The sequence below is a fragment of the Syzygium oleosum genome, unplaced genomic scaffold (assembly GCF_021117445.2).
Source record: "Syzygium oleosum isolate NSW1041296 unplaced genomic scaffold, Sole_v2.1 Sole_v2.13, whole genome shotgun sequence".
NCBI lineage: Eukaryota > Viridiplantae > Streptophyta > Magnoliopsida > Myrtales > Myrtaceae > Syzygium > Syzygium oleosum.
Window position 1 is genome coordinate 1341758 of NW_026607497.1, and position 279808 is coordinate 1621565.

The 279808-nt window shown below is 40.3% G+C and overlaps 21 protein-coding genes, 1 long non-coding RNA gene, 3 other non-coding genes and 2 pseudogenes across 36 annotated transcripts in view; 13 read left to right on the top strand and 14 right to left on the bottom strand.

The window, feature by feature from the left end:
* LOC115666371 (probable LRR receptor-like serine/threonine-protein kinase At1g53440) overlaps window positions 1-508 on the top strand; it is a 9647-nt gene extending 9139 nt beyond the window's left edge. The window contains exon 24 of the mRNA XM_056317143.1: window positions 1-508. This exon is cut by the window's left edge and continues 76 nt beyond it. Coding sequence (XP_056173118.1) covers window positions 1-338 — 338 coding nt within the window. The 3' untranslated portion in view covers window positions 339-508.
* Window positions 509-37763: 37255 nt separating this feature from the next.
* Window positions 37764-46250, top strand: LOC115681223 (probable LRR receptor-like serine/threonine-protein kinase At1g53440). Its single transcript, XM_030605094.2, has 24 exons — window positions 37764-37923; window positions 39772-39943; window positions 40036-40107; window positions 40459-40527; window positions 40627-40695; window positions 40775-40846; window positions 41109-41180; window positions 41261-41332; window positions 41433-41504; window positions 41627-41695; window positions 41783-41854; window positions 42079-42144; window positions 42293-42358; window positions 42553-42612; window positions 42713-42751; window positions 42842-42888; window positions 42988-43358; window positions 43542-43740; window positions 43838-43975; window positions 44286-44404; window positions 44583-44793; window positions 44876-45113; window positions 45258-45408; window positions 45646-46250. Exons 1-24 carry the CDS (start codon window positions 37815-37817, stop codon window positions 46057-46059), a joined length of 3039 nt encoding a protein of 1012 aa, XP_030460954.1. The 5' UTR covers window positions 37764-37814; the 3' UTR covers window positions 46060-46250.
* Window positions 46251-68670: 22420 nt separating this feature from the next.
* On the bottom strand, window positions 68671-74041 carry LOC115681269 (uncharacterized). The gene is made up of 7 exons (XM_030605155.2): window positions 72978-74041; window positions 71616-71855; window positions 70816-70905; window positions 70246-70395; window positions 69979-70103; window positions 69237-69366; window positions 68671-68915 (listed from the first exon to the last, which is right to left on the bottom strand). Exons 1-7 carry the CDS (start codon window positions 73554-73556, stop codon window positions 68790-68792), a joined length of 1440 nt encoding a protein of 479 aa, XP_030461015.1. The 5' UTR covers window positions 73557-74041; the 3' UTR covers window positions 68671-68789.
* An 11697-nt stretch (window positions 74042-85738) lies between these two features.
* Window positions 85739-91206, top strand: LOC115666504 (gamma-glutamyl hydrolase 2-like). Of its 2 annotated transcripts, XM_056317527.1 has the most exons (10): window positions 85902-86607; window positions 87188-87274; window positions 87574-87663; window positions 88139-88233; window positions 88619-88679; window positions 89254-89343; window positions 89469-89531; window positions 90434-90522; window positions 90707-90799; window positions 90897-91206. In XM_056317527.1, exons 1-10 carry the CDS (start codon window positions 86125-86127, stop codon window positions 90934-90936), a joined length of 1191 nt encoding a protein of 396 aa, XP_056173502.1. In that variant the 5' UTR covers window positions 85902-86124; the 3' UTR covers window positions 90937-91206. The 2 variants fall into 2 exon arrangements, with proteins under 2 accessions (XP_056173503.1, XP_056173502.1); XM_056317528.1 differs by lacking the exon at window positions 87574-87663 and having other exon boundaries at window positions 85739-86607.
* Window positions 91207-91456: 250 nt separating this feature from the next.
* On the bottom strand, window positions 91457-99769 carry LOC115666273 (disease resistance protein RUN1-like). Its single transcript, XM_056317201.1, has 8 exons — window positions 99700-99769; window positions 98273-98816; window positions 97162-98088; window positions 97052-97056; window positions 96714-97000; window positions 95964-96617; window positions 95119-95388; window positions 91457-91753 (listed from the first exon to the last, which is right to left on the bottom strand). Exons 1-8 carry the CDS (start codon window positions 99767-99769, stop codon window positions 91457-91459), a joined length of 3054 nt encoding a protein of 1017 aa, XP_056173176.1.
* A 3787-nt stretch (window positions 99770-103556) lies between these two features.
* LOC130139676 (disease resistance protein RUN1-like) lies at window positions 103557-109751 on the bottom strand. The gene is made up of 6 exons (XM_056317202.1): window positions 109577-109751; window positions 108488-109323; window positions 107208-108303; window positions 106836-107111; window positions 105187-106740; window positions 103557-103847 (listed from the first exon to the last, which is right to left on the bottom strand). The coding sequence occupies exons 2-6, from the start codon at window positions 108979-108981 to the stop codon at window positions 103557-103559; spliced, it is 3711 nt and encodes a 1236-aa protein (XP_056173177.1). The 5' UTR covers window positions 108982-109323; window positions 109577-109751.
* A 4284-nt stretch (window positions 109752-114035) lies between these two features.
* Window positions 114036-118352, bottom strand: LOC130139677 (disease resistance protein RPV1-like; annotated as a pseudogene).
* Window positions 118353-136489: 18137 nt separating this feature from the next.
* Window positions 136490-138173, bottom strand: LOC115666874 (disease resistance protein Roq1-like). Its single transcript, XM_030588524.1, has 2 exons — window positions 137455-138173; window positions 136490-137270 (listed from the first exon to the last, which is right to left on the bottom strand). Exons 1-2 carry the CDS (start codon window positions 138171-138173, stop codon window positions 136490-136492), a joined length of 1500 nt encoding a protein of 499 aa, XP_030444384.1.
* A 16978-nt stretch (window positions 138174-155151) lies between these two features.
* LOC115681277 (uncharacterized) lies at window positions 155152-160111 on the top strand. 2 transcript variants are annotated; one of them, XM_056317427.1, is made up of 8 exons: window positions 155152-155382; window positions 156009-156064; window positions 156143-156267; window positions 157041-157197; window positions 157306-157730; window positions 157848-158330; window positions 158995-159094; window positions 159830-160111. In XM_056317427.1, the coding sequence occupies exons 1-8, from the start codon at window positions 155314-155316 to the stop codon at window positions 159966-159968; spliced, it is 1554 nt and encodes a 517-aa protein (XP_056173402.1). In that variant the 5' UTR covers window positions 155152-155313; the 3' UTR covers window positions 159969-160111. The 2 variants fall into 2 exon arrangements, with proteins under 2 accessions (XP_056173402.1, XP_030461036.1); XM_030605176.2 differs by having other exon boundaries at window positions 155153-155382; window positions 157038-157197.
* Window positions 160112-160988: 877 nt separating this feature from the next.
* On the top strand, window positions 160989-164999 carry LOC115681237 (uncharacterized). The gene is made up of 7 exons (XM_030605106.2): window positions 160989-161129; window positions 161940-162314; window positions 162803-163030; window positions 163222-163576; window positions 163658-163785; window positions 163879-164014; window positions 164419-164999. The coding sequence occupies exons 2-7, from the start codon at window positions 161971-161973 to the stop codon at window positions 164656-164658; spliced, it is 1431 nt and encodes a 476-aa protein (XP_030460966.1). The 5' UTR covers window positions 160989-161129; window positions 161940-161970; the 3' UTR covers window positions 164659-164999.
* A 1314-nt stretch (window positions 165000-166313) lies between these two features.
* Window positions 166314-169444, top strand: LOC115681297 (protein GRAVITROPIC IN THE LIGHT 1-like). Its single transcript, XM_030605205.2, has 2 exons — window positions 166314-166773; window positions 167666-169444. The coding sequence occupies exon 2, from the start codon at window positions 167666-167668 to the stop codon at window positions 169049-169051; it is 1386 nt and encodes a 461-aa protein (XP_030461065.1). The 5' UTR covers window positions 166314-166773; the 3' UTR covers window positions 169052-169444.
* A 4349-nt stretch (window positions 169445-173793) lies between these two features.
* On the bottom strand, window positions 173794-173866 carry TRNAE-CUC (transfer RNA glutamic acid (anticodon CUC)). The gene has a single exon. It is a non-coding gene; the product is annotated as a tRNA-Glu (tRNA).
* Window positions 173867-182686: 8820 nt separating this feature from the next.
* Window positions 182687-182759, bottom strand: TRNAE-CUC (transfer RNA glutamic acid (anticodon CUC)). The gene has a single exon. It is a non-coding gene; the product is annotated as a tRNA-Glu (tRNA).
* A 2747-nt stretch (window positions 182760-185506) lies between these two features.
* On the bottom strand, window positions 185507-185579 carry TRNAE-CUC (transfer RNA glutamic acid (anticodon CUC)). Its single transcript has one exon. It is a non-coding gene; the product is annotated as a tRNA-Glu (tRNA).
* A 93-nt stretch (window positions 185580-185672) lies between these two features.
* On the top strand, window positions 185673-207884 carry LOC115681252 (anaphase-promoting complex subunit 6). Of its 3 annotated transcripts, none has more exons than XM_056317397.1 (16): window positions 185673-186006; window positions 186148-186282; window positions 186756-186829; window positions 187099-187138; window positions 187373-187418; window positions 187691-187778; window positions 187885-188079; window positions 188156-188281; window positions 188721-188795; window positions 189921-190046; window positions 190632-190701; window positions 191529-191611; window positions 191976-192089; window positions 192722-192821; window positions 194120-194155; window positions 194463-194802. In XM_056317397.1, exons 1-16 carry the CDS (start codon window positions 185761-185763, stop codon window positions 194565-194567), a joined length of 1659 nt encoding a protein of 552 aa, XP_056173372.1. In that variant the 5' UTR covers window positions 185673-185760; the 3' UTR covers window positions 194568-194802. The 3 variants fall into 3 exon arrangements, with proteins under 3 accessions (XP_056173372.1, XP_056173373.1, XP_030460989.1); XM_030605129.2 differs by having other exon boundaries at window positions 185674-186006; window positions 187691-187770; window positions 187898-188079; XM_056317398.1 differs by lacking the exons at window positions 190632-190701; window positions 191529-191611; window positions 191976-192089; ... (1 more) ...; window positions 194120-194155; window positions 194463-194802 and adding an exon at window positions 207598-207884.
* LOC115681254 (pathogen-related protein) lies at window positions 195110-196586 on the bottom strand. The gene is made up of 4 exons (XM_030605133.2): window positions 196430-196586; window positions 196175-196307; window positions 195700-195998; window positions 195110-195299 (listed from the first exon to the last, which is right to left on the bottom strand). The coding sequence occupies exons 1-4, from the start codon at window positions 196574-196576 to the stop codon at window positions 195144-195146; spliced, it is 735 nt and encodes a 244-aa protein (XP_030460993.1). The 5' UTR covers window positions 196577-196586; the 3' UTR covers window positions 195110-195143.
* Window positions 207885-211553: 3669 nt separating the features above from the next.
* On the top strand, window positions 211554-212909 carry LOC130139743 (uncharacterized). Its single transcript, XR_008817842.1, has 2 exons — window positions 211554-212433; window positions 212742-212909. It is a non-coding gene; the product is annotated as an uncharacterized LOC130139743 (long non-coding RNA).
* Window positions 212910-213262: 353 nt separating this feature from the next.
* Window positions 213263-214952, bottom strand: LOC115681255 (pathogen-related protein-like). The gene is made up of 4 exons (XM_030605134.2): window positions 214717-214952; window positions 214461-214593; window positions 213987-214285; window positions 213263-213580 (listed from the first exon to the last, which is right to left on the bottom strand). The coding sequence occupies exons 1-4, from the start codon at window positions 214861-214863 to the stop codon at window positions 213425-213427; spliced, it is 735 nt and encodes a 244-aa protein (XP_030460994.1). The 5' UTR covers window positions 214864-214952; the 3' UTR covers window positions 213263-213424.
* A 3037-nt stretch (window positions 214953-217989) lies between these two features.
* LOC115681256 (uncharacterized) lies at window positions 217990-220728 on the bottom strand. Of its 3 annotated transcripts, none has more exons than XM_056317273.1 (2): window positions 220317-220728; window positions 217990-220108 (listed from the first exon to the last, which is right to left on the bottom strand). In XM_056317273.1, exon 2 carries the CDS (start codon window positions 220060-220062, stop codon window positions 218368-218370), a length of 1695 nt encoding a protein of 564 aa, XP_056173248.1. In that variant the 5' UTR covers window positions 220063-220108; window positions 220317-220728; the 3' UTR covers window positions 217990-218367. The 3 variants fall into 3 exon arrangements, with proteins under 3 accessions (XP_056173248.1, XP_056173247.1, XP_056173249.1); XM_056317272.1 differs by having other exon boundaries at window positions 217990-220104; window positions 220313-220728; XM_056317274.1 differs by having other exon boundaries at window positions 220313-220728.
* Window positions 220729-222130: 1402 nt separating this feature from the next.
* LOC115681281 (uncharacterized) lies at window positions 222131-227193 on the bottom strand. The gene is made up of 9 exons (XM_056317081.1): window positions 227037-227193; window positions 226329-226546; window positions 225167-225283; window positions 224626-224819; window positions 224442-224547; window positions 224153-224300; window positions 223926-224062; window positions 222667-222833; window positions 222131-222573 (listed from the first exon to the last, which is right to left on the bottom strand). Exons 2-9 carry the CDS (start codon window positions 226363-226365, stop codon window positions 222280-222282), a joined length of 1200 nt encoding a protein of 399 aa, XP_056173056.1. The 5' UTR covers window positions 226366-226546; window positions 227037-227193; the 3' UTR covers window positions 222131-222279.
* Window positions 227194-230328: 3135 nt separating this feature from the next.
* On the top strand, window positions 230329-234596 carry LOC115681187 (tubby-like F-box protein 7). 2 transcript variants are annotated; one of them, XM_030605035.2, is made up of 4 exons: window positions 230329-230822; window positions 231853-231940; window positions 233257-233386; window positions 233847-234596. In XM_030605035.2, the coding sequence occupies exons 1-4, from the start codon at window positions 230475-230477 to the stop codon at window positions 234439-234441; spliced, it is 1161 nt and encodes a 386-aa protein (XP_030460895.1). In that variant the 5' UTR covers window positions 230329-230474; the 3' UTR covers window positions 234442-234596. The 2 variants fall into 2 exon arrangements, with proteins under 2 accessions (XP_030460895.1, XP_030460896.1); XM_030605036.2 differs by having other exon boundaries at window positions 230341-230822; window positions 233865-234596.
* Window positions 234597-235520: 924 nt separating this feature from the next.
* LOC115681188 (multiprotein-bridging factor 1b) lies at window positions 235521-238939 on the bottom strand. The gene is made up of 4 exons (XM_030605037.2): window positions 238721-238939; window positions 236372-236455; window positions 235983-236065; window positions 235521-235816 (listed from the first exon to the last, which is right to left on the bottom strand). Exons 1-4 carry the CDS (start codon window positions 238860-238862, stop codon window positions 235697-235699), a joined length of 429 nt encoding a protein of 142 aa, XP_030460897.1. The 5' UTR covers window positions 238863-238939; the 3' UTR covers window positions 235521-235696.
* A 484-nt stretch (window positions 238940-239423) lies between these two features.
* LOC115681247 (polynucleotide 3'-phosphatase ZDP) lies at window positions 239424-244880 on the top strand. 5 transcript variants are annotated; one of them, XM_056317077.1, is made up of 14 exons: window positions 239429-239568; window positions 240303-240460; window positions 240586-241018; window positions 241355-241414; window positions 241507-241569; window positions 241695-241757; window positions 241977-242048; window positions 242203-242259; window positions 242677-242753; window positions 242990-243071; window positions 243238-243354; window positions 243990-244117; window positions 244291-244360; window positions 244584-244880. In XM_056317077.1, exons 3-14 carry the CDS (start codon window positions 240629-240631, stop codon window positions 244629-244631), a joined length of 1227 nt encoding a protein of 408 aa, XP_056173052.1. In that variant the 5' UTR covers window positions 239429-239568; window positions 240303-240460; window positions 240586-240628; the 3' UTR covers window positions 244632-244880. The 5 variants fall into 5 exon arrangements, with proteins under 5 accessions (XP_030460978.1, XP_056173052.1, XP_056173053.1 ...); XM_056317078.1 differs by having other exon boundaries at window positions 239436-239568; window positions 240411-240460; XM_056317079.1 differs by lacking the exon at window positions 239429-239568 and adding an exon at window positions 239648-239713 and having other exon boundaries at window positions 240411-240460.
* A 2104-nt stretch (window positions 244881-246984) lies between these two features.
* Window positions 246985-250547, top strand: LOC115681245 (uroporphyrinogen decarboxylase 1, chloroplastic). Its single transcript, XM_030605116.2, has 6 exons — window positions 246985-247140; window positions 247238-247389; window positions 248244-248626; window positions 248748-249032; window positions 249447-249682; window positions 250137-250547. The coding sequence occupies exons 1-6, from the start codon at window positions 247118-247120 to the stop codon at window positions 250303-250305; spliced, it is 1248 nt and encodes a 415-aa protein (XP_030460976.1). The 5' UTR covers window positions 246985-247117; the 3' UTR covers window positions 250306-250547.
* A 6320-nt stretch (window positions 250548-256867) lies between these two features.
* Window positions 256868-259196, bottom strand: LOC115681287 (protein LIGHT-DEPENDENT SHORT HYPOCOTYLS 10-like). Its single transcript, XM_030605188.2, has 2 exons — window positions 258453-259196; window positions 256868-257188 (listed from the first exon to the last, which is right to left on the bottom strand). Exon 1 carries the CDS (start codon window positions 259021-259023, stop codon window positions 258475-258477), a length of 549 nt encoding a protein of 182 aa, XP_030461048.1. The 5' UTR covers window positions 259024-259196; the 3' UTR covers window positions 256868-257188; window positions 258453-258474.
* An 8681-nt stretch (window positions 259197-267877) lies between these two features.
* Window positions 267878-269419, top strand: LOC115681150 (epidermis-specific secreted glycoprotein EP1-like). Its single transcript, XM_030604996.2, has one exon. The coding sequence runs from the start codon at window positions 267886-267888 to the stop codon at window positions 269254-269256; it is 1371 nt and encodes a 456-aa protein (XP_030460856.2). The 5' UTR covers window positions 267878-267885; the 3' UTR covers window positions 269257-269419.
* A 3488-nt stretch (window positions 269420-272907) lies between these two features.
* Window positions 272908-274559, top strand: LOC115681162 (epidermis-specific secreted glycoprotein EP1-like; annotated as a pseudogene).
* The last annotated feature ends 5249 nt before the right edge of the window (window positions 274560-279808 follow it).

A 279808-nucleotide genomic window follows, 5' to 3' on the forward strand; every position in this document is an offset into this window, starting at 1 on the left:
AGGCAATCAGAATGCTAAACCTGGCACTACTATGCACCAATCCTTCACCAACCCTCAGGCCGCCAATGTCATCTGTGGTGAGCATGCTTGAAGGAAAAAGCGCGATTCAAGTACCGATAATCAAGCGCACCGCAACAAGTCCAGATCCTAGGATCAGAGCCTTAGAGAGGCTAGCTAATGATAGCCAAACAAATGTCTCAACATTCTCTCAGGACACTCACCAGGTGCCGGGAAGCATGTCCATACAAGGTCCATGGATTGATTCTTCGGCTTATTTCACTAGCAAGGATGAGACCCTCAGCCATTCTTCAGACAGCAAGCTTCTCGCAGATTTTTAGGACTCGGATTCGTTCAGTAATTATTCTGTTCATCATTTTTTCTATCCAGAAGTGTAAGGGAATTAGATGGTGTAAATATAGGGAATAAGAACATCGCTGAAGGATGCTACCTAACCACGTTATTGTCCGTCCAAGTCCTCGCATGAGAATAGAGCACGTGCTGGCCTTTAGGCACAAGGTCTGGCTTCATCTCGGTGACTCTCAATTGTATGAGTTTTTTGTATTTTGAACTTTTCGGTATAGCATGCACATCATAAATTCACCCATTTATGTCCTTGAAAAATTCAAGATGCTCATGAGAACGCTTTGTTTCCTTTATCATGTTAACTCGATTTGACATGACAAAAGCACCTAAGATCTCAAACTAAGTTTCGGGAATGTCTAGTTGCTAAGCTCACAGTTCGGAAATTGTAGATGTATCGATTTCAGGCATTGTCTATGGTGTGCCCCCAACAAAAGTACACTAATAGAAGTTTACCTCTTAAAAAACACTCATGAGCATGACTTCATGTCATTTTCAACTCATCTTTATCATTGACTTATTGAAGACTCGAAATTCCTCAATTTTCACATTTTTAATGAAGCTCAGGAAATGAACAAAACACCAATGAGGCCATTTTCTACTCATTATTATGATTCCACGAGGTTGCAGTACGGTTTAGGATGAAAAAGTTCATAAATGTATATAGGTGAAGCCCATCAAGGTCACAGAAAAGTAGAAAAAATAGTATAGTAAAAAGTCCTGGGAACGTGTGCCTAGTATAAATCAGGCAGCTATTGTTCACCAAATTCACATGATTTTTGGTTGGATAGTGAGACCGAAAAGCAGAATCAAAATTGTAAAGCAACAGCTTATCCTGAACCTTTCTGGGTGAAAAGATAACACCAAGTTCATGATCTTGGCAAATTCTTATGGAACCGATCTTACTAGTTCATAGACCAAGATGACATAAACAATCTGATCTTTTTGCTTTCCAAAACAATTGATAGTTGTCTAATGTTCATCTTTTGTTTTTCCATATAACAGAATTTCTCCAACTGCCACTTCCTAGTGATCACCCTCAACACTTCCAATCATTGAAGAGTGATGAATACTTCTGCAATGAATGAATCAGAAGCTTCCCATAATGGTTGTTTTGCTGTACATCTGAGAGAGGTCTGAGAGAGAACACCCTCACTGTAGATCTGAGAGAGGTCTGCCCCCGCCAAGATCTATGGTGAGGGCCACGACCCTCGCCACCGAAGTGGTTCCTGTGAGAGGCGAAATCACAGACCTCGCCGGCAAGTGTCGATGCCAGCGAGGGCCGCGCCCTTGCATAGCTATTTTCAGTAGCGGAGGTAGCCATGGTGTCAGGGTCGGCTTCGCCTGATGCCCTTTGCCGATGCGTGGGCGGTGGCGGCACCGCAGCTCCCTCTGCTGCTAGTTCCCTCTACTCGATGCTGCAGCTACCGATTTTTTTTTTTTTTAATTTCTTGTTTGATTTTTCCCTTTTTTGGCAGATTCTTTTTTCCAAAATTTTTTCTCTCAAACCTTCAACCGCTTTTCCTTTTTTTAATTTATTTCTTTTCATTTTTCCTTTTAATTTCTCTTAATTTTTTTTTAAAATGGTTGACATGGCAACCATCTCAGGGCTCAGAACCCCACTACTCAAAAATACTAAAAAAAATCCTCATCAATTTTTTCCGTTCAATAAGAACTTGACTGCATTTTTTCAAAATTTTAAAACTTGATAATACTTTAGCAACAAGTTTTAAAATTCTAATGCACTTATTCCTTTATTTAGGGGTAAATCATTGTCGAATTGAAAGTTTGACAAGAAATTGATCATACAACTTCAACGTGATGGAAATTACCAGTGATAACATCTCTCTACTCTTTTTCTACCCATTTCTTTTTTAAGTTTTTGCATGCGAAACGAAAATGCCATATGCAAGTGCGGCTAATTTTTATGGGTGGATTTCAATCATGATTCTTGAATTTCAATAAATTTTGCAATCGAATAGCGGAACTTTACTTTCAATTCCCTGATCCAATGGATTTTCATTTTGACCCAAAAAATCCCAGTCCGATTTCCCTAATGTCTCTCCTATTTCTCTCAAAGCATCCACTGCGAGAGAAAAGAGCCGACAAGTCAAAGGAACAGCAATACATCATGCAAAACAAAGCACAAACGATGTTAGATTCGCGTGTATTTGAGGTTGAATACACATGTACAACAACTTTCTTTACCTGGGAAAGAAAGGACAAATAAATTACAACTCGGTGCACGTGCGAGCCAAAAACAGGAGGAGGAAAAGGAACAGCACGGTGAAAGCAATACGAGATTGTTGGGTTTCTTCTTCTTTTGTTCACCTTCTTCTTCGGGCAGAAGAGCGGCGGCAGCAGCTAAGTTAGTAGCGTAGAGAAGGACGAGCACAGGGAAGAGAGATCAATGACGGAGTCCGAATTCCACGATCGCACAGAAACTTCCTCGAATTGATATTCCATCTAGAATTAAGTAAAGGCTTCCTTTTCCCCTCTTTTCATTTTGTTCTTCCGATGACAACAGTCTTTTCAAGATCACGTCTCAGATTTTGGTTATTATACTGTCTATCGATGAAGGAGTCCGAATTCCATGATCGTACAGAAACTTCATTAGCTGATTAAGTTGTCCAGAAAATATTCAGATTCGATTTTTTGGACAAATCTTTTTTTTTCCTCTTTCTATTTACTTAAATCGTAACTAATTGTTATTTTTTTTTAATAATTCAGGCGCATACACTCAGACACTCGGTTATTTGGAGGCTAATGAAATACCCCACAAGCCCTATAAACCGGTTAGTTCAATTTTTTAGCTCCCGACCCTGAATAGTTTACATGCAATTGATGATATCGTAGTGAATATAAACAATGAAAATTTTTTCTTAGTTAAAGTGATTACACGAAAAATATCATATACGTTGAATTTGGAATCCACTTTCGGTGGACGGCATAATTATGCCTTAGGACTTTTCCGGACAATAATTGAATTGTATGTTAGTCTCCATCAGTGTTGACAAGTGTTTCACCCATTCAAAAATGGAAATAGATTACTCTAAGTCAAACTATGCAACGCACTTATCTGGCAAATGAAAGTTTCAAGTGCTTATAAATTTAAAAAATTTCAAATCGTGTGCGTGGCTAGAGATTTGAAAATGGTCGAACTGTTTACACAGTCAGCATTGAAAAAGGTTGAAATTTTCCAATCGCACTACGAGTCATGGAGTCGTCAATGAAGCATGTTCTAGATTCATCGAATCTGGAACAGGAGCGAGGGAGATTTTGTACTTTGACCACAGAATCAAACTCTTTGCTCTGGCCTAACATGGTCTCTTTTATCTCCCTGCCATGTTAGAAGTCGTTTCACTGAAAATGCAGATGAAATATCCTTGAAGAATACGAATAGATCGATAAGCCAATCAATAAAGGTTGCGAATGGTTCTTTGTTGATTTTGGATAAGAAAGTAAATGATAAGAAATTAAAAGTGTAAAAACCGGAGGCAATCATAGCCAGCCATTTAAATTGTAAAGATAAAGATAATTTGTAAAGAATGTTGAGTTCTGTGATTAATTGTGGTGCTTTACGAAGAATTCGATGTGACTATTTATAATCCACAATCGATGATTACAAACACTTATTGAATTTAAAAATATAAATTCCTAATCATATCTTTACAGCAAATAAATTTCTAATAAGAAATTACATTATTCACCATTTTCTATTATCTAGTAACACTTATAAAAAAAGAGAAGTTACATATCCGAAAATATCGCTAGTCAGCAATTATATGTCGATGTCGATGACTTCATCCCAATAAGGTTCTCATTAATAACTTATGTTTGTTATCGATAACTTCATTGGCGAGTTGTCGATGCTTTTCAAGTTGTCAGCTATTTTGCTCACCAAACTCTGTTATTATTGACTAATTTTGTCACTTGTCTATTATAATCAAAAGTTGGTCATTTTTTGTTGTCAACATATGCCCCTTTTAAAAGAATTAAATGATTTATCGATCATTCGATTCTTTAAAATTAAATAATCAAGGGTCATCATATACCCCCTTGTCATCGGCAAATTTGATTTTTTTCCTACCAAATTGCCTCTTGAATTGTTTTCTTGGAAACATCACAATTTGGCTACACGAGTGTTACCACTTGCAATATTTTTTGTTTAATAAATCTTCTTTACTCAAGATAATTTGGCCTTCCATTAATAACTCATAGAGGTCATGGTCAGATTCTATTTATCAATTCAATAAGAAAGTTAAAAAATAACTCATAGATGTCACACCCCGAATCCTAATAGGCTTGCGATACTCCTTCGACGGTCGCATCGAACGCGACATCCCAGGACGCGTCGCCGACCCGAACGAAACACTCGAAGAAAAACGCAAGCAGAAGTAGAGATCAAACAACCCAGACAATAAACAATGACGAAATGGTAGTACTTGCACAAATCAATAAACCCATAACATTGCATGGCATAACTTGTAGCATTCATAATTACACAATATCAACCCAGGCCACTCACTTCAAACCACATTCATCAAAAGGGAGCGGTGGTTGGTGAGCTTAACTCCTCTACAAAAGGGGTGCTCAAAAGACGGGGTGACTTGACCAATTCTCGATCTTCGAGGTACACTGGCGGCGTCTCCAAATCAATCACGGTTGCGGATCTGAAATTGTTTGCACTACAGCAATGAGAATAAATCTCAATAAACAGACAACCTATACCCTACCTAGGCCAATGCGTACCAAGACGAGTCTAACATGTGATCAAACAGCCAACACAATCGAATCCACACAAACATACTTACCTCGGCATAAACCAATTGCCAACTCTGCATATTAGTCGATTCGCATTAATGCAATAACATCTCATGTACATATCACAATCATTCGAGCACCATACACACGTACATTCACCCAATTCCATCAAGTACAATACACATGCGCGTCCATCCAACTTTCTCACGACCCGGGTCAACACCCCACAAGTCATTTCTTACTTTCTCACGACCCGCGTAAACATACCTCAAGTCAGCCCTCCGATCAATCCGGGCTTTGTCCCGCATCAACACGCCTCAGAACCTTTCTCACGACCCAGATCAACACCCCACAAGTCCTTTCTCACAACCCGGGTCAACACCCTATAGGTTGACAGCCCTCCGATCGATCCGGGCTTATTCAAGCAAACACACGCGCCACATAATTCAACCAATTTCCACGTCTTTCACATAATCAAATATCACACAACCATTTCCAAATGATCGCAACACAATTCTCCATTCTAGCACGTCATAATTCTCAAACTCAATCATACTCCCCGCATCAGCCCACCGACCTGACATTCAAGTCGGCACATTCAAATATCCCACTTTCGCCCGCAATCACCACAACAAACCACCCATTGAACCCACCAAATTCAGCCACTAATTAAGTTACACAATCACCACAATTTAATCCACAACCTACCACAATCTAATCACAATTTCATTCCTAACTTAACCATTGAACCGATACTAATCACACCCTAAACAAGTCTAAAAATACCAATTACACTAAGTAGGGTTTAGGAAGTCACTTACCTAATTTTGGCCCGGGAAAAATCGGCACGGGCCCAAAATGGCCCGGGTGAACAGTAACGGCTTGGCGCGGGCGAGGGCGCGACGGGCATAGTGGTCGGCAAGGCGCTTGGCCACGGCCGGGGCACTCGGCACATCGCTCGGCCACGGGTGAGGCAACGACCTGGGCTGCTCGACCACGGGCAAGGGCAGCGGCCTGGCGCTCGGCCACGGCTGGGCAAGTGGCCGACAATGGCCAGGCGAGCGGCGACGACGCGACGGCGAGCCGGGCGAGTGGCTCGGCTCTCGGCACGGGCAAGCGAGCAGGCGCGCGGCCGGCCGGCTGGTGAGTGAGCTAGCCGGCGTGCTGGGCGAACGGTGATGGCGGCGAGCTCGGCTAGGCAAGCGGCGACGGCGACGGGCGAGCTGGCGATGACGGCGACTACGTTAGGCGAGTGAGCGGGTGAGTAGCGAGCTGCTAGGTGAGACCTGTGGTAGCGAGCTGCTACTAGGCGGCGAGCTGCGGGGCGGCGTTGGCGACGGGCAGCCGGGGCGACGATGAGCTCGGCCAGGCGAGCTGGGCGAGCTGAGCGGCGACGGGACGAGCGTGCTGATCGCGCGGAGGGGAGGGGGAGGACGGTTGGACGGATGGCGCGACGGCTGGCGGCGCGGCGGCGCCAGGCGGATGGCCAGCGACGGTTGGGCGTGGCAAGCGGCTGGGCTGGGGATTGGTCGAGCAAAAGCAGCAGCGGGGGAGGGGAAAGGAAGAAGATGAAGAGAAGAAGAAAAGGAAAGAAAGAAGAAAGAAGAAGAAAAGAAAAGGAGGAGAGAGAAGAGTGGACGTGCATGGGGAAGAGGGGGAAGGGATGCGCGTGTAGGGGAGGGGCGCGGCAGAGAGGAGAGAGAGATAAAGTCAAATTGTATTCAAGTGCGGTCCGACGGTCCTCGTTCAAATCTGAAATCAATCAACGGCCTACGAAAATCCTAATTAATAAATTAGGAAAAAGGCCAAAAGATATTAAATAAAACATACTACGAGGGAGGTATACTAGTCCAAATCAGCACCCGGCCAAAATTCCATTTTTCACCAATCCCGGGCAATATCGACGCTGGCCACAATAATATAAACACCGTTCAATTAAATTCGTCACGAAACTCCAAGAAATCCGACACCAAAGTTTGGGCTCTAAATAACGGTCAAATTCGATCGAATGCGATTTTAATGAAATTTCAAATTTAAAATAACCCTAGAGTGATCAGTTCTGGGCGAGATTTAACTATAAATGCAATGACCAAATACACGTTTTATAAATCTTAAAAATAGATTGAAATTCGGAATGTCACGATAGAGGTCATGGTCCTCAGATACAAGCGTTTGTTGGATTCTGCTTTATGTAGCTTCTTTTTTGGTTAGTTACTTGAACGCAGGATTTGGCTTCCATTATCGGTAGAGGGCGAGGCTAGGAATTCGGATTTTTAGGAAGTTGCAGCAGATTTGCTTTCTGCTTTGCTGAGTTGTAGCTGTAGGAGGGAAAATGATAAGCTGACGGCACCGTCACTCTTTCAAGAGTGACGGTGCAATCTGCGCCACATATTTTGCTAAGGAGACCGGATAACTCCTTTGGAAAATTAAGAAGGATCCCCCCTCGGTGAAAAGATATTGGGAGCCCCACGTGTGACGCTCTGCTCTGCTCTATTCCCGCTACTCTATGTCTCTTCTCTCTATGGAAATTAAAGAAATAAATGAATGAAAAACACAAAACAGAGATCTCGAGTCAGTCACAACCAATGAAACTATTTTTAGGTTGCGCATGATAACGATTCTATGCCCGAAAACAGATTCTGCTTATAAATAATTCTTTTTTATTTCGTACCCGGAAACAATTTCTAAACATTTGAAGGCGTTTGGTAACTGTCCAAAATTTCTATTCTTAGAATATAAAAACAACATAAATGGTTTGGTAACTACACAAAATTCCTTTTTATTAATAATATTTTAAATTTTTTAATATTTCTTTCTTTTTTTTTCCTTTCCTTCCTTGGCCATGGCCGATCGCTGGCGTCGACGACCAGCCAGAGGCCAAGGCCGGCGAGGGCGTCGCGGCCATCGCCGCCTCCCTCGCCGGTTCACTACAAAAAAACATGATTTTTGCGACGAATTTTGGGACGAAAAATTTGGAAAAATCCGTCGCAAATCGAATTTGCGATGAATTTAGCGACGGAATTTTCCGTCGCTAATAGGTCGTCGCAAATTTCGTCGCAAAATTCGTCGCGAATTAGCCACGAACACTATCCATCGCAAAATTCATGGCAAATATTTCGTCGCAAAATTCGTCGCAAATTAGCCACGAACACTATCCATCGCAAAATTCGTCGCAAATAATTCGTTGCAAATTAGCCACGAACTTTATTCGTCGCAAATTAGCCGCGAACTTTATTCGTCGCAAATTTCGTCGCAAATTAGCCACAAACTTTATTCATCGTAAAATTCGTTGCAAAATTCGTCGCAAAATTCGTCGTAAAATCCGTCGCAAAATTAGCCACGAACTTTATTCGTCGCAAAATTTATCACAAAATTCGTCACAAAATGTATTCGTCGCAAATTAGGCACGAACTTAATTCGTCGCTACTTATTCGTCGCAAATTAGCCACGACATGTAATGGTCGCAAAATTCGTCTCTAAATATTCGTCGCAAATTTTACACCATTTCGGCCATCAAAACTTGTCCATATCAATAGCTACGTATTAATGAACATCATGTAATACATTCAAAACAATCAAAGGACACGAGAAAACCATAGATTCCGCTTCAGAAACAGAAAACGAACAAACCAGACACAATGCCATATAATTGAAAAATGTAACTGAAGGAAAGATGCTAGTCCGCAAAAAAATAATGATATATGCAAAGTTGCAAAGTCTGACATGATTCAAAACATTCATAGGAGGCGGGACAACCATATATTCTACTTAAAAAATGAAAAATCGACAAACCAGACACAAGATTGGGCAGCTGTGGTACTCGGCAGGATACCAAAATCAGTCACTTTTGTCGACACCTGATGAAATGTGGATATATAAATAAAGATATTCAATCAGTCCAGAATATAAAAGAAGTGTTTATGCATGAATGTGGAACTAGGTATAAAAAAACAAGTAAGAGGGTTAATAAAAAAATGTTTTAGGACGAACATCAACGTTTTTACATACGAATATGAGTCAACTTTGACATCCACTGTACTTTTTTCACCCTTGTAAACCATATTCCTGTCACCTAGGAAAAATTAGATCCTTGTCAAAACAGCATTGCAACAGTTTAATGACTTAGAGAAGTGAATTACCAACACCAATTCACTGGAAGAGAGGACTCAAAGTCAATTAAGGCATGTATTTCTACAATGTTCAAATATCATGATTTTTTTTAACAAGCATGTGATCCTGGGATTTCTAAATTTTCAGTTTTTCGCAAGCAAAGAACCTTGTTGTAAGAAAGTTGTGCACAAAAAGTAATTGTAGGGCAGGAACATATTGGGTGAAACTACACTTATGTCATAAAAGATTGTGAAGCAAGCTTACCCCCGATTTTGGCAATTTTAACTAGAAAGGACCGAGAAAATCATCATCATCATCAATCTCAGCATTATTGTGTTGCTCATCATTGTGCCCATCACCTATTGGATTGGCGGGAGGTACAGGAGGAACCTCACCGCGATTGATGTTGAGGTGTCGCATAACGATTTGCATTTGTTGTTTCAAGTCATTTATTTCTTCATCCCTCTCTACAATTATATTTTTCAGTTGATTCACTTCTTGGGTCAATTGCTCGTCATGTCGTGTCCTCCTTTGACCAGTCGCATTGGATGATGAAGTTCCAGCATGATTCGGCATGTACATCCTTGACAAGGATCCCATCCCAAATATTTTTCCTTTTTTCATCCCACCCGTTGCCTCCACCCATAATGCCATACTGTCAACTGATGGCTCAGACGCAGCACAACCATCACTACCACTAGCATTGCCCATTAAAAGTTCATAATATTTTTCCTACATTAACAATATAGATGAAAATAAAATAACTTCAAATATATATCTACCATAAATATTAAAAGCATTCACGGTTTTCATTCTGGTTTCCATAAATCCCAAAGTATAACCTTACATACCTTAACAGATTTTGCTCGATCGCCAATCCATGTCTTATCTTTCTTTTGAAATGTACGTTCAAATGTAGCTGCAAATGTCGGTTCCGTCCCCAATTCTTGTGCCTACAAAATGTAAACATGAGTAATTGAATTAAATTAACTTATAACTTATTTAACAGACTTACCAGTCGTTTGCGATGCTCCCTAATATTGATACAGCCCCCAGCATATGTGGCAGACCCTTCACTAGAACTAGAAGAGCGATTCTTTTTATTCAGCTCACTGATTTGTTGACTCCTTTCAGTTTTCCAAATTCTGTTAATTTTCGTCCAATTGTCAGCTGTAATGAAAGCCGGCTTCACTTTCTTGATCTTCGTTCTACTCATCACATTTCGTATAAAATCACTGACTTTCTTCTGAAAAATTCTTCTCACTTCATTCTCTTCCTCTTGAGCCCACCTGAACTTCCGCTGCAATCAATACAAGAAAAACTGAAAGTTATTATGATGGTCACATATCCATTACCATGCACCAGACAATTCGGCGATACACTTTGTTAAGTTCATTCCACCACAAATCTTTCACTTCTTGTGGAACACTTCTGTAATTAATATACTGCCCCATCCAATAGTTTTTGACTATTTTATTCAGTTCCCTCACAACAAACGGAGCATCCGTGAATCTGCAAACATACGGATATTGTGCAATATCGACAATTCAGTTGACATCCATATCTAAAGCCATAAATATTACATATACTAAAAAAAAATGAAGTACTTACGAATCTCCAAATGGGCATATCATGAATCGTTGATCTTCTTCACCTGTGTTTCCGTCATTATGCGAATGTTGTGCTAAATAATAAGGAGGAACGAAAGGAGAGAGAGCCAAAGGAGATGGAACTGGAGCAGATTCAATTGGCATGTGGCCAAGTCCCATAACATGTTCTTGAGCGTTGGAGGAAGGACCAACGTGTCCATATTGTCCATCAGCATATTGTGGTTGAGGGTTAGATGAAAGGACAGGAGACGAGGAAAGGGACGGGGACGAGGACGTTGAAGAGGCTGGTCTTCTATGCATGTGACCTCCACGTTTACACTGACAAGTAGGAAGGTTAGATAAATATGTAAAAAAATATGAACACGTATTACGGACACATAATGACGTACATGACGAAGCTTACCATTTTGGTTCAGAAGCAGAAAATGTTCCCTTTTAATTAGCCAATGCAGAGTGTTTATGACGGGCAATTTCCTACGAACAAATATACTATGAATCACACTCATTTTGATATCAAACATCAATATATGAGCACAATATGCCATGCTAAGCCGACATTAGCCATAATTAACAACACGATCCACTTTCAAACCACACGATAATTCATCAAGTACAAGAATAACCATGAAACGAAATTTCGTCCTAAAATCACACTCATAATTTGCGACGAAAGTTACGACGGAAAATAATTTCGTCGCAAATTAGCAACGAAATTTGCGACGGATTTAGTCCGTCGCAAAGTTTGTCACAAATTAGCGACGAAAAATTCCCCGTCGCAAATTTCCGTCTCAAAAATCATGTTTTTTTGTAGTGGTTGCAACGGTGAGGTCAGCCTCGCCTTGGCTAGGTGAGGTCGGCCTCGCCTTGGCTAGGCGAGGCTCGACCTTGCTCAAATTTGGCTAGACCGACCTTGCCGTTGCCACCCAGGTCCGTCGCCTGGGTGGCGATGGCGAGGTTGGCCTCACCATGGTTGGGCGAGGCCTCGCCGTCGCCGCCGGTGGTGGCGGTAGGCCGGTGGCGGCAGTAGGCCAGGAAGAAGAATAATAATAAACCAAGAAAAAAGAAGAAAATCAAGAAGAATCAGAAATGGAAAAATTGTTTCAGAATTAATAAGCTACTTTTTTTTGCTTCTTGATTCTGTTCCAAAACTGATTCTGGGAACAATTTTTTGCAACCTAGGTACAAAAATTTTAATAAATGGATTTCTGTTCCCAAACTGATTCTGGAAACAAAAGAATAGAGGCAAGTTGCCAAACGGCCCTTACTAACCAAGAAGAAGAAGAACAAACACACTCCCCTCGCCTTATTTTATTTCAATCATACCAACGAACTCAGAAAGGAAAAACGCAGCTTCTTTCCTTCTTGATCTCCCAACTCAAAAAATTGTATTCTAGTAGACTTGTATGATCTCAGAATCTACAAAAAGAAAGAAAACTCATATGTATTTCCCCCCGGCCTGAATAGCTCGACAAGAACTCAGAAAAAGAACAGCAAAAATTAATGGAGAAAAATAGCGCTGGCCAATAATTTCCTCAAGCCGAGACTGAGTAATGGAGTATCCGGGCGATGCTGTGCACGGCGAGGGTGTCGGAAGGAGAAGAGGTCGGGGCTCGAGGATGGGGAGCATTCGAGGGGTGGAGTTGTGGGCAGGAGGGTGGTGATGGCGGGGACGAAGATGATGGCGCAGACGGGGGGAGCACTCGAGGGGTCGTTGGCTGAGAGGACAGAGGCCCAGTTTTGCCAAAGTCGCTGGAGGAATTGAGGATGTTGCTGCCTTGCTGGAGAGTGGAGATAGATCACGGAGAGGAGGAGGAAGAAATTAAAGTGAGAGAAGAGAGAGTAGCAGGAACGGAGCGGAGTAGTGCAGAGTGAAAGATGGAATCAGACGTGGGGCCAGTCATGTTCACGTCGTAACTGATAAGTGGGTTCAAGTAAATTCCACACGTACCTAATATTTTCTCTCCACTCGGTTGCCCATCCGGTTGTCCATTCTTTGCATAATAGGAAAATACCGCAAAAAACTCCAAACTTTATTCATTGTGACACATTTATTCTAAATTTTTTTTGTGACATCAAAAATTTCAAACTATGTCTGCTGTGATAAATTTACCCTAAACTTTTTTTGTGACACCAAAAACCTCAAACTATGCTCACTGTGACACATTTACCCTTAGTTAGGGTTTGGTTAAAAATCAACGTTAAAATCTGATGTGTCTCCAATGTGGCGTCTGATGTGGCGCCACGTGAGCGCCCAGTCAGAAAAAAAATTAAACCTAAAAAAGAAAAAAATCGGAGTTCTGTAATCGCTATTACTGTTCATAGTCTTCGATGCACTGTTCATCGTCTTCGAGCGCTCGTCCATCACTGCCCTCTGGCGCTTGTCCATCACTGCCCAGAGCCCCTGCACATTCGGCTATGTATAATTCATCTTTTGTTTTTTCTTTCCTTTTTTTCTTTTGTTGTAATCTTCTTCCTTGTTCCTTTAGGGTTCATCGTTCTGGGTAAATACCTCCATTGTTCCTCTACTTTCATTTGTCAAATACTGGCAAAATCAATCCATAGACTTCGCCGCTTTAATCACCGCTTCTCCAAACCTTGGAAATCTATCCATTGGAAGATTGGCAAATAATAGCCGATTGCACTGTCGTGACTCCAAGGCACGTTCCATGATACGGCGAAATTCCGCGACTTCGAGAAAAAGAGGGAAAAGGTTCAAGAGCTCCTGATGTTTACTGGAAATGGGTTAAAGACATGGAGAGTAGCCCTAGTAGTGCAGAAACTCATGAGAAAGAGGAGGAATAGAGTGTCATGGACAACTCGGCTACTCCAGATCTCGGCGAGCTCGGCCCCAAATAAAACACAAAATTGGGTTTAAGAGCGAGATCTTGTTCTTGAACATCGAGTAAGGCTCACAGTCACCGGACTGCTGCGACGACCTTAGAATCGAGGTGGCCGAGCAAGCCCCCACGTCCTCGATCCCAGGTCAGGAAGCATGGACAACCTCGATTGAGGTCGACGTCCACGGATGAGCGCTCGAAGACGATGAACAGTAACAGCGATTACAGTACTCCGATTTTTTTTTTCTTTTTTAGGTTTAATTTTTATTTTTTTATTTTTTATTTTTATTTTTTCTGATTGGGCATTCACGTGGCGCCACATCAGACGCCACGTCGGAGACACGCAAGATTTTAACATTGATTTTTAACCGAACCCTAACTGAGGGTAAATGTATCATAATGAGCATAGTTTGTGATTTTTGGTGTCGTAAAAAAAAGTTTAGGGTAAATGTGTCACAGCGAACATAGTTTGGGATTTTTAGTGTCACAAAAAAAAGTTTAGGGTAAATGTGTCACAATGGATAAAATTGGGGATTTTTTGTGGTATTTTCCCTGCAAAATAAATCATGCGGTCTAGCTTGCACTGTTACAATTTCCCATGACGGTGCCGTTATGCTAGCCAGGTCCAAGGAATAGCTTCGAAATCACCGCCTCTTATGTGGACCCTTCAATTGGTGGAATGACTAGTTAGTGGTCTCAGATCTCAAGGGGAGCAAATGAGCCCGTTAAGGTTTCAATTTGTTTAATTCTTCTGATATTAACCTAAGATCGTTTTGGGCATTGACTCATGATACAGAACCATTGATGGAATGGAGTACTATGCCGATGAGGTAGTAATCCATATGAAAGATTTTAAATAAAAGTTAGTAAACTCGAACATCACTTACCAATGGTTAACCGGTTGCCAAAAATTTACCAACACTGCTTAAAAATCACCAGCTCTTATTGAGTTTTACCAGAACAAATTATTTGCTAATGCCATTACATCAAAAAGTAGACTCGTCCTTCGATGGTTTACACCACCCATTGCCTTTTACTCTCAATCCAGTTTAACAAAAAATTCATGCTTATGCAACTCAGGTGACAATCAGATATAGCGGGAACTAATAATGATTATTTTTGCTAACGATTGGCTTACTCAAAGCAATCAAAAGTACTCAATGATATGAATGTGAAAAAAGTAAAACCTCAACGAAAGTATATGAATATTTGGGTCTAGACATGGTCTTGAAAACTTTTTGATCCAACAGTAATTGCCAAAATTCAAAGATACTCAAAGGACTGGTTTGGCGCTAATGAAACTACAAGGAGTATGAATGACAAGCATAAAATCACAAAGACTAAAACTGAACTACCCCAAATTTCAAGTAATAGAACCGTCTTCAAATTCAAGAAAAGAATCTACACTATTCCTCCATTTCAGCTGGTAGCCCGTTGTTTCGAGCTTCAATGTGTCACTAGGTAGGTTCCAGTTTCAATTTCTTAGAACTAGACTAATCCGTGACCGCCCCCACCCCAAGTCATACATCTTGAGCAACACCATAGACTGGCTATTGCAAGGATTACTTTATCCTTTCAAATTCAGTATAGACCAACATAAATAAGAAAATTGGGATTAATTTGAAGTGACGAACTGCACTTAACGGCATGACAATTCGTTAAACGGGTTTCAATAGCTAATAATTGTAATGCTCCTTCACAACCATTAAAAGTGCTTATGAGGAGTTATACACTATGCTCACACTTCCTTAATCCATCTTTCCACTGGCACAAGCAGAGATTTAAATATGGTAAAATCATAATTGAAAACTTTTGAATGCTAGAGTTAATTACCCAATCGAGTAGATGAAAGCATTCCTTCCTTTTTTTAGTAACTAGTGTTGCTCTGGCCACTGACAACTTCTAAGGCAACGATGCCAAAACTATAGATGCCGGCTTTGTCGGTAAGGTAACCATGCATTGCGTACTCCGGTACCATATATCCACTACACATCAACAAAAAAGCTTGTGTTTGCAACGAGGTAACTTACTCAAATAGCACATGTACAATATTTCTGAAATTCGAAATAAAGAGATATCCCTAAATGTGACACTATGGCCCCAAGAGTAGAGGGAAAAACAACTGCATCCTAAAACTTTTACTCTCATAAATTTTTATTTCAAAAAAAAAAAGAAGAAAACGACAATTGTTGTTATCGTTGTTGCCGTAGGAATAGGAAAACAGCCTTGCGATACACGTGCTTGCATTGTACATATTGCGTTTTTTTTTTTGTAATTCACTTGAAAGTGCATCATCTATGTTAATGTCGTGTGACATATATTTCCGACAAAATTGTGCTTTCCATGCAAAGGAGTATATATATATTGAAAATTTTTAACATACAGTAGCTGTTCTTGTTCATAAAATTCCTTTGCATTAAGTTGATTGTCATTGGGAAAACATAATAAAAACAATTAAATAACGTGTTAATATACATTATTAAAATGTAGTGCATCATAATTGTATAATAATTTCACAAGCTTTTTGTCTGAGGGAACACATTAGGTAGGGCATACTGAATTGCCTTCCAAAATGTTTATCTTGAATTGTTCTTAATGCAGTAAATGGAGCATGTAGGATTTATCAATCTTTTGAGTACAATCTCGGGTAGGAGAATGTAAATTTTACAGAAATTGTAGTAGATGATCCAAGTTTGTTGAGATAAGGGAACTTAGTTGATGTTATAGTTCTTTTTGTTGAATTAATGTTAGAGTTAGTAGAATGAACTTACAGTTCTATCTTTTCCGTAATTAATCACGTTCTTTTTATAAACAGGTTGACTTTTTACACATGTCAACTCAAACGTCCGAAACATTTTAACATGCTTTTTTATGTTTTTCCGTGTGTATACGACTTCTCCGTGCATAAGATAATTTCCTTGTTAATAATCAACAGAAACACTAGCAAATTAGCTCTATTGCCTATAATACTAAGTTATGTCCAAATTCACAATTACATTAGTGAATATCAGAGTCTCATCACTTAATGGTAGAGTATGTGACACAATTAACATTTTTTTTCATAATTAACGTCAAGAGTGGCGGGAGAGGCGTGGAGCTTTGTAGTTAAGCCACATTTGTCGAGCACCATGCTTTGGGATGATGTGAGTCAACCGCGAAGCTCTATTCAACTCACTTTTCTTAAACGAGACTAAAATTTTCTATTCTATCCTTTTATGTTGTCACTGGCTCCTAATTAGGTTAACATGAACATAAAGCAAGAAATTTACTAAGTTCCAGCGATCTTGGTGCTGATATGTGTGTTGTCCTCTTCATCAAGCTTTGATAAACCAAAATCTGATATTTTAGAGTTGAGATCCTTATCCAGTAAAACATTAGTAGCTTTGATGTCTCTATGCACAATCTTCAGCCATGAGTCTTCATGAAGATATGCCAACCCCCTGGCAATGCCCACACATATCTTGTGTCTTGTGCACCAATCCAACCTTAACTGAAATTCTTCAAAACCTTCAATTGTATCAGAAGACATCAAAACTGCTTTACTGCCATGTCATTAACTGAAGTCAGTGAAACACAATTTGATCTATATTTACCAAATAAAACGTGAGCAAGACTGTTATTTTCCATGTACTCATAAACCATCAAAAGTTGATTTCCTTCAATGCAGCATCCGTAGAGTTTCACAAGATGCGGATGTTGAAGAGCAGATATCATTCCAATCTCAGTCACAAACTCACAATTTCCTTGCTTGGATTTGGATGAAAGCTGCTTCACTGCTATAGTGGTGCCATCTGACAGAAGACCCTGCAATTGAACCTTGGCATCAGATCTATGCTGTGCAGATTAGTTACATTGAATGCTGCTTTCTACATATCTTTTCTGTTAGGATTTAGAGGAATTTGGTTCACCGATTTTCCAGCATAACTTGTATACAGAACCAAAGCCACCTTCTCCAATCTTATTGGTAGCATCAAAATTGTTTGTGGCAGCTTTAATCTGTCGCAAGGTAAATGAACCAATTTGCAACGCTGGACCCTTCAAGTCTGCACCATGTTTTGGAACTTCTAAGAATTTGGAGGAGTCAATAGCTAAAGTATGTAATCCACTATCTAACAATGACGTAGCAATACCTTCTCGATGTATCAGAAAACCATGTTTTGACGTTTTTGTCTGAGCAAGTTGAGTACTGAATATCTTAGCATCTTGAAATTTATTTTCTAGGAAAGTCTGGCAACAATTGGCTGTATGTATTCAAAAAGTAAAATGAGAATATCTCCAAGGTATTTAGTAGTGGAGGAAATAAGAAAGATCATAGAAAAAAAACCCACTCTGGAAACATAAGGCATGGTTCCTATGTTTCAATTTCTCGTGCATGTGAAATTCCGACAGTTATTTTAGGTGTCTTGAAACATAGACTTATATATATGTAGTCAATTGTGGTCCCAAGGAGACCCAATACACACACCCACTCACACACAGACTTATCTGTGAAACAATCTACCATATTCTCCCTATAGCTATCCCTCCCTTCGTTGGGTGAACCAAATGGATGTAAGATAGTTGAGCTCTGTTATGGCTTAATTAATAATTTTTTTTCTTTTTGTGTCAGATCGAAGACCCAGTGGAATGCACAAATGTCATGCATCAATTGTTTTACAGGGGAACTGGGTAATCTAGTCGCAGTATTAATGATGCATTGTGATTACCCCTTCCCCCACCAGAAAAGGTAAGACGAAGAAGAAGAATTATGCACCAACAGCTGACAAGACAAGTGTGTGACCTAGCTGAAATTTAAATGATGAAATGTGATTACCCCTCTCCCCCAACAGAACACAGAAGGGGGAATGTATTCAGAGTGCATAACATTCTCGTACTTCTTGATAGAAATATGTGAATAAAATAACAGACTCCAGGTAAGCAACAATCTTGTGTCATTTCATCTTTACGTCCAAGACATCCTCTCCACCAAAGGTCAACCAGAATAAGGAAAAGTACAAAAACTATAGCGGCCACAATCCCGACCACTGTGCCTGCAGATATGCTGGCTAACTCTCGTGGGCTGGGGCTGGCTGACTCTTGTGGGGTTTCAAAGCCTGCAGTGAAGAATGAACACATAGATATTTACCTAAAACTGTTTAGTTGGGTAGACATAAATGCAGAAAAATATATGTAGCTTCTTGGTGAACACATAAAGCATTAGATGGGACGGCACACTATTGGAGAATCAAGAGGACATGAAAACAGCTCAGAAGTACACTACAGAAACTATCAGATAAATGAGCACAGGAAGATATCATCTTTGGAACATGTAATACTAAATACAAAGGGAAAAGGAAAAAGAAACAAAATATGCTCTTCATTCTTAAGGCTGTACTGTATAAGATATTCTCAGATAGAAAGAAAAAAAAAAGCAAAACTATGGAAATTGATCCAATCAGCTACTATGGAAATTGGTCCAATCAATTGTAACATACGCCATTGGCCTGAATCCAACAGTGGACATTTGCAACCAAACCAAGTAACTGAATAGCCTATTGATGATTTCTGGTGCAAGACAAGACATGGGTATTTTTTTCAAGATGAATGTGAGTGACTTTCTCAACAGAGACGCACCAAGTGAAACGTGGAAGCATCTGTCTGCATACCATCGATTGGACAGACAATAGGAGAAAGACGGTTATCTGACTTACAGTATAAATACCATCCCATAGCCAGAAAGAACCCCTGAACACACAATCAAAATATTATCTTTCACTTATTTTTACTTTATAGCACTGCACTTTCAATTTCCTTAATCGTAGTCATTTATGTTCCAAGCACAGTAGTTTTGTAATATGGTATCGATGGAATTTGGATACTGTTAGTCAGTAGTTAGACGGATTTATCCGAATTGTTTATAAAATTTGAAGTTCTTGTTGATCAAATCCTATTGCGGTTGGAATCTTTGCTACTGATCGGAACGAGCAAGCTCTTTGTTCACGCCTGGATATCTCCTGTCCAGAGTCGCCACAAAACCCGATCTCCTCTCATTAAAAATCGAAAAATGATTTTCGGTGAATTATATTTCATCGTAGGAACAATTACGGCGAAACAAATATAAAGATTATTAAGTAGTCTAATATTGGACTGGCTAGTATGAGTCGAGTAAGGCCCGGCCCGTGATGGGAGGGCCTAGTTTAAAACTCTATAAATAGTGCTTAAATCCCTCCTCTAACCCTAACACATTATCTCACATAAAGAGTAAACACTATATGTGAGAGACAGTTTCATTGAGCCAGTGATACTGAAGGTAATAGAGGAGAAGACTTGCGCTGAGGATCGTCGCTATTCCACATCAAGAATGATGGATTTCAAATTAGGTGCGCAAATCTCTTTTGCTCGATTAATGTGTTCTAGATTCTAGCTGTAGAGATCTTGTGTGTCGTTTTTATCACGAACAACATGTGGTATCAGAGTAGCAATAGTTTAGAATTCGAACATACCGATTTTGCTCGTTTTTGTATTTTTTATTCATCAAAAATTATTTTTGATCATATAAACGGAAGAGCTCGTCGAGACGAGCATTTTGAGTGGCGGCGCACCACGAGGGGATGTCGCAACCGTTCCCACGCACGACACACGTGTTCCACTTGCGTCGCGGGTCAACCAGGATGATCGGGGACCGACCCGACCCGTTGTGTCACGCCCCGAACCCCATCGAGAGCACGACACCCTTTGGTTGATTCAATGCGACATCCCAGGGTTATCGCCGACCTCAAATATCATTAGAGATTTAAATCCACAGCGGATGCCACAATTAACCCGGACAATATAAACTGGGGAAGTCAAGGAGAATGCACATAATCACTTCCATTAACAAACTTATAAAATATTTACAGTTTACAACCACCACTTACTCTTGCACACCGCATTTAAAACCACCGATATACAAAAAGACCGATGACCTAGTATTCTAACCTCAAAAATGGTACTCTGCAAAAACCTATTCTGAACCCCTAACGCTAGCCCCTACGCCCCTTACTAGGCGTCCATTCTGAATCCAACTCCTCGTCTTCTGAATCTGAACTTCCCTGATCGGCTTGTTCCTCCAAAGACTCCGGCTCCGCCTCAATTTCAATCGGATGATTGATGTCACCCGACTCCGATGGAACTTCATTCTGATTCTCCTCAGCTAGAAAATCAAAGACATTGTGCTCAGGCACAAAATTGGGATCCATATATTGTTCATATGGGAGTATATACTCCGGATCCTCCTCAGGCTCTTCCGACTCGTCAGGCTCGCCCTCGGGTTCCACCTCGGGAATTGGTTCTAAGTCTATGTCCATCGGGTCATCTTCAGCTTGCGATTCTTCGGGCTCGGGTTCATGCTTAGCCCCTGAAGATCCCTGTGCAGCGGGCGCTGGATGCATCCCCGACTGCGCTAAGCTAACCTCGGTACTGGTCAATTCTCCGTCTATCGGGGGTATGGCAGCCGGATCCCAATCCCCAACTAGATCAAACGGAACATCAAAACCTCTAACGGGCCCGAACTCATCCCCCTCTACATCCCTAAAGAACCAAGCCGTATAAACATGGGATTCCCGTAACGGTAGTCCTACCTCTATAAAAACGGTCGTGGTATGCTTAATCCAGGTCATGCCATCACCCATAGGAAATTCTGTAACCTTATACTCGATGTGCACTGAGACTCCAAAACGTTCTGGTGGCGGTGGGTTCATTGCTCCTGCCGGGGTTCTGAAATGTTTTGGTTGAAACAACCGTGAGACTACATCTCAGTAAGTTCACCCCTAAACCCCACCTAGGCTATCACGTACCTCCAGACAACTACACAAACACAAATCACACACAAACGCCAAATCGTCACATAGCAGGCACATTCACTAGTTTACCTGGGCTCATCCTGCTTGCACCCTACACATTAGTCGCAATCACATTATAAGCAATCACATGCATAATTAATTCTCATTCTCGCGCATTTCTGTTTACCTCGTCACATTCCTTTCCATGCCACTCGCCAGTGACCCGCGTTACAGTACACGCCTCAGGTCCACTATGATTATCTCATCACAACACTTCAGGCCCGCATTACAGTACACGCCTTAGGCCATGTTTCTTGCCCGCGTAAACGTACACGCCTCAGGCTCAACATCTACCACCTACTGCGCAACCCGCGTTGAAGTACATGCCTCAGGCTGACAGTCTTCCGGTAATACCGGGCATCGTCTCGCGTAAATGTACACGCCTCAGGACGGCACAATTCCCACGATCTCACATACCGTACCACGCATTATTTCTCGTTCTTTCAGACGTGCAACAATCACTTGCCACTTAACTGGTCAATCACACGTGACCTATGCACACAACAATTATACATAAACCATACTCACTCAGCAGTCGACATGGCCAATTTTAATAATTAGAACGATTTGGCCCAAGCGTGCACCCAACAGACATAATTAAATCAACCAATTGCACAATCACACATTTAATTTCACCACCACAACCTAATTATAATTCAAACGCACGTAAAACACAGAAATCATTATTTTTCTCTGACCAAATGGCCTCAAATCGATTCAGGTCCTTCATGAGACTTTCTTGCCATAAATTCTTGGTTCTAAAAATCCAACTTGCAACCCAATCGGCCCATCACAGCCCCATGAACAGTAGTCCACAGCCCACTATTATCCTGAATTTTCCAATAAAAATTTTCCGAGTTCAATCCTAAGGCCCGCCACATAATTCCACCCCTAAATCATGCAATTCCGCACGTACCCTATACCCGGTTTTACCCAAAATCGCCCGTCGATACCCGAAGTCCTAAGTTGGATTTAGAGCGCGACTTACCCGTGTTCTAGACTATCGCGGCTAGAACGGAAAGCGGCGACGCTCAATCGGGAATGGCGGCGAGCGGCGGCGACGGCGTACGGGCGGCGGTGATGGCGGCAACGGCTTGGGCGGCGATCGGCAAGGAGAGAGAGAGAGAGAGAGAGAGAGAGAGAGAGAGAGAGAGAGAGAGAGAGAGAGAGAGAGAGTGTGTGTGTGTGTGTGTGTGTGTGTGCGCGCACGGTGGGGGGGTTTCACGGCAAGGGGGGAGAGAAATAAGAGAGAGAAATGGGTCTTCTTGACCTAAATAGTGTTCTTGACCCATTTTTGCAAAATGACTAAAATACCCCTCTCTCACAATTTTGATCCGACGGTCCAGATTCGATCTAATCTTGAAATCAACGGCCCAGATCGACTCTTACAAAAAATATCCAAGGGTAATCTTGTAATTTTTCAAAAAGTCCAAGGGCAAAATTGTCTTTTCCGAAATTTGAGGGTAAAATGACCAAAATGCCCTTCGCCCACATAACTAACCCTTTATTAATTCCCAAGGGTAAAATGGTCACTTCCTCCATTTCTCGCCGAAAATCGAATTTTTCTGAAGGAATCGGAACCGTCTAAAATTGTACGTTCCATCCGCAACGTCGTCCTAACGTCTTGTTGTGACTTCCAAATTTTTCCGATGTCCAGTTTGGGTTAAATTAAATAATCAAATTTTATTAAACGCAACTCGAGTGTTTCTCAAACTAACGGGCGGCTTGTTGGGGAAATTCGCATATCCGACCCGTGACTGATACTAAATGGAGTCACGTGCAATTTATTCAGACCGTAACGACTTCGGTTGTCAATAAAATCGCGAGGATCAATTACTAGATCCGAGGGGCACGATCATTTGGTATAAGTTCAGGATCATTCGTCAAATCATTTCGCGGTCCAGCGGAATCACCCGCAATCCACTATTATGACAGTGGCGAACTGACCTCTAAATATCCTTGGATCGGCCAACAGTGGCTCAAAATATCACCTCGACGATTTCATGGTCGAAAGTCCATTCACGATTGAATTTCTTTAGTCGTACGAATTTTAAATCCCTAATTAGCCTTTCCCTACTGGTTAGCATCCCAGGAATGATCAGTTCCGGGTGAGAACTAACTACGAGTACATTCATAAAACTCAGTATTTTATAATTCCTAAATGGACTGATTTTTAGGATGTCACACGTTGACTTACCATTGACAGGGTGACCTGACTCGGGATTCGACCCGTTTTCTGACCCAACCCAGTTTGACCACTGATTGGACCAGTCCGTTGACCGGTCCCATCAGCCAACGGTCAGATCGGCAGTTCAGACCGGCTTAACCGATTGAATGCACCCGCACACGCCGCGCACTACGCCGGCACGTGAGAGCACGTCCAACATTCATTTGGGACGTTCTTGGTACCGACTTGCTCGTATCGAGATGCTCTATACTATGATGAATTTATTTTACAAGTTTGAGGCTTTTAAGAGTGTAAAAATATGTATAAAACCCTGTATACCTGTACTTTTAGGGTATTTTGTTCTATGTTTTCGGAAATACATATACAAGCCCACATGTATATCACTACATAAAGAATGTGTAGAGTGTGATTCATTGTCTATCAATGAATTGAGCAATATAATTGGCATGACATGTGATTTTAGCAACAAATTGCCCCTGTCTTCAAGTCTTAATCACATGTATATGGTGAATGTGAGACATAAATTTTATATCCTAGTATGAGAGAGTTTCAAGGATTCAATTGGGTTGTGACAGCCAAAGTGGCACACTTGATTAGATTTGAGAAATATCAGTCTCATCTTATGACAGGATGTCTCTTATTCTAATGCGTGGTCATACTCCCAAAGGAGGTGATTATGTATTAGTTTATGGAGGAATACATGTACATATGCTTAAGGAGTGATTGATTATGGTGGTTCATACAACCAAAGGTGGTGAATTCACGAATGTTGGAATATATTCTTATGGCCGCTGTCATGTGGAGAGTATTCAACTGCATGTCATATATTCTGATGATGTAACTCTCAAGATGTGTACTTATGTGGTTTTTAGTTGCACGGTACTCACATATAATACTAATTGTATACATTGCTTACAAATTGGTCACCTTATCTGAAAACGGGAACTCTATTAGAATTGAGATTCTTACTGATTTAGACTTTAAGAAATGGAAGATGATTTTCTGTTTGGGATGGAGTTGGCTGATGTTTATATTGCTCTTACTAAAGAAAACTCGGCAGATCTCACTGCCATTAGAACGGATCCCGAGAAAGCACAATTTGCTGGTTGGGAAAAGAGTAATTGGATTTACTTGTTATTAATGAAGCAATCCATTCAGGAACACTTAAAGAGTAGTTAGCTAGCTGATTGCACTACTAAACAATTTATGGAAGTCTTGGTGGCTAGGAACCGTGTCTCGTCTAATGCTGAGATTATGATATATTTGCAAGGACTATTCAACATGAAATATGATGGTTCTGTTGGGGTTAGGGACAAGAAGAGTAAGAGTTCCAAAAATCGTACTCATAAAGGAACTCATTATTTCACCAGTCATTGTGACTGTTTGGGTCCTAAAAAAGACATATCCTTTAAGAAGGATGATGGCTGCCGCTTCTTTTGTAAAAAGAAAGGTTACATAAAAAAAGATTGCAACAACTATAAAACTTGATTGTCCAAGCGTGAGCATGCAGGTAATGATTCTTCGGCATTTGTTTGTGAATCCAACCTATCTAAAGCCCTACCCAATTCATGGTGGCTAGATAGCGGTACAATAAATTATGTTGCGTTTACCATACAGGGATTCATAAATTGAAGAAAGCCAAATCAGGATGAATCAAAGCTCATTGTGGGAAATAACAATAAAGTCGACGTTGAGTTCGTGGGAGATGCCATTTTAATTTTAGATTATGGTTTTAATATGATATTAAGAAACACATTTTATGTAATTTTCTTTAGACGGAACTTAGTTTCCGTATCATATTTGGACATGTGTGGCTATTCTTTTGAAATAAAGAACAATATTATTTCTATGTTCTTTAATTCAAATAAGGTTGAGTGATGCAATATGTCTAATGCATTGTACAAATTGTGTTTAACTCCCGATAATATATACGTCGTTTATATAGCTAAAAAAGTTGTTTCCCAAATACCTCTATCTTTGGAACAGTTTTATGCGTTGTGGTATAAACAACTTGGTCACATCTCTAGGAAAAGAGTGGAAAGGTTGATAAAGTCCTACATTCTGCCTGTTCTTAAAAGTGACCTAGAGTGATGTACCTAGGGGGACCGGTGGACCCGCTATGCGATTAGACGAACCGACGGGCTCGAAGTCAACGATCTTGGATTGAGCTCAAATTTGGTCGACTGAAGCGAAACGGCGTGCTGATCAATACTCACGCCGTTGGCTGTGACTAACGATAGATTTTCGCAATTCTGGGTTGTTTAGATGGGTTTTTCTATTATTTTAGTATTTTTTATGGGTTAATTTAGTAAAGGACAGTTTCGTAATTTTATGTTTTGATGTTTACTAATCCTAGTAGGATTAGGTTTGGGGCTATATAAGCTTATTTTAGGATTTCGTTTGAGAAAAACTTTGGATATTTTGATTGTTAATCGATTGAGAGAACAGTTTGTTCCTCGTTATCTTTCGATTCTTCTGTTTAGCCTAATTTCTTTCGCGCTTCGGCATCAATTGGTATCAGAGCACAGGTTGCTTGAATCAATGGTTGAACAGAATCGCGGTCGTGGACGGCGGGCTCGTGGTGGCCGGGGGCGTGGAGGCGTTCCTGAACCAGACGACCAACCGCGTCTAAGAGATCTACGAGACGTAGAAATTGAAGAACAGAGAAGACGAATCCAGGATTTGGAGCAACAACTTGCGGAGGCAAGGTTGGGCATTCAATCCGAAGAAGAAGCAGAATCTAAGGATCCATCCGATGATGAAGAGGAGGACGTAAACCCTTTCGGGGTTCTGAACCAGGGGCCGAATCAAGGAGTACGACCTGGAAATCAACGCTCTTCTCAAAATTTCGGGATGAAGATCGAGATTCCCGAATTTAATGATAAGGCTTATCCTGATGAGTTTATTGATTAGTTACATACGGTAGAACGGATTTTTGATCTTAAAGACCTAACTGAGGGGCAAAAAGTGAAGTTAGTGGCTATTAGGCTACGAAAACATGCTTCGATTTGGTGGGAACATGTGAAAAAGCAACGCGTTAGAGAGGGAAAGCCGAAGGTGGATCGTTGGGAGAAGATGAAAAAATTGTTGCAAAAAAAATTTTGCCTACCCATTATAGGCAAGAGGCGTTTATCAAGTATCATAACGTCAAGCAAGGTGATAAAACAGTTGAGGAATTTACAGAGGAATTTGATCTCTTGCGGATGCGTTGTGATGTGGCGGAGGAAGACGAGTAGATGATTGCTCGATATCTGACAGGACTGCGATATGAGATATCTGATGTTGTTCAATTACAGCAGTATTGAACATATGAGGATGTATGCAGATTAGCCCTAAAGGTGGAGGGGCAATTTAAAAGAAAGAGTAGTAAGTCCAAGTGGTCTAGCGGCGGTTCTAAGTGGTCAAGCAGCAGTTCCAAGTAGTCAGATAAAGAGTCCCGAGGGAAAGCAGGGAGTTCTTCAGCCTCGGCAGCAGTTAAGGGCGTTAGTTCAAAATCTGCAACAAAAGGAGAGCAGGGTAGTGCTGGATCTAGCAGGGAAGGAGCTACAGGCAAGCGATGTTTCAAGTGTCAAGGACTCGGGCATTTTGCTGCTGATTGTCCGAACCGACAGTTTATGACACTTGTAGATAATCTAACTTTTGATGAAGACCCAATTTATGATGAATTTGATGGAGAGCAAGAAGATGCGGATCCAGATCTGGAGAACATTGTCTATGCCGATTCTGGTGAGTCTTTAGTTGTGCGTCGGGTTTTAAATATTGCTGAGGTAGATGATGAATCGTGACTTAGGCATAATATCTTTCATACTAAGTGTACTAGTGGGGGAAAGGTGTGTAGTATGATAATTGACAGGGAAAGTTGCGAGAATGTAATATCTACCACTATGGTAGAAAAGTTGGGGTTGAAAACTGTCGAACATCCTCAACCATCTAAGCTGTCATGGCTTAGGAAAGGGAATGAGGTAAAAGTGAGCAAGATGTGTTTAGTGCAGTTCTCGATTGGGAAGAAATATACTGATGAAGTGTGGGGTGACGTAGTTCCAATGGATGCTTGTCATATTCTGTTAGGAAGACCTTGGCAGTTTGACAGGAAAACACAGCATGACGGATTCAAAAATACATACACCTTCAAGAAGGATGGCCGGACCATTACTCTGGGTCCTTCAGATTTGAGAAAAGAATGGAAAAGTAATCTGCTTTCCAAATTAGAGTTGCAGGAGGAGGCGGTGAATGCCCGAGAGCTTTTTGCTGTTATAGTCATGGAGCATAATCTTAATAGTCCAGAAATTTCAACTCAAGTTCTGCCTATACTTGAGGAGTTTGCTGATGTCGTACTAGAGGAATTGCCACCTAGATTGCCACCCATGAGGGACATTCAGTATTGTATAGATCTCGTTCCAGGAGCTGCTATTCCTAATAAGGCAGCTTATAGAATGAATCCTAAGGAGCATGAGGAGATGCAGAGGCAAGTGCAAGAACTATTAGAAAAGCGTGCAATTTGAGAAAGCATGAGCCCTTGTGCAGTGCCAGCTTTGTTGGTTCCTAAGAAAGACGAGTCGTGGAGAATGTGCGTGGATAGCAGAGCTGTTAACAAGATCACGATCAGGTATCGCTTTCCTATCCCGAGATTTGATGATTTAATTGATCAACTGTATAGAGCGACTATCTTTTCGAAGATAGACTTGAGGAGTGGATATCATCATATTAGGGTGCGTCCTGGATATCATCAACTGTATGGTCTGTATGAGTGGATGGTGATGCCTTTCGGGTTATCTAACGCGCCGAGCACCTTTATGAGACTGATGAATTAGGTGTTTCGTCCTTTTATTGGCCAGTTTGTCGTCGTATATTTCGATGATATTTTGATTTATAGTGCATCGACTGATCAACACTTGCAGCATTTGAGAAGGGTGTTCGAGACATTGAGGGAGCAGAAATTATATGCTAATACCAAGAAGTGTCACTTCTTAACTGATCGTGTGACCTTTTTGGAATATATAGTAACTAAGGAGGGCATTCATATGGACCCAGCTAAGGTTGAGGCTATTACAAATTAGGAGATTCCGAAAAATATTCATGAGGTACATAGCTTTCATGGGCTTGCGTCTTTTTATCGGAGATTTGTTCGGGATTTCAGTACTATTATTGCACCTCTGACGGATTGTCTGAAAGGAAGTAAATTTGTGTGGACTAAGGAGGCAGAAGCCGCCTTTCAATTATTAAAGAAAAAGGTGACTGAAGCACCTGTTCTCGTGCTTCCTGACTTTAATGAGATTTTTGAGGTGCATTGTGATGCTTCAGGTATTGGTATTGGGGGTGTCCTAAGTCAAAAATGTAACCTGTAGCATTCTTTAGTGAGAATTTGAATGAGGCGAAAAGGAAATATTCAACTTATGATAAAGAATTTTATGCTATTGTGAGGAGTTTGGAGCATTGGAGGCACTATCTTATTTCGAAAGAGTTTATCTTATTTTTTGATCATGAAGCCTTGAAATACATCAATGGGCAGCACAAATTGAACACAAGGCATGCAAAGTGGGTGGAGTTCCTTCAAGTTTTCAGTTTTTCCATCAAGCATAAAGCAGGAGTGCTAAATAGTGTGGCAGATGCATTGAGCAGAAAACACTCTTTGCTGTTTACGATGCAGGTAAAAGTTCTAGGCTTTGATACTTTTAAAGATTTATATGTTGATGATCCTCATTTTGGGGATATCTGGAGGAAGAGCAAAACGGAGCCTTTTCAGCAATTTCAGATCTTGAAGGGTTACCTATTTAAAGGTAACAGATTATGCATTCCTCAATGTTCTTTGAGGGAATCAATTATTACTGAGAGTCATGCAGGGGGTCTAGCTGGGCACTTTGGAGTGGATAAGACGATGGCCTTACTGTGTGAGCACTTTTATTGGCCCCAAATGGAGCATGACGTGACTCGATTTGTAGAGAGGTGTAGAGTATGTCATGTGACAAAAACCAAAGGTACCAATGCTGGTTTATATATACCTCTACCTGTTCCCGATGCTCCCTGGGAGGATGTCAGCCTTGATTTCGTCTTGGGATTGCCAAGAACACAGTGGAATAAGGATTCCATAATGGTGGTTGTCGACAGATTTTCGAAGATGGCTCACTTTATTCCCTGAAACAAGACCTTTGATGCTTCACAGGTTGCCCGATTATTTTTGCAGGAGATTGTTAAGTTACATGGAGTTCCCAAGTCCATAACTTCAGATCGTGATGTGAAGTTTGTGAGTCACTTTTGGCGCACTCTTTGGAGGCACATGGGAACCAGATTGCAGTTTAGTTCCTCTCATCATCCTCAGACTGATGGTCAGATAGAAGTTGTCAATCGAAGCTTAGGGAATTTGCTGCGGAGTTTGATTGGAGATAATCCGCGACAGTGAGACTTGGCATTGCCTCAAGCAGAATTTGCATATAACAGATCTGAGAATTGAACTACAGGCAAGACTCCTTTTGAGGTGGTTTATGGGCGTAATCCAATTACTCCATTAGATCTCACACCGATACCAGTTCTCAAGCAATTTAGTTCGGAAGCTGAAGAACATGCAAAGCATATCAAAGAGCTGCATTCCCAGGTCCATAATCAGATCAACAGGCAGAACATGAAGTATAAGCAGCGCGTGGATATACGCAGGAAAAGAGTCGTCTTCAAGGAAGATGATCTAGTTTGGATTCACCTTAGGAAAGAACGATTTCTAGCAGGTAGGTTTGACAAGCTTCAACCTAGAACTGATGGACCCTTCAGAGTTTTGGAGTGAATTAGTGATAATGCTTACAAGATCGATTTGCCAGGTAAGTATAATGTATCCGGAACTTTTAATGTAGCAGATTTGTCACCTTACTACGCTGAAGAGGAAGAAGATCCCAAAGAGATTGATGACAATGAAGGCGAAGCAGATTCGAGCACGAATCTTTCTCTAGCAGAGGAGGATGATGCACCTAAGGGGATCGGTGGACCCGTTATGCGATTAGACGAACAGACGGGCTCGAAGTCAACGATCTTGGATTGAGCTCAAATTTGGTCGGCTGAAGCAAAATGGCGTGCTGATTAATACTCACTCTGTTGGCCGTGACTAACGATGGATTTTCGCGATTCGGGGTCGCTTAGATGGGTTTTTTTATTATTTTAGTATTTTTTATGGGTTAATTTAGTAAAGGGCAGTTTCGTAATTTTACGTTTTGATGTTTACTAATCCTAGTAGGGTTAGGTTTGGGGCTATATAAGCTTATTTTAGGGTTTCATTTGAGAAAAACTTTGGATATTTTGATTGTTAATCGATTGAGAAAACAGTTTGTTCCTCGTTATCTTTCGATTTTTCTGTTTAGCCTAATTTCTTTCGCGCTTCGGCATCATAGAGACTTACGTAGACTATTGTAGGGGTAAGATGACTAAGATAAAGAAAAAAACTACAGTCTATAGTTTTGACTTGTTGGAGGTCATCCACGCTGATATTAATGGACCCTATACGACAACCATATGTAGAAATTTTTATTTCATCACGTTTATTGACGACTATTCCCAATATGGTTATCAGTACTTGATTAAAGAAAAGTCTGAGTCTCTTGACAAGTTTAAGATTTTTTTCGGACCGAAGTTAAGAAACAGCTGGAAAAAGTCATAAAGGTTATCAGATTTGACCGTAGTGATGAGTATTATGGCAAGCATGATGATGCCGGACAGCTTAAAGGGCCTTTTGCCAAATACTTGGAGGATTCTGGGATAGTAACTCAATTTGCTTCGTATCTTACCCAGATCATTCGGTTTTATAATCCCAATGGAGGCACGAGAATTATGGAATTACATACAGCAAAGTTTCTGGAATTTGACATGGTCGAAGAGTGTAGCTGCTCATAAACTATTAAGGATAATAGTATGGTGGGACTTGATGTGTCTATTTCTCTACCTATACAGACAATTGTGGAGCCTCCTACACCACAGACTAAGCCTATTGAGGTCTTGGATCATATTATTAAGATAGTTCCTAATGAAGTTCTTTAAACCGCTCAGGTGCAACATGAGGTTGTAATAACTCCACTCATAAGATCAATCGGGCAAAGACGATCAGCTATACCATCATAATATATAGTCTATAGGGGAGAGCATGACTACAATATCGACTGTCTAATTGATCCAATTACTTATACATATGTTGTTTCTTATCCTCAAACAGGCATGTGGTTGGATGCGATGAAAGACGAGATATAGTCTATGAAATATAATGGTATTTGTGAGCTTGTTGAATTGCCTAAAGGTCACAAGCCCATCGACTGCAAATGGGTGTACAAGACTAAAAGGGACTCAAAAGGAAAGATTGAGAAGTTTAAAGCCAGATTGGTAGCCAAGAGTTTCACTTAAAAAGAAAAGGAGTAGACTATGAAACAATTTTTTCTCCAATCTCTTCTAAAGATTCTTTCAGAGTGAACATGGCATTAGTAGCTCATTTTAATATGGAGTTATACCAAATAAACATTAAAACTGCATTTTTGAATGGAGACCTTGTTGAGGATGTCTTTATGATAAGCAGATGATTCAGGTAAGCTTGTGTATAGATTGAATGGCCTCAATCAAGCTTCTAGACAATGGTACTTAAAGTTTCATAGTGTTGTCACTTCATTCAATTTGGTTGAGAACAAAGTGGATCAGTGTATATACTGCAAGGTCGGTGGGAGGAAATTTATTCTTCTTATATGAAGAACCTTGGTGAGTCGTCTATTGTCCTTGGCATTAAGATCCATAGGGATCGTTCTTGCCATATATTGGGTTTGTCTCAAAGGACATATGTTGATCTTGTTTAGAAAGATTCAGTATGCAGCATTGCGAGCCAGTAATTAATCCTATCATTAAGAGTGATGAACTAAATTTGTCACATTGTCCTCATTCAAACATTGAGAAAGCCCAAATAAAGGATGTACTTTATGCTAGTGCACTTGAAAGTATCATCTATGCTCAAGTTTGCACTCAGACATTGCTTTTGCAACAGGACTTCTAGGCAGATATTAGTCATATCTAGGACACGATCATTCGGTTGTTACCGAGAAGGTTTTGAGGTACTTAAAGGGAACAAGAGACTTTATGCTGATTTTACATACATGTTCAAGACCTGCAGGTAGTAGGGTATTCAGATGTTGACTTAGCTAGCTGTCAGGATGACATGGGGTCAATAACAAGTTACATCTTTAAGTTAATAGGAAGTTCGGTATCATGGAATAGCGAAAAACATAAATCTATGTCATCCTTTACCATATAAGTGGAGTTATAGCGTGCTTTTCAGCAGCTACTCAAGCAATTTGGCTTCAGAATCTCATTAGGGAGTTGACCGTATTTGATTTTGTGGATAGCCCCATACAGTTGTATAGTAATAATAACTCTGCGGTGTTGTTTATCAACAACAATAGATGTCTCAAGGGGTCTAAGCAAATGGCAATCAAGTTTTTTTTTTATCATAAACGAAACAATTCAGAATGGTGACATTACAGTATAGCATATTTTCACAAAAGATATGGTTACAGATCCACTAACTAAAGGCCTTTGCCCTTGTGTATTTGAACAATGTGTGATTAACATGGGCTTAAGAGCATTATGGGATGCTGTTGTTTAGTGGAAGCTGCTTTTGTCTTTACTCTAATAAAGTTTACATCTGTGTATAACGTTTTTTTTTTGGACGTGTATCAACTCCTTTGCATTCAATAAGTTGTTTGTGAATGCATTGTTATCATATTGAATACATATATCTAGAGAAAATCTTAGGGTATTGTGTAAACCTTGAGTGAAGGTTCCAGTTATTAACCTTAAAGATATGTCTTGTTACACATAAAGTAAGTTAATTATAAAAATAAAACATATGTAAGTTCATCGAAACCATAAAGATATTCTCTAGTGACACATTCGGTTTTGTGACACTCAAGGAAAGAGAATATGGACTGACAAAGGGAATGACACATAAGGTATTGTTCTTTTTGAGATGTTATTCAATTGTCACACTACCATATTGAATCCATATCAGTAAAGTTAAAAGCATTTGTGACCATGGAAGGCTCTGTGTGTATACATACGATTACCGTCATGATTCAGTATTTGAGACTTTAAGAGATCGGATTAACTATTAAGAATTATCTCTAGACCAACATAAAGGTGCGTACATACACTACAATTTCAATTAATATAGCCCAAGTGAGGGAATGTAACAGTTTTTCGATGTGGGCTACATTAATTGAGATTGTAATTACCGTTTTACGGGATTGGTCTAATAAGGTAAGATATAAAGATTCTTAAATAGTCTAATATGAGACTAGCTAGTGTGGGCCGAGTAAGGTTCGGCCTGTGACGAGAGGGTCTAGCTTAAAAATTTATAAATGGTGATCAAGTCTCTCGTCTAACCCTAATACACAAATTATCTTACATAAGCAGCAAACACTATCTATTTCTCATTAAGCCAGTAATACAGAGGGTAACAGAAGAGAAAATTTGTGCTAAAGATCGTCGTTATTCCGCATCAAGAACAATAGACTCCAAATCAGGTGCGCAAATCTTTTTTACTCCATTAATGTATTGTAGATTCTATCTATGGAGATCTTAAGTATCGTTTTATCGCGAATAACAGAAATTCGTCATCATCTCAGTCTCAAGTTCAGCTCAGAGAGAGAGAGAGAGAGACATGATTGTTAAGAATGCGTGATTTAACTTCATGGCATACATATATAAAAAGAGGGAGAGTGGACAAAGACTTTCGCCTTTGTCCGTCTGTATGTGAGAGCGAGAGAGATGCTGACAGGGAGAGACTACCCCCAAGTCTTCCTGGTCTTCCCGAGATTGACATTTATCATGGACGGAGTGACCCCACGAGCACCGTTAGCCTAACAGTACTCTTGAGTAAAGAACGGTGCAATTCAGATCACATGTTGAGACAGCATTCTCATGTCAGAAAAAACCAAACCTACTCATATCATTGAAGGTGGAGAAGCGACCGTTCCATGTGGAAGACTTCTGGCACTGTCGGCTCTCCATTTACCTAGCCCCTTTGTGGACCCGTCGTGCGTGATAATTCTCTTGCACCGTCATGTACCTAATAAAAGTCTTTTTATTCTTATCATTTTTTCCCTCTTTCATTTTGTTCTTCCAATGACAACAGTCCTCTCAATTGCTCTGATTTTGCTAGGACCGCGTCTCATTATTAGCTTATTATTAAACAGTCTATAGATGGTGGAGTACGGGAGTCCAAGTTCCATGACTCTTGGAAAATAATTAGATTCACTTTCTTGGAAAGATTTTTTTTTTTTTATCCTTTCTCTTTACTTCGGTTGTAACCAATTACTACTTTTAATAGTTCAGAGATATGGACGTAGAAATATGGTTATGTGGAGGCCAATGAAATGCCCTATAAACTCTATAAATTGGATAAGTTCAATCATTTAGCTTGTGCAGGTAGTCCTGGATCGTAGTTTGTGCGCAGTTAATGGTACCATATATGTTGAATATAAACGATGAAAAAATTGTCTTGTCAAAATGGATACAAAAAAGAAAGTATATGTTGAATTTGGAATTCACAGTCAATGAACGGCATAATAATCCTCTGGGCTTACTTGAAAAATAATTGAGTTGTACGATCGGGGAATCCAAAACATTTTGCACCTTAGTCTATCCTAGATATTAGCATATCAAAGTCTCCATTGATGTTAACATGTGTTTCCCCCAATGAATTCGAAATATATTAATCCAAGGCAACAATACAAGTCTCTTACTTTAGCTGCTCATAAAAGCTCTTTAAATTGCCCAGAAAGTACGGGAAAATTGTTGAAAAATTTTTAAACCCATTGCACTTTTGCCAATTTAGTCTTAAACCTTTTAATTTTTCTAATTGAGTTCTAAACATTTTCACGTTTTGTCAATTAAGTCCACTCGGCCAATTTTGACCAAAAATCGCTGACGTGGACGCCGGCCATCTTACGTTATACGGCTAACACTGACGTGAACAATTATTAATAATATTTTAATATTTTTTTCGAATTTTTTTTATTAATTTTTATTTTTTTCCTTTTCTCTTCTTTTCTTTTTTCTTTTTCTCTTTTTCCCTCTGCCAGTCATCGTCGAGCCTCGTCGATGGCTGGCAACCTTCGCCAGCCTCAGGCGAGGGATGCTAGGACCTAGGCCGACGAGAGTAGCCCTCACCGGATTGGACGATAAACTAATAAAGTGAATTTTTTTAAAAATTTAAAAAAAAAAACTTAAAAAGTGATGGACAAAGAACTTGACCACGCATCCCGATATTTTACCTAGGGACATATGGAAAACGTCCTAGACTTTTATTGAGAGGAATACGATTCTCACGTGACAAACACATAAAACTTTGTGCCAATGTTAACACCGTGCAAATGCTCGGGAGTGAACATAAATCACAGGGAAAATTCCAAGGGTATGAAGTGCTGAGGGCCTGAAGTAGACTTTGTGTCAAATAAGGGCCTGAAGAGGCATGTCAATCTCAAATAAGGGCATGAAGTGACCGTGACAGTTTCAAATAAAGGCCTGACCTCGCCAGTCACCGGCCAGCAAGATATTCCGGACATTTGTAGTACAACACACAATGTAAGTTGCGCCATGTTTTATGGGACGACTAAGTAAAGTGTCTTCACTTCTCAAATAATAGGGATGTCATCGTGATCATGGATATATATGGTATTTATTCTCAATGTTAACTTTCATTTGCTTCTTTTCAAAAGCTAAAGTATTTAATATTAGGGTTAAAACCACGGAAAATCCCAAACTGGTACACATGTAATTTACCCAAAATTAATTTTTTGACAAAAAAAATCATAAACTGGTACACTTGTGGCAAATTTACCCTTCGTTAGTCTCCATTAAATTTTATTGTCAAATTGCTGAGCTGGATGACACGTGGCAGTTGATGAGTGTTCCAGTTTGGGGTTTTACCCCTCCATTTGTCACATATTTACCAATTTGTATTCTTTTGAACATCCTGCCCCTTTATGAGCCATGGTGAAAGTATCTCACTTATCAATTATATGTCACGCCACCGTTTTATCTTAAACCAAAAAATTTAAGTTCAATTCCTTCGTAACAACGCACAATCATTGAAACCGATGGTAGCTATTGAATTGCACAAAAAAAAAATTAGGCCTACCCGGATAACGCTATTTGAATAATATTTTATAGAAGATCGCATTTATCGTATTAAATTATCTAACTTCAAATTAAACCTAAACCTACGTGATTTTTTCTATAAAATTGTCGAATATTATTTAATTCGATATTAAAGTAGAATAACTCAAACCACATTTATATAGAGTTGATTTTTTTTCTTTTTTCTATTTGTTGATTTTAAAGCAGATGCTGGCGAGAAGAACGTTGAGTCGAGATAGTAATGCTAAATTGGGTCTTGTCAAGGAATATCTCAAATACTCTCTTGTATATTTTAATGAAAAACATTTCAAGGTCAATTATGCATAATTCGAAAAAAGGATTATATTTTGAGAATTATTAGTTTTCTTTACCTAGTTATTCAATAAATGTCTCGAGCACGTTCAATGAGATAATCCCACTAAATTATCGTTGATTTACAGTAAAGTGTCGAGAACGGCTGGTAGCAATTCAAAGCTTAAATAATGCAAGAGCCCTTCTTTTTTACTTTTCCAATAGACATGAGGATTTTGAGCACTTGGAAAGAGGGAAAGATATTTATGGAATATTATATTCCTGATTTTCATTGGTGATATAAAGTAAAATAGTGCAGATGTCATGTATAAGACAAACTTGTCACTGAAAATGACAACGAGGAAACCATTAACTCCTTTTTGTCGATAAATCCGTCTTTCCCTCCAACGGCAGCCCTGTCGCTTTCTCTCTCCGACAAACACAGAGCGCTCGAGAAACCTCATCTCACCTCACGTCCTCTTCCAAAACTCACTCCTTTCCGGTGTCTCTTTGCCCTGTTTTGGCCGTGGTCAAGGCAGCATTTCCGCGTCGGTTTGCACTCGCAAACGGTTTTTCTTCGAGGGGATCGAGGTCGGAGTTTGGGTCGGTGTCGCGCGCGCGCGGGGAGAAGGAGCGGAAGTTAAAGATGGTGGTGCCTCTGGGTTCAGTTTCCAGAGCGGTTGTCTGCGTCGTTCTTGTCGCGATCGGCTCTGCTGTCTTCCGGTGTGATGCTCAACTCTTGCCACAGGATGAAGGTACGCGAGAATGAGAACAACCTTTTGCTTTAATGGCAGTTAAGTAGTTCTTCTTTTTGGCCCTCTGTTTTTTTGGGGATAATTGCTCTGCGAACTCTGGTCCTGAATCTCCCTCTCTCTCTGGCTCTTCTCTGTTGAGGTCTGCAAATTGAACTATAAAGTTTGGAGCTTCTATCGCATTTCTCAGCCCTTTATTCTTTGCAATCTTGTTTCTTGTCCAAGAATTTGTTTTAGAAATTTCTGGGGGTTGCGGGAGATACTGCTTCTGCACTTTCATTTCCTTTTCAGACAACTCTCCCTAGCAGACAGGGCAGGGACCGAGGCGGCCGACGGCGCTCGCCGCCCCGGCCGCTCTAAAAAGTATACTTTTATGAGAAAATTTAAGCATAGTTTTCATCTCCCATCTCTTAACCTAAAAATCCTACCTCCATAATCAGATTATCGAATCCTTCCAAGTACTCTCTCTTTGCTCAATTATTACACAGATAATCTTACTCTAAACGGCCGAACCGGCGTATTTTACCAAAGAGGCCCTTGTCAATCCTAATCTTGTTCGGAAAAGAAATATAGTTCTCAAGAAAAATTAGCGGAAAGGAAGTTCTGGGTTTTCGATTCAGTCAAACCTCGTCTGTCTGGGTCCACACAGGCCCATCTCTCTCGGACAGATTTTGAATCCGTGCATGCATGGTGGGTGCGTCCAACCAGAATGTTAAAGAGTGAAGAATAAACGTCAAGCAGTACTTTCAGTGCAGCAGTTTGAGTTGATATCTTCTTTTGAAACGAAAATGAGATATGAGGTGGGTTTGGATTTGAGAGAATACGTGACTCCATATGATCTTATCACTTGTCCAATTAAAATTCTGTGATGTTGATAGTACACAGTATTTTAGATATCTTTCTATATTGAATTCATGCTGTCAGATCAGTGGTCTTGCGTCGGGTAGCAATAATTGTGATTAATGGGCCTTCCTGGATATTGCCACCAATTCACATGAAGACCACTTGCAATTTGGTTGCACTGATCTTGATATGTATAGAAAAATTCCTGCTCTTTTTCAAAAGGGTCTGAAAAGGTACCATCACATAATTATGTGAGAAGCAATATGACCATCGCAAAATAAAGATTCTCTCTGTTATCAGCCAGCTAATACCCACTAGCGATGAGATGCTCGAGAAAATGGCATTCATTTCTTGGATTGCAATGTGAAAAGACCAATTGGTTTTTTGATCCCTTGATTTGGTCAAACATGAGAAGATAGGATACTAGTCCTCTCTCACCTAATAAATGTACATTGTTTACTTTTCCCGAAGAAAGTGTAGATTAAATGTCCTGCTGGTCAAACCTCTATTTGTGACTTTCTTCTGCTATTCTAATGTGGAAGGTGGCATTGGCATATAATATGCATGACAATGGAATGAATCTACCATGATCGTTTGTAACTATATCTAATCTTGCAAGCTCATCTTCCCATATAGGCAGCTTGTACAAGCACCTAGTTTTAATTGAATCAAGAAAATAGGATGCATTGTATGAACTTTACTCGTTGCTCTACAGTCCCGAGATTGAATAAACCTTTCTTACTTGTGGTCGAGCCAATTATAATCATTTTAACCGAGGGGTGTTACCTTCGCTGGCTCCAAATTGTTCTGTGCTAATGCACTAAACGTGTCACATAAAATAAGTACTTGTATTCTGACCAAAAAAAAAAAGTACTTGTACGGCTGGAGCCTTATTACCACAAACAAACTCACAAGCACCTGCTGGTGTACTCGTTCGTTTGGTCCTTCTAAATCTCTTTCATATTTCCAGCAATGGATACTGATTCAACTTCTGGTTTGTGCTTGCAGTTGATACACTGAAAACAATCGCCACGAAATTGCAAAACGAATACTGGAATGTAAGCGAAACGTCATGCAGTGGGGGTATTGGTCTAAACGTGACCTTGGCTTCGGGAATGATAAGCAACGTGACTTGCAACTGTTCCTTCAATGACAGCACAGTTTGCCATGTCACAAACATGTATGGAAGACCTGACAGTTATTTTCGTTTCTTTCCGTATCCTTCTTTCACGTACATCAAATGCAATTTACCTATTCTTCTTCGTTTCGCAGCCAGCTGAAGGGACTTAATTTGACAGGGACTTTTCCTGATGAATTTGGCAACCTCACTTACTTAACAGAAATGTAAGTTAGACTTGACCGCATGATATCTTCCCATCTGGAAGGTAATTAGGCCAAAGAACTTGTATGTGTCTGATGGGCCATGGTTCTTAATTTTCGTGAGGAAATCACAGAAAAGCATGCTACGGGTTGGGTGAGGACTATTCTGGTTCCACCTTATCTTATTATGGACAGTGTTTTGCGCAATTCTGGATTGATCGTTTTTAAGCACTTGGTTATCAATTTTCTCAAAGCATGTATCTGTTTGAGAAATGTAGCAACCGTGGAAATCTAAATGGACCAATTTTTTGGAAGTTTGGCAAACTATTGCTTGATAATTGTAAAACTTCTAAAGCGAGTGTTCTTTGCAAGCAGAGACATCACTCGTAACTACATTAGTGGATCGCTCCCCACAACTCTTACTCAGATACCACTTACCGTTCTGTAAGTTAATCTTATCATACATTAGGAATCATCATCACAATTTAATTAGGAGTTCTTAAAAAAAGAAGCATCCTTTTTGTTTTCACTTTGGTGCTTCAGGTCAGCACTTGGAAATCGCATAAGTGGTATTCCCAAGGAAATTGGCAAAATCAGCACGCTGGAGGAGCTGTAAGACTTGCTATAAATCGTATGCCTTTGCATTGAGAATGGGTTATACCTGATGGTGATACATTTATGTCTATGCTAGCGTATTAGAGGACAATCTGCTTGAAGGCGCTCTTGAGCCGAACATTGGAAACTTGAGCCGCTTAAGGAGACTGTAAGTAAATTGGAGTACATTAATTGGCACACTTTTGCCTGGATAACACATTTGAGAAGTCCTTTCTTAATGTTCGTGAGCTCTCTTGACTGCAAGATTATGAAATAAAAGATCTGAGTTTAATCCTCCTGCTTAAATTGGAACAAAGTTTCTCTTCTTTTGGGGAGATGAAAATACACTTTGTTCTATGTTATGTACACTTATACATTGAGACATGATCCTTCAGTATTCCTAATTCCTAGATCGTTTTTTTTTTTTGCAGTCTTCTATCTGCTAATAATTTCACGGGAACAATACCTGAATTATTTGGCAATCTAAAGAACTTACAAGATTTGTAAGCAGCATCATAATTCTTTTTATTTCTTAACATGCTGAATTTCCTTTGAGGGATTTTTACCTATTGACCACTTGCAGTCGCATAGATGGAAGCACATTATCAGGAAAGGTACCTAATTTTATTGGGAATTGGACCAAAATTACAAGATTGTATGTATCCCAATACTTCTCAATTAGAGCCAAAAAATTTATTTATATGATTAATGAGATACTCGAAAGTTGTTCTTATATTGCGGCAATAAATTTTTAGGGACATGCAAGGCACATCTATGGAGGGACCTATTCCTTCAAGCATATCTTTGTTGACAAACTTGAAGGAGTTGTGAGCATTCAATGCTGTGCAATTGTTCTTTGTCTCTTATAATCTTGTAAGATTTTGTTATGTCTCAAAAAGGTAGGATGGACGTTAATGTTGTGTGATGGAGTGGTTTTATATGCGTCCAGGAGAATATCTGATTTGAAAGGTCCAAGCTCCAATTTTCCTGATTTGCAACGCATGAACATGAAGTATTTGTGAGTTCAATATCATGACTATTTGATTTGCTTCTTTTGTCTCTTTTTATAACTGATTACCACTAACTATTGTTTTTCACGTCTCAGGATTCTGAGAAATTGCTTGCTTACTGGCTCAATTCCAGGTTACATTGGGGAAATGACAGGTTTGAAGATATTGTAAGTTGTTGAAATAATGTGGATATTTCATTTGATTGTAAGATATATCTTCTGTTCTTTGTGAAGTCCAGTGGACCGGTTATTAAGCACCGACAGTTTATTGCATATTTTGAGAAGAGACTTGTTTCCTGGATGAGAAAGGCCTCAATCTGAATTACATGAACTTCTGCAAGTTTTCTTGAGAAAACTATCTGATTTGTCTCCTTTTCTTCTTCTTTGGATAGAGACCTGAGCGACAACAGATTGGCCGGTCAAGTTCCTGACACGATGGGAGAGGGTCTGAATTACATGTAATTACAAATTTTCTTGACTACTCCTAATGTCTCAGCAAATATGTAGTTGACTTTCCTTCCTCATTAGTATTATATACACCACATATAGTTGGGTTCCGAACAATTCTTTGGACAAGTGTTACATGACTTTTATTTGTGAATGTAGGTTTCTGACAAACAACTCCCTTACTGGAGCAGTACCCACTTGGGTAACAAGCAGCAAGGAATTTCTGTTAGTGTCCTATGAAAATATCCAGTTTTTCGTTGTTGGTTTTCCATACAATTTTCATAGATTGCAGGATTTGACTCATAATTGTTAGTATGAGACTTATGGGTTCACATCTGATATGTAACTCTTCAATGTTACACTATTATTATTTACGGAGGTGAATATGGGCACTAACTAGGTCAAGGTATGAACTGCAGCGACTTATCTTATAACAATTTCACCGGTTCTCCTCCAATTAGTTGTCAGCAATCAAAAGTGTGAGTCAATGCACATTCTCTCTGAAGGCAGAAATTTTATAGTTTTGTCTCGTCCCCACATTTCTAGAGTTATTATTTAACCCATTGTGTCGCTTTTCAGTAATTTGGTTTCTAGCTATTCATCCAACGGAAACAACTTGTAAGTCTCTTTGACTAAGAACTATACTAATTGTTGATAATTGCGTGTGAACATTATATTGCTGACAATCTGTCTGGTCTATCCCATTAGGCTCTGGTGCTTGGAGAAGGATCTACCCTGTAGCGGGAAAGCACAATGTGGGCTTTACTATGTTTGAATTGTTGTTGAGCATAAATTGTCGAGCCACTTTTGTCCCCTATCGTGTCTTATGCAATTTCATCCAACGACGCATGCAGACCATTCCTTGTTTATCAATTGTGGAGGAAGCAAAATGACTTTTGAGGGGGATCAATATGAAGAGGACACCAGTCCAAATGGGCCATCAGTTTTCTCTTCTTCTTCTTCAGAAAAGTGGGCTTACAGCAGCACCGGGTTTTATACGGGAAATGATAAAGCTGGTTACACAGCTAATAACCCATTTTCTACGAATGTGATCGGCTCAGAATTTTACCAAACGGCTCGTCTTTCCCCTTGGTCAATCAGATACTATGGCCTTTGCATGATGAAAGGAAGTTACAAAGTGCGGCTCCATTTTGCCGAAATTCAATATTCCAACGACGAAACATTTAGCAGCCTTGGGAGACGTATATTCGATGTATCGATACAAGTAAGTGAAGTGAAAATTGGCACCCGATTATTATTTTAATTTCATCTATTCTGCTGAGTTATCGTCTTTTGTTGAGGAATTTGACTTGGGAAATTGTTGTTATGACTTGGTGCGTGATAGGGCTGCACACAACAATCTGACGAGCACTATCTTTTCTTATCGAAATTCGTGTTAATTCTGCAGGGCAATCAAGTGTTGAAGGATTTTAATATTGCAGAGGAAGCGGGAGGTGTCGGGAAGGGCATATACAAGGACTTCGATAATGTCACTGTGAATGGCAGTACTTTGGAGATTCATTTATATTGGTCAGGGAAGGGAACAACAGCCATTCCCGATAGAGGTGTCTACGGACCACTCATTTCCGCTATTGCAGTGACACCGAGTAAGTCAACGCTGACGCACATTTCTCTATTATCCTTTCCTCATGTGGTCATTGAAGCATTCACGTATAAATCTATCATGTTTTTTCCTGCTCGTAGACTTTCACGTTGGAAGCAATGGACTATCAGCTGGAGCAATCACTGGAATCGCGGTAGCTTCAGTACTTCTCCTTGTATTGATATTACTAGTCCTTTGGCTGTCAGGATTCTTAGGCGGCAGAGAAGTTAAAGATCCAGGTGAGATTATCATACTGACATGTCTGCTCATGCAGGACTATGTCACTCTTTGATTCATTGCACAAGTATGATGCTTAATTCAAAATCGTATTTATCTGCTTTCTTTGTACTTTTTGTGGAATTCTTATGAGTAAACTATGACACCAAAAGTTGGCCTTTTTTTCTTTTAACTAAGATTGCATGTCTTTGAGGCATGACCATATAGGTGAATCGCTCCTCGGATTGAGAGTTTGTTGAAGAACTGCGCTTTTCCTTCAATTATTATTATCGCATTCCTGAGATACACCTTGTCTGTTTTTTTTTTTTTCAGCATTACGTGGGCTAGATCTTCAAACTGGCCATTTCACTTTAAGGCAAATCAAAGCTGCTACGGGCAACTTCGACTCTGTGAATAAGATAGGGGAAGGAGGATTTGGGCCAGTTTATAAGGTAATTCACAATATATTCATAACTTCATTCTCCATTCAATGTGAAGGAATTGTCTGATAAATTCAGTATGTGTCTTTGTTTTAGACTTACCAACCTGGATCTGGTCACGCCTACCATTTTTTTTAATGAAATAACATCTGATTAGTTATGAGTCTTAAATTCATATGATTAATCTCAGGGAATATTGTCGGATGGAACTATAATTGCTGTGAAGCAGCTTTCTTCAAAATCAAAGCAAGGCCATCGTGAATTTCTCAACGAGATAGGCATGATATCTGCTCTCCAGCACCCAAATCTTGTAAAGCTTTACGGCTGCTGCATTGAAGGAAATCAGTTGTTGCTAGTTTACGAGTATCTGGAGAACAATAGTCTTGCTCGTGCACTTTTTGGTAAAAGATGCTTTTCCTAAGCGGACTAATATGCTATAAATGATCATTCAACTGAACTCTCTGTCTCTCTCTCTCTTCCCAGGACGAGAAGAGCAGCTGATTGAGTTGGACTGGGCCACGAGAAAGAAAATATGTTTGGGAATAGCAAGGGGATTGGCTTACCTTCACGAGGAATCTAGGTTGAAAATTGTTCATAGGGACATAAAAGCGACAAATGTGCTGCTTGATAAGGAACTAAATGCCAAGATCTCAGATTTTGGTTTGGCCAAACTCGATGAAGAAGAGAATACACATATCAGCACAAGGATAGCTGGAACAATGTAAGACTTCTGTTATTCTGGTTGATTCTCTTCTTTTAATTAGCTTTATCTAATGAGCTTTTGATTGCTACAAATCTGTAATGTTTTCCCTGAATGTCCTCCGTCTATGGCCATATTCACCATTACTACTTTGCCTTGTTTCAGAGGTTATATGGCTCCTGAATATGCAATGAGGGGCTACTTGACAGACAAAGCTGATGTCTACAGCTTTGGAGTCGTCGCTTTGGAAATTGTCACCGGAAAGACCAACACAAATTACAGGCCAAAGGAAGAATTTGTTTGTCTCCTTGACTGGGTAATGTATAGCGACTCTAAGTTTTATAGAAAAAGAAAAGATGGTTAGAAGCTTAGAGTATTGTCATGTTGATATGTATGCATGAGCATGCTCAGCGGTGGAGAACATGAAAGCATGAACATGATGAGATTTCATCTATCAGTAACCTATTCCCCTCAATTGTTCCTAAAACTGTTTTCTGTTTTTAAAAGCAAGATAACCGACTAATCTTCTATTTCTATTTGTACATGATGAAAGGCCTATGTGTTGCAAGAGCAAGGGATCGTTCTTGAACTCGTGGATCCATGTCTCGGCTCAAATTACTCTGAGGAAGAGGCAATGAGAATGCTAAACCTAGCACTACTATGCACCAATCCTTCACCAACTCTCAGGCCGCCAATGTCATCTGTGGTGAGCATGCTTGAAGGAAAAAGTGCGATTCAAGCACCGATAATCAAGAGCATGGCAACAAATCCAGATCCTAGGTTCAAAGCCTTCGAGAGGATAGCTAATGATAGCCAAACAGATGTCTCGACATTCTCTCAGGACACTCGCCAGCTGCCTGGAAGCATGTCCATAGAAGGTCCATGGATTGATTCCTCAGCTTTTTTCACGAGTAATGATGAGACCCACGGCCATTCTTCAGAGAGCAAGCTTCTCCCAGATTTTTAGGACTCGGATTCGTTCAGTAATTATTATGTGTTCATCGTTTGTTCTATCCAATAGTGTAAAGGAATTAGATGGTGGAAATATAGGGAATAAGAATGTCCCTGAAAAATGTTTTGTAACCACATTATTGTCCATCCAAGTCCTTGCATGAGAATTGAGCTTGCGCTGGCCTTTAGGCACATGGTCTGGCTTCATCTGGGTGACTTTTAATTGTATGAATTTTCGTACTTTGAATTTTTTGGGTACAGCACGTGCATCATAAATTCACCCATTTTCGTTCATGGATTTCCTTTATCGTTTTAACTCGATTTGATATGACATAAGCACATAAGATCTCGAAGTAAGTTTCAGGAATGTCTAGTTGCTAAGCTCACGGTACACTTACACTAAAAGAGGTTGACCTCTTAAAAACACTCACCAGCATTGACTCGTTGAAGACTCGAAATTCCTCAATTTTCACATTTTTTATGAAGCTCAGGAAATGAAACTTATGAGGCCATTTTCTTCTCATTAATATGATTCCATGGGGTTGGTGCAGTACGGATAATTTCATATAGGACGAAAAAATTCATAAATGTATGTAGGTGGGGCCTATCAAGTTCACATAAAAGTAAAAATAATAAATAAATAAAGTAAAAAGCACGGAACCTGTGCCTAGTATAAAACAAACTACGGTTCACAAATCCACATGCTTTCGGGTTGGATAATGAGACAGAAAAGCAGAATCACAATTAAAATGTGTGATTTTTAAACTCGACAGGTACTGCCCAATCAACCGTGCGATGAGTGGATGGTATTTGACTGATAATGATTTTCCACGACGAGAAAACATGCATGTGTCACGGCCCGAAGAATTGGATCGTTCCTGAGGTTTTCTGGATGATGGACCGTGACCGACCCCTGGACGAGAAGGCGGGCCCCGAGTGTTCTAGTACTAGGGTTTTATTGATGTCTTCTAAAATACTCCTGGGGGCGGGCGATACGGTAATTGTACCCTTCCGTAATAAATGCGGTAGGTGGGGTAGTTGGAGGAGTACGATCTCGACCGTTGAGATCGGGGTGAGATATACGGATACGGTCAGCCCGATACTTGTATATAATGGGGTCTCCTCCCCCTCATTTTATCATCTCTCATTTTCAAGAAGCAATACAAAGTTGAGAGCTTCTCTCTCTAGAGTTTCTCTCTCTAAAGTTCTTGTGAGTGTGAGTGTGGGAAGGCTTACTTGGGGAGAAATTCCTAAGGCCGCACGGGTGTGGGAACGCTATATCAATCGGCCCGTGACAGATGCATGTGTCATGGCCTTGAACCATTCACGAGGGTTATGAACGAAGGATCGTGACTAATCCATGAACGAGTGGGCACACCTTGAGGATACTAAGTCTTATGATTTTTTTGATGTCTTCTAAAATACTCCTGGAGGCGAGCATTATTGTAATCGTACCTCATTCTTGTAACTCTATTGGCCGATAGAGAGGTGGCCTTTGATAGGGAGGTGTGATCTCCACCGTTAGATTGAGGAGAGATCTACGGATATGGTCAGTCCTGTACTTGTATATAAATGGGTCTCCTCCTCCTCATTTGTACATCTCAATCTCAAGAAAAATACAATCCAGAGCTTCTCTCAGAAGTTTCTCTCTCTAAGATTCTTATGAGTGAGTATGGGAAGACTGACTTGGGAAGAAATTTCTAAAGCAACATGGGTAAGGGAACATTAGATCGATCAACCCATAACAAGTGGTATCGGAGCCAGAATGGCCAAGGGCACGATGGAGCATCATTCCGATGTATCGTCCGACGTGACCAACAAGGGTGCTGGTGATCATTGTGGAAGGGCTCTCACGAGGCTAGCTACCAAGGCAAGGAAGGACTGTGATAGCTTGAGTTCAAGGGACGTGATGGAGGACTTAGAGACCTGCATTAGGGGTGTGCACAGGAATCGGAAATCGCCCGAATTGCCCGGAACTGGACCCGACTGGCCAAGAACCGACGGTTCTTATGGGGACCGGTCCGATTCCCAGTTCCAACTTACTGGAACCAATGAGTATTGGTCTGGTTCCCAGTTTTAAGTGTGGAATCTCCCACCCGGACTTGACCGATATATATATATATATATATGAAAAAATACAGCTCGCCCGCCTTTTTCTTAGAGAAACTATCATTTGGAAAATCATATTAAGAGACATGCTTCTCAGACACGTTGAAAGGTAAATGTAATGACAAACTCCCCGCCTTTTTCTTAGAGAAACTATCATTTGGAAAATCACATTAAGAGACATGCTCCGCAGACACGTTGAAAGGTAAATGTAATGACAAACTCCCAATTCAATGTTTGAATTGAAGAGGTATAAGTACCTACTAGTATAGCATTAACACTCCCATCCAGTCAGTGATGAACGAGACACTCTGTTTTAGATACCATCTCAATAGCAAAAGCAAATGTAGGGGCCGTTTCCTCTCATGAATATCTTCTGCAATTTCCTTTTCCTTGCTTCCTCGTCACCTAAAGGTAAATTTTCAAAATTAATTGATGAGTACAATTTTATAAGGATTGAGGACCGGTTCCAAGGATCCATCCGAGAACCGTACCGGACTAGTGGTCCAATTCCCATTTTTAATTTTTCAAAACCGGTCCTTAGTGAGTGGTTCCTGATTCCAGGGTGGGAATTGCCCACCCGGAATCGGGAACTGCCTACCCAGACCATGCTCACTCCTAACCCGCGTGGCAAGGATGGAGCTTGCCCTAGGGGACGTCCAACGAACAGTCAAGGACATTGCCGTACGCATCGAAGGAAGAGAGACCGAAACAGGGGAGCTCGAGGCCGAGGTGCAAGAGCTCAAGTCCAGCTTGGGAGAACTCCGAGGGGAGATGCTAGGTGGCCTAACCGACACGTCCAAGGAACTTCTGCAATGGGGTGATGCCTTGGAGGCCTTGGTGGAGGCCATGCATTATGAGATGACCGAACTTAAGGTGAAAATCGCCAAGATGGAAGGAGCACGCGTGAACGGGGTGGTCACCATGCAAGCTAGTCCACGAGTGGACGCTCCAAATTCTAAGGAGTTCAAAGGCTCGTGGGTGGCCAAGGATGTGAACAACTTCCTATTGTACATGTAGCAGTATATCCAAGCGATAGAAATCACCAATGGTGCTCTTCAAGTAAGTACTACTGCCATGTATTTGACTGATAACGCCTTGCTGTGGTGGCATCGTAGGTCAGATGATAGGAGTGGTGAACCTATCACTATACCCAAGTGGAAACAAACAACCAATGGCCCCTCCAAAGGTGAAGGCGGAGGTGAATACATGAAGGGACGTACCTTCAAGTGTTTCTTATGCAACAGTGCGCACATGGCTCGTGATTGCCTGATGCAAGGAAAGCTTACAGCCCTTGTTAAGGCACATAAGGAGGAGCAAGAGGAGAAGCGACTCAGTTCGTTGCGAATCCTATGCTCAATCAAGTCCAAGAAGGCAAACAAATCCAAGGGAATTATGTTCGCAGATGTGACGATCAGAGGACCACGATGAGTGCTTTCGTGGACACTGGGGCATCCGATCTATTCATCGCAAAGGAGGTCGTGAATAAACTCAATCTTCGGGTTGAGAAGGGAGCCAGTTGGCTCAAGACGGTGAACTCCAAGGAGGTCCCAACAAGCGGGTTGGCTAAGGACGTGGAGTTTCAACTCGGACAATGGAAAAGTAAAGAAACTATCGAGGTAATCCCACTCAACGACAATGACTTTGTTATTGGATTGGGATTCTTATATACGATAGGTGCTCTTGTTGGCCCTTTTGCCGATTGCCTATGCATCTTGGATGTACGTTGTCAATGCGTGGTCCTAGTCAAGGATTATTCAGGACGTGACCGAAAGATGCTCTCGACTATATAAGTCTCTAAGGAAGCAAAGAAAAGTGAGGCTACTTTCTCAGCGACCTTGAAGGTCAAGGACTCTAAGGGTGAAGGGAGTGATGTCCCAACAGAGGTAACCCGAGTCTTGACTCTTTCAAGGATGTAATGCCTCCTGAACTCTAAAGAAGCTTCCGCCTCGAAGGGAGGTGGATCATAGGATCAAGCTTGTGCCTGACGCTCGACCACCCGCCATGGCACCCTACCACATGGCACCTCCCGAGTTTGAGGAATTGGGAAGATAGCTCAAGGATTTACTCGATGTTGGCTATATGCAACCATCAAAAGCTTTGTTTGGCACTCGGTCTTGTTCCAAAAGAAGCATAACGGTTTACTCCGAATGTGTATCGACTGCTGGGCGTTAAACAAGCTGACGATCAAGAACAAGTACACAATCTCTCTCTCATTGACGACTTTTTTGATCAACTTGGAGGAGCGCATCGGTTCACCAAGCTTGATCTCCGATCGGGATACTATCAAGTTCGGATTGCCGAAGATAATGAACCCAAGACCGCTTGTGTGACACGATATGGATCGTATGAGTTCCTTGTCATGCCATTCGACCTGACAAATGCCTTGGCTACTTTCTGTACGCTAATGAACAAGGTACTTCACCTTTTCCTTGATCGATTCATAGTGGTTTACCTTGATGATATAGTAGTTTATAGCCGGACGTTCAAGGAACACATCGAGCATCTCAAGCAAGTCTTCCAAGTTCTACGGGAGAATGACTTATATGTCAAGAGGGAAAAGTGTGCCTTCGCACAACGGGAAGTGCCATTCTTGGGACACGTCGTCGGGGGCGAACGTGTGCGGATTGACTCGGCCAGGATCAAGGCCATTGTGGATTGGGAGCTGCCGACCAAGGTGATGGAGCTGAGATCATTCTTTAGCCTCACCAACTATTATCAATGATTTGTCTGGAGATATTTGAGCATCACTGTGCCACTCACAAACATATTGAAGAAGGAGGAATCGTGAGAGTGGACGGCATGATGCCAAAAGGCGTTTGATCGGTTGAAGCAAGCTATGACCAAGGAGCCGGTGCTCGTGCTGCCCGATCACACCAAACGTTATGAGATAGAGACCGATGCCTTTGATTATGCTATTGGCGGTGTGCTTATTCAGGATGGACACCTGGTGGCGTTCGAGTCAAGAAAGTTGAACGATACCAAATGACAATATATGGTCCAAGAGAAGGAGATGATCGCGATGGTGCATTGCCTTCGTACGTAGAGGCATTATCTCTTGGGATCCCGGTTCGTCGTGAGGACGAACAACATGGCCACAAGCTATTTCCAAACCCAAAAGAAGTTGAGTCTGAAGCAAGCTCAATGGCAAGATTTCCTGGCGGAATTCGATTATGTACTCGAGTACAAGCCTAGGAAGGCAAACTCCGTGGCCGATGCACTTAGTCGGAAGATGGAGCTGGCGTCCATCAGTCGTCCCAAGAATCCATGGACCGAGCAAATCAAGGAGGGGCTGAAACATGATCCAACTGCCAAGGCGCTCCTTGAGCATGCCTGGGAAGGTAAGACTCGGCAATTTTGTTGTTAAGACGACTTGCTTTACACCAAGGGATAGCGACTGTACATGCCACTCCGTGGGAAGTTGAGGAGGGAAGTTGAGGAAGAAAGTTCTACGCAAGTGCCACGATTCTAAGTGGGTAGGTCATCCGGGGATCCACTGCACCATGGTGCTTGTGAAGGATCGGCATTATTGGCCACACTTACGCGATGACGTTGAAGCCCACGTGAAGACATGTCTTGTATGCCAACAAGACAAGTTAAAGCAACGGTTTTCGGTGGGACTTTTGGAGCCACTTCCAATCCCGGAGCATCAATGGGAAGTGTCTCCATGGATTTCATCGTGAATTTACCTAAGTCCGAAGGGTGTTGGATTCTCATGGTCGTGGTGCATCAGTTTTCCAAGTACGCAATGTTCGTGCCCGCATCAAAAGATTATCCAGCCAAGGAAGTGGCCAAGCTATTCTTGAAGCACGTCGTCAAATATTGGGGAGTGCCGCAAACGATCATGAGTGATCGCGATCCTCAATTCATTGGTAAGTTCTTGACAGAGCTCTTTAAATTGCCGGCATCGGATCTTAACTTCTCCACGAGTTTGCATCCCCAAACCGACGACCAGACGAAGTGGGTTAATACACTCTTGGAGTTGTACCTTCGGCACTACGTAAGTACAACGCAGGTGAATTGGGTGAAGTTGATCGATGTAGCCTAGTTTTCTAACAATCTTCAATAGAGCGAGTCCACAAACCAAAGTCTATTCGAGATCATGGCGGGGCAGCAACCACTCACTCCAAGTAAGGTTGCAACGAGCTATAAAGGGAGTAGCCCATCCGCTTTCAAGTGGTATGAGCAGGCAGACTTGGCACAGACTTGTCTACACAAAGCCTTGAAGCGCATGAAGAAGTGGGCCGTTAAGAAGCAACGGTACGTGGAGTTCCAAGCTGGGGACTTAGTGTTAGCCAAGCTACACCTAGTCCTTTAATACAAAGAAGTGCATAAAGGGCTAATCCGATACCATGAGAGGTCATTCTGAGTGCTGCAACAAGTCGGGTAGGTCGCATACAAGTTAGAACTTCCACTGAAACTCAAGGCACATCTAGTATTCCATGTGAGTATGCTTAAACATTTCCATGTAAATGAAGAAAATCCGGATTGAGGGGAGTCGCAACGGGTGCCGCTTGGGGCAAAAACCTCCTATGATCGAGATGTCAACTTCATTACGGCGGATCGTGTCATACGGAAGCGATACCGTGCGCCAAAGCGAGAATATTTGATCCGATGGAAGGGTCTTCCGGAGAGTGAAGCTAGTTGGGAGCCCGAGGAAGGCCTTTGGCAGTTCAAGAAACATATCGATGCTTTCCATGCCGAAGACGCGACGAAGGCGTCACCCAAATAGGTGAAGGTGAATGTCACAGCCCTAAGAATTGAATCATTCACGACGGTTCTGAACGAAGGACCGTGACTAATCCATGAACGAGCGGATGGACCTTGAGGATACTAAGTCCTAGGATTTTCTTGATGTGTTCTAGAATAATCTTGGGGGTGGGCATTATTGTAAGTGTACCCCATTCTTGTAACTCTATTGGCCAATAGAGAGGTAGCCTTTGATTGGGGGATAGGTGCAAACTCTACCGTTAGATCGAGGAGAGATCTACGGATACAGTCAGTCATGTACTTGTATACAAAGGGGTCTCATCCCCCGCATTTGTACATCTCATTTTCAAGAGAAATACAATTCAGAGCTTCTCTCTCTAGAGTTTATCACTTTAAGATTCTTGTGAGTGAGCGTGGGAAAGCTAACTTGGGAAGAAATTCCTAAGGCTGCACGGGTAAGGAAATGTTAGATCAATCGACCCGTGACACATGCATCGACAACAGCTCATGAAAGTTGGTGGGAGTTTTCCAGGGACAATTTTTTGATTGTTTTTTATGAAAAAGGAACCCTAGCACCAATTTGCCTTTGCTTTCACACTTTAGGAGGAGAAATTTATGCTGATTAACTTTTTTTGTTAACTTTCCATGTCCCTTTTTCCTTCTTATGATCGGAAACTTCTACATGGATGGAATGTTTGGTCGTATTCCAAAAAGATGTTGGTCCTTCATGCCTGCATAATGTAACGTTTTCTTAATGTGGGTTACATTAATTGAGATTATTATTACCCGCTTACGGATTTGGTCTAATAAGTTTGGATATAAGATTTCTTAATTAGTCGGATATGGACCCGGCTTGTGTGGACTGAGTTCGGCCCGGCCCGTTATGAGAGGACCTGGCTGGAAACTCTATAAATAGAGCTGCAGGTCCCTCCTCTGCGCCGAACTCTCTCAAATCTCTCTCAAACGCTCTCAAACTCACCTAAGGCTTCCGTGAGTTGGCTGAGGCGGTCTCATAGCGCCGGGACTTCGGGGGCGACAGGGGAGAAGACCTACGGCACCGGATCGTCATTATTTCCGCATCCAGAGACGATGGAATCCAAATCAGGTGCACAAATTCTATCCATTCTTTTACCGTACCATTAATATCTCGCTATGGTGATCCTAGGGCGCTCGGCCGAGCCATACGGGCCGGCCAACATGTGGTATTAGAGCCGCCATAGGCGAGAAACGGGCCGGTACTGTTCGTGTGTGATTTCATTTTTTTCATCCGTTGAAAGTTAAAATAAATTACATAGATGGATAGATCGTCGCGAGACGAGAAAAATGAGCGATCGCCGGCCACCGGGGGACGCCGTAAACGGCCCCACGCGCCGCCACGCGCCGGGGCGTCGGAGAGCCCCGGCGGCACACACGCGGCCACGCGCGGGTGTTCCCAGGCGCGTACAACGCACACGCTAGGGTTTTCGCGAGCCGGGTTGATCCGGCTGACCCGACCCGACTCCGGATCCGACCCGTGGACCCGACCCAGGGTCTGACTCGACTCCGGACCTGACCCGTTGACCCGACCCGGGGATTGACCCGACCTGTTGACCGAACCGATCAACTGGTCGGACCGGTAAGCGGTCAGACCGATCGGCGGTCAGACCGGTCGGACCGATCGGCGGTCAGACCGGTCGAACCAGCCTTTTTGGCCGGATTAGGCGCCAGCGCATGAAGCCCACGCACCTCACCTTCAGGAAGCGCGTGGGGGCGCGTCCGGCCTCCGATTGGAGCGTGCAAGGTATCGGCGTGCTCATATGAAGATTCTCTACACTGTGGTATATTTATTTTACATGTTTGATACTATTAAGGATGTGAGAATACATATGGAACCCTATATATGTGTATTTTTAGGGTATATTTTCGTATTTTCCTGTATTTCTCTATGGTTTAAGAGATACAGATTAAATCTTACATGTATATGATACCATAAGGACGTGTAGATCATATTTCATTGATAGTATGTATAAGGTTCGACATATATCAATGTGTAGAGTAATGTAATTAGCATGGTATGTAATTTTAGAGACATTGTCCATGTCTTCCAGTCTAGAATTACATCTATATAGTATATGTGAGACATAAAGTTTATATCCTTAGTATGAGAGAGTTTCAATGATTCAATTTGGTAGTGACCGCCAAAGTGGCACACTTGATTGAGTTTGAGAAATATCAGTCTCATATTGTTAGGATGTCTCCTGTTCTAATGTGTTATTATACTCCCAAAGGAGGTGATTATGTATTGGTTCATGGAGGGATGCATATACAGCATGCGTGAGGAATGACTGATCCTAGTGGTTCATACACCCAAAGGTGGTGAATTCATAAAAGATTAGAATATATTCTCATGGCCGTTGTAATGTAGAGGGTATACAATTGCATATCATGTATTCTGCCCAAAGATGATTATATGATGATGTGTGTAACTCTTAGGAAAGTACTCACATGATGCTGATTGTAGATATTGCTTGTTTTTATCAGTCACCTTCTCCCTGAACGGCAACTCCATAAGTATTGAGGTTCTTACTAGTTCAAATTTTAAGAAATGGAAAGAGGATTTTCTGTTTGGTATGGAGTTGGCAGATGTTCATATTGCTCTTACTGAGGATAAGCTAGCAGATCTCACTGCTGAAAGTACGGACATGGAAAAGACACTGAGTGCCGCCTGGGCAAAGAGCAATAGGATTTGCTTGTTACTGATGAAGCGATCCATTAAGGACCATTTGAAGAGTAGTTTGCCAGCTGACTGCACTGCTAAAGAAATGATGAAAATCTTGCAAGCAAGGAACCGTGACTCGTCTAATGCTGAGGCTGGGACATACATGCAGTTACTCAATAATATGAGGTATGATGGTTCAAGTGGGGTTAGGGATTACGTCCTTAGGATGGTAGACCTCCAGACAAAACTAAAAGTTCATGAGATTATCCTCTCTGATGCTTACATTGTGCATCAAGCCCTGAACACCCTTCCTACTGAGTTTGGAATTATAAAGACCAACTATAATTCCCAAGATGAAAAGCGGTCGGTCAATGACCTGATAGTTAGGGTTGTGGTAGAGGAAGAGAAATTGAAGAAAGATAAATGGAATCTTGCTTTCTATGCCTCTAGTTCCAGTAGTAGGAAAAGTGATAAGTTCAAGAATCGTACTCAGAAAGGATCTCCTGAAATCATCGGTCATTTGAACCATCTGGGTCCTGAGAAAACACCCTTGAAGAAGAATGGTGTTCACTGCTACTTTGTAGGAGGAAGGGTCACATGAAGAAAGACTGCAATAGATATAAAACTTGGTTGTCCAAGCGTCAGCAGTCAGGTAATGATTCTTTGGCACTTGTTTGTGAATCCAACCTATCAGAAGCTCCATCCAATTCTTGGTGGCTAGATAGCGGTGCAACTAATCATGTTGCTTATACCATATAGGGATTCACAAACAGAAGGAAGCCAAATCAGGATGAATCAAAGCTTACTGTAGGAGACAACAAGAGAGTCGACGTCGAGTTCGTGGGAGATGTCATATTAATTTTAGATTCTGGTTTTAATATGATGTTAAGAAACACCTTTTATGTGCCTTCCTTCAGACGGAACTTAGTTTCCGTATCAAGTTTGGATGTCTGTGGCTACTCTTTTGAAATAAAGAACAGTATGGTTTCTATGTTCTTTGATTCAAATAAGGTTAGGTGCTGCAACATATCGAATGGATTGTACAGATTGTGTTTATCTCCCAATGATATATACGTCGCTTATATAGCTGAAAGGGTTGTTTCCAAAAGACCTCTACCTAAGGAACAGTCTTATGCATTGTGGCATAAACGACTTGGTCACATTTCTAAGGAAAGAGTGGAAAGGTTGATAAAGACAAACATCCTGCCTACTCTTGAAAGTGACCTAGATACTTGCGTAGACTGTTGTAGGAGTAAGATGACCAAGATAAAGAAGAAAATCGCAGCCCGTAGTTCTGACCTGTTGGAAGTCATTCACACTGACATCAGTGGACCCTATACGGCATCGTTGTGTAGAAATTTCTATTTCATCACATTTACAGACGACTATTCCCGATATGGTTATCTGTTCTTGATTAAGGAGAAGTCTGAGTCTCTTGACAAGTTCAAGATTTTTCGGACTGAAGTCGAGAAACAGCTGGGAAAAGTCATAAAGGTTGTCAGGTCTGACCGAGGTGGTGAGTATTATGGCAGGCATGGCGATGCTGGACAGCTGAAAGGGCCATTTGCCAAATACTTGGAAAATTCTGGAATAGTGGCTCAATTTACCATGCCAGGGAGTCCTGAACAAAACGGTGTGGCCGAAAGACGGAATCGCACCCTTATGGACATGATGAGGAGTATGATTAGCAGGACGAACTTACCTGATTTTCTGTGGGGTGAAGCTTTGAGGACAGCTCTCTGCATTCTAAATCGTGTTCCTACCAAGGCTGTTCCAAAGACTCCTTTTGAATTATGGACTGGACGTAAACCTAGCCTAAATCATCTTAAATTTTGGGGGTGTCCTGTAGAAGTAAGGTTATACAATCCAACATTGAGCAAGTTGGAATCCAGAACCACTCGATGTTATTTCGTATCTTACCCAGATCATTCGAAGGGTTATCGATTTTATAGTTCCCACGGAGGCACAAGAATTGTCGAATCACAGACAGCGAAGTTTCTGGAATTTGATGTGGCCGAAGGAGGTAGTTGCTCTCAGACTATTGAGGATAATAATATGGTAGGTACTACAGTGTCGATTTCTCTACCTGTACAGACGATAATGGAGACCCCTACACCACATACTGAGCCTGTTGTGGTCCAGGATCCTGTTATTGAAACAGCTCCTGATGAAGTACTTCAAATTCCTCAGGTGCAGGATGAGGAAGTAGTAGCTCTACTCAGGAAATCTATCAGGCAGAGACGATCGGCTATACCACCCGATTATATGGTCTATCTGGGAGAGCATGACTACGATATAGGCTGCGTGGTTGATCCAGTAACTTATTCAGATGTAATTTCTTGTCCTCAATCAGATATGTGGGTGGATGCAATGAAAGACGAGATTCAGTCTATGAAATATAATGGTGTTTGGGAGCTTGTTGAATTGCCTAAAGGTTACAAGCCCATTGGTTGCAAATGGGTATACAAGACTAAAAGGGACTCCAAAGGAAAGATTGAGAAATTCAAAGCCAGACTGGTAGCCAAGGGTTTCACTCAAAGAGAAGGAGTAGATTACGAGGTAACTTTTTCACCAGTATCTTCTAAGGATTTTTTTAGAGTGATGATGGCATTGGTAGCTCATTTTGATATGGAATTACACCAGATGGATGTTAAGACTGCCTTTCTAAATGGAGACCTTGATGAGGAAGTCTATATAGTGCAACCCGAAGGTTTTGCAGCTGATGATTCAGGTGAGCTTGTATGTAGATTGAAGAAATCTATTTATAGCCTCAAGCAAGCTTCTAGACAATGGTATTTGAAGTTTCATAGTGTTGTCACTTCATTCGGTTTTGTTGAGAACAAGTTGGATCAGTGTATATACAGCAAGGTCAGTGGGAGGAAATTTATTTTTCTCATACTCTATGTAGATAACATCTTACTTGCAAGTAGTGATATTGGATTACTACATGAGACAAAGCGAATGTTGTCAAAGGATTTTGACATGAAGGACCTTGATAAGGCGTCTTTTGTCCTAGGCATTGAGATCCATAGGGATCGTTCTCGTCGAGTATTGGGTTTGTCTCCGAGAACATATGTTAATCGTATTCTGAAAAGATTCGGTATGCAGGACTGCAAGCCAGGAATTGCTCCTATCATTAAGGGTGATAAACTGAGTCTGTCACAGTGTTCTCATACGGATGTTGAGAAAACCCAAATGAAGGATGTACCTTATGCTAGTGCACTTGGAAGTATCATGTATGCTCAAGTTTGCACTAGGCTAGACATTGCTTTTACAACAGGACTTCTAGGCAGATATCAGTCAAATCCAGGACACGATCACTGGGTTGCTGCCAAGAAGGTGATGAGGTACCTGAAGAGGACAAAAGACTATATGCTGATCTACAGATATGTTCAGAACCTACAGCTGGTAGGGTATTCAGATTCAGACTTTGCTGGCTGTCAGGATGAAAGGAAGTCGACAACGGGTTACATCTTTAAGTTAGCAGGAGGTGCAGTATCATGGAAAAGTGAAATAGAAATCAATGACATCCTCTACCATGCAAGCGGAGTTTGTAGCATGCTTTTCGGCCGCTACTCGGGCAATTTGGCTCCGGAACCTCATTAGGGAGTTGACCGTATTTGATTTTGTGGATCGGCCCATACAGTTGTATTGTGACAATAACTCTGCAGTGTTGTTTGTTAACAACAACAGAGGTCTCAAGGGGTCTAAGCATATGGAGGTCAAGTACTTGACCATAAGGAAAAAGTCAGGGATGGTGACATTACAGTAGAGCACATTTCTACAGATGATATGGTAGCAGATCCACTAACTAAAGGCCTTCGCCCTTGTATTTTTGAACGACATGTCGTTAGCATGGGCTTAGGAGTATCATGGGATACTGTTGTTTAGTAGGAGCTACTTTTATTTATGCTCTAATAAAGTTTACATATGTGTTCTGTTACTCTTTGTAACATTTTGGATATGTATCAACTCATTTGCATTCAATAAGGTGTTTCTGAATGCATTGTTGTTGTGTTAAATACACATATAAGGTGAAAATCTTAAGGTACTATGTAAATCTTGAGTAAATGCTATGGGCATTCAGTTATTGACCTTAAGGATATGTCTTATTACACATAAAGTAATGTTAACAATAAGGATAAGACATATGTAGGTTCATTGGAACCATAAAGATATTCTCTAGTGACACATCAGGTTTTTGTGACACTTAGGGAAAGAGAATGAGAATTGACAAAGGGGTTGACACATGAGGTATCACTCTTTATGAGGTGTCATCCGTTTGCCACACAACCATATCGAATCCATATCAATAAAGTCTAAGACACTTGTGACCATGGAAGGCTCTGCATGATTACATGCAGTTACCGCCATGATTCAGTGTTTGAAACTTTATGGAATCGGATTGACTATTAAGAATTATTCATTGATCAAATAAAGGTGCACATAAGGTACGATTTCAATTAATATAGCCCAAGTGGGAGAATGTAACGTTTTCCTAATGTGGGTTACATTAATTGAGATTGTTATTACCCGCTTACGGTTTTAGTCTAATAAGTTTGGATATAAGATTTCTTAATTAGTCGGATATGGACCCGGTTTGTGTGGGCTGAGTTCGGCTCGGCCCGTTATGAGAGGGCCTGGCTGAAAACTCTATAAATAGAGCTGCAGGTCCCTCCTCTGCGCCGAACTCTCTCAAATCTCTCTCAAACGCTCTCAAACTCACCTAAGACTTCCGTGAGTTGGCTGAGGCGTTTTGAGGCGGTCTCATAGCGCCGGGACTTCGGGGGCGACATGGGAGAAGACCTACGGCGCCGGATCGTCGTTATTTCCGCATCCAGAGACGATGGAATCCAAATCAGGTGCACAAATTCTATCCATTCTTTTACCGTACCGTTAATATCTCGCTATGGTGATCCTAGGGCGCTCGGCCGAGCCATACGGGCCGGCCAACACATAATACTTCCACGAATATACTTTCACATTCCAACCGCGAATATATTATTATGTGCATTAACCCGGTTGAGAGTTGATTCAAACACCAATGATGATACGTGCGGACCGAGTAAAGGATGTTCATCCAATTGCCGAATGTTTTAGATGAGGGAAAATTTTTATATTAGATAGGTAAAGTATAAGTTTCGTCATATAAATACGAAACAAAAAGTCTAATGACCCATCTTAAATTTTGAAGCCCGCATTTTTTCTTCGACCTAGCCATGAGAACCCCATGACCCATATGTATACAAGTTCTCTATTCCTTCATCATTTCAATTCGATTTATATATGAATATATCTTATCTCCATATGTCCTAGTATTTTATCATTCAATGAGAGGACCATGGATTAAGAGACGACATGAAAAGATAATCTCCTATCCACTTACATCAAGTTTAAACCTTCCTACGTCTCAAAAAAAAGTTTTTTTGCACCAAAAAATGTCCAATTGTTTGTTATTATCTACATTTGATAACTTGAAGAATCGACAACTTGAAGGAATCGATAAAAAGTGAAGTCGACAATCTTGAATGCAACCGTCAAAGAAGTAACCGTCAAGATAATATAGTCGAAAAAACTATCAATATGATGGAGTCAATGTAACCATTTGGTAACTATTTGTAACCTCTATTTACAATCACTCTTTGTAACTTTTCTTTGTAACCTCCAACACGAAGACTTTACACAAAATGTGTCTTTCATGGAAAGATACGAAAGCCACAATGAATCTAACCAAGTATAATTCGGCAAGAAAAAATCAAATTTGCTGATGACAAGTGGCACATGATGACATTACCGAATTTAAAAGAATCAAACGATTGATGAATCATTCAATTCTTTTAAAAGGGGGCATTTGTTTGCACCAAAAAATGTCTAATTTTTTGTTATTATCGACATGTGATAACTTGAAAATTTGACAACTTGAAGAATCGAAAACTTGAAAGAATCGATAAAAAGAGGAGTCGACAATCTCGGATGCAACCGTCAATGTAATGGAATAAAGCAACCATCAAAATAGTAGAGTCAAATAAACCATCAAGATAGTGGAGTTGAAGAAACCGTTAACATAGTGGAATAAAGTAACCGTCAATATAGTGGAGTCAAAGAAACCATTAAGATAGTGGAGTCGAATAAACCGTCAACATAGTGTAGCCAATGTAACTGTTGATGACCATTTGTAACCTTTTTTTGTAACCACCATTTGTAATTTCTCTTTGTAACCTCCCTTTGTAACCTCCGTTGACAATCATCAATTGTAGGCTTTAACTAGCCACATCGTACTCTTTGGACCCCCCCACCTGACACAAATCAAACAAAATGAAATTTTCGATTATCTTTACTTTCCTACAATGTTTTTTTAATTTCTAGATTCAACAGTCGTCAATTAAATTCTGATGCGTTTCTTAGTTGTAGTTTTCATATCCGCGTTGTCGATTAAATTCCGGTGTGCATATCTCTTTCCTTAGTGTTATGTCATCGATTAAATTCTAGCATATTATCCTTGCGCTATCAAGCTGCCATCCACTAAATTTTGGCATAGTTTACGTACGTGTGTTGCTATGGAAGTGGTTGTGTTTTCAAATTTTGTCATTAATTAAATTCTAGCATGGTTTATACGTACAATTTTGTTCGAAGTAAAGTCTACATTATTTCTTATCTACCTATGATAGTTTCTGTCTAGAGTCACCACAAAACCTGTCTCCTTCAATTAAAGCCGAAAATGACTTTTGGTGAAAGATATTTCGTCGTGGGAGAAATTCGGACAATACAAATCTAAACCTTTCAATGCTTTTCCACTGCCAAATTGGTCATTGGTATTCATGAGAAAGTATCTCACTTTTTAATTAGGATTGCGCAAGGAGAACTACACCGTTACATCCTACAAGTAACTGTGCAATTTGATCCAGTCATTTTGTTTTGAGTATAATGGGCAACCAGACCACACATTTGCTTTAGAAGATAATCTGTTATGCAAATGTGTAGAGTTTAAAGAAACAAATTTAATGATATTTCATGAGGTTATTGACGCCAAGTATGTTGCCGGACATGTGATTTCCAGCGAGAATGAGAATCTTGAGGCGGTGGCAGCCAGTGAGGAAAGTGGGTAAGCTGCCAGAGTAGGCATTGCCGTTTAGGTAGAGGGGCTTGAGGTTGACGAGGCGGGAGAGGTCAGGGACATTGTTGGATATGGAGCTGTCCTTCAGGTTGAGGACGCGAAGCTGGTCGAGCCGGTCAAGTTCAAGGACTCAAGAATGAGCTTGGGGGCTGGCCGTTCATGAAGATGGGGCCGATGGGCCATCATTTTGATGTGGAGAGAGAAGACCCATCAATTTGGGTCATTTTTAGAGAAGCCAAGTTTGTGCTTTCTTCTTCTCTCTTTGGACTGGACTACTAAACGACAAGGCATGAAAAGCGAAGGAGTTGATGGGAGGAGGGGCAATTAAGAAAGTGCATCTACTCACGCTATAGCAGCGCCTGCTCGGCTTCCGCTGCTCTTTGCCAACCACTCACTCACAATCGTAGATGAGAAAGTGGAAAAAATTATAAACCCTAGAAGTTGCAGTTTTCAGATTCGGCATTTAAGGGGTGAGAGAGAGCTCCAATGGAAAACCCAAAAAGAGGAACTTGCTCTTAACCTGCTAAAAATGTGCAATTTCCGAAGAAAATTGAGTGAGACTCTGATTTCCCAAGGGAAACCGAACAAGCAAGTTGTCCTGATTCCTTGGGGAAATGTGAGGTGCAGACCGCACCGTCACCCTTCAAGCTTCTAATTTTCCTTTCAACTATATAGCATGCCACCATTTTATCTTAAACTAAAAAATTCGTGTTAATTTTCTTTGTAATGACACGGAATCATTAAACCGAGGATAGTTATTGAATTGCATTAAACCTAAACCATCGCATTGGGTGAACGGTATCACCTTACGTATAAAACTCAACTCGATTGCTCGCTCATTGAAGGCAGTTCAACTTGCATACCTAATTGCAAAGTAAAAACCAAATTGAAATCTAATGCTTGGTATTGCATAGAAATGAAGCAATTTTAGTATATTTTTAATACATAGTTTTTTTTTTTTGGTAAAGGTAAGGATATGTATTACTTTTCAAACCACCATATACAATATAGAGCCAACACCAGACTCCAACCCGATTAGGACATGAAGATGTCCGAATAGGGTCAAAGAAGGCTCAGCCAAAACTATACAACAAGTGACAAAGAAGTCAACCAAAACAACAGGGACTAATACACCGAGGTAAGAGGTCCTCCGGTTCACTCGAAGATTGAAGGTGGAAGACCTCACTTTCTTTGTAATATTCGGTTCCTATGTGTATCCTCCGCTCCCCCAATGGATATGGCTTTATCCTTCACAACTTTGATAAGATGTTTGCGCATACCTGGGATATAGATGCTCTTGCCTCTGAAGATGGCGTTGTTCCTTTCATTCCAAATGATATTTTTAATACATAGTTGATAAATAAATAAGTAAAGAATTGTTTGATTCAATCAATAACCCAAGATTTCCTTTTAAATTGTCGTATTCCATTTATTAATTTGGCATTAAAGTAAAATAACTCAAATCACACTTAGGCTCCGTTTATTTCACGAAAAATTTAAAAAAAAAAGACCACTTATATCGCTTAAAAAATGAATGAAAGAAAAGTATTTCCACTGTTAAAGAAAATGTTTAGAAATAAATTATTGTCAATAATTATAATATTTTTCATTGACTAATTTCAAGCGATACAAGTGATCGTTTTTAGAAAAATATTTTCTAAATTATTCATTTTTTGCGAAACAAACCGACCCTTATAGGGAATTGATTTTCTTATTAATAAAGTAGATGCTTGTGAGAAAAACATGGAGCGGAGATAAAAATGTTAAATTTAAATCTTTTTTAGGGGTATCTTAAGTACTCTTTGTATTTTTAAGGGAAAACATTTGGAACTCGATTGTACATAATGTAGAAAAGAATTATACTTTGAGAATTACGAGTTTTCTATATTTAGTCATTTGATAAAGGGAAAATTTCATTTTGGTACCCAAAGTGGGGCCTTTTTCTCAATTTGGTACCCAAAGTGGACATAGTCCCAAATTGGTACCCAAAGTGCCCATTCAGTCTCAATTTGATACCTGAGTTCACCGGCCGGTCAAATGCTGACCGGCCGGCAAGAATTTACTATTCCGGCTACCGGAACAGTATTTTTTTTACTTTTTTATTTTTTTTTCTTTTTCTGTTTTTTTTCTTTTCCTTTTCCTTTTCCTTTTCTTTTTTTTTTCCTTGTTCCCTCCACCGGCCACAGCCATGGCCGGCGGAGGTCGCCGGCGTCGGGCGAGGGTGACCATCGCCAGATCCGGCGAGGGCGAGGGTCACCCGACGCCGGCGACCTCCGCCGGCCATGGCTGTGGCCGGCGGAGGGAAGAAGGAAAAAAAAAAGAAAAGGAAAAGGAAAAGAAAACAAACAGAAAAAGGAAAAAAAATATAAAAAAAGTAAAAAAAATACTATTCCGGTAGCCGGAAAAGTAAATTCTTGCCGGCTGGTTAGCATTTGACCGGCCGGCGAACTCAGGTACCAAATTGAGACTGAATGGGCACTTTGGGTACCAATTTGGAACTATGTCCACTTTGGGTATTAATTTGGGACTATGTCCACTTTGGGTACCAAATTGAGAAAAAGGCCCAACTTTGGGTACCAAAATGAAATTTTCCCTTTGATAAATTATCATCGATTCACAATAAAATATCGAAAACAGCCTGTCACACAGTTTAAAACTTAACTAATGCAGAAGAATTATGAACTTTCCAAAAAACGTGAGCATTTTTACGAAGACAAGATATCCACGGAATATGATATTATCACTGATTTTCATCAATTCACGTTATATCCTTTTTGTCGATAATCTTTCGTTCAGTCTTTCCCTCCAACGGCAACCCCGTCGCTCTCTCTCTACAAAGCGCTCCAACAGTCGCTCCTTTCCCGCGTCTCTTTGCGCTGCTTTGGTCGTGGTCGAGGGAGCATTTCCGCGTCGTTTTGCGCTGCGAGTCGGAGTGTGGCGCGCGCGGGGGAAGCAACGGAAGTTAACGATGGTGTTGCCTCTGGGTTCCGTTTCCAGAGTGGTTGTCTGCGTTGTTCTTGTCGTGATTGGCTCTGCGGTCTTCAAGCGTGATGCTCGACTCTTGCCACAAGATGAAGGTACGCGAGAATGACTAAAACCTTTCCTTTAATGGCAGTTAAGTAGTTCTTCCTTTTGGCCCTCTGTTTTTGGGATAATTGCTCTGTGAACTCTGGTCCTGAATCTCCCTCTGGCTCTCCTCGGTTGAGGTCTGCAAATTGAGCTATAAGGTTTGGAGCTTCTATCACATTTCTCCTCCCCTTTTTTCTTCGCGATTTTGTTTCTGGTCCAAGTGCGGGAGATATTTCTTCTGCACTCTCGTTTCCCTTTTCTGAAAACTCTCGCTAGCAGACAGAGCAGGGACCGCGGCGGCCGACGGTAGCTGCGGCCGCTCTAAAGTTTTACTTTTATGAGAAAATTTAAGCATAATTTTCATCTCCCGTCTCTCTATCTACAAAACCTACTTCGATAATTAGATTATCGAATCCTTTCCAAGTACTCTATCTTTGATCATCGATAACTATATCTTATCTTGCACTGTCCGGACTTTATTATACTAATATGGATGGTGGTATTGACATTTTATATTGAAATGGCTCTATCTTGATCACTGTTAACTTTATCTTGCAAGCTCATCTTCCCATACATGTAGCTTGTATAAGCACTTAGTTTTGATTGAATCAAGTAAATATGATGCAATGTCTGGACCCACTCGTTGCTCTACAGTCCTGAGATTGAATACGCCTTTCTTACTTGAGGTCGAGCCAATTTTAATCATATTAACCGAGGGGCTACCTTCCCTGGCTCCAAATCATTCTGTGCTTATGCACAAAACATGTCACGTAAAATAAGTAATTACAAGAACTTGTATGCCTAGGGGCTAGGATTACCAGAGTTAACAAATAATAATGCGGAAGTGAGAAATTGAGGAATTTTCTATAGAGTTCGTTGTTTATATTAATGAGTAACACGTCAAATCAAAGATATGCACAATCAAAAAGAGATATACGTACAATCTTGAAAGATGCTAATAATTAACATAATTATTAAAATATCTATTAACATAGAAAACTATCCTAGAGTAGCTCTAATTATCTCTGGCTTGAATTTAAGATCAAGTCAAATAGCATCCAGCAGCTGAGACGTGGCAGATGAGGCAGCTTTCGGCTGCTGTTTATGGCGAAACTTCCAAATCTAGTTGGTCTAAGGACAGTGAGTCTAGTGGAGTGAGTCTAGTGGTGTTGTTGGCTTCTCGAAACGACACATGAAAGGTCGAGATTCGGAGGAGAAACAATAAGCGGCCTATGTGGCTGGCTTGCAAAATAGTAACCAAGTAACACGGCCTATACGATTGGCAATGTAGCATCAAGCGGCCTAGCTTGGGAAAATGGTTACTAAGCGATGCGGCCTAAGAAAGCCACCTCAGTGAAAATGGTATAGTTAGACAATGTTGATGTCTAATGTTTATCTCATGTTTTTCCGCATAACATAATTTTTCCAACTGCCACTTCCTATTGAACACCCTTGACTCTTCCAAATCATTAAAGAGTGAAATACTTCTGCAGTGGATGAATCAGAAGCTTCCCAGAATGTTGTTTTGATGCTCCTTGCAGAAATGAGCCAAAGATTCAAACTTCTTTTCACTTGCTTAAGTACTCCCTACCCAAATTTGCAATGGATGGGGCTGACGAGATTTTGAAGGATTGTAAATATCAGAGATTCAGCTCGTCTGACGAGGTCCACCGAGATCTTTACGGGGAAAATGGTATAGTTAGACACTTTGATTTTGGCGTGAATTGTGGCGAGGAAACAAAGGAAAATGCAGCTTCTAGTGCAAAAGATGAAGCAGGCTTCACTATGAATGCAAATGCGGAGGCACAAGTTAAACCAAATCGAAGGAAAGATCAAAATCAAAAAAATGGAAGAACGATCAAATATAAGTGGCGCAATCAAGTGTCAGATACAGAGTATGCTCGATCAGTAGGTAATGCTGAATTGCCCTTGAGCACGATAATTTTCTTGGCTTCTGATCATTTAGTTTGCCGCTTAACAAGTGAGATTCATGACTAGATCCTTGGCGTTTCCAATATGGTTTTCATACTACTCTTTCATGTTTTTGATGTTTTCCCTCCAGACGCTGGATCACATCAAGGCATCTCTTAGGAAAAAAGTACTGAAGATATGTGAAGCAACAATAGCAGGAGTCACATTTATGATATCAAAGTGGCCGAGTGACGGTAAAGAAACCTGCATTTGGCATTGAGGTTTTGTTGGGCCCTATGCTGCTCCATCTACGTCTTCCTCATGCTTCTCGAATTAATCTCAGGATTTGTAATGGGTGGTTTTGCAATGAAACAATTGGTGACCAAACCGATTCAAACGACAGAGACCCTAAATTTTGATTACACTAAACCTAACCCAGTAGCCTCTGTGCTGTTTACGCCGTCTTTCTGAATCGATAGCTATTCAGGTTAACGAGCTGTTCATCATGCGGAAGCAAGTAAGGCAAAGTGCAATAACGGCATTCCTCATAACCAAGAACAGTATTAGTGTTGAATAAATCGAACAAACGGCACTTTTCATGGATTAGGCCTCAAAAGTTCGTTACACTTCAGTATTTCCGAGTGTCATTCCAAGAATTTATTTAGGCTCAGCTCCTACTCTTAAACAAACATGATTCCTCTGCAAATAAGATTGGTGAAGAGACAGGCCCTACATGCGCAAATTCTTGGCACGCCATTAACTACAACAATAAGTAGCGTATGTTCTTAGCGTTAGCAAAATGATAATCTACGACTCCTAGATGATAAAGAAGGAGGTGTTACGTTGTCATGGCTTGAAATATAGATCCCACCATGTCAAACTTTGCGCCAAAGAAACGGAGTGACGCATGGAGCTAAAAGGGCTATCTCTAAAATTTAGGAAGAGAATTGGGATCAATTTGGTCATCTCCTTCCAAAATAATCAAATCAGATTCTCCCAAAAGTGCAAGAGATGTAAAATGCGGACAAATAAAAACTCATCCATTGCCTCAAAAGTGGGGAAATATTCACATGGTATCCTGTGCTAACATGCGTAACACTATATACACTTCCAACTGCAAATTAAGGTTGTGATGCAGTCAAAACTCAACACCACTGTTTATCTGAACGGAGAAAGAAGGTCTACCGACAGTGGAGAGCGGCGCCTCCACTCTGACAACTACTCCTGAGCTTCCAACGTTCCCATTCCACTTAGATCTCCCAATCTGCATAGAACCCAGGGAGAGATTAACACGAAAGGACTTAAAGAGGCTACATTTGAGGTTCCATTTTTGAAGCAATATAAATCCGTTTTAGTGCATTTATCTTCTTCCTTACAGCATGCATTATCACATATAGCTAAGGCACAAAGTAAACAGGAGTATATGTGCAGGTCTGGTGTGTTCATCTTTCAATATTAATTGCTAACTCCAATTTGCACTTCCACAAATGATCATAATACCGAAAGGCACAAAATAGATTTCATGAGATCCCCTCAAAACGTCTGGTAAAAAAAAAATTCAGGTCTACAAGAGGGAAAAACTCACAGATACGGATGCAAATGCCGAAGGATGTGTTGTACATGCACAACCACATATCAAACTTAGCTGCTCCTTCACCGAATGACTGACTTCTGCGTGCAAACCTGGGGTGCTTCCACCAAAAGTAGGGCACACACTGGCCATGGCAAGATACAAGAGTGTAAGCGCCTAGTCATGAATAGATCGAAGAGGATTCTTGTCCAGTGATACTCAAGAAGAGAAAAAGCTAGTGATGAACAGATGCTTCCTAAGTAAAAGGTGGCAGAATTGGTGAGTTGTTCTCCACAGGATTTTTCAGAGTCGTCCAATCAACAGACAACTAATTTCTACACATTATGCATTAACAGCTCGCTTATGGGTAGCATCAGGTTTGTATCAATAATGAGAAGAAAAAGAAAATGGGAAGATGGGATCATCACTCGTCAGTTTTTGTATAGAGATGAAGCAGCAGAAAACATTACCTGAATTTCAAATCACAGTAAATAACTAATCAAATTAAGTGTGCTTTTCTAGAGCGCTGTCTTCACTCCATACGTCATCATGAATCTGGGGTTGAGAAGACTCTACTAATATGTTTTGTGCAAAGAAACGGAAAGAATCGAAATGGAAAAAGTGAAGGAAGAATATGCACGGAGCAACAAAGAAACATAAAAGACTCCTTGGGATTTTAAAGCCAAAATCGATAATAATTGAAGAATGTAAGACTCAAACAAGAAATGCTCCCCCGGTACAAAAGTGGTAATCTCACCTGAGCTGAATGGTTGGCCTGTACATGATTCCAGATCTTTGCCAAGCCAAGGATTGTGCAAGACCCAAACTAAAGGATTTATCAGGCCATTGAACCATTGGTGTGACACGTGTACCCCATTTGTTCTGTCATTCCAAGAAATGTATCATGAACAACAATATACAAGCAACTCCACAGTGAAGGTAGTTCAAGCCCAAAGATGGGAAACAACTGCAACCACCATAAACAGCTCTAAATATTCTTCTTTACTTTTTTACCAATGCGCACCTTACAAGAGAAGCTGAATCTCATCTCTCCTGGGTATTGACCCTCAGCCTGAAGAAGTCCGCCACAAACAGGTACAAAAGCACTTGTTGTGAGCCCCTCACCAGATACATAGGTGAGCTGGCCATTTGGAAATTGCAAATCCATGAATGACTGCACCAGGAGATGGCAGTGAGAGACTAGAACTAGCCACACTAAAATGCATACATGTATATATGTAAATATATAGGTTAAAGAGTAATGACATTTAATATGTGCACATCTGGGAAAGAGAGTAGGAGGGGGAGGGAGAGTTCTTGTAGTCAAATAGAGAGGTTCTTGGCGTCGTGATCCTGTATGATTACCCAATGTATTGGGCATACTCCATTTAAGCCTTAAAACAGGAACACTCCAGAGAATTAACATGTACACCCAACTTTCGAAAACCAAAAAGATCAACGCCAACCTAATTGACCTTTAATCACCAACCAAAAAGGTCCTCAAACACATTGAAGGATGAAAACCATAGACTTCCTAAGTTACAAATCCATTTTTTGGGGTAATACCCATAGTTTAAAAAAGTGATAAGCTTACACAAGCCAGAGGATTAAGGCAGAGCATTGACATCAAGAGCCACCTCCGATGCTTTGACCAAACGGCGGGACAAAGGGAATGGATCCCATTCTAACAATGAAAAAAGGTCAGATGAGAACAGATATTTATTAAAAGAATTGACCGCTAGACAGTTGACAATAGCAGAGAGAAAACATGGCATCCCATGATATGTCGACCTGTGTCGATTTCAAACTATAAACATTTTAAACGTATACAATGAGAATGACAGGAAGTAACTTTCTGCACTCCAAATTACATCTGAACACATCCAAATTGGCAAAATTCCATCAGACTACTAACTCAGAAAATTTTGAGTTTCTATACAACAGAAGAATTTTACATTCTTCTTCATTAAGTTCTAAGTGGAATATCCTGGATCTGGAAACAGACAGAAATAATAGCATTTGGTACCAACCTGTGCTCTTTTATAAAATGCTCGCAAAAATCAGGGCTTTTATGAATATGTCATTATAAGCTACTAAATTCTCAGGGGTTTATATCATAATTGCAGCCAATGATTTTGACGACGAGAATACTACATCGCAGTCAAACCACATTTGCATAGCATATCTTAATCCAACATCTTTATCTATAAACAACAAATGTAGCCTTAGCCAGATAAATATCAGGAAAAACATCTGGACAAACTTTTATTCTAGTTTTTGTCAGTAGCATTTGAGCAAATATGGTCAATTCTCGAGGCACATGAAGACACTTTTCCTTGTTTCTTTCTTTTACATTTTGGGACATGGTAAGCTGCAATAGAGTCCTCCTCATACCTTCCTATCATAACCATACCAAAGCAAGTGTTGCTTTGATAAATGAATGGGCAGGAGTAGTGTAGAATCACGAACAAAAAGTACTGGTCCGAGCTGTACAAGGAAAAGAGATGAACTGTCACTCCCTGATGTGGAACTCCCCTGCGAAGCCTCCACTCTCCACAAATCCCCCCGTGCAACCAAAGAACTCTCTACATCACGCGTCCGGCTATCATAAGTTGATGTAATATTCACTGTTCCCTGCATTCATGTAAGTTTGATGTCTGTGTAAGTGCCTTAAAACATGTAATCTGACATCTATTTAACACTAAAGAAAGAAAGCATTCAGGCTATCGCTATACACAGGTATATAAGAATTGCCATGACCACTGGATAGACATGATTTCTTGCCTTACCAAATTCTTAGCATTAGAACAACCCACGCGGATTAGAGTTTCATTACTCAGTTGCCAGTATCTTGCTTGGACACAAGCTCGATCCTTTATATCAATCTTCTTACTTCTCCCATTTAAGTAAAACTTCTGCAGGTACTTAAGCTAGCCTAACACAATAATCACATACCCGAACTTGTTCATCCAACATTAATTACTCCATGATATGTCAAATCATCTTTCATGAAACTCAGATAAAAGTGCCACTTCTATGACTTCCCAGAAAGTCCAATAGTTGCTATGATACAAATCTTATTTGCCAAAATGGGAGATGTTAACATCAAGTGTCAATAGGAAGTCCGCCACAATCACAAGGTTCAAGCAATAAAGCAAATTTTAAAGATATGGAAAAAGGGAAAGCTTCCACAACTTTCAAATATAATAGGGTAACAACTGCTTGACATTCTACTGCAGGATTTGGAAGAATCTATCTATTGAAAGGAAAGGGGGACAGCTGATTAGAGGAATGCATGTATCCCCAACGTCTCTTTCACAGACTTGTGGAAAGGAATAAATTTAGGATCTCAAGCAACCAACAAACAAACTACAGCAGCTCACAGCAACCAGCAAATATTACTATTTTCACATTTCACAGCAACCAGCATCAACCTAGTTTAGCATCTCTCAGGAACCAACAAATAAAGCTATTTCAGCTTCTAGCAGCAACCAACAAATCAATCAAGGCTTATCATGGAGGAAGAAAAGGGATGAAAGTGCTGCAGACAGCGCCACTTTCTCTAAGTCATGCAGCCAAAACATAGTACAACAAGCTATCTCCAACAACACGATCTTTTTCACTTGTCTCTTCCTCCACTCCACTACAAAGATATCTGTCTCGAAGAAACATAGTAACACATCCCTACTGAATAGCATGAACATGAGCAGATTAATACAGATTCAATATCACGTATAGGCGAGCGAAAAAATTAACCTGAGGTCTACCAAGATGCCCCGCAGCTCTGAGATTATTGAAACCAGCGACTTCCTCATCTGCCGATCCCTCAACTCTCCCATCATTCTCTGCAAACCCGAAATCCCTCAAGCGTTCGCTCAATGCACCCACCTCTTCATGTAAACTGGCACTCAAATCACCTCTCTCCCTTCTCATTCCCAAATCCGCACGAATCGAGGCCGCAGCCGCGTGGTCCTCCTGTCGGAAGGGCCCGGGCAAGCTCCGGAAGAACTGCTGCAAGAACCCGTTCAAGCAGTTCCCGAAATCCAACCCGGCCTGCCCGATCCTGTTCCCGATGTCGAAAATCGCGGAGACGCCCTCGATTCCAGGGGAATTGAACTTCTCCGTCGCCAACTTGAAGTCGGCCATCACGAAGCTCTGCGCGGGCAGTATCTCCAGGTCGAAGAGCTTGGCTTGCGCGGGGTTCGGCCACGAGAAGGAAGGAGGGGTCATGTGGGATTGGATCAGGCCCGTGAAGCCCTGCGCGAGGCGGTCGGCTAGGTCCTGACCGTGCCGCTGCACCTCCTCCCATGCTTCGAACGGTCTCTCCACGGACATTTACTGAAGCCCAGAGATCGAAGACGGCGACCCAAATTCCTCTCCGCTACGCGCTGTTCATACAGCGAGGAGCCCAGGCAGCAAAAGGGGTCCGATCAATCCGAAACGAACTCGCTTCGATACTAGCCAAGTTCCGATCTTCCTCAACCGCAGGTAGGGCTTTCGTTTCGTGACCGAGCGAACTACAAATTCTACGGCCCTGATGATGTTTCTCAACTCCGACTGCGGAACGAAGCGGGACGGCTGTCGATCCTTAGGGGCTTCGATTTCGGATTCCCCCCCCGAGCCTCCGCACGAGGACGGTGCTGCTCCGGATCGATTCGGCTGAGCGGAGGAATTCGAACGGAAGAGTTGAAAGAGCCGAGGGGAATGGATAAGAATCGAATCGCAGATGCGGCGCGAGTTGAAAGGGGAGGCGACGGAGAAGACGGGCGACTGACCGAGGATGCGCCGAGGGGGGTTGCGTAGTGCGCGCACACGCTCTCCCGTCGCCGCCACGTTTTATGGTTAAGGGCGGGGGGTAGCGTTTTGCCTGTGGCTCCGGTCCGAGGTGAGGAACGGAGGATGGATGGAGAGATATTATGTGAGCGGGTTTCGTTTGGGGCACATGCCCGTCGCCCAAAAACATGGTCACCGCCGACCGTGGGACCAATTTGCTTTGGGATAACGACACAAATTGTCGCTAAACTTTAGCCCAATATACAATGTAATTCCTGAACTTTTAAATTATTTAATATAATCTCTGAATTTTAACATAATGTTCACGATGATCCCTGAATTATTAATTTGTCCAATTTGATCCATAGACTTTTGATACATATTCAACGTGGTCATTAGACTATATAAAAATATTCAATATAATCCCTAAATTTGAATTAAATGAAAGACTACGTTGAACATTTTCATCCAACGTATATCAAGAGTGCACGAATGATATTGAATAAATTAAAATTTTATGTCAAAATTCAAGAATTGTTTACGTCATTTACCCATTTGCGTGTGTTGCTTGGTTTCCTTTTATCTTGTTTAGTATGAGGAGTTTCTATTTAAAGGCTTGTCGAATGATCGTACATGTTTGTATGTCATTTGAGGGTTGAAAGCAAAATATAACTAATTTGTCTTTTCGATCATTTAACTGGTTGTCGAAAAAAAATATATCCGTAACATCAACGAATCATTTAAAGGTGAGTCGGGGGGAATTTTGGAAGAAATGACTTTCCATCTAGACGAAGTTCTTCGACACGAGATATTTAAAAAGAAAGCGAATAATTATTGCATAATTGGCTTTTGTATATTTTGTTGAGACTATAGGAAAGCCAGAAGGAGAAGTGGAAAGCTGAAGGAAAACTCAAGTCTTCTGTACGCATCAAATATGGATCAATACTCTGTGTAACTGAATTCTGTTCTTTAAACTAAGAGAAAAACAGAGTAGTTGACATTTTGTTAATTCAGTTGTATTGATTTGTTCCTTCTGTTAATTCAATTGTTCAGTTGTATTTCTGGTGTGTGAGCTGTACGTATTATATAAAAACAGCAACATACACAAGAGAGAAGTTAAGCTCTCAGATGATATTCTGAATATAGTTCAAGTTCTTCAACTGTAAACTCTCTGTTTTCGTCCTGCTTCATTTCTCAAGTTCTTCACATGGTATCAGAGCTCTTCTCTGAGAGCAAAGCTGCGTATCTTCATCTTTTCTCTTGAAGAACACAGCAACGGCAGCGAGAATACCAAGATATCCTTTTCCTATCCACGTAAACATCTCTAACTTTGTTACAATCAAACTTGCAGAAGACAATTTTCTTCTATGGCAGACACAGTTTCACAGATTTCTCCGGAGTCAAGAGCTGTTTGGTTTCGTCAATGGAGAAATTTCACCACCACAGAAGTTACAACTTGATATTGAAGGGAACGAGACTGAAGCTGTGAATCCTGAATACAATGATTGGGTGAAAACTGATCAACTGATATCATCATGGATTAGTGGTGCAGTTTCTGAGCATATATTAGGGCTGATCATTGGCCTGGAAACATCTTCTAAGGTATGGCAAACATTACTTAATCGTTTCACACAGAAATCAGTGGCTAGAGAGTTTGAACTGAGGGGGAAGCTTCAAGCATGTCAGAAGCGAAATAGAAAACTTTCTGATTATCTTAGAGAAGACAAACTGATTTGCGATCAGTTAGATGCAATTGGGAAGCCTGTTGATGAGATAACTAGAGTTTTTGGTGTTTTGGAGGGCCTAGGCTCAGAGTATGAGAATTTTCGAACTACTATATACTGCTTGAAACCTCAACCTGATTATGATGAGGTGATATCACAACTAGAACGATTTGAAACAAGACTGCAAAACTATTCCTCAAGCCAGTATAATCCTAACATGGCCTATTATGGAGAAAGAAGTCTAGAGATAGAATCGAAGGTGGCACTTGACAGAGACTTGCATCAACAAAATTTTGCGTTTATAGGCCAGAAAGGGAACACTCGTGGGGGACGTACCTATGGTAGAGGTCGTCCATTTGAAAATCGAGGTCGTGGTTATGGATATCAAGGAAGAAGCCAAAATTATAAACCTTTTAATCTGAATCAAGATCAGGAGGTTCAACACTTTAGTCCACGGAATAATTTCTATGGTTCAAATCATGGTTTTCGACCTTATGCTAGTTCATCACAGAGGTATCAAGATATTAAATCCTATCCATCTCCCAACTTAGCAGTTCACAAGAACTTGCAGGATGAGAAAGCTACAGATGGAGTTCGAGTAACTTGCCAAATCTGCAAACGTCCAGGGTATGATGCTCTTCGATGCTGGTATCGATTTGATAACTCTTATCAAGGTGCATATATTCCACAAGCTCTAACAGCAATGCATATTGAGGATTCTACAGGCAATGAATGGTATCCTGACACTGGAGCCACAGCTCACATCATAGCCAATACTGGTATAATTCATAATTCCTCAAAGTACACTAGAACTGATTCTGTAATGATAGGAAATGGATCATGTCTTCCTATTACTCATACTGGTGATGCATTGTTACTTACTGCACTTGATGCATTACCTCTCAATGATGTGTTGGTCGTACCTGACATAAAGAAAAATCTTCTTTCAGTTTCAAAATTAACTGATGACTTTCCCTGCTCCTTTGTGTTTGATAAAAATGGTGTCTATGTTAAGGACAATCGAACCAACTCCACAGTGCAGCTCGGGCTGAAAATTGGGGGACTTTATCGAGTGGATCAGAAGACAACACAAGCTTTGTTTACCCAAAGACATAAAGCTGTTGGAGATGACATATGGCATCAACGACTTGCTCATACCAACACAAAAACCTTGAAATATATTCAACAACAACAGTGGATCAGCTCTACTAAGAAAGCTTCTATATGTAGCATCTGTCCACTTGTCAAGAGTACCAATTTACCTTTTTCTTTATCTCATTCTGTAACTGAACTTCCTCTAGCAAGGATACATTGTGATATCTGGGGTCCTTCACCAGTAACCTCTGTTCAGGGCTTCAGGTTTTATGTCATTTTTGTGGACAACTTCTCTCGATACAGTTGGCTTTATCCAATGAAATACAAATCCAAGTTCTATAATATTTTCCTTTTGTTTCAGAAATATGTAGAAACTCAGTTTGACCACAAAATCAAAGTCTTCCAATGTGATGGTGGTGGTGAATTCACTAGTACCAGGTTTCAGACTCATTTAGAAACATGTGGTATTAAACAATATATCTTCTGCCCGTATACTCCTGCACAAAATGGGATTCCGGAAAGGAAACATCGTCATGTGGTAGAATTGGGCCTCACTATGCTCTATCATGCTCGAACACCATTACATTACTGGGTTGATTCATTCTTAATTGCGAATTATGTTATTAATCTGCTTCCTACTCCAAAGCTGCAGATGGACTCACCTCACAGCAAACTTTTTAAACAAGTGCCCAACTATGTTCATCTCAGGGTCTTTGGTTGTGCTTGTTATCCTTGTCTCAGACCCTATGCTCAACATAAATTTGACCCTCGATCTCTCACTTGTGTATTCTTGGGGTATAGTGAGAGACATAAAGGATATCGCTGTCTGGTACCTACTAATGGTAGAATATATATCAGTCGACATGTGACATTTGATGAAGATTTCTTTCCATTTGCCAAGCAATTATCTGCAGATTATCCTCACTATACATCTCTGTATCGAAAATGGGTTGATGAGGTAACTTTTCTGGATTCTACCAGGGCAAATACAGTTAGACAAACTAATAATTGTCACACTGGTCATCTACAAGACAGTGGTGTTCTGGAGGTAGGCCAAATTTGTATACCCTACAATTCTAATCATTGCACAGATTTGTCTTCATCACATTCACCAGATGTTGCTGCTTCTGGACCATCAGATTCTTCTGATTTGCATAGTACATTACCTAGCCTACCTGTTGTTGATCAAGAACATCAGTCCTCCTCCCCTCCTCAACACTGTGATATCTCTGCTCATCCTATGCAAACTCGACTTAAGTCTGGCATAGTGAAACCAAATCCCAAATATGTCTGCTTAGCTGAGTACACTGTCCCTCCTGAACCCAAATCACTTAAGTCAGCCTTAGCTCATGAAGGCTGGACTCGTGCAATGCAAGAAGAAATGGCTGCCTTGTATGAAAATCAAACTTGGGTGTTAGTTCCTCGAACAGATCAGATGAATGTCATAGGCTGTAAATGGGTGTATAAGACCAAGTTAACATCTGATGGCAGTCTTGACAGGTTAAAAGCTCGCTTGGTGGCTAAAGGATTTCATCAAGAAGAAGGAGTAGACTATCTTGAAACTTTCAGTCCTGTTGTAAAACAAGCAACCATACGTGTTGTCTTGTCAATAGCTATGGTGCAGCATTGGCCTATTCATCAACTAGACGTAAAAAATGCATTTTTACATGGCACTTTGACTGAATCTGTTTATATGGAGCAGCCTCCTGGTTTTGTCGATCCTACACTACCTCAACATGTCTGCTTACTTAAAAAGTCGTTATATGGACTTCGACAAGCTCCACGTGCATGGTTTGAGAAATTCAGCAATTTTTTACTTGAATCAGGCTTCTTTTGCAGCACCACAGATCCCTCTCTCTTTGTGTACCATCGAGGTACGAACACAATTCTCTTGCTTCTTTATGTTGACGATATTGTACTGACTGGTAACTCCTCTCAGCTCCTTGCTGATTTAATCAAGTCTCTGAGTTTTACTTTTCACATGAAAGACCTGGGTTCTCTTCATTACTTTTTGGGTATTGAAGCCACACGTAGTTCTGCTGACCTCTTTCTCTGTCAGACTAAATATGCTCTTGACCTTCTTACACGAGCTCACATGCAAGATTGCAAGCCAATCTCCACTCCTCTATCTGTCAGGTCTATTCCTACGACCAATGATGTCATTCCTCTTGACAATCCCCTTGAATACAGAAGTCTGGTAGGAGGTCTTCAATATCTCACTATTACTAGGCCTGATCTTGCATATGCCACCAATCTTTTATGTCAGAAAATGCAGAGCCCTACCATTGCTGATTTTCTTAAACTGAAGCGAGTACTTCGATATGTAAAGGGAACCATTCATCTGGGTATCTTTCTTCACTCGCATAGTACTTTAAACTTATATGGATTCTCAGATGCTGACTGGGCAGGATGTCTTGATACCAGACGCTCTACTACTGGTTTTTACACATTTCTTGGTTCCAATCTTATCTCCTGGACAGCCAAGAAACAACCCACTGTTTCTCGTTCCTCTACTGAAGCTGAGTATCGTGCACTTGCTTCTGCTACTGCTGACCTTACTTGGATCAGCTTTGTCCTACGTGACATTGGCATTCCTTTAACATCACCTACGGTTCTCTTTTGTGATAATCAGTCTGCTGTTTCACTTACTGCTAATCCTATCTTACATGCTAGAACTAAACATATCGAAGTTGATTTTCACTTTGTTAGAGAAAAAGTTTCCTTGGGATCATTACGTGTCTAGTATGTTCCTAGTCATCGCCAGCTTGCTGACATTTTCACCAAGGCATTGTCAAGACTTGATCATTCCACTCTCAGAACCAAACTGGGCTTGGGGTTTAAATCTGCACCCAGTTTGCGAGGGGATGTTGAGACTATAGGAAAGCTAGAAGGAGAAGTGGAAAGCTGAAGGAAAACTCAAGTCTTACGTATGCATCAAATATGGATCAATACTCGTAATGCGAATTACATTCTTTAAACTAAGAGAAAAACGAGTAGTTGACATTTTGTTAATTCGGTTGTATTGATTTGTTCCTTACATTAATTCGGTTATACGGTTGTATTTCGGTGTGTGAGCTGTACGTATTATATAAAAACAACAACATACACAAGAGAGAAGTTAAGCTCTCAGATGATATTCTGAATATAGTTCAAGTTCTTCAACTGTAAACTCTCTGTTTTCGTCCTGCTTCATTTCTCAAGTTCTTCACATATTTTCATAAAAGCAACTTTAGAATGAAGTGAAATTTAAAAAAGAAAAAAAGAAAAAAGAGAGGGCAGGAGGAGTTACTTGATCTGGCAACCGTCGTGGCAGGGAAAGCGAGCCCAGACCGTCAACCAGCGGCCATGAGACGTCAACAAGGTGAGCGATGCTCGTGCCGACTAGAGGCCAGGCGACGACCAGAGGTGAGGAGAGGCGCCCAAGCGACCGGCCGCGAGGTCTCTTGACTCAAGGCGAGATTCGAACTAGAGGTGAGGCAAGGCGACGCCAAAGTTGCACGACGTCAAGCGATAGCTGCCGGTTAGATCTGAGCTCGCCCGAGCCCTTGTGTTGATGCTCTCGTCTACCGATCGAATTTGTTATGCTCGTGAGAATGTGAGTGAATCTAGAATTTAGATAGTTTAGTGAGGGCGCAATTAGAAGGAAAAAAATTCATTAAGCCCTTGAAGTAACATTTTTCGAAATGTTAAAAGCCCGCAGCTTGTCCCAATTGCCTTAAGCTTTGACCATTTTCAAAACTCAACTTTGCTACGAAGCCACTGGAGATTGTGTTATCAAACAAGAAGGCTTGGCTTTTGTTTCGCGGGCCTTTGGAGGCCCAAAGCTCCATAAAAATGCTGGGCCAGATGCAACCTTAAAAGCCACTTCGAATTTAACTTAGGCCCCGTTTGGTTCAATATTTAAAATAAGCATTAGGGCTCTAAAGTCTCTTGGCCAAATGCAAATGGCGTTTGTCAATTTTTTTGGAGCACTTTGGGGAAATGCAATTGCATTTCCAAAGGACTCTAAAGACCTTTAGCTCAAGGAAGGTCCGGAGGTACTTTGGCAAGTTGCATTTTCGGAACGCAAGTTTACTGTTCATCACACTATTCATAGCACTGTTCATCTTCCCCAAGCAACAAGTCTGGCGGCTGGCGATCGCCGTCTAACGGGTAGAAGAAGAGAGAATGAAGGGGGGTTTCTAGAAAGAGAGTGTATGACATGAGAGAGATGAGGTGGTAACGTGGGAATAATTATTTTGTTGAGGGGAGAGAGAAAAAAAAGGCGTTCGAGATGACGATTTGTCATTCAGAGAGAAAGCTTTTGAGTCTTTGAGAGAGAAAGCCAGACTTCAAAAGTTTGGTCACGAGGCATTTTGTTTCATCCCATCTCTATTGATATGTGAAGTTTGTGATTAGAGCCTAGAAGTATGCTTGGTAGACTTGACACAGGGCGCGAAATGACAGCGCTTCGAGACTAAGGGCCCGTTTGATAACGTGCCAAACAGTAAAAATTTCTGTTCTTTTATTCCCAGAAATAGTTTGGGAACAGAAATGCGTTTGGTAAACTTTTTGTTTTCGGGCACATTTTTGCCAAAATTTGTGCCGAGAAACAGTTTTGGAAGAGAAACAAGAAGTAAAAAAAAGTTACTTCTTATTTCTCGGCACAATTTTGAGAATCAGTTTTTTTTCTTCTTTTTCTTTTTTTTCTTTTCTTCTTTTTGTGTTGCTGCAATAAAGTTTGTGGCCGATCGCCGGCGACCGGCGGCCGGCCACGGCCCGGGCCGGCGAGGGCGTCACGGCCCTCGCCGGCCGCCGGCGGAGGCGAGGGTCCCCCTTGCCGGCGAGGGCGAGGGCCGGACCCTCGCCGCCTGGGCAAGGCGGCTCGCCGTCGGTCGTGGCGAGGTCGGCCTCGCCCAGAAGGGGGACCCTCGCCTCTGCCGGCGGCCAGCGAGGGCCGTGACGCCCTCGCCGGTCACCGGCGACTGGCCATGGCCAAGGAAGAGAATGGGTAGAAAGAAAAAAAAATTAAACAATTCAAAATATTATTAAAATATTGTTAATAAAAAGAAATTTTGTGTAGTTACCAAACGCATTTCTGTTCTTTTCTATTCCGGGAATAGAAATTTTGGACAGTTACCAAACGCCTTAAAATGCTCAGAAATTATTTCCGGGCACAGAATAAAAAAAATTATTTCTGTTCAGAAATAGTTCCCGGACACAGAAATATTCTCATGCGCACCCTAAACAACTTGTCAAAAACGAGATTCGAAACAATATGATGTGCCAAAACCAACGCATTGTTGCTCCATCTACTTCTTCAGCCTCTGCCCATAGTCTAGAGTCAGGCCCCTATTCGAAGCTCACATAGCCGTTTCCGGCGCTTATTTGAAACAAAATCCGCTTCGGGCTAGTATTTGAGAAAACGATGGTACTTCAGGCCCTTATTTGAAATTTTCCTACAAATCTATCGCAATTCCAATTCGAATTAAAATTTTCCTTGTTCTATAAACACGTTTAATACTATTTTTTTATTTAATATTTTCTTCGCACACCTAATCCTCTCATAAAATTTCTCAGATAGATCTACTGCTATTTATGGTGAGGACAAATAGGGTTGGCACATCTAAAGCAAATTCCACGAAATCGATCGATCACCAACATTATAAACTTTAGAAATCATGCACGCTTATCCATAGAAAATAAAAAGGGAAATACGTGTACAAACGAGTCACAAACTATACCTTAGTCGCAGGCAATAGATGTAGCAAGTTGAACTAAAAGTCAAGGACGTTAATCACGGAGGAAAACACTTACTTGATCAGATGTTGGTACCGGCAGGGCACGGCCGTTTGGAACAACATCGGCCTTCACCCGATTCGATCCACCGGCGCCATGCGTTGATTCTTCTTATGGTTCGAAACCGTCGAGCGTCAGCTTAGAAGCACCAAGGCAAGAAATTAAGAACATTTTAATGAATTACATAGACTTTACATCATTTTTGCGATGAGCGGATTTTATTTCCTAATTGATAAATACCAGATTTTGTTGCAGACGTTTATGGATATCAAGGTGACAAAAGATCGTCCCGATATCGCGAGGGATGTACTTATGGAACAATTACGATAATCTTTTGCTTTTGTGTGAGTTAATTTTGATTTTGATTTTTGGTAATCTGGGTTATCAGGTCGGGCGGAAAAAATGGGTTACTTAAAGATTTTTAAAAGCAAATTGAAAAAAGTTAACAAAAGATTTTTATAAAAATGAATAAATGATCAATCGTGTATATTCTCGTGGATGCATTATAATTACTAATGAGAAAAACGAGGAAAATAGAGAAATAAATTGCTTGTAAGTTAAGATATGTCTAGATTATGCTCTAGTAAGACACGTCCGTGTTTCTTTTGAATTTGTTTCAATTGCAAATACATCTTTAATTTATGATTTTTCACATGGCTAAGCGTACGTTTGGCTTGTGTTGGCAAAGAAGGAGCCAAGCTTTTTCGAAAAGAGTGTATGTGGGGCACTTTTAATAACACTGCACGTAACACCAACAATGTAAATTGAAATTGTGCAAAGAAGAAAAAAGAGATAATGATATAAATAATCTCTAAATTTTGATCCAATATGCAATATGGTCATTGAACTTCAATTTGTTCAATGTAATCTGCTCTGAACTTTAGCCCAATGTTCAATGCGATTCCTGAACTTTCGGTAGACGTTCAATATAATCCGTGAACTATATGAAAATATCTAATGTAGTCCAATTTTTATATAATTTATGAACTAAATTAAACATGTACCAAAAGTCTAGGGACCATTAAGCTAAAATTGAGGAATTGTTTATATCATTTTCAAAAAAAAAATAACTTTGTGTTATATAAAAAAAAAAGAGCAAATAGCTGAGAAAGAGAGGTGGGGCCAACTCTTTTTTCGGTTTTTAGTTTTTTTTATTTTAATTCAGAGATACCTTTTTCATGTACTCTTGCCGACGTTTTTTTTAGAGTTGTTGATTTTCATTTTTCATTTTTAATTTTCTATATTTTTTGCACAGAAGTACTGATTCGTCGACCTAATGGTTATGTTTAAAATATCAATTATTTAAGTGCGTTTGGGTTGCGGTATGTATGGGTCACATAAATTATATGGCATGAAAATAGGTTTATATGGATCTAATGGGTTAACACGGTCCACACCACACTCTATGTGATCCACTGAAATTCAACTTAACCCATTTATTTGTCACCTCTAATTTAGGTACACGAGTGCATACTCTCCCGAGGCCTACCTACTAACTCTCACGAATCGATTAAGTTCAAATTATTGGAGCAATTATTGTAATTTAAACAAAACGATGCTCCGGTTCATAAGCTAGAAATTCTCGGTGAGTCAATTAACCGTACCAATCCTGGAGTGTCAGAATTAATTTTGTTAAACTGTTGCCCATGACATTTGTCGAGCAACTGAGAGAGGTTAGCAAAATGGGTTATCAACAGTTCCTGCACTCAATTATAAGTATTGGAGGCCACACATTTGATATCATGTGAGCGGAGTTTAACTCGATATTTGTGATTAAAGTTATATGCATCCGTGAAAATTAATCGAATCGTAGAGTTTGAATGTTTCTCGTAATAAAAAAAATGTTTGTTAAGTAATGAAATAAAAACAAAGGATTAATCCTATAGAGACGACTAAACCTGGTGTCTAATCCGTTCTTTCTTAATCAATGCTTCAAGCATAACATTCTTTCGGACACGTTAACCCACCTCTGTAAGCTCCTTAACATTGCCTTAAGTTTGTGTCGCAACGCTCACAGGACACGTGCGCATGAAACTTGTGGCCACGGAGGAGGAAGCCACGTGGATCCTGCCGTGCCCGGCGGACGTTAGCCCCGAAAGAAGACGCCACGAGGCCCACAGTTCAAGCCTCGAGGGCCTTTTACTTTTTGCCTCCTGATTTTCCTTTTCTCGTTTCCCTTTCAGTTGTTCGTTACGCGACATGCGCTCTTCTTACACGATACGTTGTTAGGACGCATTCATGTCGTTAGGAATAAGACAATCCATCTGCACACGAATAACAATTACACTTTCCGCGAGTTTGATGGATGATACTTGCACCAAGGGTGAACGGTGGAACCGAAACGTAGCTGCTCTCGGTAAGGATCGGTTCTCGATCCGTGAAATCGGAAACCGATCCTGTTGACCTTAGAACGGGGTTTGGACTGGACTAGCGGGTTGGCTTTTTTTTCTTTTTTTTTTTGTTTCTTCAAATTTCAGCGAAGTTTAATTCCTTGTATGCTACACCTGTTGTTATCCACTTCTTCAAGTTTGGGGACAGTTCCGAGAAGGAAGAGAGAAAGAAACCAAGACGTATGATGTAAATTGAACTTCTCTTCAATTTTTCTTTCTGTGCAAATATGTAGAGGAACATTTTCTTTTGGTCTCCAATAAGTAAAATTGAGAGAATGGGTCTTTCACGATCCTTCACTGTCTCCACCACAAAGATCACTCTCCACATAAACACATACAAGAAAAGAGGCCAAAAAAGTAAAATAAAAAGAAAATCATGCAAGCTGGCCAAAACACGAGCAAAATAGGAATCGGTATTATTGTCGGTTTCACCAATTCGGTTCGGTTCAATGAACTACGAACCGGATTGACCATTGCCGGTTTCAAACTTTTACAACAGGAAACTCGCCAGGACTGATCATTTCGGTCCGATGCCCCAATGCAACCGGGGTCGATGCTCGTGCAGCATCCGTTTTTGACGCGTTCATGCAGGAGATAGACCAAAAATCTGAATTAGAGTCGAGTCAGCTATCCGCGCGTGGCGACAATTTTGCGAATCCATTAATTCAATTATTCCACGGCTCGTCCCCCGCCTGATTAAAAGAGCAGAAAAGAAGACGCGAACGCCCCCGCGACTCACGAGAAAAAGAAGCAGCCTCCGTCCCCCCCTCCGTCCTCGCGTGGGCCCCCACTCGCCGTCTCGGAAAATTCTATTTCCAGGAACAGACGTTGCGCGTCCCTCAATCTCAATCTCACTCCCCTCGCCCCGCGCGTCGCCACCACCGCTCCCCCAATCTCCTCTCTATTTCTCTCTCTCTCTCTCCCTCTCTGAACTCGGCCATTTCCATCGCCAGCCCAAAAGCTCAGTCGCGCGCGGAGCCCGTCGCTCTCCGCACCTCCCCCCACACTCCCTCCTCCTCCCTCCGCCGCCGCCTTCCGCCTCCTCCATGACAACGCCGACAGCCGGCGCCGCCTCCCTCCGCCCGATCGCAGCAGCTCACCGTCGCTCCTCCTTCTCCTCCTCTCCCCTCGCGATTCCCGAAAATGCCCTCGCGCTTCCTCACTAATCCCTCCGTCCCCCGCTCCTCCGACCGCTCCCCCTCCTCCTCCTCCGACTTCCCCCGCGGCGACGCCATGGCCGCCGGCTCCTCGTCCTCGTCCTCCTCCTTGTCGCCTTCGCGGTACGCCGAAGTCTGGAACTACATGTGGATCCCTCTGCTGATTTCCTTCTCCAAGGAGCTAGCCCTAGCCAAGGCGCAGTCCGGGATCCTCCTGCCGGGCCAGCTCGAGAACGAGGCGGCGTCCGCGGGCGCCGCCGTCGTCCCGAGTTGCCCGGCGCCCGACCCCAAGCTCAACTTCCGGCCGGTGATCGGGATCCTCAGCCACCCCGGCGACGGCGCCTCCGGCAGGCTCAACAACGCGTCCGACGCCTCGTACATCGCCGCGTCGTACGTGAAGTTCGTCGAGTCCGCCGGCGCGAGGGTGATTCCGTTGATATATAATGAGCCGCCCGAGGTTCTCTTCGAGGTAGAAACCGTGGAATCGAAGTGCTTGGAGACTCTGGACCTTTGTAGCTCGCTTTTAGTTGATTGACCTGAATTACCTCGCGATCCTCGAAAGTTCAGACTAAAATTACAGGCTAAAGCATAACCCACTTCTTTGCAACTACGAGATATTCCGTCCAATAAAACACGGATCAAAAAGTTATCTTTACGAGAAGAGATTCACTAGTTTGTTGTTATTCTGACAAAATGATGGTACGGGTGGATTAGTAGTGTCAACTATCTTTAACTCGGCGAGGATTGTTGTCAAAGAGGGGGAATGTCGCATAACTCCACTTCTTAATGGTCAAAAAGTGATCATGAGAGACAAATCCTGTTTCTTCATGGCGTGCAAGCAACACATGCATCCTCTCTCGCATTTGTGGAGTAGAGGAGTTAATGCTTTATACCCTCTTTGAGGAGTTTTACATGAGTGATGGGTATAATGTTGGGGGAGTGTGGTTTCATTCAAGTTATGTTTGTGTAGATTTTATTGCCTTGGTTATTTTAGACAGCCACCGCTTGGTTTTTCAATTCTAGATTCTGATATTATGGTCGAAATGCAGAAGCTCAACATGGTCAATGGAGTGCTCTTTACTGGAGGGTGGGCTAAAAGCGGGTCATATTATGAGACTGCAAAGGCAATTTTCAAGGTACTGATATGATTGATACACCTAAATTTCTAACATGTTGCGTTTCTATTTATTGGTTGGAGGCAGAGCTTCATCAATCTTGTATTGACTGTTTTCGTGCAATCATTTTTTTTATAGGTGCTTTTCCTAGATTAATGTGCAGTTCCTCATTCAAGAACTTTTTATTCCATTGCTTTGAGACACACGAGCGTTCTCACTGCCTTGGGAGAGGAATAGTTCATTTTGTTGTGTTTTCAATGAGTGTCCTGTATATTTTTGCTTCGCAACTTTTGGATGTTCTCTTTGCCTGTTGTTTGCAGAAAGTTTTGGCTAAGAATGACGCTGGTGACCACTTCCCATTATACGCCATCTGCTTGGGCTTCGAACTATTGACAATGATAATCAGTGAGGTAACTTTGTCCATTGTCACAGTTTTTAATAGTCTATCGATGCTTTCAGTCCTTTTGGTTGCATATTTCCTCTATTCTAATGCAAGAGTCGCTTTACATGGTCTGTTCTTTTAAACAAAAATATTTTCTTTCTACTTTTTATCTTTTGTGAGGTATTGTGCCAGAAAGATACCTCTGTCTGCCTATGGCTTGACTTAGCGCACTTGACTGATTATCATCTGCATAAAGTTATGGCCTCTATCGGCACAAAACTTGAAAGCATAAGTCGTCACTGCAAGGTTGAGATTGCCATTGCTTTATCCTTGATGAGCATGGTTGTTATTGCACATCAATCAATTGTGATGCAAATAATCTCTCAAGGTTTAAGTTGGTTCATTCATGTCAAACAATGATAAATTACAAAAAGTGTAGTTTATAGTATAAAGAGGAATTGGAAAAATCTCTTGATAATAATTTAACTGTTCCCTGATGACAGGACAAAAACATTCTCGAGGAATTTAATGCTGCAGATCAAGCATCCACTCTACAATTTATTAGAAACACAAACATTGAAGGAACAGTATTTCAAAGGTATGGTTGACCCAAGTAAGCTTTCACTGTCAACTTTTAAGAACTTACATATATAAAGACAGGTAAAGCTGTATTCTTTTTATTTGACAGCAAACAGGATATCTTTATGCTTTCAAATGGCTTCTCATACTCTATGAGAACATAAATTTGGATTTTTGTACTTTAGTGTATGATGCTGGTTATGTAGCCGTGGAATCAAAATATTGCTGGAAAGAGAAATGTGGATTGTATCAAATTATTACAGATGATTATACCGTTGTACCAAGAGTGGCTATTGGAGTAGAAGATTCGTGGTTACTCTGTATAAGGTGTCTATTGCTTGATATAGTCATGCATAATCACCTATAGATGCAGCTCTAATTTCCATGTATCCACTGTTTTGCAGATTTCCGCCAGATTTGCTTAAAAAGTTGAGTACAGATTGCCTTGTCATGCAAAATCATCATGTGAGTTGTAAGACTCTTTAGTTGCCTGTTGATTTTAAGTGAGATAATAAGTGGAATTATTTGATTACACAACCCCCCCTTTCTTTCCTCTTCCTTTTGTTTTATCTCATGTTCCTCTTTCTTCCAGCAGAGAATTATCATTCCGGGGATTACATTCCTATTTTGATATAAGCCATCTGTTACATGTGACACGACTATTACTGCTAAAGAATGGTGTCTAGATAGGCCAGTTCGATCCTGGTAAAGTTAAAAGAGGAGGTGAAAGTCATGCAACTGTAATGCATTGTTTTGCTTCTTTTTGTAGACTAACATCCTGTGAGATTTTTATATGGGCCCAGGAGTTTTTTTTTTTGAAGGCTAAAAATGGCTAAAAAGGCTAATGATATGCTTTTTCTAAAGTTTTTTTATGCTGGCCCAGGATTTTGTTTTTTTTTGTTGTGTTATGTTCTATTTTTTAGTTCATGAATGTGATTGGGACCAATCTATTTTAGTTTAGTCTTAAATCTTGGTGATCTTACTTATTCTTAACGCATGCAATCCTCTTTTGTAATCCAACTACTCATTTGTGTCGCAGTATGGCATCTCGCCAGAAAGACTGATGCAGAACACTGACTTAACGAATTTCTTTAAGATCTTGACAACCAGCACAGATGGAGACAACAAGGTTGAATATAAGCAACTACCCTTTTACTTCATATCTGGAGTGATATATTGCAGTGAAAAAACTATTTTGTGTTACTGCTTATATGTGAGAATAACATTTAGTTCTTTGAGGAACTCTATTACCAGGTCTATGTCTCCACAGTACAAGCACACAGTTATCCTGTAACTGCTTTCCAATGGCATCCAGAGGTAATAGTCTTTCTTTTTTGGGTCGAAACCCTGAGGTAATAGTTAGCTTAGTGCTTTTCTTCTTGTTCGACACTAATTTCATTTGATTAGGAAAGGCGCATTGCTTCATTATGTAGTAGCTTTCATACCGATCATCTCAAGATTGGATGCATATTAAGCCTATTCAGGTAGATGATCCATCTGTTACCATTTAAAATGCCTGATACAACTCTTTTACCAAGTTAGCTTAAAGGAACTTTAACTTGCATGACAAATTGACTGCATGATGATAATGCTGTTTCGGTGCCAAATGAAACATGCACCTTCTGTAGGGTTCTGACACTACCGAATGCAGCATGTCATAAGAAAGAAGTTACCCAAAAATTGCGATAGTTGAATTTCTGAATGTAGAGATTTGGGCTCTGGTCTAGGAGTGTTTAGCTTTCTCCAAGATGATCCATATTAAATTCATTGCCTTCCTGCTGAGCACATTGACTATGAAATTCAACCTTTTACTGTCAGGGCATTTTGAGGAAAATGACTTCTTCTTGCTGTTGTAGATTCTAATACAGATTGTTCAATACTAGTTTCTTGCGATGTCTCCCAATTTTTTGCTGTTTGATTTCTTCGGCGAAGACCTTGTGGCACAACTTGCCTGAGTCTTGCAGAATTGGTTAGGCAAAATTTAGGAGAAGGCAATTTGAGTTTATCATGTCATAGAGGAGTTTATCATGTCGTAGAGGACATGATCTTTTTTTATTTTTTCATGGCTTTGACTTAAACATGATTCATTTGCTTAAATATCTTAGGGAGCTAAATCTGTGATTGTTCTTGGGATTATATTTTCCACCTCTTCATATTTGTGAAGTATGTAGACTTACTGCCTTGCGGCTTACTTATTTGGCTTTCTCGATATTGTGCAGAAAAATGCTTTCGAATGGGGTTTGTCCATGATACCACACTCAGATGATGCTATTCAAGTTACACAGCATGTAGCGAACTTCTTTGTCAGGTCAGAATTTGACGAGTAATTTTATGCTGCGAAGCAAGTTGCCTTTGAAATTTCCATGTCAAGGTTCTTATAAATCATGTATCATGCACAATTATGGTTACATGAACTTTGATTATGGTTAAGCGTTTGCTTTCCACACTGTTTGAAGGGAAAACACTTTTAATTTGAACTTTTTATCCTGTAGTGAGGCTAGGAAGTCCGTAAACCGGGCTTCTGCTCGGAAAGTGCTCGACAATCTGATATATAATTACAGTCCCACCTACTGTGGGAAAGCAGGGTAAGCCCTGATGCTATCTATTCAGTGCGTTTCTTCGTCAGTTTTGCACATGAATTTGTGATTTACCAACTGAAGTGTTAAATTTGAATGACCATAGGAAGGGATATGACGAGGTTTATATCTTTTCGCGACTCTGAAGCCCACATTTTCCACGGGCGTGAAGTCTCCTATGCTGAAGAAGGCGTTTACTGAATTGCTCGAAATCAGAAATTCGCTCTTTATGTAATTGAGATCATGAGATGTGCGGACATTATTATTTTAGCAGAAACTAATGGCAAATGCTGAACATTTTCCTAGTTATCTGAACTTGAACTATGCATGATTTGTCGTCTGTAAACTAATCGATGACTCCGTGCCTTGATGAATCAATCAATGGACGAGCTAAGGTCTCATCTCTTTGCTAGTAATTCCTTTGATTGATTGGAAGAGCCCTCAGATCCAATATTGTTTTGTTGTCATATATTGTGTACTCAAGCGTGAAAAACACGAGAATAAGGATTTCTCTTCGCTGATTTCTTAATTAATTGCATATCGTGCCCTATGAAATGCCTACTTAAAATGGAAAAAGGAAGCTCAATGAGGCCCTAATGGAACTCGAATCCTTGGATGGGAGATGTGTAATGGCACTTTCACTAATATCAGATCCTCTAAGCACTCTCAGCCCCCGATGCTCTCAGGCAGTTCTTCAAGATTTGAACATCCAGACAGATTGAGAACTTTGACAGATTTTAGATTACCTATGCTATCTGGAAGTCCAGTGAGATTTTCAGAGTCACCCAAGTCAAGTAGATTGAGTCTTTCTAATATTCCAATTGAAGGATGACCCTGAGATAGTGCTTTGCAACCTTTGAGAATTAGCCTCTCTAGATTTGGGAAATTTGTGAAGTTTGGATTCTCAAAGAGTAATTTGGAATCATCGAGCTTTATGACTTTTAACTTCTCTAAGACTAGCATCTAAAAAAAAATGCTGTAAAGCACACTTTATAGATCGCCAGGTGAGCATATGGAGCCATACCACCTGCCGTGCCTTCGGCCATCCTGAGCATTTTGAGGAAAATGATTTCTTCTTGCTGTTGTAGATTCCAATGCATGTTGTTCAATACTAGTTTCTTGTGATGTCTCCTGATTTTTTGGTTCTTGAATTTTTTAGTGAAGTGCTTGTGGCACAACTTGTCCTAGGCTTGCATATTTGGTTAGGCAAACTTTAGGAGACTAGGCAATTTGAGTTTATCGTGTCATAGAGGACATTATCTTTTTCTTCTATGGCTTTGACTTAAACATGATTATTTTGCATAAGTATCTTTGGGAGCTAAATCTGGGATTGTTCTGGAGATTATATTTTCCACGTCTTCATATTTGTGAAGTATGTAGACTTACTGCCTCGAGTTAACTTATTTGGCTTTCTCAATATTGTGCAGAAAAATGCTTTCGAATGGGGTTTGTCCATAATACCACACTCAGATGATGCCATTCAAGTTACACAGCAAGTAGCGAAGTTCTTTGTCAGGTCAGCATTTGTTGAGTAATTTTATGCTGCAAAGCAAGTTGCCTTTGAAATTTCCATGTCAAAGTTAAACATCATGCATCATACACAATTATGGTTACATGAACTGTGCTTGTGCTTAAGTGTATGCTTTTCACTCAGTTTTAAGGGAAAACACTTCTAATTCAAACTTTTTATCCTTTAGTGAGGCTAGGAAGTCCATAAACCGGGCTCCTGCTCGGAAAGTGCTCGACAATCTGATATATAATTACAGTCCCACCTGTTGAGGGAAAGTAGGGTAAGCCTTGATGCTATCTATTCAGTGCATTTCTTCATCAGTTTTGTGCATGAATTTGTGATTACTGACTTGAAGTGTTAAATGTGTACGACTATAGGAAGGGATATGATGAGGCTTATATCTTTTCCTGACAAAAAGCCCACATTTTTCGCGGGCGTGAAGTCTCCTACTCTGAAGAAGGCGTCTACTGAATTGCTCGAAATCAGAAATTTGCTCTTTATGTAAATGAGATCATGAGATGTGTGGACATTATTATTTTAGCAGAAACTAATGGCAAGTGCTGAACATTTTCCCAGTTATCCGAACTTGAACTATGCATGATTTGTCGCCTGTAAACTAATCGATGACTTTGTGTCTTTGATGAATCAATCAATGGACGAGCTAAGGTCTCGTCTCTTTGCTAGTAATTCCTTTCATTGATCGGAAGATGCCTCAGATCGAGTATTGTTTTGTTGTTATATATGTGTACTCAAGCGTGAAAAACACAAGAAAAAAGATTTCTTATCCCTGATTTCCTAATTAATTGCATTTCGTGCCCTGTAAAGTCCTTATCTAAAATGGAAAAAGGAAGCCGAATGAGGCCCTAATGAAACTCGAATCCTAAAAGACAAGACTCTTCATTCAACTTGGAGAAGAATCTTAATCCTTGAGGACTACTATTTGATTTGTGACTCCATTTATGCCCACAGTTTGCGACTCCTTTCGAGCCTTATTATAAGAGTACTATGCTCGCCATGAAATATTTGGGTTGAGTCGTACCTTTTCCCCATCACTAGTCACGGTTGAAGTTGGCAAATCCATCCCAACAACCACATCAAGATGTTAGCAGCGGTTGGGAAGTCTCTCCATAGGAGATATGCACACACTTAGGCAACATTGGCAACTCTTATGCTCGTGATTTTCTTTTGGGAGAAAAATTGTTTTACGTAGCTACCAGAATTTGTTGAAGGACAAGTCCTCAAAAGTTTGACACAGTAACTTTTCTCAACAATCATCGTCTGCTTCTCACATCACACGAGAAACCCAGATGGAATCAAGACTATCAACAAGTCATCCGGTACTGCGGTAGACTTTATACAAATAGAAGAAAAACTGCTGAATTGACTCGATCATTTGGGAAATAATCGATAGATCAAACACAAATAGTGAGAGCATAGACGAATTGGTGTTGCCATGTCCGTCACCTGGAATTGCTTGATGATGGTCTCTCCGTCACATCAGTATCCTCCTGGTAAATGTTGGAGCAGACATAAAAGAGATGATTCCGTAGATAGATCAGTCTCTCATTATGAGCATATAGAAAAGCTAAAGGAAGACATGGGAGACCTCAACATATTATCGCCCAGCAGATTAAGAATCCCGTACAGCGTACTAAGGGGGTGGCCTATCAGAAACTGATTAAGGAAAAGTCAATGGTGTGCGAGATTTTAACAATGCGCAAGGTTTACAGGAAATGCTCATCAGGGTTCTTGGCCTCCTTGGGTGCCAGTGCCACAAGAGAGGGACATTTAGCAGCTGAAAACTCAGAAATGGAGTTGGCAGCCAGAACGAGATTGTGGGAGTTATTTCATCGACTCTATTACATGGAGAGGGTTTTGGCTTTAGTGCAGGACTCGAACTCTAATTTTAGATTAACCATACGTTATAATTCATACTTGGAACAGTAATTTTTAGGTGAAAAAACGAATTTGATAAAAAAGAAAAACGGATGACTTGAGAATAAACGAAGAAGAATATAGTTGGTAATAAATTTGAAAACAATGGATTGGTCGGTTAAAAACGTGAAATTAGCATTTGATTGAAATATGTACGCAGGCTTTCTAGTATAGAAGTATTGCTATAAGTTTCTCGACAAAACCATAGAATCCACTTACATCTCTGCGTAAGGACCGTACATTATGGATCTTCGAGGTAAACCTGTAAGAAAAGAATTGTTACGGTGAGAAAGCAAAGCACAAAAGGCAGCAAAAGTATTCCCCCTAAGTATTTTGTAGATGGTGCGGGTGGTGGTCTTCTGGATTTTTGGTAGGATGCCTGGTAAGGCCGCCATGGCCTGGGCGAGGGCCAGCCTCACCAGATCTGGCAAGGAGAGCCCTCGCCGAAGCTCACCCACGATTGGCCGGGGCTCCCCGTCGCCTGGTCGGTCGACGGCGACCCTCGCCCAGGCGAGGCCAACCGGTCCGGTGGCCGGCCATCACCTATGGCCGGTGGGCGTTACCGGCAAATGGAAGAGGAAAGAAAAAAAGAAATAAAAAAAAAATATTAAAATATTATTAAAAATTATCCACGTCAAAGCCGACAGTGCCACGTAGGCCGGCCAACATCCATGTCATCAATATCCGGCTACAGTTAACTGGAATGACTGAATCTTGAAAGGTCGAAACCAAGCCCCGTCAATTGATCAATTCTAGTTGCGAATTACCTAGCAATATCATGAGGAGATGGTCGTAGATGTCTCCAAAGATACCAAATATAATATTTAAACTCCGCGGATGAAGCACCTCTGGGATTTTTAGGGTAGAGCAGATTTTTACAGACCCCGCAGCTCACTACATCTTCATGTATTTTGTAAAGGTTCCAAGAATAGTAAGGTGGATAGGAAGCTTCTAAGATCCTATAGCCCTTCCTTGGTTGTCGGAACTCATGGTAGATGCTATCCAAATCCCTGGGCGATGAGCTAGACCACCTGACTAGAAAATCATCAAAATCTGTTGGATCCTGCTCGTAAACCAGATGAACAGCGCATTTTTCCACCTTTAAAACAGGGTTGGTGATCGTAAGTGAAACATCAATGTGTTTTGACATAGCCTGCAAAATAGTATCCCATGGAAATAGCAAAAGTGACACATAGCCCAGCCAAAGGCAGCCTGAATTGACAAATCTGATGGGAAATTTAACTGTGGGAACTAGCCGATTTCCATCAGCATAGAAGTTGCAAAAAATGAAGTGGGCATTTTCCAGGTTCTGACAGAAGTTGCAGTTGGTTCGTTCAAAAGAAGCGCAGATGGCGAATCCCCTCCATTTAACGTCAAACCAATCAGGTGACGTGTCTATGCTCAACAAAGGTCCAACTGTCTGGTAGCTGAACCACTCAGGTATTCCACATTCCAGATATGGAGACACCACATAAGTGTCAGGAAATTGTGAATTGGAACAGCAAATGGTGTAACGAAGCAACGACAAGGAGTGCGTCTGCTGCAAGGTTAAATCTAGATCTCGTGGAAGCAAACCGGAGCAGTTGATGAAGCAAAATACGGAGCCAGGGACTGTGCATATAATAAATGGGTTTGATATCCTTCCCAATCTGAGGCACATGTCAGCCGCCACAAAGATTATGCTTTCCGGAAGTCTTGGCAACACTTCAAGATTTTTGCAATGATTTAATATGAAAAATTCCAGACTGGAGATATGGTTGATGCTTGCAGGTATGGTGGTAAAACTGTTTCGGCTAGGTATAAAAACCTCAAGGAGGGTAAGCAGCCAATATCACTGGGAATTTCTCCGTCCAAAAGACTGCAGCCACTCAGATCCAACTCTGTCAAAGAGGATAGCCCTGAAAATGAAGGCAACCGCGGACCACTAGAGTTTAGAGTGCTTCTCAGCATACGAGTCAGCGTCCTCCAAAAGTTTTGTGGCCTTCCTTTACTAACATGAAAGCGAAATTTTTTTAGATTTTTTAAGAATGTCAAGCTGGATGGGAGATGTGTACTGGCACTTTCACTAATATCAAGCTCCTCTAAGCAATCTAAGCCCCCCATGCTCTCAGGCAGCTCTTCAAGATTTGAACATCCAGACAGATTAAGAACTTTGAGAGATTTTAGATTACCTACACTATCTGGAAGTCTTGTGAGGTTTTCACAGTCACCTAAGTCAAGTACACTGAGTGTTTTTAGCATTCCAATTGAAGGACGAACCTGAGATAGTGCTTTGCAACCTTTCAGAATTAGCCTCTCTAGATTTGGGACATTTATGAAGTTTGGAGTCTCCACGAATAATTGGGAACCATCGAGGTTGATGACTTTTAACTTCTCTAAGACCTGCATTTAGAAAAAACTGGTTGAAAAATTTTACTAGCTTGTTAAACACATAACATGTCTGATGAAGCATACACAAGCACGAGTACTAAATCCAACCTTTTCCCCTCTCCAGAGCCTGCGAAGGAGGCTATCCCGCAAATTGAGTTTGAGAAGATTCTTCGGAATAAAACCTGGAGGAAATGGTTCAAGATTGCATTTGTCCCATATTAGCAGGCATAGTTCATTTGAAAGGTGCTTAACCCCAGAAGAGAGGTGGATGGCACGAACATCAAGCAATCTTAAGTTTGTCATGTTTGTGAATGACTCTCCGTTCAAGCACACTGTTCTCCAGTCACCAGATTGTAAGACTATGCCTTTGACTTTTCCTGTTCCCTGATAAACAACTCATTGTATGTCAGTACAGGACTGGCAAGTTATTTTCTTATATCAAATACGCATGCTTGCCAATTAATTATGCAGAGTACACACCGAGTTTTTTGACAGAATATGGCATACATCCTCAAAAAGCCAGATTCGACTTCCTTCTCCTGGCTCTTCAGGAGACTATTGATGAACAATTTCCCAAGCCATCTCTTGTAGCAAATCATGCATCCACAGTTTGTTGTCCCTGATTTTGATAAGAGATCTATGAAGAAGGACTTCCATTCCAATATCTGGGTAGAAGCCGCAATTGTCCAGAACTTCTGTAACGTAAGTTTTCTCCTTTCCCTTGAAGAAACAGGCAATATCTAGGAAAATCTCCTTCTCTTTCTGCTGTAGTCCATCATAACTTAACCTAAGCAGGTCAATAATTTTCCCTTCTGGACATTCTTTAAGTCTGTCCAGTTCACTCTTCCATTGCCTCGAGCTTCTACTAGCCAAAAAGGAACCTAAAACATCAAGTGCTAGAGGAAGGCCGTCAGCGTATCCAATAACCAGCTCCATGAGCTTCTCAAACCCTGCTGGAGGATGGTTACTTCTAAAAGCTTTCAAACAAAGTAGTTCGCGAGCTTCATCAATGGATAATTCTTCCACTTTATATATGGCATTTACTCCATGTTGGAGAAGCAAATGTTGATCTTTGGTTGTTATAATGATCCTACTTCCACGTCCAAACCAATCAAGAGCTCCTGCTAATTTTTCCAACTGCTCCTTTTCATCCACATCAACAAGAACAAGAAGAAACTGGTTTTGTAGATACACCAGATCATTCTTTTCTGAAATTTCTCGGACATTGGCGAGAAAACTACAGCCATCTTTAAATTTGCCACAGATTTTGTCATAAACTGCTCGTGCGACGGTTGTTTTGCCTATGCCACCCATACCCCATATGCCAATACTGTGTACATCACTCTCGCCCAAGCATAAATGTTCAACTACATCTGCAACATGGGAATACATTCCCACAAGGTTGCCTACAACATAGGACAGCCGAGGACATAGTTTATTTTCGATTTCTCCAATGATTTGCTGAATAAACTTTGTCTCATATCTGCAACGAAGAAATGCAGGTGATTAGTTCCCCAGGGAGCATGGAGGCTGTTCAGTTTTGGAGGAGTTAATCATGTATTCTGGTTCAGATGAACAATCATAATACAAAGTATGAAAGTCATGACATTCTTGGCATGTGAACTAAAAAAAATGAATCATTCCAAATTACTGGAAGAGAGGCCTACCCATCTTTCAATTCTCTTCCGGCGAGATCAGCTACTTTTCTGAGTGCATCCTTCCACCTCTTTATATCTCCCTTGTCACACGTATAGGTTTCCTCAATTTTAGCAAAGTCTCTCCCAAAGTTTCCGCTCAGTTTCCGTACGTTAGATGGATTGACCTTGTAGAAGATTGGTATCACTGCTCCTTCATCGATATCCTTGCACTCCACAGCCTTAGCAACTTCTTCCAAGCACCAAGTAGAAGAGGCATAGTTTTCAGAAAAGATCACAAATACATATCTTAACTTCTCTATTGCCCCCAATATTTCTGGTTTAATATGTTTTCCCCTTGGTAGATCTCGGTCGTGATCATCTTTAAAGGCCGTGATTCCTCGTCGCCTCAAAGCATCGTGCAGATGGTCAACAAAGTTTTTCCGGGTATCCTCACCTCTGAAACTCAGGAAAACATCATACTTGGACTGACTCGGTTTGTTTTCTGCCCTTGGGAAAGATGCCACGTCTTCTTGGACAAATTTTGTGAAGATGAGAGAAATGAATGCACCTTGTCCTTATAGGAGTCCTCTAAATTAAATCGAAGTAGTGTCGACGGTTCAACAAAGATGAGGAGATTTTACGGGGTTATATAGAGGCACTGCATCCGATCTGATACTTTCATTCCAGGGCCGAAGGAGATGAACGAGTACAACTGTACAAGTAAATGCCCTCTGCGTGATCATTTGATTTGATGAATTACTGAGCATCACCAAAAAAAAAGAGAGCAAGAAGAGAGTTTCGGACATCCCCTGGAAGATGAATGTACGATTTACCGAAGCATCATGATGTTATGACATGAACCATCAATTTGCAAAGATGTATGAGCCCATAAAAACAAGGGAGAAGAACACTAAAAGTATCAAAACTTATGTACGGTGAACACTTTAGTGCCAAAAGTTTTCACCGGCTCACTTAAGTGTCAAATCGGAGAAAAAACGATCACTTAAGTGATAACAGCGAGAAATTTTAATCTTAGTTGGATTTTCTTTAAAAAAATAAGGCTACGTGGCATTTTTATGTGTACATTTAGATTTTTTAAATATGTTTTCTGATTTTTTTTCCTTCTTTTTTTCTCTTTCTTCTTTTTCTACCTCTGGTCACCAGCGGTGACAGGCCACTGGCCACGGCCAGCCGCCTGGCGTCACCCGGAGGAGGCCACCGTCGCCCGCCACAGGCGAGGCCTAACCAACCCTCGCATGGGCGAGGGCGGGCGAGCCCCGGCGAGGGGCTCGCCCTCGCCCAATTCGGCTAGGCCGGCAGTCGCCGTGGCCACGGCGGCCTCACGGGGCGTCGCCTTCCCCTGGGCAACAGCCGACCTTGCCGGATCTAGTGAGGGTCAGCCTCGCCTCGCCGGGGCTCACCCTTGCCCAGGTGAGGCGAGGCGAGGCGAGGCCGACCCTTGCCAGATCCGACGAGGCCGGCTGTCGCCCGGGGGAAGGTGACACCCTGTGAGGCCACCGTGGCCATGGCGACGGGCGGTCTCGTCGGATCTGGCGAGCCCCGACGAGGGTTTCCCTTGCCAGATTCGGCGAGGCTGCCCGTCGCTCAGGCCACGATGGCCTCGCTAGGCACCGCCCGGGGGAAGGCAACGCCCCGCAAGGCCGTCGTGGCCACGGCGACGGCCAACCTCGCCGGATCTGGCGAGGGTCGGCCTCGCCTCGCCTGGGTGAGGGCAAGCCTCAGCGAGGGCTCCCCTTGCCAAATCCGGCGAGGTCGCCCAGGCCACGACGACCTCGCCGGATCTGGCGATGGGAGCCCTCGCCCTCGCCTAGGCAAGGCGAGGCTGACCCTCGCAGGAGCTTGCCTGCCCTCGCCCAGGCGAGGGTCAGCCAAGCCTCGCCTATGGCGGGCGACGGTGGCCTCGTCTGGGCGAGACTAGGCGGCTGGTCATGGCCGGTGGCTGGCCTCCGATCACCGGCGGTGACTAGAGGTAGAAGAAGAAAGAGAAGAAAAAAAGAAAAGAAGGAAAAAAATGAGAAAAAATATTTGAAAAATCCAAATGTACATCCTTAACTACTTCGTTTTGATGTGTACATGTTGACTAAATCATTCGGCGAGCCACATCAGCTTTAGAAATTAATAAAAAAATATCACGTCGAATTTTCGGCCAAACTAACCGGAGTTGGCACTTAAGTGATCGTTTTTTAAAAAATTTGGCAATAAAGTGATTCAAAACAAACTTTTAGCACTAAAGTGAGCGCCGTACACAAGTTTTGACACTTCTGCTGTTCTTCATCCCCAGAAAAAATATCGGAAAAGAACAAAGTAACAAAACAAAATTGAAAGAGATTCTAAAAAGTGGAACATCTCAGGCAATTGGGATTGGAGAAAGACAATCAAGCAAATACCAGTTTACATCTGGAGCTAATCAACGGTGAAACACACAAAACAATTAACAAAACAAAAGAACAGCTAAATTCAGAATCAAGCAGAGAGAAAGAGAAAACCTTGAGAATGGAAGAAGCTCGAGTCCGAGCGAAGAGACGAATGCAGAAGCTGATCGAACTCGTCGAGGCTCGAGCTTGAGAGACTACGATCCAGCGGAATCTATCTGCTCACGCGAAGGACTGCTCAAGTCAAGCTCAAGTCAAGCACCCCCGCCAGAAAAGATGATTGCTTATTGTTCTGGCGATTCTTGTATTTGTATGTTGCTTCATGTTCTTTTCCTTGCCGTGCGAAGGGAGTTACATGTAGTTTCCTTCACTCTACACAATTTAAAAATAAAGGTTAATATGACGAAAATTCCAAATTAATACACCGTGATAAATTTACTCTAAATTAATTTTTTGATCATCAAAAATTCTAAACTGGTACACTTGTGATAAATTTACCTTCTGTCAGTTTCCGTTAAATTTTAGTGTCAATAAGTCTACCCGTTTGGGGTTTTATCCTGTGTTTGTCACAATTGTACTAATTTGTGGTTTTTCGTGATGTTAATCCAATTTAACGGAAACTAATGGAAAGTAAATTTGTTACCAATATATTAATTTGGGGTTTTTTGTGATAAAAAAAAAAATTAGTCTAGGTAAAATTATCATAGATATACTAGATTAGAATTTTTTGTGGTTAAAAAATTAATTGTGGTAAATTTGTTATAAGTGTATCAGTTTGAAGTTTTTTTATGGTATTAACCCTTAAAAAACAGATCTTAAGATCCATGCCAAGAGTACAAAATCTGCTATGGTACGTCGTTGAGATTGCTAATCAGAGATTAAAATCAGTTGGTATCTTAATAAGACAAAAGTTGGCACGTCAATCGAAGTAAAGTCAGTAATTTGATAAGTCACAATGATAAATTTCGATAGATTAATATAGTTGCTAATCTCGAACGTACAAAGAATTTTTGGTACTTTTCCAATCCTAGGAAGAAATCCATCCAAAAAAATAAACCCAGCAAAGAAAGAAAGTTTATATGTGATTAAAAAATTAGTCGATATCTTAATGTAACGAATGTGGGTACATCAGACAATTAAGGTTGGCGATGCTCGTTAAAAAATAAGCAGCTTCCCCGGCGTTGGTAAGTTATAAAAATATATATTGTTAGATTATTAAAATAATTGGTAATTTTTTACGTATAAATAAATATGGTACTCGTTCAAACCTATTGACGAGCTTCTGACGCATGATCGGACGAGCAAAGTTACCGGTCGTTTTTCTTGTTACCAAAGTCATTTTGACATTCACCAGCATCGTTCGCCAATTACCGAAACGAAACTAGATTCCCGTTTTTTTTGGGCACGGAGCGCCGACGTCCGGAAAGGGAATTTTATTGCTTCTGATGGTTTTTGTTACTTGAGAATCCATTCACTCCTTAGTAAGGTATTCGCGTGAAAAAAAATCATCTAGTGTAGCTGTTCAGGACTTTGAAGATGTTACTCGGCACAAAACAACAGTTCCCTCTTTTCCCGCACTGGATTTGCAGCTGAAGATGGGGAGAATTTGGAGATCTAAGTGCGAAATCGCTTCACTCAGATGCAAAGAAACAGCGATTGCGAAATGCTTAAGGTAATAATCCTAAGTCCATACATTAGCCTTTTAGACATGAATCGACACTGCCTTTCCGGTACGTGGGTCACGAGGATGAGCCTAAAACGACATTGACGTGATTCTTAGGCACTGTTTTCTTATGATTTAAAAGACATTTTGCTATAAACAATCGCTTGTACCGCTTACAAAAATTAACGTAACAAAATATATTTTCATTGTTTACATAAATATTTAGACATAAATTGTTATCGATAATGAAAATATTTTCCACTGATTAATTATTTTAAACAATACAAGCCATCATTTTTTTAAAAATGTTTTCTAAATTATTCATTTTTCGTGAAATAAACCGAGCCTTAATTGCCCATACATCATATCGAGATCTTCAAAACTAGAGCCGTCATGTAGACTCTTAGAAGTAACTTCAAATTACATAATACTCATGAGCTTTATTGGCAGGGTATAAATCCCCTAAAAATACAGGAATTTTGACTCAAATCCTAAATGACATGACTCTTGGAGTGTCATTGCTCAGTTGCCAGTGTCTTGCTTGTACACAAGCTCAATCCCTTATATCAATCTTCTTACTTCTCCCATTTAAGTAAAACTTCTGCAGGTACTCACGCAAGCTTAACACAATAATCACATACTCGAACTTGTTCATCCAACGTTAATAACACCATGATATGTCAAATCATCTTCATGAAACTCAGATAAAAGTGCCACTTCTAAGACTTCCCAGAAAGTCCAATAGTTGCTATGATACAAATCTTATTTGCCAAGATGGGAGATTTTAACAGTAAGTGTTCATAGTAAGTCCGCCATAGTCACAAGGTTCGAAACGAAAGGCAATAAAGGAAATTTTAAAGATATGGAAAAGGGAAAGCTTCCGCAACCTTCAAACATAATAGGGTAACAGCTGCTTGACAATCTACTGCAGGATTTGGAAGAATCTATCTATTGAAAGGAAAGGGGGACAGCTGATTAGAGGAATGCATGTATCCCCAACGTCTCTTTCACAGACTGGCGGAAAGTAATAAATTTAGGATCTCAAGCAACCAACAAACAAGCTACAGCAGCTCACAGCAACCAGCAAATATACTATTTTCGCTTCTCACAGCAACCAGCATCAACCTGGTTTAGCATCTCTCAGGAACCAACAGATAAAGCTATTTCAGCATCTCGCGGCAACCAACAAATCAATCAAGGCTTATCAAGGAGGAAGAAAAGGGATGAAAGTGCTGCTGACAGCGCCACTTTCTCGAAGTCATGCAGCCAAAACATAGTACAACTTGAAATCGGCCATCACGAAGCTCTGCTGGGGCAGTATCTCCAGGTCGAAGAGCTTGGCTTGCGGGGGGTTCGGCCACGAGAAGGAAGGAGGGGTCATGTGGGATTGGATCAGGCCCGTGAAGCCCTGCGCGAGGCGGTCGGCTAGGTCCTGACCGTCTCCGCTGCACCTCCTCCCATGCTTCGAACGATCTCTCCACAGACATTTACTGAAGCCCAGAGATCGAAGACGACGTCGACGACGACCCAAATTCCTCTCCGCTACGTGCTGTTCATACAGCGAGGAGCCCAGACAGCAAAAGGGGTCCGATCAATCTCGAAACGAACTCGCTTCGATACTAGCCAAGTTCCGATCTTCCTCAACCGCTGCCAGATAGGGCTGTCGATTCTTAGGGGCTTCGATTGCGATTCACCCTGAGGCTCCCTCCACAGGAGGACGATGCTGCTTCGGATTGATTCGGCTGAGCTGAGGAATGGATAAGAATCGAATCGCAGGTAGGGCGACCGACTGAGGATGCGCCGAGGGGGGTGGCGTAGTGCGCACACGGTCTCCCGTCGCCGCCACGTTTTATGGTTAAGGGCGGGGGGTAGCGTTTTGCCTGTGGCTCCGGTCCAAGGTGGGGGAACGGAGGATGGACGGAGAGATATCATGCGAAGGGGTTTCGCTTGTGTCGCGGTGACTGCCGACCTTGTGACCAATTCCCATTGGGATAATGCCAATGTTCCATATCTCTATAAAATGGGCTGGGGTTTCTCTGCATCAGATTAAGGAAAAATCAATGGTGTGTGTTAAAGTAATTAAATATTAAATTATATATTTATCTAATAGCTTAAATTTTTAGAACAGTGTGTAGTGATTCACAAGGTATATAGGAAATGCTCATCAGGTTCTTGACCTACTTGAGTGCCAGTGCCACAAGAGAGAGACATTTTTAGCAGATGAGAAAACTCAGAAATGGAGTTGGCAGCCAGAAAAGAGATTGTGGGAGTTATTTCATCGACTATATTCCATAAAATAGGGTTTTGGCTTTAGTGCAGGACTCAAATTACAATTTTAGATTAGCAATACATTATAATTCATACTTGTAACTGTAATTTTTAGGTGGAAAAACGAATTTGATTAAAAAAAAAGCGGATTACTTGAGAATAAACGAAGAAGAATATAGTCGGTAATAAATTTGAAAACAATGGATTGGTCGGTTAAAACCGTCAAATTAGCGTTTGATTGAAATATGCACGCAGACTTTCTAGTATAGAAGTATTGCTATAAGTTTCTCAACAAAACCATAGAATCCACTTACAGTAAAGCGCAAGGACGGCCAAGTCTGGTTGTCCGAGATAAACCTGTAAGAAAAGAATTGTCACGGTGAGAAAGCAGAACACAAGAGGCAACAAAAGTATTCCCCTGATTATTTTGGAGATGTTGGTGCCGGGGGTGGTCTTCTGGATCTTTGGTAGGACTCGCATAGTTTTAAGAGTTTTCATAGTCTATTAGGATCTTAAAAGGTCAGAAACCAAGCCCCCGTCAATTGATTAATTCTAGTTGCGAATTACCTATAAAAAATATCAAGAAAAAATGGTAGTGGTTGATGACGCATCCCATGAACCCCAAAAGCACATATAAACTCCGCGACTGTATGACCTCCAGGGTAACGCAGATAGTTCCGGAACCCACATCGCACTCCAACTTCATGCATTTTGGAAATTTGCTCAAGAGAGTAAGGCGGATAGGAACGTTCTAAGATCGTATTGCCCTCCCTTGGTTGTCCGAACTCATGGTAGATGCGATCCCAATCCCTGGGCGACGAGCTAGACCACCTGATTAGAAAATAATCAAAATCTGATGGATGCGTGCGGTAAACCAGATGAACACCACACTTTCCCACCTTTAAAACAGGGTTGGTGATCCTAAGTGAAACATCAATGCGGTTTGACCCTCGCCAATTGGTATCCCATAGCCAATATGGCACATAGCCCAGCCAAAGGCAACCTGAATTGACGAATCTGATGGGAAACTCAACCGTGGGAACTAGCCGATTTCCATCAACATAGAAGTCGCAAAAAATGAAGGGGGCATTTTCCAGGTCCTGACAGGAGTTGCAGTTGGTTCGTTCAAAAGAAGCGCAGATGGCGAATCCTTTCCATTTATTGTTAAACCAATTAGGTGACATGTCTATGCTCAACAAAGGTCCAACTGTCTGGTAGCTAAACCACTCCGGTATTTCACCTTCCAGACATGGAAACACCACATAAGTGTCAGGAATTTGTCTTACGGAACACCAAATGGTGTAACGCAACAACGACAAGGAGTACTTCTGCTGCAAGGTTAAATCAAGATCTTGCGGAAGCAAACGGGAGCAATTGACGAAGCAAAACCTGGAGTCAGAAATTGTACATATAATAAATGGGTTTGACATCCTTTCCAATCTGAGGCACTTGTCAGCCTCTACGAAGATTATGCTTTCTGGAAGTCTTGGCAATGTTTCAAGATTTTTGCAATGATTTAATACAAGAGATTCCAGATCAGAGATATGGTTGATGCTTGCAGGTAGGGTGGTAAAACTGTTTTCGGCTAGGTATAAAAACCTCAAGGAGGGTAAGCAGCCAATATCACTGGGAATTTCTCCTTCCAGAAGACTGCAGCCACTCATATCCAACTCTGTTAAAGAGGATAGCCCTGAAAATGAAGGCAACCGCCGAAGTCTAGAGTTCAGAGTGCTTCTCAGCATACGCGTCAGTGTCCTCCAAAAATCTTGTCGCCTTCCTTTACTAACATGAAACCATAAGTTTTTCAGATTTTTTAAGAATGTCAAGCTGGATGGGAGATGCGTAATGGCACTTTCACTAATGTCAAGCTCCTCTAAGCACTCTAAGCCCCCCATGCTCTCAGGCAGCTCTTCAAGATTTGAACATCCAGACAGATTAAGAACTTTGAGAGATTTTAGATTACCTACACTATCTGGAAGTCTTGTGAGGTTTTCACAGTCACCCAAGTCAAGTACACTGAGTCTCTCTAGCATTCCGATTGAAGGATGAACCTGAGATAGTGCTTTGCAACCTTTCAGAATTAGCCTCTCTAGATTTGGGACATTTATGAAGTTTGGAGTCTCCACGAATAATTTGGAACCATTGAGGTTGATGACTTTTAACTTCTCTAAGACCTGCATTTAGAAAAAATTGGTTGAAAAATTTTACTAGCTTGCCAAACATATACATGTCTGATTAAGCAAACACATGCACGAGTACTAAATCCAACCTTTTCCCCTCTCCAGAGTCTGCTAAGGAGGCAATCCCACATATTGAGTTCAAGAAGATTCTTTGGAATAAAACCTGGTGGAAGTAATTTAAGATTGCAGTTGTCCCATATTAGCAGGCGTAGTTCATTTGAAAGGTGCTTAACCCCAGAAGAGAGGCGGATGGCATGAATATCAAGCAATCTTAAGTTTGTCATGTTTGTGAATGACTCTCCATTCAAGCACACTGTTCTCCAGTCACCAGATTGCAAGACTATGCCTTTGACTTTTCCTGTTCCCTGATAGACAACTCGTAGTATGTCAGTACATGACAAGCAAGTTATTTTCCTGTATCAAATATGCAAGCTTGCCAATTAATTATGCAGAGTACACACCGAGTTTTTCGACAGAATATGGCATACGTCCTTAAAAAGCCAGATTCGACTTCGTTCTCCTGGCTCTTCAGGAGACTCTTGACGAACAATTTCCCAAGCCATCTCTTGCAGCAAATCATGCATCCACAGTTTGTTGTCCCTGATTTCGATAAGAGATCTATCAACAAGGACTTCCATTCCAATATCTGGGTAGAAGCCGCAATTGTCCAGAACTTCTGTAACGTAAGTTTTCTCCTTTCCCTTGAAGAAACAGGCAATATCTAGGAAAATCTCCTTCTCTATCTGCATTAGTCCATCATAACTTAACCTAAGCAGGTCAATAATTTTCCTTTCTGGACATTCTTTAAGTCTGGCCAGCGCACTCTTCCATTGCATCAAGCTTCTATTAGCCGAAAAGGAACCTAAGACATCAAGTGCTAGAGGAAGGCCGTCAGTGTATTTAATAAACTGCTCCACGAGCTCCTCAAACCCTGCTGAGGGATCTTGACTTCTAAAAGATTTCAAACAAAATAGTTCAAGAGCTTCATCAATGGATAATTTTTCTGCCTTATATATGGCATTTACTCCATATTGGAGAAGCAAATGTTGATCTCTGGTTGTTATAATGATCCTACTTCCACGTCCAAACCAATCAAGATCTCCTGCTAATTTTTCCAACTGCTCCTTTTCATCCACGTCATCAAGAACAAGAAGAACTTTTTTATGTCGCAGTCGTTCTTTTATCATGTTGGCTCCTCTATGATCATCCCTGATTCTCAAATTGTCCTCATGGAGAATATCACCGAGAAATTCGTTTTGTAGATATATCAGACCATTCTTTTCTGAAACTTCTCGGACATTGGCGAGAAAACTACAGCCATCATCAAATTTGCCACAGATTCTGTCATAAACTGCTCGTGCAACGGTTGTTTTGCCTATGCCACCCATACCCCATATGCCAATACTGCGTACATCACTCTCGCCCAAGCATAAATGTTCAACTACATCTGCAACACGGGAATGCATTCCCACAAGATTGCCTACAACAGAGGACAGCCGAGGACCCAGTTTATTTTCGATTTCTCCAATGATTTGCTGAATAAACTTTGTCTCATATCTGCAACGAAGAAATGCAGATGATTAGTTCCCCAGGGAGCATGGAGGCTGTTTAGTTTTGGAGGAGTTGATCATGTATTCTGGTTCAGATGAACAATCATAATACAAAGTATGAAAGTCATGACATTCTTGGCATGCGAATTAAACAAAATGAATCATTCCAAATTACTGGAAGAGAGGCCTACCCATCTTTCAATTCTCTTCCGGCAAGATCAGCTACTTTTCTAAGTGCATCCTTCCACCTCTTTACATCTCCCTTGTCACGCGTATAGGTTTCCTCAATTTTAGCAAAGTCTCTCCCAAAGTTTCCCCTCAGTTTCCGTATGTCAGATGGATTGACCTTGTAGAAGATCGGTATCACTGATCCTTCATCGATATCCTTGCACTCCAAAGCCTTAGCAACTTCTTCCAAGCACCAGGTAGAAGAAGCATAGTTTTCAGAAAAAATCACAAGTACATATCTTGACTTCTCTATTGCCCCCAATATTTCTGGTTTAATATGTTTTCCCCTCGGTAGATCTCGGTCGTGATCATCTTTAAAGGCCATGATTCCTCGTCGCCTCAAAGCATCGTGCAGATGGTCAACAAAGTTTTTGCGGGTATCCTCACCTCTGAAACTCAGGAAAACATCATACTTGTACTGACTCTGTTTGTTTTCTGGGCTTGGGAAAGATGCCATATCTTCTTGGACAAATTTTGTCAAAGACAAGAGAAATGATTGCACCTTGTCCTTATAGGAGTCCTCAGAAATAAATCGTAGTGTTGACGATTCAACAAAGATGAGGAGATTTTACGGGGTTATATAAAGGCACTGCGTCCGATCTCGTACTTCCATTCCAGGGCCAAAGGAGATGAAAGAGTACAAGTAAAAGCCCTCTGCGTGATCATTTGATTTGATGAATTACTGTGCATCACCAAAAACAAAAGAGAGCAAGAAGAGAGTTTCAGACATCCCCTGGAAGATGAATGTAAGATTTATCGAAGGTTAGAGGCATAATCTTGATTAGATTCTTCCTTGGAGCTTCACGATGTTATGACATGAACCATCAATTTGCAAAGATGTATGAGCCCAGAAAAAGCGGAAAAGAACAAAGTAACAAAACAAAATTGAAAGAGATTCTAAAAAGTGGAACATCTCAGGCAATTGGATTGGAAAAAGGCAATCAAGCAAATACCAGTTTACATCTGGAGCTAATCAACGGTGAAACACACATAACAATGAACAAAACAAAGGAACAGCTAAATTCAGAATCAAGCAGAGAGAAAGAGAAAACCTTGAGCATGGAAGAAGCTCGAGTCCGAGCGAAGAGGCGAATGCAGTAGCCGATCGAACTCGTCGAGGCTCGAGCTTGAGAGACTACGATCCAGCGGAATCTATCTGTTCATGCGAAGGACTGCTCAAGTCAAGCTCAAGTCAAGCACCCCACCAGAAAAGATGATTGTTTGCTGTTTTGCCGGTTCTTATATTTGTATGTCACTTCATGTTCGTTTTTCCTGCCGTGTGGAGGGAGTTACGTGTAGTTTCCTTCACTCTACACAATTAAAAAAAAAAGAATAATATAACGAAAAACCTCAAACTGGTACGTTCATGACAATTTACCTCAAAATTAATTTTTTATCACAAAAAATTCCAAACCGGTACACTTGTGACAAATTTAGTTTCCGTTAGTTTCTGTTAAATTTTAGTGTCGATTGATGAGTTGGATTATACTTGGTAGTTAACAGGTGTACTCATTTGGGGTTTTAACCTCCCTTTATCATAAGTTTACTAGTTTGTGATTTTTCATGGTATTAATCCAATTTAACGGAAACTAACGGAGGGTAAATTTATTACAAATATATCAATTTGGGATTTTTGGTAGTCAAAAAATTAGTTTGGGGTAAATTTGCTACAGGTGTACCAGATTGTGATTTTTTGTGGTTAAAAAATTTATTTAAGGTGATTTTGTCATTGTGTACCAGTTTGGAGTTTGTCATAGTATTAACCCTTAAAAAAAGATCTTAAGATCCATGCCAAGAGTACAAAATCCGCTCTAGTACATCGTTGAGATTGCTATTCGGCCATTAAAATCAGTTGGTATCTTAATGTGACGAAGGTTGGCACATCAATCAAATTAAAGTCGATAATTTTCAATAAAAGTCAGTAATTTGGTAAGTCACAATGATAAATTTCGATAGATTAATATAGTTGTTAATCTTGAACGTATAAAGAATTTTTGATACTTTTCCAATCCTAGGAAGAAATCTGTCCAAAAAAATAAACCTAGCAAAGAAAAAAAGTTTATATGTGATTAAAATTAGTTAGTATCTTAATGTAACGGATGTGGGTACATCAGGCAATTAAGGTTGGCAATGCTTATTAAAATTAGCATCTTCCCCGACGTTGGTAAGTTATAAAAATATATATTGTTAGATTATTAAAATAATTGTTAATATTTTAAGTAGAAATAAATATGGTACTCGTTCAAATCTATTGACGAGCTTCTGACGCGTGACCGAACGAGCAAGACCGGTGGTTTTTCTTGTTACCCAAGTTGTTTGACATTCACCAGAGAGCGCCAACGTCCGGAAGGGGATTTTATTGCTTCTGTTGGTTTTTGTTACTTGAGAATCCATTTACTCCTTAGTAAGGTATTCAAGTGAAAAATCATCTAATGCAACTGTTCAAGATTTTGAAAATGTTACTCGGCACAAAACAACAGTTCCCAATTTTTCCGCATTGGATTTGCAACTGAAGATGGGTAGAATTGGGAGATTTGAGTGTGTAATCGCTTCATTCAGATGTAAAGAAACAGAAATTACAAATTGCTAGGTAACAATCCTAAGTCTGTATATTAGACTTTTAGACATGAATTGACACTACCTTTCCAGTGGGGAAAAGTGCCAAAAAAGTCCTAAACCTTTTGCATTAGTGCCAATTTAGTCATAAACCTTTTTTTGGTGCCAATTCAGTCCTAAACCTTTTGCATTGGTGCCAATTTAGTTCTAAACCTTTTTTTGGTGCCAATTAAGTCCTAAACCTTTTAAATTGATGCCAATTCAATCATAAACCTTTTATTTTTGTGTCAATTTAGTCCTTCCGATCAATTTTGATCGGAATTTGCCGACGTGGGCGTCCGCCGGCGTAGTCAATGTCCCGGGGCGTGGACAACTTTAATAATATTTTAATATTTTTTGAATTTTTATTTTTTTTTCCTTTTTTTTATTTTTTTTCCACTTTTTTTTTGGTCCCCCCTCCTTCCTTTGGCCGGTCGCCGGTCCGGCGACCGGCCAGAGGCCAGCGAGCTCGACCTCGCCGGCCACTGGCGAGGGCGGCAGCCTCGCCCGGCGAGGGCTAGCCTCGCCTTGGTCGGGCGAGGCTCGACCTCGCCGGACCATGGCGAGGCTCGAGCCCTCGCCGGAGGCCGCGGCGAGGGCGAACCTCACCATGGTCGGGCGAGGCCCGACCTCGCCCGATCTGGAGAGGTCGAGCCTCGCCCGACCAAGGCGAGGCTTGAGCCCTCGCCAGAGGCCGCGGCGAGGTTGAGCCTCGTCGACCTCTGGCCTCTGGCCGGTCGCCGGACCAGCGACCGGCCAGAGGAAGGAGGGGGGGACAAAAAAAAAAGTGGAAAAAAAAATAAAAAAAAGGAGAAAAAAATAAAAATTCAAAAAAATATTAAAATATTATTAAAGTTGTCCACGTCAGCGCCACGTCGGCGCCGGTGACCGGCCGCCGGCTGGTAGGCGTCCACGTCGGCAAATTTCGGTCAAAATTGACCGGAAGGACTAAATTTGCACAAAAACAAAAGGTTTATGACTGAATTGGCACCAATTTAAAAGGTTTAGGATTTAATTGGCATAAAAAAAGGTTTATGACTAAATTGGCACCAATGCAAAAGGTTTAGGACTGAATTGGCACCAAAAAAAGGTTTATGACTAAATTGGCACTAATGCAAAAAATTTAGGACTTCTTTGGCACTTTTCCCCTTTCCAGTGCATGTCGCAAGGATGAGCCTATAACAACTTTGACGTGATTCTTAGGCTCTATTTATTTCGCGAAAAATGAATAATTTAGAAAATATTTTGCTAAAAACGATCACTTATATCGCTTATAAATATTTTCATCGTCCACGAAAATGTTTAGACATAAATTGTTGTCGATAATAAAAATATTTTACATTGATTAATTATTTTAAGTAATACAAGCATTTTTTAGAAAATATTTTCTAAATTATTCATTTTTCGCGAAATAAATAGAATCTTAATTGCTATACATCACATCAAGATCTATAGCCCATCTTGTAGACCCTTAGAAATAACTTCGAATTGCATAATACTCCGGAGCTTTATTGGCAGGGAGTAAAGCCCAAGACACGACTCTTCGTTCAACTTGGGGAAGAAACATAATCCTTTAGGACTCTATTTGATTAGTGACCCAAGGCTAACTCAGCATTTTTGCCAAGAGTAGTAAACTAATCAATGTTACTTTTGATAAGTAAAAAAGGTGGGAGGACGACCGGTGCTAGCAACCCCTCGAGGCGTTACTACAATGGTCCCCATCACCCCCGATTTGAATGTCAAAGTTGGCAAACGCATCCCACAATCCCACCAAGATGCTAAGCAGTCAGGAAGTTCCTCGGCATGAGGTATGGTCGCAATTAGACAACGCACTACAAGCCATTCAGAGATCCTTCACGACGTGAATCGCACTCATAACCTCATGGAGAACAAGTAACATCAGTGTTTGAACAAATACCAGGTTGCTTCATTTTGTTAGCTGCGTCATCTATTATGAATGAAACTCTGTCGTAGTGCTTGCCCAGATCTTCTGCAGTATTTAGTTATTCGGCTACATCATTCTTACATAGCAACCCTTATGCTCGTGGTTTTCTTCCGGGAGAAAAATTCTTTTACATAGCCACAAGTATTTGTTGAAAGACAGTCCTCTTTCTCAAAAATTTGTTACAGTAACTTTTCTCAATAGCTACCGGCCTCTTTCTCACATTACATGAGAAGCCAAGATAGAATCAAGACTATCAATAAGTCATCCTGTGTTACATTAAACTTTATATAAATCGAAGAAAGACTGCTCATTCAATCAACCATTGACAGACAGATTATCAAAATAGTGTACATAGACAAATTGGTGCTGCCATGTATGTGACCTCGAATTGCAAGATGACGGTTTCTTAGTGACGTCCAGTATGCTCTTGTAACAAGTTGGAGCAGATCTGAAAGAGATGATTCAATGGACAGATCAATCTCTCATTCTGCGTATGCAAAGGAAAAAAGAGTAGATAGGAAAGCTAAATGAAGACATGGCAGCTCACCTTATTTGATTTCTGATCTAGTGTAATTGGGCCACCAAACCTGATTAAGGGAAAATCAGTGGTGTGCAAGGATTCAATAACGAGCAAGGTTTATAGAAAATGCTCATCAGGGTTCTTGGCCTGCTTGGGTGCCACAAGAGAGATTATTTCATTGACTCTATTACATGGAGAGGGTTTTCGTTTTAGATCAGAAACTCAAAACTCTAATTGTAGATTAGCAATATGTTATAATTTGTACTTGAAACTGTAATTGCAGGTGAAAAAAAGATTTTAAAAGAAAAACGGATCACTTGAAAATGAACAAAGTAGAATATAGTTGGTTATAAATTTGAAAACAATGGATTGGTCAGTTAAAAACGTGAAATTAGCATATGATCGAAATATGCATGCGGACTTCCTAGTATAAAAGTATGGCATAAGTTTCTCAAAAACATGGAATCCACTTACTGGTAAGAATGTATGTGGTCCACAGATGCTGGATCTTCGATAACCTGTAAGAAAGAAATTGTTACGGTGAGAAAGCAAAACACAAAAGGCAGCAAAAGTATTCCCCTGATAATTATGGAGATGTTGGTGCCGGTGGTCTTCTGGATTATTTTGGTAGGATTTACAAAGTTCTAGAGTATTAGTAGTCTATCTGGATTTCGAAAGGTCTGACACAAGCCCCGTCCATTGATCTAAGTCTAGTTGTGAATTACCTTCCGTAAATATTATGAATAGGTAGTCCTAGAATTCCCTGAGGATACCACGTCACATATACGAGCTCCGCGAGAAAATGACCTCCGGAATTTCCAGGGTGACGTTTGAACTCATTGACCCCACAACTCTTTACACCTCGCATTTTGTATAGGCCCTCAAGAATGATAGTTCCATAGAGAGTATTGCCCTCCCTTGGTGGTCGGACCTCATGGTTGATGCTATCCCAATCCCTGGGCGATGAGATAGACAGCGTGTCTAAGAAATCATCAAACTCTGTTGGACAGAACTCGTTGACCACATGAACACCACACTTCTCCACCTTTAACCAGGGGTTGGTGATCCTAAATGAAACATCAATGTGGTTTGACACTACCTGCCAATTTGTATCACATGGAAATTGAGTACCGGACACATAGCTTAGCTAAAGGCAACCTGAATTGACAAATCTGATGGGAAACTTAAATGTGGGACCTAGCTGTTTCGATCAGCAAAGAAGTCACAAAAAAAGAAGTTGGCAGTTTCCAGATTCTGACAGGAGTTGCAATTGGTACGTTCAAAATAAGCACAGATGGTGAATCCTCTCCATCTATTATTGTCAAGCCAATTAGGTGACATGCCTATACTCTAACAAAGGTGCAACAGTCTGGTAGCCAAACCACTCAGGTATTTCACATTGTAGACATGGAGACACCACATAAATTCCAGGAATTAGTATTCTGGAACAGCAAATGATGTAACGAAGCAACGCCATGGAGTACTTATGCTGCGAGGTGAAATCAAGATCTTGCCGAAGCAAACAGGAGCAGTTAATGAAGCAAAACTGTGAGTCGCCAACAGTGCATATAATGAATGGGTTTGATATCCTTTCCAATCTGAGGCATTTGTCAACCGCCAAACAGATTATGCTTTCTGGAAGTCTTGGCAACACTTCAATTTTGCAATGATTTAATAAGAGGAATTCCAGACCAGAGATATTCTTGATGTTTGCAGGTATGGTGGTAAAACTGTTTTCGGCAAGGTCTAATAACTTCAGGGAGGATAAGAAGCCAATATCACTGCGAATTTCCCCTTCCAGAAGACTGCAGCCACTCATATGCAACTCTGTCAATGTGGATAGCCCTGAGAATGAAGGCAACCGCGGACCACTAGAGTTTAGAGTGCTTCTCAGCATACGAGTCAGCGTCCTCCAAAAGTTTTGTGGCCTTCCTTTACTAACATGAAACCGTAATTTTTTCAGATTTCATAAGCATGTCAAGCTGGACGGGGGATGCGTAATGTCACTTTCACTAATATCAGCTCCTCTAAGCACTCTAGGCCCTCGATGCTCTCAGGCAGTTCTTCAAGGTTTGAACATCCAGACAGATTGAGAACTTTTAGAAATTTAGATTACCTACGCTATCTGGAAGTCCAGTGAGGTTTTCACAGTCACCCAAGTCAAGTAGATTGAGTCTTTCTAAAATTCCAATTGAAGGATGAACTTGATATAGTGCTTTCCAACCTTTGAGAATTAGCCTCTCTAGATTTGGGAAATTTGTGAAGTTTGGAGTCTCGATGAGTAATTTGGAATCATCGAGGTTGATGATTTTTAACTTCTCTAAGACCAGGATCTAAAAAAAATTGGTTGAACAATTTTATTAGCTTGTTGAACATATAACATGTTTGATGAAGCATACGCACCCACAAGTATTAATTCCAACCTTTTACCCTCTCCAAAGGCTGCTAAGGGGGCTGTCTGGCATATTGAGTTTGAGAAGATTATTTGCAAGAAAACTTTGTGGAAATGATTTAAGACTTCAGCTGTCCCGTATTAGCAGGTTTAATTAATTTGAAAGGTACTCAACCCCAGAAGAGAGGTGGATGGCACAAACATCAAGCAATCTCAAGTCTGTCATGTTTCCGTTCAATCACACTGTTCTCCAGCAACCAGATTGCAAGACTATGCCTTTGATTTTTCCTGTTCCCTGACAAACAACTCAGAGTATGTCAATGCATGACTAGCAAGTTCTTTTCCTATTTCAAAATAAGCATTGTGCCAATTAATTATGCAGAGTACACACCGAGTTTTTTTGACAGAATACAGCTACCATCCTCAAAGAGCCAGACTTTACTTTGTTCTCCTGTCTCTTCGGGAAACTCTTGACAAGCAATTTCCCAAGCCATCTCTTGTATCACATCATGCATCCATAGTTTGTTGTCCCTGATTGCAACAAGAGATCTATGAACAAGGACTTTGATTCCAATATCTGAGTAGAAGCTGCAATTATCCAGAACTTCTGTAATGTAAGCTATCTCCTTTCCCTCGAAGAACAGGCAATATCTAGGAAAATCTCCTTCTCTTTCTGCAGTAGTCCACAAAAATTAATCTGAGCGGTCAGAAACTTTCCCATCTGGACGTTTTTTAAGCCTGTCCAGTACTCTCTTCCATAGCCTCAACTTTCCATTACCCACAGAGGAACCTAAGACATCAAGGGCTAGAGGAAGGCCATTAGCATACCGAATAACCTGCTTGGCAAGCTTCTGGAACCCAGCTGGAGGATGGTTACTTTTAAAAGCTTTCAAATAAAGTAGTTGGAGAGCTTCATCAATAGATAATTTTTCCGCCATATATATGGCATTTACTCCATATTGGAGAAGCAAATTTTCATCTCTGGTTGTTATAATGATCCTACTCCCATGTCCAAACCAATCAAGATCTCCCGCTAATTTTTCCAACTGCTCCTTTTTATCCACGTCATCAAGAATAAGAACTTTTTAATGTCGCACTTGTTCTTTTATCATGTTGGCTCCTTCCTGATTGTCCCTGATTCTCAAATTTTTCTCTTGGAGAATATCACCAAGAAACCGGTTTTGTAGAGATAACCATTCTTTGTCGAATTTTTTTGGACATTGGCGAGAAAACTACAGCCATGATCAAATTCACCACAGATTGTATCATAAACTGCTCGTGTAACAGTTGTTTTGCCTATGCCACGCATTCCGCATATGCCAATACTGTGTACATCACCCTCACCCAAGCATAGAAGTTGAACAACAGTTGCAACATGGGAATGCATTCCCACAAGGCCGCCTGCAACATAGGACCGCTGAAGACTCAGTTTAATTTCGATATCTCCAATGATTTGCTGAATAAACTGTCTCATATCTTCAACGAAGAAATGCAGATAATTAGTTCCCCAGGGAGCATTGAGGCTATTTACTTTCGGAGGAGTTAATCATGTATTCTGGTTTAGAAGAACTATCATAATATAGAGTATGACAGTCATGGCATTCTTGGCATGCAGCTTAAAGAAAATAAATCATTCCAAGTTAGTGGAAGAGAGGCCTACCCATCTTTCAATTCTCTTCCGGCAAGACCAACGGCTTTTTTCAATGCATCCTTCCACCTCTTTATATCTCCCTTGTCACCCGTATAAGTTTCCTCAATTTTACCAAAGTCTGTCCCAAAGTTTCCCCTTAGTTTCCGTAGGTCAGATGGATTGACCTTGTAGAAGATCAGTATCATCCGTCATTGATATCCTTGCACTCCACAGCCTTAGCAACTTTTTCCAAGCACCGAGTAGAAGAAGCATAGTTTTCAGAAAAAAAATCAGAAGTACATACCTTGTCTTCTCTATTGCCCCGAATATTTCCGATTTAATGCATTTTCCCCTTGGAAGATCTTGGTCGTGATCGTCTTGAAAGGCCACAAATTCCTCTTTGCCACAAAGCATCGTGCAGATTGTCAACAAAGTTTTTGCGGGTATCCTCACCTCTGAAACTCAGGAAAACATCATACTTATATTGAGGAGAGGGAGCTTCAGGATTGCTTGCGAGAGCCTTGCAGAAGATGCCATATCTTCTTGGACAAATTTTGTAAAGACGAGAAAGGAATGCGTCTTGTCCTTATAGGAGTCCTCAGAAATAAATCGGAGTTGTGTTGATGATCCAACAAAGATGAGGATACTTTTTGGGGTTGTGTAGAAGCACTAGGTCTGATCTGGTACTTCCATTCCAGGGCGGAAGGAGATGAATGAGTACAAGCAAATGCTCCTTGCGTGATCATTATATGCCTGCCATGATTGTGCAAGCTTGATTTGACGAATTACTGCGTAAGTGTATATCACAAAAAAGATGAAGGAAACCTTCAGACATGCTCTGTAACATGAGTGCCACATTTAGTGAACGTTAGAGGCTTAATCTCGAGTAGTTTCCTCTTTGGAACTTCATGATGTTTTGCCATGAACCACCAATTCGTAAAGTTGTATGAACCCAGAAAACCCAGAAAAAGAAATCAAAGAGACTCTAAAATGTGGAAATTCTCAAGCAATTGGATTCGGTTACGGCACTTCTAAGAGCAGAAAATGGTCAGCTAGGCACAAAATCATGAAAAGGACACCATAATTATCATAATTTTCTCGGGACGCTCACTTGAGTTGACAATTTTTCAAGCGATCCGACACTGGTTGGTGAACCATTTTTTAAAATTATAGCACTCAAATGATCACTTGAAAAGTTACGACACTCAAGTAAACATTTTTACAGATGTCTCGATATTCAAATGATTTATTGAAAAGTTATAACAAACGCAGTAAGAAAATTACGACATTTATAATGTCCTTATCCCGCACAACATCCAAGCCCAACATCCCCGCATAACTAAACCTACAAAATTTCTGGAGAAAGATAATCAAAGCAAATGCCAGTTTACATCTGTAGCTAAGAAACGGTGAAATGCATACAAACAGTGAACAAACTGTTGAGGAAAACTCCTATTGATTTTGAAGTTGACAAAACCTTATATGTTATTGTAAATCTGATACTTATTCTGAACAAATTTATTCCAGGTCTGTATATTCTGGAAGCTCAGAAGAAAGTTATTCAGACTTTACAAACTGTCAAGTATGTTTTTGAAGACCCACATAATCTAAGTTCTGAGATTCAGACGCATAAGTTATTCAGATGCAGATGCAGAAGCAGAAGTTATTCAGATGCGAGATGCGACGAAGAAATTATTCGGACGCAGAAATTCTTGACGCTTGACGAAGTTCTTCCGATGCGCACGCGAATTTCTTCGACGCAGAATTCGAACGTAACACAACGGCTAGTGATCCGGCATGGATTTCACAGAAGGAATGTTCTGATTGTCTCAATCTGAATCAAATTGATTGACAATCAAACATCACGACAAGAATGCATTACAACGGACAAAGCTCTACTTATGGAAACCAAGATTCTGATTGTATGGGCGATCAGAATCAGCGGGATTCAGAATCTGTCATCCAACGGCTACTCAATCCTTATTATACAAATCTGTCCAAAGTGAAGATTGGAAGATGATCATCTGAAAGCTGTCCAACGGCTAGTAGAGGAGTATTTAAGGAGATCAACGAGCAGCAGAAGAGATACAGATTCAAGAATCAACAAGTCCAAAAGTCTGAGCATACTCCAATCATTTCTCTTGTCGTTCTGAGCAAAAAATTAAGATCTTGAGGGACACTTTGTAAGAGTGATTGTGTGAGATACAGAGTCCTATCATACACAAGAGTGTTAACACTCAGAAGTTGTAATTCCTCTTGATTACATAGTGAAATACAGCCAGTAGGCTGTAAGCGTGGGAGAGTGGACGTAGGCTTGCTATAAGCCGAACCGCTATAAACTTGTGTGCAGATTCTCTATCCCTTATCTCTTATTTTACATTCTGCACATCAAGAGCACCGTCTATATAATCTGTCTTGAATCTGAATTTTATTCAGACTCTTCTGTGATTTATTTTGTTTCCGCATAAATTATTAAAAATTGTTTTAGATCACCTATTCACCCCCCCTCTAAGTGATCTTTGCTAGCTACATCAATTGGTATTAGAGCAAGGTTGCTCATTTATTGAAGTGTCTTACTTTTGAGCTAACGATCTATATGGCTAGCTATGGTGCTCCAGGGCTCATTGAAGGACAGAGCAACAACAGACCACCATATTTCGATGGCAAGGAATATAGTGTCTGGAAGAATAAGATGAAGGCATTCATAAAGTCAATTGATCACATGCAATGGGATGTCATCATCAGAGGAGTCAATCCAAGATCTTCTGATTCAAAAGAAAAGGCAGATGCAAGCAAAGCAGCAGATCCTCCATTATCTCAAACTGAGATATCCAAAAGAGAAACCTTATATTCCAAAGCAATTTATTCTCTTTATTGTGCTTTATCACCTATTGAATATAAAAAAATTGCTGCTTGTGAATCAGCTAAGGAAATCTGGGATACTCTCCTTGTTACTTATGAAGGAACAGATCGGGCCAAGGAAACTCAAATCAATCTTTTGCTTAGTCAATATGAATCCTTCAAAATGAAGCCTGGAGAATCAATTGCTGATTTGTATGACAGGTTTACTGATATAGTAAACGGTCTTGCTTATCAAGGTCAACCAGTTCCAGATGCAATGAAAGTCAACAAACTTATGAGAGGACTGACAAATCAGTGGGATAACATCAAAACATCTCTTCGAGAGACACAAAGGATCAAGCCTCTATCAGTGAATGAGTTAATTGGAACTCTTCAATCATATGAGACTGAAAAACGGAATGAGGAGAATAAATCCAGAGGTAATAAGTCAATTGCTTTGAAGACTAACATTGATTCTGATGCAGATTCTGAAGATGAAGACGTTGATGATGAAGAACTAGCTCTCTTTATAAAGAAGTATAAGAAAATGAAGATCAAAGGAAGAAACCTCAGAGGTAAGAAGCCTTTTGAGAAGAAGAAGTCTTTCGATGAAACAGAGAGATCAAAGGATGTTATATGCTTTCACTGTAAGAAACATGGACATATTAAGCCAAATTGTCCACTTCTGAAAAAGAAGATCAAGTTTGAGAAAGCAAAGAAGGCCTTGAAAGCAGAAACCTGGAGTGATACAGAGTGTGAAGACAGTGATGAAGATTCAGATTTCTGTCTAATGGCCAAGTCAGACTCAAATTCAGATTCTGATCCCAAAGTGGAGATTGAGGTAAAACATTCTGACATGCCTATTGAAGTATCAAATTACATTGATGAATTATGCTTTGAATTCAAGACTGCTCTTAAATGCATCTCTTCTTTGAAAAAGGAAAATTCATCACTGAGGCAACAGGATGTTTCACAAAAAGAAAAAATTGATTTCCTTCAAAAAGAATTTCATCAAGTCAAGGAAAGTCGAGATTTTCTTTCCAAAGAAAATGCGGTTTTGAAAAAGCAAGTTTCAGAAATTACTTCCAAGTTTTCAAAGGGTTCAGAAACCTTGAAGCATATCCTTTCTATCCAAATTCCTTACTACAACAAATCTGGTCTCGGATTTGTGAAGGAAAGTGATAGCTTGATTGATTTTCCAAAGGTTAAGGAGAGATTAAAACAAAGACCTCCTCGACAAGCTTATAAAAACCATTTCAAAAGGAATTTTGTAAAACCTGTTGGCCGAAGTGCACTCGGGTGCTCAAAATGTGGAGATCCACAACATTTTGAGAATGAATGTCCTAAGGTCTAGAGACCTGTTCGAAGAGATTTTGTTAAAACAGCCTATACCTCAAGGACCCAAACAAATTTGGGTACCAAAGAAAACTTGAGATGTTGTGATTTTTGTAGGTTACCACAAAGAGAAAAAGGAAGTGGTACCTAGACAGTGGATGCTCTAGACATATGACAGGAGATCCAAGCATATTCGCTGATCTACACAGTCTGAATGGTGGAAAAGTTTCCTTTGGAGGAAATACCAAAGGAAAAATCATTGGCAAAGGAACAGTTGAAATTGGAGGACTTACAATCAATGATGTCTCTTTGGTGAAAGGACTCAACTACAACTTGATAAGCATAAGCCAACTATGTGATACAGGTTTCAGAATAAACTTTTAAGAAGATACATGCTCAGGGACAAGCAAAGATTCTTCTCAAACATTTACAGGAAGAAGACATGGCAATATCTATCTTCTAGATGTCAATCCAAACTCCACTCATTGCTTGATCTCAATCAAAGAGGATGAAGATCTATGGCATAGAAGATTGGGACATATCAGTATGAAACAAATCTCAAAGATCTCAAACAAGAAACTGGTTCGAGGTCTACCAGATTTGAAATATAAGAAAACAGAGTTATGCAATGCCTGCACTCTAGGAAAACAAGTAATAAGTTCTTTCAAGTCTATTCATCATGTTTCCACTGATCGTGCTTTGTAGCTTCTTCATATGGATCTATTTGGACCAATCAGAACACAAAGTATTGGTGGTAAGAAATATTATTTAGTTATTGTTGATGACTTCACAAGATTTACTTGGGTGTTCTTCCTTGCTCATAAAAATGAAGCATTTTCACATTTTTCAAAATTTGCAAAAAGAGTTCGGAATGAAATGGGCTATTCCATTTCATGCATTAAAACTGATCATGGGGGAGAATTTGAAAATCAAAGTTTTTCAGATTTTTGTGAGGAAAATGGCTTTCAACACAATTTTTCTACTCCTTATACACCAGAACAAAATGGTGTTGTGGAAAGGAAAAATCGTTCTTTGCAAGAAATGGCAAGAACTCTGCTGATTAAAAGCAAAATTCCTTTTTATTTCTGTGCAGATGCAGTTTTTACAGCATGTTATATCATTAACAGAGCTTTTCTCAGACCCATTCTTGAGAAAACCCCCTATGAGCTTTACAAAGGTAGAAAGCCCAACATTTCATATTTTCGTGTGTTTGGTTGTAAATGCTATATTCTGAAAAATCCAAATGACCGCACTGGTAAGTTTGATGAGAAAGCAGATGAAGGATTTTTCCTTGGATATTCTACTTCAAGTAAAGCATACATAGTCTTCAACAAGAACTCTCAGACTGTTGAAGAATCAATGAATGTAAGGTTTGAAGAAAACATTCAGACTCACAGAGATGAATCTGAACCATCTCCCAACATTCAAGAGTTATTAGAAGATCATCAATAATCAGTATCAGAAGGAAAAGAAGGAAAAGAAGATACAATACAGACTCAACCAGAAAGTTCAGAGTCTGCAAATTTTAAGAAGGAAAGATTTGACAAAAACTAGAAACATAAATCCAGTCATCCGAAGAACCTCATCATTGGAGAAATAGAAGATGGCATCAAGACAAGATCCAAACACAAAGAGAATATCAGCAACTTGGCATTGATATCAGAAATAGAACCAAAAGAAGTTGGTGAAGCTTTATCAGATGAAAGCTGGATCGATGCTATGCAGGAGGAATTTCAGCAGTTCAGAATCAATAAAGTATGGGAGCTTGTGCCAAGACCCAAAAATCATCCAGTAATTGGAACAAAATGGGTATTCAGAAACAAACTGGATGACAAAGGGAAAGTTACACGAAACAAAGCAAGACTAGTTGCAAAAGGCTATTCTCAAGAAGAAGGCATAGATTATGATGAAACATATGCACCAGTTGCAAGGTTAGAAGCCATTCGGCTACTATTAGCTTATGCTTGTTTCCATAACTTTAAATTATTTCAGATAGACGTGAAAAGTGCCTTTCTGAATGGATATATCAAAGAAGAAGTATATGTGGAACAACCACCTGGTTTCGAAGAACCTAGAAAGACTGATTATGTTTACAGACTCAAGAAGGCTCTTTACGGTCTGAAACAAGCACCTAGAGCTTGGTACGAAAGGTTAAGTAACTTCCTTATGCAAAATGGCTTCACCAAAGGTAAGGTTGATACAACTTTATTTATTAAGAGAAAGGGTAAGGATTTCCTACTTGTTCAAATTTATGTTGATGATATAATCTTTGGATTCTCTAACGAATTGCTTTGCAAGGAATTCTCAAAGAATATGCAGAACGAGTTCGAGATGAGTATGATGGGAGAATTATCATTCTTTCTTGGCCTTCAAGTGAAACAAACCAAAGATAGTACATTCATTTGCCAAGAGAAGTATGCAAAGGAGATTATCAAGAAGTTTGGATTACAGAATTGCAAGAAAACAGACATTCCCATGTCTCATTCATCCAAACTGGACAAAGATGAAAATGGTAAAAAGATTGATCAAAAGGTATATAGAAGCATGATAGGTTCATTATTGTATCTAACTGCATCTAGACCTGACATTCTATTTAGTGTCTGCATGTGTGCAAGATTTCAATCGATCCAAGGGAATCTCATTTTTCTAAAGAAAGAGAATAATCAAATACATTGGAACATATCCAATGTTAGGCCTTTGGTATTCCAAAGATTCAGATTTTACTCTTCTTGGATATTCGATGCCGATTTAGCTGGATGTAAAGTGAACAGGAAAAGTACTTCAGGTACATGTCAACTGCTTGGGAATATGTTGGTATCCTGGTACTCAAAGAAGCAAACTACAGTTGCACTTTCTACAGCAGAAGCAGAATATGTAGCATTGGGAAGTTGCTGTGCACAGATTCTGTGGATGAAGCAGCAATTACAAGACTTTGATATTGAAGAATCAAGTGTTGCAATTAAATATGACAACACAAGTGCAATCAATTTGACAAAGAACCCAATTCTTCATTCTCAAGCTAAGCATATTGAAATCAAGCATCACTTTATTCGAGATCATGTTCAAAATGGTGATGTGAATATTCAATTCATTGATTCTAAGAATCAATTAGCTGATATATTTACAAAACCTCTTGATAAATCTTCATTTGAATTCATAAGAGACAAACTGTGCATCACTTATCCATTTTCTTGAAGTGTTTGATAGACAGGAATTTTTCAGACTCAAGTACTCTCAGTCTGAACATTTTTCAGACTCACAAAGAAAGGTACGTTCCTTATTCAAATTTTGGCGGGTATATTTTTTGACATCTTTGGCAGAATATTTTTAAAATCGTTACTTTTGGAAGCAAATCAGGTATGTATTCTAATTTATCTGATAAAATGTGCTTAATATATTGTTATGATATCATCATGCTTGGTTAAGCTTCAAAGAGTATATTTTCTTCCTATTTGTTTGGGATATCTTTTTATTTTCTAAAAGTAACTTTTCCTTCCAAAAATTATTCACCTCCTTTTTAAACCCGTCCTTCTCTTTACAAAACCCTATCAGTACGATCTTTTACTCTCAAAACCTTCCGATATTCAGAGACTCTCCTCCTCTTCCTCCAAAGATCGAAACTTTCGTCTCCAAAAGTGATCATCATGCCGGTCAAGATGGTGGCCCGTAGAAGATCCTCCCGTATTCTCAATCACGACTCAAAGTCTACCGCACCGGCGGAATATTTGGAAGTTTCAGATTCAGAATCCGACCATCCTGAAGACCCTTCTGAAGCGTCAACACCTCAGCGATCGTCTCCACCAAAATCGTCTGGTAAAACTGATTTTCGGTTCAGAAGCATTAAACGTGTGTGGGAAATTTATCAAAGGTTGAAAAGGAATAATGCCTCTGAGTCGGTCCTTCTTGCTTGTCTGAAAGACAACGATCTTCGCTCTGAAACTCACCTTGTGCAAACCTATTATGAATATTGCACTAAATCTGAACAAGTTCCAACCAGCTCTACCCCACAAGAGACTTCCTCCAGAAAGGGCAAGGAAAAAGTTGGAGAAACTTCAACTTCTTCTGAAAGGAAATCGGTTCATGTAAGCCCTAAGTCCACTAGTACCTCAAAATTTGTTATTCCTGATGATGATGCACGATTTTTTGAGACTTTTGAGATAAAGGTGGGCATAGCATCTGGTTTGCCTGGAACAGGAGGCTTGTTCAGAAGCACTGCACATCATATGTGCTACAAGTTGTTACTTGCTAGAGGGGTAATGAACAATAGGACTGTGGATTTCGAATACCTGGAGAAGGCTGACATTTCTGTACAGCACCTGTTTGAGAAGTTAGGGATTTATGAATTTTGCCTTCAATCTGCCAATACTTATGCTGAATTGACTGCCTACTTCTATTCCAATCTTTCAATTCTGTCACCAAATTGGATACAGTTTACTGTTGGTGACAAGAAGGTTGACTTAAAGGCGCATGAGTTGGCAAGGATAATTGGAGCCACACACTCCAATTTTACTCCGTTGGCAGTGAATCTTGAAGAAGCTTCTCAGGTGGCTTCTGAAAATCCAAACTTTGCTCAAGGATCAAAGCACCATATCTCCTATTCTGACTTATCCAGACGATCTGTGATCTTGCATAAGATCATAATAAACTGTTTGAAGCCAAAAGATACATCAAAAACTGACCTATCAAAATCAGAGATAAAGCTCATTTGGGCTATCTTGAAAGGTCAATCCTTCTCTCTCCCTCACCTCATCATATTTCATATGTACAGAGCATTACAGAAGGATAAGGGTCATCTGCCATATGGAGCTTTAATCACTCGTATCTTTATGTTTATCAATATATCTATTCCTGGTGAGTTGCGTGAAATCATGCTACCTCTTATGTTTGTTGGAGAACGAATGCTCTCCAAAATGAAGAAATTTGAAGATGTAAGGGACAGAGTAAAAGGAAAAGAGGCTCAAAAGTCAGAGGCAAAATCTGTTGGAAACAAAGTTAAGAAAGAAAAGGAGCAAAGGAAAAGAACCAGTTCAGCCAGCAAGCAGCCTGATTCTCCTACCCCACTAAAAGTGTATAGCAAGAAACGTAAAATTCTTCTGCATGATGAAAATAATGAAGCAGAAGCAGAACACTTTGAAACAGGAGGCCCAGAACATGTTCCTGAACCAGCTTCCAAGGTTTCAGAATACATTCATGCAGGACATGTTTCTGAAGATCAAGCACCTGTTCAGGGGGAGATTCCACCAGAATCAGCCACAGGGTACAATCAGTCTGAGGAAGCTAATGTCCAAGGTCAGCCATCCGAAAATCAGAACATCCTTTCTATTATGCTTGAGATTAAAGACAAGCAAGCTGCTTTAGAACAACATATGCAGAATCTACATAAAATTGTTGAGGAAAACACCAAGGCTCAACAACTTCAGGCAGCAGCAGATAAAGCAGCATTAGAAGAAGCCATTACTATGTGCTCATCCAACATGGATAAGGCCATAGGTCAATGCAGTTTGAAGATTGAGGAGGCTGTCTCTATATTGGAAAATTTTCAACTGATTCGTACTCCTAAAAAATAGCCTGTTTTTTAACTTTTCTCTCCACATTGTTCAATTGGTCTGTAATATATCTCATAATTATTGTTAGACTGATTGATTACTTAAATCTCAGTAACTTATTCTCTCTATTATTATCTTTTTGCTGATGACAAAAAGGGGGAGAAATTATATTGCAGATTTACAGGTTATATTCAAAGGAAGAAAGACACAGATATCAATAGAGTTTGCTCTTTCAATCTGTGTTTCATGAGCTTAATATGTTTATTTATTTTCAAAATAATTCAATCTGCAAAGAAAGTTTTGTCACCATCAAAATGGGGGAGATTGTTGAGGAAAACTCCTATTGATTTTGAAGTTGACAAAACCTTCTATGTTATTGTAAATCTGATACTTATTCTGAACAAATTTATTCCAGGTCTGTATATTCTGGAAGCTCAGAAGAAAGTTATTCAGACTTTACAAACTGTCAAGTATGTTTTTGAAGACCCACATAATCTAAGTTTTGAGATTCGGACGCATAAGTTATTCGAGATGCGAGATGCGAAGCGAAGTTATTCGGATGCGGATGCAGACGAAGAAATTATTCGGACGCAAAAAATTCTTGAGCCTTGACGCGAAGTTCTTCGATGCGAGACGCAGAATTTCTTCGGACGTTAATTGAACGTAACACAACGCTAGTGATCGGCATGGATTTCACAGAAGGAATGTTCTGATTGTCTCAATCTGAATCAAATTGATTGACAATCAAACATCACGACAAGAATGCATTACAACGGACAAAGCTCTACTTATGGAAACCAAGATTCTGATTGTATGGGCGATCAGAATCAGCGGGATTCAGAATCTGTCATCCAACGGCTACTCAATCCTTATTATACAAATCTGTCCAAAGTGAAGATTGGAAGATGATCCTCTGAAAGCTGTCCAACGGCTAGTAGAGGAGTATTTAAGAAGATCAACGAGCAGCAGAAGAGATACAGATTCAAGAATCAACAAGTCCAAAAGTCTGAGCATACTCCAATCATTTCTCTTGTCGTTCTGAGCAAAAAATTAAGATCTTGAGGGACACTTTGTAAGAGTGATTGTGTGAGATACAGAGTCCTATCATACACAAGAGTGTTAACACTCAGAAGTTGTAATTCCTCTTGATTACATAGTGAAATACAGCCAGTAGGCTGTAAGCGTGGGAGAGTGGACGTAGGCTTGCTATAAGCCGAACCACTATAAACTTGTGTGCAGATTCTCTATCCCTTATCTCTTACTTTACATTCTGCACATCAAGAGCATCGTCTATATAATCTGTCTTGAATCTGAATTTTATTCAGACTCTTCTATGATTTATTTTGTTTCCGCATAAATTATTAAAAATTGTTTTAGATCACCTATTCACCCCCCCCTCTAAGTGATCCTTGCTAGTTACATCACAAACAAGGGACGGCTAGATTCAGAATCAAGCAGAGGAAAGAGAAAACCCTGAGAATGGAAGGAAGGCTGAGTGCGAGTAAAGAGATGAATGCAGAAGCCGATCGAAAGCTGTCGAGACTTGACTCTGAGAGACTACGATCCAGCGGAAGCTGTTCATATGAAGGATTGCTCAAGTGAAACTCCCCAGAAAGATGACTGTTGATTGCGTTGGCGATTGTTAAATTTTGTATGTTACGTCATTGAGATTGTTGGTGACTATGTTGAGTGACTAAAACTAATTGATATTTCAATAAAATTAAAGTCGATAATTTTCAATAAAAGTTGGAAACTTCAAAGGTGGTGTTGGTAAGTGGCAATAATAAATGCCGTTAGATTCTAAAAATACTTGTTAATCTTAGAATGTATAAAGAAACAGTGATACTTTTCCGAAACCTAGCAAGATAAAAAAAAGTTAGTGGGTGACTAAAATTAATTGGTATCTTACCATGTCGAATGTTGATACAATAATCAAATCAAGGCTGGTAATTGCTTATGAAAATCAGTAACTTCCACGACATTGGCAAGTCGTAAAAATAAATATTGGTAATTGAAATAGTTGACAGTTTTTTAAAGCAAAAATAAGTCCTTGTACTTGTCAAAAAACGTGTTAAAAAGTTACTAACGCTTGACTAGAGGTGAGCAAAGTTACTGGTCATTTTTCGGTTACAAAGTTGTTTGACAATTAACCAGCGTCGTTTGCTAAATTACCAACACCGGATTAGGTTCCGTTTCTTAGGGCACGGAATGCCAATGCCTAGGAGGGGATATGTCATGATTTTAGGCGTTCACCGTCCTAAACGGAAATATGATATGCCTATGAGGGCTCGGAACTCCAACTTTGTTTACTCATAGATGATGGGTACACTTTGCTTCTCCAAACTCAAATGATTAGTTTTAATTGATGAAAGTACTTGTTAACTGTCGTGGCTGCTTCTTAATCTTTCCCCTCCGTTTTAGCCAAACACTGGAAGAATATTTTCAAATCTTCATTGGTTTAGAGTAAAAGGTCCTGAGTTCAAATCTTCCATTTATATATATGCATGGCCTAATCTTAGATCAAAGCCTAGCCTAACCGTGAGGAGGAGTGTTGGAATTTTAAATCACAATTTCATGTATCGGCTTAAACAAAACATTTGCAGTCTAAGTCTATCGCAATAGCTCTAGCTGTCGACATCGATTTGGAACTTTGATCTATTCCATGAAGGAATGACAGCTCGGGGATTGCTCGAGTCAACTCCCAAGCACAATCTTCGTCGTGTTAAGCCTGTGATAAATTATTTCTCGTACTGTTATGTTAAAGAAAAAGCCTATTTGTTCGAAAAATATAGACATGTGTAGACATCACTTAGCACGAAGCTCTCTCCGTGTGCAAAGAGACTCTTTCCCCTTTCGTCTGAATACGATTTCAATCACACATCATCGCGGCAACGGCCTTGTGACGCATCAAAATTCCACGTGGCAAATGGTGATTGCAGCTGATCGAGCTGGAATTACGCATCTGACCCACTTAATATGGAGAAGTTATTGCATGATTAGTACACTCCCTAGACCATTGCCATCCCAATCATTAATTGTGTTGGACTTATCATTGGACCCATATGATTAACGGTGGAGAGCTTCCTCAATTATCAGCTCGGTTATTAAAGATGACCAACGGACGGGCTGCTCGGAACGAAAATGGACTAGCTTGAGCCACACCCTTACATTACAAGTTTGGTCTTGCCCGAACTGACCGTTTAAATAAATTTTATATCATAGGCAGGCTTGTTTAGTATATGAGCGTGCCCCAGCCCAATGATCACCTCTACCAATTAGTAAAATGGTAACGTTTTTCTGTTATTCTTGAAAAAGCATCTTCTAACTAGGCATTTGATCGATCGCTTTAAAGATATGGACATCAATCATATGTCAACTTAATAAATGTAGGAAGTTTTCTCCATGGAAGAGTATGGCCAATTAGCAAAGTACCTGTATTTTGATGAAGGGTCTTCTTGACAAGGGACACTTTGTAAACATACTTTACAAGGGACACTTATTAATCATTCCAAATAGCAACTGCCTTATATAGTCATTTACTCTCTCTCTCTTTTTATTTTTTTTCCTGGGTTTGGCCCACATGAGGGGCGACACCTGAGCGCAGATGACATAAGAGGAGAACCCCCTTTCGATAGATGTATTTCATTGATGGGCTAGGACTGAGCCCATCCAATGAGTTGCTAAGAGCGCGGCTCCCGACATGTTTTGACGATGACAAATGATAGGAATGGATCACCTTACACATCAAATAGGGGGAGACTGTTGATGAGCAATACGAGCAAACACTAACAAGAATGTGAGCTTTATAGGCCGGGTCATTAGATGAACATAACATGTATTAACTATACATGAGTTCAACAAGTCCACAGCACATGACTAGTGTTACCGGACTCGTGTTAAATGAGACATAAATTAGTTCACATGCATAAAAATAATATAATTGATTTTTTTTCAAATTGGAGAACAATAATTAACTAGCGGCGGCTACGAAATAGTTGATTGAAGTATTTTTTAGATTTCAACCAAAAAAAAAAGTAGTATTTATATTGTTTAAAGTTTTTAAATGTAGAGAAGTTATTAAGATGAGTAGGTTTAATGGTCAAAAGTCAGATTAAGAAAATGGAATTGCAAAACGTCTAAGTTCAGCGATCAAATAAAAGTTTATCGACACGAAGCATAATTTGTTTTTCGATTAATAGTTAGATAGCTATTAAAAAATGGGTGAAGGTGGATTTATTTTTTATTCTCGTAGAATCACAGCAACGACATAATCGTTTTATTTTCATATGGATTCTCAGAGTGAAAAATACAAGGACCTGATTTTTCTATTTCCAGATTGCTTTGATGCTTGATGCGCACTAAAAGCGCCCCACCCAATTAATTCCCGGGACACCACATAGAAATGGCGGGAAAATTGGATTGGGATTGAGCCCTAGAGGGAAACGTGTCGAATTTTTCTTCAAGGCGTAGCGCGAAATCATCACTCAGAACTAGGCCTTCTTGTATCGATCGGAGCTTCAAAGCAAGATGTCAGATGAGGGAAAATTATTGAAAAAGTCTTAAATTTATTGTGATTGTGCCAATTCAGTTCAAAACTTTTTTTTTGTCAATTAAGTCAAAAACTTTTTACATTTGTGCCAATTTAGTCCATCTAGATAATTTTAGGTGGAAATCGCTGATATGGACGCCAACCGTCTTACGTGGCGCGGCCAGCATTAACGTGGATAATTTTTAATAATATTTTAAAATTTTTATTTCTTTTTTTTTTCTTCCCTTCTTCCTCTAGTAGGCGAGGTCAACCTTGCTAGCCATTGACAAGACTGAGCCTCACCCATGCCATTGCTGGGTGGGGTAAGCCTTGCCATGGTTGGGTGAGGCTCGACCTCGCCTAGCGACAGCGAGGTCGAGCCTCGCCCACGAGTCGCCCTTGCCGGCCACAGGAAGAAGGGTAGGAAAAAAAAGAAAGAAAAGAAAAAAAATTTAAAAATTTAAAAATTTAAAATATTATTAAAAATTATCCACGTCAACGTCGATTGCGTCACGTAAACTGAAGTTCATGTCAGCAATTTCCGGCCAAGATTGACCGGATGAATTGAATTGACATAATCGCAATAGGGTGAGGACTTTTTTGGTAATTCTCCAGTTATAAGACATGATTTAATATTTAAATATTCTATTATAGGGTGAGTATAGGTGAAAGTAAGCACAAAGTTGTAGAGAGGTAATGGAAAAATTGGGATTGAGGGAAAGAGAAGATGATGGGTAAAGAGATGGTGGAGAAGAAGAAAAATTTGGAGTGTATCGAATATTGTTGAGATTGCAATTGGAGCAAAGGTAATGTTGATCTGGGGTAGATAATTTGATGTGTTTTCGTGCTCCGATACCATGTTGATGTTTAGGCTGCGCATGACAACTTGCCAAACAGTGTTTGATTCTGTTCTTTTGTTCCCATAATCAGTTTGGGAACAGAAATGCGTTTGTTTAATTTTTTGATTCTGGGCACAATTTTGTCAAAAATTGTTCCCAGAATCAGTTTTGGAGTAGAATCAAGAATAAAAAAAAGTAGCTTCTTGATTCTGAGAACAATTTTGAGAATCAATTTTTTTTTTCTTCTTCCTTTTCTTGGTTTTTAATTTAGCTTCTAATGTCCGGCCCGAGGACCGCCCTCGCCGGATCTGATGAGAATAAAATATTTTAATAAAAAATATTATTAATAAAAAATATTTTACCGGCCATGGCCGGCGACCAGGCCATGACCATAAAAAAGAAAAAAATATATTTTTAATAAAAAAAATTATTAATAAAAAAAATATTTTACCGGCCATGGCCGGTGACCAGGCCATGGCAAAAAAAGAAAAAATATATATTTTTAATAAAAATATTTTAATAAAAAATATTATTAATAAAAAAAATATTTTACCGGCCATGGCCAGAGACCAGGCCATGGCCAAAAAAAATAAAAATGTATACTTTTAATAAAAAAAAATATTTTACAGGCCATGGCAAAAAAAAAAGAAAAATATATATTTTAATAAAAAATATTATTAATAAAATAAATATTTTACCGGCCATGGCCGGCGACCAGGCCATAGCCCAAAAAAATAAAAATGTATATTTTTAATAAAAATATTATTAATAAAAAAAAATATTTTACCGGTCATGGCCGGCAACTAGGCCATAGCCAAAAAAAATAATAATATTTAATAATATTTAATAATATTTTTATTAAAAGTATTTTTCTTTTTTTTTACCATGGCCGGCGACCCGGCCATGGTAAAAAAAAAGAAAAAATACTTTTAATAAAAATATTATTAATAAAAAAATATTTTACCGGTCATGGCCGACGAGCAGGCTATGGCCAAGAAGGAGGAAAAGAAAAAAATATTAAAATATTTACAAATATTATTAATAAAAAGAAATTTTGTGGCGTTATCAAACGCATTTCTGTTCTTTTTCTATTCCAGGGATGGAATTTTGGGCCGTTAACAACGTCTTAAAGTGCTCGGAATCAATTCAGGCACGTAATAAAAAGAATCATTTCGAGCAGAATGCTTAGGCACAGAATCGTTGTCATGCGCAGCCTTAGAGTCAGAGAAAATAACAACAAACTATTTATGGCTGCCCAACCCCCATTAAGGTTGTATTATATGTATTCATAGGAGTGACTAATCACCGTAAGGGTACAAATAGAAATATAATTACAAAAAGACCCATAATACATATAAATTACATAGTAATAAGTTTGTTGTCCCTAATTGTGATAAGAGATCTATGAACAAGGACTACATCTGAGTAGAAGCTGCAATTATCCAGAACTTCTGTAATGCAAGTTATCTCCTTTCCCTTGAAGAAATAGGCAATATCCAGGAAAATCTCCTTCCCTTACTGCTTCAGTCCATAATGATTATTCTAAGCCGTCAGAAACTTTCCCTTCTTGACGTTTTTTAAGAATGTCACGTACTCTCTGCCATATATAGTCATTTACTCTCTCTCTCTCTCTCTTTTTATTTTTGTTCTGGGTTTGGCCCACATGAGGGGCGACACCCGATCGCAGATGACATCAAAGGAGAACCCCCTCTCGATAGATGTATTTCATTGATGGGCTAGGACTGAGCCCATCCAATGAGTTGCTAAGAGCGCGGCTCCCGACATGTTTCGACGATGACAAATGATAGTAATGGATCACCTTACCCATCAAATAGGAGGAGCGTGTTGATGAGCAATACGAGCAAACACTGACAAGAATGTGAGCTTTATAGACCGGGTCATTAGATGAACATAACATGTATTAACTATACATGAGTTCAACAAGTCCACAGCACATGACTAGTGTTTCCGGACTCGTGTTAAATGAGACATAAATTAGTTCACATGCATAAAAATAATATAATTGATTTTTTTTCAAATTGGAGAACAATAATTAACTAGCAGCGGCTACGAAATAGTTGATTGAAGTATTTTTTAGATTTCAACCAAAAAAAAAAGTAGTATTTATATTGTTTAAAGTTTTTAAATGTAGAGAAGTTATTAAGATGAGTAGGTTTAATGGTCAAAAGTCAGATTAAGAAAATGGAATTGCAAAACGTCTAAGTTCAGCGATCAAATAAAAGTTTATCAACACGAAGCATAATTTGTTTTTCGATTAATAGTTAGATAGCTATTAAATAATGGGTGAAGGTGGATTTATTTTTTATTCTCGTAGAATCACAGCAACGACATAATCGTTTTATTTTCATATGGATTCTCAGAGTGAAAAATACAAGGACCTGATTTTTCTATTTCCAGATTGCTTTGATGCTTGATGCGCACTAAAAACCCCCCATCCAATTAATTCCCGGGACACCACATAGAAATGGCGGGAAAATTGGATTGGAATTGAGCCCTAGAGGGAAACGTGTCGAATTTTTCTTCAAGGCGTAGCGCAAAATCATCACTCAGTACTAGGCCTTCCTGTATCGATCGGAGCTTCAAAGCAAGATGTCAGATGAGGGAAAATTATCAAAAAAGTCCTAAATCTATTACGATTGTGTCAATTCAGTCTAAAACTTTTTTTTTGTCAATTAAGTCATAAATATTTTGCATTTGTGTCAATTCAGTCCATCTGGATAATTTTGATCGAAAATCGCTAATATGGACGCTAGCCGTCTTATGTGGCGCGGTCAGCGTTATCGTGGATAATTTTTAATAATATTTTAAATTTTTTATTTCTTTCTATTTTTTTCTTCCCTTCTTCCTCTAGCAGGCAAGGTCAACCTTGTCGGCCACTGACAAGGTTGAGCCTCGCCCATGCCATTGCTGGGTGGGGGCAAGCCTTGCCATGGTTGGGTGAGTCTCAACCTCACCTAGCAACAGCGAGGTCGAGCCTCGCCCACGGGTCGCCCTCGCCGGCCACAGGAAGAAGGGTAGGAAAAAAAATAAAGAAAATTAAAAAATTAAAAACATTATTAAAAATTATCCACATCAGCGTCGATTGCGTCACGTAAAACAGCTGATGTTCATGTCAGCAATTTCCGGCCAAGATTGACCGGATGAACTGAATTGACATAATCGCAATAGGGTGAGGACTTTTTTGGTAATTCTCCAGTTATAAGACATGATTTAATATTTAAATATTCTATTATAGGGTGAGTATAGGTGAAAGTAAGTACAAAGTTGTAGAGAGGTAATGGAAAAATTGGGATTGAGGGAAAGAGAAGATGATGGGTAAAGAGATGGTAGAGAAGAAGAAAAGTTTGGAGATATATTGAACATTGTTGAGATAGCAATTGGAGCAAAGGAAGTGTTGATTCGGGGTAGACAATTTGATGTGTTTTCGTGCTCCGATACTATGTTGATGTTTAGAGTCACAGAGAAAATAACAACAAACTATTTATGGCGGCCCAACCCCCATTAAGGTTGTATTATATGTATTTATATGAGTGACTAATTACCGTAAGAGTACAAATAGAAATATAATTATAGAAAGACCCATAATACATATAAATTACATAGTAATAAGTTTGTTGTCCCTGATTGTGATAAGAGATCTATGAACAAGGACTACATCTGAGTAGAAGCTGCAATTATCCAGAACTTCTGTAATGCAAGTTATCTCCTTTCCCTTGAAGAAATAGGCAATATCCAGGAAAATCTCCTCCCCTTTCTGCTTCAGTCCATAATGATTATTCTAAGCCGTCAGAAACTTTCCCTTCTAGACGTTTTTTAAGAATGTCACGTACTCTCTGCCATGGCTTCAACATTCTCTTAGCCAAAAAGGAACCCAAGACATCAAGGGCTCGAGGAAGGCCATTAGCGCGTTGAGTAACCTGCTTTACATGCTGCACGAAGTGGTTACTTTTAAAAGTTTTCAAACAAAGTAGTTCGACAGCTTCATCAATAGATAATTTTTTAGCCTCATATATGGCATTTACTCCACATTGGAGAAGCAAATTTTTGTTTCTGGTTGTTATGACAATCCTGCTCCCAGGTCCAAACCAATCAAGATCTCCCGCTAATTTTTCCAACTGCTTCTTTTTGTCCACGCCATCAAGAATAAGAAGAACTTTTTTATGTCGCACTTGTTCTTTTATCATGTTGGCTCCTTCCTGATCGTCCCTGACTCTCACGTTTTCCCCTTGGAGAATATCCTTGAGAAACTGGTTTTGAAGAGATATCAGACCATACTTTTTTGAATTTTCTCCGACATTGGCGAGAAAACTATGGCCATGATCAAATTCACCGCAGATTTTATCATAAACTGCTCGTGCAACAGTTGTTTTGCCTATGCCACGCATTCCGCATATGCCAATAATGCGCACATCATCCTCACCCAAGCATAGAAGTTGAACTACATTTGCAACACGGGAATGCATTCCCACAAGGCCGCCTGCTACATAGGACCGCTGAAGACTCAGTCTACTTTCGATATCTCCAATGATTTGCTGAATAAACTGTGTCTCAAATCTGCAACGAAGAAATGCAGATGATTAATTCCCCAGTGAGCATCGAGGCTGTTTACTTTTGGAGGAGTTACTCATGTATTCTGGTTCAGGTGAACTATCATAATACAGAGTATGACAGTCACGACATTCTTGGCATGCAGCATAAAGAAAATAAATCATTCCAAGTTAGTGGAAGAGAGGCCTACCCATCATTCAAGTCTCTTCCGGCTAGAGCAGCTACTTCTGTCAGTGCATTCTTCCACCTCTTTATATCTCCCATGTCATTCGTACGAGTTTCCTCAATTTTAGCAAAGTCGGTCCCAAAGTTTCCCCTTAGTTTCCGTACGTCGGATGGATTGACCTTGTAGAAGATCGGTATCACTGATCCTTCATTGATATCCTTGCACTCCACAGCGCTGGCAACTTCTTCCAAGCACCAAGTAGAAGAAGCATAGTTTTCAGAAAATATCACAAGTACATATCTTGACTTCTCTATTGCCCCCAATATTCCTGATTTGATGCATACTCCCCTTGGAAGATCTCGGTCATGATCATCTTGAAAGGCTATAATTCCTTTTTGCCGCAAACCATCATGCAGATGGTCGACAAAGTTTTTGCGGGTATCCTCACCCCTGAAACTCAGGAAAACATCATACCTATATCGAGGAGAGGGAGCTTCATGATTGCTTGCGAGAGCCTTGCAGAGGATGCCACATCTTCTTGGACAAATTTTGTAAAGACAAGAGAAATAAATGCATCTTGTCCTTATAGGAGTCCTCAGAAATAGATCCGAGTTGTGTTGACGATTCAACAAAGATGAGGATAGTTTTCGGGGTTGAATAAGAGCACTAGGTCTGATCTGATACTTCCATTCCAGGGCCGAAAGAGATGAATGAGTACAAGCAAATGCTCCCTGCGTGATCATTATATTCCTGCCAAGATTTTTCAAGCTTGATTTAACAAATTACTACAGTCTATCACCCGGAAAAAAGAAGAAAGAAACTTTCAGATATCCTCTGTAAGATGAATGTAACGTTTAGCGAAGGTTAGAGGCTTAATCTTGACTAATTTCTTCTTTGGAACTTCATGATGTTATGCCATGAACCATCAATTCGTAAAGTTATACTATCCCAGAAAAACCGGAAAAAGAAATGAAAGAGACTCTAAAAAGTGGAAATTCTCAAGCAATTGGATTCGGTCACGGCACTTCTAAGAGCAGAAGATGGTCAACTCGGCACACAATCGCGAAAAGGACACCATAATTATCATAACTTTCTTACGATACTCACTCGAGTGACAATTCTTCAAGCGATCCAACACTTGTGGTGGACCTTTTCATTATTATGGTGCATAAATGATCGCTTGAAAAGTAATGACATTCAAGTAAATGTTTTTAAATGTCTCGATACTCAAATGATCGATTGAAAGTTTATAATGAGCGTTGTACGAAAGTTACGACACTTATGGTGTCCATATCCGGCACAAAATAACACAATTAAACCTACAAAATTCTTGGAAGAAGATAATCAAAAAGGAAATGGCAGTTTACCTCTGGAGCTTGTGGTGAACATTTTTATAATTATAGCGCTCAAATGATCGCTTGAAAAGTTATGACATTCAAGTAAATGTATTTTAAATGTCTCGATACGCAAATGATCAATTAAAAAGTTATAATGAATGTTGTACGAAAGTCACGACACTTATGGTGTCCATGTCCCGCACAAAATCAACACACAATTAAATCTACAAAATTCATGGAAGAAGATAATCAAAAAGGAAATGGCTGTTTACGTCTGGAGCTAAGAAACGGTGAAATGCATACAAACTAACAAACAAGGGACGGCTAGATTCAGAATCAAGCAGAGGAAAGAGAAATCCTTGGGAATGGAAGAAACCGAGCGCGAGTAAAGAGATGATTGCAGAAGCCGATCGAAGCTGTCAAGACTCGACTTGTGAGACTATGATCAGCGGAAGCTGTTTATATGAAGGATTGCTCGAGTGAAACTCCCCAGAAAGATGACTGTTTTTTGTGTTGGCGTTTATAAAATTTGTATGTTACTTCATACTCTTTTCCCGCCATGTGGAGCAAGGTGTAATTTCCTATATTCTACCCATTTTTTTATTCTAAAATCCGCAATGGTATGTCATCGAGATTGTTGGTGCGTGACTAAAATTAGTTGATATCTCAATCTAGTTAATGATGATCATTTCCATAAAAGCCGGAAACTTCAAAGGCATTGGTAAATCGCAATAATAGATGTTGTTAGATTCTACCAACCACAATAATAGATGTTGTTAGATTCTAAAATCACTTGGTAATCTTAGGATGTATAAAGAAATGACGATACTTTTTCCAAACCTAGCAAGACAAAAAAGTTGGTATGTGAGTAAAATTAATTGGTATCTTACTATGTCAAATGTCGATACAAAAATCAAATCAAGGTTGGCAATTGCTTTGAAAATTTAGTAACTTTCACGGCATTGGTAAGTTATAAAAATAAATATTGATAGACTATTAAAGTCGGTTGACAATTTTTAAAGCATAAATAAGTCTTGGTACTTGTCAAAAACTTGCTGATAAGTTACAAACGCTTGACCAGGAGAGCAAAGTCATCGGTTATTTGGTTACCGGAGTTGTTTTGACACTCCTGGCATCGTTTGCCAAATTACCGACGCAACACCGAATTAGATTTCGTTGCTCAGGGCACGGAACACCGACGTTTGGGAGGGGATTCATCGTGATTGTAGGCCTTTAAATATCCTAAATGGAACTATGATATGTCTGTGAGGACGCCTATATGGGCCTGGATCGCCAACATTGTTTGCTAATGGATGATGGGTACACTTTTCTGCCACAAACTCAAATGATTAGTTTTAACTGATGTTAGGGCAAATGCATTTGTCACGAGTATTATCCTGCATGGCAATGCAACTCCTCGAAAGGTAAACACCCATGTCAACTCAGCGTTTACTTCCATGGCGGAGTCACCTGTCAAAGCGTTTGGTTCGTAGTACTTGCAGGTGAGATGAAAGCAGTTAACTGTCGTGGACGCTTCTTTGTTTTGCCTCTCCTTTTTAGCTGAAGACTAGTAGGATGTCTAACTCGGAGCCGAGTCTATCGCAGTAGCTCCAGCTGTTGATGAACACATCGATGTGGAACCTTGATCTGCTTTGGTCCACTTCATTCCAGGTCTGTTCCGTGAAGGAATGACAGCCTGGGGATCGCTCGAGTCAACTCCCAAACAGCAATCTTCATCTGTGTTAAGTCTATGATAAATTATTTCTCGTACTAATATGTTAAAGAAAAAGTATTATTTCAAGAATATATACATATGTAGACATCAATCGGCACGAAGCTCTCTGCATGTGCAGATCGTATTTATGTATTCGCTGGATATACTTCTCCCGCCATCTGAATCTCACCAAGGCCAAAGAGACGTTTTTCCTTTCATCTGAACATGATTTCAATCGCATGAACGCGGCAATGGCCTTGTGATGCATCCATGTTCCGCGTGGCAAACGGTGATTGCGGCTGCTCGAGTTAAATTGCGCATCTGACCAACTTAATATGGCGAAGTTATTGCATGGTTCATGCACTCTGTAGACCATTATCATCCCAATCATTACTTGTGTAGGACCTATCATGTAGCCCATATGATTTAGGGGTGAGGATGATCCAGGTGGGCGGTTCCCACCTTCGAATTAGGAACCGCCCACTAAGGACCGATTCCAAAAAATTGAAACCGAGAGCTGCCCATTGGTTCCATGGACCCACCCGGGAACCGGACCGGACCGGCGGTCCGGTTCCCGGGTGGGTCCATGGAACCGATCCCACCAAGCTTCGTGCGATTAGTGGCTTGTTTTCCAATAAGCCAAAGTAAAGCAAAAAATTTTCAAGCAATAAACAGTAGAGATAGACTTGGTCTCTATAATTTATAGACCATGCAATATTTCTTCCTCGATTACCAATCCGGTTAGTAAAGGTGATCAACGGTCGAGCTCCTCGTAAGGAAAATGGACTTGTTTGAGCGACACCTTACATTCATTATAAAGCCCGGTCCGGCTCAAACCGAATGTTTTCATGAAATTTTTGTATCATGGGCAAGCTTGTTCAATATATCAGCACGGCCAGCCCAATGATCACCTCTACCAATTAGCAAAATGATAGTGTTTTTTTTATTATTCCTGGTTAGAGGAAACTTCTTTTAACCAGACATTTGATTGTTTGCTTTAGAGATTAAATTATATGTCAACTGAAATAATTCTAAGTAATGGCTAATTTGTTACCCGGAGACAGTTTTCTCCATGGAAGAATATGGCCAATTAGCATGAGAACAATCGTCCATTCCAAACTTGCTCCAGGCTCCACTAACATTAAACTCTTCTCCAAAAGATGTGGTAAATAGAGCAACCGACAATGCAAGAATTATACTTGGACATCTCCAGCCTCACATCAATGGGTAAGGTCTTCGTCAACACTCAAACCCAAATAGCCGCCGCGTTATTACAGTCACTCTGGAGTACTTCTTTTTCGGGTTTGGCCCACTTAAAAAGGGGGACGCCTCGTTACGGATGACATTAGAATCGAATAATATTCAACAGATGTATTTCATGGATCGTCTAGGACTAAGCCGATCCAATGAGGGCTAAGACTGCGGCTCTTGACATGTTTCTCGGACGATGCAGGTTAGGGATGGATTGCACTACACATCAAATATGGGGAGAGTGTTGATGAGCCACATGAGCAAACACCGACTAAAATGTGAGCTTTACAAACCGGGTCATTAGATAAACATAACATGTATTATGTGTACACAAGTTGGACAAGTCAATGAACGAGCGCGACTAGTGTTACCGGACTCGTGTAAAATGAGACAAATTTGAATTGACAAAAGTGCAATAGATTTATGATTTTTTGTACAATTTTCCCTAAAGTAGAGTCATAACCCGTCATCGAGAGGGGCTTCAAAAGTGACTAATATGTTTTTGCTGTACGATTTTATTCGGAGTTTCTCCAGCCCACTAGGATTTTTGGCCACAAACGTGTGTGAATAATGCCTTCGCCACCAAATATTGTTCAACTCGATCGTGCCAATGTTATATTTGTAATGTGATCCCACATTTAGGTTTGACCCACGTTTTCTCTTTTGAGTGACGGTTATCCACTGTCGGTTTTTCCACTCTTCGTACCCCTTCGGTGACAACCGCCCTCTTCGGTAACCGCCTTGATGGGAAGCGGTTTATAAAGATGAACGTTCATTCCATAAGGGCTAACACAAGGTCTAACACAAACCCTCTCATTCGGTAATACACCATCAGTACGCAAGGGGATTGGGTTAGTAGAGTGCGCCCGTAATCGCTTCGAATTGACGTCGAACTATCGTGGATTTCCGACGAACGTAAAGTTGAACAATGGCTGGAGGTCAGTTTATTTACGATCTTGTTTTCCGCATTTGATTCTAATTGTGCATAAAATTTATATGCATGATTAGAATCCTTTAGTTTTAGTCTTACATTTGGTATCAGAGCATGTTTAGTGCCTCTGCCTTGTTTTTGTTGAATTTTGGGTGCATTTTTCGGAGCTTTTGAAATGAACAGTAATTCGGGCATTTTGGGGCTAAGAGGGAAATCGCCGATTCCAGCCAAATTCCGGCGACCCACTGCTCGACTTTGGACCGGCACGGTCACACCGCCATGGAGAAGAATAGCCCTAAGTTAATCTGGCATTTCGGTGATCGCCGGAGGCTGTTTGAGCGGCGGAAGTTGCGAGTTGGGGTTTATGCGTTTGGACGGAATTTTGCTTGATTCAAGTCTATTTCTTGGTTGTTTTCGCCGAATTTTGGGTCCATATGGTCGCGCCGATGTGGTCTCCGAAACCCATTAATTATTTTGGTATGATATGGGCTACCGAAGGAGACCCATTCGGACGAATGCGCGGCGGATCGGCGAAGAACGGCGAAAAATGGCAGAAAACGCTTCTGTTCGCGCGGAGGAAGAAGCGCGTGGCCGCCACGCGCGCGCAACCGCTGGCGCGTGGTCTCCACGCGCGCGCAACTGCAGGCGCGTGCGGCCCACTCGCGCGGCAGTTGCAGGCGCGTGCGGTGCACGCGCCTGCGCGGTAAAGAAGGCGCGTGCCCGCCACGCGCCCGCGCATAGGGCAGGCGCGTGCCGCGCACGCGCCCTGGGAACCGGCGCCCCCTTCGGTTTTTACACTCCCGCCCCCGCTTTTTACCCGTTATTACGATTATGCCCCTTGCCGAATTAAGTTTATAATTTTGTCCTTCATGCATTTTATGAGTATTTTTATGCATGAAATTAAATGTCCAGTGATCCATATATTTTAATTAATTGAGGAGTAGCCACAGCATCTTTAATTAATTAAATTATATATTAAGAGCATTCGGACCACATTTGGAAATGGACATTGATTGTAATTAATCTTATTAATATGATGAATTTTATCCCACGGGAATTTTCATTATATTAATTTGATTAATTAGGTGGAAATATCATATTATTTTTCTTAATTTACCCACAGGGATTAAGGAAAGGAATATAATATGATAGTTTCTTCATGAAGAATTTATGAATCTATTTAAATTAAAAACTTAGCCCACAGGCAGTTTTTATGTTATGTGATTCATATTTTGTGACATGTTTTACATTGGTAGAACATGATATATGTTGATTTTGCCTCAAATTTTGTGACATAAGCATGATTATTTGATATGCAGTTTTGCAACCTGTGAATTTCTCTGAATTTAAGAGTGATGTTCCCATACTGAATGGTGAAAACTATAAAGTTTGGAAGGAGTCAATTCTTCTTCAATTGGGGTGCATGGACATTGACTATGCTATAAGGAAAGACGAACCACCTGCTCCTACTGACACGAGCACTGCAGCCGAGATAACCCTTTATGAACAGTGGGAGCGGTCCAACCGCCTTAGTGTGATGTTCATAAGGACTAAAGTATCTCCTAGTATCCGTGGTTCAGTCGCTCAGCATAGCAATGCTAAGGCTTTATTGGAGGCCATTGATGCGCAGTTTGAGACTTCAGAAAAGGCGCATGCGATGACCCTGATAATGAAGTTTTCATCTCTAAAGCTCACAAGTGTTAGAGGTGTGCGTGAGCACATCATGAAGATGAGGGACATTGCAGCTCAGCTGAAAAACCTTGAGGTTGAGATATCTGAATCATTTCTTGTGTACTACATTCTGAACACTCTCCCACAACAGTATGCACCTTTCAAGATCTCCTACAACACACATAAGAATAAATGGTCAATTAATGAACTTATGACCATGTGTGTTCAAGAGGAAGAGAGGCTGACTATGGAATTGGGAGAAAGTGCTCATTTGGCAACACAAGAAAGGAATAAGGGTCACGGCAAGCAGAAAGGGAAAGGTAAAATACCTCCCCAAGCTGACATTAAGAAGGAATCCAAATGTTTCTTCTGTAGAAAGAAGGGGCATATGAAGAAGGATTGCGTCAGATTTAAGGCCTGGCTCGAGAAGAAAGGTAATCCAACCTCTTATGTTTGTTATGAATCTAATATGGCTGATGTGAGTCACAACACTTGGTGGATTGATTCTGGTTCTACAATCCATATTTCGAATTCCTTGCAGGGTTTTCAAAACCACAGGAAGCCAGTGGGAAGTGAACAAAGCATCTATTCGGGAAACAAGATGCGTTCGCATGTAGAAGCTATTGGGACATGTAGATTAGTTCTCAATAGTGGCTTTGTTTTGGATTTGGAAAGGACCTTTTATGTTCCAAGTTTCTCTAGAAACTTAATTTCAGTTTCAAGACTTGTACCTTTGGGTTACTCTTTTAACTTTTCAGATTCAAACTTCAGTTTATTGTTTAAATCTGAAATTGTTGGGAGTGGTATTTTGTCTGATGGTCTTTTTCGAATTAATTTACAAGACAATGCCTATTATAATGCGATGCATGTTCATGACAATGCTGGTATAAAACGATGTGTTGTGAATGAAGATTCCTCCATGTTGTGGCACCGGAGATTGGGACATATCTCCATAGATAGAATTAAGCGATTAGTAAATGATGGAGTACTCGGTACTTTGGATTTTACTGATTATGATATTTGCGTGGACTGCATAAAGGGAAAGCAGACCAACAAGACAAAGAAAGGTGCCAAGAGGAGTACAGACATATTAGAAATCATACATACGGACATTTGTAGTCCTGATATGGACTCGTATGGTCAGAAATACTTTATCTCCTTCATTGATGATTACTCACGTTACATGTATCTCTACTTGCTTCATAATAAACATGAAGCGTTGGATGCCTTTAAGGTTTTTAAGGCGGAAGTAGAGAAACAATGCGGCAAGCAAATTAAGATCGTGAGATCAGATAGAGGTGGAGAATTTTATGGTAGATACACTGAAGATGGACAAGCACCTGGTCCGTTTGCAAAGTTTCTTCAAGAGAATGGGATAGTTGCCCAATACACTATGCCAGGTTCTCCGGACCAAAATGGCGTAGCAGAAAGAAGAAACCGAACTTTATTGGACATGGTGCGGAGCATGCTTAGTAGCTCCAAACTTCCTAAGTCCTTGTGGACTAAAGCTCTTAAGACGGCAGTGTACATATTAAATCGAATTTCAACCAAGGCTGTCCCAAATACGCCTTTTGAGTTATTCAAAGGTTGGAAACCAAGTTTGAGACATGTACGCGTTTGGGGATGCCCGTCTGAAGTAAGAGTCTATAATCCACAGGAAAGGAAGTTGGACCCAAGGACTGTAAGTGGATATTTTATTGGATATGCCGAAAAGTCCAAGGGATACAAGTTTTATTGTCCATCTCACACTACTAGGATTGTGGAATCAAGAAATGCTAAGTTTCTTGAAAATGACTTGATTAGTGGAAGTGATCGATTGAAGGACATTGTTCCTGAGAAAGATCATTCAGATACTCAACCTTCCACTTCAAGTATTAGGTTGGTTGTTGTTCATAACGCCCCTTCAGTTCAGCCTGCTATTGAACAACCAACTATTGAAGTTCCACAACTTGCTGATAATGATCTGGTAGATCCAGTTGTTCAACAATTACCAGAATTGTTGAACAACCAGTTGAACAACACGCTCCTCCAGAGAATGTTGATACAACATTAAGAAGATCTACTAGAATGAGGAAATCAGCAATTCCTAGTGATTATATTGTGTATCTACAAGAGTCTGACTATAATATTGGAGCTGAGAATGATCCTGAAACGTTTTCACAAGCCATGAGTAGTGATAAATCCAATTTGTGGTACAGTGCCATGAAGGATGAGATGAGTTCTATGGCATCAAATAAAGTCTGGGATTTGGTTGAGTTGCCTAATGGTGCAAAAGCCATTGGTTGTAAATGGGTCTTCAAAACTAAGAAGGACTCGTTGGGCAACATTGAGAGATATAAAGCTAGACTTGTTGCCAAAGGATTCACTCAAAAGGAAGGAATTGATTACACGGAGACCTTTTCTCCTGTATCTAAGAAAGATTCTCTTCGTATTGTTTTGGCTTTGGTTGCCCATTTTGATATGGAATTACATCAAATGGATGTGAAAACGGCTTTCCTCAATGGGGAACTAGAGGAAGAGGTTTACATGAAACAACCTGAAGGATTCTCCTCTAGTAAAGGTGAGCATTTGGTGTGCAAGCTTAAGAAATCTATATATGGCTTGAAACAAGCATCCCGCCAATGGTACTTAAGGTTCCATGATGTCATCTCTTCATTCGGCTTTGTAGAGAATATCATGGATCAATGCGTATACCAGAAGGTCAGTGGGAGCAAAATTTGTTTTCTTGTGCTATATGTGGATGATATTCTACTTGCAACCAATGATAAGGGGTTGTTGCATGAGGTGAAACAATTCCTCTCTAAGAGTTTTGACATGAAGGATATGGGTGAGGCATCTTATGTCATTGGCATTAAGATCCATAGAGATAGAACTCGAGGAGTTTTAGGACTATCTCAAGAAACTTATATCAATAAGGTCTTGGAGAGATTTCGGATGAAAGATTGTTCACCAAGTGTAGCACCCATTGTGAAGGGTGATAGGTTCAATTTGAACCAGTGCCCGAAGAATGATCTAGAAAGGGAACAAATGAAGAACATCCCATATGCTTCTGCTGTCGGAAGCTTGATGTATGCTCAGGTTTGCACTCGACCTAACATCGCTTTTGCTGTGGGAATGTTGGGAAGATATCAGAGTAGTACAGGGATAGACCACTGGAAAGCTGCAAAGAAAGTGATGAGATACCTTCAAGGTACTAAAGACTACATGCTTATGTATAGACGGACTGACAACTTGGAAGTAGTTGGTTATTCGGATGCGGATTACGCTGGTTGCGTTGATTCTCTAAAATCAACATCAGGATACATTTTTATGTTAGCTGGCGGAGCCGTGTCATGGAGGAGTGCGAAGCAGACTTTGATTGTTACTTCCACTATGGAGGCTGAGTTCGTTTCTTGTTTTGAGGCTACCTCGCATGGTGTATGGTTGAAGAGTTTCATTTCAGGGCTTGGAATTGTTGATTCTATTTCTAGGCCATTAAGAATATATTGTGACAATTCAGCTGCGGTTTTTACGGCTAAAAATGCTAGAAGTGGCAGTCGAAGTAAGCACATCGACATTAAGTATTTAGCCATAAAGGAACGTGTTAAGGAGAATAAAGTGGTCATTGAACACGTTCGCACTGAATTGATGATAGCTGATCCTTTAACTAAAGGCATGCCACCAATGAAGTATAAGGATCATGTGGCTAGTATGGGAATAATTCCCATAATGTGATTTATTGTCGTACGGACGATTTTTTTGTTGTTTGAAACTCTTACTCAATTGTAATGTTATTCTCAATTTCTGGTGTACACATTCAGTTGTTTATGAGAATAACAATTATCCTTGGTTCTGGAATAAACATAGGGTTTATTCATTAAGATGTGTTGTCACATATGGGCTGACATTAAAGGAATAAGATGCATTGTAATACATGGAAGATATTACTCGCTCTTAGAGGACATGTCGCCATGATTCATGTGTTTTGTTTCTTTTCTTAAGCATATGGTTTTCGTGGATTTGGTTGGGTAATCTGTATGATGAAAATGTTGGGATCAAGTGGGAGAATGTTATATTTGTAATGTGATCCCACATTTAGGTTTGACCCACGTTTTCTCTTTTGAGTGACGGTTATCCACTGTCGGTTTTTCCACTCTTCGTACCCCTTCGGTGACAACTGCCCTCTTCGGTAACCGCCTTGATGGGAAGCGATTTATAAAGATGAACGTTCATTCCATAAGGGCTAACACAAGGTCTAACACAAACCCTCTCATTCGGTAATACACCATCAGTACGCGAGGGGATTGGGTTAGTAGAGTGCGCCCGTAATCGCTTCGAATTGACGTCGAACTATCGTGGATTTCCGACGAACGTAAAGTTGAACAATGGCTGGAGGTCAGTTTATTTACGATCTTGTTTTCCGCATTTGATTCTAATTGTGCCTAAAATTTATATGCATGATTAGAATCCTTTAGTTTTAGTCTTACAGCCAAATCAATATTTTTTCTCTAATATAATGTCGCTTAAATTGCATTTTCTTCATTTTTTTTTTGTTTTCTTTTTCCTTAAAAAAATTGGACGGGATTGAAACCAATCTCACGGGGCCACTACCAAGACCCGCACGATACATGTAAGACCAGAACTGTCATTCGATTACTCCTCAAGTTAGGAAACCTAGAATAAAGTGGGAAATCAAATCTGCGACCATTTACTTGCAAAACAAATCTTGCACCACTTGACCGACCACCTGGTTGGTTATTCAGTCGAATATTTACAAAGATTGGCCTTATTTGAACCAATGCTTTTCTCAACATGCCTCACATTATTTCCTTCTTTATGATGATGAACTCAAAGATAACGAGTACGCTCTAAAAAGTGAGTACATAGAATATGCCCCATACCTTTCATTGATGTGAGCTGTAATGCCAGTGAATAGCTAAAATACAACATCGTGTTACAGACATGCGATTGTAAAACATTATGATACCATAGCTAAACTAGTTAAAAACTAGGCTGAATATGCACATACCAAAGTGAATACATAGAATATGCCCCATACCTTAGTGTCTGTGTCTTCATTTAAAAAAAGTGGACATTTCATGTCAAGATGAAGCTATCGCGACTCACATTTTGAATGATGTAGATGCATAGTTGGAAACAGACAGTATTACCTGACTGCAAGTTATGTGGAAGAGCTAATCTTTTAAGCACATGGACAACATCGGAATAACACCATGATTTTTGGGGAAAGGACGTGTCGTTTTTGTTTTTGTTTTTTTTTTGTGCTTTTCTTCTGCCCCCAAGGCCCAATTTTGATTGATCCTTTCATGCGTCAATAACTTGTGTAGACTTAATCGTGGCTTTTCGTAGACTTATGTTCCGGCTGTCGAAGTAAGGTATAATTCAAAATCTTCACTATCAAGAATTGCACTACGGTATAAAAGAATATCTCCCTTATCAGTTGAGATCGAATCGATGGCGAGTCATTAAGAATAGATCCCGAACTCGACTCGCTTTGGTCTACACGATTAAGGAATTCAGTTGGAGATTTTTACCATTGAAATCTCGTGGGAAAAATTTGGTGCACATGTTTTTTCTAGAATTGTAAATTCTAGATCCCAAACTCAACTTTCTAGAGTAGATCCCGAACTCGACTCGCTCGTGCCAAGTGATCTGGCGAGGTTGACCTCGTGAGATCTGACGAGGCTAACTTCACCTAGCCATGGCGAGGCTCGCCCGAGGCTAGCGAGGTTGACCTCGCCGACCCTCGCCTTTGGCCGGTCACTGAGGCCCGGTGATGGACTAGAGAAGGAAGAATGGAAGGAAAAAAAAAGGAAAGAAAAGAAAAAGGAAAAAAGGAAAAATAAATCAATCGAAAATAAATATTTAAATATTATTAAAAATTGTCCATGTTAGCGTTGACTATCCTACGTGGCATGTCCGGCGTCCACGTCAGATGGACTCAATTGGCAAAACGTAAAAAGGCTTATGATTCAATTGGCAAAATTGAAAGGTTTATGATTGAATTGGCAAAAGTGTAATGGATTTAGAACTTTTTCAATAATTTTTCCAAAATATTTGTGTTCCTCCCTATAAATTGTAGTTTTAATCATCGGTTCATCTATTACGTATATTATAATTAATTTCTTTTAATGTTTTTAGTTGTTGTTTTGATTATTGTTTCGTCTATTCCTTTGATTTAATTACTTCAGTAGTTTTAATCTCTCTACACGATTGCTACCAAATGTATCTTTCGTTTCAAGTCACATTCAATTTCAATCAAGAGTTTCTATCACGGTTCTAATTTAATTTCTCAAAGCATGCTTTTCCATTTCGCGATATTAGTTTTGACTAGAGTTTTGTCATTTGGATGAATTGCTAGCCTTCTTTGTTTCACTTAAAACAATGATAATTCTCAAGACTTTTTTGTTATTTAAAGGCTGAATAGCTCTTCTCGTTCAAGGATTGGATTTGAATCATCACACTTACGCATTATTTTGTGACCACCCTCAAGACTACATAGTTATTGAGTGTATGTGGGACGAGCCACGCCCAATGCACGCTTGATGCATGCCTAGTGCACGCCTATTGAGAACTAATCGGGTGCTCAAAAAACTTTGAACACTCTGCAGGACAAACCTCAGAGAGAGGGGCTTGAAGAAGGTAGTAGGGAGAGAAAGTGAAAGCGGGAAAGCAGCTGAACCGAGCGTCATCTCATAATCAACAATAGCCGCATAATTTCCAAAAGAATAAGAAAGTGATTATACCAATTCTATGTACTAAAATGCCTTCGGCACCCCCCAGCATCTCGCATGTCCAACTATCCCGCCTTAAGAATATTTATTGAATTATTCCTTCGTGTCATGTGCATGTTTAAATCTTATCGCTCCAATTTCTTCTTCAGCATTTGAATTCTATTCTAGGCTAGCCCATGCTCAGTGAGAACAACTCAACTATATATTTGCTTTTTCTGTATGGAGAAAAAGTTGTCTATTAATTTAATTTCTCAGAGCATGCTTTTCCAATTCGCAATATTAATTTTGACTAGAGTTTGTCATTTGGATGAATTACCGCCCTTCTTTGTTTCACTTAAAAAAACATAATTCTCGAGAATTTTTTGTTGCCTAACAAAATCCTCCCTTTCAAAGGCTTAACAGCTCTTCTCACTCAACATTTCGATTTGAATCTGGGACCATCCTTAGGACTACAGGAGTTACCGAGTGTATGTGGGACGGGGAGACTGCCACGCCCAATGCATGCTCAATGCACGCCTATTGCACGCCCAATGCACGCCTATTGCACGCTTGATGAGAACTAATCAGATGTTCAAAATTCATATCGGGAGGGCTGGCGACATGCCCCCGACAAATCATTATTGAAGTAGACCCTCTCAAATTGACTCTGCGAAATGAGTGCCCGGATATCCGGGACTGTCCTCCTCGCCTCCCTTCCGAGATGACAACGCGCCTTCAGGTTGGGAAGCCACCTGTAGAAGCAAGTTTTTTTGGCTCTTTCATGGTATTCCAGCGTGTTGCGCGCCTTGTCGGCGACTGTCTTCGTGTCTGCCACCCATTTCTCGACGTCGGCTTCAATCTGCTTCATGTTGTTTCGAGCGTCGTCGACTGAATGCCGCACCCTTTGCCTCGTGTTATCCAGCTCCACAACCCACTCTTAAGTTGGCGAACGTAGCTGTCATAGTATGTCATGTAACTGCATGCACGACCGATCGGGGCCAGCAGGTAATCCACCAGCTATAGGCGAAGTAACAATGTCTATTTTTTCCCTTTCTGAAATTTATCTTTCCGGTTCTCTTTTCTCCTTTTTTTTTTTGGGGAGAAAGGAAAGTAAAAAAATTATATATGCAGTTAGGAAACATAGTGAAACATGGGAATAAGAAGCAAGCTCACCTTCCTTTTTTATCATTTTGATAGAGGGGTGGAGAAATTGGACATAACAAACTATTCAAGACCAGATCAGCAAAGGAAACATACATGTTGAAAACAATGAGGGATCTACGAGCGAGGGCTCTGCTTTGCGTTATTGGAATGTTTGCTTTGGCTTACTTCCTAGAGTGATATCTCGGAACAATCCATGCCCTTCGGCAGCTGGAGATCTTTTTTTCAAGAAGAAAGGTTACTGGACGGGAATCAGAGGCTTAGGCTGAACAAGACAAACTGATAGAGAGCAAAGAGGCAAGAGTGAGAGAGGCTTGAACACATAGTGAAGGGGAACGGGCCCCCCATTTCTGTTTATTACTCAAAGTGCGTTCTGCCATGCTTAAGCATCCCGGTTAAGAAAACTACCCAAAATGCTCCTCCGACAATGCCATTTCTCCTTCACGACAATCCTGGGATAAATAGAATAACATGGCAGTTCTTTGGTTGCCGTACCTGTAATAAGAGGATCAAAGGTTGGCCTGTACGTTAATAGAAACTATAATCTCCATAAGGCATGATTTATGACAGAGTTCTTTAGTTGTTGTTTTGATGAGTAAACACCATTGACAATGTAAGGTCTATAGACTGGGTCATTAGATAAGCATAAGATGTGTCATGTGTACATGCATTAGACAGGTCAATGACACATAGATTAATGTTACCCTACTAAGGTAAAACGAGCTAAATCAGTTCAAATACACAAAATGAATTTTTTTTTTCAAAGTTGAAAATAATGACTAACCCTGTACGCTCAATGCACGCCTATTGTACGCTTGATGAGAACTAATCGGATGTTCAAAATTCATATCGGGAGGGCTGGCGACATGCCCCGACAAATCATTGTTGAAGTAGACCCTCTCAAATTGACTCTGCGAAATGAGTGCCCGGATGTCCGGGACTATCCTCCTCGCCTCCCTTCCGAGATGACAACGCGCCTTCAGGTTGGGAAGCCACCTGTAAAAGCAAGTTTTTTTGGCTCTTTCATGGTATTCTAGCGTGTTGTGTGCCTTGTCGGCGACTGTCTTCGTGTCTGCCACCCATTTCTCGATGTCGGCTTCAATCTGCCTCATGTTGTTTCGAGCGTCGTCGACTGAACCTGTAGAAGCAAGTTTTTTTGGCTCTTTCATGGTATTCTAGCGTGTTGCGTGCCTTGTCGGCGACTGTCTTCGTGTCTGCCACCCATTTCTCAATGTCGGCTTCAATCTGCTTCATGTTGTTTCGAGCGTCGTCGACTGAATGTTGCACCCTTTGCCTCGTGTTATCTAGCTCCACAACCCATTCTTAAGTTGGCAAACGTAGCTATCATAGTATGTCATGTAACTGCATGCACGACCGATCGAGGCCAGCAGGTAATCCACCAGCTATAGGCGAAGCAACAATGTCTATTTTTTCCCTTTCTGAAATTTATCTTTCCGGTTCTCTTTTCTTCTTTATTTTTTTTTGGAGAAAGGAAAGTAAAAAAATTATATATGCAGTTAGAAAACAGAGTGAAACATGGGAATAAGAAGCAAGCTCGCCTTCCTTTTTTATCATTTTGATAGAGGGGTGGAGAAATTGGACATAACAAACTATTCAAGACCAGATCAGCAAAGGAAACATACATGTTGAAAACGATGAGGGATCTACGAGCGAGGGCTCTGCTTTGCATTATTGGAATGTTTGCTTTGGCTTACTTCCTAGAGTAATATCTTGGAACAATCCATGCCCTTCGGCAGCTGGAGATCTTTTTTTCAAGAAGAAAGGTTACTGGGCGGGAATCAGAGGCTTAGGCTGAACAAGACAAACTGACAGAGAGCAAAGAGGCAAGAGTGAGAGAGGCTTGAACGCAGAGTGAAGGGGAACGGGCCCCCCATTTCTGTTTATTACTCAAAGTGCGTTCTGCCATGCTTAAGCATCCCGGTTAAGAAAACTACCCAAAATGCTCCTCCGACAATGCCATCTTCTCCTTCACGACAATCCTGGGATAAATAGAATAACATGGCAGTTCTTTGGTTGCCGTACCTGTAATAAGAGGATCAAAGGTTGGCCTGTACGTTAATAGAAACTATAATCTCCATAAGGCATGATTTATGACAGAGTTCTTTAGTTGTTGTTTTGATGAGTAAACACCATTGACAATGTAAGGTCTATAGACCGGGTCATTAGATAAGCATAAGATGTGTCATGTGTACATGCATTAGACAGGTCAATGACACATAGATTAATGTTACCCTACTAAGGTAAAACGAGCTAAATTAGTTCAAATACACAAAATGAATTTTTTTTTTCAAAGTTGAAAATAATGACTAACCCATAAATGGCTATGAGACAGTGAACTGGAGTAGTATATGTTTAGATGAATTTAAAGTTTCTAAATGCAGAGATGTTATTAAGATGAGCAGGTTTAATGGTCCAAAATTGGATTAAGATAATAAAATTGTAAAACATCAAGTATGGTTTTTAAATACGTACCGCCGATTGACTTCGATGATCAAGGTTTATTGACAAGAAGCATAAATTGTTTTTTAATTAATAAGTTAGATAGATATTAGATAATAGGCCAAGGTGGATTTATTTCTTATTCTTTTTGAATCTCAACAACCACGTAATAATCATCTTATTTGCATATGGATGCTCGGCCTAATTAAAAAAAAACACCAACTTTATTTTGAGTGATAATTTTGGCATGAAGTTTTTTTTACCACATAAAAAATCATCAACTTTCACTTAAATTTCAAATCTGACCTGAACAATTTAAAGATTTCACATCACAGGAGCTAGATTCGGGACTCAAAATTGGTGGTTTTTTTTTTTTTTGAATTAGCCCATGGATGCTCAGCGTGAAAAATACAAAGAACCTGATTTTGCTATTTCCAGATTGCTTTAGTGCTTAACGCGCACTATAAAACCCCCCGCCCAAAATAATTCCCGGGACGCTCCGCACAGAAATGTGGCGGGAAAATTGGATTGGGATTGAGCCCTAGAGGGAAGCGCGTCGAATTCTTCTTCAAAGGCGCAGCGGCGAAATCATCGCTCGGAGCAAAGGCCGGCCCTTCCCGCATCGATCGGGAGCTCCGAAGCAAGATGTGCCAGGTCGAAACCCCAGCGATCGTCGACGAGATCGCGGCCCTCGTTTCCGATAAGCTTCAAGTGGTACCGTTCGCTTCTTTGCCTCTTTCGATTTCGATCTCAAGTTGTTACCTTTTTCGTGTGTCTCCGATCTCTCTCGATTCGATGAGGGAGTCTTTTGTTCTCCCGCTCCCTCCAAATCCCCCGATTTGTATGAAGATTCATATGCCTTTCACGCTGTCGGGATTGTAGGGTAAATATGGATGGAGTTATCGGAGAAGTTGCCTGCTGGCGAGCGTAGATCAGTGACTAGTTTTTGACGTGTTTCCCGTTTTCAGGAGAGACAAAAAAAGATTCATGTCTTAGTCCATATCGAGTGTTGATGCGCTAGGAGAAGAAGGGTTCTGTTGTGTGGCAGCTTTGAATTAATCTCTATGGAGCTGAATCTGTAGTGTTTCTCCTAGCCCAGTTCTTCCGCAGGATTTGGTTTTCTAAATGTGGGATCTTGAAAGACTGGTGTTGAATCCGTAATGGCTTTGTTTCCTTTGTGGGAAGCGATGTTAAACCTATTTTCCCATTAATTCAATTTGTTTGAGTTAACATCATCTTATCCCAATCTCGCTTCCTTCTGTAAGGACACCAATTATTCTGCAGGACTTAAGGGAATTGTTCCTTTTAGCAATTTCTAAGCAATTTGCATTCCTTCTTAGGTTTCATACAAGTGGTTGAGCCGCAATTTCTTGGTATCTTCAAATACTGCAAAGAGGTTAGCACTGTCTTCGTAAAGAATGATTTAGAATACATGAGTTTGAAACAGCACAGCTAATGGTTACTTTCTCTTCAGGTTGCTGCAAGAATTTGTTGAAAGACATGGAGACGGATTGGAAGTAGTATACTCCCTATCTGGATGGTTAAAGGACAATCCGCCATGTTACCATATCAAACTTGTTTCTGGGCCTAAACTTGCTGGTTAGATTTTATCTTGTGTTGCTGCCTGATATTTCTATTGGTTTGATGCCTATCTGACCTCCCGAGATGTGTTATCCATCCATTGGAGATGGGTCTTCCTGAAATAACCAAATGGATTTCTTATATTCATATAGTTACATTGGTTTTGACCCTTGATTCTTCATTTTATGATGTCTCAAGGAGCTAAAATGTGCAGTGACTGATAGTTGTTTCCGACATTTATAACTAAAAGCCTGCCTTTCGGATCTTTTAAGAAAGAGAGCTTCTTTGCAGTTTTTTTATTCTTTTCGAAAACATGGGTCAATTGGCAATATGCTGCATAGGTAAATACCGGTTGATTTTGAGAGACTACTAGATATATAGGTTTTAATAATTTTTAGGGGCTACTAGTAGTAGAAAATGAATTTCGCCAATTTGAGATTATCAATTATTTCATGTCAAAATGATATGCCCGATGGGCATGCTTGAGTTCAACCATTTGTTACGAAATTTACAAGCAGACAGATTGATGCCTTGAATTGAGATTTGAACAGTCCCGCTTGTTACGTGGATGCTTATACAACTTGATTTATGGATAGAACTTCAAAATTGAACAGGGATCTTGTTGACTTTGTGGTTGTTCATTTGCTTGTACAGATATGAGAATGTGTGAGCTTTATTCCCTCGCCTGCTACATATTAAATGTCTATTCCTAGAAATTTCATGGTTTGATTAATTAGTTGTTTTATTAAGTTCATAAGGGATACTTACTTTGCTTGATGTGTATGCAGAAGCCAGGGAAGAATTTGACGGTAAATGCTCAGTTCAAGTCTATAGTGTGCAAGCTTGCATTCCGAAAGATCCAGCTGCACTTTGGAATGCTGAATTTGTGCAGGCAGAGGAGCTTTTCAGCCAGGATGCAACCACTGAAAATTGTCTGAGAGATAACAGGTGTGATGCCTTGGTTCAGGTTTCTGAGTATCTATATGCATGCAGGTGTCAGTAAACATAGAATTTTGACAAGGACTAAACAAACGACTTCTCTGTGTGATTTTTCAGGTTCTGTGCGGTAGCTAATCCCTTTGTTAAGCGAAGTGCAGATAGGGAATTATCTGACTTGGGAGCTCCCAAGCTGAATGGCGCCAGAGCCTCAGGACCATCAAATACTGTCCATCAAAAGGTTAACCCACCACAACCAAGAAAGATTGAACAGACAAGCCAAAAAAAGTTGGAGCAATCCGTTGATGTGCTTAAGCATGCAAATAGTGAAGGTAATGGTGCAGGAGTACATGATCAAGCCAGCAAATTGCCTGCAGACAAAGAAAAAGTCACTAACTTGCCTGCGAGTAAAAAGTTGGGCCAGAATGGCAAAAACTCTTCCACAGCTGGGGGTTCTCTGGCAAATCTATGGGGCCGTGCTTCCACCACAACAAAATCAAGTGCTGGCCCAGCAGAAAATAGCAGCTCTGCTCCAAGTTCCACTGGTTGGTTCCTTCGTCTCTTTCAAAAGTTTGCTTTAATTCTCTCATGTCTTGTAAAACATTTTTTTATAAAGACCATTACGGAGTTCCTTCTGTTAATGGAAAATATTTCTTCATCAGTTAGTGCAGAAGCTCAAATATGTGCACATGAGGCAGCAGAATTGAACAGCGATGATGAGGGTCAGGATGTCAATTTTAAGAGAAGCTCCAAAACCGAAGGCGGTAGAAAAAGAAGAGTTGTATTTGATTTTTCAGATGAAGATGAGAATGAAGATGCAGTCAATTTGGCATCACCTGATTTTCCAAAAGCCCGGTCTATCCTCGCTTCAAAAGAGAGTACCAAGGAGTTAGTTTCCAAGAAGAAGTGCGAGGAAGATAACATGGAAGTTGATGAAGTAAAAGTTAGCGAGGAAGAACACCACCAGCCACCAAAGGAAGATGTTTCTGCCGTCAGCAGAGGCATGAACATTGGGATGTGCTCTTTGAAGGGCCAAAATCGTGGTTCCTCCAAGGATGTAAGTAATAAAGTGACAGATTCTGCTCCAACCTCACCGAAGAGGCGAAAGGTTTTGAAGACTAGAATCGATGAACGTGGGAGAGAAGGTAACTCAATGCTAATTTAATTTTATGGTTCACATGTCTACTTAGCATGCTGGTTTTATGTAAATATGTTGGGGGTTTGATAGGAAGGGACGGATTACTTAATAGAAAGTGAGGGCAGTTGCCTCTGCTCACGTTTTGAAAGATGTATCAGGATAGTAGTAGTTTTATAAGGATTTTATTGGTTGTTAAGTTTGTGAAGGAATTGCTCAAATCAGTAATTTTCTGACAAATTTCTGGGTTCGGCCCCACATCTTTGGAAAGCTTGACTTTGCTAGATGGTTAGCTGTTGTGCATCTGTACTTGATAGTTGATCCTGTAGTAATTTGTCTAAGAATGTGAGCATACAAGAACTTTAGGCATTATTTAAATCAACAAACTTAATCAAAGCACATGTACAAGTTTGCCCCCACTGCTTAAAAATTTCTACATCCGTCCCTGTTGATAGGCATTATATATTTTCTTTTTTTCGGTGTAAGTTAATTTGTTTATCCAAAGGCGATACTGGAGTCACCAATTCTATGTTACAAACTCAAATACACCACAAAAACCACTTACAAGGCAAATAGGCATTACCTGCGCATCTTGAGTTTTTTGTATGTTATTTATCAGTAAGTGGTGTCCTCAGGTTTACCTCTACATGTTCTTGAGTGCATCTTCTTTGCAGTAACCGAAGTGGTCTGGGATGGTGAGGAAGAATTGAAAAAAGCAAACTGTACTACAGCTGACAAACCTAATGATGAGAGAGCTGCTGACACCACGAGCAGGTTTGTTCTTCTTCTGTGGGTTGTCTTCGTTCTGCAATATCTTACATGACCTTTCTTTGGGGAGAAGCTCACATTAGTATAGTAGGTTTATACCTGCTTATGGAGAGCTTAGATGGAGTGATTCGTAAATATCTTATGCTGTTAGATGGCCATTTTCTTCGGTTACAATTAGGCAAAGATGAAAGCTTGATTGATGACTCCTTCCAATCTGCTTTTCCTTCATCCTTCAAGCCTTTAGAGCTTGTCTAGTTAAAGGAGGTTATCTGGATATTTCTCCTCACTTAATTTGATCAGTCTGCATCTTTTAAACCAAGCCCCAGGTCTCCTTATTTTTCTCTGACTTCTCATGCCACATCAAGTATAGAAACCACGTTATTCAGAGACACAACACAATTAGCTATTAGCAACACCCAAGTCTGGCATTCTTGTTGGTTGAGTTAAATCAGTGGAACTAGAATATCTGCTTTGAGCTTGACCGCAGGGAATGGTGGCTGTCTCAAAAAGGACTATAGCACCAAAATTGACCATCATTCTGGATCTATGGCATTAGATGCTACTGGAGATTTTGTCATTGAATGACAGATTGAGGCTATCACAGGAAACATAATCTATGGTACTAAAAGATGGATCTAGGCTACTGTCATGCTAGCCAGTTTGATTCTTGGCACATGTAGCGTTTCTCTTATGTTTAGCTCCTACGCACAATTGCTTTAAACACATTTGTGAAATCTCCAGGCCTCCTGTGACAAAGAAGTCCCCGGCAGTCATTCCCACATGTCCTACCAATCCAGTAGGCAAGGCAGGAAACAAGAAATCTGCAAGTCTTAAAGATCCTAAGCAAGGCAACATCTTGTCCTTCTTCAAAAAAGTTTGAGGACAGCTTGAGACACTGTATTTTCTCTATCCCGTATTCTTGGTTGTGATCTCCTCTGTGTACATGTAAAAGTTTCATGCAATTAGTTCATTACTTTAGTTATGAACTTTTTGAAGCTCCGCAATTCGGGATGGTTTCTATCAGTGTACTTTTCTCTGTCCACGCTTTTCGTGTTCACATATCGAGAGAGGAATGAAACATTGCTCGGACTAGAGAGTCGGCGTTTGACTAACAGCACATTGCCTAGCAACTCGATGAATCGAACCGAACAATACTGGTGGCTTGGCGTGCATTTACTTGTTATTCATCATGTGTGGAGGTTGGTGTTGGCTACTCAAATGGATATTGGATATGATATGCTGAATTTCTGTGAAGTCTTATAAAGGAATATCGTTGACCGTACTCGTATTATTTATTAATACCCTACATAAACTTTTTGCTGCTGGTGAACGGATCGAATGGACAAATTATTATTTTCTGGATTGCTAACCGCAATTCTTCTCTTAATACTCTCATATTACGAAATCGATTTGGCCCTTTCCTTCTTATTCTAATGAGAATATTGGGTTGGTAAAGGCTTCTCCTTTGAACAATTCAACACTAAAGAAGCGAGCGTTGCACTTGGTAAGCACGGGGCGTGATAAAACTCAAGGTGGACTTGAAAGATTCAATAAAGTTTCGCAATTTAATTTTATATAGTTAAAGCTCAAGCTGGAATTGAAACATTCACGGTGGCACATTTTTCCATCTAAAAGGAATTATTAAGACAAGCGTTGATACCTTTCCCTGCATATTATTTTTCCATTGAGATATGTAGTGTGAACCCAAAAAAATAAAAATAAAAATCAGTTTATAGAGCGCAGCCTTTGTTGATAGTTCAAAATCGGGCCTTCGAAAATGTCAAAGACGGCATTAGGGATCCATGCCTCACTAGGACTCGGAAGCCTCTCGCCACGCCAGCGGCCCCCGACACGTGTCGTGATCTCACTCGTCAGGCCTCGTGGCCTCGGGCCCACATATAAAACCCCCGATTAAACTCTATACAAACCCCCCCGAACGAGCACTAAATCGGCCTGAGTCTCGACCTTCACGATCTTCTTCTTCTCCAGATCTATCAAAATCTCTCCATCGATCGAGCTCGAAATCTCCAGCGTCCTCAAGGTTCGATCTCTGATTCGCTCTTCCTCTGTGCGATTTCATCTGTCGAGATGCGTTTTCGTGTATGAATCTGCTGTCGATCGAGTGATGTTCTGAAGATGTTGACCGAATCGCGCGCGGTTTGGGGGTTTTTCGCGCGACGAGATTTGGTTTGGGGGGGGGGGTGTTTCTTGCGCGTGTGTTGGGATCGATAGCGTCGTGTAGGGATGCTTGGATCGAGTCAACGCGAAGGAAAAAGTTTCTACTTTCCTTGCCCCTCGGGAACGTGTCCGTGCATGGCGATTTGCGGGCTCTGGAATTGCTTCGAGGTGGACTGAGTGGTGTGATTTTGTGTTTTGTGGTGGGATTCTTGTGTGCTTGCGCATGGAGAGTGGTTCGGAGCCTCTGTGCCTTTGACTATGTCGGGGTAGGGCATTAGTTTTGGAGAACAGAACCCTTTGTGATGTCAATTGTATTTGGTGTTTGGAAGAAGTTGTGCAGAGTTGTTGGAGAGAGTTCTTGTTTCCGGTTGAAACATATGAAGACTCGAAAGAACTATATGATTTTGTTGCGGGCTCTGCACTCCTTGCGATCCGAAAGGAAATGTATAAAATAAGCGTATTGATTTTTTTTACGGTAGACCGCTTATTAAGATTAGAGTGGCATCGCGAAAAGTTTAGAGCTTTTAGATGGTTCGCGTCCATTCTTTTAGTAGCTTGTTCATTCTGTAGCAGTTGATTTTCAGAAATTTTATAGATGTTGGAATCGTAAGACATGGAGAGCTTTTTATATAGTGTTGTTTTGAACCTGGTTTCTTATTTATATCTTGTGCAGGCCTTTGGTGGATTAGTGTCCGGGAAATACCATGGGTGGTGGTTTCAGAGTGCTTCATCTTGTCAGGCCGTTCCTCTCGTTCTTGCCTGAAGTTCAAAGTGCTGATAGGAAAATACCATTCCGGGAGAAAGTCATTTACACCGTCATTTCTCTCTTCATTTTCCTGGTTTGCAGTCAGCTTCCTCTGTATGGCATACATTCCACCACAGGGGCTGATCCATTCTACTGGATGCGTGTTATTCTTGCTTCCAACCGTGGAACCGTTATGGAGCTTGGTATTACTCCTATTGTGACATCTGGGCTTGTGATGCAACTCCTGGCTGGGTCAAAAATCGTCGAAGTGGACAATAATGTCCGTGAGGATAGAGCTCTCCTGTAAGTATCAGTTGAAGTAATTTATTTTTTCCAGCACATTATTATCTCCAGTGCTGGTTCTTTCTCTTTTAATACTTAAGCCTCTGTGATGTTGCATTTTTCAATATCCCATTCATTATTTGGTACTGGTTGATGCTTTTGGCTGCTGCTTTGTTATGGATTGTCACTAATTTTTATGCTTGTGGAACTCCTATTACTGAATTAGCTTCCTACTTCTTATCATCTTTGAAACATCAGTATGTGTTGAAAAGATACCTCTATCTTGCAACATGGCCCATATTTTGAATTTAAGCTATCGGATGTCTTTATTGGAAATGAGGACATCCTTTTCTGCATATGACCTTAGTCACAGTACATCAGTTTTTCTACTTGATCAAATAGTGCTTCTGTTTTTGTTGTGTGCCTCCTCAATTTACTTCGGCAAATTTTATTTTCTTGGCTTTTTTATTTCCCTTGTGCGAGCTGAAATGGTAACTTCTTTCTTGCAGAAATGGAGCTCAGAAGTTGTTGGGCATTTTGATAGCCATTGGTGAGGCTGTTGCATATGTTCTTTCAGGAATGTATGGAAGTGTTGGCCAACTTGGTGTTGGTAATGCCATTCTCATCATTATTCAACTATGCTTTGCCGGCATCATTGTTATATGCTTGGATGAACTCCTTCAGAAAGGTTACGGTCTTGGTTCTGGAATCTCTCTTTTCATAGCGACTAACATCTGGTAAGTTTTCCTTCTTTTTTGCCTAACTTTTGCAGGTCTATTTATGAGCCTTTCTATTATATACAGTTGAATATATAAGAAAGCTCTCGAGATGTTTTGACCCGGCGCCTTCATTCCTAATTCGATTGTATTACTTTTGAGAGAACATAGAGTGTCTGCACCTTTCTCATCCGTTCATATCTCCTTTTCAGTGAAACTATAATCTGGAAAGCATTTAGCCCGACAACTATCAATAGTGGACGAGGAGCGGAATTTGAAGGTGCAGTCATTGCTCTCTTTCATCTCCTCATCACTCGTACGGACAAGGTTCGCGCTCTGCGGGAGGCTTTTTATCGACAGAATCTGCCAAATGTCACGAATCTGCTAGCCACTGTCCTGATATTCTTAATAGTCATTTACTTCCAAGGATTCCGTGTGGTTTTGCCTGTGAGGTCAAAGAATGCTCGGGGACAGCAGGGTTCGTATCCAATCAAATTATTCTACACGTCTAACATGCCCATCATTCTGCAGTCAGCTCTTGTATCCAACATTTACTTCATTTCTCAGGTACTGGAGGTCACATTTCTGTGCATTACAACCAGCTCAAATTTTAGCTTTTATAACTCATGCATTTGTTGTTGGTATCAGTTGCTACACAGGAAGTACAGTGGAAATTTCCTTGTGAACCTTTTGGGTAAATGGAAAGAATCTGAGTACTCAAGTGGCCACTCGGTCCCTGTTGGTGGTATCGCCTATTATATCACCGCTCCCTCAAGGTGATTATCTGTTCCTTTTAGGAAAATGATGCTTAGTCTGGCTTTGCTGATTTGAAAACTCACCAGTCGACATTTTGCTCTATCCTCCTGCAGCTTGGCTGATATGGCAGCCAATCCCTTCCATGCACTCTTCTATCTTGTGTTTATGTTGTCAGCTTGTGCACTGTTCTCCAAAACATGGATTGAAGTTTCTGGATCCTCTGCTAAAGATGTTGCCAGACAGCTCAGGGTATGGAGTGTGTGAAACTTTATTTCCCTTGTCAGAGTCTGCTCATAATTTGCACTGGTTCAAATAATGGGGTATCAGCAGTTTTATTCCTGCATTTTGTGTCTGTTTAGCTCGAGTGACCCTGGATATATCTGGTTCATTGGGAACATTTCCTTTTCGAATATCATCTTTTACGATCCCTATTGTCTGTTGAGCTTTTAAATTTCTGATGAGCTGATTTGCATCTTCCACAAGTTTCTATGTTTTGCTGGAGTCAACCACTTATGACTTGTTCTTTGTCATTTCTTTTGATAATCTCTAATTGCTTTCAAAATTGTCTGCCAGTCCTGATCTGCACCTTTTGACATGCAGATTTGCACTGTTCCATCTATTCCCTAACATCTCTCTTTCCTTGCCAATCTTAGGAACAACAAATGGTGATGCCAGGTCATCGTGAGTCAAACTTACAGAAAGAGCTCAACCGCTACATTCCCACCGCTGCAGCATTTGGAGGCATTTGCATCGGCGCACTGACTGTTTTGGCAGATTTTATGGGGGCGATAGGCTCAGGGACGGGGATTCTTCTTGCCGTCACCATCATTTATCAGTACTTTGAGACCTTTGAGAAGGAAAAAGCAAGTGAACTTGGGTTCTTCGGTTTCTGAGGTCATGCTCTTCTCTGGCCAAAGCTTGTTCAACCTCCAGTTTTGGTGAATCTGACAAATGCGAGTAGGACATACATGCTAGCTGAGAGATTGGAGATGATCACGATGCTCCTAGGAAATGCAGACGGGCAACATCTTAAGATTGTTTCGTTTCTTATTTATCACCTTCTTTCTGCAACCATTTTTTTGCAGTATGACTGGATCTGTACCGTTGTCGCAGCCCGATCCTATAGTTTTTCCAATTTGGAACTCGATAGCTTGTAGAATCGAGTGAAACTAGCAAATTAAGAGCGAGTAATGGGGACTTCAGTCTTAATATGAATATCTGTACTTTGTGCCGAGTTCTTTCCAGTTCTGCTCTGCAGGCCTATGGGGAAGTTCGTTATTTTCCTGGTGCCAAAAGGAAAGTGCATTATTTTCTTTTTTGCGATGTGCTTTGTTTCTGCACTTGATGATGGGACAGTCATTGGGTGGCTTTGTTTTCCGGCGAACGTCGTCTAGATGCATTGAATTTCGATTTCCACAAAGTCAATTGAATCGAGGCAATGGTTGCTGCACTAATGTTGGCTATGCAACCGTGAAAACTACTACTTTTCTCTATCGAGGTAGAGACTTTGGTTGATAAAGAGAATGGACAGTGGTTTTACATGCACCGGATGTTTCGTTGAACTCTTGGCGAATGCGTGTGCTAATGTTCGCCTTCGGAAACGACACGTTTCAGTAAATGAAAATTGAAGTATAGTGATTTGTATATTGGCTGATTGCTGCATGCCTTTGTCCTCCAATTCGAGATGCTCGTTTTTGGAGACAAAATCTCCTTTTTGGGCTTTCATTCGCTGCGGCTGTGTTTTCTAGTTGAAGGGGTTTCTTTCTTTCTTCCAAAGTGTTAGCAATACGCAGGCAAAAAGTGGACTCTAGTTGAAGGAATTGAAGTCCCTTTTGCCTATTGTTGGCATGGCATGCTTTCTTGTCTCCACTTTTCTTCTCAAGATTGTATCACAAGAGAACTTTGTTTTCTTTGTTCTTTTGGTCAATTCTAACCACACTAGGCGATCGAGTCAGAGAAGTATGCACACCCGATTCCGAAACGTGTTACAAGATTTCAAGAGAAATTTCGGTATTTCATTATTTTATTTTCTCTTTCATTTCCATTGCTCATGCCTAACATATTCCGATGCATTTGAATTGGTATGAAATAAGTAGATGGAAGTGGTGGGCATAATGGGTACTGCGGATTCAGCTTTCTTTTTTTTTTAATCTGATGATTACTAGATAAAAACAACATGGGAATTCGAAATAAATTAACCTTATTTTGAAACCTTTTCTTTTTAACATAAAATTTTCTTCCGCAGAGGACGTGAACATTTCTAAAAATTTATTTTAAAAAAAAGGAAAAAAGGTAATTTTCGTGGGTTCAAATTTGTTGACAGGTAGATAGGTCACTAGTACACTGCCACACTCACTCATTTTCAATATGGCAATTATGACGATTTTTGCGTATTTTGTTGCTTTGTTTTTTCGTATTGCATTTCTCAGACAGTAGTAGTAGCCCACTTGTCTTGTCTATGGAACCGAACGGTTTCTTTTCTTGTCCGTTCTCGTTCACATGAATCTCTTCCTCTGTCCTCGGGCTTCGCACTGTCGCTCTCTCTCTCGTCTCTCTTGTCTCTTGTCTCTGTCTCTGCGCCCATTGTCTCTGTCAACGTTTCTTCACTCTTGGCAGTCTGCAGAATAAATGGCAAAAGCCCAGCGAGTCCCTGCCTGTCCGGGGCGGTCCCTCTTCCGAGCTACGCGCTAAAGTCTTCAATCTACCGTAGCTGAAGACAGAGAGAGAGCTCACACGCAAAAGCTCAAATCTTTCGAGTGCCCTCCATCTTTTTACCTGTCGTTTTCAGACGTCGCTCACTGCTTGCTTTGCTTGCTCCCGAGAGAGAGCATTGCTGTATAGCCACGTGGGTGGTGGTGCCTTCGGCCTTTTCTTTCACCGAGGCAGGGAGCCGGAGATGATACGGTGCTCCTCCTCCTCTCGGGATTGTGAACGTTGGGAATGAGCAGAGAAGAAGTAGATAAACGCGCGCTCTCTCTCTCACTTGTTTTCTCGGGGTAACGTTAGAGGTACGATAGTTTCTGTTTTCTTGCGAATTCCCAGTCTAGTGTTGGCCTTCGTTTAGACAATGTCAATGACCGTCTACAACTATTATGTACTGTTTAGTCGTGGCTCAAGCCGCCTCTTCTTCACCTCTGAGATGAAGGAACGTGGTCATGCTCGACGGGGTTTTAAGTTTCTTACGATCTGAAGTTGTATTCGGTTCATGCTTTGTGTGACATGTCATACCTTGCGCTTGTGCTTGCTACACATGTCACCTGAGACTATTTGACAGGAATGTTTCTAGCCTAGTAGGAAATGGCATCTCATCTTCTTCTACTAGTATTGACTGTCTGCTCATAAGTAAATTCGTTCTCCTGGATTTATTTCTTAGTTAAGTTGGTGGGCGGAGAGATTTCAAACGTTGTTGATTCGAGAGTGGTCACATCATGACCAAGAGAGAAAGAATGTTAGGTAAAGCAATTACATGAGTTCCATGAGTTCTTCATGAATGTGAATTTTTTAAACAGTCTAGAGGATTGCAGCTTTTGGGCATCTTTCTTGAATCGCTCGCCTCATCCGAGGCTCCAACTTGTCTTCCTCGTTATTCTCTTTTCATCTTTTTTCACAACTTACTTGCTTTGCTTTGGAGTGTACTTTTTAACCCTTTTCAAAAGAAAGCAAAACAGAATCTTATAAAGCGAGAAGGACAATCTTAAGGAAATTTCGTTTCATCCTCAATTAATGGCCTCTTTCCGAGCATTAAAGCATGTCACTTTCTGCTTTCTTCACCATGCTTATCATAGCTCCTAGTGACCCGTTATGGTATCCTTGTTCTGTGACAACCTTAAGCTTCCGTTGAATGACTTGGTGATTGCAAATTATCATCTGATAATCTATTTCCATTACCTCTTTCCGCAGATGGATTCCGCTCAACAGTCTGCAGTTACTCCATCAAAGAATAAGTTTGTCCAAGCTTTCGCTAAGTTTCTCCACCTTCGAGCCACTACTGGGGTTGCCCCTCTTGATAATTTTGTTCGGAAAATCAAGCCCCAAGATAAAGTAACAAATGGTTTGCTAGAGGAAGACCGAAATTGGGATATTCAGCCTCAGTTTGATATTAAAGAAAAGGGTTCTCAGCAATGGGATGCCTTGGAGGTGCTTCTTGCTGAATTATTTGCCAGCATTTCGTCATTAAAAGCGGCATATGCCCACTTACAGTTTTCTCAGCGTCCCTATGATGGCGATGGGATTCAAGTGGCTGACCAGATCATTGTATCTGAGCTGAAGAATTTGGCTGACTTGAAGCAATCCTATGTGGATGAGCAGCTTGACCTTTCGCTCGAGATTTCTTTGCTGGCCGAAATCAAAGAGCAGAAGAGTATGGTAAAAACGTACGAAATTATGGTGAAGAAGCTGGAACGTCAGATTAAGCTCAAGGAATCTGAGATTGCATTTCTCAGGGAGAATTTGGAGGAATCAAGCTGGCAGAACAGGTTGCTCAACAAGAGCACAGAGCGAAGTTGGTCATTCTCTGTTCCCAAGAATATACACTTATCATGCTTGAACCATATCCATTTTGATGCATTTCTTAAGTACACTATTGAGTCCTTGCGGAGATTTGTTAGATCAATGGTTGACGAGATGAAATCCGCTTGCTGGGATCTCGAGGCAGCAGCTATTGCAATAGAACCCGGGGTGATTTATCAGAAAGAAGACCACAAATGTTTTGCATTTGAATCCCATGTTTGTCGGGAAATGTTTGATGGGTTCCAATACCCAGACTTTTCCCTGCCAAAAGAGTCCTTACCGCAGGAAAGTCAAAGGCGGCAACAGCTATTTTTCGACAGATTTGTGGAACTCATGTCTAGCGAGCCAAGGGATTCCCTTCGTGAGAATCCTGAATCAGCATTTGCCAAGTTTTGTCGGGTGAAGTATATGCGGCTCATTCACCCTCAAATGGAACTGGCTTTCTGTGGCAACTTAAGCCTCAGAAATCAGCTCAATGCCGGGGACTTTCCCGATACCACATTCTTTGCTATTTTCTTGGAAATGGCGAAGCGGATCTGGCTCCTGCATTGCTTGGGATTCTCGCTCGAAAATCATGCCTCCATTTTTCAAGTGAGCAGAGGGTGTAGGTTTAGTGAAGTATTTATGGAGACTGTGGCCAAGGAGGAGTTGCAAGCAGCAGACAATATGCTGGAAGAATATGACCAGCAGGTGGCCTTTACTGTTGTTCCTGGGTTCAGAATTGCTGGAACAGTTTTACACTGTCAGGTCTATCTAATGACTTCTAAACCAGTATGAGCCGCGGTTATGCCATTATGCTTTTAGGATTTAATTGTATTTTTTAGTGGAAGCCACAGTCTTGATCAGCCTAAGCGGATCATGGGAAGAAAGGAAAACCGCATGCCGGGTTGCTAAATGTGCCGTGGGGACATCAACATGGCTACACTTCTCTTTGTTTTACTTTTCATTTTCCTGAGATATAATTGTGCCTCATCATAGGTACTTTTGAAGAATGAAAATGCGAAGATCGGTTGTGTTGAGAGCCCACAGTGAATTTATTGACAGTTTGTTTAAAGACATTCCCAAGATCCTGTAATGTTAGGAGGATAGGGAAGGAGTCCTTCAGCTGTCTTCATCTTCACTGCCTTGTATGATGTATATTTGGATGAAATGCGTTCTAGTTGGAACTTATACGCGTATCTTTTGTAGCTTCACTTTGCATGCTTTTCATCTTTCAAACTGAGCTCCCTATTCTCTCTGAAAGGTTTTGAAGACGTATGCTTAATCCAACAGGTATGTATGGCAGCAGAACACTGCCCACTACTTCTTTTTAGACTCAATGGTCAGCCAACCCTAGCCCAAGATGGTACCTGAATTCTCAGTCTTGAATAATCCTTTAGCTCAGTGCACTTAGTGGTCATATGCTGGTACAAAAAGTACATCTTGAACCGTTTGTTTCATCTAAAACTTGGTCCATCATTTATCAATGAAGAATATGTCGGAAATGGGCAATGTTGCCCCGGAAATTTCACTTATAAAGCTTGCTTCATAAACTCTCTTACTGTTACACCTTCCCTGGCTTTTGCCTTTCATTTATCATTTTGAGCAGCCAAAAGTAAACAAAATCTTCTATGATATGCTGCTTATCAGAAATGAAATCTAACATATATATCTAGATTGTCTCTATTTGCATACACTATAATTTGTAGGTGAAGTAGTAAATATCCCCACGTCCAGGCAAAAACTGAGAAAAAGGAAGCTAATTTGTTCGATATCTTTTCGAGAACAAGCTCATAGAGTAGATTGAAGACGGGTCATCTTTGGATCAGTTACCGACTCCTGGACTTGGGACCGACTGCACCAATAGTCTGCCATCGTTGGCAACATGAAGACCAGAGAGTTTTTCCTGGTCAATAGCTGTCGAATGCCCTTCATAAGGAGGTGGTTTAATGCCACTAGATGCAGCACTCAGAAGCAGTCTCTCCTCTATCAGTGGCAATTTTCGGGCTTCTGAAGACGGCGGGCGGCAGATTATGATGATTAGAACAATGAAGATACGCAAGAGATCCCCGAGCTGAGCCATGTACCGGAACTACTATCTCTGATCAGAGGGAAGAAGGCAAAGGTTTAGGACTTACGCTCATGTTCAGGACAAGATTGGCAAGGGTGAGTTCATATGGTGGATATGAGGAGGCAGTGAGCTATTTATAACAGGGATTTGCACATGTTGGCGAGAAGAGTTAGAGACAGAAGGGTCATGTTAGTTGGCTAAGTCAGCGTGATTCAGACTAATTCAAGCATGAGGTTGCATTATGTAATCATGTAGTATTATATACAGATTCATGGTTTTGTGGAGGTTTGACTTTGGTGGCGAATATGATAAACCACCGGCCTCCTTTTTTTTTCCCCTCAGTTTTTTATCATGCATTTGTATTGCCATTATTCTCGATGGAGCCTAATTATCAAGACTCTTGAGGCTTGACTTAGTTTAAAAAGCTCTCATTTGGGTCTTTATTTGACGCAGCATCTGTAGGTCCAACTTAAATGATTCTTTCTACTTCTCCTAACTATCTCTGACTGAATCGGTTCAACCTCTTTGCAAGTAGCAGAGCTGTCCAAATTCCCAGTTCCGCTAAATAGCGCGACGTCACAATAATTCTTGTCGAGTTTTGATACAGACAGATGAGTTTCTTCAGGTATGGAAAACAAAGAAAAGCGAGTGAAAATGTGAAAAATGCACCTTTCTCAGTCCTTTTAAGCTCCAAGATAGCATCATGTGTTGCTGGTGAGAAGTATCTAATTAGCCGTCCGCTTATACAATAGCTATAAGTAAATGGCTGACTACTCAGTTAGTACTAATGCATCTGCAATATAATATACACAGTTGACATGATACTTCTCAGAAATCATATTCCGAATTCTGTATGCATATGAGATTTATGCCAGATGCGACAACGAAAGCGGACAAAAGGAGCGTTGATTCATTGTATCAAGTCAAACTAATTTTATAACTTGGCTAATGATGACATTTCTATAGGGCAAGAACCGGCTAATGAACTGCGTTAGAGGTTTTGACTTTTGATTAATTAATCTCTTTTATTTGGATATAAAAAGTGCTAGTCTGTTGGGATTGGCTTAGCATCAACGTGTGGATAACGTCGTGATCTCTCTCACATATGCTTTAAGGAAACCCAGAAAAGGAACAGAATTCCGACGCCTAACTACAATACTCCCATTCTATAGATATTATTTTGTTAATAGAGCGTCCAAAGTATTTAGTAAGCTTACTTAATAAAGATCTGTTCTTTTTTCAAAATATTGATTAGGCACAATTACCAAAGAAAGTCATAAACTCATTGTATAGATGTCAATTCAATTTTAAACTTTTCGATTTGATAAATTTAATCTTAAACATTTTAATAATTTGCTAAGGTTGGCCGAAAATCGTTGACATGGACGTTGGCCGTCAAACATGACATGGTTAATTTTTTATATTTTTTTTCTTTCTTTTCCATTTTTTCTACTTTAGTCCGGCGAGGGTCACAGCCCTCGCCCCACAATGGAAAAAGAAAAGAAACGAAAAAAAAATATAAAAATGTAAAAAAAATTCAGAACAAATTTAAAAAATGCAAAAGTTGTTAACATCAGTTTTGGCCATGACATGTAGGACAGCCGACGTTCATGTCAACATTAGTCGAACTGACTACATTGACAAATCACTAAAAAAATTAGGATTAAATTTGTCAAATTGAAAAGTTCAAGAATGAATTGACATATGTACAATAGGCTTACAACTATTTTTTTGATAATTTTCCCATTACGCATGATACGAAAAAGTTGGCGTCCTTAAACGTGCAAAACTTCGCTGATTTGGTTACTCAATAAGCATCTCGAAACACTCGCCGAAATTCTTTAGCAATTAGGATGATACAACACAAATCAAAGCATCACTCTTTCTTAACTTGACTGAGATCTGTTCATAAAAAGAAAAGGATGAAACGCTACAGTGACAGTAACTAAAGCTCCATGCTTAATCATCATGACATGATGTAACGAAAGAACAAACAAGATCCAGAAAAGAAGAAAGGGAAAGAGACAACATTAATGCGGGGTCAGTTCACTATTCCGAACAGTTTAACAGTGAAATCAAAAGCGAGCGAGGGGAATCTAATTCGAGTGATTGGAGACAAAAAGGAAAATCTGGAGTACGTGAAAAAAGGTGACGCCTTTACACCTTTAATGGACTGTTGTGCAGATTTCATGGACTCCAATGTCTGGAAATTCTCTTTGCTAAACACGGCACTGTTATGTCCACTGATGGGTCACTGTTCTTAATTCAAACCGCACTGCCTCACTTCATTCAAACCTCATTCTGCATGCGAGACATACACGTCGACTGATAGTTCCAAGTTCAATTCTGAGAACGAGTGCTGCAACTTTTATAGAGTGTTTGGTAGCCACGACATCTTAAGATTTCTTGTAAAAAGCTCTACTTCGACTTCAAAGCGTGCTGTAGTTGATGAAGGGGTCGATGGTTGTTCTTTCAGCCGAGCAATATTATGATTTTATTGTTTATTTCCTACTTTGTTGGGGTGAGATTTTCTTCTTCTGGTTTTATTAGGAAACTGAAATTCACTAGGATTAGGATTTGGTTTCCAACAAGCAATTGTTTTACAGGAACCACGGTTGTTCGGGATGGGCGTAGTCATGAATAGAAAGTAAAAAGCATCCAACTTCACGTTAATCAAAAGCGAGAAGCCAAAAATGAACCATCAAAAGCGAGAAGCCAAAAATGAACCATCAAAAGTAGATCAAAGCACAGTATAGGATTGCGCGAATGGTCAACATAGACCAAGTCAAATGATGAAGATTTTAAGATTTGGATTCGTTTGTATGATGTGATTGTTTAAGGAACCTTGAATGAAATTTCAACATCAATGGACTTGGATGAGTCAGGTTGACTCGCAAAATAAATTTTCAAATCCATTAATCATATGGAAAAAATTCAAGGGCTCGATCTACCGGTTACAAACATTGTCACATACAATGGCCAATTGAACATATTTATTACTCATTGGAATAAGCAACACTCAAGCGAAATATTTATTTATTTATTTTTTTTTTTTGTAACCCAGGGAACCCCCGCACGGCCGACAGCCGGGAGGTAAACCCTAGGGGCGACACGTGCTAGCCACCACACACGTGCACCGGTTAAGTCACCCTGCGGCGCCCGAGATTCGAACACTCAACCTTTTGCGAGAGGAAGAGTGCCCTTTCCAGCAACGCCACCATGCTAGCTACCACACACGTGCACCGGTTAAGTCACCCTGCGGCGCCCGGGATTCGAACACTCAACCTTTTGCGAGAGGAAGAGTGCCCTTTCCAGTAGCGCCACCCAGGCGGGTGGTGCGAAATATTTATTCATGAGAACTAAATACAAAATAATTTAGATTTACAATTTTCTATTATTTGATTGACCATTCGAAAATCAACAAAATCATTACCAAAAAAAAAAGAATCGTAATAAAAAGAGAGAAGGATTCCGTTGCCGGGACTTGAACCCGGGTCTCTCGGGTGAGAGCCGAGTATCCTAACCAACTAGACTACAACGGAGATGTTGCTTGAATACCACTTTATCTTATTTATTCAATATAAAAAGCAAAAACCCTACCATTTTCGTCAGAAAGCAAACCTCCCGCTCATTTCACTCAAAATTCACTCTTCCATTCTCTCTTCTTCACACTCTCTCCACCCGTGTTCAGAACAGAATTGCAACGAAGGAGAAGATAAGGGAAGAAAAGATAGAGAAGCTGAGAGGTTGGTGAGGGACTGTTGTTCCTGTGTTCAGAATTGCCGGAATAGTTTTACACCGTCAGGTCTATCTAATGACTTTCAAACCGGTGTGAGCCGCATACATGCCATTACGCTTTTAGGAAATTAATTTTATTTTTGAGTGGAAGCCATAGTCTTGATCTGCTTAAGCGGATCACGGGAATAAAGGAAAACCGCATGTCGGGTTGCTAAATGTGCCGTGGGGACTTCAACATGGCTACACTTCTCTTTGTTTACTTTTCATTTTCCTTCAGATATAATTGTACCTCATCATAGGTACTTCTGAAGAATGAAAATGCGAAGATTGGTTGTGTTGAGAACCCACAGTGAATTTATTGACAGTTTGTTTGAAGACATTCCCAAGGTCCTGTAATTTTAGGAGGATAGGGAAGGAGTCCTTCAGCTGTCTTGATCTTCACTGCCTTGTATGATGTATATTTGGATGAAATGCATTCTAGTTGGAACTTGTACGCGTATCATTTTGTAGCTTCACTTCGCATGCTTTTCATCTTTCAAACCGAGCTTCTTATTCTCTCTGAAAGGTTTTGAAGACGTATGCTTAATCCAACAGGTATGTATGGCAGCAGAAAACTGCCCACTACTTCTTAATATACCTGATAATGGGAATAAGCAGGTCTTGGTGTGGTATCTTTTTAGACTCAATGGTCTGCGAAGCCTAGCCCAGATGGTACTTAAATTCTCAGTCTTGAGTAATCCTTTAGCTCGGTGCACTTAGGGGTCATGAGCGATGATTCTGGTACAAAAAGTACTTCTTGAACCATTTGTTTCGTCTAAAACTTGGTCCATCATTTATGAACGAAGAATATGTCGGAAACAGGCAATGTTGCCCCGGAAATTTCACTTATAAAGCTTGCTTCATAAACTCTCTTACTGTTACACCTTCCCTGGCTTTCGCCTTTCATTATCATTTTGAGCAGCCAAAAGTATACAAATCTTCTATGATATGATGCTTATCTGAAATGAAATCTAATCTATATATCTAGATTGTCTCTATTTGCATACCCTGTAATTTGTAGGCGAAGTAGCAAATATCCCCACGTCCAGGAAAAGACTGAGAAACGAGGAAGCTAATTTGTTGGCTATGTTTTCAAGATCAAGCATATAGAGTAGATTGAAGACGGGTCATCTTTGAATCAGTTACCGACTCCTGGACTTGGGACCGACTGCACCAATAGTCTGCCATCGTTGGCAACATGAAGACCAGAGAGTAATTCCTTGTCAATAGCTGTTGAATGCCCTTCATAAGGAGGTTGTTCAATGCCGCTAGATGCAGCACTCAGAAGCAGTCTCTCCTCTATCAGCAGCAATTTTCGGGCTTCTGAAGACGGCGGGCAGCAGATTATGATGATTAGAACAATGAAGGTACGCAAGAGATCCCCGAGCCGAGCCATGTACAGGAACTAATCTCTCTGATCAGAGGGAAAAGGGCAAAGGTTTAGGACTCACGCTCGAGTTCAGGACAAGATTGGCAAGGGTGAGTTCTTATGGTGGATATGAGGAGGCAGTGAGCTATTTATAACTGGGATTTGCACATGTTATCAAGAAGAGTCAGAGACAAAAGGAGGGTCATGTTAGTTGGCTAAGTCAGCGCGATTCAGATTAATTCAAGCATGAGGTTGCATGATGTAATCATGTAGTTTTATGTACAGATTCATGGTTTTGTGGAGGTTTGGGTTTGGTGGCGAATATGATAAACCGCCGGCCTCCTTTTTTTCCCCTAAGAGTTTTTTATCATGCAATTGTATTGCCATTATTCTCTATGGAGTCTAATTATCAAGACTCTTGAGGCTTGATTTAGTTTTGAAAAGCTCTGATCTGGGTCTTTATTTGATGCAGCATCTGTAGGTCCAACCCAAATGATTCTTTCTACTTCTCCTAACTATCTCTGACTGAATCGGTTCAACCTCTTTGCAAGTAGCAGAGCCATCCAAATTCCCAGTTCCGCTAAATAGCGTGACGTCACAATAATTCTTGTCGAGTTTAGATATAGACAGACGAGTTTCTTCGGGTAAGGAAAACAAAGAAAAGCAAGTGAAAATGTCAAATATGCAGCTTTCTCAGTCCTTTTAAGCTCCAGGATAGCATCTTGTGTGGCTTATGAGAAGTATCTAATTAGCCGTCCGCTTATACAATAGCTATAAGTAAAGGGTTGATTACTCAATCAGTACTTACGCATGTGCAATATGATATACACCGTTGACATGATACTTCTGGAAAATCATATTCCGATTGTTGTATGCACATGAGATTTATGCCAGATGCGACAACGAAAGCGGACAAAAGGAGAGTTGATTCATTGTATCAAGTCAAACTAATTTTATAACTTGGCTCGCGATGACATTTCAGCAGGGCAAGAGCCGGCTAATGAACTGCATTAGAGGTTTTGATTAACTAATCTCTTTTATTTGGATATAAAAAGTGCTAATCTGTTGGGATTGGCTTGGCATGAGGAACAGAATTCCGACGCCTAACTACAATACTCCCATTCCATAGATAGATATTATTTTGTTAATTGAGCGTCCAAAGTATTTAGTAAGCTTACTTAATAAAGATCTGTTTTTTTTTTCATAATATTGATTAGGCACAGGGATAATTACCAAAGAAAGTCATATACTCATTATACATATGCCAATTCAGTTCTAAACTTTTCAATTTGATAAATTTAGTATTAAACATTTTGACGATTTGCCAAGGTTGGCCGAAAATCATTCACGTAGATATTGGCCGTCTTACATGGCATGACCAGCACTAACGTGAACAATTTTTGCAACTTTTTAAATAATTCTTTTCTTTTCTTTTCTTTTTTTTCCATATTTTTTCTATAGAAGTCCGGCAACGGTCGCAGCCCTTGCCCCATAGTGAAAGAAAAGGAAAGAAGAAAAGAAAAAATAAAAATAATGATAAAAATTTAGAAAAATGTAAAAATTGTACACATTAGCGCTAGTTGTGACAGTAGTATCACCGGTGTCCATGTTACAAATTGCCGGTCAATATTGCCTGGAAGAACTATATTTGCAAATAGTCAAAATGTTTAAAACAAAATTGGTCGAATTGAAAATTTAGAATTGAATTGACATTCGTACATTAAGTTAATGACTTTTTATATAATTTTCCCATTGCGCATAATACGAAAATGTCAACATCCTAAGAAAGTGCAAAACTTCACTTATTTGATTGCTTAACAAGCATCTCGAGATAGTAATCCGTCGTGAAAGAGATGTACCTGAATTCTCAGTCTTGAATAATCCTTTAGCTCAGTGCACCTAGTGGTCATATGCTGGTACAAAAAGTACATCTTGAACCGTTTGTTTTGTCTAAAACTTGGTCCATCATTTATCAATGAAGAATCTGTCGGAAATGGGCAATGCGGAAATTTTACTTATAAAGCTTGCTTCATTAACTCTCTTACTGTTACACCTTCCCTGTCTTTCGCCTTTCATTTATCATTTTGAGCAGCCAAAAGTATACAAAATCTTCTATGATATGCTGCTTATCAGAAACGACATATAACCTATATATCTAGATTGTCTCTAGCTATTCGCATACACTATAATTTGTAGTTGAAGAAGTAAATATCCCCTCGTCCAGGCAAAGACTGAGAAAAAAGGAAGCTAATTTGTTCGATATCTTTTCAAGATCAAGCTCATGGAGTAGATTGAAGACGGGTCATCTTTGGATCAGTGACCGACTCCTGGACTTGGGACCGACTCCTGCAATAGTCTGCCATTGTTGGCAACATGAAGACCAGAGAGTTTTTCCTTGTCAATAGCTGTCGAATGCCCTTCATAAGGAGGTAATTTAATGCCGCTAGATGCAGCACTCAGAAGCAGTCTCTCCTCTATCAGCGGCAATTTTCGGGCTTCTAAAGACGGCGAGCGGCAGACTATGATGATTAGAACAATGAAGATACGCAAGAGATCCCCGAGCCGAGCCATGTACAGGAACTACTATCTCTGATCAAAAGGAAAAAGGCAAAGGTTTAGGACTTACGCTCGTGTTCAGGACAAGATTGGCAAGGGTGAGTTCTTATGGTTGGATATGAGGAGGCAGTGAGCTATTTATAACAGGGATTTGCACATGTTAGCAAGAGAGTCAGAGACAAAAGGGTCGTGTTAGTTGGCTAAGTCAGCGCAATTCAGATTAATTCAAGCATGAGGTTGCATTATGTAATCAGTTAGTATTATATACAGATTTTTGGTTTTGTGGAGGTTTGAGTTTGGTGGTGAATATGATAAACCGCCGGCCTCCTTTTTTTTTTTCCCTCAGAGTTTTTTTATCATGCATTTGTATTGCCATTATTCTCTATGGAGGCTAATTATCAGGACTCTTGAGGCTTGATTTAGTTTTGAAAAGCTCTCATTTGGGTCTTTATTTGATGCAACATCTGTAGGTTCAAACCCAAATGATTCTTTCTACTTCTCCTAACTATCTCTGACTGAATCGGTTCAACCTCTTTGCAAGTAGCAGAGCCATCCAAATTCCCAGTTCCGCTAAATAGCGTGACGTCACAATAATTCTTGTCGAGTTTTGATATAGACAGACGAGTTTCTTCGGGTAAGGAAAACAAAGAAAAGCGAGTGAAAATGTCAAATATGCAGCTTTCTCAGTCCTTTTAAGCTCCAAGATTGCATCTTGTGTGGCTTATGAGTGAGAAGTATCTAATTAGCCGTCCGCTTATACAATAGCTATAAGTAAATCGTTGACCACTCAAGTAGTACTTATGCATCTGCAATATAATATACACAGCTGACATGATACTTCTGAGAAAATATATTCCGATTTCTGTATTCTTATGAGATTTATGCCAGATGCGACAACGAAAGCGGACAAAGGAGCGTTGATTCATTGTATCAAGTCAAACTAATTTTGTAACTTGGCTCGCGATGACATTTCTGCAGGGCAAGAGCCGGCTAATGAACTGCATTAGAGGTTTTGATTAATTAATCTCTTTTGTTTAAATATAAGAAGTGCTAATCTGTTGGGATTGGCTTAGTATGAGGAACAGAATTCCGACGCCTAACTCCAATACTCCCATTCCATAGATAGATATTATTTTGTTAATTGAGCATCCAAAGAATTTAGTAAGCTTACTTAGGGTGCGTTTGTTTGAGGGAAAGTATTTTCCGGAAATTCGTTTTCCGAACTTTCACCCGTTTGGTTCGCCGAAAATGATAAGTCAACTGAAAATACTTTCCGGTCAAGGAAAACATTCATGTATAAAATTAGAAAAGTGAATTCCCTAATCTAAGAAGGTGAAAACACTTTCCAGAATTGTTCATCTTGAATTTGATAATATTTTTCTTTTCTCTTCTTTCTTTTTTTTTATTTTTCTTTTCTTTTTCCTTCTTCCTCCCTCTGCCGGTCGCCGGCCTTTCTTTTTCCAAAATAAAAATAATATAAAATATATATAAAAATTTCGACAATTTTCACTATCAAATTTTTCTCAACAAACAACTGAAAATGCTTTTCAAGTTTTTTTTCGATTTTAGCCAAACTCCGGAAAACGAACTCATTTTCCTGGAAAATGACTTCCTAGAAAGTGTTTTCCAGAAATGGTACGTTTTCCATGAAACAAACGCACCCTTAATAATGATATGTTTTTTTTTTCATAATATTGATTAGGCACGGGGATAATTACCAAAGAAAGTCATAAACTCATTAGACATATGCTAATTCAGTCCTAAACTTTTCAATTTGATAAATTTAGTATTAAACCTTTTGACGATTTGCCAAGGTTGGCCGAAAATCGTTAATGTGAATATCGGCCGTCTTACGTGGCATGGTCAGCACTAATGTGAACAATTTTTGTAACTTTTTAAATAATTCTTTTCTTTTCTTTCTTTTCCATTTTTTTTATAGAAGTCCGGCAAGGGTCGCAGCCCTTGCCCCATAGTGAAAGAAAAGGAAAGAAGAAAAGAAAAAATAAAAATAATGATAAAAATTTAGAAAAATGTAAAAATTGTACGCATTAGCGCTAGTTGTGACGTAGGATCACCGGTGTCCATATTACAAATTGCTGGTCAATATTGCCCAGAAGAACTATATTTGCAAATAGTCAAAATGTTTAGGACTAAATTGGTCAAATTAGAAACTTAGAATTGAAATGACATCCGTAGATTAAGTTTACGACTTTTTATATAATTTTCCCCTTACGCACGATACGAAAAAGTCAACATCCTAAGAAAGTGCAAAACTTCACTTATTTGATTGCTTAACAAGCGTTTCGAGATAGTAATCTGTTGAAATTTTTTAGCAATTAGGATGATACAACACAACCCAAAGCACCACTCTTTCCCAACTTGATTAAGATTTGTTCATTGGAAAAAGAAAAGGCACGAAACGCAAACGGTTGAGTGTAACTATAACAACATGCTTAAATATCATGATTTAATGTAATGAAAGAACAAACAAGATCCAATAAAGAAGAAAGGGAAAGAGACAACACTATTTGTATGGTCTGTTCACTGTTCCGAACAGTTTAACGAATGAAATCAAAAGCGAGCCAGGGGAATCTAATTCGAGCGATTGGAGACAAAAAGGAAAATCTGGAGTACGTGAAGAAAGATGACGCCTTTACACCTTTAATGGACCATAGTGCAGATTTCACGGACTCCAATGTCTGGAAATTCTCTATGCTAAACAAGGCACTGTTATGTACGCTGATGGGTCACTGTTCGTGATTCAAACCGCGCTGTCTCACGTCATTCAAACCTCATTCTGCACTCAGACATACACATCGACGGATAGTTAGTTCCGAGTTCAATTCTAAGAACGAATGCTGCAACTTTTGTAGAGTGTTTGGTAGCCACGACATCTTACGATTCCTTGTAAAGAGCTCTACTTCGGCTTCTAAGCGTGCTGTAGTTGATGAAGGAGTCGGTAGCTGTTCCTTCAGCTTACCAATACTGGGATTTTATTTGTTTATTTCCGACTTTGTTAGGACGACATTTGCTTCTTCTGGTTTTAATAAGAAACTGAGATTCCCTCGGATCAGGATTTGATCTCCAACAAGCAACAATTGTTTTATAGGCACCACCACGGTTGTTGGGAAGGACCTAGTCATGAATAAGAGGTTAAAAGCATCCAACTTCACGTAATACTAAAACAAGATGCCGAAAATGAACCATCAAAAGAAGAGTCAACGCACAATATAGGATCACGCGAATAGTCAACAAAGACAAAGTCAAATGATCAAGAATTTAAGATTTGGATCTCGTTTGTATAATGTGATTGTTTAAGTGAAACACTGAATGAAAAAGCTCATCCATGGAAACAAAGCAAGAGGAGATAGTATTCACTTCCATGTCCTCCAAACGATGAAAGCACCAAAAGGCTAGCAAAAAAAAGTACAGCCCCGAAAGCATCAATCTTTGCAATACGAATCGGATGGTCTCTTTGCAAACAATGTCGGCACAGCCGAATCATGTGGTGAATGAATGTGTTGGCTCATTCAAACCGGGTAGCTAGTTCACCGTGATGAGCTAAACTTACTGCAAACAAGAAAAAAAGCAAAGTCCGCGAGCGAATAAAATGGGGAAAAGGTTTCAGAATGCTTATGCTGGATCGAAAGATGCGATTCCTCCGGTGAGCCCTCTTTGTGCTCTTCAGTCTCGACCACGTTTCGTAGTCCTCTTCACCGCATACGGCATTGCCAGGTGAATCTAGGTACACGCTTTGGCGTATCAGGGGAGAGGAGTGAATGCTTTGCTCGTACTTGAAATCGAACTGAGAGGCGTCGAAGAAGTTGCCAAGGAGTTCGTCGGAAACGCACTTCAAAACCATCTGGATGCTCAGGCTGTCTATGGACATGGAGGTGGTTTCGGAGGATGATGCTTGAGAAGATGACTCGGACATGGACGGTTGAGCAATGCACAATCGAGAGAGATCGAGAGGCCGAGAAAGGGATAGTGTGTGTGTGTTTTGGTCCTTGTTTGTCTTCTGAAATGTTGTAGAGAGGAACAATTACATAAATGATTGCTAAATTTTGGCTTAATATGCAATATCGTCCTTAAATTTTTAATTTGTTTAATATAGTCCATAAACTTTTGATAAATGTTCAATCTACTCCCTAGACTATATAAAATTTCTAAAAACATAAATTAATGAAAGAATGATATTTGATATTTTTACACAATCTAGGGATTAGATTGAGCATTTACCAAAAGTACAAGAATCACATTAAATAAATCAAAAGTTCATGGATAACATTGAATATTGGGCCAAAATTAAAGGACTACATTAAACAAATAAAAATGTAAGGGACAAGATTGCATATTGAGTCAAAGGTAGGAACCATTTTTTATCATTTTCCTTTTAAAGAAGGTTCAATCTTATTGTTGTCCCTAATAAAACAATCACCCTGAGAATTGATGGATAAAGCTTTCGACTTCAATGGACTTGAACGAGTTAAGTTAGACGATTTGAAAATAATCTTATGTAACTAATTCAAGGGCTCCAACTAAATGCAAAATAATTTGGATATACAATTTAACTCTATTTGATTGACCATTCGAAAATCAACAAAACCATTACCACAAAAATTAAAATAAAAAGTAAGAATCGGATATTAAAAAGAGAGGATTCCGTTGCCGGGACTTGAACCCGGGTCTCTCGGGTGAGAGCCGAGTATCCTAACCAACTAGACTACAACGGAGATGTCACTATGTTATCACTTCAATTTATTTATTCAATACACTGTTGCTAAAACCATCCCATCTTCGTCATGAAGCAAACCTCCCGTTCATTTCGCTCAAAGTTCGCTCGTCCTCACACTCTTTCTCAATCCGTGCTGAGATCGGAGTCGCGATGACAGAGAAGACGGCGGAAGAAGAGATAGAGAAGCTAAGGGGTGGTGAGGGACTGTTGTTCCTGGGTTTAAAATTGCCGGAACAGTTTTATTATTTCTACCCATGTTATTATTACAGGTATCTGAATTTTCCCAATCCGGACATCAGCTCAAAGTTTGATCCACAAGCATGTGTGTGAGCATTCGGCATGACACATCTTTGACTTGGTTGCTTGGAAGAGAGCAAATGTGACTGCACGGTATCATTATTGATAATGGGTATAGTTTGAAGTTTTTAATGTCACAAAAAAAAATTTAGGTAAATATATCACAGCGGGCATAATTTTAGATTTTTTGTGGCTTTAGATTTGCATCAAAGACTACTCATAATTCATCAAATCTAACATTCTCTATAGCCGAAATAGGTGAATACGTAGAGGAGAAAAAGGGTAAAAGGAACAGAGAGACGTGACAACTACTCAGAGACTATGAAGAATGACATGATGAGATTGATTTTAGCGATGTACCTGACTAGCACCCGTAGCATTAACCAAATGTTTCGTGAGTGTTTGGTATGAATTTTGCTTTAAACGTTCTTATTCTCTTTTTCAAGATTCCTAGAGTTCAATGGTTTCGACTGACTAATTGTAAATGCATTTATTAACCGTATAAGATTACTACGTTTCGTACTCTTTATATGGACTTTTCATTTTGGCTATTAATTCCTTACTTGCACTTTAAGGCATTCAAAGTGCTCTTAAACACTTCTCATTTTAATTCATGGGGTATGTCTTGGGAAAATTGTCCAAAAAGTCATAAAATTATTGCATTTTTGCCAATTCAGTTTTAAATCTTTTAATTGTGCCAATTGAGTCTTAAACATTTTTACGCTTTGCCAATATAGTTTATTCGGTCAATTTTGGCGAGAAATCGCTGACATGGATACCTATCACCCTACGTGGCACGGCCGGCGATGACATGAATAATTTTAATGATATATTAATATATTTTCAAACTTTTCTTTATTTATTTTTTTCTTTTATTTGTTCTTTTTTTACAACTTTGGCCGGCAAGGGCATCGTGGCCCTCACCTAGACCAGGCGAGGCGCCGTAGCCCTCGCCGGCTCACAGTTGGAAAAAAAGGAAGGAAAGAAAATAAGAAAGAAAAGAAAAAAATAAATTCCACAAAATATTTAAAAAAGTTAAAAAAATTATCCAAGTTAGCGCCAACCGTGCCATGTAGGACGGTCGGCTTCCACGTTAGTGATTTCCAGTTAGAATTAGCATGATAGACTCAATTGGCAAAATGTGAAAATGTTTAGAACTCAATTGGCATAATTAAAAGGTTTAGGATTCAATTGGCAAAAGTGTAATAAATTTGGGACTTTTTGAACAATTTTTCCATAATGCTTTACACATTATAAATACACAGATATAAACGATAATTTCAGTACTCCATTCCAAACACGAGTATCCGATATTTTTACCCCAAAGAGGAATCCTCAAACACGAGTTTCCTTACAAGTGGACAATTTTAGTCCTCCGTTCCAAAAATATGCTGGTAGATTTCTGAAAGAATTTATAAGTGTAAAAAAGACTGTTGGAAAAGAAGTTACTATTGACATAATTTTTTTCAGTAACTTGCTATTAACTTAATTCTTTGCCCTCTTCATTCTCAACCACTTTTCATCATCCTCTTTGCAGAGTACGGTCTTGCTGGCTGAATCCAGGTACACGCCGATGACTCGGACATGGACGGTTGAGCAATGCACGAGAGAGAGGGGGTCGTTCTTTGACCGGTGGAACGTTGGAGTAGTTTTAAGAGAAAAAACCACAAAAAACTCCAAATTATGTTTTGTGATATATTTACCCTCAATATTTTTTGTGACATCAAAAACCTAAATTATGCCCACTGTGACACATTCACCATAATTTTTTCTTGTGACATAAAAAAACCTCAAACCTGTACTTATGTGATATATTTACTATCCGTCAAGATTCCGTTAGATATTTTTCAACCAAAATAAAATCATTTTTATTTCACTTAAGCCACATGGACGTCATGTCAATATTGTTTGCTTTCTGGCGTTCATGTAAGCAGATTTTTAATGGTTCTCATTGACAGAACTTTGAATAAGGGTAAATGTGTCACACATGTACAAGTTTGAAATTTTTTATATCACAGAAAAAAATTTAGAGCAAATGTATCACAGCGGGCATAGTTTAGGATTTTTGGTGACTTTTTACCTAGTTTTAAAGAAGGTTCAATCTTATTTTTGTCTATGATAAAACAAGAACCCCGATAATTGATACATAAAAGCTTTCAACTTTAACGGACTTGCATGAGTTAGGCTGACCCGTAGAATGGTTTTCCAAATTTGTTAATCTTATGAAATTAATTCAATGGCTTGATTGGACCAGTTACAAACATTGTTGCATATAAGAACGGATTGGACACATATGTCACTCTTCAGATTAAGCGACACTCATGCGAACTAAATACAAAATAATTTGGATTTACAATTTAACTGTATTTAATTGACCATTCGAAAATCAACAAAATCATTACCAAAAAAATCAAAAAATAAGAATCGAATAATAAAAAGAGAGAAGGATTCCGTTGCCGGGACTTGAACCCGGGTCTCTCGGGTGAGAGCCGAGTATCCTAACCAACTAGACTACAACGGAGATGTTAATGATGCACCACTTCATTCTATTTGTCCAATACTAGTGTGGCTAAAACCCTACCATCGTCCCCAAAAAGCAGACCCCTCCCGCTCATTTCACTCCAAAACTTCGCTCTTCCGTTCCGTTCGCTCTCTCTCTCTCGATCCGTGCTCAGATCGGAGCCGCGACGGCGGGGGGGAAGATGAGGGAGGAAGAGGTGGAGAAGCTGAGGGGGGTGGTGAGGGACTGCGTGAGCAAGCACCTCTACTCGTCGGCCATCTTCTTCGCCGACAAGGTCGCCGCCTTCACCAGCGACCCCGCCGACGTCTACATGCAGGCCCAGGCCCTCTTCCTCGGCCGCCACTACCGCCGCGCCTTCCACCTCCTCAACGCCTCCAAGATCGTCCTCCGCGACCTCCGCTTCCGCTACCTCGCCGCCAAATGCCTCGCAAGTCCCCCTTCCCCTATTTTAACCCCTCTCTCTCGTTTCCGTTGATTGGATTAGGCGTTGGCGTGTGGAGGGTGCGTTGGTTCAGTAGTTATTTTCCTTCTTGAAAAGAAAAAAATTTAACTTGCTTGTGTTGAACAGGAGGAACTGAATGAGTGGGATCAGTGTCTACTGATGCTTGGCGATGCGAAGGTGGACGAACATGGGAATGTGTATGACACGAAGGACACTAATGCCATGTATTTAGATAAGGACGGGGAAGACCGCGAGATCAATGTAAGTGCCCACACTGTTGGCTATCAAGACCCTAGAGAGTAGTTTTCTGCTCGTGAAAGACAAAAATGTTATTGTCTTGCAATGTCACTTAACATGGCAGAGCTATTCTTATTCGTCATTTGCGAGTAAGCAGCCATCTGGGGTTCCCTTCTGGTAGTAGATTGCCTTGGATAATTGTCTAGGAAGACATGCTGAATTAAATGTGAGCAGGTTGTTCGGGATGAAATTCTATTTTAAGGGAATAATGGTGAACTTCATGATGGTGGAACTGTGAGATTCGAATACCTTATTGCCGTGCCGATCTCTGGTCTTCATTCGTGCCAAAATTACTGCTTCAAATTGAAAAAAAAAAGAAAAAGGAAAAAGATTTGGGTTGACCATCCCCAAGGAGGATGAGATGGAGTCATAATGGTAGAATGTTGCCACTGCAAATGTTAAATAAGCTTTGTTAATATGTTCTTTCTTTTTGACAGATATCTTCAGCTATATGCTTTTTGAGAGGCAAGGCATATGAGGCTCTGGAAAATCGTTCCCAAGCTCGGCAATGGTTGGTTCCTTATGCCTATTTTGTTTGCACTTATTCATTTTGATGGGCTACTTGTGGCTGGATGGGCTTGTTATGATCCTAGTTTCTGTTTATGGTGAAAATCCGAATGTTTGTTACTTCTCAAATGTAATTATAGCTGTATGTTGGAGCATTAATGTTTATGTTGAGCTCTCTGAATTTTGTTAGGTTTTGTCTCGATGACAAGAGAAGAAACTTGCATTCAGCTACATGTCTGTTAATTTTTAACATTTTTCTGTATATATTTTAAGGTACAAAGCCGCTGTAAAAGCCGATCCTCTCTGTTATGAGGTATGTGTGACAATTGCTGTGGTAAATTTCTCTTGTTTTTGGTGGTGAAGATGTTTCCTCCTATCCTTATAGTATTTTTGTATATTTGTTGTTTCCTCTATTATGGTTGACATTTTCTCGCTTTTCGTGATGAAACTTCTGCTGTGTAGTCTCTCTAAATTAGCTTATTGATGAAATGAGTATGGCTCTTCACTTGCAATGATCTCCTCATTGTTTTGTCTTGTCCTTTTTCAGGCTTTGGAATGTCTTATCAACAATCACATGCTTACAAGTGAAGAAGGTGAGGTGGTGGAGTTGAAATACTTATTATCTTGTACTTTCTTCTTGTCGTATATTAGGCCTTTTAGGTCCAAAGTTTCATAATTAGTGGCTCTCCACATCATTTTACTTTATGGGTTTTCATGGTAATTACTGAATTATGTGGCTTGTCATGATGAACTGCTACTTACTCTGAGACCTTATAGACAGCAAAACTGTTGCTTCATGAATCCCATTTTAGATTCTTCGTCTTTGAGTATGGTGCCATATTATGATATGCCTTTGTTTTTACAGAAGCCAGTTTACTTTCGTCACTGCATTTTGGTCCAGAAGATGAATGGCTGTCTTCTTTTTATTCGTGCCTGATAAAGAAGGTAGCAAGGTGCAGCTAAGACGAGCTCTTTGTCATGCAAAACATTCTTGGGAACTGCTTACATTATTTTCTTTTTTCAGTTTTCTTGATCTGGACCTGCTTTCTTTCTGATCAGTTTTTTTTTTCAGTATGACAAAGAGAATGTTGTGGAGGCCAAGTTCAAAGAACTTGAGAATGAAAGTTACAGTAGTAATCCTTCTGAGCAATCTTTCATTTGGACCCTGAAGAATGATACTGATCTAATGGCATGCAAAGCTGAATACTATCATCAGTGTGGTGAATATCAAAAATGCTTTGAATTGACTTCCATGTAAGAATGACAAAACTTGGAGCTTACAGTGGCCACTCCTGTCAATACCTGACCTGGATTCTCCTTAATGTCTCAGACTGCTCGAGAAAGATCCTTTCCATATGAAATGTACTTTAGTGCATTTAACAGCTGCGACTGAACTCGGTCATTCAAATGAACTTTACCTTATGGCATGCAACTTAGTGAAGGACTATCCCCAAAAGTGAGTATAGTCTTCCTGTTACTGCTCTTTATTTCAATTTCTCAAGGTCTTTGCGTGGTTAAACAGTAATCTTTTAATGAATATTCTGGTGGTCATCCCCTCTATGTTGGTAGATAATTATCATTCGGAATTCACAGATGTGGTGCTTGGAGACTGTGACTTACTGCATTAGCGATTCTTCACTTAGCCATATATATGCAGGAGGAGAAGGATGTTATGCTAATTAACTGAATATTATCTCTGAATGCTCATCTTTTGTCATTTTTTCAGACCTAGACATTCTCCCATAGTTTCTTTGATTAGAAAGACTGAACATTGTTTAATCATGAGCAGCAACAGGCAAAGTACCATGATGGATGTTATGACATGTTGGGATTTCTATAGCTATATTACTATTGTGGGCTGCATGAACAAATTGTTTGATTATGTTTCTCTGTAGGGCTCTATCATGGTTTGCTGTTGGTTGCTACTATTATTGCATTAAGAAGTATGACCAGTCACGGCGATATTTCAGGTATAAATCATTGTTGCTCACTGAGATTAAACATGCCAATTTCTTTTATTGAGGGAACATATCGACTTTGAAGGGGTCCTTTTGTCTTTCATTCACTTTCCACACCTTTCCCGAACCTGGATTAAGTAATGCTATTGCATCAATTGAGTATTGTTTTCACCTGTCCTTATGTGTTACTGATGTGGATTGTTAGTTGCTCTTTTTCCTTTGTTAATGGACAAGTCTTCTAGGCCCTTTTTATCATCTTATTGATGAAAGACTTCAGCACTTTTAAATTCCAAGCTTACTGTCAGTCAATCAATTCTGCTAAACTGAGTCATCTGATATCTTATAACAGCTTCAAGGTTAACCTTGAGGATGTGCCTGCTTGATGTCCAGTTGATTGCTGTAAAAGTTGAGAAAGTCTGTTGTTTTGGCACAAGAGTAAAGCCAGGCTGTAAATGTGATCAACTCTATCAAATTCTAAAGTCCGAGTAAATATTATGCCTGCTAACTGCTATATACAGACGAGGTTATTTGGCTGGAGTTGTATACAATTTTGACAATTCTTTGAAAGCATATAGTCTGGAAATATTTACCAAATCAATTACTGTTTTCTTCTTTATCGAGCACGATCCACCTTTATAGTTTTGATATTCAGAACTTGTCTTTTCTTTCAATTTTGAGAGTTTCAATCAAAATTTGTTTGACATTGAGCACCTTAGTTCTTTTAATGCTTTTGATACATTAAGAGTCACCTCAAACTTTTTCGTAATTTTGTATGAATTGAATTTAACCTTTTCTGAATTTGGCGGGAAAACCAAACTGGTGTTTTGACCGAAAGCTGTCATGTGCTTTCTTATGTAGATGACTTGAGCAATAGTATGTCATAAATATAGGTGATCATTGGGCGGGCTCGGGGCTAAGGTCGGACATAATGTGTTGCCCAAGTCCGCCCATAGCATAAATTGTATGAACTAAGAAGGAACTTTCGGGCTGGGCTATGCCCTGGCCAAAGATGGGTGCCCGGGCTTTCTCATGTAAGCTCTTGCCCAAGCCCGCCCATTTACCTCTTGGACCACCTGCCCGTTGATCATAGTCACAAATCTGAATTCATTATTTGTTGTCGTTTGTTTTCTCCTACAGCAAGGCTACAAATCTGGATGGTACGTTCCCTCCTGCTTGGATTGGTTTTGGAAATGCTTTTGCTGCTCAAGATGAAGGCGATCAGGCTATGTCCGCATATCGCACCGCTGCTCGTTTGTTTCCTGGGTAGTTACACATGCTTTTGTTTGGTTTGAGTTATTTATAACTCTGCATTATATGAACTGCTTCAAGCAACTTTGTTCTCGCTAGTTATGCCTTTTCTGGCCATGTTCTTTGTCTGAAAAATTAGTGATCTTGCTCGAGTGGAGACTTATTCAAAGTGTATGCGGTTCATGTACATAACTCCTGCATGCCTGTGCAGATGCTTCTTATGTTTTTGCCGTGTTGAATCCTCTCTGTATGACTGTGATAACAGAACTTCAAATTTGAATATCTCTTATATGTGTGGAAGTTTAAGATACTAAAGAGACAAATGAATGGAATGGGTCTAACAATACTATCATAGATGTAACTATTGTTGATAATTCCTTTTTCCTTCCAAAAGTTTATCTAAATCAGTTCCTTTATAGAGCGCCTGTGGTTTCCACGTATTCAAATATTCCACATTCTTCTGTCCTTCGAAGAATTACATCCCCAATGAGTTATTTCAAGTGGTTGTTTGGTCTGAAATGTTTTCAAAACTATTAAAATTCTACTGTTATGTAACAGTGGTCCTTTTACAGGTTGAATCTTGATATTCTCTTATTCCAGGTGCCACTTGCCAACATTATACATAGGAATGGAGTACATGAGAACACATAGTTTTAAACTTGCTGAGCAGGTAAATTACTACTCTTGGAAATTTTGTTATTATGGCCGTGTTTACGAATATCAGAAAATATTCTTGGTTTGCTCTTTCATTAGTTATCTGTGTCAATATTAAGAGATCCATGAGCAAAATCTTCATCAGCTGTAAGTGTAACTCTTTGTACTGGAGTTCACCATATTCTTCGTCTTTTGTTATCTCTTTGGATCCCTCCTGGATATGCTAATACTATACCTTCACTTTTCTTTTGTGCTATGTTGGGGAGAGGGGGGAGATGAGAATTTGGTTAGAAAATGTCAAAAACTTTGAACTTTCCCTCATCTCCCTTCTCACAAGTTTTTTTAAAATTTTCCTCATCTTCCACCCAAACTTTCATCCCGCGTTTTTCCTTCTTTTCCTAAACATAGCATTGGTGATACCTTTACCCACAAAAAAAAAAAAAAGATTTCTGTGAGATATCCATGACTGCATGTTCGGTGGATTTTCTTAGAGAAATAATGATGTAGCTAAGGCCTTTTAAATGTATTTTTGGGAATGTTAGCATTTGGCATTGACATGTAATAAATGCTAAAGCTGATATTAGTTTCTAGAAGAGTGTATAGTGAGGTGTCCTACGGGGGTAAGAACAAATGCATCCTTTTAGTTTTTACAGTAGAATTGATCTTTCCTACTAGTAATTAAGTATCCTTGTGCATGAAGATAATATGTTTTTCATAGTTGAAAATTTATAGAGAAAGTTGCAGCTTTATTCACCGTGTTCTACGATCATAACAGCGATCATTTGATCATTAGGATGTGTGATTTGATAACACAGGCTTCTGATTATCCTCTTTGCTGTTTAGTTTTTCATGCAGGCTAAAACAATCTGCCCATCGGACCCTCTTGTATATAATGAATTGGGAGTTGTTTCTTATCACATGAAAGAGTAAGGAGGCTTCGTTCCTTTGTTTGTTTTCCTTGCTTTAGGTTGTCCTCTGCAAATTTCTTTTTTTTTTTTTTTGGGGAGGGGAGGGGGGGGGGGTGTTTTCTTGCAACCTTTGGAGTTTATGCTTAATATGTGCTTCATATATGTGTACAACAATTAAAAAAACTAAGCATTATCGCACTTGCTGTGGTTTGCTGCATGAATCCTTTCATGTTTTAGCGCTCTATTATGCATGAGCAGTACAGTGGAGTTTTTTTGTCAATAATAGTTGTTGATGGTTGCTTAGATTCTCTGATTGTGAGAATTTGATTGTACCGTTCTGACACTGAGTTGCTTTTAAACATGCCTTTTGGGACATTTCCAGGTATAACAAAGCTGTTCGGTGGTTCGAGAAAACTTTGGCTCACATTTCATCTCCTTTAAGTGAAATGTGGGAACCCACTGTTGTTAATCTAGCTCATTCATACAGAAAGTTAAAGTATGTGAAGTTCTTTCTCAATGGCTTGTATATTTCTTTGTTTTTATTTTCTTATCCTGGTTAATGTGGATCAAGAACTTTAGTGTATACAATTACAAAGGAAGTTCTCTGCCATAGAGCTCTCTTCAGCTTTTTTATGCAAGATTGTTGGGAAGCTGGAAGAGGTTTTGATGAAGCGTTTACTGGAGTTGCATATTACTATGTCACTCATGTTTGAAGTAGAATTCATAATCGTAAATTCCATGAGACATGGCTCAGGTCCACCACCAAATCATAATAAGAAGAGCACTAGACTTTGATATGCAAGTTTGAGCTACTTCGGTTGCTGCAAAGAATGCTAACAATATGCTCAGTTTAGAACTTGACAATTTCGAAAAGAGAATTTGAAGACATCATGCGAATTTCACAAACAAGCAGCCACTGGATATATTACTTTCTCTCTCAAATTTGTTTTTCCCCAGCCATCCTGTTTCGTTTTTATTTATGTATTTATCTCATGTTAATTTGTTCTTACTTTTCAGGGGTTGTTCATCCTGTTTCGCTTGGAATGTGTTTTTTCAAGATTGATAATTTGTCGTCATGTTTGGTTTTTCCTTCACTGAACCTAATCCTTTCAACTCCTGCATGTTCAGGATGTACAATGAAGCAATATTGAACTATGAGAAAGCTCTGGCATTATCCACAAGAAGTGTGTGCACTTATGCTGGTATTGCTTACACTTACCATTTGCAGGTATTTGGATACTCCTTTTTGTAATTTATGGATTATCTTTGCTGTTTTTAACTCTTATAAATTAATCAGGTGGCGATTGCTCAGCAGACAAATATACAAACATTAAATTATCTTTTGGTTGTGATTGCTTCATGTATGTAGGAAAGTTTTAGATGACTTTATGTAATAGTAGTTCCACGGCATGTATATCAATTCAGAACTTTTGGAGGTTGGATGAGATTTATTTGGCTAGAGAGGCTTGTTTTCCTTTATTAAGATCTAAATTTGGCTAATTAAAGTTGGTGAAAATTCCAAGTCCTGAAACAAGGTTTGGTTAACCCAATAATATTTCTTGTATAGAAATCTTCTAACACAGCCATTGTAACAGATTAAAAACACCTGGGGGGGGGTGTGGTGTGTGGTGCGGTTTAAGATTACAAATAGGTGCCCCATTTGGCAAGTGGGAAGATTATGTATGCTAGGGAAGGGGGAGTGGGGAGGGGTAGAGAGAGAGAGAGAGAGAGAGAGAGGACAAGGAGAAGTATCAGTGGTTGTCTGGATGTTACAATTAGACAATACAAATATTCCTCTATATGCTCTTGCTACAAAAAGTGCAAGGGCTATACTCAATCCACCTGCAGCCGTAAGGAAATTTGGAAGTTATATTCTTAAATCCAAGTTATCTTTCTATAGCCATTTGCCTCTTGTTCAGAACATCATGAGACTGTTTGCTCCACATTTCGTGTGGTTGTTGGAGCATTTAAAGGACTTTTCCCGAGCACAAGACGAGCGACACTTGGTCACGATAGAAATCCATTATGCATCAACTCATCTGGGATGTGTTGCCTAAGTTGAAGATACATGGCTTCGAGTCTAAACTGTTGAAGATGAAACTAATAGTTATGAAGAGAGTCTTGTCATATTTGAAAGAGCACGTAATGGTTCTCTTCATTGCAGACAGGAACTTTGTAGGGCTTCTGAATACTAAAAGACAGAAGTGACTCAAAATCTGAGTGATCTTTAACTGCTTTAAGAGTGTAATATGTTGGGCGTGTCCTGGCACACATCTCTTTCATTGGTTAGGACACACTGCATGATATCAGGCTAACAACTTAATATTCGTAGGTTATGAAACCACATTAGTTTTTAGATTATATTTTCATTTCACTGATGCTGATTAGATAACCATTCAGAAGAAAAATGTTGTACGGTGTATGGTGCTGTCTGGGTGTGTGGTCACACTTAAGGTGCTGCACTGTCTCTTTGTCATGATTTTTGACTGGTCTGACAGATCTGCTTCCTTCGATTGCATTTTGCAGGACAACTTCACAGCAGCTATTACATATTATCACAAAGTAAGATTCATATATTTCTGTGATGGCATTATTTCCCTTGAGCCCACCATTTATCTGTGTGAATTAGTCTCTGAGTAGTTCAGACGGCTCCATATCGGTTACATAGCTTTGTTCATGTGAAGATTTTAAATTGACTAATTTGACAAAGTATTTTTATGCCAGGTATTCATGCATATTTTTCTTGTTATTTGCATTATGCACTCAGTAAACTAGTTTAATATGTTGCATGTATCAGCATATTTCTCAACACTTAAATGCATGTATTTGTGAGTTACTAAGTCTCTCCTTTCTGTTCTTATGGTTTCAGGCTTTGCGGTTAAAACCAGATGATCAATTCTGCACTGAGATGTTAAGTCTGGCTCTTATCGATGAATGCCGTCGTGGTGTAGACTCAAAGTTCGAGTACCGTTAAGATGAGGTGGTTGGTTGATCTCATTAGTGGAGTTGTTGTACGTGCCTGTAATTACAGGAAAAAGAGGATGAGACAAAGTTATTTTGCGTTGCTTAACCTTTATGTACTCTAGACTCTACAGACATGCAAGGCATCACTTTGTCTCTGTAACCTTGTCAATTTCTGTTTTTTTTCATTTGCCATAGTCCTGTAACATTATCTATATGTGATTAATAAAATTATATGTTCTTCTCAACCGATTTTGGGATGTCTGGACGAGTTACAGAATTTGTTGGTTTATCATAGTTTGACTAAAAAAACCTGTGTAGGTGTTGCAAACTTGCAATTGCCAAAAGCCAAAACTGTTTGAACTGTTGGAAGAAGCATAACTTCAATTCCATCTTGTATTTTATTTGAGGGAGAGAACCTTTAAGAAAACTTATTCCAGATCATCTTTTGCTACTCGGGAGAGAAGCAAGTCAGATTTGTAAGTCGAACACATGAATGTGTTCAGCTCATTACATAGACAGAATATGAAAACACGGCACGACAAACACGCAAGCTCAATGAGCAAGGCATCTAGATTGTATGCATCATTTATTTGTTGGAAAATGGACAAAGAGCAGCTTCAGAGAAGTCATTGGTGTCTTTGTTGTGGGATTCTGGGATAATCGAGCCCTTCAATAGACCTCCGAACAGCTGTGCTGGGTCGTAGTATATCTCAACTTCTTCCGCTCTCAGTGATTCATCAACCTGAATTAGAGATTCAGAGGTGGTTAAACAACATCCCTGCCTGCCGAAGAATGGTGGACTCGTTTTAAACAACATCCCTGGATCTGAAAAAATTCATTGAACTCAGTCCATCCAGTCTTGACGGCAACCAAGTTTATTGCTGTTGCACCAATTGCAGCATCTACTTTTGATTCATTTGTAACTAATTACCAGACTATAATTGCAGTGCATGCACTTCTTAGTCCATGCAAAGAGACTGACTCGCTGATATTTTCATACATAGCGATTGGTTTTGTTCATCACTGGGGCAGTATGTTAAACCTACCACCTCATTAACTTTTTCGAGTTCAAAGATTATTTGAGTATGTGTGCTGTTAACCGCATGCTTCTTGTATACAGGATTTTTCATCCGACAACGCACCTTAAGAGTCCCAAGGCCACGAAACTCCACCATCTCTCCAGTGGGTGCATGCCCCTTGAAAGGCCCTTCAAAGAAACCCCAGTGCCTGAACTTGAAGGCAATAACCGGCGGCCCGGAGAAAACCTCCAGCACCTCCCACGCAAAACCACGAGGAAAGGCTGATTTGAACGCATCATGAGACGATTCAAATGTCTCTTTTTCAGCTTTGTAGTATTGAAATTCCTCTGGCAGAGAAGTTTTCAGCAATGCGTTGTAGGTTCCAAGTTTCACGGTTTCTTCAGCAGATAAACCCTCTCTACCTGAAAGAAAAACACCAGTAGAACAGGTTCTTTATTTTTACACTTGCCTAAAGAATGTTCGTCATCCTTAAAATTTGCCGATAGTATGCTCTTTATGTTCTATAATGGGTTCACGAGCTCGAAAGGATAAATAGGAGACTTATAAACATCATACGGAACCTAAGTCACGTACATACCATTTATGATTAACTTGAATTTTTCGGGACTTATTGTCCTGATGTCTTGCACCCGGGTCTTGTGTGAGACCTCCATTTCCCATGACTTGATAGCGTTTTGTACGGTTTCTTCTAACGATCCTTCCGGCCATTCCTTCAGAACATAAAAACAGTACCAAGATGAGTGAGAGGAACAATTCCAAATGGTAACTGCGAGAACCAGCAATACGGTATGAATATCAACAAGAACAGCATCAACATCAACATCACATTGACCTTGGTTCGGCCTTGTTCGAAGAGCCTGTTCGCATCTTCATATGAGGGAGGACCACCATATCTCCAGTGAGTGTTCTCAGCGTCATCATACAAGAAGGAGCGGTACTTATCTCTCGGAATTTCTGCCCGAGTTTCTTGAGCTGTCATGATATTCTTTGCTTGTAGTGTCATGGATACCGTTTGAGAATTTATAGGGAAGTCTTGTGAGGATCGGGTCATAGAATCCCAGTGCTCATGGGCGTGGTTGCTAAATAGGTACAAAAAAGCCATTCGTCTTCTAACACTTTGTTCATGCATGCCGCTTTCTTGGATGATCACCGAGATTTCTTGGTCAGCCGGCAAGATATAAAAATTAAAAAAAATTAATTAACATTATTGGCAAATTGTCTATAGTATTGGTAATTTACTAACCAAACTTATACAATGCCAAAGAAATTAGTAACTTACTAATTTAATGGAATTTCGATAAATTTCTAATATGATAGGCGTACGTACTATCAAAATTTCAAAAAAAATTGATAATTTGATAATTTATTGGGATGCTTATAAATCTTTTATAGTCTGGTACTTTACAAAAAAATAATTGACATTTTTTAAAGAAATTGGTAACTTATAACTCTCAATAGTATTAGATATTTGCTTCATACTATTCAAGTTTGGAGCTATTTTTTTGACCAAAAAAAAAAAAGTTTGGAGCTATTTAAGCACTAACGCATCTCTAATAGTTGATACAAATATGGTGGCACAACACTAATTGCCACCTTATCTAGGCCTATTGGCACGAGCAGAAATTTAAACTCATCCACAAATTAAGAGAAACTTCTACTGATTTTCGAAATGGTGAACTGACTTATTTTGACCAATCAAAGGATATGAGATTATTGACCCGAAAGATGTATCATTCCCACCTAATCTGATTACCTAACGCCTGATTTTTATATTGTTTTCATGTGACCCATTGATGTTTGTTGAATTTATGTCTCGAGTTTGAGCTCGTGTAACAAATTTACTTTCCTAGTTGGCTGATTTCGAATGAGGGGCTCACGGCAACACGAATTGAGAATAAAGAAGGCCACTAAAAGACAAAACAGGGGCACACTTTATTTTATGATATCTATTTCGGTGGCCCGGGTCAATTTGTTGACTCCTTTCTGTGAAGGAGGACGTACAAAAGAAACGTGTGGGGGCCACGCAAGTCAGATAAAAGGGAAGCAAAACAAGGGTTTTTGCCGCATATAAAAAGAAAAGAAATTGAGGGTTTCTTTCCTTTAACGAAGACCAAAGCCTCAGAAAGCAAGATGTAGAGAGACGCTAGTATTCAAGCAGCACGAAGGAGGCAGAACGTACAGAGACGTTCTTGAATGTGCGCGTATTTTGCTTTTGGCTTGAACACGCGGTAATTTGTGCTATGAGTTTATTTCATCCAATTAAATTATTTATTCATAAATACTATGGATTTGAGCTTAAATTTAGGTGTAGAAAACACTCGAGCGTATGAGCGGATTGTAATTCTGATTCTCCAATTATAGTGATTATTTGTTGATGGCTTTCACCGTGGATGTAGATACCGACATTCGGACCGAACCACGTAAATCTGTGTTGCCCTTTATTGTTCCTTATTTATTTTTCCCGTATTTTCTCATTGACTTAATTTACAAGATCCTGTCGTTTCCGAGTTATATTCCAACATTTGGTATAAGAGCTTGAGGGTTAGATTTTCTGGATTGTGATTTGGGGCTTTTGCTTGTTTGATTATTATTTGGAAATTATACTATTGCAATTATGTCTGGAGCGAAAGTTGAGATTGAGAACTTTAACTGGAGGAACAACTTTGAGTTATGATGCGTTAAGATGTGTGCGCTATTGACAACCCAAGGTTTAGCCAAGGCATTAGATGGCGAAGATGGGTTGCCCATTATAATGAAAGCGGCTGACAGGGTAGAGCTAATGGAGAAAGCAAAGAGTATAATTCTGTTGAATTTATCGGATGAGGTGTTAATAGAGGTGGCTGAGGAGAAGGATGCCGCAGCGTTGTGGGCAAAACTTCAAGCTCTCTATGTAACGAAGGGTTTGAACAATCTCTTGTACATCTGAAGAGAATGTTTCAGTTTCGATATTCTGAAAGTACGTCGATCAGATCCCACCTAGATGAATTTAATAAACTCATGATGAATTTGAAAAACGTTGGTAAGATACTTGATGATGAAGAACAGGGCATGATGTTGTTGGCTTCTTTACGGGAATCATAGGGCATTTTACTGATTCACTACTACAGAAGCGTACTACGATTACCTCGGAAGAGGTAAAGTCTGCATTGTTCTCTAAAGAGGGCAGAGAAAGTTGTGAGATGACAGTTTAGCGCAGGATGTAGCGCGAGGACTAGTGATTCGAGGTAGAGAACAACATCGACGGTCCAATAGCAGCAGAGGTAAAAGCAGGTCAAAGTCACGCAATAGAAAATCCAAGGGACGCGTGAAGTGCTTTGAATGTCACGAGGAGGGGCACATTAGGAGAGATTGTCCGAAGAGAAGAAATAGATGTGACAAGCAGAATGTCACAAGCAGTGTGGCAAACGTTGCTGAGGAGAGCACTAGTAATACATAAGCCGTCTTGTGTGTGACTACTGACTCGTTAGGAGACGAATTGGTGCTAGATTCGGGGTGTTCTTATCATATGACGCTTCATAAGAACTGGTTTACTACTTACTAGATTGCAGATGGTAGTAAAGTTCTGATGAGAAATAACGCAATCTACAATGTTGTGGGGATAGGGACAGTTTAGATTCGAATGCACGATGGATTGGTGCGCACACTGACAGACGTGAGGCATGTACCAGAGCTCAAGAAGAATCTTATTTCTCTGGGGACACTCGATGATATTGGGTGTAAGTACACTGCTAAAGGTGGAGTGCTGAAGGTCTCTCAATGTGCCATGACAGTGATGGAGGGGAAGAAAATGAGTTCTCTCTATCATTTACTGGGAGAGACCGTGATCGGAGCTGCTGCAATTTTATCAAGTGAGTCAGATTCTAACTTGACTTAGTTATGGCATATGCATTTGGAGCACATGAGTGAAGCAGGTATGATGGTGCTGAGTGAGAGGGGGTTGTTAAAGGGTCAGAAGACAGGAAAACTGGACTTATGTGAGCACTGCATCATTGGGAAGCAGTGCCGAATTAAGTTTACAACAGCTATTCATTCGACCAATCGACCAGTTGAGTATATTCATTCAGACGTCTGGGACCCGTCTCTAGTTCCTTCGAAAGGGGGTGCCTGGTATATGCTGACATTTATCGACAACTACTCGAGAAAGGTATGGGTATACTTTTTTAAGCATAAATCTGATGTGTTTGATCGATTCAAGAAATTTAAGGCATTGATTGAGAAGTAGTCAGATAAACAGATCAAGTGCCTGAGAACCAATAACGGCATGGAGTTCTGTGGTAAAGATTTTACCGAGTTCTGCGAGAAAGAAGGGATTGTGAGACACCGCACCGCACAATGCTCAGGACACCACAACAGAATGGCATTGCAGAACGGAAGAACGGAACTTTACTGGAGCGAGCTCGGAGCATGCTTTCGCATGCAGGTTTGAGCAGGAAATTTTGGGCCGAAGCAGTGACATGGCATGTTACCTGATAAATCAATCTCCATCATCTGTTATTGAGTGGAAGACTCTTGAAGAAGTATGGTTGGGGAAAGCTGTTGATTACTCTGGATTACGAGTATTCGGATGTCCTGCGTATGCTCATGCTAGTGATGGTAAGCTTGAGTTGAGGGCGAAGAAGTGCATATTTTTGGGTTATGCACATGGGGTAAAAGGCTACCGGCTGTGGTGCACTGATTCCAGATCACCCAGTTTTCTAATCAGCAGAGACGTGATCTTTGATGAGACTGCAATGCTTCAAAGGAGGGGGCTTGAGACACAACCGGCAGAGTAGACAGATCGGAGTGTCAGTAGTAAGGTGGATACTCCAAAGACCTCGAAGGTAACAGAAGTTGAGATTGTAGATGAGGCCGCAGTTCCTGAAGTCGGTGATACTAAACAACCAGCAGAGCCGTAACACACTATAGCTGCAGGCAGACAGAAAAGGCAAATTAAACCACCGGTACGTTATGGTTACATAGATATTGCTTATGCATTGACTGTAGGTGACGAGGTGGAGACAGATGAACATTCGTGTTACTCTGAGGCGATGGCTAGTTCTGAGTCGCTACGGTGGATAGGGGCTATGAGTGAAGAGATGGAATCACTCCATCGAAATCAGACATGAAAGCTGGTCAAAGTACATAAGAGCCAGAAGATTGTCGGAAGTAAGTGGGTCTTTAAACAGAAAGAAGGCATTCCCGGTATCGAGGCAGCGAGATATAAGGCAAGATTTGTCGCGAAGGGGTATACATAACGGGAGGGCATTGACTACAACGAGATTTTCTCTCATGTGGTAAAACACACTTCTATTCGTGTGAGGAGCAGATTTACATGAGACAGCCAGAGGGATTTGTTATTCCGGATAAAGAAGATCATGTTTGCTTATTGAAGAAATCTTTGTATGGGCTAAAATAGTGTCCTAAGCAGTGGTATAAACGTTTCGATTTTTTCATGGCTAGTCAGGACTATTCTAAAAGTCAAATGGATAGTTGTGTTTATTTTAGAAGATTGGAAGATGTGTCTTTGATATATCTATTGTTATATATTGATGATATTCTGATAGTAGCTAAGAATATATCTGATATTGATGTGCTGAAGAGGCAATTGAGTGTTGAATTTGAGATGAAAGATTTAGGTGCTGCCAAGAAAATATTAAGTATGGAGATTTTGCATGACAGAACTGCAGGAAGTTTACGTCTTTTTCAGAAGAAATATATTGAGAAGATAGTTGCATGATTGAATATGCAGTCAGCAAAATCTGTGAGTACACCTTTAGCGAAGGAATTTAAACTTTCAGATAAGTTATCACCGCAGACTGAGGAGGATGAGGAGCATATGTCCCATGTTCCTTATTCTAGTGCAGTGGGTAATATAATGTATGCTATGGTATGCACTAGGCCTAATATTCACAAGCAGTGAGTGTTGTTAGTCGCTATATGAAGCGTCCTGGTAAAACTCATTAGGAAGCTGTGAAGTTAATCCTTAGATATTTAAAGGGGACAATAGACGTTGGAATTGTGTACCGAAAGGACAGTAATGGCAGTGAGGCTACTGGTTATGTGGATTTGGATCATGCCGGTGACTTGGATGAATGCAAGTCTTTAGCAAGGTACGTATTTACATTAGCAGGTGGTACAGTTAGTTGGAAGGCATCCTTACAGGATCACGTTGCCTTGTCTTCGACTAAGGCAGAGTACATGGCACTAACCTTTATAGCGAAGGAGGTGATATAATTACAAGGTTTGCTCTTAGACTTTTGGTTAGATCAAAAAAGTGTTGATATACACTGTGACAACCAAGGTGCGATATTTTTAGCATATAATCCGGTTTATCACGAACGAACGAAGCATATCAACATCAAGTACCACTTCATCCGAGATGTCTTAGCGAGGGGTATGGTTGTTGTTGAAAAGATTGCGACATCGGATAACCTAGCGAATATGATAACTAAGTCAGTTCCTTTGGTGAAGCTCAAGCTCTGCTTGAGCACAATTTGCGTCTATAGAGAATGAGCGCCCGTAGAGGCGTTGGCAGAGCAGCATGAATAATGAGTACTATGATTTGATTATAAATGTCGAGCCAAGGTAAAGAATTATTGAATTTATGTCTCAAGTTTGATCCACGTAACAAATTTACTTTCCTATTTGGCTGATTTCGATTGAGGGGCTCACGGCAACACAAATTGAGGATAAAGAAGGTCACTAAAAGACAAAACATAGGCACACTTTATTTTATTATATCTATTTCGGTGGGCCCAGGTCAATTTGTTGACTCCTTACCAGTGGAGGACTTCCCTTCTTGGACGTACAAAAGAAACGCGTGGGGCCACGGAAGTCAGATAAAAGGAAAGCAAAATAAGGGTTTTTGCCGCATATAAAAGGAAAAGAAATTGAGGGTTTCTTTCCTTTAGCGATGACCGAAGCCTCACAAAGCAAGATGTAGAGATACGCTTGTATTCAAGCCGCACGAAGGAGGCAGAACGTAAAGAGACGTTATTGAGCGTGCGCGTGTTTTGCTTTGGGCTTGAACACACGGTGATTTGTGCCGTGAGTTTATTTCGTCCAATTGAATTATTTATTCGTAAACACTTTGGATTTGGGCTTAAATCTAGGTGTGAGAAATAATCGAGCGTATGAGCGGATTGTAACTCTGATTCTAAGATTATAGTGATTATTTGTTTCTAACTCTTTCCGTGAATATAAGTATCGATATTTGGACAGAATCACGTAAATCTGTAGTGTCTTTTATCGTTTCTTGTTTATTTCTCCGGCACATTGACTTAATTTACAAAATCCAGTCGTTTCCGCGTATATTCCAACAATGTTAACCTAGTTTGCATGTGTTTATACATTTTGCCATAGCAGGTAGTGAAGGGTGCAGAATGCATAGCATGCCCCTGTGTTATTCAGCCGCCACTAAAGAATAGCAACGGTCTACACGGCAACACATTGAAGTGACCTGCTTTGTGACTGTTGATTGCGTTAGAGATTAAAGACCCCTGGTTTGAACCAGAACGGATCAGAAATTTATCAAATTTGGGAAAGTTTTCAGATTTTTCCTTGATTGCACCCCCAGATCTCCTCTCTAAAGCTGGGCAATTTGGGCCTATTCCTTAACTCCCTGCTGTTGGCCACTTTGTTTAGCCAAATCTTTAGTTCTATTTTTTTTAACTCATCATCCAATTGCATTTGATTTTATGGTCTTCCTCATAAGAAATTACGACTCTCTATTTAAACCATTTTCTCGTCGACCCGTGGCACTTCAATGGTTTTCCCTATTCTCTGCTCGATTATTTCCTGATAACGTGTTGACGCTGGCCTCTTTTTTTTATTAAGAACATTGGGGTAAGAGATAGAGAGGAATGAATAAATTACTTTTGTGCAAAACAGCAATGCAAATAGAAAAGTAATAATACGTGGACGGAAGTACATGTTTAACTCCTCGGCTTCCGCGCACGTCTTGCCATAATCACCATTCTTTCGAGTCCTCTGCACATGGGGCGTGCTGGTCCTGTGCAGGACCTTAAAAGGCTCAAACCTTAAGCTCTCTCTATTAGACTTTTAAGGATGCCTAGGTAGAATGACCGCTGGGTCATTAAACAAGACGTTGTAGCCCGAGTAAGTGGAAACACTCTGCCTTGGTGAAGTAAATCTAACTAAACACCACGGATCCAATGCAATCCCATTAAAGTTAGGTTGGGAAGGGTGAAGAGGGTAGAGAGAGAATAATAACTTTTGATTCCTTGGCTTCTGCTTCCGCACATGAGTCCCGCAACCCATGCCCGTTTGAACAAGCCAGCTCTATTGTATATAAATTTATTGTAAATGTCCTTTGGAACTGAATCTCTCTCCGAGAGAAAGAGAGAGAGAGAGTAATGTTTGATTCATTGGCTTACACACAACATCAATGACGCGATCAGCGCAATCAAGATCAAGAACCAATGAATAGATAGCCTTTGGCCGCATTGATGATGGCATTGAAATCATTTGATCTCTATCTTTGACTTCGAGGGATTATATGATTTCTTACATCGTAGTGAGAAAACGATATGCAAATACAAGAGATATAAGGAAGAATTACAGATCTCGTGCAATATGAACACAGTTGTGTGACTTACCACGTTCTAAAAGAGGCATTACTTCATACTATTCAAGTTTGGAGCTATTTTTTTGTCCAAAAAAAAAATAAAATTTTGGAGCTATTTAAGCACTAACGCATCTCTAATAGTTGATACAAATATGGTGGCACGACAATAATTGCCACCTTATCTAAGCCCATCGGCACGAGCAGAAATTTAAACTCATCCACAAACCAAGAGAAACTTCTACTGATCTTCGGAATGATGAACTGACTTATCTTGAAGAAAACAAGCTGATCAATCAGAGGACAGGAGATTATTGACCCGGAAGATGAATTGTTCCCACCTAATCTGATTACCTAATGCCTGATTTTTATATTGTTTTCATGTGACCCGTTGATGTTAACTTAGTTTACATGTGTTTATACATTTCGCCATAGCAGGTGGTGAAGGGTGCAGAATGCATATAGCGTGCCCGTGTTCTTCAGCCACCACCGAAGAATAGCAACGGTCTACTTTCGACTTTGACCATCACCAACACATTGAAGTGACCTGCTTTGTGACTGTTGGTTGAGTTAGAGATTAAAGACCCTTAGTTTGAACCAAAACAGATTAGATATTTTAGCCTTGTGAACCACAATGAAATGTTTTACCCAAAAAAAAAAACCATAATGAAATGAAAGTATCTCGTTGTTTCAGATTTGATAGCAACTTCATCGGCCATGGGAGGTTGCCATCCAGATGAAACATGTGCTAGAGGTCGACAATCCACTTTTCTAGAAGTATATGCAATGGCAGACCAATAACTTTAGCTTTTCATCGGCCATGGGAGGTTGCCATCCAGATGAAACATGTGCTAGAGGTAAGTAAAGTTTTAGGATCTAGGGGGCATCGGGCAGTCCGACACCGAGTACATGGCTGTGTGAATCATGGGATTGGAAATATATGGATTGACATGACATGAGGTGTATTCAGATCAGATGTGTGCTTTGCACCCACTTCATCTTGGAAAATCATGACGGCAGTTACATGTAAGACTGATCCTTCATGACTGCTTTGAATAATCTTTTGGTTACCCACCCTTCAACATCAAACATCTTTGGAATAACCTTCATTTCAATATGTTCACTTTAATATAGGAATTCTTTTTCTCTCGTACAATTTTTTCATTCATTTCCATTTTGCTACAAGCCAAATACCAAATCAAACAAACACGAGCTGCTGTTTAATATGGGTGCCTGGGCCTTCTCACGTAAGCTCTTGCCCAAGCCCGCCCATTTACCTCTTGGACCGCCTGCCCGTGGATCATAGTCACAAATCTGAATTCATTATTTGTTGTCGCTTGTTTTCTCCTACAGCAAGGCTGCAAACCTGGATGGTACGTTCCCTCCTGCTTGGATTGGTTATGGAAATGCTTTTGCTGCTCAAGATGAAAGCGATCATGCTATGTCTGCATATCACACCGCTGCTCGTTTGTTTCCTGGCTAGTTACACATGCTTTTGTTTGGTTTGAGTTATTTATAACTCTGCATTATATGAACTCCTTCAAGCAAATTTGTTCTCTCTTGTTATGCCTTTTCTGGCCATGTTCTTTGTCTGACAAATTAGTGATCTTGCTCGAGTGGAGACTTATTTAAAGTGTATGCGGTTCATGTACATAACTCCTGCATGCCTGTGCAGATGCTTCTTATGTCTTCGCCGTGTTGAATGCTATCTGTATGACTGAGATAACAGAAACTTCAAATTTGAATATCTCTTATATGTGTGGAAGTTTAAGATACTAAAGAGACAAATGAATGGAATGGGTCTAACAATACTATCGTAGATGTGACTATTGTTGATAATTCGTTTTTCTATCCAAAAGTTCATCTAAATCAGTTCCTTTATAGAGCGCCTGTGGTTTCCACATATTCAAATATTCCACATTCTTCTGTCCTTTGAGGAATTACATCCCCAATGAGTTATTTCAAGTGGTTGTTTGGTCTAAAATGTTTTCAAAACTATTAAAATTCTACTGTTACGTAACAGTGGTCCTTTTACAGGTTGAATCTTGATATTCTCTAGAGGTGTCAAAATGGGTCTTAAACCCATAGATGACCCATTTAAAAATAAATGGGTCATATATGGGTCACTTTAATTTTAAAGAGTCAACCTTAAATGGGTTTTAAACTTTAAAACTTAAAGATAAATGGGTCTAAATGGGTTGAGTTTGGAACCCATTTCCAACCCACCCAATAGACCCATCCACACACTCTCTCCTTCTTTTATAAAAATGTTAAAAAAATCGAAATTTAATTATTTTTATTTTTTTCTCTTTTTTTTATTTTTTATTTTTCCTTTTTCTTTTCTTTCGTTTTCTTTTTTTTTTTTTTCGGCCTGTGGTCGGCCACGACGACCGGCCACCGAGGCGGGATGACCTCACCGGAGGCCAGCGAAGCTCGAGCTCGCCGGCCTCGGGCGAGGCTCGCCGGCCTCGGGCGAGGCTCGCCCGATTTCGGCGAGGCCTCGCCGACCTGTGGCGAGGCTCCAGCCTCGCTGATCTGGCGAGACTCGAGCTTGCCGGCCTCGGGCGAGCTCGACCTCGCCGACCTCGGGCGAGCTCGACCTCGCCGGATCTGGCAAGGTGGAGCCTCACCCGAGGCTGGCAAGGCTCGGCTCGCCGGAATCGGGTGAGCTGGAGCCTCGCCTGAGGCCGGCGAGGCCTCGCCTGAGGCCGGCGAGACCTCGCCTGAGGCTGGCAAGGCTTGGCTCGCTGGAATCGAGCAAGCTGGAGCCTCGCCAGATCGGCGAGAACAAGCTTCGCCGGCCTCCGGCGAGCTCGTCCTCGCCTGTGGTCAGTCGCCAGCCACGGCGGGCGGCGATCGGCCAAAAATAAAGGAAAAAGAAAAAAACAAAAATAAAAAATAATTAAAATTTCAATTTAAAAAATAAAAAAATATTAATATTATTAAAATGAATACACAAAGTAAAATCAAATCAGATTTTATATACCAAATATCGAAAAATATTTTCTAGTTTATTTTCAGGTTTCAGCCAAACATCAGAAATTTTTTTATTTTCTTGGATAATGACTTTATGGAAAATATTTTCTAGAAATGTCGCATTTTTCGCGAAACAAATAGAATCTCAATTTAAAAAAATATATATAAAAAATTTTAACTAGCTTTGTATTGCATAAATGTTTTAGCAGTATAATTTTTAAAAAAAATCATAAGAAACAGGTATTCCTAGATTAGGTTAAATATAAAAGTGTTTTAGCAATATGGGTCGGGTCAGGTATGGATTGGGTATGGGTCAGGTCAGGTATGGGTCGGGATATTTATACTACGAATAAATGGGTCATAAACGGGTTAATGGGTCAATTTGGATCGGACCATTTATGACCAGACCCAAACCCGACCCGACCCACCCGTTTAACAGGTCTAATATTCTCTTATTCCAGGTGCCACTTGCCAACATTATACATAGGGATGGAGTACATGAGAACACATAGTTTTAAACTTGCTGAGCAGGTAAATTACTGCTCTTGGAAATTTTGTTATTATGGCCGTGTTTACGAATATCAGAAAATATTCTTGGTTTGCTCTTTCATTAGTTATCTGTGTCAATATTAAGAGATCCATGAGCAAAATCTTCATCAGCTGTAAGTGTAACTCTTTGTACTGGAGTTCACCATATTCTTCTTCTTTTGTTATCTCTTTGGATCCCTCCTGGATATGCTAATACTATACCTTCACTTTTCTTTTTTGCTATGTTGGGGAGAGGGGGGAGATGAGAATTTGGTTAGAAAATGCCAAAAACTTTGAACTTTCCCTCATCTCCCTTCTCACAAGTTTTTTTAAAATTTTCCTCATCTTCCACCCAGACTTTCATCCCATCCCGCGTTTTTCCTTCTTTTCCTAAACATAGCATTGGCGATGACTTTACCCAAAAAAAAAAATAATAATTCTGTGAGATATCTAGGACTGCATGTTTGGTTGATTTTCTTAGAGAATTAATGATGTAGCTGAGGCCTTTTAAATGTATTTTTGGGAATGTTAGCATTTGGCATTGATATTTAATAAGTGCTAAAGCTGATGTCAGTTTCTAGAAGAGTGTATAGTGAGGTGTCCTCCGTGGGTAAGAACAAATGCATCCTTTTAGTTTTAACAGTAGTATTGATCTTTCCTACTATTAATTAAGTATCCTTGTGCATAAAGATAATATGTTTTTTCATAGTTGAAAATTTATAGAGAAAGTTGCAGCTATATTCACCGTGTTCTATGATCATAACAGCGATCATTTGATTATTTGGACTTGTGAATTGATAACACAGGCTTCCAATTATCTCCTTTGCTGTTTAGTTTTTCGTGCAGGCTAAAGCAATCTGCCCATCAGACCCTCTTGTATATAACGAATTGGGAGTTGTTTCTTATCACGTGAAAGAGTAAGGAGGCTTGGTTGCTTTGTTTTTCCTTGCTTTAGGTTGTCCTCTGCAAATTTCTTATCTATTTTTTTTGGAGGGGGGGGGGGGGGGGGTGTGGGTTTCTTGCAACCTTTGGAGTTTATGCTTAATATGTGCTTTGTTACATGCATATATGTGTACAACAATAAAAAAAAACTAAGCATTATCGCACTTGCTGTGGTTTGCTGCATGAATCCTTTCATGTTTTAGCGCTCTATTCTGCATGAGCAGTACATTGGAGTTTTTTTGTCAATAATAGTTGTTGATGGTTGCTAAGATACTCTGATTGTGAGAATTTGATTGTACCATTCTGACACTGAGTTGCTTTTAAACATGCCTTTTTGGGACATTTCCAGGTATAACAAAGCTGTTCGGTGGTTCGAGAAAACTTTGGCTCACATTTCATCTCCTTTAAGTGAAATGTGGGAACCCACTGTTGTTAATCTAGCTCATTGTCGCGTTGATTCGGTCTTTGTTTGATGAATCAATACTGAATCCGGTGTTTTTCTTTGATTTTGTGGCATATTCGTCCTTTGTCCGAGTCGGCCATTGATGGAACCTTCGACGGAGATCCATTCCACTTTTGCTGGAGCGATGCCCGCGGTTAGAGGCCGCTTCAGTTAGTCCATCTCTCACGGTTTGATTTGCATATGTGTTTCCTACGTGCGATTTGAATTTCAGTTTTCGTGACTTTTGAGTTTGAGAATTTCTCGCCGGAGTTAGTCCGACGATGTAGAAACCGTCGGCCAACTAGTGGCCAGTGGTTATTGGCCGGCCGTGGTTATTGACGTCGACGATTGAAGGTTGAAGGTTGAGGGCGACGGTGTCATGGAGTTCGCCGGAAGAATTGTTCTCATGAAGGCGTGAGGAAGGTGAAGCTTCAGCGAAGAAGACGTGGAGAAGAAGAAAACCAGAAAATAAAAAAAAATAGAAAAGAAAAAAATATGAAAAAAATATGAAAATATAAAAAGGGGTATAATAAATACAACCGGGTTGGATCCGGAATTGGGTTGAGAACTGGGTCGGATTGGAAGCACCATGGGCTGGAAGTGTTATTGAGTCGGGCCGACCATGTGGGTTTATTTTAGTTTGGGGCTTCAATCGTTTAAAGAAAAATCAGAAATTTGGGCTTGATGTGTTGAAATGGCCCAAACCAATCAGACCAAGGAGAATTGGGCCTTATGGCCGGCCCGACTTGATCCGAACCCGGACCTTCTGGGTCCGGGTCAGACCGGCTAATTGGACCGGGTTCCTTGACCCGGTCAGAAGTCCTTTTTCCCGAAATAAAAAAAATAAAAAATCCAGAAAATCCAGAAAAATAAAAAACGTGGGAAAAGCTAAAAAATGTAGAATTCTCTTAGTTTAGGGCTTTTAATAAACAGTTTAGGCTTGAACAAAAATCAAACCCGAAACTAAATAAGCCTTTAGGGTTTTACCTTAGGAATTTTTTGTTGTTTTTTTCTTTTATAGACAATGCTAGGTCGTTGTTTGTGCATTTTCATTTTGATTTCATTTGATTGCACAATTTAAATATATTGCTTGTTGTTTTTCCCTTTTAGAATGGTTAGGTCGACGGAATTTAAAATTTTCGATTAGTGAAAGACTGCCTGACATTTTAGTTAGCAAATAGTCAAGTTTAGGTACTGAAAGGGCATTAGTTGAAAACGAGTGTAATCAAGTCCCCGATCCCTTAAAATCTTTGGTTGCGTATGTTTTCGAGATGACACTCCCGCATCTCGATTAGGGTTTCTAGCCGACCCTTAATCGTGGCTAGCGGCGACTCTTATCGAACAAATAGATTTAAACAATCAATGTCGCGCGAGGTATAGACTTAGGAAGAGTCCAATAAAATACCTCTACACCTACTTCCCTGAGGCAGCCCTCGAGAGTTAGGTCACGACATTCATTCATGCAGAAAGTTGAAGTATGTGAAGTTCTTTCTCGATGGCTTGTATATGTCTTTGTTTTTATTTTCTTATCCTGGTTAATATGGATCAAGAACATGAGTGTATACAATTACAAAGGCAGTTCTCTGCCATAAAGCTCTCTTCGGCTTTTTTATGCAAGATTGTTGGGAAGCTGGAAGAGGTTTTGATGAAGCGTTTACTGGAGTTGCATATTACTATGTCACTCATGTTTGAAGTAGAATTCATAATCGTAAGTTCCATGAGACGTGGCTCAGGTCCACCAAATCATAATAAAAAGAGCACTAGACTTTGATATGCGAGTTTGAGCTACTTCGGTTGCTGCAAAGAATGCTAACAATATGCTCGGTTTAAAACTTGGCAATTTCGAAAAGAGAATTTCAAGACATCATGCGAATTTCACAAACAAGCAGCACTGAATATATTACTTCTTTCTCTCTCAAATTTGTTTTTCCCCAGCCATCCTGTTTCATTTTTATTTATGTATTTATTTTTTTTCGGGGGGGGGTGGTGTTTTTGCGGGAGAATGGGGTTGGGCCATCTCATGTTAATTTGTTCTTACTTTACAGGGGTTGTTCATCCTGTTTCGCATGGAATGTGTTTTTCAAGATTGATAATGTGTCGTCATGTTTGGTTTTTCCTTCACTGAACCTAATCCTTTCAACTCCTGCATGTTCAGGATGTACAATGAAGCAATATTGAACTATGAGAAAGCTCTGGCATTATCCACAAGAAGTGTGTGCACTTATGCTGGTATTGCTTACACTTACCATTTGCAGTTATTTGGATGCTCCTTTTTGTAATTTATGGATTATCTTTGCTGTTTTTAACTTTTATAAATGAATCAGGTGGCGATTGCTCAGCAGACAAATATACGAACATATAATTATCTTTTGGTCGTGATTGCTTCATTTATGTAGGAAAGTTTTAGATTACTTTATGTAATAGTAGTTCCATGGCATGTATATCAATTCAGATCTTAACACCTGGGGGGGTGTTAAGATTACAAATAGGTGCCCCGTTTGGCAAGTGGGAAGATTATGCATGCTAAGGAAGGGGGAGTGGGGAGGGGGAGAGAGAGAGAGGACAAGGAGAAGTATCAGTGGTTGTCTGGATGTTACAATTAGATAATACAAATATTCCTCTATATGCTCTTGCTACAAAAAGTGCAAGGGCTATACTCAATCCACCTGAAGCCTTAAGGAAATTTGGAAGTTATATTCTTAAATCCAAGTTATCGTTCTATAGCCATTTGCCCCTTGTTCGGAACATCATGAGACAGTTTGCGCCACATTTCGTGTGGTTGTTGGAGCATTTAAAGGATTTTTCCTGAGCACAAGAAGAGCGACACTTGGTCACGATAGAAATCCATTATGCATCAACTCATCTGGGATGTGTTGCCTAAGTTAAAGATACATGGCTTGAGTCTGAACTGTTGAAGATGAAACTAATAGTTATAAAGATAGTCTTGTCATATTTGAAAGAGCACGTAATGGTTCTCTTCATTGCAGACAGGAACTTTGTAGGGCTTCTGAATACTAAAAGACAGAAGTGACTCAAAATCTGAGTGATCTTTAACTGCTTTAAGAGTGTAATATGTTGGACGTGTCCTGGCACACATCTCTTTCATTGGTTAGGACACATTGCATGACATCAGGCTAACAACTTAATATTCGTAGGTTATGAAACCACATTAGTTTTTAGATTATAGTTTCATTTCACTGATGCTGATTAGATAACCATTCAGAAGAAAAATGTTGTACGGTGTATGGTGCTGTCTGGGTGTGTGGTGACACTTAAGGTGCTGTTCTGTCTCTTTGTCATGATTTTTGACTGGTCTGACAGATCTGCTTCCTTCGATTGCATTTTGCAGGACAACTTCACAGCAGCTATTACATATTATCACAAAGTAAGATTCATATATTTCTGTGATGGCATTATTTCCCTTGAGCCCACCATTTATCTGTTTGAATTAGTCTATGAGTAGTTCAGACGGCTCCATATCGGTTACATAACTTTGTTCATGTGTAGATTTTAAATTGACTAATTTGACAACGTACTTTTTATGCCAGGTATTCATGTATATTTTTCTTCTTGTTTGCATTATGCACTCAGTAAACTAGTTTAATATGTTGCATGTATCAGCATATTTCTCAACACTTAAATGCGTGTATTGGTGAGTTACTAAGTCTCTCCTTTCTGTTCGTTTGTTTTCAGGCTTTGCGATTAAAACCAGATGATCAATTCTGCACTGAGATGTTAAGTCTGGCTCTTATCGATGAATGCCGTCGTGGTGTAGACTCGAAGTTCGAGTACCGTTAAGATAAGGTGGTTGGTTGATCTCATCTGTGGAGTTGTTGTACGTGCCTGTAATTGCAGGAAAAAGAGGATGAGACAAAGTTATTTTGCGTTGCTTAACCTTTATGTACTCTAGACTCTGCAGACATGCAAGGCATCACTTTGTCTCTGTAACCTTGTCAATCTCTGTTTTTTTTCATTTGCCATAGTCCTGTAACATTATCTATATGTGATTAATAAAATTATATGTTCTTCTCAACCGATTTTGGGATGTCTGGACGAGTTACAGAATTTGTTGGTTTATCATAGTTTGACTAAAAAAACCTGTGTAGGTGTTGCACACTTGCAATTGCCAAAAGCCAAAACTGTTTGAACTGTTGGAAGAAGCATAACTTCAATTCCATCTTGTATTTTATTTGAGGGAGAGAACCTTTAAGAAATCTTATTCCAGATCATCTTTTGCTACTCGGGAGAGAGGCAAGTCAGATTTATAAGTCGTACACATGGATGTGTTCAGCTCATTACATAGACAGAATATGAAAACACGGCACGACAAACACACGCAAGCTCAATGAGCAAGGCATCTAGATTGTATGTATCATTTATTTGTTGGAGAATGGGGAAAGAGCAGCTTCAGAGAAGTCATTGGAGTCTTTGTTGTGGGATTCTGGGATAATCGAGCCCTTCAATAGACCTCCGAACAGCTGTGCTGGGTCGTAGTATATCTCAACTTCTTCCGCTCTCAGTGATTCATCAACCTGAATTAGAGATTCAGAGGTGGTTAAACAACATCCCTGCCTGCCGCAGAATGGTTGACTCGTTTATATAAAGTTACAGAATTCCCTGGATCTGAGAGAAATTCATTGAACTCGGTCCATCCAGTCTCGGCGGCAACCAAGTCTATTGCTTTTGTACCAATTCATCTACTTCGGATTTATTTGTAATGAATTACCAGACTATAATTGCAGTGCATGGCACTTCTGAGTCCATGCAAAGAGACACTGACTCGCCTATATTTTCATTCATAGCGACTGGTTTTGCTCATCCCTGGCGCAGCACGTTAGACCAATCTCATTAACCATTTCTAGTTGAAAGATTATTTGAAGTATGTGTGCCGTTAAACGCATGCTTCTTGTATACAGGATTTTTCATCCAACAACGCACCTTAAGAGTCCCAAGGCCACGAAACTCCACCATCTCTCCAGTGGGTGCATGCCCCTTGAAAGGCCCTTCAAAGAAACCCCAGTGCCTGAACTTGAAGGCAATAACTGGCGGACCGGAGAAGACCTCCAGCACCTCCCACGCGAAACCACGAGGAAAGGCTGATTTGAACGCATCATGAAACGATTCAAATGTCTCTTTTTCAGCTTTGTAGTATTGAAATTCCTCTGGCAGAGAAGTTTTCAGCAATGCGTTGTAGGTTCCAAGTTTCAGGGTTTCTTCAGCAGATAAACCCTCTCTACCTGAAAGAAAAACTCCAGTGGAGAAGGTTCTTTATGTTTACACTAGATAAAGAATGCTTGTCATCCTTAAAATCTGCTGATGGTATGCTCACCATGTTCTATAATGGGTTCATGAGTTCGAAAGGACAAATAGTGGACTTATAAGCATCATACGGAACTTAAGTCATGTACATACCGTTGATGACTAACTTGAATTTTTCGGGACTTATTGTCCTGATGTCTTGCACCCGGGTCTTGTGTGAGACCTCCATTTCCCAGGACTTGATAGCGTTTTGTACGGTTTCTTCTAACGATCCTTTTGGCCATTCCTTCAGGACATAAGTACAGTACCAAGATGAGTGAGAGTAACAATTCCAAATGGTAAGTGCGAGAACCAGCAATACAGTAATGAATATCAACAAGAACAGCATCAACATTAACATCACATCAACCTTGGTTCGGCCTTGTTCAAAGAGCCTGTTCGCATCTTCATATGAGGGAGGACCACCATGTCTCCAGTGAGTGTTCTCAGCGTCGTCATACAAGAAAGAGCGGTACTTATCTCTCGGAATTTCTACCCGAGTTTCTTGAGCTGCCATGATATTTTTCGCCTGTAGTGCCGTGGATACCGTTTGAGGAATTTATAGGGAAGTATTGTGAGGATTGGGTCATAAAATCCCAGTGCTCATGAGCGTGGTTGCTCAATAGGTATAAAGCAGCCATTTGTCTTCTAACGCTTTGTTCATGCATGTCGCTTTCTTGGATAATCACTGAGATTATCTTGGTCAGCCGGCAAGATATAAATGTTTTTGCTCAATGAGAGTTTCATTAGTATTTCCTTCATTTGAAAAAGCAAAATAAATGCTTGAGCAGTGGACATACATTGCTTTCCTCTGTGGATCAAGTAAGATAGCTTCTCATGGAGTTCTTCTACTCCTTGTGAAGGTCAAAGACTTTCGATGACAAAAATGATTGATGCAAAGTAAGGCATACAATTCAGGGAAAGACAGCCTAGTTTCGTTTTCATCCAATCTCAAGATGTTAGAGGTTTCAAAGCGATGATTGGTGAAGTGATTGTATGAATTAGTGATGATTATCAAGCGAGTGTTTGATAAAAACCGGTGGTTTCTGATTAGTAGGATGGTTGTAGGACTCGGTAGTTGGCGGCTTCCATTAGAAGTGCGGGAAATTAATGGTGATTCTAGCTTCATCGAATTTATGGGTCCATTTCTTGTTTCCCAACTAAGAGATTGTCCCGAATTCAATGAGCTTCTGAAAAAACAAAATGCATTGTACGGTATGACCATATTGTTTTTCCCTCCTTTTGACCTAAATACATCAAACCTTAGTACAGCCATTCCCTCTGGATCAAATGTTTCTGATCTCTACATCAAATTATCAGTTTCATATGGAGAAGTGAAATTATGTGAGATCTTGTGAGCAACCATCTAGCTTCTCCTCACAATCATTTTTGAGAACTTTAAGCTGATCTGATACCCTTTCTGGCTTGCTTCAAGAGCTCGTTAATAGCCTCCACTGTCGGATGGATTAAGTTTACCTTTTTCTTTTCTTTTCTTTGGATAGAGTAGGATAATCTTTTCTAATAAAAGAAGAGCCAAACTTGAAAGGTTCTTTTTCCTGTCCATTTCGATCATCATTTTGAAATTATTTTTACAGGATGTCACTCATCTTTCAACCAACTACAGCGGTTGACGCAGGCCATTTCTTAACGAGTGTAGCCAGCATTTCAAATGGTTCCATCATCAGACCACGGACAGGAAAGCTTGTTCTGACCAACTTCAATGACGCAATCAAAGCAAACAAGATCAAGAACCGATGAATAGATAGCCTTTGGCCATATCGATGACGGTATTGAAATCATTCGATCTCTGTCTTTGACTTCGAGAGGTTAGATGATTTCTTACATCACGCGAGAAAACGATATGCAAATATGAGAGATACAAGGAAAAATTACAGATCTCGTGCAATATGAACACAACTGTGTGATTTACCGAGTCTGTACTCAATCATCTAAAGGAGGCATTTCTTCATAGTACTCAAATTTGGAGCTATTTAAGCACTAAAGCATCATTAATAGTTGATACAAATACGGTGACATGACACTAATTGCCACCTTGTCTAAGCCCGTCGGCACGAGCAAAAGTTAAACTCATCCACAAACCAAGAGAAACTTCTACTGATTTTCGAAATGGTGAACTGGCTTATCTTGAAGAAGACAAGCTGACCAATCAGAGGACAGGAGAGTATTGACCCGGAAGATGGATCATTTCCCAGCTAATCTGAAGATGATCTTTAATCTCTGACCCGGTATAATGCCTGATTTTATATTGTTGTCCAAATTTCAAGCAAACTCCACGATTTTCATGTGACCCGTTGATGTTAACCTAGTTTTCATGTGTTTATACATTTCGCCATAGCAGGCAGTGAAAGGTGCAGAATGCATATAACATGCCCGTCTTCTTCAGCCTTTACTAAAGAATAGCAACGGTCTACTTTCGACTTTGACTATCGCCACACATTGAAGTGACCTGCTTTGTGACTGTTGGTTGAGTCAGAGATTAAAGACCCTCAGTTTGAACCAGAACAGATTAGATATTTTAGCCTAGTGAACCATAATGAAATGTTTGACAAAAAAAAAACCATAATGAAGTGAAAGGATCTCGTTGTTTCAGATTTGATAGCAACTTCATTGGCCGTGGGAGGTTGCCATCCGGATGAAATATGTGCTCGAGGTCGACAATCCACTTTTCTAGAAGTATATGCAATGGCAGAGAGATAACTTTACGTTTAAGGGTGGGTGAAAAAACCAAAATTTACACTAAAATTTGGTAAGTAAAATTTAGGATCTAGGGAGCATCGGGCAGTCCGACACCGAGTACATGGCTTTGTGAATCATGGGATTAGAAATATATGGATTGACATAACATGAGAGGTATTCAGATCAAATGTGTGCTCTGCACCCACTTTATCTTTGGAAAATCATGACAACAGTTACATGTAAGACTGCTCCTGCATGACTGCTTTGAATAATCTTTTGGTTACCCACCCTTCAACATCAAACGTCTTTGGAATAACCTTCATTTCAATATGTTCACTTTAATATAGGAATTCTTTTTCTCTCTTACAAGTTTTTCATTCATGTCCATTTTGCTACAAGCCCAATACCAAATCAAACGAACATGAGCTGCTGTTTAGTACATGAACCATCTCTCCTACCAACTCAGAAACAACTCTACATAACTAAAATCATGAAGACCAAATGTAAGACTCTGAGACGGATGTCCAATTGGAACAAAGCTTAAAGTGTTAATCCGATACAACTTCATTCTTAATACCACCTTTGTCTCTGTATTTGACAACAAGCATCACCAGCCAAGTATTCTATCAATGGATGGAACAATTTTTTAGAATGACACATGACAACGGGTGACAATGAGTCAACAAGAGCGAGTCAAGTAAAGGAACTAGAAGAGCTCAAACTGTTGGATGAAATGATAAAAGAGTATTCTGGAAACACATTAAATAGCAATCCACTTGGAGGGGATATGGATGTTTTAGGAACATTTTCGTTCCTTTGGAATGTTTTGGTTGACAGTTTCATACATAATGCTACAAGGATCCATCATCAGAAAATACAGAAGTTGCAGTAAAAGCGTATGCAAAGGCAGAACAAAGCATAGAGGCCAAAATAAGAGAAAGAGAAGTGTACCAAGAACATCATCCTACATTTCATGGTGTGTGTGTTTGCTAAATAGCTGGTGAAGGAAATGGAGCTCTCTCAGCTTGATGGGGTCTACATATATGTTCTCTCCAGGGATTTTTGTTATACAGTTCAAATGATCATGTTACTACACATCTCTGGATTTGACGGTACTTAGTCCACCGGAAAAAGAAATGGAAACTATCGATGCTCATGATAAACAAATCACTTTTTTTACTTTTTCAAGGTAAAATTATCCTAAGAATGATAAATCACCTGAAAAGTAATAAAAGTGCATTGCCTCAAGCACAGAAATTCGCAGACACACTCTACCATATCACTCATCACATACGCTCAAATACTATTGCAAAAAATCTGAAGCCTACTGGGCCTCTTTGTGAATCAGCAATGGAGCAGGTGGGCTCATAATTTCATCCTTAGCTCGTGGAGAAGGTTCTTCTTTCACTACATTAAGCTTCCTATAAGGACTGCGGTTTCCGGTTGACAATCTGCTTGGACTTGGAGAATTACCTGCAGCATTCTTAGGTGAGCTAGAGATGTTACCAGCTGGGGAACCCGAACCAGATCTCAATTCAAACACTCTATCTTCATTAGGCAAGGGAGATATCGGCGCCTGCTCACCGTTGTCCCTTTCTTTTATGCAGAACTTCTCTTCCATAATATCATAAGAATTCCCGGTTCGTACTTCTTGAGCAAGAGAACACCAGCAGCAGCAAAGCCAGAGCGCACAATCAGTAATCGCCGGTTTGCCGCAACAGAACTTATAAGGCGGCAGATTATATCTTTTCCTCATTTGGATCCTCCAAAAGCCACCATAAAGTAAACCGAACAGACAAAGGATGACTCCAGTAACACTAAGTGCCTCCCTCACAGTATCATTACCAATATTAACAGCAGCCAAATTGAATATCCAGAAAGGGGCCATACAAAACAGAAGAAAAGTGGCAATGTGGACGTACATGTTACCAAACCCAAGTCTCTCCATGTTCCACCCGAAAACACAAAAGCTACAGAAGAGAGAGAGATATGCTAAAGAGATATCATCCCAAAAGTCGAGTATCCCTCCACTCCACTTTGGTCTGTTTTCAACAATTCTATGTTCATCTCTCAGTGCAAATGAATACCTCCTCTTAAATGCCCTCACACTCGACTTGTCTGGCTCCATCTTTTGATCATCGGTAATTTGAACCTGAGCTTCCTCATCATTTCCAGAATCATAATCTTTCCCGAGAGGACTGATGATGCAGTAAACACCAGCAAATGCAGGTGCAGCAATTGCAACTGATATGCATATGCCAACCCCTAAAGCTGGTCGTTCAGATCTCTTGTATCCTAAGTTCAGTCCGCAAAGTGCATATTGAGCAAAACAGTTAATATGGAGCAAAATGACAACCACCATCATATGTGCCCATTCATGGGGCTTATAAGTCCCGCTCTTGCAGTAAATTTTTCTCAATTTAGAAATGTCTTCTGGCCTCCATCTACACAAAAGTACTAGGTGGTAAAACCGCTTAGGATGATGATACAAACACATAAGAGTAAAGAGCGCGTTGAGAATTTGATTGTTAACTTCAAACCAAACATTCCTTTGGGACTTTTTGGGGATTGCGCTGTTGAGCATTCCTGTCATGACAAGAAACAAGATTGCACCGGACACGGCCACAATGGTGATCCACAAAAAAAGGGCCATGTTCATCGGGTCTCTGATCCATTCCTTGGACATTCTCATGAGTGAGCCCCAGTCAATCTTCCGACTGAACACCACATTGAAGCGTTCTCTGATCCTATGACCACTCGAAGATGAAGCTACAGAACGCGAAATCTCATCTCTTTCCTCAGCTATCCGCCTGAACCTGGCAGAAGCAGACCCGAATTTCAGGAACTTCCACCGATCGGGCAGAGCACTCAAGGAATTTGAAAATCCCTTCTCCGGGTTCTCACCACTCAACAGCATTCTTCGAGATACCGAGATATTAACAGAATTCGAGACCTTGATGCTTTTATCATTAGGCCCCTCGATTTCCTTCTTGTCATTTCCATCATCAGTTAGAACCATCTTGATGTAAAAACAGAAGCTTCCTCCAAAGTCTCTGGGTCACTACCTATGAAGTTACACAATATCTATTACAGTTACAGCCTGACAGGTACAAAGAGCTGAATATCATATATTGAGCTATGGCAAATGATCTGACAAATCATTGAATAGACAAGAATATTTCTACAGAAACAGCATAATCCTATCAAAAAGCTGCAAAACAATGGTCACAACTTTAGCTGGGAGACGAGGAAAAAGAGGATTTTTTCACTTGCCTGGCAACAATCACACCCACATCGACATCAAACAGAGAGAAGACTCGATTGCATTCCAACACCCAGAAACTGAAACCTTCGGAAACCAACGAGAGAAAAACCCAGAAAATCGCTTACAGCGTGTCGTCGTCCCTTTTACAGCGACAACCCAACCGAGATCGAAAGCAAAAGGAAAGGGCGAAAAGCTGGTGCTCCTGGCAAACGGTTGTTCACTTTGAGAGGAAGCATCTAGGCGAGAAGGAGAATATCATCTCAAGAAGGCTTGATATTTGAGAGGGTTTTCTCCCAGCGAGAATCTCATCTGTCCGGGTGAATTGGTCCACCATATCATGCCATTTTTGAGTTTGTGGGTCAGCCTGCAAGTGGATTCTGCAAAATGATGACCACGCCTGCCATTCGGTAACTGGTGAACAACTGCTAGTTGAAAACCCGAAAACCGCACAGGGAGGAAAAGAAGGAATAAAGTACAGAGCAGTGATAACGACAGAAATGGTATCCTGGACTTTGCCCGATTTATAAACTTTTGATTTATTTAATGGAGTCACTGATTTTTAGCTCAACGTGTAATGTGATATCTGAACATTTTATTTTACTTAATATAGTCCTTAGATTTTTTGTACATGTGAAAATATTCGATGATGTCCTTCTATTAATTCAAGTTTAGAGATAACATTGACATTTTCATATAGTTTAAAGACTAAATTGAATATGTACCAAAAATTCAGGGACTATATTGAATAAATAAAATATCCAGGGACCACATTGCACATTGAGCTATAATTCGGATATCACATTGAACAAATTAAAAGTTCAAAAATTACACTGCACGTTGGATCAAAGTTTGAGGGCTATTCGTGTCCTTTTCCTTTTTTTATGAAACGAGGTTTCTTTTGGCGAATAGCATCTGAAACGGTTGACTTCGAAGGAATTGGCAAAGTGTATCTGTTCACGCTAACTAGTGAAAAATTTACGGAAATCAATGAGCTGGCCTTGCGTAAGAATCTCTCTGTCTTCTGTCAATTGTTCCACCTGTGTATATGTTCTCAAATCTCTTTGTTCTCTGCTTCTGTTCCATGTTGGGTCAATCTTGTGTTTGATGCTCTGCTTTGTTCCCCTGGCTTCAATGTTAAAACTGGTGATAACTGTCATTGGTGGACAACGAGACATTTTCAATTTTCTGCTCGAGAAGATCCATGTGAGATTCGCATAGAATATGAGTTCCTCATACGGTTGGTAAATTGACTGTATCAAAAGCCATTATTTTAAGTGAATATGAACCATTCTTGTCCATAATGACTAGTTGTTACAAACTTATAAAATGTCCACATGCACAAGTGATGCGACTAATGGTTCTATAGTAATACAGCCTAATTGTAAGTTAAGTTGGAATGAGGGCAGGACAGGACCGTCGGCCATTCAATGAGCAAAGCAATCTAATCAACGACGCTCACAAAAGGCACTTTCTGAAAAGGCTTAAAGATGCTAACAAGCATGTGACCTTATTGGAAAAGGGATCGGGAGGTGAGGCCGAAGAGTACCAAGTCCAGAGTTCGATCACCGTGAGCACCGCAAGCGCGCACATATGTACATAGAAAACAGGAGTGAAGACCAAAAAAAAAAAAATTGGCTTAAATCGAAGAATTTCCCTCAAGAAGGATGAATCAAATGGACTCGTTTCCCTCTGAAACACAAAGTCGAAGCTCATTAGCATATGCACCCAAGAACGGAATTGTGGATCCCAAACCTCCTTGTTATAGAGATTAACTTTTCCTAACTACAACAATAACCATCCAAAAATCACACACTTTGCTTCCTTCTATGAACCAAACATAACTGTTATATCTTCTTTGTTAAGTATTATAAATTCCTTTACTGGGCCACACAACCCGCTTTGAAATAAAATATGGGAAACTGAATTCGAAGCTAAACCGGGTCTATGGTTTTTAAACAAGGTCGAGTGCTCTTAGTCCACCTTCCTCCGAGCAATGTCGAGAATATACTGGTTCAAACGTTGGCCAAATATCGTTGTGGAGAATGACTCTGTGACATGCTTCCGAGCTGCTTCACCCATTCTCTCTGCCACTTGAGGGTTCTCTAATAGCTTAGCCATAGCTAAAGAGAACTCTTGTGGGTTGGGATCGCAAAGAAATCCCGTTTCTTCATGCTTAACCGTCTCCACAGGTCCCCCACTATTGCACGCAATTACAGGCTTATGAGCTGCCATTGCCTCCAAAGGGACAATTCCAAAATGTTCATCCTGCAAATTTGCCCCATTATGTCAGTATGACAAAATGTAACATTTGTTTCAAATATGGTGCTATTTGTGTAAATGCCAAATTTTCTATTTAACCTTCGGCGTGTAGAGGACACAAAGGCATTCGGAAAGGAGTTCGTTCCTCTTGGCTGTTGAGCAGGATGTGATAAAGTGAACCCTGCTCGAAATTCCTTCCCTTTCTGCTAAGCTTTTAAGCTCCTCCAAGTACTCCACATTCTCCCTTAGACGTTTATCAAAACCACCTAATACAATATATAAACTTAAACTTACTCCGCAATACACAAGAAATTAAATCTAGTAGGCAAGCAATAATGCGGAGTTGTCTACTACTACTTAAGATAAATTACCGATGCACAATGTACAAAAATTGAACAGTCATATAAATCTCTTCACCGCATGGCATAGGAAGAAAAGTCAGCTTGCTCGAGATGGATATCTTAGTACCAGATGGATCGCTTAATCATGTTGAGTCAAAAGATAGTCCACATTGCACTGCTTCATTTGCATGCTAACTTGACAAAGAGCTACATACTAATCAATCTCAATTAATCAAAACATTCAGGAGTTATGATCTTCTCTATCTTTACATTGTCAATCAGACTTTTTTTGGTTTTAACAGAACTCTGCCTTCCACATTATTCAACATAGACCTCTAAGATATCAAAATCCATCATCTATCTCTTCAACAGTTCGGTCTTTCTTTTGAATTCCCTGGCTACTCTCATGCTACTTATCAGGAACAGCAGAACCAAAACTCTCCTTGTGTCCAATTACCAATACCATTACTTCCCGATATTCTACAACAATGTACAAATGCTTTGTCGTCAATCAAGTATCTTTGTCTAAAAATTCCTTACAAATTCCAAAACTTTCCATCCACAAGATTCCTATTCCTGAAGAAAAAAATTTTCATCCACAGATTCATACTCCTGAATAAAGACTTCAGCGAAGACATAAGATTAAGGTGTTTTCCTTGAACACAATGTATCACCCACTTAAATTACAAGCGGACCGTGGGAGCATGGGAGGGGGATGTAAACTCTGTTAGTTGGGATAAGACGAAACAACAAGAAGTTCAACTGCACCATGCTGTTAAATCTATCCCTCACGATATCAACTCTAAAAACCGGGAATCCTTTAAAAGATATTTTGAATTGCTAAAATGATTGAATGACATACAACTAGAGAAAAGGAAAAGGCACATATCAGAATAGCAAGAGAATAGAGGTTTTCAATTGCACAAGCTAAGTGATTTACAGCACTCTAACATAAACAAAAGTATATGTAAATTATAGAAAATCTTGGTAAGAAATATGCAAAGATTCATGACTTGCCTGCAATAGTCAACGTAGCACCGTCCACATTGTGACTGGAAAATTCTCCTCTGAGGTTATAGAGCCTAGCAAAAGCTGAAATCGCCAAGTCTATGTTCTTTTTCCTCTCAAAACGATTGATGGACAGGTAACTCAGCCTAAAGTACAGGAAGTATAAAAAATATCGTCAGCATTATAGGAAACAAGTGAGCCTGGTATGTGAAGGTCTTAAGGCGTATTTCTGTTACTTAAGAGAACGGGGTTTGTCAAACTGATCAACACTGACTGCTGGGTAAAGAACAGCTGGCTTAATTCCTCGTGCATCAAGCTGCTTGAATGTTTTCGCAAAAGTAGCAGCTGTAAATTTACTGTTGACGAGGATCATATCTGCCATTCCTGCATTCCCGCAACCATACTGATGTGAAATTTGGAGACTTCATCTATAAAACAGCCTATGGCCCAAAGAAAAAAAAAAAAAAAACCACGCGAGTGCACGCACACAAAACAGCCATTAAAGAAGGCAGCATTAGAACAAACCTGTTGTTATTTCTTCGATGAAATCTATGGGTTTCCTGTAAATCTTCCTAAGAATAGTAGTGCGTTGGGCAAGCAACAAATCCGGAAAATGGCAATAGAATACGACCTGAATCAGAACGGGGAATTAAACTATAACCATGATAGGAAGATATCCATTGTTATATGGTAGAGAAGATATAGATACCTTTGTTGGCTTTTTAAGTTTCAACAGTGGAATGACAGCAGAAACTTGATCTGCTACAATAATGTCGTATGAAGGCCACATAAGCAGCATGCAAAGAGCAACAAATATGCACCTCACATATGCACATACGGCATGGAGACGGTAGAAGATGTGTCGAGGCAGAAAAGCACCATACACAGTAACAGGAAAGGCACCTGCATATTTGCATTGGCCGTATGCTCAGAGCTGAGATGGTGAAATACGACTAGAATAGGCAATAGAATAAAACAACTAGATAATTTAGAGAAGCTAATGAAGACCTTCCTAATTTTGAGAGCTTGTACTTATTTAAGAAAGTGGCTCACATGGAGAAAAAGTTTATATGCTGAAATATGAAACTCTGAATGAGTGTTAGTAGCTAAGTGAACAGTTGAAAGGAAAGGGAGCTCCAATCATGTACAACATTTCAAGCCAAAAAAAAAGAAACTACAAGGTCCGAATTCACTAAGAGAACAAGTTGTTATCAGCAGAAAGAAAGAGGAGGAAGGTATAGAAGACAAACCGGAAAGAGTCTCCTCAAAACATCTAGTTCTATCATGGTGTGAGGTGAAAACATGAACATCATGCCCATGAGATACCAGCTCAACAGCCGCATCAACAATTAATCTTTCGGCTCCACCTACACATCATACAAGGTATCCGTATGTAAACAGATGGAAGATGTGGCAACAGCCAATAAATATTCAAGCATACTATCAATAGCAATAATGATGAACACTGTGGCCTTAAATGGTGGTACGAGAGGAGGAGCATACATGAGAAATGATAAATTTAACCAACTCCCCAGATTTCTTGCACTAAGATTTTTAAGTGTTTCTTCATATCATTTAAATATAACAAGTCAGTTATCAAAGTAGTTATAATTTCCTTCTACAAGAACATCCAAGTGCTTACTACCGAGTCCACAAACCAAAGGAACTATGGCATTATCCTAATCTCCCAAGATTCTACTGTTAAAATGAAGCATTCTAATGAGGATATTATCATTGAAGCCTCCTATACTTTAAATGTCATTGTGAAACGTGAAACTCCTCCTATATTCAGTTTTAGGAACTATAACAATTCCCATGACTCCACCATCAATGAGCCTCCAACCTTTAAAGTCTAACAAACATTTTTCAGACAACTTCCACATAACCATAAACCCATTTCAACTAGAACTACATAACGAGCTTAAATTTGATCAACCAATGAAGTTTAAACTTCTTGGTGACTTCTTTCATTTGACTAAGCTTGGCCAGGCCTGGCCCATGATTTAAGCCTGAAACTCGATCAAATGCAACCTTCAAGTCAGACACAACATGGCCACCCACCAGAGATTCTAGCACTAGCCAGAATGAGTGGAACAGCAATTAAAAAAATACAAGAATCTTCACCAGAATAAACTTAGAAGAACTGAGCTCCATTTTGACTGTTCGTTCAAAATGTGCAAAGAGAACTGTAGCTAAGCCAAAGAGATTTGTGATGTCAATGCACAACTAATGCAGGCAAAAAGATTTCTCAAGTCCCCAAATTGAGAAAAAAAAATACTAAAAACAAACCCACATGAAACTTAATCTCTTCTCTTCCATGGGAAAGCCTTCTACACCACTGAGATTGTCAATAAAAAGTAAGATAACTTTAACCACATTTTACCGCAACGATAGCAACGGTAGGCAACTCACCTATACCAAGATCGGGATGTATAATGGCTATCTTCATCTTCTTTTGACTTCCTTTTGCCTGCACCTTGTCCTCCCTCGATATTTTTTTACATCGATCAACAAACTCTTCCTCTAATGGCAAATCACAGAAAACGAACCATACAGTTGCCAATCGTCAGCAACCCTTTAAGTCCCGAATCTTGAACATGGTTCTCCACAGCCAACCATGGTCCCTAGGCCTGCAATGAGGTAAAGGTTGTTTTTTGGTAAGGAATGAGGTAAAGGTTGTTGATGTACCAATGTCATGAGAAAAAAAAAACGGCCCGAATAAGGAACCAGTCCCTAGGCCGATCAAGATTCCACCGAAATTGCGAAGAGAGAGACCGAGGAACTTCTGGAGTTGCTTGCAACCACCCAGAATTCCAATTCAGATTAAAAAAACGAAAAAAACCCGAATCGACCACCCAAGCACAAATCAAGAAGGCCATAGCCATCAGCATATGCCGAACCGCACCAAAGGTGTTGCCTTTAACCAAGAACTTAGATTCCGGCGTGTCGGGCATTGTACCGAACACGTTGGGTGCATTACAAACTCCAGCAGGGAACCGCGGTAATCGATCGGCGCAAATACTCCGAACGGGACTAGATGCGTGTCTAACTCAATCAGTCACCATGATCGAAGGGAATAGGAGGAAAGAAAACCGAAAAATCCAGACAGAGAGCGCTCACCGGAATCCTGGCCGGCGCCCGGCAAATGACTGAGTCGACGGAGATGGAGACGACCGGCGGAAGTCTGGTCTGATCTTAAACAGGGAGAGAGGAAGAGGAAGGCGAGAGAGAGTCACGAACTGAGACGGCTTTCTTTTCGGTGTTTAATTTTGCAAAGAAATATCAGCTTATTCCTTACTTCGTGAAAATACCCAAAAAGAAAAAAAAAACAAATATCAATTTTCATTTTCAGTCAATATAAAAATGAAAACAGTCTTTGGTTTTTTTTTTTTAAATCAATGCAAAGAAAAAATTAAAAGACAATATTCAGTCGAGTGTTTCGAAATTAAAAGATTAAAAAGTATGCGGTTAACTTCACTCGACACAATAAATTTACGATGTAATTAACTTATTTTCACGTGGAAATGATTTGTCACGCGTGATAAAATAAAATTTAGTTTGCTCATACTAAACCGTCAATCATACGATCAATTTGGGTTTTAGGTTTAGAAATCAAAATTGAGTAATTGACCACCTTAAATAGAACCAAACCCGTGATTCTGCTTCTCCTTTTATTTGATCAATTGATTCGAACAGGAGGCTTTGCTCACAATAGGCTCCTAATCCTATACGTTTTGAGAGGGTTGGTCGGGGTTAAATTATTTAATCATTAATGCTTCATTTGTTTCGCGTAAAATAAATAATTTGAAAATTATTTTTTTTAAATGATCACATGAAGTAATAATCGATGAAAAATATTTTCATTATCGACAATAATATATGTTTAAATATTTTCGTGAACGATGAAAATATTTCTCGTTTATTTATTTTTGTAAGCGATATAAGCAGTCATTTTTAGGAAAATATTTTTCAAATTATTCATTTTCCAGCGAAATAACCATATCATTAATCTCGTGACTTTGGACAATATATGAAATTTACACTATTATTTGAGATACCCGATGCATACATAGGAATAGTTTATTTTGATAGCATCCACTCATTTTATGTACGAGACCCATCAAATTCAATAATTCGGACGAATCAATATGAGTGCATTCGATTCACCTAATAGTTTTTTCCTCATTGCCCATGGCCCAATCTTGGACTTTGCTCTAGAGTCATAAATATTCGTGCGATCGATTTGTTTAGTTACTCATTGTCCTAGGAAAGCCTCCTAGGTTAACTCGCATTAACCTCACTTACAAGACATAAGATTAAAGCCACGGCAAGTATTATTTATACTAAATGGTGTGTACGTTGTCATTAACCTGCTCCTATTGCATATACATGTTTATTTCTTAACCATCAAGACCACCCAATTAGAAGATTAATCAAGTTAAAAGACCAGGCACACAACCTAGTGCTAAGGGATTGGATGAGGCGAGAACGTTTAGTTTCAGGTGTCAGGTTCGACTCCTACGCAAAGAGGTAGTGCAAAAAGACAAAAAAAAAGAAGTTAAAAGAGTAGTTATGGCCAAAGCAAAAAAGTTAAAAGATAAGTTATCCAGTAAATAGAGCTGTCAAATGGGTGAACTGGGTTGGGTCGGGTTAGTTTTGGATTGGATCAGAATGGGTCCAACTCAAATTAACTCGTTTAACTCGTTTTGATCAATTTATATATAATACAAATTCAGAGACCAACACTTGACTCTGCCTGTATCTAACTCATATCCGTCTCAACCCACATTACTAAAACATATAGATATTTAAAAACAAGAACTTTTACGCATGAAGTGTACAAACTATAAAATTTTTAGTAGTTTTATAAGGTTCCACTTCCAAATAAGATTTCTGACTTGTCTTTATTGCAAAATTTTTCGAATTTCACAACGAATTATTTGACATCTCTTAAAATCGATAAGTCAATAAATATTGACCCGTAAAATCAAATACTAATTCTCAAGATTTTTCTAAAGCTTAAAATATCATAAATCTTTTACTAATTTACAATTTTGAAAAAAAGAAGAAGATCACAAGTAGAAAATAAAACTAGAAAATAAGTTGTCACTCCCGAAAACCCGAAGACAAGTGAATGAGGAATCGCAGGTGGGTCGGGCTTTAGACCCATTAAAAACCCACATTTTATTGGACTTTATTACTCAAATCCGTATCGACCCATTTATCAAATTTTACCTAATCCATATACGACCCAACCCATGATATATCGATTAGTAAATGGGGTCTTCACCCATTTCAACACCTCCACTGGTAATTCTCAAATCGCTCGTAAAATTTAGAGTTGACGAATTTTCACCATTGAAAAGAATATACGCACAACACGCCTAACGCACGACCCGATTCAATAAAACGAAAGCGAAACATGCGTTTAATTGTAATTTCAACACCTCCACTAGTAAATCTCAAATCGCTCGTAAAAAAATTTAGAGCTGAGGAATTTTCGCCCATGAAAAGAATACGCGCACGACACGCCCAACGCACGACCCGATTCAATAAAACGAAAGCGAAACGTGCGTTTAATTGTAAATTCAACACCTTCACCGGTAAATCTCAAATCGCTCGTAAAAAATTCAGAGCTGACAAATTTTGGCCCCTGGGGAAAGAACACGTGCGCGGCACGACTAACGCGGGGCCCGATTCGATAAAAGCGAAAGCGAAACACGCGTTTACCCCCGTCCTTTCAGATTCGCGATCGACATGATCCCAGCGTCGCAAGGAAGGAAGGACGTAATCAATCAGAGAGACCAGAAAAATCGTTCAATGGTCAATTAAAGCGGAGCCAAATGCAACCGCTGAAATGAATGACGAAACCGAGAAAGAAGGGTAATCGAAAAAACAATAATAATAATAATAAATTCGCAAGTTGAGTTCCGACTAGAAGAATAAAATGTGCGGATCGAAACTGCAACGCACGCTAGAATCGACAAGTAACTCTTGTTCTTCGGAGCTGACCAAAAAAAAAAAAACTCTTGTTCTTCGGTCATAGGGAATTGGAAAAAAAATAAAATAAATAAATTAATTAAATAATTTAAAAAAATGTGACAAGTTTTTCGGACAAAGATCAAGTTTTTTTTCCTCTACTTCGCCCCCCTTCCTTCGTCGCGGTCCGAGACCGAGTCAACGGGGGGGGCCTGTTACGTGCTCGCCAGTCCCCGCACGGTGCCGCGCGGGCATCGGCGCCCCGAGATCGCGCCACGTGTATCGATCCGACGGCCGGGGATCGGGGCCTCCCTTCACAGCCGGGCCAGCCTCCCACTCCACCCCCCGGTCTCCATTGGCAATCTGTTCCCACTTTCTCTCTCCTCCCTCTGTCCTTCCCTCCCTCCTCTTTTCTCTCTCTAGACGACGCGCACGAAAGAGACCCTCACTGTGCTTTCTCTCTCTTCTCCCTCTTCCTCCTCTTCCTTTTTTGCGCTTTTTTTTTTTTTTTTTGTCTTCTTCTTCTTCCCTCTCCCTCCCTTTGATGAGAGCCAGGAGGAGGAGGATCGCGAGCGAGCGATGTCTCTGAGGCGAGCGTTCCTCTCGCGGAAGTTCTCCAGATCCTTCAAGGAGCTCAACGGCAAGCCCCCCCGGGAGGAGTCCGCGGCGGCGGCGGCGGAGGGGGGACGAGGCGGCGGCGGCGGCGGGGAGGCGGAGGCCGCGCACGGCGAGTCATGGGGGACAATGCTGCCGGAGCTCCTGGGGGAGATCATACGGCGCGTGGAGGAGAGCGAGGGCCGGTGGCCCCAGCGCCAGAACGTCGTCGCCTGCGCGTGCGTCTGCAAGCGGTGGAGGGACATCACGAGGGAGATCGTTAGGTCCCCGCTCCACAGTGGCCAAATCACTTTCCCTTCCTGTCTCAAGCAGGTTCCGTTTCTCTCTCCGATTGCGCGCGGCGAAATTCGGAGGCCGCATTTCTTCCGATGTTTGCGCCCTCGTTGTCGAGGGAATTGAATTGATTGGTGCTTTGGCTCGTTTTCTTTTCTATGTCGACGGAGATTCATGAAGCTCTTTGTGTTCGTGGGGCTATTGTCCCGTGTGGATAATATAGCTCAATTTGACCAATTCGTGAAGATCTAATTTTAAAGTTAGGGTTCAATCTCGTTGCTGATGTCTGAACATTTGATGCATCATGTACTGGGCATTAATTAGAGGGAATGGACTCATTTCTGAAGGTCATATGTATCTGCGGGCGAAAAGTTATAGATGGGAACGATGATTTGGATTTATCCTTTTCCCGAAATGGAAGTGAGGGCTTCACTTTGATGGTTTTCGTAGGGAAAATGAATGCTGCCGCCGGGAGTTTTCGGTGTGTATATATTCACCATAGGAGCATGAAACTGTTCTCTCTTCTTCATTACATCCTACAATATTTTTCCAAAATCACCATATAATCGTGTTATCGGTGACATTCTTGATGATATTTCAGTACTCTTTTTTTCATTTGGGGAGAGGGAGGGGGGGGGGGGGGGGGGTTGGGAAACCTTGCACATCGTTTGTTGTAGGGCAATCATCCAGCCGGTGAATTATAGTCTACACTACTTTAACTTTTGTGGTAAGTGCAGCAAGTGGCAAAAGGCACCTTTAATTCTGTTAATAAAAAGAAAAAAAATAGTTCAGTTTGAATTGTGTAAAGTATGGTTCCGCCTATGGAAACATCGCATTAGCGACCTAACAAATGAAGGATGATAACCTTGCGTCTCTAACACTGTTGTCTGATCATTGTTTTGAAGTATGAATCTTGGTGGCTGAGTTGCTGTTCTATAAATTTAACTTCCTCACACTTGAAGTCTTTGCTTTTTTTTTTTTGGTCGAAGTCTTTCTTGAATGATTGGAATTTCTTCTTTGGACATTCCAAATATTGCATGTTTGTTGATGGTTATTTTTCTAAATGTAGCCGGGACCACGAGATTCTGCACATCAATGCCTTATAAAGCGGGACAAGAAGACTTCGACTTTCTACCTTTATCTCACCCTCAGCCCACGTGAGTTAATATTTACGGTTGATTTTTCTTTTCCTACTACATAGAATCGTTATGGATGGTTCTCATTGATACTTAGTTTTATTTTCTTTGTTTTGGTCTAGGCGAGGTTTATTCCTATTTTTCTATCCGCTTCAATTTTTTTGGCTTTATTACTCGCATCAAGTGCGCTAGAGCAAGAGTTTGCAGAGCCAATGTCTGTTAAACCTTCAATAGACTTTTCATCCGAGTTGATCCAAGCTTAGGAGGTTGCATGATCTCCTTTGGCTCAGAAAACTTAGTTAATTTTGGCTTGGTATACTTGTAACAACTCTGCTCCTTTTTTAAATTCCAGCGTATTTAGAATGAAACTTCTTCAATGTAGTGGTCTTTTACTGATTTTGACTTCTTTTTTTTTTTTTTTTTGAAAGAGAGTCATACTTGGAGGCATGTATGATGATTTTTTATTAGCTTGTCAATTGCTCAACAGTTTCAGACTAATCAAATTGAATGAAAGTTCAGTTGATGCTTATTATAGACTAGATGCCTGCTCTTTCTTGTGCCTGGCATGCCAGCTTGGAGGAGTAATGGAACATGTATCTGCAAGAATGTCATTTCACATGGATCTGGGATCAAGGAATCATATCGAGATGTTAGTAGTGGTCGAGAGAGCTTAATGTTGCATGTACATGTTCCATATCGAGATGCCCTGGATCATGCAACGATGTTCTTGGTCCCCTTTTCCCCCTCTCGCATAGTTTGTTTCGAGGGGATAACATAGCTGGAATTGAGATCTATTTGTGGTTCTAGTGGACTCAAATCGTGGTAAGGAAAATGGATCTAAAAATACATTGTTTGAGATCAGTCTTTTTCTTTCTTCTTTTAGTTCATCTTTAGGGGGCATATCAGGGCTTTCGTGGAGATCGTTAGTAGTTCTGAGGAGGACTCATGTTGTGGAAGGAAAATTTATTGAAACCTTGATGGATTGAAGGTTGCTTCGTTGAAAGTAGATGTAAGTAGGAGTTGAACATCTGTTGTTACTTACTGTTAGTATAAGTGAAGGGGACTTCTACTCCATCTCTTGGCTCATCCACTAATATTAGTTCCTTGAATGAAGATATTAAGTTCTACTTTTGGTTTGATCATTTGACTGGTGAAAAGGATTTGGATTGATGTCAGACTCGGTAAGGTTAGAGATTTCGATGAATACATTAAAGGCTGACCCAGTGCTCCTTTTGATATGATGGCCTTCTCGAATACCATGTTCCTATAGACTTGAAATTCTCTTGGCATAAATGGTTTGCCTATGATTGACATTTTCTTACTCCCTTATTCTTCAGCAATGCCAGACGAGGGAAAGTTTCTTTTAGCGGCTCGAAGATATAGGCATGGTGCTCACACCGAATACATTATCTCTCTAGACGCTGATGATTTATCCCAAGGAAGCAATGCTTATGTTGGAAAGTTAAGGTAAGGCTACTTGAACAGGATCTTGTTTTTGTGAATTTGCTCAAAATTTTTTTACTGGATCTTGTTTTTGGGCGCAATACTACCATGTCTCTGGAGTTTCTAGGATGGAGTATCTTTACATGTCTACCTACTTAGCCATTTATTTTATACAGTCCTGTCATACAGGAAGTATGGAGAAACTTGGAGGTGCTTATTATTTTCAAAGATTGAAATTGATCTTTTATCTTTGATCTGCCAGAGGCTTTTTACTGCTTCTAGAAGCCTGTCATGCAGGACTTGGGTTTAATCAATATTCATTTGTTTACGAGCATGTTTAATTGTTTACTTCACTTGACAAAGAGAATATGGTTTTATTGTAGTTGTAATCAATGAAAATCTAACTTATTCCTTTCACATATCTCCATGGCCTTTTTAAAAGAAAAGGTGAAAAGTTACATGTTAATCGATGGTTTTGTTTAAGATTTTGTGCTTGTTGCAGCTCGGACTTCCTTGGTACCAACTTTACAATATATGACAGCCAACAGCCACACGACGGTGCAAAGCCCTCAAGCAGCCGGGCAAGCCGCCGATTTGCAAGCAAACAAATAAGTCCCCAGGTCCCAGCTGGCAACTTTGAGGTCGGGCAGGTCTCTTACAAGTTCAACCTTTTGAAATCTAGAGGTCCAAGAAGGATGGTTTGCTCGCTGAAGTGCCCTGTGTCAGGAGAAGCACCTACCGATAAACAGATGGATAATGCCAAGACGAAGAAATTAGGACCTATCAACCCTGAGTACACAATTTTGAGGAATAAAGCCCCAAGGTGGCATGAGCACATGCAGTGCTGGTGCCTGAACTTCCATGGTCGTGTGACTGTGGCTTCCGTAAAAAATTTCCAACTTGTTGCCATAATGGATCAAAGCCAGCCGGGAGGGAAAGGGGACGAGGATACTGTTCTTCTCCAGTTTGGGAAAGTGGGGGATGATACTTTTACCATGGATTATCGGCAGCCCTTGTCAGCCTTCCAGGCATTCGCCGTCTGCCTTACCAGCTTTGGCACAAAAATCGCATGCGAGTAATTGTAGTTTTGCTACATATAATGTTTGTCGTCATCGCTGTTGTTTTGTATAATTATGCACTTTTGTGTTGGTATAAACATGGTATAACCTATGTTTGCTCCAAGACATATGTACATGTTCTATGAAAAACGAACCAACCGGCTAATGTCTACTAACTACAGATGTGGGTTTCAGCAAAAATTGTGTCCTGGAATGCTTGGGCTGGTAAAAAAGTATCGATGCTAGAGGAACTGTTGGTTGCTGCAATTAAGCTGGTCCTCATATTCTATAATGTTTTCTGACTTCGTGTTTGTGACGGTGGAAGAAGTCGTACTCCAATTATGTCACATGAGAATGAGTGGAGGAGAAGATGACCGAGAACGTTCGCGGTATTTTCCCCTAAATGTGGCCTAGTCGTACTCCGTCCGCCTGCTACGAATTGACATGTTACTGGGAACATTTGCAGTTAAGATGCTTCCCAGAACGTGATGAATGAAAGATAATTTTTCCCGGTAAACTCGACTCTTGCCATCCTTCCGATTCTCGGACTGATACGCAACAGAATATTCATATGAAATACCAAACAGTCGATGATGCCGGACATTTCCATCCTAGATCACTCACAATGGCACATCCATTATGGGTAATTCGTGACTGCATCACAAAATGCACGCTTACTTGGTCCAGCGTCCATGAAAGAATGGTTTTTAATTTCGACCCATACAAAGACCATCGAGTCTCTTCCCGCTATCCAGGTTTGAGCTCATGCATATTCTTCCGTACATGTGCTTAGCAATATATATAGCTGAAAACACCGCCTACTACTCCCATAAGAATGCACGAGTAAGAAGAAGATATATTCCTCTCCATGAATAAGACATTTACATCAGGATTATTTGTATTTTTGCTCCCATTCTACGAGATGCTGCTCGATGCATCACGGAACATTACAAGCTAAGGTCCCACTTCATGCATGAGATTTGCTTTCCTCGTGACGAGAGACTACAGATGGGGCACATTATTCACTTTTGAGTGTTCTTTCGAGTGGAGAGCAGTAGCCACTGAGAAAGTTTAGGCAATATGATAAACTGTGATCGGGGTAGGTAATCAACATTGCATTCAGCAAATCAGTTGAAAGAGCAATCGGTTCTCACAGATAGCCATTGCAGAGGTACACAAAGGTTCTTATACACACCACTATCCCAAGACTCGTAAACGAAGACGCTGAAACAGAAACAGCATTTTGTTCCCACTTCCAACTGCAAGATGATGATTCTCACTTCTTTCCTCGCAGCTTCACACCAAGGGCTCTTTCAAGTTTGGTGATTAGCTGTTGATTAGGAATTGCTTTTCCTGATTCATATTCTTGAATGATCTGGGGCTTTTCATTGATCAGCTGCATTGCAATTCATGCAAAAGTGTCAGCTGGATAAGTTTAAGAAAACAAGGGCGCATTCGTTTGCATATATGCACCCCCCCAATTGTCATTTGGCCCCAGAGAAACACAAGTGTCCTCTGCCAAGTTCAATAGATAAAGAAAAAAAAGGAAGTGAAATAGACACCTGAGCAAGTTGGGACTGGGTAAGCTTCTTGTCCATTCGAGCTTGCATAATAGCCTTCTTCAGCTCAGTCGGCACGCGATCATCTACCAACCAAATATCATATGTCTCAGTCAAGGCAAGTTCAACAAACAATCTTTTATAATGTGGAGGCAAATTGTACGAGAGCAAGCACAAAGGAATGAACAAATGAACTAAAGCAACACTTCCGGCTGCATCAGCAGTCCGAAACAAAGTACCAATTGATTCCCACGCCATAACATGGAGAAATCGAACAAATCTAAATGTAAGGAAGTTGCAAGGAATTGTGCTCCACAAAAACTCCAAATTTCTAGCAAGAGAAAAGTGCACTGAGATGCACCACTCAATAATTCAAAAGAAAAGCCACTTACGAGCAAGGTTTTCTGTTTCTTCATCAAGCTTCCTTGTGTTCAAAGTAGTACTGCTAGAAGCAGCTCTGTTTGAGCCGGCATTTGCTGCAGACCATTAAAGGAATTTCTTAGCAATTAAAGTTCGTTAATTAAACTGTCAATGCTCCATGTCTTTAAATAAAAATGACAGCCCAAGGCCACATTCATCTTCTACATGCATTACCATGCCTACCAGTAAGAACACTCAATATTTCTCGATCAACTTAATTAAGCAGCATCAATTTTACACAGGAAAGTTTTCAGCAAAAATTTTTTTACATGATTAAGAGGATGTACATTCCTCAATGTTGTTTTGAACAATTTAATCCAACCAGCTTCACTAGTCTTAACATATCTAAAAAACAACTCACCTATAGATGTACAACATCAGCAAAACTTTGACATACGCAACAAGTTAATCGTGCCAATAGGCTTTGGGAGTTCATCAACAGTCCACACCAAAAATCAAATCATGCAAGATAGCAGCTGTTATGTCAGATAAGTTGTACTTAAAGATGTGAGCAGTGAAGGACAAGGAATGTTACAACCAAAATAATCATTCCATACTAGTATAGGAAACAACACAAAAGCGCCATACAAGAGTATGAGTGCTTTGGCTCAAACAAAGACGCATATACACACGTCTAGTGCACTACAAGAGCTTCGATGTGGTGAGAAAAGAGGGGATAAATTAAGAACTTCTCTGCGAGCAAAGCTTCACTTTGCCAGGCCTGATGATTAAATGCTTAATTGCCTCAGGTGGTGCCACCACCAAACTAAAATTAAAATCAGCTCTGAAGTCTGAATTATAAATTTGTTTGGCAGCAGATGATGGCACAATAAAACAGTGACAAATTTAGCTTCGTTTGGCTCGTCTCTTTTCTCTTCTCTCCTTCCTTAAAAAATCGAATAAACGACTAAAAAGCAACTTCAGATCAACCCAACTGACTCAGAAGATAAACTCAGCCAGCATATCTTCTGCATGTGGTTGACAGTTATATAAACTCACCCTCTTTCTCCACCAAAAAAAGAGACGACTGTTCTTCTGCACACACATAACTCCTAAAGTTCGCCACATGTTGGATTCAATACGCAGATCTCCCTGATATGCACACAAATCATACAAAAGATGGGAGAGACAGTATATACAGGAGTGAAGATGGGTTTTTGGGAACTTAAGACATGACAGAGCTCTCTAATTGGCCCCATCAATGTGGAAATGGTCGATTGTTTGTGACTAGCAGTAGATATGCTGCCTCCTGGGGGAGAATTTGATTGGTACAGTAGCTTATGAACGGTGACAAACACAGCAAATTTAGACAGAGGAAAATAAAATTCGCAATAAGAGCAGAATTCTATTGAAATTGACAGCTAACAAACATAATTCTTTAGAGTGGGATCAGAGGGAAGGGCAGAGATACAAAGTGAAAAGAGGTAAAGGAGACCTCTTGAGAATATATGTTAAGCGAGAGTCTCTAATGCGCCACCATCATAAAGAACACCAATCTTATAATTAAAACAACAATGCGATGAGAAGACAACCTCAAGAGAAAAACATCTTAAGAAAGCTAAAGGACACAGACAGATAATAAAAGATTAAAGTATTCGTTCTTAAAAGTTGCAAGAAAGAGGCGTGTTACCAAATCCAAAGGGAAAAGGAATAGATCCAAATCAATTAAGCTCCTTGAAGGATATTTACAGTTCAGGTAAACAGAAAACATGTCCGACCTTGCAGCTCATCGGTAAATACAAACTAACTTTGAATGCTAAACAAGGTTCTTCCAAATCATTAAAAAGCATCTCCAATATCAAGCGAATCAGAGAACGTAGCCCTAGTCATCCCGATTTAAGTCAATAGCTCCTACGCACGGACGCGGTGATCGGCAACACAATTTTTTGGAGCCCAGCAGCATACGAAGTTTCAGCGATGAACTCGACGAATCTATGTACCGACACGTCAAGAAACCTCACGATTCCTCCATCATCGGGCCACAAGAAACAGAACTGCAAGAGGCGAAACCAAACCAAAGCACGCAACGATACGACCGTGCAATCGAAAGAGAGAACTAATCAAGCATCGCAATTTCAGCGACAAACTCGACGAATCTATTTACCGACACAGCAAGACAACTCAAACAACGCGCGACGTGACCTCACGATTCCTCCATCATCGGACCACAAGAAACAGAACCGCAAAGAGGCGCAACCAAACCAAAGCACGGAACGATGCCGACCGTGCAATCGAAAGAGAGAACCAATCAAAGCATCGCCGCCACAAAATGGCGAGGGGGAGGGAGGGGGGGAGGGGGCGCGCGCGGTGAAACGGCGTACCTTTCCGGACGGTCTCGATCTCGGCGCCGGCGCGGCGGGCGGCGTTGACGGCCTTCTCGTCCTTCTTGGCGGCGGCGTTGGGGGCCTTCTTCCGGATGACCACCGGCTCCCAGTCCTGCGAGATCGGTCCTACACCGGCCATCTCTCTCTCTCTCTCTTCGCTTTCTCTCTCTACTTTCTCTCTCTTCTCTCTCTCTCTCTCTCTCTCTCTCTAGGAATGGATAATCGCGCTATACTGACGAGGAGCCGCCCTCCGCCGGGCAAAATGATGGTTTATATAGGCCAAGGGGGGATGCTGCGATTTTAGGGCCTTTGCTAGTCCGCGCTCACGGAAACCGTGCCGTGAAGTTTGTAGCCGTTGGATCACGGTCTTTCCAATCGCATCCGTTCATCTTTCGTGTTTGATATTTGTTGCCACAGATGCTGATCGTTGCATCCCTACATCTGTAGCATTGAGTCAAAACGCCTTAGATATTCAAAATTTATTAATATCGATAGCATTGAGTCACCATGTATTTTTCATAACTCTTTTTAAAAAAACCGGGATAATGTTTTTTTATAAAAAAGAAAAATACTTAGACATGGAAATTTTTAAAGCGGCTTTTGTCATAATAAATGCGAAGCCCATGAATTTTGGGCCGAGGCCCGAAGCCGTATGGCGAAGCCCATGAGTTTTCTATCTCCTCCGAGAGAAAGCGTCTCGCTCCACCTCGTTGCAGTCGTGGGGAAGAGCGGAAGTCAGCACACACGCTCTCTCTCTCTCGCTCGCGCAGGGAAGCTCGTATCCCTTCCCTCGTTCCAGTTTCTTCATGAGGATCGCAACAGTGGGCACAAGTTATACGTACCCGGTTCGTCCTGTTGCTTCGCAATTTTGAAGTTTCGGGGCTAACTACTGTCATGGTTTTGCTTTCGGGTCTTATTCGAGTCTTGATGGTTGGCTTCTGCTGGGCTTTCTTCTTCGGCTACACGGTACCGTTTTCCAAGTGTTTTTGGGTATTCTCTATCAACCTGTCACTACAGATTATACCATGCGCTCACACTGCGTTTCACTTTTGTTGTCATCTCGGAATGATATGCGCAGTTCCATAGGAGTTCGCTTCGGTTCTCAGATAGTACCTAGAGATCCCTTCTCATTTTTTGTTTTTGTTTTTTGAGCTGAGAATGTACGGTTGCGATTTGTCTCGAACCGGCCGAGCTGGCCTTTTGATTATCTCCCTTGCAAAAAGACGAATGAATTCCCTCCCTCTACAGTTGTTTGGTTTCTGGGCATATGAAGGATGGCCTTCAAATGCATTGAAAGACGTAAAGTAGTGGTGGGGTGTATATCGAAATGGCTATTGAGATGAGATCATTGTTAGTAAGCGGGCACATTGGAGATGTTTAGCATGTGATGCGAGAAATGTGCACAAGGATTTTAGCTGTGAAAGGTTGCTTTACGTTGTGGTTCCTGGTTTCGACGGATGGACAAACATACGGCGGTTCTTTCACGTTTATTTGAGTTTTTGCTGAGATTAATCGCTGATCTTGTAAATGGGTTGCTATTCTTTGGTACATTCTGGACTAATATGTGTTATATATGTAGAGAAAAGTGGGATGAGGGAAGACCTAATTACTCATAAGACATAGGTGGGAACTTTAGGGGTTAAACTTGATTGGTTGGATGTTACTGACAACAGCATACTAAATACAGCACAATGGAAGAGAGGGTCATTGCAGCCAATCCTTCTTAGTATGGAAAAGGTACTTTGTCATTGTTGGTGATGGTTTTGTTTCTCTATCATGTTCTTTTGTCACTTAGTTTGCACCTTATCCCGTTTTATCTCCTTTGGCTTGTGATTGAAATTTCCGATTTTAATGTGTTGCAGCATTTTGCGTTAATCCTACACGAAGGGCAAGCATAGGGCTGGCATGCCAGTAGTTGTCAATCTGCCAGTTACCTCCCGTTTTCCTCAAATTAAGCTCCTAGTCTCCTTTACCAGGAACCTCCATTTGTCAACTTTTTTGTCCCTGAGACATTTGCCCTTATATTTGCAAGAAATAAAGTCGATTTCCTTTTGTTGCTTCTCTGGAGTGGCAATGCCGACTTCTTCAAAAACTGTTGTGGAGTATGCTAAGTCAAACCGTTCTTCATGCAAGAAGTGCTTCAAGACAATTGACAAAAATGCTGTTAGGTTGGGGCTAGTGAGCAGAGATTCTCGAGGTTTTGACATGACCAGTTGGCACCACATGAATTGCTTTCCTTTTGATTCAAATTCTATGAGTTCAACAGAGGCGATCAAAGGGTTCTCTCTTTTGAAGGTTTGATTCGATCTACTGTTATAACTTTTTTTTTGGGGGAAAATTTTGTTTGCCTGGACTTGTTGAAGTTTCATTGTTCCATTTTGTTATTCTAAGTGAGTCAGGGATATAGAGTAATGAAAGCGACAATGGAGATTTTGTGTACATGCTCATGAGTCTATTAGAGAAGATCATAGTTTGAAGTCGGGTATTTTTCTATGCTAAACTGGCTGAAGAAGCACCCATAACTAATCTTACCTGAGATTTTCTAGTATCTTTCTCCATTAGATGTTGTTAGGTAGCGATTTAAATTAGCTGTCCAGTATTAATATCTTGTTCATCTGCATGAGTTCACAGAGTAGTGACCAAGAGTCTCTAAAGGAATTGTTAGGCAGCTGCAAGAAGACTCCAGAAGAGGCATGTATTTTTTTTTGTTTTATATTTCCACATTCTCAATTTGTTCTCGTGATACAAAGGTTTTGAACTTTTCATGCTGAACTCTTTGGAAGATTCAAGAACAGAATGAAGATGAAGAAAATGAAATGAAGGAGAAATATATGAAAAAGCGTAAGGTATGCAAAGGCCATTTGCGGAATGATGTTTATTTGATCTTGTATTTCATCTCCCAACTTATGTGCGTATTTGTCTATTTATTTTGCAATATGGCTTTCCCCTTTCTTGTTACTTATTTCAATAGATTCAAGAAAGAGATGATGGTGCAGAAAATGAAGCAAAGGATGGAAATGCTGCAAAAGCACAGGTAAGCATCTTAGAAGAGCCAAGTTTATAGCTTGCAGTTTTGTTGCTGTAATTTTTCTTTTGCATTTTTACCTTTATCAAAATGGCGGAATTTGTTGTCACTCATTTTTGCAAACTTAAGTCAAGCCTGCCCTTGCCTAATGGAGGACACCTCAAGAAAGAGATATGGTGTAGGGAGTTTTCTTTATGCCAGCTAATTTTGTGCATGCATTTGATCCAGTTGGCTTTACCTGAAGAGGATGACCAAGTAGAAATTACCCTTTCAGCTTCTGCAATCAAGGACAATTACAAGGTTCATAGTCTTTCTGGTTATGTTATTCTCTCAGGGCAGTTCAATGTCTTTGAGATGTATTTATACTGTTACATGCCCAGCAGTTGGCTTTTATCTCCTGTGTGGTTTAATATTCTGTCAGCTTGTCTCACACACGTTCGTCCTCATCATCCAGGATGCCAAACTATCGCCAAAGTGGAAAGCTTTTGAGACAATTATTTTTCTGGAACGGGTGAGATATCTGTCTTCAGAATGATCTTGATGGATATTTCTTGGTAAGGTAGAGATGGAGTAAAATAGATCATGTTCTTTTTTGTTCATGTGTTGGCTACAAGGACTTCAAACGGATACATTGTGCTTTTTTGGCGAAGGTTACGTATTGACTGCTTAATTAATGGTTTAACTGGAGGTTTGCTAATTGTCCCAGTCTAAATTATTTATAATTTATTTTTATTCATCCAATACTGATTCCGAATGTTTGTTATCATGCGCGTGCTTTGAAGCGAGCAATTATTTCATTTTGATTTCAATTTGACATGTTTTGTATTTGTGATTTGTGCTGGCTACTTGTATATGGAGGCACTTCACATGGTCACATTTACTGGAAAATGACTAATATTGTTTGCATTTGTTTTTGGGATTAATGTAGGATGAAGGTCTTCGTGATTCGAGTAAAATTGCCGCATTTGATTTTGATGGTTGTCTGGTGAATACATCTGTAAAAAGGTATCAAAGCAACCCATGTTAATTGATTTTTTAATTTTATTTTTGGGGTGACAGTTTTTTGAGTTTCGCTTTATGATGCATCTGCTGTGTTTTGAGTAATGCTGTATCATTTGAAAATTTACCTCCTTTTTCACGAGGAGATATGCTGAGCTTGACAAATTGTTCCTTTTAGCAGTCACTGTATAGCAATTTGTATATGTTTTCATTAAATGAGATTCGCTACAACTCAACTCCAGAGTAGGTCCAGATGCTTGGTCACTTCTGTATCCTTCAATTCCGGAGAAGTTGCGGCAGTTGTATGATGAAGGCTACAAGCTGGTGAGCTTCATCTATTCCTGCGTAGGGATCTCCTATGAAGACGAAATATCATAATTTTGAACATAGCGCTGTACTGTATTTGGTTCTTTTCATTCAAATTATGGACTGTAGTTCCTGCTCATTCATCCTCCCTCTATGTGGGCAATAATTTCGTTGTGCTAATTAGGTAATCTTTACCAATGAATCAAACATTGAGCGCTGGAAGAAGAAGAGACAGGTGGCTGTGGACTCAAAACTAGGAAGACTGAACGGCTTTATCAAGCTAGTGAATCTCCCAATTCAGGTACTACAATTTCATAAACGTGGTGTTAGCATTCATGATGTAGACAATGATCTTCTCAAAGTGTCTAACTACAGAATTAAACTATTTATTCATGCGGTTCTCCATAGCTGTGCATGTTTTCCTTGAGTTTAGAGGCTACTCTTGTGATGTATTTTCTGAATGCGAGTATTTCTCTACTGTATGTTGTTAGTGTCAGTTCTTTGAGACCTTAGAATTGCTTGATCTTTCGAGGATATCGTTTCTTCCTTCCCACTTCCATCTTCCCCCATCATGACTGTAACTTGGCACATTCTTTTCTTGCTTTTGGCCTGCTAATCAGCCAAAGAAATGACTTGAGCTTGGCACGAATGTGATTAGAAATTTACAGCGTCCATCTCTAGCCTGAGTCAAGAAACTTCAATCCTCAGATTTCCCTTCCTGCTATGTTAACGAAATAGTAGCTTGGTGGAGTAGGGTGGTGGGAGGAAATCTTACGTTTAAAAGCTACAGTTCGATAGTATACAACATTTGCCTCTTAAAACTTTCTTCTGAGTTTACTGATGAAAAAAAAAAAAAAGAACTTCCAAGTTCATTTTATGACATTCCGTCATTTCAGAAAATTTGAAGTAGCAGCTGACTTGCCCCACTTAATGCAGGTGTTTATAGCTTGTGGCATCAGTAAGCCTAGAGGTCCGGCAGAAGATCCCTATCGCAAACCCAAAACAGGAATGTGGAATGTTATGGCAAAGTATTTCAACTCTGGCATTTCGATCGATATGGACAAGTAAGCATGGTTTCTTTTTCTGTGTCACTGATGTAACACTGTCTGATGGGCGGGGATTAGTTCATTATGTCCCTTTCATCCTTCTTGCAACTTGTTGATTCAGTTTCCGTGTCATCTAGTTTTTGACTGGGGGAGCGTTTGTATGTAATATAACATTTATGCTTGAATTCTAGATCCTTTTACGTTGGTGATTCTGCTGGGAGAATCAACGACCATAGTGATGCTGACATCAAATTTGCTCAGGTATTAGAAATTCAGTTGAAACATATACTGCTCTCTCTGCATCATTATGCTTTTGCAATTGCATATTGCTTTTGTCTGTCCCGTGTTTCCCTCAGTTAAGAATTACTTCTGCTTTGTAGTAGAAAGTTCGGCTATTAAAAGTATCTGCAGCGAGCACACTTGAGTGGCCAAGTGAAACAGTTATATCAAGGCATGTATAAATGTGTCTTCTTTCTTGTTGCAGGCCATTGGTTTAAAGTTCTATCTCCCCGAGGAATATTTTCCGGTTTGAAGGAACGGTGTGGGGCGCTTGAGCGTGCACGATCCCTGCATCGAGTTGGATATTACCAGTGGGCTTAGAAGTAAGAGATCCCTGGTATTGACTGCGTTGGTTTGCTTTCTGGGAAGAGGCTTCTGATCTTTGTCATGATCTCTAGCATTTTTGCTATTTATGGTGAAACTCGAATACCTCGGTGTAACATCGCTGCTACGCTCCTTCGCTTCTTGAATATGCCTCCATCTTGTTTATGGTTTCCCAAAATTTGCAATTTTCTCAGCTGCCGTTGTTCCTTACGAAAATTCTGAGACGAGTGCCTCTTGAATTCTCTTATTCACCCAGAAAGGGGAAAAAAGAAACTCACATACTTCCACGAACTAGCATGTCCCGGCGGAGTTTGTAGGCACTGTAATGTCTCACGAAGTGTACCTTGAATCGATGAACATGTGAGTGCTCGTGGCCGTCCTGTCGACTGGCGGCGGAGCTTCCTTCATGGTGATGGCGAGTGTCGCGAAAGAAGTGTGACGGCGGTCACAACGGCGAGGGGCAAGTGATGACATAAGTTTCAGTATCATGAGCAGTCGTTTTTGGTGGGTAGAGCCTGAGGAGACCAGAAGAATTATAGAGGCATTTGGGGAAAAAATGACAATTTTTAGAAGAACATACAATAATAACCGATGACATTGACAAGTCTAATTTTAACCGTACTGTGAAAAAATTATCGGTTTCAGAAGAAGAGAACCCGGAATGACATGGGAGCGTTTGGAAATGGCTTTGGGAAGTCACTTTGGGCATCTAAAGCCCTTTGGGCTAAAATCTGGTGTTTGGGAAATTTTTTTGCCAACCCCATTGAGAAAAAGCTAGTCTTGTGAAGGCTGAAAGCCCAAGGCAGGTCCTAGGCTGCCTTGGGCTTTCAGCTTTCTTGGCATGGAACAATGCCGATTAAGTAGAAAAGATTTCTTCCAAAACTACCCTCATCTATTTTTTGATTTTCCGGTTTTGGCCTCGTCTTTCATTGTTCATCGTCTTCTTCGCTTACCTCGGCCGGCGTGGCTGTGAGGGGACGGCGACAGGCCGGAGAGGGGCTGGCGTGGTCACGCAACCTAGCGACCATCGCTTGGGGTCGCACGACCGCCGCGACGGGCCACGCGACCCAGACGGCCCTCGCCAAGAACTCGCATGACCTCGAAGCGGCGACGTGTGATTTCGACTGAGGTCGTGCTACCTAGACGATCCTTGAGGGTCGCGTGAAACCCAGGCGAGGCGGCCCTCATTGGTGGTTGCCAGGGCTGCATGAGGTCGTCCGGCCTCAGATGGCGGCGGTGTGGCGTCAGATCTAGGTCGCTGGCGGCCCTTGCCTGGGTTTTGCGACCCTCATCGGGGGTTGCTCAACCCCAGGCGGCCCTTGTTGGTGGTCGCCAAGGGCTACTTGAGGTTGTTCGGCCTCAAACGACTGCCGCGCGGTGCTAGATCTGGGTCGTTGACGGCCGCCTGCCCTTCGCCGGCTCCGGCGAAGAGTTTCAACTTTTATTTAATAAAAAAGCAAGTGTCTTACAACTATAATTTTCCAAACGCTATTTTACCCAAAGTTGCTTTGCAATAGATTTTTAAGTTACAACTTACCAAACACAATTTGCATTTTAGAAAATTCCTTCAACTTGAAAATCCTTTGCATTTTGCCAAAGACTTTCTCTCAAAGTATTCCCAAACGCAGCCATAATGGATGAAATTGGGAAGGATGTTTCCACTTCTCTCCAGTGAGATATAAAATAAAATGATAAGAAATTTGTTGAAGAGTGCTTTTTAAACAATGAAGAAAAGAATTCGACCAATAAAAAAAACAAGGAAATAATGAAATGTAATAATTTTTAATGCATTGACTTTTCTTTTCATTGTAGATAGTTAAATCTTACAAAATGTGTTTGTCCTGTCCCGCTCGATCCACCAGTTTTTCTGATAAGAGAGAGTGACATAAATAATCTCTTATCTTTAATTTAATGTGATTTTTAAATTTTTAATTTGTTCAATTTGGTTTCTGAATTTTAACTCAATATTGAATATGGTCCTTGAACTTTAGATACACGTTCAAATTAACCCCTGAATTATATGAAAATGTTCAATATTGTCATTCCATATATTCTAAGGACTAATTTGAATATGTATATAAAAAGTTCATGGACCACATTGCAAATCGGATTAAAGTTCAAGAATGTTATTGAAAAAATTAAAAATTCATAAATCATCTTGCATATTTAACTAAAGTTCGGAAGCTATTTGTGCCATTTTCCGAGAATTTAGTATTTGCCCGGTAAGAAACGAAAAGGAAAAGAAAAATGGAATCATTTGTAAAAAATCCACAGCTCCGAACTGAAGTCAAAGTTACGAACTTTAACTCCACCTCCTGAAGATCAGAAAAGCCATAGCCAAGAGAAGAGAGAGCGAGATAAGGAAGACCCACCGGAGCCAAGCACAGCGAAAGCACAATCCCGTTGTTCTCTCAAATGGGTCTTCCTTCTTTAACCAGGTTGGGACATTCATTCTCCGAATCACACACCCTTCTCTTGCTTCGCTTCCGTTCTTGCTCATTCATTTGACTCTGCTATTTGGGGGTGTCTGGGCAGCGCGTGCGGTTCGCTAGGTTGCTGCAGTTCTTCAATGTCGACCGTGCAGCTAGGGTTTCATTGCAGTTCCCTCGACGCGTTCTGGGTTCCTCGTAAAAGAAGGAATTCTGGCCGGGGTTTTCACGTGGCTTGCTCTTCCTCTTCACCTACTGGTAATTTGGTTCTTTTTTTGTCTGTCTTTTCAGTAATTTCCCGTAAAGTTTACTTTTTGCGCCGTTTCGGGGTGTTGAATTTTCGTGGTTCGCACTCTTGCGTGTTGTGGATTATCACTATGCATGAGTTGAATGGCTTGTGCGTAAATCTAGAAGTGATGCTTTGTTTTGGTGACAAGAAGTGTGAGAAGTGGATTCGAAATGACTGCTGGATAGGAAGTTTCAAATTGTATCGCCAAGGTCGATGTGGATTGCACTCGAAAGAATGCTATAGAAGTACTGCTTGAACACGGTTTTGCTGCCATTAAGTTGGCTCTGATTTTTCTTTTGTGGTTATGTCTCGTCTTGGTTTGATAACTATTCTTGTTTGGAAGTTAAACTTATTGGATCTGTGTGATGTCTGGTTGTTAATACTGTGGGAAAAGATTTCTGGAGTTCTGCTCCAAGGTTGTTATTTTCTTTGTAGAAATATCACAGTGATCTCTGCTTTGCTTTAAGTAAGATTAGTTGGTAAATTGATATGATTGGGAAATTGTATGTCAGGCTTCACATTGGGTATAATCCACAAGGAATGGTTTTTCCAATGGTATTTCGCATGATGGAGAGGTGTAGAGGCTAGAAAATTGGACCAGCAATAACTTTCCTATAGGACGTATTCTCTGTTATCGAAAATACTTATTTGGAGCGTTGTTCATTCACGTTCAATAAAACCAAGTCAATTATTCTCGTGTTAGGCCCCTTCCATCTTAACCTGCTTTTTTGTAAGGCATCACCCTAGTTGAAATTTCATGGTTTAGATTTGTGCTTGAAGATACGTCGGTTTTATTTGCTCTATGAATATATTTTACGTTCAGATCCACTCTTGGTGAGGGCTGCTAGAGGAGATCCTGTGAGTAGGCCCCCGGCATGGATGATGCGACAAGCAGGAAGGTATATGGCTGTTTACAGAAAGCTTGCAGAGAAACATCCATCCTTCAGAGAGAGGTCAGAGACCACCGATCTCATTGTGGAAATTTCTTTGCAGCCTTGGGAAGCTTTTCATCCAGATGGGGTTATCATTTTCTCTGACATACTCACCCCTTTACCTGCATTTGGGGTCCCATTTGACATCGAAGAAGTAAGAGGCCCTGTAATCGGGTCCCCAATTCGTTCTGAGGAGGCCTTGAAGTCATTGCATCCAATTGACTTGGAGAAACTTCATTTTGTGGGAGACTCCTTGAGGATCTTGCGGCAGGAGGTAATTGATGATAACATAACATGCACTTGAAGGAGTTTCAGCTAAATTTAAATTGACAGTCACCTATAGAGAAATAATTGCCATTATAGCTACTTGCCTTTTGAACTTGTCTTTTTTAAAGGTTGAAGGGCGGGCCGCTCTACTTGGTTTTGTCGGGGCACCGTGGACAATTGCTACATATGTGGTTGAAGGGGGTACGACTCGGACATATACTGTCATAAAAAGCATGTGCCATACAGCGCCACATGTATTGAGGGCTCTTCTATCTCATATAGCTCAAGCAATTGCAGAGTACATCATCTTCCAGGTGGAATCTGGAGCTCATTGTATACAAATATTTGATTCATGGGGTGGACAGCTACCTCCTGATATGTGGGAAAGCTGGTCAAAGCCTTACATCCAACAGGTAGCAGCTATTTTTCATTCTGAATTCATTTTACCTCCTTGACACAGTTTCTTTGCTAGTCATTTGGTACTACTTACTTTGTCTTGTTACTGGAGTTGCGCTACGCACAGAAGGTCTGTGCATAAGCATGGATTGCTGATTGTGCATGAGGGCTTGGTCGAAATAGTTGCATTTTTACTTGGTCTCGAGGGAGAACATTAACTTTACGTGTCAAATTTTGGAAGAGGATATTGTTGACTGCAAGCATCTCTCTCCTATTTGAGTTATTGCATCCTTGTTCTGCCAAGTTTAAGCACAAAAAAAGATACCAAAAGAACATTTTTTTTATGTGGAAAAAGCTTTAGCTCTATTCAGGTTTATAGTTCTTTTCTCATCCCATTTTGATCTGATCCAATGACCCACATGGGATTGCAGATTGTGGATGTTGTGAGGAAGAAATGCCCAGGAACTCCGCTTGTCCTATATATAAATGGAAACGGTGGTCTTCTTGAGCGAATGAGAGAAACTGGAGTGGATGTGATTGGGCTGGACTGGACTGTGGACATGGCAGATGGAAGGAAACGGTTAGGTAGTGGAGTTGGCGTGCAGGGTAATGTGGACCCTGCTTACTTGTTCTCTCCTCTGCCAGCCTTGACTGAAGAAATTCAAAGGTCAATATCTATTTTTTTTACGTTGTCTTGATTTTTATAGGTTGAGTAGCTAGCTTCCTTTTAGTTAAAAGCTTTGGTTTGAAGCCTGCAATATTTGCTTGGTTGTACTAATGAAATTGTTCTGGAAATATAGCAAAGCAGAAGCCACGTCAATGAGTTTGATGTGGACCTATTTTATGCATGAATTAGGGGATGAAAAGTGTAGCTAGGGGATGGTGCTTGATGGCTGACGATTTTGGTTCTCTAAAATAAGACAGAAATCTACTCACACGACGTAGTTGTTAGGATCTGGCCTAGATTGAGGGAATTTTCATTGAAGATTCTGCTTTGATCATATGTGGACTAGTCATAGTGACTCAGAAATATTGGCAGCTTAAGTTTATTTTGGCATTTGGATAGGTAAACAAAAAGATTACATTCATTAGAGTTTGATCTGACTCGATACATTTTCCAGGGTTGTGAAATGTGCAGGGCCGAAAGGTCACATTCTTAATCTTGGGCATGGTGTCCTTGTTGGGACTCCTGAAGAAGCAGTTGCCCATTTCTTCAATGTAGCCAGGAGTTTAACATATGATTCATTTGTACAAGGTCATGCGGCAGAGAAAGCCACATTGGTAGCGTGACTGCAGACAATTACTTTGAGCAAAACCATCTTGTCAAAGCTTTAGAATTTCAGGATGATAGCCCGACCTCTCTGCTGACTTCTCGCCTTCCTTTTGAGTTTCACAGTTTTGGGGATGCATTGAAGGGTATGTACATGGCTGTGAGCAATCTAATATATCCTTTTTCAGTTCAATCTGTAAATCAATATTGTTCAAATGTTCTGCAAAATTGCATTTGTCTCATGACCCTTGCTTTCTCTGCCTACCGTTATTTTCTACCTTTTGTATTTGGGGCTTTTTTATGATCATGATCATGTAAGATTCAATTACATTTTCCAAATATTCATCCTTATGATCAGAATTCTTGTACTCTTGTTGGTTTTTTTTTGGTCGAATACTCTTGTTGGTTTGGTTTGTGCTATATGTTTACTTTGCTGAAAAATGTTAATTGGCAAAAGAAAGAAAGAAAGGCGATAATGCGTCATATAAACTATAGAAAGAACTTCTGATGCTATAAGATCATAGAGAGAGATATTATGCGATTAATTGTCCTTGTCACTGGTGATTACAATTTCCATTTCTTAATCATGACTCCTATGTTGGACAAAATTAGGATATGCCTAGGACAAGCCTAGCCTAGGTATGCCGACACATCACAAAAGCATATGATATGCATCACTTTTTCTCAAGGGGCACACTCTAGAGATTGAGGGTGGTCCACTGCTAAAAACATTATGTACCATTCCCCCTTTTGGTGTTGTTCTTTGCGAGATCTACACTGATTTAGTTTGAGCTTATTTCAAGGTGATGAGTGCTTACTCAAATCTAAATTATTTGCAATTTGCGATTGCGGATTGTCGCTATTTATATGTAGCTTTTACTAGCTTGTACTGATTGTTTGTCGGTCTCTCATCTCACCTTGTTATGTTTCGCTATTCAAAGCGTCCAAATGCATGAACTTTGCTTACTCGCTCACGGTGCATGAACTTGGGTCATTGACCTAACCAAAGTTCCTCTAACATGCACTTTTAGGATGGCCTATTCTTGGAGGCCAACGTGAATTGTGAATTTAGAGATACTAGGTGGGGATTATTGTCAATGCCTATGTCTCCTGGTTGACAAAATCATGCCACATAGAACTTAGACCATAGCATAGCATCCGATCGATTTCCTTTGTTGTGCTCTGGTGGATGTCCTTATCTTTTCAAAGCGAATGCCATCATAGTGTTGAGAAGCAAACAGTCATTTTAATCCTCAGTATTTGATATCCACCTGAATGTAAATGTAGATTAAGCGTATCACTCAAGTTAGATTTCCCATATTACCTGCGCAAATTATCTCTTGTTTCGGATGCCCACACGGATTTCCAAAGGATAATTGTCAAAAAAGTCATAAACATATTGTATGGCGGCTAATTCAGTCATAAATTTTTCAATTGCGCCAACTTAATTCTAAATCTTTTGACGATTAACCAATATAGCCTTTTCGGCCAATTTTAGATGAAAATTGCTGACGTGAACGCTAGTCGTCTTACGTGATACAGTTGTGTTGAAGTTGAAAATTTTTGCAAATTTTTAATACTTTTTTGAATTTTTTTAACTTTTCCATTTTCCATGAGGCTAGTGAGGGCTACCCTCGCCTAAGCAATCGTTGCCCACGCCAGATTTGGCGATGGCGATTGTTGGCAAGGGTCACCCTAGCCGATTTTCACCCTTGTCGACCACCCCTTGCCTAGGCTCGCCTGTGGTCGGCAAGTGTAGCCCTCACCTGTTGATGGAAGCCTGCCTTAGGGCAAAAAGAAAAGAAAGGAAAAAAAAATTAAAAAAAGTTGCAAAAATTATTTATGTTAGTGCTGGCATTGCCACGTAGGACAGTCGATGACAATTTTAGTGATTTTTTTTATCAAAATTGATCGGAAGGACTATATTGGCAAATCGTCAAAATGTTTATGACTAAATTGGCACAATTGAAAGATTTATGACCGAATTTACAGCTTTACGATAGGTTAGGACTTCTTAAACAATTTTTCCCTTTTTCAACTCGCATCTGTCCTTATATAGGGAGGTGCAGTATTTCGTGGGGAAAAGTGCCGAATAAGTTCTAAACCTTTTGGGGCAGTGCCAAATTAGTCCTAAACCTATTTTTAGTGCCAATTGAGTCCTAAACATTTTGATATAGTGTCAATTTAGTCCTTTTGGCCGGATTTTGCTGACGTGGACGTCGGCCGGCCGGCGACCGGTCACCGGAGCTGACGTGGACAAAATTTAATAATATTTTAATATTTTTTTGAATTTTTTTTCTTCTTTTTTTTTTCTTCTCCCTCTTCCTCCAGCCGGTCGTCGGAGCAGCGACCGGCCGGAGGCCAGAGGCCGGCGAGTTCGACCTCGCCGGCCACTAGCGAGGCACGCCCTCGCCGACGACGGCGAAGGCGAGCCTCGTGCTGGGCTGGCGAGGTTCGCCCGGCCCTCGCCATGGCCGGGCGAAGGTCGACCTCGCCAGATCCGGCGAGGTTGGGCCTCGCCCAGCCGCCGGCGAGGCTCGACCTCGCCAGATCCGACAAGGTCGAGCCTCGCCCAGCCATGGCGAGGCTCGCCTTCGCCGTCGCCGGCGAGGGCGTGCCTCGCCAGTGGCCGGCGAGGTCGACCTCGCCGACCTCTGGCCTCCGGCCGGTCGCCGCCCCGGCGACCGGCTGGAGGAAGAGGGAGAAGAAAAAAAAAAGAAGAAAAAAAGAAAAAAAAATTCAAAAAAATATTATTAAATTTTGTCCACGTCAGCTCCGGTGACCGGTCGCCGGCCGGCCGACGTCCACGTCAGCAAAATCCGGCCAAAAGGACTGAATTGGCACTATATCAAAAGGTTTAGGACTCAATTGGCACCAAAAATAGGTTTATGACTAAATTGGCACTTTCTCAAAAGGTTTAGGACTTATTCAGCACTTTTCCCGTATTTCGTGGGTCTAGGGATTTCATTCACCTAAGTTGAGTACGTAGATATTAGCCGGTTCCACTTTTAGATTTCTTTTCCCCTTAAGGCTGTTTGAATGACATTCTCCTTCATAAGTTTGACGTAGAGTACATGTATCTGGGTCTTTCCTTAGGCAAGTAAATGAGAACAACAATGATGACAAGGACAACAATAATAATAAGTTAGCAAAATTGAATTAAGGAATTCTTGACTAACATGCAAATCTTGTGAAAATTACCAAAACAATCCTAAATTTGTTGTTCGGTTGTCAATTCAATCCTAAATTTTTTAATTTGGCCAATTTCGTCATGTTCCTCCAAGAATTTTGATACTGACAAAACTGTTGTGATTTGATAGATGCAAATGTTGTTGTTGCTAAGGTGGCATCTATTAACAATCCGATATCATTGAATCTATCCTAAACTCTAAGTGAAAGGATTCAAAAGATTGAATGGACCTCAAGGATGAACAAGTCAAGAGAATGGGAAGTTTGTGAGGACTTGGAAGAAGCAGTAAGTGAACAGGTTTGTGGAAGCCTCGTTCACGTATGTGCTCAAGAAGATTGATGGAATATTGTCAGCCAATTAAATGGGCACAATTGCGGGAGGTTGATAGAAGCTAGCTATTACTCATATCAATTTGAGAAGATTATTATTGATCACGTCGGATAATTAACGAAATTTTGGATATTGCTTTGACCGTTATTACGCATGGAAAGAAATTTGACAGTTCGCAAGTCTGGAACGGATTTGTTCACTTCGAGGAGAATCAGATCAATTATCCATTACACCGTTGGGCAACTATTATTTCCTTATTTGGAGTCTTCATTCTTGGAAGCAATAAGATTGCTGAAAGATGTGTTTGTATGGCCAAACAGGTCTCTAGTGATTTTATTGTTATCTGGAATGGCAAAATTGATCATCTCGAAGATCATTCAACGATCAACTTAAAGCTTAACAACTATAAAAGGGATCAATGCAAGGCAAAGTAGATAGAGATGGATTATGAGAATTACAAGAACTCTTACTTATTATGTGTTCAATCGATTCACTTACTAAGAGTAATACACTTACTGTAAATTTTTTGAGAAGTGTACAAGTGCCGTAGTGGTGCATGTAACTTGAAAGTGTGATCTATTAGCTTCGCGTAGAAACAAGGCAAGCTACAACCGTAATGACTTAAAGAACTACTAGTGAAATCTAGCCTTGCCAATGGTTGTTAGTCTCGAAGAGTAGATGGAGGCTTGATATAAATCGAACCACTACAAACCTGCGTGCATCTATTTCTATCCCTTCACTTGCAATTTAAATTGTTTGATAGAAGCACTGCACACATATTAGCAACATATTCTTGCATCTATCAATTTGTTGTTGCATATATTAACTGGATTTTGTTTAATTCTTCAAAAATTTATCAAGTAAATGTTCACCCTCCTCTAGATTATATCACTTGCCATAACAAGCCCTAAACCGTTTGACGATTTGCTAATTTAGTCATTCCGGTCAATTTTGGTCGGCAATTGCTAAAGTAGACACCAACGGTCTTAGGTGACACTGCCGACACTGATGTAGATGATTTTTGTAATTTTCTAAAAATATTTATGAATCTTTTTTCCTATTCTTTTCTTTTTTTTATTATATTTTTTCCTCTTTCCCTCCGCTAGTTGTTGGGGCCTTAGCGATGGCCAACCGTCTCAAGTGGAATGGCCGGCACTAACTGGACTGCCGTGTCTGTGATTTTCGGCCAACATTTGTTAGAATGACTATATTGACAAATTGCCAAAAAGGTTTATAAAAAAATTAGCCAAATTAAAAATTTAAGACCGAATTGATATCTCTAAAATAGGTTTCCGCTTTTTATCAGTAATTATCCCTGTAAAGCTCAAACTTCACCAACCTAGCTAACGGTGTAGCTACCTTTTCATTCATTCTTTTCTTCCCCTACCTAAGCCTCCTTAGCCAAGTATGTTTCACAAGAAGATCAAAAAGGGCAAAAAGTGTCAAATTAAATAAGTAACTATTAGAGAAGGCACTGACCCATGATTGTCGAATTGAATAAAAATAGGTTGACATGACTATATGAATAGAGAGGAAGCAAAACGCTTACCTATGAATGTTAATTTATAGTTTTTTTTAATAATTATGGAGAGAAGCTGGACCATTTCTTGTGCTCAGTCATCCATTCGCAAGAAGTGGCAAACAAAGTGGCCACGAAGAGAAATACATTCTTTAATTTGGATTTTATTCATCACTAATGCGGCTCATAATCACACCTTGATAGAGATTGGAGATAATTATTCCCTGACTTAAACAAAATATAATAGTTTTGAAAGCGCTTTTTAACTCGTTAATCGTTACTAAATATAAGCAAACTCAATAGAGAATATCGACCTTAATATTTTATGGGAAAAAAAATTCTTAAAAGCCCATATATCTTCTATTAAGATGAACTATAAACAACATCATAATTTGAAATTGTCAAGATAATTGCCAATTGAGCCTCATAAAATCTCTCTCATTCTACATTTGAATTAGAATCTTCCTCATTCTGCAACCACTCAAATTGATTTCTTAAAACAATTTTTTCTCTTTCTTTGCACATTTAGAACATTCTTCACTTTTTTCTTCCCATGCATGTATATCTACCTAGTCATAACTATGTACTGACCACCAAAAGTGAGGAATTAGCCATCTACAGTCATCACAGCTATCATTATATGCCCATCCTAACTTGCTGATTTGCTGGTCTTTGCCATCTAGTCTTCCATTTTGTCTTAATCGCATTAGTCTGCTAGCCTAAATTCAACTTTAACCAGCAAACCTCCGCTGTAAAAAATTGAGGAAGGAAGCTTCAAAGATCAAGAACTTTGACCCCTTTTATTTGGCTAAATTGCAAGGTGGGGATTTACAAGGAAGGCTCAGGAGCAAACGCAAACTCAGTAGGAAGTAGGTTCCTTCCGAAGTGTGACCGCGTCAGAAGAAACAATCCCTCTCAATAAAACTCCATAGATTGCTGTGTCTCCATGTGAACGTTGTGCTGCGTTTAGCACACGATAACACCTTGATGACTATTAAGGAGCACCATATAGCTTTAGAGACAACATCAAAAGATTGCAGATCTACTGTTAAAGATCTTTGAAAGAGAGATTTATTTTTTCAATGAAGAGGAAATGGTGGTGCCTGATTGGGTCAAAGATACTAAATCTAATGTTTGAAAAGACAATGAGGAATCCAAAGATGTTAAAAAATGATGAATATGTGGGACATCAAGATCTTTAAGTGGGGAATACTTCTCTAAGGTTAACATATTCATTAAACTCAGGAGTGGTTTGATGGACCTGAACAAATATCATTTACGTACAATAAACAATTGCTAGTGTAGAAATATATATGTCATCGAATGCATAGCAATTTGATCAACACAGATTAATAAGATAGATTCATGAATGTGCTATGAAAGATTATGCAAGAACACAATGAAACTGCATGGGTAGCATGATATTCCATGCAATATCAATATAATTTCAAGTAAGAACGAGTTTATATAAAATATGGAAATAGGCACCATGCGTGGTGCAGAGAGAGAGAGAGAGAGAGAGAGAGAGAGAGAGAGAGAGATCTGTCTGGGAAAGTTGCAGTGGTCATATACTTGCATCAATAGTTATACATATGGGGGAAGACATTCATGAACTTAAATGTTCCAAATCTCCAAACAGTCATCACCTGAGCTGAAAAGATTGGAAAAGAAGAAGAAATTGAGACTCACCCACAAGACAAGTATTCCCTGGATCACTGCTGCCTTGGATACTTGCCTCTCTCATTTAAAGAAAAGTACAGTCCTTGAGTCATAAAAAAGCAATCTTGATTCTGGGAAAGACTATATATGATAGGCAATAAGGGCTCCAAAGAGTGATTTGGACTTTTCTGGCTTACTCAAGCTCCTGGAATGAGACGAAAAATAATTAGAAATCCACAATCAGGAATTCAAAACGTCAAAATGTTCAATGACCACATGCTTGGTACTCAACATGTGGAAAATTATTAGCATGATAATTGACGGATCTCACATTGACATACACATTAGCACATTAGAGAGTACATATTGCCAGATATACTTCAAAATGTAGCATGACACTAGAAGAACTACGTATATTAAGCGGTGTCGTATTGGGATTGTCTTGGTATGTACTTTCTATGTCTGTTTGTGCAAAATAAACACCAGAAGAGAGGATTGATTAATGAAAGTACTGTAACTTGTATTGACATATATTATCCACGACGAACACTGGGTTTCTATTTGCCTGAATATGTGCCTATATATATAGGAATATAATGCTTGTGGATTTTGCATCATGGGTAAAATGACAGCCAGTAGCTCGTATCTGATGCAGAGAAAAGGCAATCTGACTTGTGTTGTAATCTCAATTTCGGTGTTATTTTAGCATTACCAGAAGAAGCATGATCCAACAAGACTTGTATTATTCTAGGCACAAGATCTTAGCATTGGAGTGTGATGTTATTAACACAACAGATGTGATGTTATTAACACAACAGATGAAGTGATCTAACAATTGTTTTATCATGTGTCCTCATATACCCAGTCATTCTCACCTTGCTAATCAAGATGTGAGTGATTTGAATGAGGGGATCTGATTTCATGTCCATTCATGGCGGGCAAAAAATCGTGCGGAATCTAAAAAGAGTTACGATCATATAAAAAGAAAGCACACATAAGCGAGAATTATTTAATTAATTATTCAAATCAAAGAGCAGTTGAGAGAGAGACAGAGAGAGAAAGAGAGAGAGTTTTATCTACCCAGCATCGAATGTGTCCTAGGAGTGAAAAACGTCAAGGAAAAAGTTACTAAGTACTGTTTCTCTGTCTTTTCTCATAGCAAGTGCGTACTATGCAGATTAGGGTTTTATGAAGCTCGTGTGTGGTAGGGTTTTCAAAGAAAGGACTACTCATATACAAAGACTAAACATGAAAAAACGTACGCATACTCCAACCATCATGATGTGCAAACTTAACCTTTCAACAAGCACATCCATCTTCCTTAAGCTAAATAAGCTGGATCAATAAGCTAATATAATCATCATATAGTCTCCATAACAATTGCATATATTGCATACTTGATCAACAGATATCATCATCTCAGCCCAGATCAACCCAGAAATGAAGAAACTATAGAGAAATTGAATTACCAGTTCCTAGAATTTTTGTAGCTCAAGATTGGTGAAGAGGAATGCTTGAGCTAGTATCACCATTGGGCTTCATCAAACTCCGATTCGGTCTCTTCTTTTTCTTCTTGTAAGGGATTCCTCTAGCCTTAGCCTGAGAATCCCTAACTTCACGTAAGTAGACCCGAATAGAGCTACTGGCAAATGGGTTTGTCTCTGGCAACCCGCCGTTTTCTTCATAGGCAGCCCTGAGCCGACCGATGAGGGCATCAAGGCTCCCCCACGCTTGCTTGAGTGGGCATGTGCAAGGCCCCGGCGGCTCTGGCTGGCCAAAGTACACACACCCGTTGAAGTGCACCTTAGTCTTTCCAAACTGATCGAGGTATCGGAGGAATTCCAAGACATGAGTGGAGTTGCACTGGGAGATTCCGACTGGAGGCCTTTGGTTGCTCAAGTACTGCCCAAAAGTGTTCCAGTCTCGTCGCTTCTGTGACTCGTAGCGACTCAGTTGAGTCGGTTGCGGCAGATGGTCGCCGGAAGGCACGACGGATCTCGAGGATCCTTCTTGTATGGGATCTTTCCCTCTATTATCCATCGACACGACAAAGCTTTCTTTCCAGGAAATCAAGAATTTTTTCCTTCCCTTCTGGTTTCTTTGTATGAGCTTGTATAGGATCAATTCCTATCGGAAGAGAAATTATTGAAGAGGTTTCAAGAAGAAGAATAGAGAGGAGGAAGTGGAGGAAGATGAAGTTAACATCATGGGGGCTACTCGAGGAGACATGAAATGGGTCCTTTGAAAGTGCCTTTCGCTATAGCCCTCATTTTTCTTTTTTCTTTTCTTCCTTCTCATTGGTATTATTTTGTCACCTTTGATGTACTATCACCGATTAAATTATTCTTTTCTTTTCCATTTAAAATATGATAATTATTCTTCCATCGCCCAATGAATGATTATAGTGTGCATTAGCAAATTTAGCACCACTGTTTAGTGGGCACCCGAGTCTATCCAGTCTGAATATAAGATTATTTGAGTTAGGGCGGCTTTCATTGTGTTAGTATATGTGCCTAGACCTATATACATCTCTCTAAAATAAGATTAAAAAGGAACTAATCACATATCACCAAGTATACTGTGAGAGTTCAAAACCAGAATTCAGGCGATGATTACTTTTGGGATAATAGGTTAAAAAGATCTGACTAATCACTTTTTCAATTACAGGCTAAGTTCACTTAATATTGGTGGATTGAGTTGATGTTAGCTCAAGAAACACATGTTAAACACCGAATCCAACCCTAGTGTTCTTCTAACCTTAAACGCAAAGCAAGGAATAATGACTTAATTTAAAAAAATAATCACCTCCGCTTCCTCATAGTCATATTATTATATCTGCAAGCTCGTGCACAATTAAATTGGAACTGTGATGTATGGTGTAAATATTCTATGCGTGTTATAATATTGTACGTGGTGAATGCGACGTAGGTGCACATGCAAAATGGAGTAATTAGTAATTTCGCCTCTGATTGGTACAGGGATTTGTCTGCTCCTTACGAGGTGCAGATGCTTAGGAATGACCAATACAGTTAGTTAATTAGATTTGTCTCCTCTTTAAGCTAGGCTCTTGGAAGGTACTAGCTAGCAACTAGCTTATATGAAAATGGCTTTTCCTTGAGAGGAATAAGGGGAGAAGAGATGGAAAAAATATCATCACAAAACACATATTTATAAAAGTATTTACTATTATTTTAGCTTCTAGAGAATTGGATTAATATATATATTTATTTATTTTTAATTTTTTTCTTCAACGTGGGTATTCAAACATCTGGCATCACATTATTACGTACACCCGTCTCATCCACGCCCATCAAATGATGATCTATTCACAAACGTAGTGAACGTGGCTCTTGAAATTAACCCGAGTAGGAGATGCTATATATAATTCGAACACGACATCTGCTATATGCCCATTTGGGTCTTGACCACTTGGAGATTCGAGGTTATGTAGGCTATAATTCTCCTGGACTAATTAATTGTTTTTTGCCTAGTTGATTTTGCTGTCTGATGACGTGGGTTAATGTTCATGTACACTGCAACAATCTGAATTTAGTAACTCAAGAAAATGCAGCAGGAAAAGGCGGGTCAATGCCCTTTCTTGCCCTAATGTTTTTCAAAGTAAAGCATCTGAAACCTTTTTCTTTAGCGTCATTATTTCACTTATGGACAACGTTAATATATAACGTCAGGTGTCCAATTTTGACCTAGACGTGGGGCGACCTCGTTTTCGATGACTGAAAAATGTTTATTTTCTCATTGCAGTCGAGGGCTTCATCTGATGCAGAGTTCTAGGATCCATAAAAAGAGTGATTGGAATCATTGCAAATTAATGACTCCTAGTATTGAGGCGCTTGATTTCGATTTCCCTAGGTTGTGTGGTAATGTCCGCACGGTGCTCGATCAACCACTTTAAATATTCGCGTAATATTAGCATCAATCGTCCTTTGTTATGTGTATCCGTCATATGAAAGATTTTTCCTGCAACTTAACCTAATGCATACTCAATTCACTTTTCAAATTCGATTATTCGATGCAATGAACACGCGTGATGACCGACAAGCTACGGACCTAACTTTTTGAGAGATTATAATGACATGAACCTTCAAACCACTTAATCACATCTTTCCTTGTGCGTGCGTATGAAACAGTGCCTATTTTGTTTTCTTATCATCCCTCAGATTTTTAGTTTTAATTTTTTTGCTAATAGTCCTGATTTCATCAAGAACCTTTTTTTGGCCTAATCAATTGCGTGTGAGTAACATACAAGGAATCCTCCACTGGTAATATCAAATAATATCCTCTCGGTACGGATTGGGAGCGATGTTTTTGTTGTTTTTCTTTCTTTTTCCAACTTTTCCCTGACTTTATCATTGTAGACTTTTTTCACGGATGTTGCATAAAAGACTAAGGAATACAAGATTTATGCCCTTTAGCTTTGTTCGCAGAATTCCAGTACATATTGCTCTGTTCATTTCCTTTACGAGGACATGCAGACAGTCCAGGTTTGCATTTTCGTGCTCCATTAGGTTGAGAAGCAGACAGATGTATGTTTTGGCTTCTAGAAGAGAATTAGATGTAGTGCCAAATCAACTCGGTACACGACCTGAAGAGAGTTTCGGAAGGTCCACATCAATCTGATGTTCGACCGTTTCGCTGAGCAACCATACACCTAAAGTTTATTCATCTCAGGGCGTTTTTTGGATAGTTGCCTATGCCTCATACGTTGTTCGCTTGGCTAATTTCTTAGACTGCGTTTAGCAGTTTGGATTCGGATTGGGAGATGATAGAATAAAGTGGGATTAAAAATTCTCCGGATTGTACAAAATCCCATCATCTGTTTGGGGCAACCTTAAACAGAATTGAAAGTCTTTGAAAATCTTCCGTCGTGTCTACCTGCTTCAACCTCCACCCGCCACTTCGGACACTCCCCGTGGTCGTCGTTGTCTATGCAAACCTCACGAGAGGATCACGACCCTTGTTTGTGTCAAAGAAATAGAGAGGTAGAGCTTGAAGGGGTCAATCCGGGTTGCCTTTTAGTTGGAAACCTGATCTTCCAATTGGGTCCTCCAGATTCATTAGCTAAAACAGAGACAATCTTACTTGCACACGCTCGCGGAGTTCTTAAGAACATCAATAAGATTCTTCTTTGCAGTTGCTTCACTTTAATGGTTTCGTATAAACTGCGCTTTTCAGAGTGGCAGGGAACACTGTGTTGGGTAGTCCGGATAGTATAACAAATTATCATATTCAATGTTTGGTGACGTTCTTCAGACCGGATAAACCCGGACCCATATAAGAAATCCAACATACGGGTGGGACTTGGATTGGATAAAAAATTTAAAAGTAACTTAATACTTAATGTTACTTCCAAGGGAGTGATGGAGTGAGACATCCGGATATTGCTTCGATAGCACTGCACAAGGACCACCACCAATATAGTCGATCATTGCACAAACGACGTCGCCTCCAACTTGTCACTGCTAGCTGGCGATCGTGTTCCGACTAGTGAGGGCGAAAAGGAGTTTAAAGATGGTTGTCGTGCGAGGATTGCATAGATCATACTTTCCACCACCTCCCTATCGCATACATCCTTTACATCAAGCTGACCTTTCAAATATTTTTCAATCCTATTCTTAGGTTGCACCAAAACATGATGTGATATTTTTACAATCCGTGGGGATATTTAGAGGATTTCAAATCCCTCTTAATCCTATCATCTTCCAATATAAATCCAGATGATCAAACATAGTCGAAGTGATTGGCGATGGTCACAAGTGACGAGGATTGGCTTTCGTGGTGGTGCTCCTCTCGCAGTGGCTAGCGAAGCAATCTTCCGATGCGTCACTCCATCAATCCATTGTTTTAAGATACCAGGTTTGTGAAGTTATTTTTAAAAAAAATTAATCCAATCTGGGTTTATCCCACACTTATCTCCAAATTTATCCGGTTTAGAGGACGTCGCCAAACATCGGATAGGATAATTTGTTATTCTATCCGGACTCTAATTCGGAATACCAAACGCAGTCTTGAGGTTTGAATTCGGGTTTATTCTTTTTCAATAAAACCCTAGTTCTGTCTTAGTTTGGGTGTTTAAGTTTTATTAAGCCTAATAGAAACAAATGAGAAAGAAGATTATTACAAAATGAGACTGAGTTTACAGCCCAATAATAACATACGGTTGGGCCGAATACCCAAATCTAATTTTCCAAAGCCCATTTCATGCACTTCTAGGATGGGTCAAGAAACAAGTGAGGAACCAATTGGCATAAAATTAGCGAAAAGTCTCGTATAAATAGAAACAAGTGATCTTGTTTTGTGGTACTTCATATGATAATCCATAAATAAACCAAGACTTCAATTATTTGATCTAGAAAAATAAACTTCATGAAAGATTGGGTATTCTGGCCAAAAAAAAGAAGAAGAAAGATTGGGTATAATAGAGGATATGAGGGTACGTATATTTTTCTACATCCTTGATAGAAATTTTCTCCGAACCATACATCTTATCGGTGGCTTACAAGTTAAAACATCATCCATATCTAAGTTTAATTGAATATAAATCATTAGTAATATTCATATCTATAATCACCATTCAAAAGATTGGTTGCAAGAAGTTTCCTCCAACTAGAGATCGAAAACACATGACCCACATTGACTTCTCACTGTAGGATGAAAATTGTTTGGTCAGTAACACATTGGTAAGTTTCAACGCTTTTATGAAAGTACCAACAATCACTGGGTTGTTTTAACTTACCAATTATCTCAGCAATTAATCAATATTTATTTACATAACGAACCAATATGTTAAAGTTATATTTTGAATGAATTCAAGTCGGTAAAGTTACCTGAAGTGTTTCGAATTGCCAATTATTCCAATAATATATCAATATATAACTATTAAAGTTACTGGTGACGTTAAAAACTACTAACCCTTATAGGAAATTGCCAGTCTTGATTTGAGTGATTAACCAATTAATTTTATCTCTACTAACTCTTATTTGAGCGAGTTACCGACATTTCTACAATGGTTCAGAAATTTCCAACGGTTTTAATAATTTACTAACATTCATTTGGCCTAGCTACCGATGTGTTAAATTTACTAATTTTTATATGAAATAATCAACGGTTTTGCTCATGTTTGTTACCAAAAGATAAGGCATTGCAAATTGGTGGGGAAACTTCTTCAAGGATTTCAAGGATTTGTTGGATTTGCTCATCGCCAATTTCTTGTCTACACAAAGGGGTTGATAGGTTGACCAGGCTCAGATCATTTCAAGAGCATTGACTTGCTGGAAATAAAATAAAATATGATGACCAAATAAATAATTCCATTTTTGAACCACTGGGGTTTGCCCTAGTGTCCATCCTTCCTACTTGGGAAGGGGGAAGTGGAGAGTTCGAATTCCCACCTTCTCAGGGGGGCTAGGGGTGGGGACGTGTAGTTTTAGATGTGGGTTTTGACTTCCACGCCCTGCAAGAGGTAGGGTAAAAATCTGAGAGTGAGTTGAGAGTTAGAGTATAACAAACCAAAAACAAAAAAAATTCCATTTTTCCAGCTATTGCTATATATGGGGTCCACCACCGACAAGGTTGAAGGGCCAAGAGTAATTAGACATGCAACAGTTCAATCTTTGTTTGGACTATAGTCAAATTAACTGATTTTCTAAGAGGCAGCGACCTGTAAAGTGTAAAAAGCTAAGGTGGAATCATCATCTTTAATGTGCAAATTATTAGCCTTCGCTTTTATAGATAATTTGTTCGATCAACTTTCTGACCTTGACAACCACTTAAAGTATGAGATAAACTATTCAAAATGTTGTCTAGAAGAAAGATCCAATGCATCTTTGGCTCTAAGGTTGCACGAACGGTCAAAGATGTGATCATTATGACTTACTTGTATTTCACCCATTAAATATTGCAACTAATTTTCATCTCATACACATTAGTCTCAAATTAATTTTGGTCTTATGAAAAATCCCCATTTGGTACCCCTAACCCAAACCTACCATCCATGGTGGATCTCAGATTGTTAACGAAGATTAGATTTGGATCAGGAATACTGGATAGGGATTTCTTTGAAGATGAAAATTAGCTTGAAATCAACGTGTCACGGGGTGCCAGTTTGAGATTTTTAATGATACGGATCCTTTTTATTTATTTTATTTTCAGGAAAGATAGTCACTAATTTAACTATTTTTTTTTACATATAATTTTTTATGTATGCATGATTGTGAGAATGGAACTTACTTGATGCATATTCCATACTCATCGAAGTCGATCAAAATCAATAATCAAAGTCGTTCCTTTTTCTCAATGATAAATTACACACGAGGCCTTATATTTCGAAAATTGAGAGGTAGACGACATATATACATATGGATATGACATCAAAAGAAAATAAAATGGTCACAAAAAATGAGCTAAAGAAAAATTAAAAAGTAATGTATGGATATGTATATAGTGCCTTGGGGCATTGTATATACAATCTTCGGAATGGTAAATAGGCTTAAAATGTGGTATATATGTTATTAAATGAATAATATATGCTCGTGTTATAGGTGATATCAACGGTAACGGGCAACAAATAAAAAGAGAAATAAGTTTCTGTATCTCTATATTATATTATCAAAGAGTAGTTTGAACTCAAATACTAACCAATTAAAAAGTTTCCAAGATAATGTAAGATAATTTCCTAAACTACAATACTTTTCATTAAAGTTTTATTTATCTTGTAATTCACAAAAAGTACCATATCTTCTAATATCTATTTCTCTTCCTAACACATTTATTTATTTATTTTAGTCAGAAACACATTTATTCTTGATTTGTAAAAGATTGACTGAATTGAATGTGGACCGTACTAAGCAGGATTGGTAGTGACGATACGGAACGGTCAAAATCAGCATCTCGAGGACCAATGGCTCCCCTTGATTTAGCTTTAAAATATTGGGAGCCACATCACACGAATATTGACTTTTGGTGAAAGCTTGAACTGTCCATAAAAACTACACGTCCATATATTATTCATATCGTCTGAGATAATAATAAGATGTAAGCAACCTAACTGATATGCCACTTGTTTATTTTTAATCTAAATGACATCACAAAAGCATGTCATACATAATGAGAAATCATTGAGATATAATATATTTTGTTTGGACCTTAAATTTTTACAATTACTTTATATCATTCATATCGTTTGAGATACTGATAGGGTACAGGCAATCTAATTAGTATGCTACTTGATTACATTTAAATAGCATCGCAAAAGTATGTCATACATCATGAGATTTTATTTGGACATAATATATTATATTTGGACGGCGGATTTATACAGTTACCTTGATCATTTTTTTGTATATTTTCATCAAGTAATTCATAATCTCAATCTCCGAATTTTCATAATGAAAACACTTCACTTAGACGATAAAATTTGTAGTCCCCACGATAATATAAGGTCAAAGGAAATTCGAGGCGAAATTGTTTATATTTGGTCACATTTGGAAACCAATTTATAATTCCAATCCAGATCCAGTAAGGCAATTAGCACGGTCCTAAGCATGACCTTAAACTACTTCATTTAGGGCTTGTCGGGACCTCGAAATTCACTAGATATAAAACAATCAAAGGATATTCCATTCTTTTGAGAAAGACAAAAATACATAAGGAAGTGGGGCATGCAAGACATGCGACACATTAAAATAAGCTCGCCATCTCTTGTGGAAATGGATAGGCCATCCGTTAAGGCAATTAGCTAATCAAAAATCCTATTTGCCGAATCTTTGAAGTGCAACGACGGATTTATGATTTATATGAATATAATTTTTCATAAAGAAATAAAGGGCGGGGGCAAAAGAAAAAAGAAAAATAGGAAAGAGTGTTCTTATCCACTCGTCGCTTCTTGTCCCTTGCATTGGCACATCGACCGGGACTCCACCCAGCAGAGGATGCTTCCCACGCGATGCGAAGACTCGACACTCATCTCCTTTACATTAAATAGCGACAAAAACGAAACCGATGTCTACGTTTTGATTTCTGGATTCATGTGAGATTGTGCCCCACCTCTTCCTCCAATTTAAGAATAAAGTACTTTTAAAATCCTAAAACTTTATTATGAAAGTTCAATGAGACCCTAAAATTTTCAAAAAAGTACAATCGAATCCTAAAATTTATCATAAAAGTTTAATCGAGTCCTAAAACTTTTAAAAAGTGCAATCAAGATAAAATGACTTGACTGGACCAATTTAATAAGCTTTAAAACTTAATTGCACTTTTTAAAAGTTTTAGAATTCGATTATATTTTCACGACAAGTTTTATGACTTGATTGTACATTTTAAAAATTTTAAAACTCAATTGCACTTTCATGATAAGTTTTAGGACTTTCAATACCCGTATCCCTCCAATTTACATATCCATTTTGTCACCACCCAACCCCATTTGGTCCCGTTTGCGTTAACCAAAGTTTCAAAATCTCAATATTTAATTCTTTAGAAAGTGTTGTGAAGGCAGAGCTCTTTAATGGAGCTCCTCATTAATTTATCTCCCTGCTCTCTTCTTTTTTTTTCCGAAATAAAGGTGTGATAGATGTTGTGGTGAAGCATCTTGAAACAAACCATGTGAAAGAGACAGTACTCTCCAACATTGTTTGAATAATCGCGTACTCATTTGATCTGTAGAGGCCAAAGATGCATTAGGTAAACGAAGAACGATTCTGCCTTCCATGGATGGAAGCTTTTATCTATCCATGTTTAATTAATGAGGCGGCTTCGTGGTCATCACTTGGTCAATGGTTTGACAGATCACATTGTCTAAAGCTCATCTCCGGCAAGTTTGGTCAATAAAAGAGGCCAAAGACTCGCCACTTTATCCGGAAGCCCGCCTATAAATAGAAAACTCCACCGATGCCCATCACCATACATACCAAGATCGAAGAGCAACAGCTCAACATGTCTTCATCAATGCCTCTGCTACTACACTCTCTTCTCTTGCTCTCCCTTTCATTCCTAGCTCGAGCTGTCGTCCCTCCCTCCGCTCAATTCAAGTTCGTCAACGAGGGCGAGTTCGGGCCTTACGTCGTCGAGTATGATGGCAATTACCGGACCACCAGCATCTTTAGCTCCCCGTTCCAGCTGTGCTTCTACAACACCACCCCCGATGCCTTCACGTTGGCCCTGAGGATGGCCACCACGCGGTCCGAGTCGCTCTTCCGCTGGGTCTGGGAGGCCAACCGGGGCAACCCGGTCCGCGAGAACGCGACCTTCGCGCTTGGGGCCGACGGCAACCTTGTCCTGGCCGATACCGATGGCCGGGTCGCGTGGCAATCGCGCACCGCGAATAAAGGTGTGGTTGGGTTCAAATTACTTTCCAATGGCAACATGGTCCTCTATGACTCCAAGGGCAAGTTTGTGTGGCAAAGTTTCGACTCGCCCAGCGACACCCTCCTCGTGGGCCAGTCCCTGCAGGCCGGAGCGGTGAGCAAGCTCGTGAGCCGGGCCTCCGAGACGGACAACTCCAATGGGCCGTACAGCCTGGTGATCGAGCCCAGGCAACTGTCCCTCTATTACACTAGCAAGAACTCTCCAAAGCCGCTCCTCTACTACACATTCGCCGAATACATGTACCTCGCCAACGAGTCCTTGGCCCAAGTGACCCTCGAAAGCGCGCCGGAGACCGACGAAGGCTATGCCTACGAAATCACTCTGAAATATGCGGCGGCCAACAAAACGAGCGGCGTCGGCAGCGGGCTCATATTGGCTCGGCCCAAATACAATGCCACACTGACCATACTCAGGCTCGGGATCGACGGCAACCTCCGGGCCTACACTTACTACGACAAGGTGGATTACCGGGCATGGGAGGTCACCTTCTCTCTCTTCTCTCGGGATGGAGACTGGGACACCGAGTGCCAATTGCCTAGCCGGTGTGGGAACTTCGGGCTGTGCGCGGATAGCCAGTGCGTGGCGTGCCCGTCGGCCCGTGGGCTTTTGGGCTGGAGCGAGAGCTGCGCGCCGGCAAAGGTCACGAGCTGTCGGCCCGGCGACTTCAGCTACTACAAGCTTGCCGGGGTGGACCATTTCCTGAGCAAGTACACGAAGGGTGAAGGACCTGTGAAGGAGGGGGACTGCGGGGCCAAGTGCAACAAGGAGTGCAAGTGCTTGGGTTATTTCTACAACCAAGAGACTTCTCGGTGCTGGATCGCTTACGAGCTCAAGACACTGACCAAGGTCGCTAATACCACGCACCTGGGTTATATCAAAGTTCCCAAGAAATAAGTCCTTTAAATCTTGCTTGCAACTTGTATTATTATGGTGTCGCCAATATGAGAGAATGATGAAGCTTTGCTGTTACTTCTGCGCTTGTTAGTTTCTCAATAGCATGCAACATGACGAGTGAATTATAAATTAATAATAATAATAACAAGGTATTATTGGCAAAGTTGTATCCCAAAAACCCTTTTATTTCACCCAAATTAATTCTAGGATCCTCGATTAGAGGGACAAATCCAGATCATCGTGACAACATTACATTGCATGAAATGAAGGGTCAAAATCAAGATTGCAACATATCCATCTTTTCATCCGGAGGCACTAAAAGTATTGTTGCTACCCTCCCAAGGCGAACATGAGACGTATTTTGAGAGAAGATAACATATTGTCAAGCAGACGCGAACGGTCTCTCTTACGAGATGGCGCCCACGCCAAGCACATGCCCCTCCTAAAACTTACCAATCGCGACTTGATTTAATTAACGATGCATTCAAGATTAGACTAAGAGCGGCCACTAGTTGATATAAAATTGGCGAAAGGTCTCATATAAATAGAAACAAGTGATCCTGCTTTGTGATGCTTTATATTATGATAAGATGAGCACTAAAATAATTACTATTTCAGATTGAGAATGATACTTAGATAAAACGAGACTTCAGTTATTTGATCTAGAAAATTTAACTTCATGTAAGATCGGGTATGTATATGATATGTGGATATATTTTTCTACATCCCTGAGTAGAAGAAATTTTCTCCAAATTATACATCCTATCAGTGGCTTATAAATTATAAATACCACCATATCCAAATTTTATTAAATATAAATCATTGATGATATCCATATTTTTAACCATAATTAGAAGATTGGAAGGAGGAAGTTTTCTCCGACAATGCTACTGTTTCATAGGGCAAAAATATTTTTACTTGGACCGTAGACTTGTACAATGAACTCGATCATTTTGAGAATATTTTCGCCGTCTCAATCAATGATTTTCATGTAGAGAACACTCGACTTAGATGCGAAAAATTCACAGTTCGCACTATCAAGTAAGATTAAACAAAATTCAAGTCGAAATTGTTTATACTCCGTCACATCTGGAAACCAAATATAATAATCTCAATCCATTAAGACAATTAACTAAAAGTTAATTTCATCACGTGAGCTAAAACTTTTCTTCTGCTACCATGGTGAATCAGAATATTTATATGGGATAATCGAAGGGATGTATCGAGAACCAAAACAGAACAATCACGCAGAAATCAGAGAAAATATACGATGCACGAATTTACCCAGATTCACCCTCGATTAGGGCTACGTCCTGCAAAGAGATTTCACTATATTTTCGGTTTACGGTCACTCAACTCGTTACAATGATAAGAAAAACGAGCAAAATATATATGTACCCCAAACGGGCCCAAAATCTAAACCTATACGAAATCTCTTAATCTTGCACCATACGGGTCAGCGGAACCCCCGTCGGAGGGCGCTGCCCCCGAACCCCCGCCCGCTGACCGGGCAACGGGACACCCGTGTCGGGGGCGCTGCCCACGAACCCCCGCATTCCGCACGCAGGGGTCACATGTCGTCGGATAACACTTCAGTTTCCTTAAGCTCACGTGGGCGTACCCAGTGTGAGAAACAAGGGTCCCCGAAGTATTCGCCAACTCCAACAATAATGACATACATAGTCCTTGGACTTTGGCCCAATGTATAATGTGGTCCATGAACTTTTAATTTGTTCAATGGAGTCTTTGAACTTTGGCCCAATGTACAATGTGATCCCTAAACTTTTGATTTGTTCAATGTCATCTCTGAACTTTTGATCCCTGAACTATATGAAAATATTCAATGTTATCTTTCAATTAATTCAAGTTCAAGGATAACATTAAACGTTTTCATATAGTCCATGGACTAAATTGAACATGCACCAAAATTTCAGGGATCACACTGAATAATTTAAAAATTCGGGGATGACATTGCACGTTAGGCTAAAATTCATGGATCATATTGAACAAATTAAAAGTCCATGAATCACATTGCACGTTGAAATAAAGTTTATTAATCATTTGTGTCATTTTCCCTATTTATATTAGACCGACAAATTTGTGCTTTATATGAAATTATTTTTGTAACCAAATAAATAAACAAAGAAAGAAAAAGGAAAAGAGTGTTGCTATCCCCTCGTGACTTCTTGGTCCATTCCATTAGGATTGACTGGCTCGGCTCTACCCCCGAGAAGATGCTTCAAGGCGATGCGAAGACTCGATCCAATGATCCATATCCTAAATTAGGTAAACGACAAAAAAAAAAACGAAAGACCGATGTCTCAGTTTTGACTCCTGGGCCCCCACCTCATCCTTACAATTTTTTAAAATGTCCATTTTCCACCACCCAACTCCAACTTGTCCCCTCCAAAAAGGAAAACTCCAACTTGTCCCGTTTGCAAGAACCAAAATTACAAATTTTCTTTATCGTAAAGACTCCAAAGAGCTCTGTAATGGAGTCCTTTCTAGCTTTATCTCCTTTGTTTTTTTTCTAAATAAAGTTGCGATAAATGCTTGTGCTGAAATATTTTCATAGTTGAGACAAGCTACATGAGAAAGACACGGTAGTCTCCAACACTATTAAAACAATTACGCACTCATTTAATCGATATGGGCCAAACATGCATTAATGTTTTGATCAATGAGGCGGCTTCAATTTTCATCAATTTATTTAATGGATCGATCACGTTCGCAATGTCGAAAGCTGAACACCAACAAGCTGGTCAATAAAAAGAGGCCAAACACTCTCATCACCTTTATCCTCAAGATCTCATATAAATAGAGAACTCCACCGGTGCCCATCACATGCCAAAGCTCAGAACAATTACTCAACATGTCTTCATCGATGTCTCTACTACTACACTCTCTTCTCGGGATAAGAACACTAAGAGTGCCATAATTTTCGTATGGTGTTTACTTAAGTGCCATAACTTTTTTTTCGCTCACTTGAGCGCCACAAATTTGAAAAAAAAATCACTTAAGTGACATTGGCGATTTGCCTGGCCGGAAAATCCGACGTGGACGTCGATCGTCCGACGTAGCTTAGCCAGCGCTGACGTGAATAATTTTTTAATATTTTTGGAATTTTTTAATTACTTTTTTTTGAATTTTGAACTTTTCTTTTCCTTTTTTTTAGCTTTTTGTTTCTAATGCGGCTAGGGCTGCCTTGCACTTCGCCGCGAAGGTCCGGGCAAGGCCATCGCGGCCTTGCTGACAGTGAGCGAGGTCGTCACCAGATTTGGGTGGCCACGGGCAAGGCCATCGCGGCCTTGCCTACAGTGAGTGAGGCTGTCACCAGATCTGGGCGACCGCGGGCAAGGCCATCGCGGCCTCGCCGACAGTGAGCGAGGTTGTCACCAGATCTGGGCGGCTGCGGCAAGGCGTTGTAGCCAAATCTGGCGAGGCCACCTTGCCCACGGCCTCCTGAATTTGGCGACAGTCTTCGCGGCCTTGCTGGTCTGACGAGGCCACCTTGCCCATGACCGCCTAGATTTGGCGACGGCCATCACGGCCTTCATGGCCTCACCCATTGCTAGCGAGGCCACGATGGCCTTGCTCGAGCCTTCGCGACGAAGGGCAAGGCGGCCCTCACCCACTGCCGATGAGGTCGCGATGGCCTTGCCTAGGCCTTTGCGGCGGAGGGCAAGGTGGCCCTTGCCCATTGGGCGAGGGCTTCGCAGCCGGCGAGGGTCACTGATGACCCTCGCCGGCCTTGAAAAAAAAAAGGAAATTAAAAAAGGAAAAGAAAAACAAAAACTAAAAATCAAAATCAAAAAATAAATAAATAAAATTCAAAAAAATAATAAAAAACATTTAAAAAATCCATGTCGGATGGAAAATTAATTAAAAAGCCACGTAGGACGATTTGTCGGAAGTGGCACTCAAATGATCTATTTTACTCCGATGTGGCACTTAAGTAAGCGAAAAAAAAATTATGGCACTTAAGTGAGCACCGTACGAAAGTTATGACACTTCTGCTGTCTTTATCCTCTCTCTTCTCTTGCTCTCCCTTTCATTCCTAGCTCAAGCTATTGTCCCTCCCTCCGCTCAGTTCAAGTTCGCCAACGAAGGCAAGTTCGGGCCTTACTTCGTCGAGTACGGCGGCTATTACCGGACCACCAGCATCTTTAACTCCCTGTTCCAGCTGTGCTTCTACAACAGCACCGCTGATGCCTTCACATTGGCCCCGAGGATGGCTACCACGCGGTCTGAGTTGCAGTTACGCTAGGTTTGGGAGGCCAACCGGGGCAATCCGGTCCGCGAGAACGCGACTTTCGCGCTTGGGGCCGACAGCAACCTTGTCCTGACTGAAGCTGAGGGCCGGGTCGCGTGGCAATCACGCACTACAAATAAAGGCGTCGTTGGGTTCCGATTGCTCCCCAACGGCAACATGGTCCTCTATGACTCCAAGGGCAATTTCGTGTGGCAAAGCTTCGACTTGCCCACGGACACCTTCCTCGTGGGCCAGTCCCTGTGGGCTGGGGCGGTGAACAAGCTCGTGAGCCGGGCTTCCGAGAAGGACAACTCTAACGGGCCATACGGCCTCGTGATTGAACCCAAACAATTGGCCCTATATTACGCTAGCAAGAACTCCCCAAAGCCACTCCTCTGCTACACATTCGCACGAGACATGTACCTCGGCAACGAGTCCTTGGCCCAAGTGACCCTCGACTGCGCGCCGGAGACCGACGAGGGCTATGCCTACGACATCACTTTGAAACATTTGGTTACCAACCAAAAGGGCCTCACAAACAGCGTGGTCATATTGGGCCGGCCCAAGTACAATTGCAGCTAACAATACTTAGGCTCGTGATCGACGGCAACCTTCGGGCCTACACGTGCTACGACAAGCTGGACTATCGGGCGTGGGAGGTCACCTTCTCTCTCTTCTCTCGGGAAGCAGACTGGGACATCGAGTGCCAATGGCCGGCCCGGTGAGGGAACTTCGGGCTCTGCGCAGACACCGAGTGCATGGCGTGCCTGTCGGCCTGCGGGCTCTTGGGCTGGAGCGAGAGCCGCCGAGGGTCGCGAGCTGTCGGCCCGGCGACTTCGGCTACTACAAGGTTGCCGGGGTGGACCATTTCCTGAGCAAGTACACGGAGGGCGAAGGGCCGATGGAGGCAAGTGCAGCAAGGAGTGCAAGTGCAGGGGTTATTTCTACAGCCAAGAGACTTTTCGGTGTTGGATCGCTTACGAGCTCAAGACACTGACCAAAGGTCGCTAATTCCACGCACCTGGGCTACATCAAAGTGCCCAAGCAATGAGCTTTTAAAGTCTCTGCATTTTTCTTTCATGGTTTTGGTTCAAACTTAAACTAATTGCCATTTAGAAGATAAAAAGTTGTCTCTTCTTTACAGCTCTTATAACAACTTATCTACTTTTAACATCTTCTATATCAAAAGCTCTCTTTCTTGGTAAATTTCTTTTTAATAGGATAAGTGCATCAGAAGTCTTATAACTTATCGTGAAAGTGCGACTAAGTCGTGAAACTTTCAAAAAATTGCAATCAAGTCCTGGAACTTTAAAAACAACAAAAAACAAAACAGGGAACATATCACGTAAAAATCATCTCACTCCATTAAAATCCCACATTCGAACTGAAGCTCAACAAGAAAGCTAAAAAGGTCAAAGCTCTCCCATAAGCTTGAAATCCTTGCAGAAACAGAACAGATAATTATGCTACATATCAATTCATCTGCAGCTCTAATGGCTTTCAATCTTCCGCAACTTACACAGAAACAAACAAAGCCGAGACCAATGCTTAAGAAGGGAAATTCAGAAATAAACAAATGCTAAACACAATGGTTCATTAAGAATATCACATGTTTTTTGGTTCATTAAGAAACGAACAAAGCCGAGAATATCACATTTTTATATAGTTTAAGAACTAACTTGTGATATTCTTAATCATGGCAACTAGATTCATAAAAATAGAACAAACAAAAAAGAAAGGGAAATGAAAAAATTAGAACCACCTCCATAAATTGCAATTGAAAGAGAGGAAAGTTTATCTCTTTGGTGAAATGGAGCGGATTTACTTACGTAGGGGGTGGAAATAGCCTCGACCAATGCTAATCACACTTTGTTTAGTAAGTTTTTAGCTTATATGTTAGAATAATTAAATATTAAATCACATATTCATCTAACAGCTTAAGCTTTTAGAACAGTTGGCAGTAATTTCACAAAATCTAACATCCTATCAGCCTGAGTTCAAATCTTTTCAGCCCTATTTACCTCTCTAATTAAATATGTCCACGCTTAGTACTAAGAAAAAAAAAAGCCCAAACTAAGTGTAAGGAAGAGTATTAGAATAATTAAATATTAAATCGTGCCTTCATTTAACAGTTTAAATTTTTAGAACAGTTGGCAATGACCCTATAAAATCTCATATTATAATTCATAGAAAGTAGCTAAATCATCACATATTTATATCTCCTCCTAACACATTTGCAAGTTGCAATTTGAATTAAATGGGGTCCGTACTATGCAGGATTGCTAGTAGTGACACGGAACGGTCCAAATGAGCATCTCGAGGACCAAGGCATTCCCTTGATTTATTTCACAATTATTGGACGGGAAAAAAGACATCGATATTGACTTTTGGTCAAAGCATGAGCCATCTATGAAAATTACACGTCCATATATCACTCATGTCGTCTGAGATACTAATATGATATAAGCAATCTAATTAGTCTGCCACGAATTTCAATCACTGATTTTCGTAAGAAATTAAAATTCGTGATCCACATGTTGATATAAGGGTTAAAGAAAAGTCAATGTCGAAATTGTATATATTTGGTTGCGTTTGAAAAGCAATATAGAGGCTAAATTCCCTTAAAAACACAATTTTAGCTCGAGTTTTAATACCTACCCAAACTTTTTTTTTTTGGTCTAATACAAAAGTATCGATTTTAGCTTGGGTCTCAATTCTGGCTTGAATTTTTTTGTCTCATAAGAATGCACGAGCTATAGCTCTAGTCTCAATTCTGACTCAAACTGTTTTTTGTCTCATGAAAAAACTTGAACTTTCAATCCGTACCCAAACCTGGACAACTTCAAGTTTCCCCCCAATACACGCGGAATGACACGTTGATTCTTTAATGACATCATTGACAAGAACTAGACAAGGGCAGGATATGGGTATCGATCGAAAGTTTGTGTTTCTTTACGAGACAAAGATAACGTTTGAGCCAGAATTGATACTCGATCTAAAGTCGGTGCTTCTTTACAAGACAAAAGAAAAAGTTTTGGCCAGAATTAGGACATGAGATAAATTTTACGTTTTTTTTACTAGACAAAGAAGGTTCGGGTCGGGATAAGGATCCGAGTTAAAACTGATGTTTTTTTTAAAGATATATAATTAGGCCCGATGTATAATCTCGATCCATTAAGACAATCAGCTAATCCAAATCCTATCCTCCGAATAATATGAAGTGGACACTGGATCCTATAATACGTACGCGTATGTCTCTCGTAGTTTCATCACGATAGTAATAATTTAAACTCTTTAAGTTACAGATTTATGCATCATATGAAATCTTTTTATAAAGAAACAAAAAGAAAAATAAAAGAAAGAAGACTCTATCTACCCCACCAGAAGAAATTTAATTGGCATTGACTGCCTATAACCCCACCAGAAGATATTTCTACGTGATGCCAAAGAAGACTCGATCCATCTTCTTCCTCTTCCTCCAATTTACTTGTCCATTTTTCACCACCCAAATCCAATTTCGTCCCACGAGGAAAAATTTCGAAAAAGGGCCGAAATGAAGCAATTTTCTAAAAAAAGAGCTCAAAATAAGTTTTGTCTCGAAGAAGGGCATGAACAGGTCAAATCATCTTAAATAATGACCTGAGTTTGTCGGTCGGCGAGCATGTGACTGTTCCGGCAGCTGGAGATAGGGGTATTTTTGCCAACTAAAATATCCCTTCTCATGCCATTGTTTGAGATAATTTTCGTTCTAAACCTTTATTTTTTTAGAAAATGACTCTACTTCGGGTCTTTACTTGAAATCTTGCCCACTTCCAATGAACCGAAATTACAACGAACCACACTTTAATGAGGCAGCTCCATGTTCATCAATCGGTCCATCGGTTTGACAAATCCCCATGTCTAAAGCTGGGCTGATCGCCAACAAGTGGGTCAATAAAGGAGGCCACCGACTCTCATCACTTTCATCCTCAAGCTCTCGTATAAGTAGAGAACTCCCGCCATTCGCCCATCACATGCCAAGATCGAACCGTAATACCCCAAACATGCCTTCATCACTGTCTCTACTACTACCGTCTCTTCTCTTGCTCTCGCTTTCATTCCTAGCTCAAGCTGCTGTCCCTCCCTCCGCTCAGTTCAAGTTCGTCAACCAAGGCGAGTTCGGGCCTTATGGCGTCGAGTACCGCGGCGATTGTTGGAAATATGAGATAAATTGATGGGTGAATGAATGAGAAATTGATGCTCAAAGTACACCATTGAGTTGGAAGTGGGAAGTGGAAAAACACTAGTCCCACATTGGAAAAGAAAGAAGGCTATGGAGTGCTTTATATACAGTTACACTCATTTGAAGTGGCAACTATCATAGCACAAACACTATGCCCCGCGCGCAGGGGGGTGCAAATCCGACGCCCGACAAACTGAAACTTGGGCGCGAGCGCACATCCCGTGTACACGATTGCATGACCGAAAAGTGGGCCTCGCGGCGAGCCCAATTTTGCCTTTTGATTTATAAAACTGTTATGAATTTCGTAATGTGCGGCAGATTTAATCAGCCGTTATTGCTCTCCCATTCTATTTATCATTCTTCCTCTGTTTATGATTCTCTGCATTTGCACTGTTTTTCGATAGTGTTCATTTCGACCATTCTATTTTATCGAAATCATTCTTCCTCTGTTTATGATTCTCTGCATTTGCACTGTTTTTCGATAGTGTTCATTTCGAGTTTGTTCAAGTTCGCCCGAAGCTTGGAAGTGCTGTGATCTCTTCTTCGCTGTCAACCGTTGTATCCTAGGAGACAGACGTTCACGAAACCTTAATCACGTGCTGGAGGGAACGAATCTGTTTTAAGGAAACTGTGTCGAACACAAGCCTCGGTATCCATTTGTATCGATTCCAATTATGTTTTGTTCATAATATTTATACTAATGCCAATTTGAATTTCGCAACAATCTTAAAACTGATTCGTGCTTTTAAAAATTCAAATGGCTACTGGAAACGATGGTGTCGATGTGGCTGCTGACAACATCACCAAAAACTCTGCCTATGCCTCATCTGTCTAACTGCCTGGCTCATCCTCTGTCCATCCTGCCGTTTCTGTCCACCATGGTGAGAAACCTGAAAAGTTCGACGGGTCGAACTTTAAAAGGTGGCAGCAAAAGATGTTTTATTTAACAACAACTTTGAATCTTGCAAGATTCTTGACTGAGGAAGCTCCTAAGATATCCGATGGAGAAACGGATAAGCAAGCCTTCAACGCTGTTGAAGCCTGGAAGCACTCTGACTTCGTGTGTAGAAACTATGTCATGAATGGTTTACATGACTCATTGTACAATGTCTATTGTGCAAAAAGGACAGCAAAGGAGTTATGGGAAGCCTTGGACCGGAAATATAAAACAGAGGATGCCGGAGCAAAGAAATTTGTTGTCGGTCGATTCCTTGATTATAAAATGGTGGATTTTAAGACTGTGATCAGTCAAGTGCAAGAAATTCAAGTGATCTTGCATGAAATTCAGGCTGAAGGAAAACTTGAGTGAAACCTTCCAAGTGGCCGCAATTATTGAAAAGCTACCTCATGGGTGGAAGGATTTCAAGAACTATCTCAAGCACAAGCGAAAGGAAATGAACCTGGAAGAGCTGATTATTAGACTTCGAATCGAAGAAAATAATAGAGGATCTCAACGCAAAGGGTTCAATCCTAATACAGCTAAGGCAAATGTTGTGGAGCTTAGACAAGGCCACAAGAACAAGAAGATTGCCAAGCCAAAGTTGGGACCAAAATGAGGAGTTTCCAAGAACAAGTTTCAAGGAAAATGCTTCAACTGTGGCAAAATGGGCCATAGATCTGTGGATTGCAGACTTCCGAAGAAGAAGAATTATGAGACAAATATGATGAGTGGCATCGCTCAAGACGTGTCAAATATAAATCTTTCTGCAATGATTTCTGAAGTAAACTCAGTTGGGTCCAATCCGAAGGAATGGTGGATTGACACCGGTGCCACTAGGCACATATGCTCTAACAAGGACCTGTTCACAAATCTTGAACCAATTAATGGGGAAAAGGTTTTTATGGGAAACTCTGCCTCTTCTGCTGTCGAAGGCCAAGGGAAAGTGTTGCTGAAGATGACATCTGGAAAAGAGCTGACTCTGAACAATGTCCTATATGTGCCAAAAATTCGAAAGAACCTGGTCTCTGGGTCTCTGTTGAACAAGCATGGATTTCGTATGGTGTTCGAGTCAGACAAAGTTGTTTTGTCTAAATCTGGAATGTATGTGGGGAAGGGATATGTATCTGATGGGCTTTTT

Coding starts and splice junctions, on each gene's coding strand:
- LOC115681247 (XM_030605118.2), top strand. CDS start 240,629: ATGCCAGTAGTTGTCAATCTGCCAGTTACCTCCCGTTTTCCTCAAATT. Junction 241,758..241,976: donor GAAATGCTGCAAAAGCACAG/GTAAGCATCTTA, acceptor CATTTGATCCAG/TTGGCTTTACCTGAAGAGGA. Junction 242,754..242,989: donor GTGAATACATCTGTAAAAAG/GTATCAAAGCAA, acceptor ACTCAACTCCAG/AGTAGGTCCAGATGCTTGGT.
- LOC115681254 (XM_030605133.2), bottom strand. CDS start 196,576: ATGACAGCTCAAGAAACTCGGGCAGAAATTCCGAGAGATAAGTACCGC. Junction 196,308..196,429: donor TCGAACAAGGCCGAACCAAG/GTCAATGTGATG, acceptor TATGTTCTGAAG/GAATGGCCGGAAGGATCGTT. Junction 195,999..196,174: donor ATTCAAGTTAATCATAAATG/GTATGTACGTGA, acceptor TTTTTCTTTCAG/GTAGAGAGGGTTTATCTGCT.
- LOC115666273 (XM_056317201.1), bottom strand. CDS start 99,769: ATGGCCACGGTGGCCTCACAGGGTGTCACCTTCCCCCGGGCGACAGCC. Junction 96,618..96,713: donor GGCTCTGGAGAGGGGAAAAG/GTTGGATTTAGT, acceptor TTCTAAATGCAG/GTCTTAGAGAAGTTAAAAGT. Junction 95,389..95,963: donor CAGTCTGGAATTTTTCATAT/TAAATCATTGCA, acceptor ACTATTTTGCAG/GCTATGTCAAAACACATTGA.
- LOC115681255 (XM_030605134.2), bottom strand. CDS start 214,863: ATGGCAGCTCAAGAAACTCGGGTAGAAATTCCGAGAGATAAGTACCGC. Junction 214,286..214,460: donor ATTCAAGTTAGTCATCAACG/GTATGTACATGA, acceptor TTTTTCTTTCAG/GTAGAGAGGGTTTATCTGCT. Junction 213,581..213,986: donor GTGGCCTTGGGACTCTTAAG/GTGCGTTGTTGG, acceptor TCTCTAATTCAG/GTTGATGAATCACTGAGAGC.
- LOC115681187 (XM_030605035.2), top strand. CDS start 230,475: ATGTCTCTGAGGCGAGCGTTCCTCTCGCGGAAGTTCTCCAGATCCTTC. Junction 231,941..233,256: donor TTATCTCACCCTCAGCCCAC/GTGAGTTAATAT, acceptor CTTATTCTTCAG/CAATGCCAGACGAGGGAAAG. Junction 233,387..233,846: donor GCTTATGTTGGAAAGTTAAG/GTAAGGCTACTT, acceptor GTTTTGTTTAAG/ATTTTGTGCTTGTTGCAGCT.
- LOC115681287 (XM_030605188.2), bottom strand. CDS start 259,023: ATGGATAATAGAGGGAAAGATCCCATACAAGAAGGATCCTCGAGATCC.
- LOC115681150 (XM_030604996.2), top strand. CDS start 267,886: ATGCCCATCACCATACATACCAAGATCGAAGAGCAACAGCTCAACATG.
- LOC115681245 (XM_030605116.2), top strand. CDS start 247,118: ATGGGTCTTCCTTCTTTAACCAG. Junction 247,141..247,237: donor GGTCTTCCTTCTTTAACCAG/GTTGGGACATTC, acceptor GTGTCTGGGCAG/CGCGTGCGGTTCGCTAGGTT. Junction 249,033..249,446: donor CAAAGCCTTACATCCAACAG/GTAGCAGCTATT, acceptor ATGGGATTGCAG/ATTGTGGATGTTGTGAGGAA.
- LOC115666504 (XM_056317527.1), top strand. CDS start 86,125: ATGCCCTCGCGCTTCCTCACTAATCCCTCCGTCCCCCGCTCCTCCGAC. Junction 86,608..87,187: donor CGCCCGAGGTTCTCTTCGAG/GTAGAAACCGTG, acceptor GTCGAAATGCAG/AAGCTCAACATGGTCAATGG. Junction 88,234..88,618: donor GAAGGAACAGTATTTCAAAG/GTATGGTTGACC, acceptor ACTGTTTTGCAG/ATTTCCGCCAGATTTGCTTA.
- LOC115681256 (XM_056317273.1), bottom strand. CDS start 220,062: ATGGTTCTAACTGATGATGGAAATGACAAGAAGGAAATCGAGGGGCCT.
- LOC115681269 (XM_030605155.2), bottom strand. CDS start 73,556: ATGTCCGTGGAGAGACCGTTCGAAGCATGGGAGGAGGTGCAGCGGCAC. Junction 71,856..72,977: donor GGCATCTTGGTAGACCTCAG/GTTAATTTTTTC, acceptor ACATGAATGCAG/GGAACAGTGAATATTACATC. Junction 69,367..69,978: donor AGGCCAACCATTCAGCTCAG/GTGAGATTACCA, acceptor TGCCATGGCCAG/TGTGTGCCCTACTTTTGGTG.
- LOC115681277 (XM_030605176.2), top strand. CDS start 155,314: ATGTGCCAGGTCGAAACCCCAGCGATCGTCGACGAGATCGCGGCCCTC. Junction 157,731..157,847: donor CTCTGCTCCAAGTTCCACTG/GTTGGTTCCTTC, acceptor TTTCTTCATCAG/TTAGTGCAGAAGCTCAAATA. Junction 158,331..158,994: donor CGATGAACGTGGGAGAGAAG/GTAACTCAATGC, acceptor TCTTCTTTGCAG/TAACCGAAGTGGTCTGGGAT.
- LOC115681237 (XM_030605106.2), top strand. CDS start 161,971: ATGGGTGGTGGTTTCAGAGTGCTTCATCTTGTCAGGCCGTTCCTCTCG. Junction 162,315..162,802: donor CGTGAGGATAGAGCTCTCCT/GTAAGTATCAGT, acceptor TCTTTCTTGCAG/AAATGGAGCTCAGAAGTTGT. Junction 164,015..164,418: donor ATGTTGCCAGACAGCTCAGG/GTATGGAGTGTG, acceptor TGCCAATCTTAG/GAACAACAAATGGTGATGCC.
- LOC115681223 (XM_030605094.2), top strand. CDS start 37,815: ATGGTGGTGCCTCTGGGTTCAGTTTCCAGAGCGGTTGTCTGCGTCGTT. Junction 40,696..40,774: donor ATCAGCACGCTGGAGGAGCT/GTAAGACTTGCT, acceptor TGTCTATGCTAG/CGTATTAGAGGACAATCTGC. Junction 41,855..42,078: donor ATGACAGGTTTGAAGATATT/GTAAGTTGTTGA, acceptor TTCTTTGGATAG/AGACCTGAGCGACAACAGAT.
- LOC115681188 (XM_030605037.2), bottom strand. CDS start 238,862: ATGGCCGGTGTAGGACCGATCTCGCAGGACTGGGAGCCGGTGGTCATC. Junction 236,066..236,371: donor AGAAACAGAAAACCTTGCTC/GTAAGTGGCTTT, acceptor TTTGGTTGGTAG/ATGATCGCGTGCCGACTGAG. Junction 235,817..235,982: donor CCCAGTCCCAACTTGCTCAG/GTGTCTATTTCA, acceptor ATTGCAATGCAG/CTGATCAATGAAAAGCCCCA.
- LOC115666874 (XM_030588524.1), bottom strand. CDS start 138,173: ATGATCACGCAGGGAGCATTTGCTTGTACTCATTCATCTCTTTCGGCC. Junction 137,271..137,454: donor GGAAGAGACTTGAATGATGG/GTAGGCCTCTCT, acceptor TCTTCGTTGCAG/ATTTGAGACACAGTTTATTC.
- LOC115681281 (XM_056317081.1), bottom strand. CDS start 226,365: ATGAAGATAGCCATTATACATCCCGATCTTGGTATAG. Junction 225,284..226,328: donor ACATCCCGATCTTGGTATAG/GTGAGTTGCCTA, acceptor TATGATGTGTAG/GTGGAGCCGAAAGATTAATT. Junction 224,063..224,152: donor GACAAACCCCGTTCTCTTAA/GTAACAGAAATA, acceptor CCTGTACTTTAG/GCTGAGTTACCTGTCCATCA.
- LOC130139676 (XM_056317202.1), bottom strand. CDS start 108,981: ATGGCATCTTTCCCAAGCCCAGAAAACAAACAGAGTCAGTACAAGTAT. Junction 106,741..106,835: donor GACTCTGGAGAGGGGAAAAG/GTTGGATTTAGT, acceptor TTCTAAATGCAG/GTCTTAGAGAAGTTAAAAGT. Junction 103,848..105,186: donor AGTTTATATGTGCTTTTGGG/GTTCATGGGATG, acceptor CTGTATGAACAG/CACGTAGCGGAGAGGAATTT.
- LOC115681297 (XM_030605205.2), top strand. CDS start 167,666: ATGGATTCCGCTCAACAGTCTGCAGTTACTCCATCAAAGAATAAGTTT.
- LOC115681252 (XM_056317397.1), top strand. CDS start 185,761: ATGAGGGAGGAAGAGGTGGAGAAGCTGAGGGGGGTGGTGAGGGACTGC. Junction 188,080..188,155: donor TGCTTTGAATTGACTTCCAT/GTAAGAATGACA, acceptor TTAATGTCTCAG/ACTGCTCGAGAAAGATCCTT. Junction 191,612..191,975: donor GTTTCTTATCACATGAAAGA/GTAAGGAGGCTT, acceptor GGACATTTCCAG/GTATAACAAAGCTGTTCGGT.